We start from the raw sequence: 288,358 nt of genomic DNA, 5'->3' as shown, positions 1-288,358 counted from the left end.
AGTCTACAAGCAGGCCCCAAACTGCCCCCAGACGCAGGCCCCAACCACACCTGGATGCAGACCCCCAACTGTCCACAAGCAGCTCCCAACCCCGCCCCAAACTCAAGCCCTGAAACGCCCCCCTCCCCAGATGCAGACACCAAGCCCCCCCAGAGGCAGGCCCCAAGGGTGTGCAAGCAGCTCCCAACCCCCCCCCCCCCCAGAGGCAGGCCCCAAAGCCCCAGAGGGAAGCCCCTAGCATCTACAAGCAACTCACAACCCCCCCCCAGACGCAGGCCCCAAAAGTGTACAAGCAGCTCCCAACTCCCCCAACGTGGGCACCTACAGTAGACAAGCACCTCTCACCTCCCCCCAGCTGCAGACCCCAAAGGTGTACAAGCAGCTACAAACCTTGCCCAAGGCAGAACCCTACAGTGTACAAGCAGCCCCCAACCCCCTCCAGATGGAGATCCCTACATTGTACAAGCAGCTCCGAACCACCCCCCCAGATGCAAGCCCCAAAAGGTGTACAAGCAGCTCCCAACCCCCCCAGATGCAAGCCCCAAAGGTGTACAAGCAGCTCCACACCCCCCCCAGACACTGGCCCCAACCCTCCCCCCAAGACACAGGCCCCAGAAGCCTGCACGTATGCCAAGAAAGTATTAATGCAGGTGCCAAATGCTACAGACAGGCCCAAAAACACAGGCACAGTCCCCAGATGCTCGAGGCTGAGACGTAACTTGGCTGTCTGAATTACTGGAAAGCAGCTTTCATTCTTAGTGAGGTGTGCGCAGGCTAGACAGGATGGGGCTTCAGGCACCTCTTCACCTGTGGAAACACATTGCCATCAGGCACTGCCATGCCAGACAAGCTTTTCCTGTTAAAACACCCTTCTCAGATGCCCTGCGGCATTCACGTGACCTGCTTTGCTCCGATTCTAAAGACTAATGTCACAGCCCACCTTGCCTGTGGCACCTGATAAACAGAAGAGAAAGCGACCATACCGCTTGGAAGCCATCACTGCACGTGCCGCTCCTTGATGCTCTGTAACCTCTTCTCAAATCCTCAGCCACTTCTGTGGAAAGCCTGCCATTGCACCTGCAAAGCAAGATGGATACCCTTCGCAATCACCTTGCGCTACTTGGCCATCCTGCTCCAACCCCACTCACGACCAGCCTGCCCTTCTTGTGCTGCTCTTCAGGAGTGCAGCTTGGCCCCTCTGAGTCTGTGCAAGGCACCTGCGAAAGAAAAAGAAAAGCATAGGCCGCGGCAGCATCCAAAGCCGCAGCACAGCTAGGACAGGTACTCTCATCCGCTCCCCTACTCTGCCCCCTCACCTGCCCTCGAGGCAGATGCTTCCATCTGCTCTCTTAAGCCAGCTACAACACCTCTGGAATATAAACAGGACTTTAACTGTATTTTGTGTAGTTAAGAAAGTGCAGTGACAACAGCAACCCTAAAATAACTGCTACATCTGTTCATCGCTCACCTTGCCAAAAGCAGCTCCGGTCGTGAAGTCCCGTGTTGTACACTGTGTTTCAACTTTAACAAATGAAAACAGTCAGAAGATAATCATTCACATGCCAGCATTAACACCCATCCCTCAACAACACAAGGGACCCCATTTCTAATTTTATCATTTCAAAACAGCAGCCCCCTTGCCCCAGCATCTGGAAAGTAGATCAAGCCAGTCACCGGGTTGCCTACCAAGTGCTTGACAGTTCCAGAAGGAGCTCTTTCCTGTGACCGGTTCCTCCTAAGGTTTACCCTCTACTGGGGTGGGGAAAGAAAGAAAAAATTCAAAACCACATATCTGCGAGCTTTCAAGATTCAACAGACCTCCTCCAGCACACTGTTCAAGCACTATGCAAACAGCTGCTCGCAAGCAGCTCGGGTCTCCCCCTCCACATCTGCCAAACACCACTGAGATGACTCTGTGCCAGCTGCCCTTCAGTACGTGCCCAGAGGCAGACCGGATGTCTTTGCCAAAACAGTCCGGACAATGCATTAGTACACCGATGGACCGCCACGTTAGCTACCATCACTAACTGCCAGGCAGGACAGCTCCAGGCCAAACACACACACAGGCACGCTACAAACATTACGAACAAAACACAGAACACAAGGCGCAAAAACAAAAATGACTCCCAGAGGGAAGCCCTACAGCGACAGCAAGTCAGAACAGGTGCTCTGCAGCAAACCCAAGGAGAGACTCAAATGTCACAACATGCGACTGGAAGCAACTGCCAGAACTGGGATGATGGAGGCATAAAAAGCCTGCCTTTAAGACAAGAGACCAGAAGGATGGGGAGTGCAAACCCCATAAGAAAAATGCTTCGGAAATGAACTCCCAAGCAAGAGCTCCTGATGCGACCCAGATGACTTCTGCAAGAGTGAGGATGGAAACAGATGCGATCTGAAACTGAATATGATGCACAAGACCTGAAACAGATCTGCACTTTAGCCTGCAACTGCAAGACAAGAAGTGCTCGGATCAGACCCACGATGACAAAACAAGCGTTTAGGACCTTTGGCGCTGCTACCAAGTTGCCAGTCTAGTCAGTCCAGTGCAAGAAGCAAGGAGGATATCGAGACCCGAGGAGCGCATAACACAGAACACACGCTGCAGAAGCAGCACTACAAGACAGATGGGAACTGTCCTGCCTGGCGCATACACTCACACTACAAAATACCCCCTGCTCCTTCTATTAGCCTGGTGACCCAGCCTCAAGCAGCCTGAAGGTGACCCAGCCTGAACCACCCTCACAGTGGCACCAAGTATATTCAGCCAGCTGGCTCCATGCTGCTCTGGCTCCCAGCTCCCACCAGCCACTCCACACATGCAAATACCAGGTGCCCCTCAACTTAGCTCTCAGATTGCTGGATGGTAAATTCCCTCCACCTCAAGAAATGCACAGCCACTGAGAGACATCTTAGCCCATTGCCAGGCTTATCATCATCTGCAAAAACAGCGTACCAGCATTCACTAGCACACTGGCCCTGATGCCCACCTCCTCCGCAATGCTGACTATCACTGAAGCAACATATGGTTGTGCTCACCCATTCCTCTGAGTCCAAGCTCCAACAGTACAGCCAGTGTCACCTACACCACCTGGGAAAACAAAGGGATAAAATGATCGTTGTGTTCTCAAGTAATCACCCGCCACACTGCTCCTCTATCCCACCCAGCTTCACCTCAGACCCTCAGCAGATTCTGAGGAAGGCCTGCCACAGCACCTACTAAAACAGAGTGGAAACACTTCGAAGACTTGCCTTAGGGGTCATTGCTTAGGGACACTGACTGGGCTGACGACCCTCTTGCCTTTTCTCAGCACTCCACGATGTGGGGATTCACCTCTCCAAGACTGCAGGAAGCACCCACAAAAGAAAAAAAAAAAAAAGAAAAGGCAGATCCTCAGGCACCTCACAGGCACAGCCTACTTGCTGCAATACCTCTCTTTCACTAGCTCTTTTTCTTCAGCTGCTCACATGCTCCAACTCGGCCGGGGCGGTACCACGCGGCGCCGGGGCAGCACCACGCAGAGAGCCACCCACACCCGCCCCCCCAAACCAGAAACAGTAGTCCAAAACCACAGAACCGGGACCCCAAACCACATGGAGCCAGGCTCCCAAACCGTACATGAATATACACAAGCCCAAGACTGAGGGCCATGATGGCTGCCATCAAGAAATGTAGACTACATCAAGCTCTGGAGAGAGATCAGCCTTTTAAAGTCCCAATGAAAGACAAGAAACACTTCATTACTAGTCCCGTGCCAACCTGACAATACATTTAAGACCCATGATACGGTGCTCAGCAAGCACTGCAGAGGCCAAGAACTATGGGAACAAGACCTGATAAATGGATACTATAGTACACAGAAACAAACATACACCATAGAACACATGCTGGAACTGCCCTGCCTGGCACACACTAGGCTGAAAAGGATGAACCCAGGGCCTCTTCACCCAGTTGTTACTGGATTCTGTTCCTCTGCTGCACTGATTTAAAAGCCATCCCCATGCACATATCACACAGACACCAAGGTACAACCCCACCCAAGACACAGACAGGGCATTTCAGGCCAAACTTAGCTTTAGGGACTGCTGGAAAGCAGGCTTCATCCTCAAGGCACACGCAGGCTAGATGACATGGGGCTCCAGGCACCTCTTCACCTGCGGAAACACACTGCAATCAGACACCGCCACGCCAGACAAACTTTTCCTGTTAAAACACCCTTCTCAGATGCCCTGCGGCATGCAAGTGATCTCCTTTGCTCCAATTCTAAAGACTGATGTTATAAGCCCACCTTGCCTGTGGCACCTGATGAACAGAAGAGAAAACGACCGCAGCGCTTGGAAACCATCCCTGCACGTGCTGCTCCTTGTCACTCTCCGGTCTCATCTCAAGTCCTCAGCCACTTGTGTGGAAAGCCTGCCATGGCACCTGCAAAGCAAGACAGAAACCCTTCAGAGTCACCTCACGCTACTTGGCCATTCCGCTCCAACCCAGCTCATGATGAGCCACCCTACTTACGCAGCTCTTCAGAATGCAGTTTGCTCCTTTGAACCTCTGCGAGACACCTGTGAAAGAGGAAGAAAATCATAGGCCAAAGCAGCATCCAAAGCCACAGCATGGCTAGGACAGTTACTCTCATCTGCTGCCTTACCTCTACCCGCTTACCTACCCCGAGGCAGATGCTTCCATCTACCCTCTTAAGCCAGCTACAACACCTCTAAAAGAGAAAAGAGGGGACACTTAGAGTGACAGTGAGAACCACAACCCAACTATAACTGCTCCATCTGTTCATCGCTCACCTTGCCAGAGGCAGCTCTGGGTGTGACGTCCCAGGTTGTACACTGCGTTTAAGCTTTAACAAATGAAAACAGTCAGAAGATAATCATTCAGCTGTCAGCATTAGCACCCATCCCTCAACAACACAAGGGACCCCATTGCCAATGTTACCGTTTCAAAACAGCAGACAACTTGCCTCGGCACCTCAGAAGTAGACCAAGCCAGTCACCAAGCTGCCAAACAAGAGCTTGACAGCTCCAGAAGGAGCTCTTTCCTGTGACCGGTTCCTCCTACGGTTTACCCTCTACTGGGGTGGGGAAAGAAAGAAAAAAAACACTCCACATCTGCGAGCCTTCAAGATTCAACGACAGACCTCTCCTCTAGCACTATTCAAGCACTATGCAAACAGCTGCTTGCAAGCAGCTCAGGTCTCCCCCTCCACATCTGCCAAACACCACTGAGATGACTCTGTGCCAGCTGCCCTTCAGTACGTGCCCAGAGGCAGACCGGATGTCTTTGCCAAAACAGTCCGGACAATGCATTAGTACACCGATGGACCGCCACGTTAGCTACCATCACTAACTGCCAGGCAGGACAGCTCCAGGCCAAACACACACACAGGCACGCTACAAACATTACGAACAAAACACAGAACACAAGGCGCAAAAACAAAAATGACTCCCAGAGGGAAGCCCTACAGCGACAGCAAGTCAGAACAGGTGCTCTGCAGCAGACCCAAGGAGAGACTCAAACATCACAACATGCGACTGGAAGAAAATGCCAGAACTGGGATGATGGAGGCACAAGACCTGAAACAGATCTGCACTTTAGGCTGCGACTGCCAGTCAAGAAGTGCTCAGATCAGCCCTACGATGATGAAACAAACATTTAGGACCTTTGGTGTGGCTACCAAGTTGCCTATCTAATCTGTCCGGTGGAAGAAGGCAATGAGGATATCAAGACCTGAGGAGCGCGTAACATATCATGATCACATCAAGAAACATTTGATACAAAAAAAATTACATGCACAGAAGAAGTGATCTCTTTAGGCTCCCACTGCAAGACAAGAAATGCTCAGCTTCCAATTGAGCATCAACATTATTCCAGTGAGGTCAAGTGTTCAACACGCTCAGGATGGCTTCCCCAGGGCCTGCCAAGCACCAAGAGCAACAGCACAGCACAGACAACACAGAACACAGACACCAAGCTGGAACTGCCCTGCCTTGCACGTGCTCAAACTGTACCTGACAGAATCCCACCCCCCCACACACTCTGCCTGACCGTGATCAATCCTAAAAGGCCCCATCCACTGCAATGACTTGAAAGCACAGACCCTCGCCCTATGTGTGCATTCAAAACCCAAAAGCAAACATAGCACTTGCCCCCCAACTTAGCTTGCGAATGATGGGAGGCAGGTTCCATCCTCATCAAGAAACACAAAGGCTAGCCAGGACATTGCTTCCGGCATAAGGCTCCTCTTCACCTGCAGAAATGAAGTGCCATCAGGCACTGGCACACCAGCCAAACTTCTTCCAGTGAAACACCCACCTCAAAAACAAAACAGTAGTCCACTGACCTGCTCTGCTACTGAAGTCAGATAGACAGACTCTAGACAACTGCCCGCCTTGCCCTGCCAACCACCCCCAAACACACAGTATTTGCCCCTGGACTTAATTCTCAGGGGTCTGAATCCATCCTCATGGTGGACCACAGAGGCCAACTAGGATGTTCCCAGTATCTTCTTCGTCCCCGGAAAAGAGGACTCACCCAGAGGTGGGACCGATAGACTACCAAACCAAAACCAATGCCCTTTTTCCAACTTTTCTCCACTCACCTTCCTGATCCAGGCTTAGCGCTTCCATTTACTGTGCTGAGCCAAGGTCACGTAGCTTAGACCAAGGAGAAAGAACAAACAAATGTGACAATCCACAAAACAGTCTATACCCACTCCTCTTCTTTCCTCCCCTACCCCAACAGCCAAGGAGCCCCAGACCCACATTCCCCAACCCAGTACCACCGTTTCGCTCACCTAACATACCAAGGAGATGCATCACGCTCCCAGCTCCTCTTGCGCTCCGAGCATCTCCAGCATTTCAGGAACTGGAACCGCTGACGCCTGGCGCGCCACAGGAACGTGGCAGGAGATGTACTCTGCTGTCGCAAGGTGCTTCCAAAGCCTGCCCAACAGGCAAAGCAGACTAACACAATCCCTTGACCAACTCAGGGCCCACACTGCTGTCCACTCACCCTCGTGCCTCATTCAAGTGTCCGTGCCCATGCCCTGGGCTACAAGAAACAAAAAGAGAAGGTCATATCCGTGATGGACAAGCAAACAGTACAGCTCCTTGCAGAGGACTCAAACACAGAGACAAGAGCCAGAAAAAAAAAAAAAAAAAAACTCTCAGGTCAACAAATGCCAAAAGGCCATGAATGCACAGCAGCCCCAACAGGGGTAATCACACACTTATCCTTTACAGATGAAAAAGGTGACCCTGCTCAGTCTCTCCGTAATACTGCGCTTATGCAGTCAAGCCCCTTGCGATGCATACTGAAGCTCTTTGTGAAGCCTCTGGACAGTTATGCAAATGCCTTGATATATCTAGAGATTAAAAGATAACCCAAATAAAAAGGAAGCATACCCCACCATTTCCCAAAAACAAGTTAGCCGGCAACACCTCCTAAACATACCTCTATCGTATGAATTCCAAGCACTTAAAATCTAGAAGGCTGCAAGGTCTAAAGACTCTACAGCCAGCCAAACCGCAGGCAAAAGCTCCAAAAATAGAACAAACTGTCCCTAACCCTGAAAAAGACTACACCTTACACGCCTACTGCTGCTGTTTTCAGATACATGCTTATACAGGGAGCTTCGATGATACTTATCTCCTAAACCCTGCTCCATCACTTTGCCACCAACGTTATAACTTTGATAATATTTGCCTTAATTCTGCAAAAATCATAAGGGACCCAGAACCACAAAGCAAACACACAAAGTAACATTGCCATCCTATCCGTAAACATGCTGTAACAATTACTCACCTGAAGAAGAGCTGCATGCAATACAGGCACCTATTACTAGATTGGTTTACTCTAACAGATCCTATTAGTTGTTACCTCACAAAGATGGGCTCACCACTCTCTACTTGGAAACGCATCAGTCCATAGACTCTGACCCACCTAAAGACCCCTGCAACTGACTGAAGGAAAACCAAAGCACTTACCCCAAAGTGCAGCCCAGGCAGAATGAGCTCTCTGATGGGATGCCTGTGACTCAGTTACCACTAGGCCCTGCCTGGAACCCAAAGCCAATCACCTGAAAAAGGGGAGGGGCAAAGCACAAGAAAGTAGAAAGAGGAGAAGCAGAAGCTGTGGTTTATTTATTTTTGCTTCAGCTTTGAATATTGAAAGCTTTTCTCCGCTACAACACCTGTCTCAGGAACCAAACAGCATTTGAGTGACCTGCTTTGCTCCTATTCTAAACACTATCACAGCCCACCTTGCCTGTGGCACCTGATAAACAGAAGAGAAAGCAACCACTGCAGCAAAAACCACAGCACCCTTAGAGACAGTTACTCTCATCCGCTCCTTTACCTCAGCCACTTACCTACCCAACATGGCAGATGCTTCCACCCGTTCTCTGAAGCCACCTATAGCACCTCTAAAAGAGGAACTGGAATTTTACTCTATTTGATGTAGTAAAATAACTGCAGTCACAGCCACAGCCAAAAATAACAGCTACCTCTGTTCACTCACCAGAGTCACTCCAGAGATAGCTCGGGTCTTGACGTCCTGTACTGCACACTGTGTTTCAGCCTGAACAAAGGAAAACACAGTCAGAAGATAAACGTTCAGCTGCCAGCATTAGCACCCATCCCTCAACAACATAAGTGACCCCATATTTAATGTTATCGTTTCAAAACAGCAGTCCACTTGCCTCTGTACCTGGAAGTTAAATCCAAGCTCGAAAGGAACAGCCAGCATCACCCATGCCACCTGGGAATGCTAAAGGACAAAATGACCACTGTGCTTGCAAGCGACCACCTGCCACACTGCTCCTCTGTCCCAAACAGCCTCACCTCAGACCCTCAGAGGGAAACACCTGAATGTCTTCCCTTCGCTTCGGATAAGGGACGACTAGGCTGACAACACACTCACCTTCCCTCACTGCTCCGTGACATGGGGATTTCCCTGTCCAAGACTGCACGAAGCACCTTCAGAGACAAGAGAAAAAGCACACCCTGAGGCACCTCATAGGCACAGCGTACCTGCTGCAATACCTCCCTCTTCCCAGCTCCTTTACCTCAGCTGCTCGTTAGCTCGATCTGAGATAAAGCTGCCCGGGCGGCGCCGCGCCAAAAGCTGCCCGGGCGGCGCCGCGCCAAAAGCTGCCCGGGCGGCGCCGCGCCAAAAGCTGCCCGGGCGGCGCCGCGCCAAAAGCTGCCCGGGCGGCGCCGCGCCAAATCACAGACTTACTCTTTACAGATGAAAGAGGTGACTCTGATACGACCCTGCTCAGTCTCTTGGTAATACTGCGCCTATGTGGTCAAGCCTCTTGTAGCATGTAATCAAGCTCGTTTTAGTCCTCCGGAGAGTTACACAAGTGGCTTGATACATCTAGAGTTTCAAATATAACCCAAAAACACAAGTGTATCCCACCATCCCAAAAACAAAGTGAGCCAGCAACCTCTGCTAAATATCCCTCTAGTAAGTGATTTCCAAGCACTTAAAATCTAGAAATCCATAGACTCCAACCTGCCCGAAGAACCCTGCAACTGACTGAAGGAAAAACAAAGCACTTACCCCAAAGAGCAGCCCAGGCAGAATGAACTCTCTAATGCCATACCTGGGGCTCATATACCATTTGGCCCTGCCCAGCACCCAAACCCAATCACCTGGGAAAGGGGAGGGGCAAAGCACAAGAAAGTAGAAAGAGAGCAGGAGCAGCAGCAGCTGTGGTGGTTTGTATGTTGTTTTTGTTTACTTTTTTTTTTTTAAATCTGGTTTAGCTCAACAGCATGCAGACTGCAGACAAGAGAACTGGGGTGTTTCTAGAAGCAACAATCCCCATGCTTTTGCTGCAGCTTTGAATATTGAAAGGACAATATGACCAAGCAAGCAACTGAAATTTTTTCAGCTGGAATTAGCTCAAACCTTTCTTTACATAGAAAGAAAAATCTAGGAGCATAACAGATTACACGCCAAAAAAAAAAAAAAAAAAAAATCAATTCCATGTAATAACATCACTCACAGGAAAAATCACGTACTTGAGTAGGCTATCTGAAAACCAAAAGGCTACGCTGATGGGTCAAAACACACTACAGGACACTGGAGCCTGGCCCTCTGCTGCACTGACTTAAAACCCATCCCTACACTCACCAAGGTGCAACCCAAACACAGACACAGCATTTCAGCCTCAACACAGCTTTGGGAACTGCTGGAAAGCAGGCTTCATCCTCAGCGAGACGTACTCAGGCTACACGGGATGGGGCTTCAGGCACCTCTTCACCTACTGAAGAAGACCACCATCAGGAACTGCCACGCCAGACAACCTTTGTCCTCTACAACACCTGTCTCAGGAACCAAACAGCATTCAACTGACCTGCTTTGCTCCTATTCTAAACACTATCACAGCCCACCTTGCCTGTGGCACCTGATAAACAGAAGAGAAAGCAACCACTGCAGCAAAAGCCACAGCACCCTTAGGACAGTTACTTTCATCCGCTCCTTTACCTCAGCTGCTTACCTACCCCACATGGCAGATGCTTCCACCCGTTCTCTGAAGCTACCTATAGCACCTCTAAAAGAGAAACTGGAATTTTACTCTATTTGATGTAGTAAAATAACTGTAGTGATGGGCAGGAACATGTGCCTGGGCTGCAGCAATCACAGACTTACCCTTTACAGCTGAAAAAGGTGACCCTGCTCAGTCTCTCGGTAATACTACCGTACTTATGCGGTCGAGGAACCGTACCCCACCATTTCTTAAAAACAAGTTAGCCGGCAACACCTCCTAAACATACCTCTATCGTATGAATTCCAAGCACTTAAAATCTAGAAGGCTGCAAGGTCTAAAGACTCTACAGCCAGCCAAACCGCAGGCAAAAGCTCCAAAAATAGAACAAACTGTCCCTAACCCTGAAAAAGACTACACCTTACACGCCTACTGCTGCTGTTTTCAGATACATGCTTATACAGGGAGCTTCGATGATATTTATCTCCTAAACCCTGCTCCATCACTTTGCCACCAACGTTATAACTTTGATAATATTTGCCTTAGTTCTGCAAAAATCATAAGGGACCCAGAACCACAAAGCAAACACACAAAGTAACATTGCCATCCTATCCGTAAACATGCTGTAACAATTACTCACCTGAAGAAGAGCTGCATGCAATACAGGCACCTATTACTAGATTGGTTTACTCTAACAGATCCTATTAGTTGTTACCTCACAAAGATGGGCTCACCACTCTCTACTTGGAAACGCATCAGTCCATAGACTCTGACCCACCTAAAGACCCCTGCAACTGACTGAAGGAAAACCAAAGCACTTACCCCAAAGTGCAGCCCAGGCAGAATGAGCTCTCTGATGGGATGCCTGTGACTCAGTTACCACTAGGCCCTGCCTGGAACCCAAAGCCAATCACCTGAAAAAGGGGAGGGGCAAAGCACAAGAAAGTAGAAAGAGGAGAAGCAGAAGCTGTGGTTTATTTATTTTTGCTTCAGCTTTGAATATTGAAAGCTTTTCTCCGCTACAACACCTGTCTCAGGAACCAAACAGCATTTGAGTGACCTGCTTTGCTCCTATTCTAAACACTATCACAGCCCACCTTGCCTGTGGCACCTGATAAACAGAAGAGAAAGCAACCACTGCAGCAAAAACCACAGCACCCTTAGGACAGTTACTCTCATCCGCTCCTTTACCTCAGCCACTTACCTACCCCACATGGCAGATGCTTCCACCCGTTCTCTGAAGCCACCTATAGCACCTCTAAAACAGGAACTGGAATTTTACTCTATTTGATGTAGTAAAATAACTGCAGTCACAGCCACAGCCAAAAATAACAGCTACCTCTGTTCACTCACCAGAGTCACTCCAGAGATAGCTCGGGTCTTGACGTCCTGTACTGCACACTGTGTTTCAGCCTGAACAAAGGAAAACACAGTCAGAAGATAAACGTTCAGCTGCCAGCATTAGCACCCATCCCTCAACAACATAAGTGACCCCATATTTAATGTTATCGTTTCAAAACAGCAGTCCACTTGCCTCTGTACCTGGAAGTTAAATCCAAGCTCGAAAGGAACAGCCAGCATCACCCATGCCACCTGGGAATACTAAAGGACAAAATGACCACTGTGCTTGCAAGCGACCACCTGCCACGCTGCTCCTCTGTCCCAAACAGCCTCACCTCAGACCCTCTGAGGGAAACACCTGAATGTCTTCCCTTCGCTTCGGATAAGGGATGACCAGGCTGACAACACTCTCACCTTCCCTTACTGCTCCGTGACATGGGGATTTCCCTGTCCAAGACTGCACGAAGCACCTGCAGAGACAAGAATAAAGCACACCCTGAGGCACCTACCTCACAGCATACCTGCTGCAATACCTCCCTCTTCCCAGCTCCTTTACCTCAGCTGCTCGTTAGCTCGATCTGAGATAAAGCTGCCCGGGCGGCGCCGCGCCAAAAGCTGCCCGGGCGGCGCCGCGCCAAAAGCTGCCCGGGCGGCGCCGCGCCAAAAGCTGCCCGGGCGGCGCCGCGCCAAAAGCTGCCCGGGCGGCGCCGCGCCAAAAGCTGCCCGTGCGGCGCCGCGCCAAAAGCTGCCCGGGCGGCGCCGCGCCAAAAGCTGCCCGGGCGGCGCCGCGCAAAAAGCTGCCCGGGCGGCGCCGCGCCAAAAGCTGCCCGGGCGGCGCCGCGCCAAAAGCTGCCCGGGCGGCGCCGCGCCAAAAGCTGCCCGGGCGGCGCCGCGCCAAAAGCTGCCCGGGCGGCGCCGCGCCAAAAGCTGCGCGGGCGGCGCCGCGCCAAAAGCTGCCCGGGCGGCGCCGCGCCAAAAGCTGCCCGGGCGGCGCCGCGCCAAAAGCTGCCCGGGCGGCGCCGCGCCAAAAGCTGCCCGGGCGGCGCCGCGCCAAAAGCTGCCCGGGCGGCGCCGCGCCAAAAGCTGCCCGGGCGGCGCCGCGCCAAAAGCTGCCCGGGCGGCGCCGCGCCAAAAGCTGCCCGGGCGGCGCCGCGCCAAAAGCTGCCCGGGCGGCGCCGCGCCAAAAGCTGCCCGGGCGGCGCCGCGCCAAAAGCTGCCCGGGCGGCGCCGCGCCAAAAGCTGCCCGGGCGGCGCCGCGCCAAAAGCTGCCCGGGCGGCGCCGCGCCAAAAGCTGCCCGGGCGGCGCCGCGCCAAAAGCTGCCCGGGCGGCGCCGCGCAAAAAGCTGCCGGGGCGGCGCCGCGCCAAAAGCTGCCCGGGCGGCGCCGCGCCAAAAGCTGCCCGGGCGGCGCCGCGCCAAAAGCTGCCCGGGCGGCGCCGCGCCAAAAGCTGCCCGGGCGGCGCCGCGCCAAAAGCTGCCCGGGCGGCGCCGCGCCAAAAGCTGCCCGGGCGGCGCCGCGCCAAAAGCTGCCCGGGCGGCGCCGCGCCAAAAGCTGCCCGGGCGGCGCCGCGCCAAAAGCTGCCCGGGCGGCGCCGCGCCAAAAGCTGCCCGGGCGGCGCCGCGCCAAAAGCTGCCCGGGCGGCGCCGCGCCAAAAGCTGCCCGGGCGGCGCCGCGCCAAAAGCTGCCCGGGCGGCGCCGCGCCAAAAGCTGCCCGGGCGGCGCCGCGCCAAAAGCTGCCCGGGCGGCGCCGCGCCAAAAGCTGCCCGGGCGGCGCCGCGCCAAAAGCTGCCCGGGCGGCGCCGCGCCAAAAGCTGCCCGGGCGGCGCCGCGCCAAAAGCTGCCCGGGCGGCGCCGCGCCAAAAGCTGCCCGGGCGGCGCCGCGCCAAAAGCTGCCCGGGCGGCGCCGCGCCAAAAGCTGCCCGGGCGGCGCCGCGCCAAAAGCTGCCCGGGCGGCGCCGCGCCAAAAGCTGCCCGGGCGGCGCCGCGCCAAAAGCTGCCCGGGCGGCGCCGCGCCAAAAGCTGCCCGGGCGGCGCCGCGCCAAAAGCTGCCCGGGCGGCGCCGCGCCAAAAGCTGCCCGGGCGGCGCCGCGCCAAAAGCTGCCCGGGCGGCGCCGCGCCAAAAGCTGCCCGGGCGGCGCCGCGCCAAAAGCTGCCCGGGCGGCGCCGCGCCAAAAGCTGCCCGGGCGGCGCCGCGCCAAAAGCTGCCCGGGCGGCGCCGCGCCAAAAGCTGCCCGGGCGGCGCCGCGCCAAAAGCTGCCCGGGCGGCGCCGCGCCAAAAGCTGCCCGGGCGGCGCCGCGCCAAAAGCTGCCCGGGCGGCGCCGCGCCAAAAGCTGCCCGGGCGGCGCCGCGCCAAAAGCTGCCCGGGCGGCGCCGCGCCAAAAGCTGCCCGGGCGGCGCCGCGCCAAAAGCTGCCCGGGCGGCGCCGCGCCAAAAGCTGCCCGGGCGGCGCCGCGCCAAAAGCTGCCCGGGCGGCGCCGCGCCAAAAGCTGCCCGGGCGGCGCCGCGCCAAAAGCTGCCCGGGCGGCGCCGCGCCAAAAGCTGCCCGGGCGGCGCCGCGCCAAAAGCTGCCCGGGCGGCGCCGCGCCAAAAGCTGCCCGGGCGGCGCCGCGCCAAAAGCTGCCCGGGCGGCGCCGCGCCAAAAGCTGCCCGGGCGGCGCCGCGCCAAAAGCTGCCCGGGCGGCGCCGCGCCAAAAGCTGCCCGGGCGGCGCCGCGCCAAAAGCTGCCCGGGCGGCGCCGCGCCAAAAGCTGCCCGGGCGGCGCCGCGCCAAAAGCTGCCCGGGCGGCGCCGCGCCAAAAGCTGCCCGGGCGGCGCCGCGCCAAAAGCTGCCCGGGCGGCGCCGCGCCAAAAGCTGCCCGGGCGGCGCCGCGCCAAAAGCTGCCCGGGCGGCGCCGCGCCAAAAGCTGCCCGGGCGGCGCCGCGCCAAAAGCTGCCAGGGCGGCGCCGCGCCAAAAGCTGCCCGGGCGGCGCCGCGCCAAAAGCTGCCCGGGCGGCGCCGCGCCAAAAGCTGCCCGGGCGGCGCCGCGCCAAAAGCTGCCCGGGCGGCGCCGCGCCAAAAGCTGCCCGGGCGGCGCCGCCCCCGCGCCGCCACTCCGGCAGCAATCACAGACTTACCCTTTACAGATGAAAGCGGTAACTCTGACACGACCCTCCTCAGTCTCTTGGTAATACTGCGCCTATGTGGTCAAGCCTCTTGTAGCGTGTAATCAAGCTCTTTTTAGTCCTCTGGAGAGTTACACAAGTGGCTTGATACATCTAGAGTTTCAAATATAACTCAAAAACACAAGTGTATCCCACCATCCCAAAAACAAGTGAGCCAGCAACCTCTGCTAAATATCCCTCTAGTAAGTGATTTCCAAGCACTTAAAATCTAGAAATCCATAGACTCCAACCTGCCCAAAGAACCCTGCAACTGACTGAAGGAAAAACAAAGCACTTACCCCAAAGAGCAGCCCAGGCAGAATGAACTCTCTAACGGCATACCTGGGGCTCATATACCATTTGGCCCCGCCCAGCACCCAAACCCAATCACCTGGAAAAAGGGAGGGGCAAAGCACAAGAAAGTAGAAAGAGAGCAGGAGCAGCAGCAGCTGGTTTTTTTTGTTTGTTTGTTTTTTAAATCTGGTTTAGCTCAACAGCATGCAGACTGCAGACAAGAGAACTGGGGTGTTTCTAGAAGGAACAATCCCCATGCTTTTGCTGCAGCTTTGAATATTGAAAGGACAATATGACCAAGCTAGTAACTGAAATTTTTTCAGCTGGAATTAGCTCAAACCTTTCTTTACAAAGAAAGAAAAATCTAGGAGCATAACAGATTACACGCCAAAAAAAAAAAAAAAAATCAATTCCATGTAATAACATCACTCACAGGAAAAATCACATACTTGAGTAGGCTATCTGAAAACCAAAAGGCTATGCTGATGGGTCAAAACACATTATAGGACACTGGAGCCTGGCCCTCTGCAGCACTGACTTAAAACCCATCCCTACACTCACCAAGGTGCAACCCCAACCCAAACACAGACACAGCATTTCAGCCTCAACACAGCTTTGGGAACTGCTGGAAAGCAGGCTTCATCCTCAGCGAGGCGTACTCAGGCTACACGGGATGGGGCTTCAGGCACCTCTTCACCTACCAAAGACCACCACCATCAGGAACTGCCACGCCAGACAACCTTTGTCCTCTACAACACCTGTCTCAGGAACCACGCAGCATTCAAGTGACCTGCTTTGCTCCTATTCTAAACTCTATCACAGCCCACCTTGCCTGTGGCACCTGATAAACAGAAGAGAAAGCAACCACTGCAGCAAAAGCCACAGCACCCTTAGGACAGTTACTTTCATCCGCTCCTTTACCTCAGCCACTTACCTACCCCACATGGCAGATGCTTCCACCCGTTCTCTGAAGCCACCTATAGCACCTCTAAAAGAGAAACTGGAATTTTACTCTATTTGATGTAGTAAAATAACTGTAGTGATGGGCACGAAAATGTGCCCGGGCAGCAGCAATCACGGACTTACCCTTTACAGACGAAAAAGGTGACCCTGCTCAGTCTCTCCGTAATACTACCGTGCTTATGCGGTCGAGGAACCGTACCCCACCATTTCTTAAAAACAAGTTAGCCGGCAACACCTCCTAAACATACCTCTATTGTGTGAATTCCAAGCACTTAAAATCTAGAAGGCTGCAAGGTCTAAAGACTCTACAGCCAGCCAAACCGCAGGCAAAGGCTCCAAAAATAGAACAAACTGTCCCTAACCCTGAAAAAGACTACACCTTACACGCCTACTGCTGCTGTTTTCAGATACATGCTTACACAGGGAGCTTCGATGATACTTATCTCCTAAACCCTGCTCCATCACTTTGCCACCAACGTTATAACTTTGATAATATTTGCCTTAATTCTGCAAAAATCATAAGGGACCCAGAACCACAAAGCAAACACACAAAGTAACATTGCCATCCTATCCGTAAACATGCTGTAACAATTACTCACCTGAAGAAGAGCTGCATGCAATACAGGCACCTATTACTAGATTGGTTTACTCTAACAGATCCTACTAGTTGTTACCTCACAAAGATGTGTGTACTGGTCTCTACTTGGAAACCCATCAGTCCATAGACTCTGACCCACCTAAAGACCCCTACAACTGACTGAAGGAAAACCAAAGCACTTACCCCAAAGTGCAGCCCAGGCAGAATGAGCTCTCTGATGGGATGCCTCCAACTCATATACCATTGCACCCCACCCAGCACCCCACCCCAATCACACGGGAAATGGGAGGGGCCGTGCATGACAAGAGATAAAGAGAGCAGGAGGAACAGCAGCCCTGTTTTTGGTGTGGTTTAGATCAACGTGCAGAGTACAGCACAGGCAACCAGGCTGTTTCTCTTGAAAGACCTGCCTTAGCTTTGGTGAAGGAAACTGATCGGGCTGACAGCCCTCTCACCTTTTTGCACCACTCCACAACATGGGGAATTCACCTCTCCAAGGCTGCACTACGGAAGGGCAGAAACAAGACGAAAAGCACACCCTGAGGCACCTCATAACCACAGCCTACCTACTGCAATACCTATAGGTATAGGTATTCTTCCCAGCTGCTTTACCTCTGCTGCTCTCCATCTCCAAATCACATTCTTTTAACTGCCACACAGAGTGGCAGTCCTCCAGGTGCCACAGAGCAGCACCCTAATTTTTTAAAATTTTAAAAATTTTTTTTTCTTTTCTTATTTTCAAAACAGCAGTCCGCTTCCCTCTGATGATGGACAGTAGGTCAAGCCAGTCACCGAGTTGCCAACGCAGAGCTTCACAGTTCCAGAAGGCGCTCTTTCCTTTGACCGATTCCTTATAAGTGTTATCTACCACTGGCAAAAGCAACAGACTGCAAACAGGCACTGCCACATTTGACAAAATTCATGTTATTTATTTTATCATTTCAAAAGAGCAGTCCATTTGCCTCTACATCTGAGAAGTAGATCAAACCACTCACCGAGCTGCCGAACAAGAACTTGACAGTTTTTTGCGTTTGACCGATTCCTCCTAAGGTTTACCTACTGCTAGGAAAAAAAAGAAAAAAGACTCTGTGCCAGCTGCCCTCGAGTACTCGCCCAGAGCTTGAGTATTCGCCCAGAGACAGACCAGACGTCTTTCCCAAAAGAGTCAGGACAATGTATTATTGCACTGATGAACCCCCACGTTAGCTACCATCACTAATTGCCAGGCAGGACAGCTCCAGGCCAAACACACACATAAAAAGGCACGCTACAAACATCGTGACCAAAACATGGGAAAAGAATTACTTAGACTATAAGAATTACTTACCTGAAGAAGAGCTGCATGCAATAAAGGCATCTACTACTATATAGATTAGTTTACTTTAAATGATCCTACTAGATGTTACTTTAAATAGATGTACTTATCTCTTTCAACTTGGAAACGCATCAACCCCTAGACTCTGACCCACCAAAAAAAAAAAAAAAAAAAAAAAAAAAAAAATTCCTGCAACTGACTGAAGGAAAAACAAAGCACTTACCCCAAAAAGCAGCTCAGGCAGAATGAGCTCTCTGATAGGACACCTGCGGCTCATATACCATTAGGCCCCACCCGGCACCCTGCCCCAATCACCTGGGAAAGAGGAGGGGCAAAGCACAGGAAGGGATAAAGAGAGCAGCAGCTGCATTTTTTATTTGGCTTAGCTCAACAGTGTGTGGAGTGTTACTAGAGGCAACGATTCCTGTGCTTTTGCTTCAGTTCTGATTATTGAAACGACAATATGACCAAGTAGGTAACTAAAACTGTTTTTGACTGTAATTAGCTGAAACCTTTCTTTACATAGGTAGAAATAATCTAGGAGTGTAACAGATTACAAACCACAAAAATACAATTCAATGTAGTAAAATAACTCACCGGAGGAGTAACGTACCTTAGTAGACTATCTAAAAAACAAAAGGCTATGCAGATGGGTTCAAAAAAGCCAACCCAATCGAGATCTGAAAAGGGTACAGACATTCTCAAAAGGAGTAGGGAAAAAATAATGGCACAGAACAAGCCGGAAAGAACGCTGAGCAGATTTAAAAGATCTGTAAGACCTCAGGAGGGACCTGAGCAGAGCACGTAGGTCTTTGGAAAGTGGGGGGAGGGAGGACGGCTTAGGCAGGGACTAGGAATACTAAGTAGAGGAGAAAATGAGTGTTGTGAGCCTCAAGTGTGTACAAGCATCATAAAGAGGGCTCCTGAGAGGACGGGAAAACAAAGGGAAAGCTGCTTACCTCTGAGAAGTCCTCCTTGATCTTTGTGCCACGGACATTTGTCCTGCGTGCTCGGCTCACGAGTTTAGGGGTCCCCGTACGTTGAAGGCTTACCTCTGAGGAGTCCTACATGGCTCCACCTGCATTACTGATTTTTTTTTGCCAGCAGGTGGTGGCAGAAGATCCTGAGAAGTGGCAGACACAGCTTCCCAAACCGTTTTCTCAATAATGGAAGCAGTCCGAACCACATGGAAAACCACAAGTGAAAAACCACAGGTGGAAAGTCACAAGTGCAGCAGAAAAATGCACCCCACGTCGTCTAGGGGAGGAAATAACTGCCCTGAGCAACGTGCCCAAGGCCTTGGGGGGCGGGCAGAAAAGGAACCCGAGACTCTTAGTATGTCTCCTGAGAATCGCAGCTTACAGTTACTCCATGTCTTCTGGTCTTGCAGGATGAGGCAGAGGTCTAATTAATTCCTTCTCCATCTCTCTGGAAAGAGCTTTTCTCCTGTCTGTGACAAAGGAGAAAAATGTTATGATCGTGGGAGTCATAATACAAAGCCACACTGTGAATTCACTATTACAGTTAAGATCGTTTTTAATCAAAAACACCTCGGCCGCAAACTGCAAACTCGGCTACCACTGCAAACATAGCGCTGCACAAAAATTCAACTTAAGGTAGAGGAAAGGGCGAGCTAAAAGGACGAATGACGTGACCAAAGGCAACTGCAACAACCATCTGGTAGATGGTTGTCCACAGCCCTCGGATTTCATGGTCATCTTTCCTGAAGAATGAATCCTGGAAGAACAGAAAAGATACACAACGTGTCCACAACAACTTTTGAGGAGACTACTGAAAAGAAAAACAAAAAAAAATAGAAACAGCAAGCGGCTAGTCAGTTTTGTTAACAGAGTAACATTAACACACTAGAAATTTCCACGTTCTATGTAGCCCCAAGGTGGTGCTGGGTACATCCACTGATATTAATGGCGTGGCACAATGTAAGAGATAGTTAATAGACAAGGTACACCTGAGGTGCACAGATTGCATATTCCAGGTGACAAAAAAGGCACAGCTTGGCGCCCAGTTTGGATCAACTTGCGTATGAGTCTGCTGATACGTGAGTATATACTGCAAGCAGAAAAGTCTTTTACTCCACAGACTCAGTTTCATTTATGTATATACATACATATACATATGGGTATGTATCTCTCTCTCTCTCTCTCTCTCTCTCTCTCTATATATATAAACAAACAAACGTTGGGAACTTTATAACCACTTGAGTAACAATCATTAGCTATGCCTACGCTGAAAGCCAGGACTATGCCTAAATGATTAAGTAAACACGGAGCCTTATCTGTGAAATGCTGAAAATGCCCCATAACCACTGGGGGCCTTATGCACGGTGTACATAATTTTTGCGCAAACGTGCATCTTAATACACAAAGAGGAGGGGAGAGGTGGACAAAGGTTTTAGGGACGCGTCAAGACCAGAACAGCCACTGGGCAATCGCTCAGATGTGCAAAGCTCAGCTAAAACTCGCACAAATCCACCGAGGGAAGGAGGCTACCTACTTGGCTGCTTAAAATAACCTCTACAAAGAACGTATTACAAAATCAAAAACGAAACCATCATCCAGCAAAGCAAACGTCTGGAATACAAAGGGCTAAAACTGACAGCTGAGGTTTGATTGTTTAGCAATGTCAAAGGTCTTCAGATCCTACCTGACTTCTCGTGGATGGTGGCATTGCAGCACAGAAATGAGGGGAGCGGGAAGATCGCAACAGGCCAAACGCGGTGCTGGGCTCCTAAAGGAGCTGGTGGGGTAGCACTGATGAGAGTGAGACAGGCTGTCAGCCTTCTCCACGAGCTGAAGAAGAGGAGCGCAAGTGTCCGAAGAAGCTGTTTCTTCTCATACTTCATTTAATACACACCGTCTTTAAATCCAGGGCATCTTCTTAGGGAACAGATAAAGAGGTAGAGTTAGTGGCTCCAGGGATGCTTCAGGATCTTATTTCTTTCTATACTTAGCTGCTATCCATAAACCCGGACGAGTTAAAATACAGAGTTATATTAAAAATTCTGGATAATAACAAAAGTATGGGATTTAAAAAACAAAACAAAAACACGCTTGCACGGAAAAGAGATTAAATTATCTCATTCATTTCCCAATTCCCCTGCAGACTCTACGCTCGGCTCCTCTTAACTCACTTACCTATCCAAACGCAGGGCAGATGCATCAGTTCTCATCATTCTTGGTAAAAAGACGACATTTTCATGCTTGCTCTCAAATATCATCTCTTTCCAGCACACTTTCCTGCAAGCTATGCTAATTCCTCCAGGCTTTTTAATATATGCTAGAAACTTCACTGTTTTATCTTAATGACCATCTCGGTGGGAGTCACTGACCTGCTGTCTTTGATTCTGCTGTCTTCACAAATACAAATAAAACAGTACTTCAGTGACGCTCTGTGACAAACTAGGCGATGCGCATCGACCTCTTACATAAAGAAGGAAAGAATTTGTAGACAACATCCAGAATGTATTACTTTGTTAGATATCAGAGCGGTGGGGCAGAATGACAATGCTACACAAGACTGTGCCTTTGCTCCTGGGATCATACACAGTTTGCTGGAATACAACAAACAAAATAATAAAGTAAGGTCACTGTGTGGAACAAGTTCACTCACTCCATTATTATTGTGAATGACAAGAATATTTTAGTAAGCGTTCTTTTAAATCCGTAGAAAATTTTGGATTTATCTCAATTTGGCTTCATGAAAACTGAAACGTGCAGTGCAAAGATCATTTATAAAACCTTTAGCAGCTGAGCTTTTTAGGCACGGATTTGGTCACCTTCCTGGATAATATTCGGCTCTCTCCACCTTCCCCCAACAAGAAAAAAAGCTTAAAGACCACAAACTGGGACTTCTGGGAGGTGTGACTCCATTTGTCACCTTACCTAATACACACTGTTTCTTCGCTATGCTAAACTTTCACCATGACTGCATAATAGAGTCTCACTGCTATTGTTTCTGAGAGTTTGACAGACTTCCCCAAATTGGATTAAACGAGCATTTTCCGTTGTGACGGACATCAAGGCCAACGATGTCTCTTGTCGGCTGTGGAGTCCTGCTGGCATTATCACCAGCTCTCACACAACCCCATCTAGCTTTTGGGGTCCGCCCCATCTGTCCTCAGCGGTTGGAAGTTCTTCCAGAAGCAGACAGACCGTTATTTGTTCCTAGGTGGAGCTGAGGCTCTGTAAGGCTTTGCTTTTTTTCTTCCCTCACTCCCCCTTTATTTCCAAGCTTAAACTTGCATCCAGCGGCAACCTGCGCCTCCCGGTGCGCAAGGCCCGGCCCCGGCTCGGGGAAAGACCGGCCGCGCACCCCGGAGCCCATGTCGCCGCCCGGCTACACAGAACTACAGCTCCCAGCATGCCTCGGGACGGAGCAGTCCATCCAACCCAGAGGGGAGTCGGCCAAGCGCACACAACCGCCCCCCCCCGCCGCCCTCTCTGCGCCCGCCCCACCACCACGCGCCGCTTCCCGCCGCTCCGCCCCGCTCTCCCCCAGCCCCCCGAAGCCCCGCGCAGTGCAGACCCCGCCGCACGCCCGGTCCGGTCCGGCGCGGCACCGCCCCCGCCCCACACAAGGGCCGTTTCCGCAGAAGCCGCCGACCGCGTGGCGCCCCGACCGCCCGCCGCCTCGCCCCCTCCCGGCCCGGCCCGCCCCGGGGCGGCACCGACCACCAACCTCGTTGCGGCCCGAGCCGAGCCCGGCCCGGCAGCTTCCGCCCATAGTGCCGGTAAGCCCTGCATGGCACTTCCGCCCTGGGTTCCTCCGAGCCAACCACGGACTGTTTCCGCCCTCAGCGAAGGCATGTCCTGACGCCACTTCCGCCCTCAGGGTCCGGCCAATCACTGCGCCGCTTCCCTGTGGGACGGCGACCCTGAGGTTGCCCCTGCGTTGCCTTTTTTTTTTTTTTTTTTTAAAAAGAAGGCCCGGGTATTCTTGGTCCCCTCTCATCAGGTATATCTGCGAGAAACATCTCAAATAATTTTCTTCACACACGATCTTCTGTGAGGCTGTTTTATTCGCGGTTGCAGTGGCGGGCGTCCTGCCAATTAGGAGCGCGTTACAGTAAGCAAAGCATTGACTTTTATTCCTTATTCCCTGACACCTGATCACCTCCCCTGTTTCCTCATTGGCCAAGTACCACAGGTTCACAAGCTACTCGATGCTCCTCTACACCATATATGTACAATTTTACTTCTTTTTCAACCCTTTAATTTCTCCCGTCTTATTTTCTTTTTTTTCCCTTTCTTATGTTTCAAGAACCTGTGATCTTTGTTTTACTGTTCCCACACTGCTCAACCTGTTTTTCCTCAAGTTTCTGCCTTATTTTGGAACAGTGAGGCCTTCCACTGTCCACTTACCCACGTAGCATTTCTCCTTATTATGACTACACAACTACCTTGGAATACAGAAAATTAGTTCTCTACTGCAAAAACACAACTTAGTTTCTCACAATTCCCCCCTCTTCTTTCCTTACTCCTACAGTTGTTTTTGCACCTCTTCACATAGTGCACTCTTGAGTTTTTCCAACATTAAGGCGCAATAGTCTTCTTTGGATGTCACGGGGGGTGGTAGGTGTACAATGCCATTAGTTTTACAATACCAACAAATAGTTGTTTGTGCCAATTCTATTCAGGTAACCACGAAGTTAGTTTCTCCCAAATGTTTCTAAGTGCCCAGGAACTGTCATCTTGAGCTACTCTATGTAGGATCTTTCCCCCCCACGCCCCCCCAATATACTTTTTTTCCCCCCCCAAATATCAGTCAAATTCGTCCCATTTGATCTACGTACATACAGCAACAAGCATTAATTACAGTGCACGCTCCTCCTTACGAGGTTATTAATGAATCTAATACTATTCGATTCTACAGTACTATTTTTGCAAACTTAGCAAACTTATTTTCTAGTTCTTCAGTCATAGCAGAGATATTTACAATAGCTTTTTCTAATTCACCCACCCCTAACCAAGGTAAAAACCACCTTGCAAAGCTGTGAAATACTAGAGAATTTTACTAGAGAATTATCTGGAGTCCGCTTAATCCTGCGTGTGGTCTCAAGGGGGCTTTGGCTTTGTGGGTCTTCAATAATAGTTACATTTGGAATTATTGCCTCCAGGGTGCAAGCTCCCTTCCATCCCAGGGGCAACACCTTCCTGGCGTTATTGCCACGTAGCCAGTACCACCTCTTGCCATTTGGGACAGGCCATCCAGTTACAGGATTCTCATGTTGCATCTGGTGTGCGCTACGTATATTAGCATTCCTGTGGCTACCATATTTGGTACAGTATGGATTATTCCCTGTATGGATAGTTCCACACCCAGGGTCAGTACTATCGCCCCCGAGTTTCTATCAATGTTGTTTAAAAGGCACCTTCGATAACACGGTATATTGTAGCCAGGATTATGTGCAGGGAGTGTGAGAAACACTCCGTAGCCAGTACCTTAGGCTCAGGCGAGGATCTCAGTGAAGTAGTAATTTATTCACGATCGCAATGGCACGCGTCCCACAAGCAGGAGCGCACCTGCTAGTCACATAGTCACATGCCGTGATAGGCAAGCTGTATGGTTACCTATAGCTGTAGAGAATGCAGGGGAAACCCTGATACTGCTATCACGCAAGGAAGGGAACAGCAAAGAGAGAGACTTACAGGCCTCATTTCCCCAGGCAGCCTTTTCTTGGTACAATGCAATCATACATCGCATCCCCTGGGAATCCTTGGTCCACCCCAATGGGCAGGGCACTGTCTGGGCAGTCGGTCGTCCCGAGGCACAAGCATAGCAATTGCTATGGTTGAGACTCTGGACAGTATATTTGACCCATTCTATCCGGGCATTCACATCCCCATACCCTGTTTCAATCTCCAATGTTTGAACTGCCACATTTCAAAGAGGGACTCCTGTCTTCTCTCCTGTTTTCTCCTTGAGTTTCTCCCTTTCTCTGATGGCAATAGAGGATCGTTTCCATACAGCTGTTCTCAATCTGGCTGTTGGGTCTCTCCCAGTTATTTGTTCTCTCTGCTCAATTGTCATTGGGCATTTAAATCTCCACAAGCTAACACCTCACAAGCATCAAACATGACAGACTGTGGTACATAACCCTCTGTCACATTCACCCCCTATTCTGACGGGGTATCCCGTCTTACTATTATCTGGTCATGCCTTTTCCAAGTTGTCAATTGACCAAGGCCTTCTCTGAGGCCCACAATCACTAGAAACAAAATTAATAGTTGACTTTTCCCTGTCATTATTTTTAACCCTTAGGTTTCCAAATAATTACCAATACAAAGAGTAAGGTATATGTACACTACTACTAGAACAAAAACCCCTTGGGAGCACTTTGATTCGCCATAGGCCAGTCCTTTCTCTCAATCACGAGTCACACTCGTTAGTTACCTGTGAAAATAAAAGGTTAGTTTACAATTGTAAGCTTTTATCCTGCTCAGAGTCCGCTACGAGATTTTTCTCTTCGATTTCAACTTCCAACAAGTCTTCTGTAGGAACAGCTTCCCAGGTACTAGGGTTGACGGATGCCTTCACTCGAGTATGGTGAGTCCAGCCTTTTTCTGCAGTTCTTACGGCTGTTTCAGTGGTTAGTAGTACTTGGAATAGTCCTTCCCATTCAGGCCGGCGTTTTGATTCTTTCCAGGTCCGAATCAGGACCCAATTTCCTGGTTGATGGTGGAGATGGGGAATTCCAAAGGTGGGGTTTGAGCCAACAACCCACGGGTTCTGAGAGATGACAAAGAAGAGGACAACCCCAGAACACAGTTCTTAAGAAAACTCTCTCTTGTTTCGAATTGTGGTATCTCATCCCTTCTGCCCAGATAGGGGAATCCGAACAGCATCTCATGCGGTGAAATTCCTAGATCCTTTCTCGGTGCTGTTTGAACCTGGAGGAGTGCTGAAGGTAATCATTCTACCCAAGGAAGTTGGGTTTCTAACACTAATTTAGTTAATTGCTTCTTTAATGTCTGGTTCATTCGCTCTACCTTCCCAGAAGAGGAGGGGTGCCAGGGGGTGTGAAAATTCCGTTCAATCTCTAAGGCCTGCATTAACCCTTGCAGTACTTGTGAAGTGAAGTGACTTCCTTGATCTGAATCAATGTTTTCAACTATCCCACATCTAGGGACTATTTGCTCCGGTGATACCTTAGCCACCGTGTTCGCAGTGGCAGATACCGAGGGGAAAGCTTACACCCATCCAGTCACGTGGTCAATTAGGACAAACAAGTACTTAAGTCTCCCTGCTTCAGGTAATTCGGTGAAGTCTACCTGTATGCTTTGGAAAGGTCGAATCCCTGGCTCCCGTCCCCCTCTAGGTGGGTTACGGATGACCTTTTTATTTACCTTTTGACATATGGTACATCCTCTGCATGTTTGCTTCGCTAAAGTGTATATTCCTACACAGACATACTTTCTTAGCACAACCTCACACATTGCTTGCACCTGCCAATGACTCTCTTGATGTAAAACAGTTAATATTTGCCTCATTGGTGCTTTATTCAGCATTTCTCTCCCAGCAGGGAGCATCCATTTTCCCTCAGACTTCGTGGCTCCTGATTCCTTAAAAAAAAAAAAAAAAAATCTCTTAAAACTTTTAAATTCTGTCTTAGTTTTCAACAATTCCCTGAATCCTCTCTGGATTTATTCTTCGTTTTCCCTCAGACATTAGATGCCTTAAATACCTGACTTCTCCTTTTACATATTGTCATTTATTTTTCAATACTCCCAAGCCCTGCTTTCCCAGAAAGTCGAATAGCTTGTCAGTAGCTTCCTTCACAACTGTCTTCTCCTGTCCTGACAATAAAAGATCATCTGCATATTTGTAACAGTAATACCTCCTCGGGAGGTTGTAATCGCTCCAAAATCTGTTCTAGAACTTGCCCAAATAAATTGGTGGCCCTGTAAACCCCTGAGGTAAAACTGTCCGCCTGTATTGTTGCTTCCGCCCCCATTTCAGGGTCTTTCCAGTCAGAGGTGAATAGATCTTTGCTCTCAGGGCCTGAGAGCACTCCATTAATAACACTGTTATTCCAGTCTAACAATTTGCTATTTGAATGCCCAATGTCATCATCAAATCCCTTCCCAACAAGTTAGTCCCTGCCTTTGGTACATACAGTAATTGCCCAGTGATCATTTTATCCCCTACTCTCAGCCTGGTATCCCCCAAAAGTGGCACTATTATCCCAGCCCCTTCTACCCCCATCACTTTTAGGGTTTCATTAGTTAATTTAATCCCTGATACTTTACAAGCCAGTAATGATCTAGCTGCCCCAGTGTATTGGGTTCACATAGCAAGGTTTGGGGGGGGGAAGCAGGCTGCCCCCCCCCTCCCCCAGTACTTGGGAAACTGACCAAACACCACAGCAAATATACCAAAACTTCTAGACTGTTACTTAGATAATGCCTTCATCCTCTTTCCCTACTCATTCAACTTCAAACAGCTCTGTCAAACACTACATACCACACCTTTAACACCTTCACTAACCCTTTTTAATACTTCTATCTTTCTCCAGCCTGTACTTTCCCATTTTCCTTCTCTCCTCCTTCTTCCACTCCGGATATTCCTATTTGAAGTGGCCAGCCTGGCCACGCTTCAAAGCCTGTTCCTGAGCTTTCCTTGCCTGCCATTCCTTCATCTCCCTTCCTCTCCTTTCCATCCTGGCCCTGACTCCCCCTGAAGATTTTCTTCCTCTTTCTCCAACCCTCTGCCTCACTACCTGCTACACTGTCAATACCATTAGTTTCGCGCTCTGCTTTTCCTTCTCATCTCCCCTCCCGATATACACCTCCAGGGCCTCCCGCAGGAGGGCCCCTCACAGTGACTGTTCGCTACATCCCCCCACCTTCTGGAGCTCTTTCTGTGTATCTTGCCAGGCTTTAATCACAAAATGAACTTTCAAGAGCTCTTGGGATACCAGGTCCTTGGGATTCATCCACGAGTACTTTCTCATTCTGACCCCAAATCTCTCATATGATTTCTGTGTTGTGCATTATTATTACTCCAGCCAGGATCAGCAAGTGGGTATTTCTACCCTGCCGGTATTACCCCTGGTCCTGGAGGATGAGCTCTCTCCCATTTTTGTATAGCAGCTCTCCTCCCGATCATTCCCATTTCTTTCCCTGTAAACAACATACTTATAGACATAATTCCCCCTCAAGAGTGTAAGTTAGGTCCTAGGAACTGGTCTAAGAGTTCAGCTAGCCTGTTGGGGTCCTCAGCTAAGGACCTCGTCTCCTCCTTAAGACTCCTAACCTCTCTGCCGGTAAGGAGAGGGGGGAGTTCACCTAAGAGGATACACAGTTAGCGTTAGTACTGTTAGTATCAGGGAAGGCAAAATTCTCAGCATCTCTTCTACCTTGTTCTTGCCAGAGCCTAGAGTACGCTCCTTCTCTAGGGATAGTGTTAATTACAGTCCCTGTCTCCCTTCCTAGGGCAACTGCTGCTGCCACTGGTGCAATATTAGGATTATAGGGAGCGTAACTTGGCTCCTTCTCTGAAAAAGGAATCTTGTTGTTTACATATAAATTTAAAGCCTGAATTTTCATCAGACCCGTATTTTGGCCAAAATACTGCTGTTTCCTTAATTGGTTCTTTTGTCCTGACTGATACACAATATTTAACCTTTGTTTTTTCCCCTTTCTTTTATCATCTCCTCTGATTTTGATATTATTTTTCCAATTTCTTATCATTCTTCAGGAAGACCTGTCGGTAGGCACTCCCCCAGGGATATCTCCCTGTCCCCTGGAACTCATATTTCCCATTTTTCCTAGCCCTTGTCAGTGTGCTGCTACAGAAATTTCCCTCCTGCAGGGTACCACACACTAACGTTCCGATTCTGGAAAATGGGGGCGTACTGCCAAGCACTTTACCGTGCAAGGGCTACCGTACACCAAATTTCCCGAGACTCTTCCTTTCTCTCTCTTATCTCACGCTTCATCTGTCTCCAGCCACACCCCTCACAGAGCTACAGAACTGTGGATCAGGACTCTCCACACTCGCTTCGTACAAAAGTATGTCTCAATCACATATCACACAGAGCCTCACCCAACCACCAAGGCAATACTTAACATTTCTTACCTTGGTCTGTGCACAGAGTTACCGGATCAATTCTTAAACCCCATAGTGCCTACTTTCTTCCCTTCCCCACTACTTCATGGATCCTGCCTCTTTAATCAGTCTCAGGCCCCCTATCAGCTCTCTGCAGAACTGCCTCTAACCGATCCTACTAGTTGTTACCTCAAAAAGAAGGACATACCAATATCTACTTAGAAACGCATCAGTCCATAGACTCTGACCCACCTAAAGACCCCTGCAACTGACTGAAGGAAAACCAAAGCACTTACCCCAAAGTGCAGCCCAGGCAGAATGAACTCTCTGATGGCATGCCTGGGGCTCATATACCATTTGGCCCCACCCAGCACCCAAACCCAATCACCTGGGAAAGGTGAAAAAGAGGGGCAAAGCACAAGAAAGTAGAAAGAGAGCAGGAGGAGCAGCAGCTGTTTTTCTTTTCCTTTATTTTTTTCTAGCTTATCTGAACAGCATGCAGAGTGCAGACAGGAGAACTGGTGTCTCTCCAGTAGCAACAATACCAATGCTTTTGCTTCAGCTTTGAATATTGAAATGACAATATGAGAAAGCAAGTTACTGAAGCTAACTGGAATTAGCTCAACCTTTCTTCTACACAGGAAGAAAAATCTATCAGCATAACAGATTACACCCCAAAAACAAAATCAATGTAGTAACATCACTCGCAGGAAAAAAAACTGCGCATGCGCGGCCCCGCGCCGGCTGCAGTACCCGGTTTTCCCCGGCAGGGGGCGGCAGAGGGCTCTGGGGCGCCATCGCGCATGCGCGGCCCCAAGGCGCCTGCAGTACCAGGTTTTTCCCGGGAGGGGGCGGCAGAGGGCGCCCGGGTGCGCCACTGCGCATGCGCGGCCTCGCGCCGCCTGCAGTACCCAATTTTCCCCGGCATGGGGCGACAGAGGGCGCCGGGGGCTCTACCGCGCCTGCGCGGCCCCGAGGGGCGTGCAGTACCCGCCTTTCCCCGGCAGGTGGCGGCAGAGGGCGCCCGGGGGCGCCACCGCGCATGCGCGGAGCAGCGCCGCCTGCAGTACCCGATTTTCGCCGGCGGGGGGGGGGGGGGGGGGGGGCGCAGAGGGCGCGCGGGGGCGCCACCGCGCATGCACGGCCCCGCGCCGCCTGCAGTACCCAATTTTCGCCGGCGGGGGGGGGGGGCAGAGGGCGCCCGGGGGCGCCACCGCGCATGCGCGGCCCCGCGCCGCCTGTAGTACCCGGTTTTCCCCGGCAGGGGGCGGCAAAGGGCGCCCCGGGGCTCTACCGCGCATGCGCAGACCCGCGCCGCCTGCAGTACCCAATTTTCGCCGGCGGGGGGGGGGCGGCAGAGGGCGCCCGGGGGCACCATCGCGCATGCGCGGCCCCGAGGCACCTGCAGTACCCAGTTTTCCCCGGCAGGGGGCGGCAGAGGGCGCCGGGGGCCACCGCGCATGCGCGGCCCCGAGGCGCCTGCAGTACTCGCTTTTGCCCAGCAGGTGGCGGCAGAGGGCGCCCGGGGGCGCCACCGCGCATGCGCCGCACTTAGGCACCTGCAGCACTCAATTATCCCCAGCAGGAGGCGGCAGAGGGCGCCTGGGGGCTCTACCGCGCCTCCTGCAGTACCCAATTATCCCCAGCAGGCGGCGGCAGAGGGCGGCTGGGGGCGCCACCGCGCATGCGCGGACCAGCGCCGCCTGCAGTACCCGCTTTTCCCCGACAGGGGGCGTCCCGCGGTCAGCAGGGACAACTTCCAAGACTATTTTCCCAGAAGCAGCACAAACGAGAACAGCAGAAATTTGCACCCCACGCCGCCTCAGGGAGGAAGTATCTGCCTTGGGCAACGTGCCGCTCACGGCTGGGAAGCTGAGCGACGGCAAGCTGAAACAGTACATTTTTTACCAGGATAAAAAAGGCAGGGAGATAATAACAAACCCAACGTGGGCAACGGGAAGCTCAGAGCCCAATGGCCACAACTCCCAGCTTGCTGTGGGAGAAGGTGCTCCTGGCGTAGACACTGCGGACACCGCGGAGCCAGCCCTGGGCTTCCCGACCTGCAGCCCAGCACCAGCAGACCCGTGCCTGCCACCCTGTGCCATCCCTGCCCCGGCCACCAATCCCACGGGAGCCATGGGAGATTGGTGCCCCCGGCCAATCCCACCCCACCCCGCACCCACACACACACAGCAACAGCCACTTCCCGGGGCAGCAACCACCAAAGGGGGCACGGGCCGGAAAGCAAACTTTATTAAACTGCTGTGCAGGAATCCCGGGAGGGGAGCTGCGGTGGGGCTCCCTACCCGGTCGTTCTCCCCTTCCCCTGGCGGGCAAGGCATTGAGCGGCATCCGTCTGTCCATCCGTCCGTCCCTGCGTGGGGAGCAGATGCTGGAAGTGGGCTTCTCACTATCGCTGCTTTGGGCAGTTGCGGAGTAATTGCCTGAAGTAACTAGGCCAATTAAACTCATATTCACCTTTTAAAGAAAGCGTACAGCACTGAAGAAGCTTTCAGGGTGGACGGCAGCTGCGCTACCTAAGCATTCCCTAGGCCTCCAACTTTACATGCTATCGCACTAGGGGAACTCAGTGTGCTGACTCTAAGGAACGGGACGGAGTGTAGAGCAGAGTGGAGACATTGCAGTTAGGCTCTGCGACCAGATGGGGACCCGATACTCTTGTGCACACCGAGACCGATAAGCTGCACGTTTGCTACCCTGAGCCAATGACCTGTCTTTTTTTTTTTTTTTTTTAAACAAAACACTGTACTCTAGGGAACTTTTGCTCATTCTACCACCATCATAATAACAAAACACACCTCCATCCCAAAAGCTCCGTGCCTCCAAGGTGCAACCACCCCTCACTGAGCACATGCTCTGAATTTCTCAGACCCCTGTACCTTTAAACGAAACCAAGAAAACTTTTCACCAATCAAAACCAAGGTATGCCTGACTAGAGTCACTCAAGCCCCACCTAAAGGAGAGAAAATAATGTAAACTGTCGTAAGTGAAAGGGGATGTTAGGGAAGACACCATCACGAAGGATACCTTTCTGACTTCTGGGATCAGTCGATGGGCTGAGCCTCTCTTCCCCCCACACTGGGATGCTGTGGGGTAAAATTTGAACGCTTGGTTGTACCAGGTGTCTCCTTGGAAACTTAGAAATCTCTAGAGTCTTTGTGCCTTTTAATGCATTACCAGCCAGGACGAGTACCTGTGTATTTCATGCATGCTCACTTGCTTTCGCGGACAGTGAATTTATCGCCGGCGATCCAAAGAACCTTTGTCCTCATTGCTGTAATAAATTGCTGTTCATTGCATTTTTCCTAGCCGTGACAGTTCTCACTGAACGCAACTAGAGTGAGGGTGTGCTACGTTATTTAGGTGAATCCATGACCGTGACAGTTCAGTACCCTGAATCCAACCAGAACCGTAACAGTTAGTCAGCTATGCCCCTTAACGCGACAGTATTTCATAGGGAAAAACATTAAGCCTAAGATTTCCCATGCCTAAGGCCCTGGGGGGCAGGCAGAGAAGGAACCTGAGACTCTTAGTATGTCTCCTGAGAATCGCAGCTTACAGTTAGTCAGTCACTGTCTTCTGGTCTCACAGGATGAGGCAGAGGTCTAATTAATTCCTTCTCCATCTCTCTGGAAAGAGCTTTTCTCCTATCTGTGACAAAGGAAAAAAAAAGTTGTGATCATGGGAGTCATTACACAAAGCCACACTCTGTGAATTCACTACTACAGTTAAGATCATTTTTAGTCAAAAACACCTCGGCAGCAATGTTACCACTGCAAACATAGCGCTGCAAAAAAAATTCAACTCCAGATAAAGGAAAGGGCGAGCTAAAAGGACAAATAACATGACCAAAGGCGTCTGCAACAACCATCTGGTAGATGGTTGTCCACAGCCCTCGGATTGCACGGTCGTCTTTCCTGACAAATCAATCCTGGAATAACAGAAAAGATACACAATGTGTCCAGAAAAGCCTTTGGGGAGACTGCTGAAAGGAAAACCAAACCAAAAAACTAGGAACAGCAAGCGGCCTGTACGTCAGTTTTGTTAACAGAGTAACACTAACGTACTAGAAATTTCCACGTTCTTTGCCCTCTACCTTGAAAAAGTCACCCAATTCTGTCAGTGTTCACCGTCACTTTTTTTTTTTTTTTAATTTTCACGTGGACATCCGAGGAAAACATTTGAGTCCCTGTCATCAAGGGAGAAGAGGAGAGGAAAAAAAAAAAGAGAGGGATAAGGGGGGAAGAAGCGCAGCCATTCCTTTCCTCAATAATGCAAGCAAAAAGCTCAGGCGCTCGGCAACAACGTGCTTTGAAAGACAAAACACAGAAGAAACCGCACGTTATTTAATCTCAGCTATAGAGCCACGTGTATTTGTACCTGCTCATTTATTCATCTGCCAGTTTATTTTGCTACAGACGCTACAGAACGTAGAGACTGCAAGGTTACTACTACCTTTTGTAACTGATGCGATCTTCGGTAGGAACAGCTATCTAAAAGAGCCAACAAAATCCCCTTCGTCGACAGCCATCTGAACTTTTTATCATCTAACAACGGTCCTACAAACATCCCCCGGGATGCTCAACTTCAGAAACTTTCCGTTCCACTTGAGACAGAACAAGCCCTTACCCTGGACACCTTCACCTGGCTCTCCACTGCTAGCAGGGTAGCGCTCTGATACCGTCCAGTACGCGCTGCAGCCTACTCGCTTACGCGTATTTACTGCGGCCTGGTTTGATACGCTCACAGAGAGACCCATGAAAAATCAACCCTTTCTTTCAGAAAAAGAAATAAATACATACATACGACACGGTAAGGAAGAAAAGCTGAACACACGGGATGCGGTGCTTTACCGAGGGGCAGATCCAACATCAGCACAAGGAGCTTTGGGGCACGTGAATGATCATCTACACCAGCCATCGGGACAAGCCAAACACACACACACGAGCCTCGCTTTTAAGAAAAAAAAAAAACAAAACACGTTAAGTTCCTTTACAGCTTATGGAAGTAACAACCTGTAACTTAGTATGCAGTTGTAAAGTAACTTAGATGTAAGTAACTTAGATGCAGCTGGATTGCATCAGCTTAGGGACTGCCTCCTTCAAAATGCACAGGGGGGTGGGAAAACCAGTCTCGAAAACCTGTTGCCTAACAGGAGACTGTTGCCTGTTCCTCCATAGGTTACGTTCTTCCAAGCATCGTCCTGTTCCTGGATTTTACCAGCCACAACGCGATGGTCCCACCGGCATGAGTCGGGGACGCTTCGCACGGGGTTTATTCGACGCTGAAGTAAGTCTTCTGCGGGTATAAGTAACGCAGCACGAGATGGAAAGTAAGCTAAGGTACCATCTGCGGCACAACGCTTGTGCGATATTGGACCTGAGGGGACCAGTCAAAGCCTGCAATAATCACTGAACGGGTGGGTAAGCAGGGAGCCCTACGGGAAACAGAGCTCGTGTTCTGCGAAGCTCTTTTCCCGTCCAGAAGAGGACCTTTTCTATTCAGCGTCTTTACTGAACTTTAGGCTACTTCCTATTCGCTTTGGCAAATTAGCCTCTGTAGAAGCCAAGAGACTTTAAACTGCCAAGCACCATTTATAGTTCTTGTTCTCCGACGACAGGGAATTTCAATCGGGGCGCTAGTTAATAGGAAAGTCTGGCTCTGTTTCACGCAAATCAAGTACCTAAACCACAGACAGGAGTCTGCAGAAAGAATACTTTAAAAGGTGAATTTAAAGAGAGGGATAATACTCACTTTTCCAAAATTTCTGCAACGACTGTGGCAAAAAAGGCTGAACCAGGGACGTCTCTATCATCCCCTCTAGGATTTAGCAACTCCATATAGTTAGGGGTCAAATACCACAGCTTCAACGCAAGGCAGACAGGGACCTCGAAGGTCACGTTTCTGTCTGCGCACCGAGTTCTGCTGGAAAGACCCCCAGCCGCTCAATTCCCAAGCAACTTTGCCACGGCCAGCGCTTACCTGGAGTTTTGCTTTCTCTCGCTGCCCAGTACGAGCCCGAGGCCTCTTTTATTGCACACAGTTCAAGCAAAACTCTCGGGACATAACCAATGGACAGACAGACAGAAAGAAATTGCCTCTCACGTCCGTCTTGACCGACCACAACCAGCGTTCTGGAAAGCCCCGCAAGCCCCGGTTTATTTCTAGGACAACTCTGAAAGCTGAGGCGGGGCAAAGTTTAGCCTCTCGTACCACAGACTGAGCAACAAAGAGACAGAGCTCGACAGGCCAATTCATTCTAGGTCTAAGAAGCTCCTACAACTTGGCAGGCACTACGCGGCTTTCCTTTGCGCTTCCCCGCACCGAGCAGTTCGCACTTCAGCACATTCGATTAAGCCTTTGAGCCTGGGCTGCAGGAAGTTTACGAGCACGCCTCCGTTTCACCCGGAGTTCGCTGCGACTTACCTGCACAGCTGGGACAGTCGGGCTGCTCTTTCTCCTGGGAAACCCGCGGCTGCGTGTAGCCGGTGCGCCACCTTCGCTCGGCAACAAACCCCGCAGGGGTCCTAGCGGCGGGGAGCTGCTTCTGCCCTGGTGAGCCGCAGAAAAAGGAGAGAACCGGCTGTCAGCACGCGGGGAGAGGAAAACCTCCGAGGCGCAGCCCGACGATCAAGCGCAGCGAGGACCCGCGCCCGGCCGCCGCAGCCCCCACCCCTCCCGGCCCGACGCTCCGGGGAAGCGCCCCCGAAGGCTCTCGCTCGCCTCACCGCCGGCAACCGCGCTCGCAGCCAGCGGAAACCTGCGTCTCCCGGCGCGCACGGCCCGGCCCCGGCCCCGGCTCGGGGAAAGACCGGCCGCGCACCCCGGAACCCACGTGGCCGCCCGGCACCACAGAACTACAGCTCCCAGCATGCCCCGGGACGGAGCAGTCCATCCAACCCAGAGAGGACTCCGCCGCTCTTCCCCGCCCCGCCGCCACCTCCCGCCGCTCCGCCCCCCTCTCCCCCAGCCCCCGAAGCCCCGTGCAGTGTAGGCCTCGCCGTACGCCCGGTCCGGACCGCTCCGGCGCGGCGCCTCCTCTGCCCCGCACAAGGGCCGTTTCCACAGAAGCCGCGGACCGCGCTTCCCGTCCCGGCCCGACCCGAGCCCGGCCCGGCGCGGCTCCCGCTCCGGAGAATGCCGCCGCCATTCTGCCGCGGACAGGGGTCCTGCGGCGCCGCCCGGCTCCCCCTATTGAGGCGAGCCGGCCGGCTCCGTGCATGCGCAGAAGCAGAGCGACAGGCACGGCTTCCCTGAGCAGCGCTGATGTGCGAGCTAAGAAAAAAAAAAAAAAAAACAAAACAACAACAACAAAAAAAAACGACACTGACAGCTTTATGCGTTTACACCACTCACGGCAGAAGTTGCCTCTTTGTTGCCTTTTTTTTAAGTGGTGTTTTTTTTGTTTGTTTGTTTAAGAAGGTCCGGGTATGCTTGGTCCTCTTTTAACAAAGGTTGTAGCAGGTGGTATCTTCCTATGTTTTCTGGCCTAAGGGAAAATTAGCCCTACCCTGAAGGTAAAAGGACTTTCTCTTTACTTGTTTGGAAGCAACCTAAATACATTTTTAAGTGCTTTCTGCAAAATACAAACTAGCAGAAAACTTAACCACAAAACAAGAAATTTTGGCTGCAAAATAAAATTATGCAGTGCTGAGGCACACACCCATTCTTTAATCCCAGTCCTTTTGGGAATACCAAAACCCATTAGAGGCAAATTGATAAATTGATGCTAGACAGCACACAATAAAACACCCCTCAGAAAGGAGTACACACTTAGGAAACACCTTGCACTTTGCATCCAAGGTCCAAGCTGCCAGTGTGGTCTGTTTTGCCAGTGACTGCCACCTGAGCTGACTCTAGGAAAGTCATGGTCCTTTCTGAAGGTGTTTAAGAACTCGGTGCAACTTTCTTCCTCAAAGCACAAACATCTCTGAGACTTGAAAGCATACTCCTAAGCATGGTTTCATTAAAACATTTTCAAAATTACTAAGTAACAGAAAATATTTATCAAAAGGTTGTGGGTTAGCCCCCACAGATGGCCCTGAGCCCCAAGCAGACCCTTGCTCACTTCCCCTTCAAGAGCAGGGTGGGGGAAGAGAATCAGAAAGGCAGAAGCAAGAAAAGTCACGTGTTGAGATCAAGACAGCTTAAAAGGTACAGCAAAAGCAGCACGCGCAAGCAAAGTAAAAAAAGGAGTCCAGTCCCGCCTCTGCCCCATCTCTGTCTTTACCCCAGCATTTACTGCTGAGCACACCACACGCTGTGGTCAGCCGTCCCGGCTACATGCCCTCCCAGCTGCTCTTGATTAGTTGCTATAGCATGCTTAAATTGTAATCCATCGTGAGGATTTTCACTGCCATAGTATTGCCGTGTTTGTTTACTGTATCGTACTAAGCTCTATTTGCTGCTGTATGACTCCTTTTTACTACATCTAGTTGCCTTTTGATTACCTCTTATTGCTGCTATTAATTATGGTTATTCCCTCAGTATCTGCTACCTGCATTTATTTACTTTCTGGGAACACCCTGTTATCAATACTCACACGTACCTTTTCAATAATCACCGTATGTCTGCAAGTGGTGATTTGTGGTAAGCAGCAACAAACAGAAATTTGAGAAAATAAGGCCTCCGCGTCCATCTGTAGTGGGGAATCCTGCGAATCCTGATGACAAGTATCGCCCCCGACAGCCTGGAAGCCCCATGGGGTCGAGCTGGCCGCGCAGCCAGCCCGGCAGTGGCCTCGGACGCGGCTCAGCCGGCAGCGCAGCCGCTGCCGGACCCTCGCGCCGCCTGGCTTCAGCCCCGCCTGCGAGCATCCGCGGCGCTGGTGGCGCCAGGGGTGGCAGCGGTGGGGGCAAAGACGAGGGCCGCTCTGGCAAAGCCAGGGACATTGCTCCCCTCCGCTAAACCGCGCGAATCCCTACGGGCACGCGTCCGAGCCAGCCCGGGGAGTCCGCGGCGGGGTCGGCCCTCAGGGCTGCTGCCCGACAGGGACTGGGCTGAAGGGAGCTGAGGGGCGGGGGCGTGGGGCTGACGGCAGCAGCAATCGTGGAGAAACGCCCGAGGGGCCGTAAAGGACTACCCTGAGGGGGCGGCTGCCCCGTCTGCGAGGGAGGGCGGGGGGGGGCAGAGGCTGCCTCGCTCGCGCCGCGTCTCCTCCCGCCCGTAATCCGCAGCCGCGGCCAGGCGCGTGCTCGCCACTTCCCGCCGGGCGTTCGCGCAGCCTCCCTGCGGCGCGGGGTTGGCTCGCGCCGCTTCCCGCCCTTGCCTCGCGAGCCGTGGGAGGCGGTCGCTGCAGAGCTGCCGGCGAGCCAGAGGGAGGCGACGGGGCTGAGCCGAGCGACTGCCGGCAGGGTGCGCTCTGTGATAAGAAACCTCGGATAGACCTGGGGCAGAGGGAGGGTGTTACATAGGGCACAAATGAGTAGAGGGAAAATCTGTGGTAATATTAGAGGATATAAAATGACATTTTGGGGGGTAAAATTTGAGATACCTCGGAGGGGACAAATTGAGATTTTGTGAGGGAAAATCTGTGGTAACATTAGAGGATATAAAATGACATGGGGGATCAAATCTGAGGGATCAAAACTTCAGAGGGTGTATATGACATATTACATGACATATTACAGAGGAAATCTAAGGAAACCTGGAGGGAAAAATCACAATTTTGTGAGGGAAATTCTGTGGTAACATTAGAGGATATAAACCTACATTTAAGGGTTAAAATCTGAGGTACCTTGAAGGGGACAAAATGAGTATTTTGAGGGAAATTCTGTGGTAACATGAGGGGATATAAAACGACATTTATGGATTGAAATCTGAGGTAACTTGAAGGGGGCAAAATGACCATTTTGTGAGAGAAAGTCTGTGGTAGAATTAGAGGATATAAAATGACATTTATGGATTAAAATCTGAGGTAACTTGAAGGGGACAAAATGATCATATTGAGGGAAATCTGCAGTAATATAAGAGGATGTAAAATTACATTCATGGGTTAAAATCCGACGAACCTTGAAGGAGACAAATTAAGACTTTTTGAAGGGAAAATCTGTGGTAACAAGTGGTCGAAAGGACACAACTGTCATCCCCATATCCTTCGAATGCAGGAGCCAGCTCTTGTCATGTCTCACGGCTTCCTCCTTCCTTTTTGCAGCGTCCAATGGTGGAGGAGGAAGACAGAAGAGTCCCGGTGTGGAGCTGCGAGGCAAGAGTGAGGCAAGAGGAGCGGAGGTCTGACGAGGTGGCAAGAGAAAGGCAGCCAGGGCAAAGGGAACCCCCTGTCACGGGGGCTGTGGTCACGGGAGAGCGTGGCTGGTTTGCACTGGGCGCCCTCCCTGTAAGCAGGGCTGGGTCTTTGCGCTTTTTTTGGCCTTTTGGCCCGTTGCTCCTCTGACTGCCCGGAGAGCGCAGCCCCCCTGTAAGCAGGGCGAGAGGCAGCATCTCTGCACCCGAGGGGGGAGATGTAGCTCGCCAGACTCCGAGGCCCCCCTGTAAGCGGGGGCAGTCTGTTTCCCCGCTCCTGTGGCCCTGGTGGCTTTCTACCCGCCATCGGCCCAGCCAGCGTGACCCCCTGTCATCGGGGCGTGTCACGGCTCTTGGCCTTTGCCTCCCAGGAAGCGCCTGTTGTTATGTTGAGGCCTGTGGCCTCCATGCAGCCCCTCGGGACAGGCCTGAGGCTCTCCCATCCTGCTGGCGGGGAGGGAGGGGTTGCTCCCCAGGCGCTGGCTGCATGGAGCTCTCTTTCTCTTCTGGAACGCCAGCTTGACCCCTGCCCCTGCCTCTGCCCCTGCCCCTGCCCCTGCCCTGGCCCAAAGTGGCGTGAGTGAGCGAGTGAGTGTGCTTGTCCTTTAGGTCCCTGTTAGAAGTGCTGCAGCTTAGCTTGGCCTCCCCAGGAGAGAAAGGAGGGCTCTGGGCAGCCACGGGGGGATTCCCTCTCAGCCAGCGAATGGAGTGGAGGGAGAGTCTGGGCCTGTCCCTGCCTTTTTTTTTTTTTTTTTTTTCCTGGGAGGGAGGGAGGCCAGTTGGTAGTGGGGCAGGCAAGGCGACCAGCCTGTAGCCAGGGCATGGGTCCGTGCCCTTGCGGCCGCCCGTCCTGCTGGCGCCCTGCCAATGTGACAGCCCCGTCGTCGGGGTGCGTGTCACCAGCCATGGAGCCCCCTCTCCTTTCCCCTTGTCCCCCTGTCCCAAGAGCAGCCCGTCACCCCCCCTGTAAGCAGGGCTGGGGAAGCTGCAGCGCAGCAGCCTGCTGCTAGGCAGGCAGCAGGAACGAGCCCTCCCTTGCCCCGCAGAGGGAGGGTGCGGGTTCAGGAGGTGCTGGGCACAAGGCCTGCTTTTTGGGATGAGGTTGCTCCCGGGCGTATGGAAGAGGCAACGTTGTGGTGCAGCCAGGAGGGCCAGCCTGGAACTGGGGCACAGGCCAGAGCATTGTGCTCCGTGGGGCTTTTTGGGACTGGGCAGCGCTTGGGGAGCACCCTGTAGGCAGAGCTGTGCGCATCCCCTGGGCTGGGCGGGAGGACTTGTAGGGCCCCGTCCTGTAAGCATGGGCGGGTGTCTCTGGCCCCAGCCTTTCAGAGGCGTGGGGCTGAAATGCGTGGGGCCGGGTGTTGGCTCTCCCCGTACGTGGGGCTGGGGTCCCGGCCCACAGCCTTTGGCTGTGCCGCCCCACATCCTGGCTGCCTGGAGTCATTCCTGCTGCTGCGGGCGAAGGCCGAGCTCTGGGTCTCCCTGGGTGTCATCGTCCCGCCTGTAAGCAGGTCTGGGCATGGGAGCCTTTGTGCTCCGCCGGCAGCGTGTGCGGGGCGATAACCCTGCTAGCGGGGTTTGGGTGCCCCCGGATGGGAGAGAAGGAGCCTCCTGCGGGCCTTGGGACCAGGGCTGCCCTGTAAGTCAGGGCCTGGCAGTGCCCTGCTTTCCCGGGCACTTTGCACTCCAGGCAGCGGCTGGATCCCCCCGTAAGCAGGGGTGCGAGCTCTGTGGCCGCTGCCTTGCACGCCCAGCTTCATTTGCCCTGGCTGCCCGCCTCTGAGCCCAGCTCCAGTTCCGGCCCCGTCTGGAGCTCTGCTGCGCATCGCCTCGGTGAGAAAAGCTGATCCGCGGTGGTTTCTGGGGGGGTGTGGGGGGGTTCGGGGTAAGGGTAGGGGCTGGCCACTGGCCAGGTATTCCTGGTGGGACCTCCCTGCACGGCGGGTGTCCCCCTGTCCTTTGGGTGCAGGAGCTGGCTCTTGTCATGTCTCACGGCTTCCTCCTTCCTTTTTGCAGCATCCGATGGTGGAGGAGGAAGACAGAAGAGTCCCGGTGCGGAGCTGTGAGGCAAGAGTAAAGGAGCAACTTTTTTTTTGGTCATCCTTCCTGAATAAAGTGGTTTTTATTCTCTGTGGTAGTTGTTGAGCAACCATGAAGCCCAGCTGTGCTTTGGTCGTGCCACTACAATTCCCTATAGACTTCTTTTGAGTGATTTAAGAACACTTTTTATTTTTGCTTTCATGAGCTATGTTGTGGTGGTTTATTTTAGGCTATTCCCAGTGGAATTTCAGGAATTTCAAGGTGACTTCCAGATGAGAGTTTGCGACACTACAGGGGTGTAGAGGTAGATTTCTGGATGTATTTTGGTATTTGTATTGCTTTGGAAGTTTTACTCTAGTTGTGTGGTGGTACGGCAGTTTCACTCTGAAGTGTTTAAAGTCAGTTTTTATGGTATTGCAATGCATGTACGTTGTTTTTACAATTTCATTTGTGTTAGTGCATTGTCTGTGGCTGTTGTATATTTAGGTTGGTTGTTCCAGTGTCACTGGAGGGTTAACAGTCAAGAGTTTTCTGATGTTACCATGTCAGTGGAGTTTGTATGGTCGTAGTGGTCATGTGGTCATGTTGCAGTGCCAATGGCATTTTTAAGGTCAGGGTTTGGTGGTAGTAGAGTGGCATTGGTATGTGTGTATATATATATGTATACAGGAGGTTATATATATGTACTGGAGCTTTGTGGTAGGGCCATGCCTCTGGAGGTTTTACAGTCTGTTGATAGTAGTGCGGTGCCACTGGAGGTCAAACAGACAGTTTGGTGGTACTGCAGTGCCCCTGGAGGTTTTACGGTCAGGTTGCTGTTGCTGTAGTGCCACTGGTGGTTGTACGGTTAGGCTAGTAGTGTTCAGTGACACTGGAAGATGTATGATCACGTTGTTGGTGGTGCACTGCCATTGGAGGTTGCATAGCCAGGCCAGTGGTGGGGCAGTGCCACCCGAGGTTTTATGATCAAGTTGGTATTGGTGCTGTGCCACCAGAGGTTGTATGTCCAGAGTGGCGGTTGTGCAGTGCCGTTGGAGGATGTATGGTCAGGTTGGTGGTGGAGTGGTGGCACGGGAGGTTCTGCGGCCAGGCTGGTGCCACTGGAGGTTGCATGGTCAGGCCAGCGCTGGTGCTGTGCCACTGGAGGTTGTGTGGACAATTAGTTGGTTCTGCAGTGCCCCTGAAGGTTTTTATGGGCATGGTGGTTGTGCAGTGCCACTGGAGGTTGTAATTCCAGACTGGTGGCGGTGCAGTGGCACTGGAAGTTTTATGGTCAGTTTCATGGATGTGCCATGTGTTAAACACACACATGTTTATACATGTACATACATGACATAAAATGGAATGCTCAAATGTAAAAAAGGTATGTGAAGTTTGTTATTACCTGTAATGCGCATTTTATCAGGTACATCTCTCTTACCCCATGTAGATAAATTAATGGATTTTACTCTATTATTATATGTATTATTATCATATGTAGTATTTATTGTTAACTAGTCAAAGATGTGGGATATAAAAATGTTATTTTATACTGTAATTTGCAAGGTTAACTCCCTCAACGAAGTTTCAAAATACTAAGTCTATCCTTGCATAGCTGGAAGACTTTAAAAATGTGTACTTGATGTCTTTAAATATGGTTCTTATTTGCTTTTCTTGTGGCCAAATGTTGTGCTGCTGAGATTATTGGAAGTTCTGCCTCTGATGTCAATAGGAGCAGAATTGGTTTTTAGGAAGCTACTGCAAATTGAAAAAGAAACTATTTTTGCAAGTGTTAGGCACCAGTGATAGGACCCGTGAGAATGGTGTCAAGCTGAGGCAGGGCAGGTTTAGGCTACACATCAGGAAGAGGTTCTTCACTGAGAGTGTGGTCGCACACTGGAACAAGCTCCCCAGGGAAGTAGTCACTGCACCAAGCCTGTCGGAATTTAAAAAGCGTTTGGACTGTGCACTTAGTCACATGGTCTAAACTTTTGGGTAGACCTGTGCGGTGCCAGGAGTTGGACTCTATGATCCTTATGGGTCTCTTCCACCTCGGGATATTCCATGATTCTATGAAAAATGTTAATTGTGCTATTTATTTGTATGATATTGGGGTCTGAAGAGCTAAATGTCATTCATATTATATATTTATTTATAGTAATGTAAACTATGAAACATTTAGAAGGCTTTTCCGTGCTTCCTTGCAGCACATACCAGTGCACCTCAGGCAAGCTCAGAGAAGGACTAAAGTGTATCATAGAATGGCTCAGGTTGCAAGGGACCTTAAAGATGATCTAGTTCCAAGCCCCCTGCTGCAGGCAGGGACACCGCCCACTAGATCAGGTTGCCCAAAGCCCCATCCAGCCTGACCTCGAACACCTCCAGGGATAAGGTATCCACAGCTTTTCTGGGCAACCTGTGCCAGTGCCTTACTACCCTTACAGTGAAGAATTTCTTTCTAACATCTACATCTATCCTCTTTTAGTTTAAGACCATTTCCTCTTGATGGAGGCCGAGTCCTGTATTTCTGGGTTTCAAAAAACAAAGTACCCCATTTTTGGGATGCAGAAGCAGAGGCCACGTTGGCCCTTTCCAGCCCCCCAAACAGAGGCCCCAGGGCTCTCTGGGCGAGGGAGAGAGGGGGTGGGGTGTGCAGACTCTCACAGAAGTGGTGGTCTGATTGTTAGCATTCACGAAGACACATAATCCACAAAGTGATTATATGAAGGTGCTTTTGTTAGGCGCCGGAAGTTAGGGGCTTGCCTGCCCAAATCTAACTTTGTCTGATTTGTTCACTCACGTTCTCTTTTATCTCCTAACATATTACATATGCATTAAGTTTTACAACACATCTATGCATATTCATTTCCTAGCTCCGCCTAGTCCCGCTTCGTATGCTAATTATCTTATCAGTCCTTCTGCGCTTGCGTAGTACTCTCTGGTGGTCATCGGGATGAGGTAAGATGTCTTCATCAGAGTTGAACTTTTAACCTTTTCTTCTTGCGCATGCTCTATAAGCCCTTGGTCTCAGTCCAAACCGTAAGGTTGGTTTGACCTGGTTCCCGGGGTCCGAGGGGCCCCGTTATCTAGATGTCTTGCAAGTTTGGCATTCTTTTAATCCTCCTCCTTACTCCTCGTCATGAATCTGTGCATTCTCTCATGCTGTCTTTGCACATATATTTTGTATTTTCCAAGCGCAGCACACACACATCACAAATGTAACACATATGAAGCAATATTCATTGGATATATTTCATATATTGGTATATTTCATCTTCTGTTATTCATATATTGGTATATTTCATCTTCTGTTACCAACATGATCACATTGCTCCCCAAACCCAGGGTTGCTGGCAGGCACCAGGCTGAATTCAATGTCCGAGATCGTCTCTGTGCAAAATAGGGCTTTGGAGGCTCCACTCTTTACTCAATGTGTACACCTGGCCCAGAACAGCTACCAACTTAATTGTTCAGTATTTGTGCAACATTTGGACAACTGTGACAGTTGATATTAATATCCAAGTTACAACAGTGATTGATTTACAACCTTGCCAAAAGTCCAGACTGCTGCAATTAGCTGGAACTTTGATAAGCTTACAAGAAGAAAGAGCATTTATTAATCTCAAGTTTAAAATAGCTTATTGTTCCAGAACTGCTCAGGTTGCTTAGCAGATCCTTTTAAAAAAAAAATGGTTTTGTACGGCTGCTTTCAGGGGAGGAGTCTAAATTTCAGGTTTATGATGCTTGTTCAGCTCCAATGAAATAACTGTCACTACATGTGCCCTTTGGCAGTACAGATGTAATCTGAGGTGTTAAGGTGGGGTGTTCACACCAAACCTGTACTTCTGCTAAAGAATGTACAACAGATCTGAGATTTCAGCCTGAACTTTCATTGCCTGAGGTAAAAGGGCAAGCACAATGGAAAATGACAGAACACCACCAACAGGTATTGCAGGGAAAGATTTTCACGAAAGAAAAAATCTCCTCCACAGCACGGTTCCCTCTGCTTTCCCTTCCATGTTGCAGGTCAGGACAAAGGGAGAAGGAAAAAATAGGGATGGGCTGGAAGATCAAAACTGAGGAAGAAAAGCAAAAAAGAAATGGGGAGCAGCACAGCATAGAGAATACAAACAAGGGGACAACCAGCTTGATAGGGGGATAGAGAAACGATCAAACAGGCAGCTGGACAGAGAGATAGCTAGGGGAAGACACAGATGCAAAAGGATAGAGAAAAACAGTTGAGACACATGGAGACGCAAAACGTGATGGGAAGAAAAAGCAGAGTGGGACTGAGGAAGGCCGGGGAGGGATAAGGGGGGTGGAAAGAGAAGGGTGAGGACAAACTAAGAAGGTAGCAGAGGAATGGGGACCAGGACAGCATGCACAGAGAAAAGAGTGAGAAAGGTGAACTGTGATGCAGGACAGCAGGATATACATAGAAGTAATCATGGCAGCAAGCAGGGAAGAGTAGTGAAGGAAAAGAAGGGCAGGCAGATCAACAGAGGCAAAAACGACCAGGACAGAGTAGCAGAGAGAAAAGGCTGGAGAAGGGAAAAATGTGACTGGCTACAGGACAAAGATGGAAGAACTGAAATACAGGGAACAGGCCTCTGCCAGCCTCAGCCAGATGCAGTCAGCCGTGATGTCCACAGGGGGACAAAGGGACCACTTGGCCCTCAGCACCAGCCCTTAGAGAGGAATCCCTTCTGCTGCTTGCAGCAACACTTCATTCTGAAGCTTGCAAACAGCCTGGCAGCCCTCCTCCTGTGGAAGCTTCTGGAGGCACCCATCCTTCCCCAAACTGACTCTCCTGGGCATTGGGGCCTGCCTTCTTCTTGTTCTGCTCTCTACTACCACTCCGCTGGTTGCCTGGTGCGGCCCTGACTTTGGCTCACTGGAAACCTGTCTGAGCACTCACTTGGAAACTTTCCTAGGCAGGCAGACGTGGGTCCTGGACTCCTGCCAGTCCCTGCCCTCAGGGCACCTGGAGGGGGCACCCAGGGGAGAGGTCCCGCTCCCAGCAGAACATGTCCCATCCTTCCCCCCCCACACCCCCCCCGATACTCCTGGGAGGCACCACCAAAGGGTTTCACTCACCTCACTACTGGGAACGGTGCACGCAGCTGTCAGTATTTCGACATGAGCCAGCAGTGTGCACCTGCAGCCCAGAAAGCCAACTGTATCCTACGCTGAAGATGTGTGGCCAGCTGGTCAAAGGAGGTGGTTCTTCCCCTCTACTCTGCTCTTGAGACCCCACCTGGAGTACTGCATCCAGCTCTGAGGCCCCCAGCATGAGAGAGGCATAGGTCTATTGGAGTGAGTCCAGAGGAGGGCCACGAAGATGACAAGAGCATTGGAGCATCTCTCCTGTGAAGACAGGCAGAGGGAGCTGGAGTTGTTTAGCCCAGAGGAGAGGAGATGCCAGTGAGACTGTATTGCAGCCTTCCAATACTTAAAGGGGGGACTACAAGATGGGGAAAGACTCTTTACCAAGGTCTGTAGTGATTGGACAAGGGGTAATGGTTTTAAACTCAAAGAGGGTAGATTTAGATGTTAGGAAGAAATTCTTTACAATGAGGGGGTTGGAACTAAATGATCTTTAGAGGTCCCTTCCATCCCAAACCGTTCCGTAACTCTAAATGAGCATAAAAGTGTACTATCTTTTTGTGTTCTGGTCCTGTTTCTTGGTATCCAGACATCAGTAGGGGAAGAAAGGAAAAAGGGACTCATTTAAAATTTATTTTAAGAGAATGGCATAAGCAGTACATAAACAGTCCTCACAGACCAAATGGAAGCAACCCAATGGCTCTGAAATGACCAGCACAGAAGAGGGGAATAGTTCTGACATTATCAACCTACCCAAGGCAGCTGAGAAACAACCCCCAGGACTGTTCTTTCTGGTGATGTGGTGGCTTACGCAAATGGGAATGTACACCCTCTTCAGTCAGAGTCTGAAGCAAATAGCCCTTGTACTCTGGCTCCTTTTGTTAAAAGGAGTGAACACAAACTACTTACTTTTGTCAAGACTCTCACTGGAAGACAACAAATATGGTATTACTGATGGGTATAGGTGATAAAATCAGCAACACTTGAGGCATGAAGACAGTGGAACTGTGATTAATAAGTCAATAAAAACACTTTTTAAATAGGAAAAGAGTGCAACTAGTAGAAATGTAATTCTGCTTACATTGGTATGTTTACAAAGGAAATACATAACTATATATAAAAATGTATTTTTTTTGTTGTTATGAATCAGATTTTGCACTCCTGTGTACACATTAATGTATATATTACATATATACATTTATTACATATATACATTTTATGCATATATGTAAAATAAACTATATATGAAGGAAATATATATGAATTCCTGGCCAAAGTAGGTTGGAAGGCAGTGAGGAAAAGACAAATTCCTTCAAGCTGGGATACAAAGTTGCAATCATCTGATTAATTCTTATTAAAAAGAAGGAAAAAGAATAGCATTTTGTTAAAATTTATATCCTGTTATTTTCTACTCAAAACCCAATAAACAGTGTTAAAAAGTCCTCGGTGCCGAGTTCTGGAGAAGAAGCAGTACTGGACTGGTTACTTGATGTTGCATTAAACAATGATTTAGAGAGTTAGAACCCTCTATGAGCAGGGAGCAACAGGATTTGCACATGCACATCCAACAGCGCAAACAGAACTTGTCTGTGAAAGACAAGCGGACAGCCTGTTTCAAAGACTGCTTTTTGTTAGGTAAAATCTTTGGTATTGGATGTAAGAGCTGTAATACCACATATATAATGTGGAAATGGCTAATTATACAACTTTTTGTCTCTAAAATAATGAAAGGAATATAGTTATTATCAAAAAAGAACTGTTTCACATACAAAGTAAATGCTTTTATTTGTGACAAAAAAAACAAACGTGAAGAATATGGTCTTTGGTAGTGAGTATAATTTAGACTAAGAATTAAGACATTATAGACATACAAGAAGCTGTGTTTCTAATACTGTGGAAAAAATCAGAATCTTCTTGCAGTCAAAAATTATTAAAACAGCCTGCGTTATACATTACTGTTGTTCATCATTTTGTTCAGATGCAGGAAAACTGGCTTTATACTTTTTCTTCAAACCTTTCAAATATATTCGCAAACTGTCTGAATCTAATCGTGAATTTCTGGCAGTCTGAACCAATCTCATTGCTAAATGATATACAGCTCTGCGTTTCATCATCTCAGGAGTGCTTTTCTGCTGGTGCTGTTCTTAAAAACATATGCATGCATTAAAATAGGAAATTAATGATGTTCTGTCATTACAATACTAATAGTGTGTTTTCCAACCTATTTCTGATCAGGTGATTCTTGTTTTAAACTCCAACATTACATCTAATGCTCCTTTAACGCTAAGGAATTATTTGTGTTGTCACCTAACAGTGATCTCTTATAATTAACAATCTCTTATAATTAGTTTCAGAAATAAAAATTTTACTTTCTTGATGCCATCTATCATCATAAAACCTTATGTAGCATTTATTCTGTAGCCTTTTAGAAACAATGAAAATATACAGTTTTATAAAAACTATGAATTAAAGTATAACTACCCACTACGTACCAAAATTTGTTTTGCAATATGATTTGTGATTTCCTTTGCATCCAAAATTATGGATGGTGGTAGAGAGGAAACTTCTGCAGCTTTTAATCCTAAACATAGAAAATACAAATTAGGATTTTTGATAAATATCTTTTCCCACCCTTCACAGTATGTGTGCTAGAATCAGCTGAGCTCATTTTTAAAGGGTGAAATTTTCATTTAAAAAAAAATTATTATAAATTTTCTCTTTTGGTCTCTTTTTCAAAACAATACTGTTTTGAGAGGTGCTAAATAAAATGCCTACTTTGTTGTAATGGTGCCTCTAAAATACACTTTCACTTAAATTACTGCTGTCAGTAAGTGGGCAGGATTTGATACATTAGAGGCTAAAGGGAAAAAATGAGACAGTGGTGGTAATAGCTTTCTCTGTTTAGTTTTTCAGTTTGGCAGGCTGGCAAGATACTGAGATTGTGCTAAACATGCTCCCCACTGAATCTGGGCATCTAGTGGATATGGATGTCACATTCCAACTTCTACACTCTTGCCAGCAGTCAAGGTGTCAGATACTCAGGATAAGAAAAATATGTGGTATTTTCCGCCCTAATATGATTTTTTCACTTTTCGTTTTGCCTGTTGCCCTGGCTGTTGAGAGGAAATTCTGTGCTTCATCAGGTCTACACTAATCCTACATCTAATACTGTAGGGTTAAAAATTGAAAAGGGACAAGAATTGCCCTTGCACTTTTTTTTTTTAATGTAACTTTGCTCAAGTACGACAATAAAGCAACACTGAGTTACTAAAGGTCTCCTGTTCTCTAAGAACACTGTCTAAACATGTTTTTTTTCTGCGTTAGGACTGTAGCATACAAAACTGACCTTGTACTGACAAAGGCAAAGAAATTTACAACTGAAATTCTGATAAAGAAGCATTTTAAGTCTAGTTAATTCAAACCTGATTGGAATAATCTGGAGTCCTCAGACACCACTGGCTTGCAATAATTATGTTTAGCTAATTTCCTATTGATTAAATGTCACCTAAATCACAGATCCAACTATGGAATCTAGCATTTGGAAACGTATGGATTTCTGTAACTCTTTAAAACATAGTTATACCTTATTGTCACTCATTCATTTCTTTACTGACTCACAATCCTTCAATTTGTCCAGTCTTCTATTAAGAGTCATAGTGGAATCCATTACCATAGTTCTTTTCCTCTGTATATCCTTTAGAGAGCGTGTAAGTGTACGCGATTTTTTCCTTCTTTATAGCACTGCTTCTCACATGTTGCACTTCAAAATGGTAATTTTCCACATTGGGATATAAAGCATCTATATGACACAGTTCCAGGAAATGTGTAGCAAACAATGTAAATGCCTAAATAAGAAAAAAAGAAAATTTATTTTTGAAATGATCCTTTAATAAATAAACCCCACCTAGAGTACTGTGTTCAGCTCAGGGGACCCCAGCACAAGAGACATGGACCTGTTAGAGTGAGCCCAGAGGAGGGCCATGAAGATGATCAAGGGGCTGGAGCACCTATCCTACAAAGACAGGCTGAGGGAGTTGGGGCTGTTGAGACTGGAGAAGAGAAGGCTCCAGGGAGACCTTATAGCAGCCTTTCAGTACTTAAAGGGGCCTACAGGAAAGCAGGAGAGGGACTCTTTGTCAGGGAATGCAGTGATAGGACAAGGAGTAATGGCTTTAAACTAAAACACGGTAGATTAAATTAGATATTAGGAAGAAATTCGTCCCTTAGAGGGTGGTGAGGCACTGGAACAGGTCACCCAGAGAAACTGTGGACGCACCATTCCTGGAAGTGCTTAAGGCCAGGCTGGACAGGGCTTGGAGCAACCTGGTCTATTGGGAGGTGTCCCTGCCCACAGCAGGGAGGTTGGAACTAGATGATCTTTAAGCTCCCTTCCAATCCAAACCATTCTATGATTCTAAATTGCAAGGGATAAGAAAAATGATCTCTCAGAGGTCCATTTTTTCCTCCACAATTCTGAAAAGCCATCTTTAAATTACTAAAATAATTACTAAAACAAATGAAAAAAATTAAGCCATGAGTTCTATCATTGGCAAGGATATCTTATCCCATTCAGGATTCCCCCACTCCTTTCTCAATGGAAGGAAAAGAACATCAGAAGTAACACAAAATCCACGATGCTTTTAAAATCTGACTTGGGTTATTTTGAACAACTGTCAAATGGTTGCCTTAATATTTTCAGTGAATGCTTTTCCAGCAGTACAAGCTACAGAAAATGTGTGTGTTTTTAGACCAAACCACATAAGTACTCTGAATAAAACTCTGACAAGAAACTGAATCTATGCGTGTCAAAAAGCTGATAACAAACTGAGGTTGATTACAAAACTAGTAATAGAGGTTACTAGTAATAAAGAAACTTCCAACCCATCTAAAATCATCTTCCACTTTTCTAAGCAAACCTCTAACCTCTATAATCAATTCTTAAGTTGTATGGAAGAACCGTTGGTAAGATAACAGACACGTAAAGAGGTTCACCTTTAATGTTCAAGCATACAAAGTTGTACTAACTAAGCAAAACTAAACAGACTCGGTTAGCCTTTTTCTAGACAAGAAAGCAAGCTTCCAAGCAAGTTGTAAAGAGATGGAGACCAGTGAACAGAAGTGCAGATTACATCAGCATTTTTTGTCTATCACCATATCTTTGCATTCATCAGTTACAAAAAAATGTCAAATGTCTTATGTAGGCAAGAAATACCTAAAATAATTAAGTTCAGTTATGAGAAATTACTGTTTGCTTCCAGTATGATAAAATAATTACAAGGCTTAAAAATTTTTTTTTTTTTTTTTTTTTTTTTTTTTCAGAATTACCTTCAAATTCAACAGGTATTCACAGGCAGCATAACAAATGCCAATACCTTCTTCAGCACTGGTACCTCTGCCAAGTTCATCAATTATGATGAGTGATTTGTCATTAGCATTTTGTATGATGTATGTTATCTAGGAAAATATTAAATTTGTTATCATTCCTAGAAATGCATCTTTTTAAAAACTCTGCTACTAATAGGAATAGTTTGTATTATTCAGATAAAACTTAAATGTAAAAAAAAAACTCGTCAGATCCATATATTTTACTTTTTTCACAGCTTTCAAATAGCTGTCAATTCTAAACAAGCAAAGATTCGTCCTACAGCACTCTTTCTTTTTTCCATTGACCATATCAGTTTTCCTCAAAATCGTATCAGTTTAGGAGAGAAAGTGAGAAGGCTTAGGCTTAGAAAAATACTTCTGTAAGGCTCAAGAAATAACAAAAAACCTTTGGAACCACTGTCCAAACGAACACCAATTTGTACCCAAATTGGAGTATCTTTATTTAAGAAATGCATGTTTTCTGTAGTTTATCATTTAGGTAAGAGATTAAAGCTGAAATTTTGTACTGTTTCTAAAATACACTCTTTCAGTAGAAATATACTAGTACAATTTCAATCAGATTAACAGTAAAAATGGGCCCTGGCCCCTGGATTAGCTATGTTTAATACCTCTTTCATTTCCTTCATGAATGTTGAGGCATTTGTTTCTATATCATCATCCATACCTATTCTGGTAAAAATTTGCTCTGCGATTCGAAAAGAACAATACTCTGCTGGGACGTAAGAACCTGCAAAACAAGTAAGGTAAGAGTTTTCTCATATCAGTGTGACAAATGCCAGCTTGCCTGAATATGTCAGTGTTTTACATTTGGTCTTTATGCACTGTACAGAATGCACCTTGTTCTGCAAAGTTTTGTAGGATAATATTCTACCGCTACTTTATAAGAAAAAATATTACAGAGATACCGTAATTGAAGAATCTTATCAGCAAAACCTTAAGAAATCATACGCCTGAAGCTGTGTGTCAGTCTAAAGGGATGCAAAAGTGGGAATGAACTGTAGAATTAATTTACATTTCTGTAGACATTGTGATACTAACCCCAGGGAATCTTAGTTTCATAAACCAAGATTTATATTGCCTTACCAGACTTTGAGACTTACTAGTTTTATAGAATAGAAAAGAACACGAAGCTCGCCAGAAGACTTTGCAGACTTTATTCATATTAAACTCATGTTTCTGAGAGTAATTCCTGAAGAACATGCTGTTTGGGATTATACTTATAAACACACACTGAACAAATTTTATTCTCCACTGCTAAGTAAGTTCAAGATCATCTAGTTCCAACCCCCCTGCCATGGGCAAGGATGCCACCCACTAGATCAGTTTGCCCAGGGCCTCATTCAACCTGGTCTTTAACACCTCCAGGGATGGGGCATCCATAACCTCTCTGGGCAACCTGTTCCAGTGCCTCACCACCCTCTGAGGGAAGAATTTACTCTTAACCTCTAATCTAAATCTCCCTTCTTTTAGTTTAAAACCATTCCCCCTTGTCCTGTCATGTGACTGAGCAAAAAGTTGCTCTTTTGTTCAGAAGAGTCCAAAAAGTCCATCTTTTTTATAAGCCCCCTTTAAGTACTGAAAAGCTGCAATAAAGTCTACCTTAGAGCCTTCTCTTCTCTAGCCCCAGCTCTCAGCCTTTCTTCATAGGAGAGGGGCTCCAGCCCTCTGGATCAACTTCGTAGCCCTCCTCTGGACCCGTGCTAACAGATCAACATCCTTCTTGTGCTGGAGACCCCACACCTGGATGCAGTACTCCTGTTGGGTCCTCTCAAGGGCTGAGTAGATAGAGGGGGACAGTCCCCTCCCTCGACCTGCTGTCCACTCCTCTTTTGGTGCAGCCCGGAATGCACACTTGGCCTTCTGGGCTGCAAGCACACACTGCTGGCTCATGTCAAGCTTTTCATCCAACAGAACTTCCAAGTCTTTTCCTGAAGGGCTGCTCTCACTGAGTTCTCCTCCCAGTCTGTACTAATGTCTGAGATTGCTCTGACCCAGCTGCAGCACCTTTAACTCAGACTTGTTGAACCTCATTAGGTTCACGTGGGCACACCACGCTTTTGTCCAGGCCCCTTTGATGGCATCCCTTCCTTATGTTGTATTGACTGTACCACTCATCTTAGTGTCATCTGCAAACTTGCTGAGGGTGTGCTCCCATCGTCTGTGTCACTGATACAGATATTAAACTGTCGGTACCAGTCCAAGGATGGACCCCTGAGGTACACCACTCATCACTGGCCTCCACCTGGACAGACACAGAGCCACTGACCACCACTCTCTGGGTGCAACTTTCAAGCCAATTCCTTATCCCCTGAATGGTCCACCCATCAAAAGAACTAAACATTAGATTTTACTATTTAGATAGAATCTTATTCTTGAAACTGAAACATTAAGCTTCAACAATAATTCTATTTTTAACAAGAAACCAATAAAAGTGGTGCAAAAGATTACAAATGTGGTATAGTCTTACTCACCAATCTGGGCCATAATTTGACAGAGTGCAATCTGTTTTAGATATGTTGATTTTCCACTCATATTTGGTCCTGTAATAATGAGAAAGTTGCTACCCTCTGTCAGGTATGTGTTGTTAGATACAGGTTTCTCCATAGCTATCTTTTCAAGAATGGGATGCCATCCCTGCTTGATCGCTAAAGTATCTGTAAATTCTGGACGAACTAAAAGAGAAAAAGGATACAAAGCTTTGTAGAGTTATGGAAACCTTTAAGTTACTAAACTAGTGTGGTCTGAAATAAATCCATTCTTACAGAAGTCAGACTCTGTGGTCCCAGTTCCCTAATTTTTACTTTCCTGTAGTCAGCAAGACTAAGATAGAGCACTTGAAAGAATTACCGGCTATTTTCAGATATAGATTCTGATCATCTTTCAAGCCCTCAAGATTTATTACTACAAAAAGAATCCCATAACTAACACTATATTTCTAAATTAACATAGCGTTTGTGTTGCACGGTAAGTAGTACAGAACTCCAGTAATAAAGAAAAATACAAACAGTGAAACTTCAAAAGTAATTCAAATGGAGAATGTGGAACCCAGTTTCATCTTTATATCTACTATATAGCATTATAAAAATAAACTTACAAAATACAGGGAAGTCATGAACTCTACCTGTTACTAATACATATATATTATTAGATAAGCATAGGAAGCAAGGAAGTTGCCTTTAATTTTTGTTTTTATAGTATATTGATAATCCGTGTATGTACCATGCCTACGTAGATCCATTTGATACTGGGACTATCTGTATGTATTTCTGTCCAAACAGTTTTTTTCTCAACCTATTCCTTATGCCTCCTCTCTGTCTACTTCTATGGCAGTACTGCAGGCTAACAAGGAAGTATTGTTAAAATTGCTTATCTGTTTAAATGCAACAGCCTTCAAGAAAGAAATGCCAAAGCAGGTTTTCAAGTTTCAACATTGAGCAACTCTAACTACCATGTGTAGCTTTTAGCCATTTAATGGTTTAGGAGAGAGAGAGTCAAGTGGCACAGGAGACTGAAAGCTACAAATGACAGTCTGTTTCTTTGGGCAGATACACATTCAGGCCTGGCAGTGGAAACTGCAGATTTACAGGAGAAGCAAAGCAGCTTTAGACTCATTATTAACTGCTGAAGTACAGTTGTGCTCTGATTCATTTGGCGTGAAAAAGGTTGCAATGACTCAAGTGTACCAGTTACTGATGTGAATGGAATCATCTGCACATAAAGAATCACTGCGATACTGCAAAGTAAACAAACTCTACTCCTGTACAGGAAATTTCAGAGCAGCATCAGTAATGATGAGCTAATACACCTACTGAGATGGCTTTCCAGACCTAATGTGATTTAGCATCTACACAGCATTGTACTCAAGATAAGTACCTCAGGTTTGCATTGGTTGTACAGATAGGTATCTCAGGTCAGCACTAATTGAAGACCATGAGTTCATTTGTACATTGCAAAAATGGGCTAGGGAAGCAGAATGACCCAGTGATGCAATACAACCAAACTTCTGACCCAGGAGGTGAATAATATGCAAGTAAGCACATGATCTTGGATTCCTTAGAAGACTCTACTTCCCAAAAATATCTAAAAGTGTTACAAAAGTTGAAGCAAATAAAGAAGTTAGCCACTTATTTTGTCTTAAGGTATAAGAAGGCTGACCTCCTTATATAATCTTGTGGCCTTTTGGAACAGAAGGGTAAACTCAGCACGTTCACAGACGACATACTTTTGAAAAGAATACGCTTACACTGGCTAACTTGAAAAGACTGGCTATGAAGGCTTACAGCATCTAAATGGCAGAATGTATTTCCAGTGGATGGAAATAGGAAGAGTATCAGCACAAAACTGGCAAGGATAGACCAAGATACTTAGAGCCTACTGAGACCTAGAAAAATAAATGACATGGGCTTAGCAATTGGAGAACCAGACAAACAACTTGGATATCCTCCAGCAGGAGGGTCTTTAATTGGCCTATGACAGAATCAAACAAGAAACTTACCATAGTCGGAAACAGTGCAGACATGGGCGAATGAAAGCAGCATGTCCAGCATTGACACAGTATCAGACAGCTTGTATAGGCAATGAATATGTTCATAGATCTCGTTCAGTAGCTTACACACGATTCTAAAATAAGACACTGATTTAGCTGTTGTACAGTACCTAGTGTCACTTTACACACCTTATGGAAATAAAGCAACAGTTAATAATGTTCATACTCCATATGTTAGGATGTGAGGTTATCAAATGCAGGCAAATACGTTAATTTCTTTGAAGTATATTAAGATCTTATACAATAATCTCAGATTAATTACTGCTATCAGACACAAGACACATAGCTCAAATACCAACAGCTCGTAAGAAAGCTTCATAAAGAATTAACTACAAATATAGCTGTGGAGTCAAGTATGTTCTATTAACATCTCAAATATAACTCTAATTCCCTTATGCCTTCATGCAAACAAACATGGTTTCTAAAAATAATTTTCATAAAATTCACGTGAAATGTTACACCTAGTAAGTCTTCTGAAACAACAGAGCAACACAGGGTGCAGCAAGGACAAAAATACAGATATAGGTAATTCTACTGTAAATGCAAGAGTGACTAAAATTAATGATTCTCCATTAAAAAATTAATACATTTACTGTGCCATTTTATGGAGATAATTCATCCATAAAAATAATTACAAAGGCTACATTTCTAAATAAATGCCTATGTACTTGTAATCATCTTAATACAATAAACACCATGTTACTTCCTTTCTCTCAGGTACTATACTTGATCAGTGTCACTTTGGATTATTTCTGTAAGTAAACATAATTTAACAAAAAGGTAGCATTAAGAAAACATGTAATTAGCTGTTAATGGGATAAAATAAATGCTGTTAGCACAAACATTTAATAGTTTTAAGTGGTCTTACAAGTATGTCATGTGATATATTTCTCTCAGGGACTCCTGACATCTCTCATTCATTTTTATTAAGTCTGCTGAAGTGAAGCTATATGTGTTTTTCATTTTAGTGATCTATGGGGAATTCAAACCAACAGTAAGAACTTGTCACATAATCAGAAGCGAAAAACAGTTTCTAAAAGCAAACTGGGAAAAACATGGGAAAAAAAGGGGAAAAAATAATGCCTTGTTTCATTTCATAAAAGTCTATTTAGGAAAAAAATCCTCGCAAAAGAATGCAGTTATCGGCAAGATACACAACTTTATAATTGCAAACAACATAAATGCATGTAATTGCGTATTTCTTACTATATTAAGTATAGCTAGAAATAGTGTGGTTATAAAAAACATACCAATTACACCTTCATTTATTTCTAGGTATATTCACTGAAATTATTTTAATTATTTAAATTACCGTATGTGTTTTATTAGTGTATTATACATTTTATATAAGTTACTCATTCAAGAGTATTTTGAAGAAAACATCTCTAGTGCAGATACCTTTGTAAATTCTGAAGGAAGTTGGCCACTGGGCAGTGTTGAACAATCAGCATTCATCTGGATAAAAAATCCACGAGCAGAACTGAAACTTGTTTTCATTGGTAGGTTGTACTTTTCTGCAAGTTGTGTTATCATACCTACGTACCACAAATAAAGATTGGAACCAAATTACATACACACATGCATACATACTTATATGCACAAACTGCGGAAGTGATTTACATAGGTCGAACATGTCAGATAAGTAACATGACTAAAGGCCTTAAAAGTGGATCTACGGGATCTAATTAATGTATTAATGTAAAAAATTGGCTGCATAAAGGGATTGGAAAAAAAAAACATGGGGAATCAGATTTATTTGCGTGTTCTTTAAATGACTCTAAGCAGTCTTCCACCCCTCACTGAGGGTAATGCTTTACATTTGTAATCCCACCCTTAATCAGTCTTGTTTCTAGATGAGATGGGTGTACATAGAAAACTGTTACATGGTTGAAGAAGATGTATTACAAAGTTATGGGACTTCTGAACAATGCAAATAGTGGTATTCCTTTGAGAAGAAAGGCTGGATTTATTTAGTGGTGTTTCCTGATGCTTGCTGCTCTAAGCTTGTTCACTTTTGTGTTCCAAGCACCCATGATGTAGACCAACAAAGTTATAGGCCATTCTGGATATTTCAGTCTTGGAGTTGCTTAGAGTATAATGTGGTAAAGAACAAAAGAGAGAAAAACCCCTTCTCCAAGCACATCGGCTACAGTAAAAACAGGCAAGGGGAACACAGATGTCGACATACTCTTTAGTCCTCGCAGCTACCAAATTTTGGAAGGTTTAGGAAAGAAAAAGCAGTAACGTCTGTATTTTTCACCATGTATTATATAGACTATAAGCCTGGAAGGAAACAGGAGGTTCACAACACATTACAGATGCTAAAGTTTCTGATACTTTGTAATTTTTCTAATTATACAGAAAACTAAAAAGCTGGTCCTCTAGCTAGAAATCAAACTAAAACTTTTTTGACTAAAATTTAAAAACTAAAATTTTGAACTAAAGAAAAAAAAATCCATTCCTGAGGATATTTTTTCATCTATTTTAAATTAAGGATAAACACAAAGGTTAATAAAGCACAGTAATAAATAATATGCTAAAATTTCTTTAATTTGTACTTTCCAACTCCTAATAGCTTGGTTGAAAAACAGCCCACAGATAGGTCAAGGCTGGTCAAAATATAAAGAAGAAAGTACTGAGATATTTTAAGCTAATAAAAATAATTCATTTTTTTTATACAGAATTGTTTTAGTTGGAATAATTATTATGCTTTAACTTTTCTGTATTTTTAGAGGATAAGGAGCAGAGGAGTCAAATAAATGAGTCAGAATGTAATTGTTCATCCTCATTTAAATGAAACCGAGTTTTTACCTACAAACGGAGAATCTGAACGTATGTATCAAAAGTACTTTAGTTACTCATCAATGATGACCAGTTTATAACAATACTAAATACATTTTCTGTATAAGGTTATAAAACATGATTATGTGGCTTCTGTATGCCAGATACAACGTTTTTTGAACTGCAAGTAAATAAAAGTTTTGGTTTGGAGATACCTGCTATGTCATCAACAATTTCTGTGTATGTTCTACGAGCTATGTCAAGGAATTCATTGATGTTTGGCTTAACAGCATAGCATTTTTGTGTCCTCATACTCAGACATCCTTTTGTGTACCTTGTATCATCATTAATTACAGTTGTAATCTTCTCAAGTATAATTCCAAACCTGCAATATTAGTAGTGTTACTTATTAGCAATGTAATATTTTAGTTTTTATTTGCATTATCATTCTGAAATTACAAATAACCGAAGCAAATTTTCTACTGTTGAAAACAAACACTAAATTTCATGTGTATTTCCCACCTCAGAATGAAGTACAAATATACCTAAGCCTGATTGATAATATAATTCAAATCTTTCGGAGATATAAATTCTCAATTATATAAGCAACAGTTTATTTTTGTATTACTATAAGGACTGCAGGAAACTTTCGTCTTTTCTACTTTGTCTTTACTACTTTTGTATTTTCATAGTAATTTCTAATGGAGTATAGCTCATCAGCAATTACAGTATCGATGGTTAATTTTCCATTTTGCTGCTTTTTTTCCCCTGCATTTGTTTGTTGAAAATTTAATTATTTTTTTAAGTCAATGTCAGCTTTTAGTCAAAATAGAGCTATACCTGTAACTACAAATAAGCAAAGATAAAAAATTATCATCATAATACCTTCTATCTTCAAGAGAACTGTAATAGGCCTTTAGCAGTGGTGTGTTACAGCTTCTTAAAGCAGTCTGTACAATATGAACACAAACAGTTAATTCTTTTCATAGCACTTTTAAAGGGCTGACAGCTGTTGGATAAGCAGCTTACAGAACCTGAGCAGGTAAATGTATGTTATAAAATCATATTCAGGTAACAACAGGAATCTAGTTCTTAGGAGTACTGAGCTCAAGTACTTTCTTTCAATTGGCTTAAGAGTTAACGGACTACGTTGGCAGTACTGTGTTCTGCAAGATATAAAGTAAATCTAACCAGTGTAACATGTATAAAGAAGGGCAAACTGGTTTGTACATTACAAAGAAAAAAAAGACAGATACAGCTTACTTTTAGGGGCTCCACAAGTTCTAGAGTATGCTTCAGGTAAATTAAGTTAGTTATTTTTGATTCAGCAGTTTTAACCTGTTAAAAAATTTACAAATATTAGAGGTTTGTATGTCTGTTTAAAGAAAATACTTAAGATACAGTAAAATTCACATTGTTACTATTAATGAGTTTGTATTTTTAATCTCCAAGGAACATTGCTAAAATACTTTATAAGGTCATTTTGTCAGCTTGGTATATAACTGCATAAAAAACATCTACAGAATTTTTACATTGCCTGCTATTGTAAATTGCCCAGCAGTAACTGGTATTTTTCTTACATCTCCACTGATAATGATCAACTCTGAGAACACTTCACTAACCCAAGCTGCAAAGGCTTCTTTTAATCTTCTACATCAAAAGTACAGACTGTTTCAAAGCCACTACATGCATTATAATTAAGAAGCATGGTCCTTTTCATAAACGTTACAAACCACATAGCCCAATTTGCTTGACGTAGTTTTGGTTGACGTATTTCACAGAATCACAGAATTGTAGGGGTTGGAAGGGACCTCAAGAGATCCAACCCCCCTGCCAAAGCAGGTTCTCTAGAGCAGGTTGCCCAGGTAGGCGTCCAGACGGGCCTTGAATACCTCCAGAGAAGGAGACTCAACAACCTCCCTGGGCAGCCTGTTCCAGTGCTCTGTCACCCTCACCATGAAGTTCTTTTGCATGTTGGTGCAGAACTTCCTGTGCTCCATTTTTTGGCAATTGCCCCTTGTCCTATGCCCACAAACCACTGAAAAGAGGTTGGCCAAATCCCACTGTCTCCCATGCTTAAGATATTTCTAAACATTCATAAGATCCCCCCTCAGTCTTCTCAAGGCTGAACAGACCCAGGTCTCTCAGTCTTTCCTCATAGCAAAGATGCTTCAAGGCCCCGTATCATCTTTGTTGCCCTCTGCTGGACATTTAAATCCTTATTATAATTTAAAAAATAAATCAATGAATGTTAAGTATTTTTCCTTGCAGAAATTACTGCTCTTGAGACTTTTTTCCCCACATATATATTCTACCCTATTTTGTATGTTCTGTTAACACTTCTAGAAAAGAATTTTGCTGTTGTCATTATCACATAGCATATGTACTGCATTGTATGCTCTTGTACTTTCAGATAAGAGACTTAAAGGAAATTATAATCCTGCTATTTTATGAAAGGGAGTAAAAAAGTGTATACGCACACATATACATTGTGTATGTGTACTCTACATGTATGTTATATACACACATGCACGAAAAAAATCTTACACCCTTTTAGAAGCTAGCAGGGTAATGGAGGGAAGGGGGAAGGAATCTCATACACACACAATATAACTTGAATAACAACCTGAATAACAGCAGTTACCTTGACAATAACATTTTTTCTTCATCGGAATGCATACTTGCTTATTCCCCTATTGTTACTGTGAAACAGTATGTGAAACTCCATACAAAAGCTAAAGAGCCATGCATTTTTCTGTATTTCATCCTATCAATATGAGAAGATAGTGCTTTGAAAAGAGAAAAAAAATGCAAGCATCTCTTTGCCTGAGAGTAATTTTAGAAACTGATAAGCACGTTGTTTGGTTCCAAAGCAAATCCAGTGTCAGTTTTTAGCATGAACCTCTGAGTAAGGCTTTCATTAAAATTTTGTCACATCTGAGTATAATATAAACTTTACTCCTGTGGTAGGGAGCACCTCTTGCTTTGTCTTACCTTTTATATAAATTCGTTTTACATAGAAGATAAAGGAGGATTAAACAATGTTAATGTACTAAAAGAGGAATCATAATCCGCAAAAAGTATGGGGTCTAAGTCTCATGACAGAATTTGACATCAAAAGGAGATGGATAGTCATATGTGAGAAGCCGGTATATCAAAATGGAATGTATCTTTACCAAAACAGTTCTTACAGGAACTTTAATAGAACCAGCGTTAAAAGTGTAGCTTTATACATGGTACACTTCAGCATCAAAGACAGGAAATGAATACAATCATCATGACTGATTCTCCTATATAATATTCTTTATAATTCAATATTAATGACTGAAGTGCAAGCCTATCTTTCACGGTCTTACATTAATTTTTGAACATCATACTCTGGTAAGTAAAACACGAAGATTCAGAGAAGCAGTTGTCTTTTTTTTTTTTTTTTTCCCCCCACTAGGGATTTATGTCCTACCGATTTAAGTGCTATGGCAGTGTATCAGCCCTAGTTTAACTTTATTTCCTGGAAAATCACCCAAACCAAAAATACTGGTATCTTCACCCTGAGACAGAAGGAACTAATCTCTCATGGGCCTGGAACTTCAGCAGAAGTCTACTGAATTTGTTCTTCAGATGGGTGATCAGATCATCCAGAGCAGGCAGTCCTCACTTCTACCAGAAGCTGGATGTTGATCCAATTTCCATGGATCTGTGATTGAGACTAGAGGTTCTTTTAAGGAAATTTGCCTCCCCCACTTCAGGTAGCACATCTCAGCAAGACTGTCAGTGGATGGTCCTTCTTAGAGTGAGAGAATGCTCATGCTGAACATACTACTCACATTTCTAATGACTGAAACTGTAGGTTTCTCAGATAAGCACCTCATCTGTTGGCTGGTGGAGCATCTGTGATGAAACTTTTTATAGAGAGTGGGAGTGGAACATGCTGAATTGGTTAATTTACCACTTGATAAAAGCAACTAAGCTAGCTCTTGATTGAATGTATCTGCTGGATGAATAGTAAGCTCTGCTATACTGGAGCCAGTCAAGGTTGAAAACACCACGCTCAAAAGTTTGGTGTACATGGTCCTACATATACATAAATGCATTCAGTCTGACAGTTTTAGCCATATAGCTGATTCTGCATTCAAGTTACAGATTTCCACAAGGAAAGCTGTGAGCAATACATGTTCACCTTTTGGAATATGTCATTAAAAAGACTTACCTGCATTTATTACAGTCCTGCTGAAGTCTTTAACTGGCATTAGACAAGTTATTTATCTAAGTAGGTAAGTCAGTATGTGAGAAAAAACTGAGAGGTAAAAAACCCATAAGGCTCCATGATGCTTGCATACTGGTATAAACACAGGCAAGTATAAGCCTCAACAGCACTGGCAGAAATCTCCTACTTAAGTGCAACAGGCCAACATAACTTATAATGGTAGGATCACAATATGCTTAGCAGACAGAAGTGGAAATTCAGTTATCTCAAGCCCACTGTAGTTAACTGTTGTGTCTGGCCTTAACCAAGAGCTACACGTAAGCCATATGTATTTATCCTACTTCGATAATTCTACTGCATGTGGTAACATATGGATTGATAGAGGTAAAATCTGATGAAAAAAAATTGTACCTCACTGAAAAACGTCAATACTTGCTAGGAAAACACTTTTATAACCCTGCTTCAACAATTTTTGTTTATGAAGTAGTTAAGAACAGGAGCTGACCCCACCAGTCTGAAAAAGACACCCTGGCATACTGAAGGTAAAGAAACCTTACTGCAGTTAACCACAACTGTCTCCTAGTTAAAAACATTACAGCCTGACCTTCAAGGTGGAAGATTAAATCTGTCTCAAGCTCCTAAAAGACGTAAAAGGGGAACTCGAATCTGAAGGTATATTCATTAATTCTTCCAATGGTGATTTGTGATGGAAGCCTTCTGTTAGTTAAGTTCTTTAATGTACTCTAATGGATACAACATGCATAAGAAACTCACACAGACTGAAACCATGCCTACCACTGTCAAGTGGATAAGGGACAAGACACCTTCCCTCTGAAGTCTTAACATAATCAAAGCACTGCTCCTCTTTCAATTAAACACTGTTGGCTGTAAGCATTTATGGCTTTATTGCCTTGTTATGCTGTTATGAATAAATGCTTTTATCTGCATCTCATTTTAGTCTCCCTTGTGCAATGTGTGAACTATGGCAACACATAAGAGCAGAGTATTCCTTGAATCCATAAGCCAGGAAACTGAGAAAACTGCGTACTCAGTTCTCCAAAACACTTATTTTGCCTTGTTAACAGAAAAGCATGGGTCAAGCTGAGAACTGGAGGCGCAAAGGACTTCAAGACACTATTTGTAACCTAGGTATCTCTCTCTATGTCTGAGCTGTAAGGTTCTCTGCATATTAGAGAAGTCACTTCAAAGGAAACTTCTTTTTTGGTACTGCTGTACAACTGAACATACTACTTTCTATCAGGTGGTTGCTGTTCAAAGGAAAACACTTAACTCCCCAGTGAAAAAGCTGTGCTTAACTCATACAACGTCTGTATCTTGGAAACTAACAGGGTAAAGCATTTCTGGCTTTGTAGGTTTACACAATTCATTTATTAACTGAATGCAGATTTAAGTTTATCTGTATCTCTGTATTATAAACACAGTTGAGCAAAGTCAAAGTGCTTCTCAAGAATCTTTTTCAAGGTATTTTTTAGGTTATAAAGAGTAATTTCTATCGAGCTATATTACATGAAAACTCGGATTTTTTTTGAATTTCCTGTAGGAAAGATGCATTATTTTCTTTAGGCTATCAAAAACTGTATTAACCTCCAAAAATAAAAGACTGTATTTCCACTATACAGTTTTTTCTTTCATGCTGATGTGAAAATTCCTTTTTATCCTACCACTATTGAGTAGTATGTACATTTATGAAGAATAAATGTGGGGAGTGATGAATGATTGAACACTTTTGAAGTTCAATTTGCATGAATTAAGATGAAACATTGCAGCAAACCTGAATTTTCCTAACATTCTCCTTTGAGAACCTTCAACTGCTATAAAATAAGATACAAACTAAATCTACGATAACATTAGTCGATTTTTAAGGTGCAGCCTTTCTTCTTATCTATATATATATATATATCACATTTGTATATTGCATGTTATATCCAGGTAACTGATCATCTAACATTTATTTTGAAACATACTGTATCCTGCTTTGGAATTTGTACCAAAACTGAAAGCAGTTGTTCTGTATCCAGGAATTTTGAGATAACTGTAAAACAAAAGTAAACAGATCAGAAACTTAAATGACATTGTAATAAGATGATATTAAAAATCTATTTCTTTAAAAAATGCACACAATTGCCTAGTAATATTTATACTAATCTTTTCCTTTTGTCCTATTTCCATAAATTATTTACCAGAAAACAAAAAACATTAATATTAGCTATCTAAATTATTTTGTCGTAACTACACTTACCACACCTTACTGGCTTACTGACTTTTATGCACTTTATCAGATAAGTTCACATTTCTTAGAAAAATAGTCAAGAAAAATGTCAGTGTATTACAACAAAGATAACTTCAAAAAAAATGAATGTCCATTATAAAAATATTACCTCACAAACCATAATAATATACTTTTCAAACAGTAATAACAAAAAATATTTTAAAAGAAATATATTATTATGTATTAAAAAATAAACTACTACCTGCTTGAAGACCAAAAAACAGCTCCTCATCCTGGAGTAATTCCTGAACACAATCCAGTCTTGTGTTAATTGTTTCAGCATCAACTAGGGGCTCCAGGATATTGGATCTGAGTCTTCGACTTCCTCCTGGAGTTTTAGTATAATTTAGGACACCAAAAAGTGTGTGACCGTTCCTTTCAAAACAAAATACATGAGAATAATACACTCACAAAAATAAAGATGGTAAACATCAAATGACATTTCTAGTTAAAAGTATCCTACAAATTTGAGGCTTAGTTTTGGGGTGCCTAGCGCCTCCCTACTCACTATGTGTATTTTATGAACTACTGCAGATTAGGAATTTAGATGGAATATAATATAACATTAGCCATCATTATATCATTTTCCAAAGCACACAAATACATTTGTATTCAGTATTTCTTCATTTTTTGTAGTAGTATACCATTACTACTTCAGTTCACACTTTTCCTCTCAATGGAACTACTTGAATTTAAAACAAAACAAAACCTCCAAAAGGAGAATATTACCAGAGATCAGATGATTTTCATTAAAATACATTTATGAGAATTATTTAATATACTTAGACGTATAAGAATTAAATAAGCCATGATTTTGTTTTCTTTTAAAAGTAACTGACTTCCAGTCCACATAGGAGCCAAATAACATGCTTAAACTTTATAAAAATTATTTGCAGGTTTTTGACTTCCACATGCTACACATCCCAGGTTCTCTTATGAGCCCAAGTCATAAGGCTTGACTATATATGTTTAAAATAAATATTCCATAATACTTAAATCTAGTACATAGCTAAACGGTTTTAGAAACCTGAAACCTTAGATGCTATTGCTTGAAAGACCAATGAAAAGACTAGGGCCATGTAAACCCACTGACTGAAATCAGAACTTGAATAGGAAGGAAAGAATCTGATAGGGGTATACAAAATAAACAGCACAAAGATAATACAGGGAGCCCTGAATTACCATGGTATAAAAGAACAAAGCAGTATTCTAGAGAATTAAACGGGGAAATTCAAAACCAGTTTTAATTAAGGACTTATTTGTTAGAAGATGCAACTCATGACAAAACTTGAATGAATTCAAAGAGGAGCTCCACATTTGGGATACTATCAACATTACATACTTTTAAAAAACTATAATACTGAGGGCTCACTTCCCTATACAGTAAAAATAATGAGATAAGCTCCTACTGAATTAATATTGGCATAAGAACTTGATTTAGGTGTTTCCGGTGTGTGTCTTTACTAGTAACTTTTACCTGTTAATATCTGATACAATGATATCTAACTTCAGGCTTTAAAAGTAAGATCTGTGTAACGAAAATAGTTGTCCATGGCCCCATTCAAACTTGCCACTGGATCAGCAAAAATAGCTGCAAAAATACTGCTAAAGAAAGAGAGGCTGACAGCAGTTTACTGCTGCTCAGTTCCTCCTTGGGCTTCCTTTGTCTCAAAACCATCTGTGGACTTAGGAGCTGCTTTCAGAAAATACTGCTCTAAGGTACCGATCTCAGAGCAGCTGGCTCCTGCAATTACAAATGAAGTAACGGAGCAGAAAAAGAGGGGATGAGTGATGAAAAGAAAGAAACTTTTTACCTTCCACTTCCCCTCAAGAGTACAACTGTCAGTGTAATTCATGATCCCCACAAGAAGGGGAAAAAAAGAAAAAAAAGAGCAGCAGCAGTAGAGCAAGGACAACGTCTCTTCAAGTGGAAAGCTCTTATGAGTGACATCTGTACAGCGAGGAATCTCCACGCTCCCCTTTTTCTATCAGGGTGATAACTAAACAGAAGTGGATCCCTTGACAGTCTACAATGTGCAATTTGAGTTTTTCCTCTTTCTAACTAGAAGCGTAACAGTATGGAGAAGGGAAGCCTTGCAGCTTCTTCTGCCTAACACAAGTAACTGCCAGCAAAGAAAAGTGCTATGAACATGGTTCTCATTGTGGAGAACTACCACACAACCAAGTGCAACATTGCACATGACCATCATTACAGAAATTACTCTGTTTGCCTCTATTCCTTATAGCTAAAGGAAAACAAAGCAACCTTTCAAGCCTGGGTTATTTGCCTTGCGTAAAATGAGTAAAATCTAGACATTTTAATCCAACATATTCAACTTCTTGCAGAAATGATGTTTTTACGTTGCTACAATCTGTGATTTGCATAAATATCACTTATAATTCTGAATAAAATATAGACTTTGATGTAAGGATCTGATACAGAAAACACCTTCTCCTCCAATTCACTTGTAGAATTTTCTGTGCTGTATGTTTTACACTGAATTTTAACACATTTATCTGTCCAAAGTAGTTTCTTAAAAGCTCTGAATGGTATGTAAGTTCTGTCATAAAGAAATAAATGTAATGGATAGCTCTTTGACATACACGTCAAGGACATCTGGTGAAATACAACATCATAAAATTATAATTTGAAAACTTAAATATTCTTACCAAGAATCTCTGTTATTAGTTACTAGTTCAAGATTTTGAGCTGATGATGAATCTATCATAGCTGTTTTCTCACTCCCCTGGAAACGCACCTTGAGTGATTTAGGAGCATAAACAGAATTTTGAATAAACTCAACATATTTTAGCAAAGCTGCAGCAGCTGCAAGACAGTAGTACCTTGGAAAGAAATAATCTTTAATGAATTTTGAATAGTACTATTTAATTACCAAAAAAACCCAAACCAAAACAAAACAAGTTGTGCACTATAGAAATCACATTTACACCTCTGCTGTTTTACAACTACTGGCATTGAGAGCACTGAAAAAGCAATATATTTTAAGTACGTACTTATCCATATAAAGTGCACATACAAGCATGTAAATCAAGTATTCACGAATGTTTGAGTCACTGTACACTTAATAACCCAGATTATATAACTGGCATTGTGCACATACATAGTTTAGCGGTTACACATGACTTCAAATGAAGACTCAGCACTGAAAATATCATTACTGAAAATGGCTGCTGCAAGGAAAATACTTGCTGAGGTCAAAAAGAAATGCAATCATAGCTGTTAAGGTGTATCATTAAGGAGAGAATGAAAAGGGAAAAACAGAAGGTTGTGAAAGCTCAAAGGAGTCTTTTTATTTAAGTTTCTGGATACATCAGAAATATTGAAAGGTAAAATAAACAATTCTGTTAAGACCTTCTAACTTTCAAGAATGCAACAAGCTACAGATTTGTAAAAAGCTGTTAAAAACTCATCTGGACACAGTATGTTTTTTCCTTATTTATACATACTTTGACTGAACCTCCATGAAAATGGTGCTGAATTCAGATGCACACAATTGTTCTATATATTCCAATCCCTTTGTTTCATTGAAGTATTTTCTTTGGACAGTTGTGAAAGTCACATTCTGTAAAGATGGGGGGGGGGGAAAAGTTTGAAAAGCTAAAGTGAATTTTTCATCAGACAGACTTCTCTATTTTTCTAGGGGTATGTGTTTCCACGAAAATGTATCAACTGACTTCAGCAATCTGTCTTTACGTAAGTATTCAGTGTGGTTTATTAACAGAAGGCAAGTCACAAAAGTCTTGTCATGTTTGCTTACATATTCCCTATGCAAGTCACACTATTGTCACTCATCTATCTTTCTCTTTTATTTAGTACAGATAAAAGGGCTCATACTCCCAATTCTGAAAAAATTAACAGGGTTTTTCTTGGATACTACTTTTCCTCTCAAGAACTAGCTACTCAAACTTCTGAGTTTAACCCTGGATTGAATTAATGACTTCTAGGGATGAATTATTTTCATACTTGCATTGATGCTGACATTGAAATTGTAGTTTTCGCTTTCTAAGGTTTAAGCCCGAGGGATCGTTATCAAGCCTTCACTGGTTAACAGGAAATAAAGACATACAGGCTAATGTAACTGCATGCGTGTAACTTGTGAATGATTTACGCAAGAAAAAGACGAGGGAAGTCAGTAAGTAGGTCTTACGTGAGGAAGCCATCAACAGTGTAGACATGGAAGTAAGTCAAGTAGAAACACAATAAAGCTTTTAAAGTTCTGAGGTTTTAATACTCATAAAATACATATACTAATTCATCTCACCCTTTCTCACTCTGTGAGTACTCTCCTTCCTATTCAGTGATGTATTTGCCCATCTATTTATCAAGTAAAGAATAACAAAATAGGAGTAAAGGAAAATGCTTGATTTTTCATCTCTGAATCTTTCCTAGGTTTGGTATTGTTAAAATTACTTCAATGACGCAACTTCAAAATTTTCTGCTTTAATCAGTAATACATTTATCTCTGTAATTTTCAGGATTAGAACTAGCAGTGCTGGAGCTGCGTTTGGATAATTCTTTACCATGGAGGAAAAAAAAAAAAAAAAAACAACCCATGGTCAGAAATCATAGAAAACATGCAAAATCTGACTGCATTTAAGGCTTCAGAAGTTGTGGAAGACTGAACTCAACAATCATATAAAAGAGATTAACAAGAGCTCTAAAACATGGAATAAAATTTACCAGCTACCTTGAAATGTTCTGTTATCAGACCAAACAATTTTGTGTTCCCTGCATCACAAGCAGTGTTTGGCATTATTATTTCCAGTGGTGTTAAAATTTTGAGTTTAGTAATAACCTGAAAAAGAAAAAATCCAAATAATTCAATAAAAATCCATCTATAATCTGAAACAGTTCTACACTATAATGTATCAGCAATAAAGTATTATAGAATTGTTATACTTTAAAATCACAATTCTAGTCTTGTAATTACTGAACTTTCTACTAGCTTCTACATTAATAAGCTAAATGTATCTGTATTTATAGATATACAAAAATATACATAAAACTATATTTAAAAAAATTAGAGGTTCTCCCCTGTTATTTGAACACAAAAATATACTTGTGTTCAAAGCAAGAGATAAACATCCAAAACTCTATTCCATGGCTCTGATGGGAGAAGGACCTTATTTTCAACAGCTGATGGCTTTCTGCCTTTACAGATAAAAAGTTAATGGTGCTCTGGAAGTCAAAGAAATGCAATGGGTCTGAACATTAATCTTTTGATTACGACTTGTTTTCAGCTTTGTTCTAACCTCCTCATATACTTTCAGTCTCGCTTTTTTCTCTTTCAATATAGCTCAAAACGCCCGTATTTAAACAAACTTTCATTTTAATATGTGATACATACCTGCTGTAGGGATTTAAAGTATACTACATACTCTTCTATTTGTTAGTAAATAAATAAAGAAAAAACATCATTAAGCACGTCTGTCGGATTCATTTATATAATTATCCACAAACTCTCAAGGGAGAAACATGAAAAAAAAGCCTGTATTTTAAGTGCTTGGAAGTTAAGATGTGAAAGAGGGGACAGATAACAATGGAAAGGTGAACAAGCATAAAAATTACACAAAATAAATCAAAAGATATTGGGGGTAGAAGAGTGAGCTGTTACTGTCCATCCTTTTTGATGATCATCTGGATTTTTTTTTTTGAGAAACATCAAAGTTAAAGCAAACCTTGAGAGGCTTCAAGAATACCAGAGAAGTTTATTGAATTAATTTACAGAGCATTCAAAAACAGAAGGGTGCATGAAAAAGAAAATACAAAAAGCTTAAAATCAATCACTGGCAAAGCACAGATTGTAACACTGTAAGAAAACAACTGATCAGTAGATACTGGTTTTTAAAGGTCTCAGAGATTAAGATAATAAACCAGGCCACATATTACATTCTGGAGAAAGTAGCAGAACACTAGCAGCTCTCATATATGTTGGTCAGGACAGCCAATACAGTATCAGAGATGTCCAGAAAACGGAGAACTCCATAAACCAAATGGAAAACTAAGAAGATATGTGAAAAATAAAAATGGACTCTTATGGAATTGTAATTATATTTTATCACCAAATTCAAGACAAAACCAAAAGTAAACTTGGGCACAGAGAGAGAAACAGAGGGAGACTGTGTGTTTGTGCAGCTAAAATTCTGGACACTATACAGTTCTTAACCCTCATAGTGGAACAGGAGAGACTTCAATCTATAAACACAGCTACAGCTCACTACAAAGAAAGCCTTTTACTCTTAGAAGTAACTGTCATCTTTATGAAAATAACTTTTTAAAAGTAGTAAACAATTCCCATACAGATAATCTAGCTTCCTTATAGAACTGTAGTCTTTATCATTCTCTGGGGGATGAGAGGCTGGAGAGCAGCCCCATAAAAAGGGATCTGGGGGTTCTGGTTGATTGCCAGGTAAGTATGAGCCAACAGTATGCCATGGCAGCCAAAAGGACAAAGTATATCCTGGGCTGCCTCAAGCATGCATTGCTAGCTGGTCGAGGAGAGTTCTTGTCCTCTTCTACTCTGCGCTGGTGCGGCCTCACCTCAAGTACTGTGTGCAGTTTTGGGTTCCTCAAAACAAGGACATAAAACTATTAGAGAGTGGCCAAAGGAGGGCTATGAAGATGGTGAACGGTCTGGAGGGCAAGATGTATGAGTGGCTGAGGTACCTTGGTTTGTTCAGCCTGGAGAAGAAGAGACTGAGGGGAGGCCTCATGGCAGCCTACAGCTACCTCACAAGGGGAACAGAGGGGCACGAGATGATCTCTGTTCTCTGGGGACAGCGACAGGAGCCAAGGGAATGGCATGGAGATGTGACAGAGGATGTTCTGGATGGGTGTTGGGAAAATGTTCTTCACCGAGAGGGTGGCTGGGTGCTGGAACAGGCTCCCCAGGGAAACAGTCACAGCAATAAGCCTGCCAGAGTTCAAGTGTTTGGACAACACTCTCAGACACAAGGTCTGGTATTTGGGTGTTCCTGTATGGAGCCAGGATGATCTTTGTGGGTACCTTCCAACTCAGGAAGTTCTGTGATTCTATGATTATCACAATTACATGTGACTTCTTCTAGGTCCAAGCAAATAGGGCTTCAATTAGAGATTTTCAATTTCAAATTCTTAAGTGAATTGTTATTTAAGTTGCTGCATTATCATCTGAATATCTAAATCTTTCTCATGCACCTACATTTACAAACTGCATGTCACTTTGAATTTTAGTACCATGTATAATGGAAGTATTTACATAACTGCCAGATTCAGTACATGATTGTGTGTGTTAAGACCAGAATAACATTTAAAAGACTAATGGTCAAAAAGAGCCTGACTTGTTATAATACATTTTAGTAAATAGATTTCAGTTGTTTATATTCTGAGCCATACCTACTTATGCTACTAATATATTTTTTATTATTATTCTGAATTTTTTATTTTTATTAATTATAATATTATAATATATTTATATATTATTATAATATTTTTATTAATTATATTTTTATTTTTTATTAGTCTGAATATTATACACTACTAGCTACATTGTTTTCTAGCATGTAAAACTACAACAAAACTTTTAAGGAAGTGGTTTTATTAATACTGGTGTTGCATAAATCAGAAATCACTTTCTAAATTAATATAGAGTATGCAGTACTGGTAGACAGAACACTTGCCTATAAACTGAGCATATTTAATTTGGAACCAACTGAGAAGGAACATTCATGCAACCATACAAAGACAACCCTATGGTCAACCTAAAAATGCCTGTCACACTTGTGCAGTTCTGCTTTCAGAGATATTCTGCCTAATGAAAAATATACTTGCAAGTTCTATTACCATGAATTCCCCAATGCTCTTCAATACAAGGCAACTCACTCTCGCACAGTTTGAACACACTACTCTTTACGGAATTTTTTTACGGAACTTTTTACGGACTTTTTTTTCCTTTGGAAAATGTTCTCTCCTGTTTATCTAAAATCTGAGGCATATTAAAGAAAACAGTAGCCCTTGAGACATGTTAAATATTGCAAATTTTCTAAAACCTGTTACTTTTCCTTTTGAAAAATTTATTCAAAAAACTATATGTTTCATCTCTGATTGTTCATAAGCTTTTTTAAGCAAGTAATCCACAGTAGTCAGCTTGTAAGATATACAAAAATTAAGTATGCAACAATACCTTGGCATAAGTTGTATTGTCTGCAAATTGTGATAATATCACCTCAGGATTTTTTAAGTCAATACTGGCCATTCCTACTTCACCTCTGGCAAGGCCTCTTCCTTCTACAACAGCTACAATAACTGATGCAGCGGTATGAACAGAGACTGCAGATGAGGATGTAACTGTAAAACAGTTGCATATATTCAGTTATAACCCACTTCTTTATACTTATAGAATCATATTTCAACATTCCAAGCTTGAGCAAGCTGTGACTGAACTGGAACACTGAAACAAGGTTGTGAAGCTAATTTGTGAACAACTACGGTTTAATGAAGTATAGTTGACTGGAGCCGAACTTCATAGAATCATAGAATCATTTAGCTTGGAAAAGACCTCTAAGATCAAGTCCAACCATTAACCTAGCACTGTCAAGACTACCACTAAACCATGTTCCTAAGCACCACATAGAATCTACACATCTTTTGAACACCTCCAGGGATAGTGACAACTACTTCGCTGGGCAGTCTGCTACAATATCACACAACCCCTTCAGTGAAGAAAATTTTCCCAATATCCAACCTAAACCTCCCCTGGTGCAACTTGAGGCCATTTCCTCTTGTCCTGTTGCTAATTTCAACACATTCTTTCATCTCACTGCTCCCACAACTCCTCATACTGTACTGAACTTTAAATAGCACTGATTAAAAACACTAATGCAACTCTGTATCTTCTAGCACTAATATTTCTGTGCCCTTCTGTGCCTAAAGCCCAAGAAGTGAGGCAGTAAGTATAGTTTCAGAGATGAGGTGTTATCTGCAGTAAGGATTGGGAGGTAAGTAGTCAGACAAAATGAGCTGATGCTGCCACTTCTTCCCTGATTTCCTTTTGTGCAACAATATGTCTTAGCTGATAGTAAGAGAGTCTCCAAGTACCACATCAAGCTCCATTACTTGAGAAGCACTGCTGTTAAGTGCTAAGTTACAGCACTCCCTAAGTAAGAGATTTAACTAACAGGGGTTATGCCCTTTTCCTCTAGCATACTGCATTTCTTTTAATCTATGAAAGACCAAAAATACAAATACAGTGCTTCTCTTAGCATCTCCACTAATTTTGTTCCCCATTTGCAAAATGGTTTTACATTCTTCCAAATTTCACTGGAGAAGCTACTAACATTTTGTTACAGTATTTTCAACCACTGTGAAACTATGCTATTCATATGAGAAAATAGATGCTGTAGAAGTAAGGTAGCTATACCTTTTTTAATGTGAATTTAAGACCAAATGCAGAGAACAATAGTTCATTTCACCGAAGCAGTTAATAAGAAACTGAAACAAATTTTTAAATGCTAAAATGTAACTTGCTGATCAATACTGAAATAATTACCACTCCATAAAAAGCAGGTACTTCGTGATCTCAAGCTTCTTAACTTTCTGATAGATGACGAACCAAACCTTACCATAGCTGAGTTGAACAGACTATTTACATACTAATCCCTCATGGATTCATTTAAACGCTCAGAAGAGATGCAATTATTAAATAACCACTAAGTCTAACATACGCAAAATAAGAAAGATACTTGCATATACAAGGAATTATATAAAAACACCTAAACAGTATTGGATTTTGATACCATATACATATTGATTGATCTGAAACACTAATAATCTGTATCTGTTTCATGGTAATCATTTACATTCTTTTCCACCATTATCTTCCTCTGTTCTTCACAGATTTAACTCTCAAAAAACAACGGAATATAAGTATTCTCAGAACAGAATGGTCCTGCTGAGAAGGCATAATATACCAAACCTGCCATTTTCTTCTAGGTGTACTCAATTTGTACAACAACCAAAACTAATCCTACATGGAATCTCAAAAAGAAAGCAGAATCAGAGTTTATCTAGGAACTGACAATTAAAAGGCTGATCTGCAACTAGCTGCCACCTGAGCATTAGTAAGAAAATTAAAAATCTTTTATGCTGCACACAGCTGAGTCTTCATCCTTCATTTACTCTACCTATGTTCTGTAGACCACAAGATGTCAGCAACAGCATTCTTGCAAAGTTTCACCTGAGGCCTGCTGAAAACTAATTGTTATTCTGAATGTCCTACTCAGGACAATCCGTGACTTCCCCCATCACAGTTATTACTCTTCTTTTAATGGCAGCTAAAGGCGATGATGATGATAGTTTCTAAATTAAGTACAGTAGTTACAAAAATTTTATTTGGAAGATGGTTAGTTTGTGACACTTAAAAAAAAAATGCAATGACCAATGTTCTTTATAATGTGCTATTTTAGATCCACTTTCTCCAATACAGATTAACGAAAGATTGGCCAAGAGTTTCATATACAACACAGCAAATACAAACAATTGTATAGACACACACATGCAAACATATATGCACACACATTTGCACAATAAAAGGAGACTGAAGATACAGTTTTGTTTAATTGTTAAGCTGCATAAAGATAAAAGAGAAATCTGCTCTATGGGTTTCAAAGTCATAGTCAATCTGGTCTCCAATTCCTGGAGTAGTCACACAAAAAAAATGGATTCACAACAGCTGAAGGAAATGACAAACTTCATGTAACTTCAATTGCGCAATAAAGTAATTCAATTCAGTTGCGAGTGGAGACCCAATTTGTAGTCTTACCAGATGGATGTTTGAAAAATCAATCTTTAAGTAACTAGTTTACAGAGTTACCACTAAATAACCTTAAGATCATTAGTAATTGAACTGACAAAGCTTAGACCGAAAGGACTAACTTTGAATACCATTACTTCAGCACTACCAGATAAATACACCATGACACAAGGCACCATTACCCTGTAAGATGACAGTTCATAAGCACAGCAAAACATCCACCCAATGAGCTACTGTGAAAAGTGTTCTTTTAAAGATCTAATGTTCTATACTATTGGAGATGTCAACGTAAAATGCACAAAACTTGCATGAAGAAACTCAAGAATTACTTCACGGTATGCTGTACAATGCATTACAAGCCTAAAAAGAACCCCGGCAAAAAAAAAAAAAAAAAGTTTTGTTTTAAAAATCTTCACGTATCTCACCATAATCACATTAAAAAATAAAGTGTGTTTAATACAATGTTAAGAGATACATGTTGAACTACTTCTTTTAAGAACTGTCAGTTTTACCTGAATATCCCATATGAGGGGTACGGCTTCTGCAAATAGATCTACTAGTAGAAAGGGGTAATTTTCCTATACATGTGCTATTCAGGCCTTGCACAGAAGAACTTGTGAAATTCAACATGCTACCATTTTCTGCACAAGAACTTTTGTCACCAAGATAAGATTCTGAGGGGAAAGAAGAAAAAAAAAACTTTTGAGAGCAGACACATTACATTGCCTATCAGTTAACTTAAAAAAAGATTTGTGTCAGTTTTTATTCAGAATACATACATGCTTTAGAAAACTTCAATTTTCTTACTAGAAGATAACCAAATAATACACCTCAATATCTTTCTATAAAAGCTCTCTACAGTAGTAGAAGTATGCAATGAAATAAGAAGTAGTTTGTTTTGAAACCAGCCGGTATTGACACAATTATTTTCCACAATGACTTTACTTGCAGTAGCAACAAAAATCTTTGTTTACATTGCTGAACTGAAACTATATAATAGAAGTCATATTACAATGCATAATTTCAAATTCTGAGTTCTAGATTTATGAAAGAATGCTGTAATATTCAACACTATCTCACATTTGCCCATCAGTTTTAAAATCTGTATTTGAAACTACACAGTTGCGTTTATGAAAATTCCAATGTTCAAAAAGGTCATAATAAGATTATTTTTTTAAAAAAAGCTGAACATTCCTTTTAAGAGAGGACAATAAAAGAAAATAAATAACCATGCTCAAAATTTCCTCCATTTGAGAATGATCTCCCTTTGAATTTACGGAGATCAACCCTCAGAACTCATATGGTAACCTGAGTTATATTTGTTATCTGCAGTTTCTTCTACAGATGTATCTTAAGATTGACTTATATTTTTAAAATCCTACAATATATCTTTTTCCTGCAATATAACTTTTTTGCAAATCACTCTTTAATTTCAGTAAATTAGTAAAGGTATCCTACTTATCTCCAGTTCTCTTGAGATGAGTAAATACATTACATTGGTAATCTAACACACACAATTTCTATTTAAGATTAAATATATATATATTTATCTTTATATATATATATATATATATATATAAATATATATAAAGTAAGAGTTTTTCCATTTAAAAATTCCAGGTATTAAGAGGAATACAAACCCAAATGTTTCTGTTCTATTACATTAAAATTGATTTAAAAGACAAAATACTTACCAATTTTTGTTAAATGAACCATAAACTATGTGACATTTTATCATGATTGGTACAAAAATATTTACAGTACCATGTTTATTTGCAAGAAATCTTACAAAACTGTCAGTATGATACATCTGAAAACAAACAGTATTAAATCAGACTGTAATTTTATTTTTAAAAAGCAGACAAATCTGCATCACAATGCATACAGATGATTTTTAAAATTATCATACACTCAGACCTTGGCAGAAGTTCACTCAGACGGTCAGCAGAAGAACTATTCATTTTGAATATACTGAACCTGGCATAATATGGTGAAAAAGGTAATTCTAAAGACCAGAGGATCCAAACCACCCACAGATATTTTTAAAAAAATATTCAATAAATAAATAATGCTCTACTCAAATTAGCATTACAAGTTTTTTGTTGTTGTTTTTTTTTTTTTTTCATTTTGGATTCACCACCAATCACGTACTGATTACTAAAAACCCACGTGCTACCTTCATCCCAATTTACAGGTAACAGAGATATATGTACTTCAAAATGCATTTCAGTAAATGTCCCATTCTTTTTAAGTAGTTCTACGGAAGGAAAAAGACATTTTTTCTAGCCTGCCATGACAGAGACTCTGCTAGTAGGATCAAGTCTTATGAAATGTTTGATGCATACACATACAGTGTGCAGTAGCTGTTCAGGGGGGTTGTCCCCAGAGAGAGGGAGCAAAATGGTGTAAAAGCAGCTTTATCTAAAGGAAAACAAATGCCAGTGTAACGTTGTAGGACCACAACATTCTTAGAGCACGTGAAGGATAACAGCACTTCTACCAACTCCAAACGCTAGGCCAAAAAAAAAAAAAAAAAACCAAAACTGTAACCACCTGAACCTGGTTCAGGCAGGCCTCTAGTAAAAGCAACCACTGTGGTGACATTCAAACCACCTAAATTAGCCCAGGAGAGACCTCAGGAACTAATATCAAAAAAGTTAGGCAAAAAATAAAGTTTATTTAAAGAAGGGTGAGGAACACCTCTGTTCTTCTGACAGCTGAACAAAGAAGAGGTCAGCTATGATGAAGTGACAGCGCTGCACCTTCTTACCTACTGATCATACAGGGTCTTCTGAAGATCGACTCAAGAAGGCAAAAAAAAAAAGAAACAAAAGAAAACGGAATAGGGATAAAGACCCGGAGAGAGATAGTAACGCCGCGCCGCACCCCACCTCCTCTCCCGGGAACCGGCAGCTTCACCCTGCTACTACTGGCAGCAAGGCCCACCCCGCTGGAGCTACCCGGCCTCGCCCCGCCGCTGGACAAGTCGCCGGTGCTGTCCGCCGCACTGCGCGGCGTCTGCAGCAGGCCTAGGGTATAGCGGGGCAGCTCTTCCACTCGTCCACCCAGCCCTGACGTGGAAGAGCAGCGGTCCGTATAGGACCCTGAGGCGGCCGAGACGACGGGCCGCCCATACGTGTTCGTCTCACTGCCTCCTTTCGACATCGCCGCGTCGCCTGGATCAGGCACCGTGGGCGGAGGCTCCGTGACAAAGACCAAGCCACGACCACCACACTCTCCCAAAATGGCGTCAACGGCGGCCCACCTGCGCATGCGTACATCCCCCAACCCCCGAGGCCGCTCGCGCCAGGACGACGGCGGGGCGCGTACGGTCGCCCGTGCGTGCCAGAGGCGGGGCTCCTCCGTTCAAGGGAAATCTGGAGGGGCCGTTACTAGTAGAGCTGTAAGTTGCACAGTTTTAAGTCTGGTTGCTGGACATACAACAGCTTTCATTAAAAATACAAAAATACAGCTAATAAAAGGATAGAAGAGAAATGGGAGGGGGGGGGAAATGGAGGAAAGAAGTTAGTACACTTTTTACAACAGCACTAGAGCATTTAAGCATTGTTTCTCCCTCATTCTTTCTTCACCAGACTGGACATTTAGAGACCATTTTAGCAGGAATTTCAAAAATATCGCCCCTTCGGAGTTTAGATATCCAAAGATCCTAACTAAAAACAAAACAAAACAAAAAGTTGATTATTTCTACATATCCTACAGTGACTGCGAGCAGTGGCTGCTCCTCTGCTGACGCCTGAAAAGCACTGCCCCAGACAGGTGTGTGCTCTCAGCATCAGTAAGCCACAGCTTAAAAAATTCAAGCATCAGAAATTTAAGTTTCACTGCAAAGGATAGACAGCATAGTCCACAATTCCAGCTGCTGCCCATCTTAGGTCCTACACTGAACTTTCCACCCGCGTTCAGGCTCCAGAAGCAAGCATTACATAGACCATCTCCTCTCAGACAAGAATTCCAAGTGCATGGCAAGAAAAGCAGAAACACAAGCAATGTGCACATCCCCCCTCCTCCCACCTGGTCACAAATCAATGCTGACTTTGCCTAACCAAAAAGTGGCACCTTTAGAATAAAGCACCCGTCTCTGGACTTGACCGTGGCTGACTTTTATTCCCCAGATATTCTTTTAATAAACAGATCTAGGGACAATTTTTTTTGTAGCTAAGTTATTCACTATTCTTTTGGAAATTCTCATGCAGCATCTCCAAAAATAATTATTGCTAGGATTGGTAGCAATACCACAGTACTGAAGACTAAATATGAAGATATGTCAGGACCTTTCCACATGAAGAAATACACAGAAAAACTTCCACATTATGGAAGTACAAATTTCTGAAAGCCTTTAATAAAGGACCTGCAACTGAAGATTGAGAACAGCAAATTAATTATTGCAGTGTTTGCAAGTACATAAGCTCAGACAAGTCAAGAAATACATTTAACAAAACAGAGGTAGACTTGTAACAGTGTACTCTGTACCAAAATTACATATTTAAGTCTTTTTAACATTGCACACTGGGCAAGTTATTTTTTCCACAGCACATTTAGCAAAAAAGTGATTGTTTGCACAAAAAAGTGATGACTCTTTCCACATACTGAATATTTATAAAAAGAGGTAAAAATGGAAGAAAATTCTTAAGTTTTTAGTTTGTGTACATGCAATCTTCTTTAATCTGTAATCTGTGTACGGAGATCTTCAAGAATTACAGCTGATTTAACAAATGAAGTTGACCACATCTCCTTCAGATAAAAATTCCAACATTAATAGGGTTTTAACCTAGTGTTCTACATTGTCATGCAGTATCACCCACATACTAATTCCCAGGGTGTCTCAGTCTACACTAGACTAGAAATTCTGAAGATAATTCTACTATGTTTATACATAATGGGAGAAAAAAATAGCAAATTCCTATCTACTGAAGAGTGACCACTTTGATAAACAAGTGGCACTTGCAAAGGTAACCTGGAATGTGATTTTTTTAAGTTTCTATTTGACTTTACAAATAAAGATCAGTGCTCTTAGTCCCTTGCACTCAACAAAAAGCCTACCATGACTTTTTTCAAACCTTGAAATAAAAATTCCAGCCTTTGACCAAATAATTCATCAGGAAACTGGACAGCTAAAAGTGAAGTGCTTTTGTTTTTAAACCACATCTAAAAGATTTTGGAGAAAAAGGTTTAGAAAAAATCATATGTGAACATTTACACTCATTCTCTTTGATTTTCCATACAAGTAGAGGTCTACCAAAAAGTTATTGTCTATTTCTGTTCTGTCTTACTCTCTACTAACGTGAATAGGCTGGATAAAACTAAATCACTTGGTTTTAAAACTGTTGAACCAGCTTTAGACCTCCCTTAAGCACATAGACAGAGATTATCAAAGACTTCTCCTACACTACCTTTTACAGTGTACCAGAATACCATTCAGTCTCAGTCATGTGTGGTAGATGTAAAGTAACAGGTTTCTGCAAAGACAAAAAGGACTTCATCCTTCAGAGAAATATTTCCCATGGCTAATTTTATTCTCAATTACACCATAATAAAGTGTTGTTTCAAAATCTACAAAAGCAGAATTTTAATCCAACAGCAACAAATTTAGGAACAGCATTATATTCAGCTGCAAGTCACTGTCCTCTAAAGACTTTCCCTAGAATGATTAATGTTAGCAATTTTCAATATATGTACACTCAAGGTATCTTCCATTTCAACTATCGGTGAAATTTTGCCTAAAGGGACTTCATCTATCAATAACTGATAATGTTTTTATTTAATAGAACTTTTTTGTTGTTTTCAGTGGTATCAATTACTATCAGAAGTAAAAGCTTGCATCTCAGTATATAAAAGTAAAAGCAAACATTAACAGGCAGAATTAAATACACACGTGTGGCATTACGTACATGGCTTAAGAAGGGGTTTTCCCCATATTCATTTAAAGTGCTTTGTGTGATCCACCATCAAAATATGCTTACGTAAAAGACAGATACTACCATGGTTGATATTGCAGGAACAGAAGAAATTAAAACCAAACTATTGCTTTGACTTGATTATTCAAATAAAAACTCCCAAGGCCCATATATTTAAATAAAGATTAGAAAGGTTTCTACACCTTATATACAACCAAAGAACATGTTACACTCAGATTATTAGAACAAGCCTGTTCTGATACAGTTTACAAAGTGACAAAGCTCACAGTAAAGCTACTGCTTTACTATAGTAATGTAAACACATCTCAAAGAAGAATATGCTAACAAGCTTCAGAGATGACTTCCAATCAGTAAAACCAAAACAACAGGGCATCAACCTTCTGTCTCTGTAAGGCTTAGCTCACAAGCTCAGGCTGTACATTTATTCTTCGTAGGACATCTTCTGGCATACAGAAGACAGGATTGACAGCCTTAATTTGTTCTTCTCCTAGTAAGGATAGTCCAGCAATTCCAAATAAAGTATGAAATGGATCCACCTGGGAGAAGAAAGAAAGTTTGTGTCCATTTCCAAAAAAACTTTTTTTTCATTTGTATGGGATGAAGCTTCTGTTTGTTAGCAAGAGAACTGTAAGCCTGCATGGTGGAAGACAACACTACAGCTGCAAACTGTCACTTGTATTGCCCACCAACATACACCAGCAAAACTCCCACAGCATGCAGTTAAGATAGTATGATCTACCCAGAGAGGCAGATATGTCTCCATTAACAACAGGATAGCAGAAGCAAATACAAAAAAAATTTAATAGGCAAATACAGTCATCTACAAGTATCACTTCCATAAATTCCCCATTTGGTCTTCAGCAACAGTATAATGTTGTTTAATGATCTCTGAATAAAGAGCTGTGCTATAAAAATCTTGAGAGCAGCAACCTACTATGCTATAAAAGTGAAAAGAAAAAACACAAGGAAGGAAAAAAAAGAGTGCACCAGTTATTTGATATCAAAGTACTCCCTCACTGTATGAAGTTTCCCCAAAAGCATAAATCATCACATAACTGCAGCAGACTATTCAGTCTCATGGCATAAGCATCCTGCCAGTGGAGTTAATTGGCCATTCTATGAAATCAAATCCAAAATTACCTGTGATATATGGTGCACCATACATTCTGTTTGTATTAGTGGAACTTCTAGATCTTCTTGCAAAGGTTCTACGCTGCAGTAAACTGAGCAAGGTTATCATGTTACAGCCACATATGTGAGCCCCAACTGCATCACAGCCTAAAAGGTTGAAACTATACTAGCATAACAAGCCTTGTTCCTCAGTTGTTTTGCAACCACATTACAGGTATGGCCAAAGCACATAGACATATATGCTTATTTGTTTCTTCCCAAAATTATAGAAGGGCTAGGAAAAAAAAGTACATAAAATAATAATCAAGTACACTTGAGGACAGGTGAGAGACTTGCCTTGTACAGATGGGCAGGCCCAGAAGGGCCTGTATTTCCAACCGATAAGTTTGCAAATTAAATGACAAATTCAACCTATTTATGAACAGACTGTATTCTTAGGAAGTATAGCTACTGCTGTCATCCTCTGCTCCTTTCTGGATTTTTTAAAGCAAAATACAAACAGGATAACCTGCTGAATTATAATAAGAGCTAGTTAAGTACAACCACTAAATTAAGTTACCAAGAACTGGTTGCTTGGAACTTAAGATGACGAGTGGTTCAAAATCTGAAATACAATCATAATGTTAAACTACAAGGCTACGATCTAGAACTAATTTAAAAAAAAAAAAGGATCTGTCAGGAATTAATTCCTCCAGGGGCAATGCCAAAACCTGTACACATTGACATTTTTATGGAAGTGCCCGTATTTCAACGAGATATGGTAAAAAAAGACTGGTAAAAATAATAAAAAAGGCTGATAATATAACACCCAAAAAAAACCAAATGTGACAGCACTAGATACAGAAGAAAGGCTCTGCAAATTTGTTCTTTTAGCACATCAGAAATAAGTTTAATCTCAGTCACAAAAGCATTAAGACTAAGTACCAAGCTTTTCTTTGAGCATTCTGAAGAGTCTTTCTGCAAGTTCCTTATACATACAAAAACCTTTCGATGTTAACAATACCAAAACATTTTCCAAATGACACACCAGAGTTAAGAGATTTCTCTCTCCTCCAAGTGGGAAGGGTGTATCAGCTCACAAAGAAACAGAAAGCTACTCCAGTTCTTAGAGTCAGAATCATTTAGGTTGAAAAAGACCTCTAAGATCATCAAGTCCAACTGTTAACCATGTTAATGCATTTGTGGAGGAAAGACATTGACAGCTGTAATAAAAATAGCTAAGATTTCCCCCGACCTTTTACAAATAAGCAGCCAAGCGTTCTAGAGTAGTTGCACTACAATCTCATAATAAATTTTATTTGACCCTTTGAAGATATGGTCTCTATTTGCCATTTTACCTATACAATCACAATTACTTGAAACCATAGAAAACAGAATTGCTCTTTCAGGAGAGAGTACTGGGTCAGAGAAAAGGAAAAAATCCATACCAGCAGCCTCTTCGTAATGTTATCAAAGTTTCTTCCTCCCTCAGAGCAATGCCAGTGAGAAGATTTATTTGGTGGCATTTAGGGATTCTGAGCATTGACTTACATGGATCAGGCAAAAGCACCAAGAGATCTGAAGACTACTTAACTTGTGGTCTCTAGATGCTTGCAAATTGTTTAAAAAAAACAGAAGTCAGTATTTTTAGCAAGATCTTCTAAGTGGTTTTGTGAGACAGTGTGGTATATGCTATGGGAACAGCAGCTGACTTCAGCGAGCGATACTCCAGAGCAAGTGCAATATAAAAATATTATTATAAATAATAAATAAATATAGATACATAAATTAATATTAATGTTATTAATATTAATATTTATAAATAAATTAATTAATAATGTGAATTGAATATTATTATACAAATATATAAGCCTTCTAAAGCAACTCTACTTTATTCTTTCCCAACTGCAGCATTTGCTGCAGCTCTGCAAAATGCTCACATCTGGATCACAAGTTACATTCAAACATGAAACATAATTTTTAAGTTTAAAATTTCTATTAAGTAAACTTTATTTAATTGAGGATTATTTACCATATCTCCTGGTCTGTCAGCAAATCCTCCAGTCTCCTCATCCTGGCAAGCCAAAATAAAGCAGCGCAGTTTCTCTCTGTCAATCCAATGTAGCCTACCAATCATCTTCAGAGATGCTAGAACCCACCATGAATAGCATACATCAGGTAACTGACAAACAGAGAAAGAGTATTATTCAATTTTGTTTTAAACTTGATGTTGCCTTTTTTTTTGGGTGATTCTGCAAACTCCTAGCTGTGCTATCATAACCACATTGTATAGAAACAACACTTAAGAATTTCTTTGGGTGTATGAGAAGCAAGCTACTCAATGCAGTCTTTTTACATAACCTCTTTGCCTTTCCAAGAAAGCACAAGAATGTGATTGTGAAACAGTCTTCACCTTGTGTGGGAAAGGCTAAAAATCTACAGCATCTTTTTCATAAGTAAGAACAAGCTTCCTATCAACCTTTTTTTTTTTTTGGGGGGGTGGGGGTGTTATCTCTTTGCCAGTGGAGATTATTCGAGGTTACACCAATTTCTTACTGTGATAGGAAACAAATTATACCCAGGACTAACATCCAGTAAAGCACTGATTTTTGTACAAATCCTACAGAAGGGATCACTCCCAGGGTCATAAAATACCCAAACCCTGATTTAATAGGACACTGGTTGCAGTGGTCAGCAAGACATACTTTAGTGCATACTTTCCTAAACTGAGGCTCCTAAACTATAAATAACAAAGGAGCGCAAAAGTGCTACTGACAAAATGGAGAATCAAAATGAAGGATTGAATCCTTTGAGGAGTTTACAAAGCATTTCATAAAAAGTCATAACATTTCCCATAAAGCCATCAGCTTTAGAAAAATACTCTCAATTAAGCTTTGAACAAACAGAAGAAGCCACCTAATACCTTCTCTGGTCGTCCGTTGAGACCTCCAGAAGGTAACTGACGTTCACAAAGCCACCAACCCAACAAGTCAGCATTTATTTGATGCAACTGGTCCGTAATAGCCAAAAATCCTGTGCAACAATAGATCTAAAATTACAGACATAAGTGTTTTGTATATTTAAAAACTGAACACTTAAACAGACTAAATGCAGGAAGATCTCGAAGAATATAGTCCTGCAAATGTGATACAAACATGACATAAAATAAGCACATTTCACCTTTTAGAAAAGTTCTATTTTTCCATTAAAGAAAACCTAGCTTCTCATATCTACCTACCTATTTGTTCATTTAATTTAACTAAGGGATTAGAAATGGACATTTGGGAAACAAAGGTTCATCAGTGGGCATCAATAAAAAATGATAGATGTCAAAAAACAAACAGGTACTATGTGATGCTTACTAATTTAAAACACTTTCATGTAAAATAACTCACCTGTCCCGCATGTGACTCAGAACCCGGTCTACAGCCAAATCCTCCATCGAAGTTCATACAGGACAAAACAAATTCTACTGCTTTCCCCACGTCAATAGTATCCAGTTTTCCCTGCAAGTCACAAAGGCGACTAATACATTGTATGTTCAGCCAGACTGATCAACAGCAGAAGCTTCAGCTATACACCAATAATAAAACATTGTACTTGTTCATGTGACGATTTAGGACTTACCAGAAGTGCAAGAGTTGCTGCAGCACAGAAGGAGAACCTTGTATCTATTTCTCCTAAAATACAGAAGTTCAGAATGAGTTATTTTTATGACTAACAACAGTACTTTTAAAATCACCACTGAAAATATGGAACAAATGTGCAAACAGCAACACAGATCAACCAAAATGTCTCCATACTCCTTCCTTTTACAACCCATGATTATTTCCTCAATTTACAAAGTGCATATTACAAGTCAAATGATCTGTTTACTGCACTAACCGCAAACAAACTCTCTGCTGCCCTACTGGATAATGGCAGAGCAATGGATTCAAAAAAAAAAAACAAGAAAAAATAGGACAACTCTTGATCTGCCTTCAACATTTCATGCTCTCTGATCCTTATGCGTAAGTAGGCACTATTTTTGTTATTAGATCAAAAGTGACTAGAATATCAAGTTTTCTTTAACATACTTACACCTGGAAGTAAAACCAAAAAGACACACCTATTGCTGAGAAAGTCCGTAATAATATAACTCTCCTAAAACACACAGTGGAAAATTAGTATTTTAAGCTAATACTTAAAACGTAATCCAGGCACAAACATTTAACAAATGCTTTACAAACACTTTTTTTTTTTTGGTCAAACTGATACAGGAGTTTCCTCCTTAAGAAATCTACAAACTAATAAAATGAATCCACACTGTTCTGTACTACATCAGGTATCACACTTCTTCAATTGTAACTGCATTTTACGAACAAACCCACTGTGCATTCACCAAATTTGATTCAGTACTTTAACCAGAAGGAGGCAGCAAACTACAACTGGTTTTAACACAGAGCATAACAGCTAACTTTACAGTAGCACAGATATACTACTGTGATATTAACTGATGAATTTTACTAGAACAGTAACAAATGATAAGCAACCGACTATTACAACTTAAGCTTTCCATGGGGATAAGTATTTTTTAAAGTGACTAAATGATTATGCTACGGCTTAAAAGTTACCAGCTTTGTTCATAAGTAACTTATGTGCAGAAACAAGAATCACTATTAACAGAAGTTGATGAGAACAAAAGCAGGCTTTTTTCCTCATTCCCATGTAGTGAAAAATGTAGCCTGCACAGTTAAAGGTCATAACAGTGAGTTATGAAATAGCAAGCGTAAAATATTCCTTAGGGAACGGTGTATCTGATGTATGCAAGTACTGTCAGATAGAAGTGCCCAAAGGTTTTCTACTTTAACAGCTAGACAATTTATTTTTAAAAATAGTAATGAAACTCACGCGTAGAATCCTTCAGAAATGAGTAAAACAAGACTTCATTTTTCACAAAACCTCCTCTTTCATAACTCAGGAAGCAAGTGTTCAAGCAAAAACACCATCCAAGGACACTTAAGTTCATAGACTTACACATGTCAACCTAGTTGCTTAATTTTAAAGATCTAAAAATTACCCCATTTGTCTCCAGCAAATGATCCGTCTTCTTTTTGCAGGTTCTGTATATATTCAACAATTTTATTTACATCAACAACATGGAGACTATCATATAAGATAAGAATCTGGAAAGAAAGCCACAGTAAAAATCAAAGAGAAGCAAAGGTTTTTCAAACTCGTTTATAAAAAACAGTTTCTGGACTTGTAAGAGACTTTAACTGATTATGAATAGTATTTGCTAAGATTTATTAAAATTAGATTTGATTCTCTGCAGTTCATCTATCACTAGCGAAAAACTTCTGAAATGAAAATATAGACAATTCAAGCTGAACTCCAAGCTTTGTAACTTTCTAACTCCCAGCTCACCCTTTTAAAGCATAACCAGGTTTATTTATTTTTGTTAGCATTAAGTAAGACAGCAGATTTATTTGATTATAGGTGAAATCTGTGATGGGATAACACCCTAGACTTCTAAACATGCAGTTTGTGCAATGCTGCTATTTGTATACATGCAATTTAAACAGCCAGTAATATCACTTACAGCCAAAGCCTGCTAGCAGAGATTAGCTTCAAATAGTTAGCTTGGTTTTGTCGTCTTTTTTAAAAAAAGTCTTACATTCAAATCTTAAATATAATAGCAAATTGTAACAATTCAATAAAAAATATGAACAATATGAATAGACACAAACTGCACAATGAATATATTCTGAAGGAAAAATAAAGGTCATACTAGGGAATACAAAGATCTCTGAGCTAGCATTGATTTGAGCCAGTAGACCCCTATTACAGAATGTCATCTGGAAGCAACAATATTGCTTTTGAGCCCCAGATGGCTGCACGTTTTTACTCACAACTTGCATAATTTGTGAAGAGTAATTAAGAATTTATTATAAATAGCATAACAGAAAGAACAATTAGAAGTAGGAAGAACAATTGAAACTAACAAACACTATGTCAATCCCAAAAAATACCAACAACTATGAATACCTAGACTTAGCTGGAGTCTTCCAATTGCTAGCTACTATTTAATTTAAAAATAATTATGGAAATGCAGAAAAACACAAAACACCATGCAACTCCATCAGAAAAATCTAATACCCTAGCATGCTCCCTCAAAAGGAAATCTGAGCACATTACCATTAATTGTGATCAAAGGAAGACATGGTGTGACCCTTTAAACATTCTGGATGTGTACATGGCACTAAACAGTGTTTGTGAATTGAGAATACGCGTGCTCGTTGCGACACGCTGGTTATGTGTAAAAACTTTAAACCAGGCATTTGCAATTTTCAACTCTCCATGTCTAGAGGTACATTACTATCAAAATACCTCCTAGTAATATCAGGTATTAATCTAAGAACTATACTTCTCTAACACAAATGTAAGCAACCTCAAAATGTACCCCCTTCTCCATATATTTTCATAGAATCATAGAATATCCCAAGTTGGAAGGGACCCACAAGGATCATCGAGTCCAACTCCTGGCACCACACAGGTCTACATAAAAATTCAGACCACATGACTAAGAGCACAGTCCAAACGCTTCTTAAACTCCAACAGGCTTGGTGCCTTGACTACATCCCTGGGGAGGCCATTCCAGTGTGCGAAAACCTTCTCAGTGAAGAGCCTCTTCCTGATATCCAGCCTGAACCTCCCCTGCCTCAGCTTGACACCATTCCCTTGGGTCCTATCACTGGTGACTAAAGAGAATAGATCAGCACCTGTCCCTCTACTCCCCCTTGTGAGGAAGCTGTGGACCTTGATGAGGTCTCCCCTCAGCCTCCTCTTTTCCAGGCTGAACAGGCCAAGTGACCTCAGCCACTCCTCATACATCTTCCCCTCCAGGCCCTCCACCACGTTAGTAGCCCTATTAGCCCTATTTTATTAGGCTTTGTGAAAGGAATTTGATTGGAGAGTTTGGAAGAGCTCAAAGGCCGTAGCCTAAAGAAACTCTAGTTTCCTGGGTCTCAGAGTAATTCTAGAGCTGAAGTGGTGATGAACATCAACTTTATATCAGATAATACATGCCAACAATCATCACTGACCCAAGAACACATTTTTCTGTTCTACCTAGGGGTTTCAAATCAAACACCATAGAACCCAAAACATTTTCTTCTTAAAACAGGATGTTTTAATAATGTAAATCAGGAAAATAGTGTTAACTTATTTGTAACACTATATAAATATTTCTTCCCTGAGACTGGACTAGAGATATATTGCACAAGCAAACCAGCAATTATTTAAAAGCTTTTGAACCTCTACGTACTATTTTCCACCGCAGCTTGCATAAGAAGGAAAAAAGACTAGATGGTGAGAAATTAAGTCTACAATGGAGACTGCTATGGTGAAAAAAGATTGACAGTAATATTTTTTTCTTCCTCAGGGAAGGAGCATGCGTCAAACAAAATGTGTAGCAGACTGCTATGACTTTTTAGCTATACAGAAAAAAAGCAGATTTGAAGGAACACAGTGAGAACCGGCAACTATAACGTGTCATTTGCATAACACTAAAATGTAAACATGCTAGTTATACACCTTTATGTAAACCACATATTTGTGTAATATTACATAATTATGTTGTAACATGTAGCAACTGTACATAAGTATTATACATGTATATATATGTATACACACAAAAGTAAGAAACAAGCTTTTGTGCATGCATATATATATGTATAATTACTCCGGCCATACACATCTTTCACACCTCAATATACTCTAATAAGATCTTATAAATTCCAAAATTAATTATATACAGAATTTCAGCAAAACTTATAGCTAAGAAATATTTCAAGATGACTGTTACAAAATTTTTCAAGAACGCAAAGTCACCAGTAAATGAACATTACCATCACAACATCATCAAATCTGACAATTTTTTTATAGAAGTGACACAGCTAAATCCTAAAATTTTGTCCATTAGACTTTTTTTTTTTTTAAGTAAGGTACTGAAATAGTTTTTGCCATTAATATCCAATAGTACCTGGCTCCTAAATCCGCAATCATCAAAATCATTAATTACAAATGGTTGTTTGTACAGTTACCCTGTTACTTTTACCTGGACAGCACTCAGGGTATACAGAAGGTGAGGATCATGACCTATGCTGGCACTTATTCCACCACATTCATGTTGACAAGATTTGATGAAATGCAGAATTTCTTCTTTGTTCATTCGGTGCAGCTGTCCCATGAGATCCATGGCTGTCAGCCCCCAGTAAACACCACTCATCCTCAAATACTCCGACATACAGTACTCCTAAGAAGTGCTTTATTTTAGTTCTTCATCAGATAAGTACATCATCAAAATAGAGCAATGAAAATACATTTAACATTTACAGTTTATAATATGCCAAACATTTTCCATCCCATAAAAAACTTTGTATGTATTAAGCCCCCATACTCTGTATATTACGTACGTTTGTGCATATACTTCATTCTCCTCCTTCCCTGTATTTTCTAGTTTAGGGCCATCAAGCTAAATGCCAAGTTAAACACATGCAAGTAGTAAGCCACCAGTTCACTTCAGATCATCCGTTATTATCTTGGCATCCATGCTACCATTCAAGTCACCACCCAACAAGTCTCAAAAATAGTGATTCTATCATTTAATGAAACTCCCTGACAAGTGCCACAACCTGAAGTTTCACTAAAAACTGATTTTTTTTTACCTAAACATTGGTTATATCACCTATACTACCTGTAAGCATTATTTTTTTCGTGCAGTTCTTTTAGCTGGCGTGTTTAACTACAGGAACAACCATGTTCAGGTATTTTGTGGACAGTAAAGATAATTGTAATCTTTCTTCCTCCCAGACACATACAGTTATTGACATTTTTCACAAAATGGAATCCAACTGCTGCGGGTTGCATCCAATGACCTACACCTACAAAATTGATGCTAGTTGAAGTGTTTATCAAGCCCAGTAAGCACAAAGCTGTGCTGTGGTAAGACTCAGTACATTGTCCTATGAAGCAGACACATGTAGATATACATATACTCCTCATGCATTCTAATGGAAGAAGGAGCAACAAGTAGTACATTTCCAAGGTCTCAGAGTAATTCTAGAGCTAAATTGATAATCTTCAAATTTGTGCTCAGATAATACATGCCAAAACTCATCACAGACCTAGGAAAATTAATAAAATGTTTTTCCCTTTATACTTTGGATTGCAGGACAATAAACAATTAGCACATCAATGCACATTTAATCCATACTCAAAACAAGTAAATAAAGCTGATTACTACTGTTAATAAAACCACAACCGTGCTAAAACAAATTGGTACCTACATAATCATCTTTCTTTGTCCCATACGAAGCTATGTAGTCTGCATGTTTCTCCCAAAGTAACGTGCTCGGGGCATCAGGTTTTATTACAACATCCTTCTGCGGTGTCCCCTTTAGAAAGTACCAACAAAACGTCAGATGTATTGTCAGTTCAAGAACTTATAGCATCTCTTGACGTTTAGGTATAGCTTAGTCAACTGGTAGCAGAAATAAATATTTCTTTGTGTACTCTAAACATGGGGTTGATTCCATCTCACTTCTGTCACTTTTCCGTCTGGCTAATTCCTTCCCAGAAGAAGGGAGCTAACAGACTTTTTTCAATAACGCTAAGAAAAGCAGGCAGTTTACCAGTGATAAATTCAACGAGCAAAACGAGCCCTTCACCACGCGCCGGAAGGGCGCCGCGGCCCGAACGCAATTCTCAGGCCCGACGCAGACCCCGAGACCCCTCAGCGCCGGGCCGCCGCCCAGGGCAGCCCTGCCGCGCTCGGCGTCCGGTCATCGCCGGGCCCGCCTCGGGCAGGCGCCAGGCGCGCTCGCCGGCCCGCAACGCCCCCGGACTCGGAGCGGCGAGTGCCAACAGCGCTGGCCCCGAGGCCCGCAAGGCCACTCGGCCGCGCCGGCCCCGCGGCCCGCCGAGCGGAGGCCCCGCCAGAAACCCGCGCGCGCCACCCCAAGGGCACCGCCACCCTCGACCCGGGCCCGCTCGCCGCCGCGCCGAGCCCTACACCCACCATGCTCGCCGCCCGCACCGGAAAGGGCGCTGTGCCGCGGGGAGGGGCATCAAATAGGGCCCGGCAAGGCCCCGCTGTAGCTGCCCTCGCGCTGCCGGCCGGGCCGTGCGCCAGCGGCCCCGCTCGCCCGGGCCGAGGCCGCGCCAGGGGTACGGCAGGGCGCCGCCGCCTGTGGGGCCGGAGGCACGGCGACCCTCAGCTGCCCTAGCCTAGCGCGGCCGCTCCCGGCGGCCGGCGGCCGTTCCCGTCCCTGTGGCGGGCAGGAGGGCTGCGGCGAGGACCCGCGTCCGGCCGGCGGGCGGGGCGGGGTGGGGCGGGGCTGTCGCTTGGTGCTGAGGCCGAGGCCGGCTCTCGCTGAGATCGGCTGAGGCAGCTAGCTTTGGCATCTAGGCGGTGGCGTTCGGGCTCGCCGCAAACAAAGATTATCTTAAAGCAACGCTGGGCGTAAATCTACGGCGTGGTAATTCCAATCGTGCACTTTCTTTCGTCGAGGTAAACACAGCAAGTATTTAGAAATAACTTCGGTTTCCATCTGGTACCTCGGTTCTACGGAAAAGCAAATGCGACAATTGGATTATCACGGGACAGGTATAGAAAACGTTCATTCATTCAAAAAACAAACAAACAAAAAACCCTTTGCTTCCTAATTAAAACCGGTATGACCATGCTGTTAATTAAAACTGCACCAAAAGAGGAGTGGACAGCAGGTCGAGGGAGGTGATTGTCCCCCTCTACTCTTATGTTGTGAGGCCTCACTTGGAGTGCTGCATCCAGGTCTGGGGCCCCCAGCACAAGAAAGATGCGGAGCTGTTAGAATGGGGCCAGAGGAGGGCCACAAAGATGATCAGAGGGCTGGAGCCCTCTTCTATGAAGAAGGGCTGAGAGAGCTGGGGCTGTTCTGCCTGAAGAAGAGAGGGCTCCGGGGTGACCTTATTGCAGCTTTTCAGTCCTTGAAGGAGTCTTATAAAAAAGATGGACAGCAACTTTTTACTCAATCAGATAATGACAAGACAAGGGGGAATGGTTTTAAACTAAAAGACGGGAGATTTAGATTAGAGGTTAAGAGAAAATTTTTCCCTCAGAGAGTGGTGAGGCACTGGCACAGGTTGCCCAAATAGGTTGTGGATACCCCATCCCTGGAGGTGTTCAAGACCAAATTGGATGAGCAGCCTGAGCAACCTGATCTAGTAGGTTGCATCCCTGCCTATGGCAGGGGGGTTGGAATTAGATGTTCTTTAGGGTTCCTTCCAACCTGAGCCATTCTATGATTGATTTGACTCAGGCACACGTGAGAGACAGAACCATATCGGGCTGGAACACCATTTTGAGACCATCCAAGAAAAATTATGTATAACGCTGACATGCATAGAACAGTCAAAAATAAAGTATTTTTCAAAGTGTGGCAAATACTTAACCAGGATGCTACATTGTTAATCTTCCTGTGGTAAATAAGATGCTGAGTTATAATGCTTAAAAATTATTTAAAGAACTAATTTCCCAGGAAACCTACCTGAGAAATAAGCAATGCAAAACTCATACCTGTGGACAGCAATTGTATCATGCAGCACTAAATTCAGGTAATGGATGAAAGACCACACTGAAGCAAGAACATTTTGGTAAGAAATTGTAAATGAATTGACAGAACTATTGGGGTCTGAAGGCACTTCTGGAGATCATCTATTGCAGCCCTCCTGCTTGCTTAAGCAGGGTCACCTAGAGCAGGACCACGTCTAGTTGAGTTTTGAGTATTTCCACAGGTGGAGATTCCACAACCCTTCCGGGCAACTTCTGCCAGTGTTTAACCACCCTCACTGTTAAAGAATGTTTTCTTCTGTAACATTTACAAATACGGTTTAATTCTCATCTGAGTTGAAGTTCTGCTTATACAAACCTTGTATTTCTCTTAAACTCCTACACCTCCGCTTGAAAGGGAAATAAAAAGTATTAATTTTTGGTGAGTGAATTAGGATGGTTTTCCAGGTACTATTTACTATTTGCTTACTGAATGTATCTGATTAAATATTCCTTGATTTTCTACAAATGTTACTGTTTATTTACAAACCGAAATGGGCTAAGCTGTGAGTAGATATCAGTGTTTAAAAAAAAAAAAAAGGTTAGTTTAGGAACATTCTACAACGTAGCAGTTATACTTGCACACATTATTGGTTCCTCTGTCATTCTTCGTAAGTTCTTTCTGCTGCTGCTCATTTCCTGCAATGATTACTTGTATTTGGTGAAATAAAATATTTAGACCATTAATTCATCTTTTTTAAGTGCACAGACTCTAGCTTAAAGGAGGTAAGAAGAAGTTGAACTTTCTCCTAGGGAATTTGCTTCAATGGCAGTTTGAACCCTTGTACATCCATAAGCTAACTCTTCCCATAATAAGGCACACTTCAAATCTGCTACAGCCAAGACCACCTACAGTGGGAATATTTCATTTACTAAAATGGGTTTAAAGTAAAACATATTAGTGATTTACACAGAATAATTATGAAAAACACATTCCCCCATAACCTTTTGATTGTGCATTTTGTTTAATAAGACATTCCCATGCAAACTTTTTAAATAAAGTTTTCTGACAATAGTAACAGATAATTTCAAAATTTCACAGTTCCATGGCTAATGTGAGATTAATATGGGACAAGTTGCACAAAATGGTAAAAATGTACCACTTGAATTTTTTTGACTACTTGTAAGAATTTCCTTTGGAAGCAGAGAAATAGTTACAAAGGCTCCTGAGCTACCACAGCACAAAATCACAGAATGCTTTGGGTTGGAAGGGACCTTAAAGATTATTTTGGGGGTTCTTTCCCTTCTAACGTGCATCACTTTTCTCATTTCAAATTTCATTTGCCATTTTAATAGTCACTCAGTCTCACAACCTTCTCCTGCAGTTCTTTGCACCAGCCTCATCTTTCCTACACTGAATAACTTAGTATTATCAGTAAACTCTATCACTTCACTGTTGACCTCCTTTTCCAGATTATTTGTAGATATTCCAAATAGCAAAGACAGAGCAAAGCCATGCTGCTTACTTTTCCCTACAAAACCTGATGATTTTTCAAATTCACTTTGGAAGTTCAAGCATTCTCTATCAAGCATTCTCTATCAACCAAGCATCCCTTGTTCACACATCTATTAGCTGCCTCAGCAAACTCCAATTATTTTATGAGGTATGACTTCCTTTGACAGAAACCCTTCTCTAGCACATCGCATTTATCTGTGTCCACTATTTCTGTACTTCTTACTTGCACTTAATTTACATGGTTTATCAGGCTTACTAGTACATATTTTTTCCAGATCTCTCTTGGAGACCTTTTAAAGAAATGGCATCCAACTTGCCTCTTGTAAGTTTTCATTTAATAACCGAATGATTCTGCACTGCAGTAGTCCAGCTATTTCACCCTTATGTTTCCCTAGAATTTGTGGCTGAATAAATGTGATCTTCACAATTGCTCCTTTTGTCTCTTTGCTCCTTAACCTTGTTAATTTAATTTTTGATAGAAGATATACCCTCTGATGAGTCTTGAAAAAAAAATGGTCTCCTACAGACAGTTCCCCAACTTCTTTTTCAGATAATATAAATGCAAAATAGAGAATCATTTAACATTTTTCCATGGTTACTCATATATTTAAGCAGTGCCAAAGTACTGCTGTACTGTGCCTAATCTAAATAGGAAAACTGTCCTTCTTGAATAAACTCTTAAATTGCTCCAGTCTGTGTCAGAGACTAGATCAAAATATGACCTGCAATTTCTCTGCCTAATCAGTTGACGCAGCACACGAGGGGAACATTAGGCAGTTGTAATCATGGTAGAAAATCTGGTCATAAATTGGTAAATCATGATGATTTAGCAATCATCCTGATTACATCCACACCTACTAACACTTGTATGTGTTAACTTTCCTAATTATTAAATTTGGATTATTAGTATGCAACTATTTTATGTAGAATCCGTAATTACCCATGTAAATCTTATCTAATGCATTTTCTTTGTTTTATTTTACAGATTAAAAAGAATGTTTACTTACCACAGATTTCTGGTGTGTGTGAATTCATAAGACCAAGTTCCCAAGCCCATTTTATGAGTGAGAGGGGATACTGAAGTAGGAAAAATTACCTTCCAGTTCAGCACAGTTAACATTTTAAATTTTATTCTGATTAAGATAAAAATCTATTTTCCCTGTACTGTATGATAGATTCATCTCTCCAGTTTTGTCACATTGTGCAGCAACAGGAATAATGTCCTCCACAACAATTTTATGAGCAGCAGCTTGAAACTCTTTCTGCTCGTAAGTTCTATTAAAAAAAAAAAGTCAAAAGTTCCATATTATCTTTAATTTTGCCAGTTCTCAAATGATGAGAAAAGAGAAAAGCCTCAGTTCCTTCCAGGGCAATCCAAACCACCACTTCCGGGACCTCTCCGGGAACAAAAAAAAAAAAAAAAAAAAGTTGGTTAGTTGGTTACAAAGTCAAGAAGAACACAGCCTATAATGCGTCTCAACATAGTGAAAAAGTATTTTCAGAAAATACTGAAAACATCTGTAAAGTTAAAAGAAGAAATGCAGGAAGACCACTGCTAGGCATAGAAGAAGGAGAAACTATGACATAACTGAACACCGATCTGCTAAGTGAGTTTATTAATAGTTCAGGACTGTATTTTCCAGTAGGCAACACATTATTCAACCACAGCCATTGAAAAATGGTATCTTGCTTTCTTACTCAAGTTGTGTCACTACTATCACTGTTACACTGAAGAAAACAAAACAAAACAACAGCAACAAAAAAGCATCTAGAAAGACCTTGTTGCTTCAGAATTTTATACCTTATTTTATCTAGAAAAAGACAAGATGATGTTGAAAAAAATAGACAGATAATTGTATTCACTTCTTTTTTTTTTAAGGAGCAGCCCTTGATACAGTCAAACATAGCTTTGCCAACGGATTTTTGTCTAAACTAGAAAAAGTACTGATTTCAAAATAATGCTAAAGGTGATACGTCTATGTGAAAGAAGCTGTCAACTTTACAATAGAGAACATACATCTGTTGTTTTTTCCTGCCAGAGTGGTATGCAAGGTTAACACTGAAAGTTACTCTGAAAAAAATCATAACTCCCCCCACAAATAGAAATATGAATTGGACAGGTGGGATTCATACTTGGAGTGGCACAAGTGATCAAGTGACAAAGGATCAGTTTTTAACATGTAAGATTTGGGTGACGATCTATTATTCAGTCAACTTTCCCATTGTTTGACTCAGTGGGACATTTAGATTCAATGACAAGATTACTAGTGACACTCAAATGCAACTACCACAGCATTTCCTTGGTTTAGTATATAAGGCATTTCCTTGGTTTAGTATATAAGCTTTGTCACAATCAGAAATGTGACCATTACAGTGACAAGATCACCACTGGAATAATCTCCTGACAGGAAAAAGGGTATGACAAGAATACACATGCAAGTGAAGCAATCTTTATTACTTTAATGTCAAAAGAACTACACAACTTGTTCACGAAGCTGTACATCACAGAAGAAGATAAGACAACAATAAACTAAGGTCACTAACCTCACTTCTGCATCACGTAACTCAGGACAAAAAATGAGGAGTTGTCAAAAACAGTTTGTTGCTGGGGTAGTATGTCAGGAAGCTGGACTTGAAATACCAATCTCCTATGGTACGCATTAACTGTCGGCTTCCCCTTCCTAAAGCATTTTCTGTAAAACACCCAACTGGCTTGAGATGGAGCCTTATTCCATAAATGACACTGTCATGGAAACACTTTGGACACTTAGGCTGTGTCACTCTGGGGCTAGACCACACTTGTTGACAGTGAGCTCTGACTGAGGACCCTTCAACTTTTACGTAATTAACAAATGACTCTGGAAATGAGGAAACCAGAAAAAAGGCCAGCGCAAAAGCTAAACAAGGTACTACCTGAGTTTTGAATCATTTTTACTTTCTAGTTTGAAGCTAGGAGGTTACTGGTGGTTCAGTAACTTCACTGTATAAGCAATATTTTTACTCTATAGGGGAATGTCAGTACTTCAGAAAAGCAACTTTTATATACCGCACATATAAAAGAATAGCATAGGTAGTACAGCTAAGCATGTTTAAAGAAATGCATTGTATAAAATGCTCTGACCTGTAAACCCTGACAATTTGAAGCTGTCTCCACCATGTAAGTGGGAAGCAGAGCATACCAGACCTACACATCTTTTTCTAAACACTTCACAGCATGCCTTTTGGTGCATGGAGAGTCCCAAGGCTGTGCAACAACTCAGCTAAAGAATAAAACATGGGAGCACCTATCCAGACCATGAAGGCTATAAACGGATCAAAATGCAGAGGCAGGAAAAACAGAACTGAGCGCGGATTTCCCCACGGCCAGGAGCGGGCAGTGATGGCCGGCAGCGAGCCGGTCGAGGAGGGAGCGTGGCGCGGCCCGAGGCCCCGCCAAAGGCGCTCCTGTCCCGCGGCCCCTCGCCCTCCAGCGCTGCCGCGGCGTGCGGCCCTTCCCCGCCAGCAGCGCCCAGTCCCGTCCCGTCCTCCCTGGGACCCGCATCCCGTGGCCACCCGGCCGGCACGACCCGACCGCTTTCCCGAGCGACTCTCAATGCCGGCATCCCAGAGAGAGTGGCCGAGAGGTCGGGGAGGCTCCCGGCGATGCCTGGCGAGGCGGGACTCTCGGACAGCGGGTGCCAGCGCCGCGCCGGCCGCGCCCCGGCCGCGGCAGGGCAGGGGGCTCGGGGCCGGGGCCGGGGTCGCCCCGCCGCGGTGCTCCCCTCGCCAAGGCCGCAGTGCCCCCGCGTGGAGCGTCGGGTGTGGGCTTGCAGGCTGTTGGCGGTCCGGGCCGCGGCGGAGGTCAGCGGGGAGAGGGAGGCGGGGCGAGCGCCCGGCCGGCGCTCGAGCTGCGAGGGCACAGCGGCTTGTCCGCGACCGGCAGTGGTTGTCGAGGCCCTCCTTCCAGCTGTAGAGTTTACCTATTGCAGGTATGGCTTGTTCCACAAAGCCTGGGAAGTGCGGCGGCCTGATGGCGAGAGAGAGCCCATTTGCTCTCTGTATACCGAGTCTCCTGGGCTGTTTCCAACCACCTGCATCTTAGCCCTGTTACCAGAAAAGTCCTTGTGGCTGATTTATAGTATTTCTGCCCATCAGGGAACCGTAACTTCATATTTTAGAAATGTGCCAGGCACTTGGGCTTGACTGGGACTGGGGCATGGGTTTTGCTCAGCCTCAGCTCCAGTCTGGTTTTGTCTGTCACAATTTTCCATTCTGTGCACAAAACACAGCATGTACCTGGGACTGGTCTCATTCCAATAACTTACTAACTCCTTACTAAAGAAGAACAAAGTCTACTGGCTTAGCTAGGCTTTTAAAATTTGATTTTAGTACAAACATGAACTTTAACACATTTGAGATGTCATAGTGATGTGTATATCATGTTGATAGCCATGTAAAATGTGTTTATGAATGCTGTCAATTCTGGCTGTATGTTGAAACAAAAGCACTGATTTTGTAAATTAACTGCAATGTATAAAGTACAGTCTTTTGAACATTATTGATTCACTACAGTAAAGCAATGTTACCTAGGGTTTTATTAAAATAATGCTTTCAAGAGAAATAGCTTCTTTGATGTCTCTGTGAATGACCTTGTTTGGAATATATATATATTTCTAATTACTCTAATATAAGACACTTCTCTGAGAGCTGGATTTTGGATAATGCTTTATTTTGCATAACAGCTCAAAGTAAGGTGTCCCAAATATTTTTAGCACTGTTATTGTCTTGGTATGTTTGATTCTTGATGGCTTGTGTTGTTACTGACAGTTATGACTCTTGAATTTGTACTTATTACAGCAAAATCACTTCAGTAGGAAGCAAGCCGCGTAAGAGTGGTTTTTTGTTTGTTTGTTTTCATATATCAACTAATTAAAAAGGGGATGGTTGCAATGTTGCATAGCATTTATCCTGGCACAATTCCAGGCCTTTACTGAATGGAGTCATGTAAGTAGTGTCAACTTAGTGCACAGACTACTGATTTTTCATTCCAATATCAGTGGATTTTTTTCCCTGTACTTTAAGGGTAATTGAGGAAAAGTCATAGGCATAATTTGTAACTTTGTGTTACCTAGGTGCTTCATAAATATTTTTTATGTACTTCCTGTTTTAAATCTAGTTTAAAGTACACTGTACCATTGGATTGTGTGGCTATGGGGCTTTTAAATACCAACACTCAAGCCTGTGTTCTGTGCTCCTTTTTATATATAGGGTTCTGTTCCATACGTCATGTTTCTGACTGTGGTGTGGAGAGTTAAATAACGAACAATACACTTTCTATTCATATATTTCATATCTGTTATTTATATGGTTTCTGTATTCCATTAACTCGGTATGCCTTAGATGATTTATCATTATAACAGCCCTGTGATACAAGGAAATATATTCAACCTATTTAAAAATATGATTTTGGTAAGCAGCATGTCTTTTACTATGAGTATTCTAAATAAAATTACACACAAAATAAAATTCTAAAGGTGGGTAGATGGACTCAGAGTCTATATTAAAAACTAATGTCATAGGAAATATGTACTGTCATAGGTATTAAGCAACTCCATCTGCCTGAGTCAGGTACCTGAACACCTGTAAGGATGTTACACACTAAATGTATTTACTAGCTGTAGGACGGTATGTAAATTCTATAGTGCTCAGAATTGAGACATTATTTCTAGGTGCCTTCTAGATTAGGATCCACAACCCTTCATAAAGTAAATAATGTTATCTGCACTGAGGTTAAAAGACAGCTTGGAATGGGGTTGAAGACATCCCTAAGTCTGAGAGACTGAATAAATCAGTATGCTGAAGGAATGTTTACATTAGGATCATAGAATCGCAGACTGGTTTGTGTTGGAAGGGACCTTAAAGACCATCTGGTTCCAACCCCCCTGCCATGGAACCTCCCACTAGATCATGTTGGATGGGGTTTTTGCACAGCCTGGCCTTGAATACTTCTAGGGATGGGGCATCCACAGCTTCTCTGGGTGACCTCTTCCAGTGCCTCACCACCTTCATGGTGAGGAATTTCTTCTTATATTTAACTAAACCTACTTTTTTTTTTTTTTTTTTTTTTTAAGTTTAAAACCATTACCCCTTGTCCTGTCACTACAATCCCTGACAAAGAGTCTTTCCTCATCATTTCTGTAGGCCCCCTTTAAATACTGAAAGGCTGCTATAAGGTCTACTTGGAGCTTTCTCTTCTTTAGGCTAAATAACCCCAACATTCTCAGCCTTTCCTCACAAGGATTCATTCTGCATTAGGAGTCTTCTTTGTTAGGAAATAATGCAGACTAATACTTTTGGATTTATAGGGTAAAATCATAGAATCATAGAATCATAGAATATCCTGAGTTGGAAGGGACCCATAAGGATCATAGAGTCCAACTCCTGGCACCGCACAGGTCTACCCAAAAGTTTAGACCATGTGACTAAGTGCACAGTCCAAATGCTTTTTAAACTCCGACAGGCTTGGTGCAGTGACTACTTCACTGGGGAGCCTGTTTCAGTGTGCAACCACCCTCTCGGTGAAGAACCTCTTCCTGATGTCCGGCCTAAACTTCCCCTGCCTGAGCTTAACACCGTTCCTGCGGGTCCTATCACTGGTGTTTACGGAGAATAGGTCCCCTGCCCCTCCACTCCCCCTCGCGAGGAAGTTGTAGACTGTGATGAGGTCTCCCCTCAGCCTCCTCTTCTCCAGGCTGAACAGGCCCAGTGACCTCAGCCACTCCTCGTATGTCTTCCCCTCTAGGCCCTTCACCATCTTCGTCGCCCTCCTCTGGACACTCTCCAACAGTTTAACGTCCTTTTTGTACTGTGGTGCCCGGAACTGCACACAGTACTCGAGGTGAGGCCACACCAGCGCAGAGTACAGCGGGACAATCACTTCCCTCGACCAACTAGCGATGCCGTGCTTGATGCACCCCAGGATACGGTTGGCCCTCCTGGCTGCCAGGGCACACTGCTGGCTCATATTCAACTTGCTGTCAACCACAACCTCCAGATCCCCCTCTGCGGGGCTGCTCTTCAGCATCTCGTCGCTCAGTCCGTCCGTATAGCCAGAGCTGCCCTGATTAGATGGTTAGATTCAAGTCCTACTAAGCATTTGGGAGGGTTTTTGCTTTGGGCTGCACTGAATACCCCCTAGGGAGGGCCTGGAGCTCATCAGATGCACTCCTAGAGCATGTCCAGCTAGTTTAATCCAAAGTTCAGTTAATGTGCTTTGAAATATCTTTGTGAACCGCGGGCTAGGGGAGCTCGCCCGGCCCCTCAGCACGGGCCGCCCGGACAGCTCCGCCGGGGGCCGCGGGCGGGAGGCGCTTCCCGCGGCCGCTCTCGGGCCGGCGGGGCCAAGGCCGAAGCAGGAGCGGCTTCAGGACGGCCCAGTTCCTACCAGCGGCAAAATCTCTAGGCTACGGGCATCGGCCAGGGAAGGGAGAGCCTTCTCCACCTTGACTGCGGCACCGGCGCCTGCTGCGCCCGCCGAAACCGAGCGGAGCCGATACTGCTGCTGCTGCCCGTCACGTTCCGCGGGGCAGAGCGCTCCTCCCGGCAGCGCCAGGCGGCGGGGGAGAGCTCGCGGACCTCCCTGCCTCGGGCCCCGGCAGGGACAGCGCCCGCTCTCACCGGCTGCCCAAGTTGCCGCCGGGGCCGGGCGCAGGCGGGGCTGGCGAGGGGCAGCGGGCAGGCCGCCGGCGGCAGGTCGTCCTGCGGCCCCCACGCCTGCCCTCGGCGCCCCCCCTCCGCCCGCCGCCCCCACCACGGCTCGGGCACCGCCCCCGCGGGCTCGGCGCAGGCGTCGCCCGTGGAGCCGGCGGGACGGGTGGGCCGGCGCGGGGCGCGGGCGGAGCGGGAGGCTGCCCGGCCGCTGCCTCCTCTCATGCCTTCACGGCAACAAAGGGCGCGCTGAGCGGCGGACGCAGGCGCCGGGCTGCCGGTTGCGCTGCCAGCGCGGTGGGCGCCGGGAGACGATGGCGAGGAAGGGGGAAGCCTCCGCGCCTCCCTACGGTAAGCGCCCGGGCACGGGGGAGAGACGGAGCGGGCGCTCGTGCGAAGAGAGCCGGATCCCGTGCCACCCTCCGGCCTATTTACGGTGCGGATCCATCGTGCAGCCAGCGGCGAGAGTTGGTTTCCCTGGGCAGATGCTGGGGATGTGTGTGGGGGTCATACGGGCCCCGGGCAGCCGGAACCCCTGAAGGCGCTGCGGCTCGCCCGGCTGGAAGAAGGCGGGACGGCTGGGCTCGGGGAGGGGAGCCGGTGGGCGCAGAGATGGGGGCGGGCAGGGCGAGAACCTCCTCCTCCCCTTCCTGCAGCAGGTGCTTTGCGGCCGCTTTGTCCGCGCCCGCCGGAGAAGGCCGTCCTGGGAAGGAGGAGGCTGCAGCTCACGCCCTGCCGAGGGCCCGCGGGCCGGCCGGCGGGCAGGCCGGCGGGCGGCAGGTGCGCGGCTCTCGGAAGGGCCGGCCGGTGGGCGCGCGGCGCCCGGCTCGTGGGAGCGGGGGCCGCGGGCCCTGGTGGGCCGTGGTACCGGGACCTGGCGGCGGGAGCCCGTTGCACTGGTGGCCCTGGTAGGGAGGGTTCTGGCGTTTTGGGCTGGGGACTGGGAGCTCTGCAGCCGTAGCAGAGGTACCCGGACTAAGCAAGCTCCGTGCCCTCAGTGGATCCTGCCAGCCCGCGCATAGGAGAAGGTCACCGGGGGCAAAACTTCATCACAGTGCTTGAGCCGTGCTCTAATTGCTCTTTGGAAGCTAATACGTTTGCCACAGAGGAGGCTGGTTTTGCAGAGCTTCTTAGCCTGTTTGAAAGTGTTGCTACAAAACCGATTTCCTTTTCCAAATATACATGAGATTTCCATAGCCAAAAAAAAAATAAGAATCTACAGAATGTGCAAACCCCCTTAGAAACAAGGCTTGTTTTCTGTGAGTCCCAAAGGCTGACTGTAATTGCCTGCGGTATAAAAGTGGGCAACAATGGCTTGATAAAACAGTCTTTGCCTTGATATCACAGGCGTGTTGTGTGGCATGTGTACAACTTGGAAAACTCAATTTTATAGTTCATCTCTATGGTCTGAACTGCGATCTGGCTAAAAAGGAATATTCATAGTTTGGCTTCCTTACACTTTGGACCTGATGGACAAAGCTGGTTAGTTTTCGTTTGTACAAATATGGTGTATGCAGAATAAAAATCTCGATCCCTCTCAATAGTAGACTCTACTATAATAATGGTGGTGTTTTTGTTTTGATTAATCAAACTGTCCAAAATAGGGAGCTTGCAAAAAAAAGAAAAAAAAGGTGGAGGCTGGTGACGAGTGGTGTCCCTCAGGGGTCCATCCCGGGACCAGTACTGGCTAATATCCTTACCAACAACATAGGCAATGGGATTGAGTGCACCCTCAGCAAGTTTGCAGATGACACTAAGCTAAGTGGTACAGTCAATGTAACAGAAGGAAGGGAAGCCATCCAAAGGAACCTGGACGAGCTTGGGAAGTGGGCCTATGTGAGCCTACTGAGGTTCAACTAAGTGCAGGGTGCTGCACCTGGGTCAGGGCAGTGCCAGACATGAGTACAGACTGGGAGAAGAACTCATTGAGAGCAGCCCTGAAGAGAAAGACTTGGTGGTTCTGGTGGACAATAAGCTTGACATGAGCCAGCAGTGCGCGCTTGCAGCCCAGAAGGCCAACTGCATCCTGGTCTTCAGCATCAGAGGAGTGGGCAGCAGGCTGAGGGAGGTGATTGTCCCCCTCTGCTCTGCCCTTGTGTGGCCCCCACCAGGAGTACGGCATCCAGGTCTGGGGCCCCCAACACAAGCAGAACGTGGAGCTGTTAGAATCATCTAGTTCCAACCCCCCTGCCATGGGCAGGGACACCTCCCACTAGACCAGGATGCTCAAAGCCCCATCCAACCTGGCCTTGAGCACTTCCAGTGATAGGGCATCCACAGCTTCTCTGTTCCAGTGCCTCCCGACCCCCATAGGAAATAATGTCTTCCTTATATCTAATCTAAATCTACCCTGTTTTAGTTTAAAACCATTACTTCTTGTCCTATCAATATACTCCCTGATAAAAGAGTCCCTCTCCAGCTATGACAGTTTTTTACATGCTGGTACTTCTTAGGAACAGTTAGAAGGAAAGACCCTTTTCATGTCTGCTTATCTACATAACTTAGTCCAGGAAAAGAATGATAGCTGCAACAAGTTTATTTTCAGATATGAATCTGAATTGGTACAAATTTAACGTGTATAATCTTTTGAAGTTCTTCTTTACTAGTCCACTTCTCAGGGTTTTCCTATTATTTCCAATTTCCATTAGTTAATTGGTCTGATTTCGTTCATGTCAGACAACTGGATATGTTCTGTGTTGCTCGAAGACATACGTGGTGGTAAGCACTGGACTTTTGCAGCTGAATGTCACCGGTTTTTCTGTAGACCCTGCAGTGAATCCTTACTCGGTAATTGATTATTACTTGGATGTGAAAATGCTTTTTTTACTGTGTATTTGCTCCTGAAGTGCAAAAGTACATAACATTCATGGTTGCTTAACTGTATTTACTATTGTTTTTCCTGTTGCTCAAGTGCCTGGCTCAGAGGCAGTCAGATTTACAAAATCTGCCTGTGTGAGTATCTAAAGACGTTTTTCCATAGCATCTGGATGTTGTGACAAGGATAGACTATGTTTGTATCAGCTTAATGCAATAATACAGAGCCATCTAGCAGGATAACATAAATTGGCTTAGAACTATTAAAGCACTTAAACATAAGATCCTGTGTATGACATTAGGAACGAGGTGTATGATGACATACAACTCTGCTTTGTTTAATACAATGAAGATAAACACATGCCCAAATTTGTTAACTGTTTCTTTTACAGTGAAAGCTAAGCAAGACAAAATAGCTGTGCATTGTACAAGTACATTGTACTTAAGCTTGGACATCAAGGTTTTTGCATTTACTCTTTTCCTGCTGAACTTATACTGGTTCATTAGGGACTTCAAAGATGTTTCAGTCACAGGTAGAAGAAACAGATGATGATTAGAATAGCCCTTCAAAGTTCCTTACAACTTTATTTTCTCTGATCACTTACTTGGGAGGTGGTCCAGTCTCAGCAAATTTGAGAGCCAGAACCTCTGATGAAAGACAGCGTTTGTGTGGGATGCTTCTATCCATGCTACCTTTTTCAGTGTCTGTAGAAGCTCCTGGTCAGGACACAGAAGACTGCAGTTAGCACTGCTGCAATATTCATTGCTTAAAAATTCATTCCTTATTACCTCTTGGATGGAGAAAATTAGTAGGCGAGACAGGAGATCTAGTCCACAGTACTAGATGGACTATGCTGACGTTAATGAACAAATGGGATTTCATTCAGGGTGGTATCATACAGACTACATAAACTCCATGAGGATAGTGGGAAAGCAGTGACAAGCGTAATAAATAATTACTGGGAAAAAATAGGTTTATTATAAACCAATGATTTACTTTTGTTAGGATGATAGGAAATAAATGCCTGGCAGCCATTAGAGTTACATGCATGTCTTAGATATTTAAGTCATCTTAGGCAACAAATCCTCAAATAAACTGAGTGTAATTTCAAACCAAAGACCTCTGCAACCTAAACTTTTTTAATGTTTTTGCTTTATTTTTTTTCCATGTGGTTCAGTCTGAGTTTGTTGGTACCAAGCTTTTATGATCTTGGAATTTCATAAAGGTACAAATACAGATATAAATAAATAAGATATAAATATAGAAGTATAGTTATAAACATATGTCTTTATGCCTGAATAATAGAATACTGAATAATAGAATTCTGAATAATAGAACTGCAATCCTTATGAAACATCAGATATGTTTTTTTCATACCACATTAAGCTGCTATGGCACTGTACAGCAGCTGGACTGCTACAAGCATCCACAAATAAAGGCAGCCAGGAGAAAATCTCTCTGGATACTCCAATAGAGCCTACTGCTGATGTAGAAATTCACTTCTGTTCCCATACAAATTCTAAGGAGTTCTTGTGGGCAAGGATAGGATGCTACTGACTGTTATTAGCAACTCAGGGAAGGCCACACTGCAATATTTGGTCATCTCCAACCTTGATCCACATAAGTGAAGTCATCCTTTCTGTCCTAGATTGTGCCAAAGAAAGCTGCAACAAGTAACCGCACTCTTTGAGTATACTCTGAGCAGTTACTGTAAAGTCAGAGCTCTTTTAATGTACTAAAACTTGAAACCGTGCCTTTGAAAACCTCAGGCAGTTGCCAAGACATGGAAATTTGGCCTGAAGAAGTCATCTCCCTGAAAACGACCGATGACTAAAGCTCTCAAAAGATGTTCAGTGGGTTACTTCTCTAGCAGGAGGTACCATGCTTGTACCTATTTCTTAAACCAGGAGCTAGATAATAGTGTTAAAGTATATCGTTTGGTATGTGGCTCTGACATAGTAAAGGTGGAAATGTGTTTATGCCTTAGGAGCATGTGTCTCCAGAAACAGGAGCTCTAACAGATGAGCTGGCCAAAATTCTCCTTGTCTCTTCTGCATAGCATGTAATATATAGAAGAAAGCAAGTATCTTTTTCAGGTTAACAGCTTCCTTCTGGGCCAATTGCACACAGTGCATTTAGACTTGTACAAGCTGATGTGCCATGAAATCTGGTAGCTGAATTAGTGTTCTTCATAATCATTATACTTTGACATAAGTGAATATGCTAAATAATAGCTCTGGTACTTATTATTTAATATTATTTGTACTGGGTGTTACAGTAAAATTATTATTTTTTTTTATCACTTGTATTTTTCTATGAGAGAATTTCTTGGATGTGATCTGAATGTTAAAAAGCAGCTGACTAACAGTGTAGAAAAATACACTGTTTATTTTTAGACTTTTTTCCCCAGCAGAATGATAAATAGCTTCATTGCCATTGCTTTGCTGTAGCATACAAAAGGCAATGAGCTGTGTCTGTGAATACCCCTCTTTGTTGGTTTCAGTACAATGCAATATCTGTGCTAGCATCTAGACAACTGCTATAAACAGTAAAATGATAAAAGTGCTATCTCCCTGTGACCAATACTCTTGAACTGTAGTAATATTTATCCCCATTAGCAATTTGAAGGGTTGGTGGGAATTTGTGAGTTAATAAAATGTTTAGACATATACATTTATATATATGTATTCAGGAAAATATGTAGGTAATATATACATATGTATATTTCCTTGCTAACATTTTTCTGGCATCTATCCAGGTTCATGGGAATTGAGAACTAAACTGAGACAAAACATCGATACAGAATTAATAAAGCCACAAATACAGTTTGATTCAGAAAACAAGTAACGTAATATGCGCATACATTGCATTTCTGTTTATGTAGTTCATGCCAAGTAGACACTTGCTAATTTATTCTGATAGGCTCTTCACAAATGACAACAGGAATGTAAGACTAGTCTAACATCTTGCCACAAGCTTGAGGCTAGCCACCGTATTAGAACGCCAAACTGAGGGAGAACGTCCATCTCAGCCGCTGTTCTGAAGCTTATTTTGTAGAGAAAAAAAAAAAAAAGCTACTGAAAACTGTTGGCTTTTTCTTCTTATCCCCTTGCAATGAAAGGTTTCCTTTTCAACAAACGGAATCAAAAAATATGTAGGTAGTGAAGTGGTGCTTTGGGATACTGAAAAACAAAACAGAAAGATAAATCAATGAAAGTTACTTAAGAACAAACAGAATTCTGCAACGAGTGAATCTCTAACTGGGGATAGCAAACAAACAACTAAAACCTGTAGAATTCTGGGCCAGGAGTTATCACTGAAGCTGTGTAGTATACCTGGAAACGTGGCTTTGGAAGTGGAAGGAAATAAACCATGCAGCTGCCAAGAGGCCCAAGCTTCCAATTCACTACAGCTTTTAGGGCTTTAGGGCTCAACACAGATTTTCCAACACTGTAAAAACTCTGTTCCCATATAGATTGAAAAAGAGAAATGGTTTAGAAAATAGATGCTTCATCTTATGATTCTGATTCTGATAAAGAGACTAGGAAAATGTAAGCTAATGCTTACTTTATTCTCATAGCTATTTTTGTCTCCAAAAACAATTGTCAAGCTTTTTCTAATCTGTACATTACCTTCTTGACTTTGGCTATTTTCCTGTGGTTTAGGAAAATAATAATATATATTGATTCTAATAAATATTAATAATTTAATACTATTTAATAATAGATTATTTGATTACTAATGATTAATACTTGATAATAAACAACTCATTGATAATAAATATTAATACATAAATGCTGATAAATATTAACAATAAATAATATTAAGATGATAGTATATATTTATTTAACAATCAGATTATCTTTCCCAACTAGATATGTTACACTTTCAGATACTTCTCACATGTTTTAGAAAAAACAGAACTTAAAACTGAATCAACCGGTTGTTGCTAGCTTCTAGGAAACTGAGAAATTGAAAAGAGAAGAATTTGAGTTGAAGATAATAGTAAAACAAAAAAGTAAAGATCATACAGTAACTCAATAATACAATATTGTTGTAAAAAGGAGAGGGTACCCTTCTGTTCCTGAAAATGAAGAACTCGGGAAGGTTACTCCACAAAGGTTACTCCACAAAGGTTACTCCACAAAGCCTCGTATTATGAATTGTGAAAACAGTGTATTCTTCCAAAAAATAAGAATATTTTCCCACAAAAAAAATCCTATTTCTTCAACAGAAACTTTTATTTTTCTTTAAAAAGATTTAAAATCTGATAAAATAAGATATTTTAATAAAATAAGATATAATAATAAAATCTGATAAAATAAGATTCTGCTGCAGAATTAGAGATAGCAACACATATATATGTCAGTGCATCAAATGTTTCTTCTATAGGTGACGCATCTGTGAAGAAAGAGTTTGACTAAAGACAAATATTTTTTTTTACCTATTTATGAGTGAGCTGTTAGTAATGATCTATAACCTGATCATAATTGTGCTTTGTTTATATGAGATGCTATCTCTTTAAATATTGTATACTCATTATACAACTGTGTTGCAAATAGGAATGAAATTAAAGCTGTAGACCCAAACCATCAAAACGTTTTCATGTGTGAATATAGTGGTTTATATATGTTTGTGTGGCAGAACTGAGACCATTGCTGTTACTGTACTAATATTATGCATATTATAATGTTAGGTTATTGTAATAACATCTAGCACTAAATAAGATTTTCTTTACACTAGAACAGGATTCCAGTGAATTTAGATTTGTCTTTGGTCAATGCTTCAAACTGTATGCGCTGCTTAAAAGTTTGCACAATTAAAAGTAGCACTTTTAAAATTTGGCACTTATGAAAAGAATATTATTTCAGGCAAAATTAAGAATGCAGACTTGCGTTAATGTACAACATGCTGTAGATAAATTACTTCTCTGTGCTTCTCATTATAGGTTTAACAAATAGAGCTCATGGTATTGTTGTTTTGCACTACACAGTAATATGACATTTTCTTTTGCAAATAATGATTAATAAGGATTAAATATATTTTATCACAGATAATAATTAAATACCACCAAATTATCATTACTTTGCATAACTTCTTTCAGAGAAGGAACTGTTTCTTGGTTTTGTTGTTGCCGCTTCCCAGGTGCAGGACCCAGCACTTGCTCTTGCTAAACTTCATGAGGTTGGTGATTGCCCAGCTCTCCAATCTGTCCAGATCTCTCTGCAATGCCTTTCCACCCTCAATGGAGTCAACAGCTCCTCCCAGTTTAGTATCATCAGCAAATTTGCTCAAAACACCTTCTAGTCCTACATCCAAATCATTTATAAAAACAACAGTACAGTGCAGTTTCAACAGTACACATCTGACCTAGAGCAAAATAAACATGAGTGAAAGACTAGGAATTTGACGTTTCCTTTTGTGTTACATTTGCATTGTATATCACCATCAGAACTCTAATTTTTTAAAAGGTAACTGTTGGTGACCTCACTATAATCATATTTAGAATACAAGATTTCTACCAGTATGAATTTGTACTTGACATCCAGCTGTGAATTCTCTGTAATGTACAAATCTTCCCTGCAGGGAAAACTGCCATTTACTTTTGGCAGAACTTCGCTAGTGATAAACATCATCAGCAAGTTGTTGGAGGTGATGTTATTCATTTGTAGGTAGAAAGCACATTACAGCAGATTTTCTGTAGAGCTGAAAGTTATTTGCACATCTTTTCCAAATCTTCTGTTGAATTCTAGATCTATAAGCACTTTGGCTGGGAGAAAATCTTCCTGTAAAAGCACTGAGTATGACTAATGTTGCCATGGACTATCACATTGGTTAGCGTGTTAGGTTGACCTTGGCTAGCCATCAGGTGCCCACCACACAGATCTCTCACTCCCCCTCATCCACAGGATGGGGAGAAGATACCATTAAACATCTTGTGGGTTGAGATAAGGACAGGGAGATCACTCACCAAATACCAACACAGACAAAACAGACTCAGCGTGGAAAAGATTAGTTTATTGACAATAAATAACAGTTAAGCAGTGAGAACTGAAAGCAAACTAAAACCTCCTTTCCCTTTATCCTCCTCCTCCTGTTTCCTCTCCCTGAGCTGTGCAGGGGAATGGGAGCTGCAGTCAGCTCATAACACTTTGTCATCTGCTGCACCTTCACGGTCATTCTCTGCCCCTGCTTCACATGGGGTCCCTCCCATGAGATGCCATCCTCCACAAACTGATCTTGCGCAGGCTTCCAACGGACGGCAATTCTTCAAGAATTGCTCCAATATGGATATGTACCATGGGGTCCATTCATCAGGAGCAAACTGCTCCAACACAGGTCCCCCATGGGTGGCAGCTCCCCCCAAATTCCTTGCTTCTGTGTGGGTTCCTCTCTGTGGGCTGCCGCGTGGAGATCTGCTCCACTGTGCTACGCATGGGCTGCAGGGGGACAGCCTGCTTCACCATGGGCCTCTCCATAGGCTGCAGGGAAACTTCAGCTTGGGCACCTGGAGCACCTCCTGCCCTCCTTCTGCAGTGACCTTGGTGTCACTGATCCTGCAGACACAAGGCTGTTTCTCAGTCCTCTCTCCCAGCTCCTGTTATGCAGCAGTTTTTCCCCATTCTTAAATCTTCTGTCCCAGAAGCACAACCAGCATCGCTCATTTGCTTGGCTTTGGTCAGCAGTGGGTCCCTCTGGGACTTCTCTAACATGGGGCAACTTCTGGACTTCTCACAGAGGCCACCCCTGCATCCCCTCCTTGCTACCAAAACTTTGCCACATAAACCCAATACAGTTATAGAAAACATCAGGAACCATTTAATAGATAAGGGAAGCCTCTTGTTTTCATTCAGTTTGCTTTTAATAAGTTGTATGTTGCTCAAGACATAAAACTTGTAGACTGTATAAGGAGAAGCTCATACTTCAGGAAATATAATGACCATTTTTCCATTCACTTTCTTAATCAACTAATGCACTCATAATAATTGTAAATGCAACTGTATGGATACAGCCAGTATCTACTGACAAAGTATCAGAGGTATCCCAAAATATCTCAATACCTAACGTTCAGAACTGTTTTTGGTTCAATGTGTTTATTTCTGATGCTGAACTGTGAAAAACAATTGCACTAGTTCAAACACTGGAAATATGAGTAGGGTGGAATGTGAGCTATGGGTTTTGCTTGAATTCTGTAGCAAGTAGGAAGTTTTCAAAGGGAAAAAAAATCCAGACAAAGAGGTGAAGAAAGTGTCTTTTTTTTTCTCCCTCTTGAATCTGAATACTGGCTTTTATTCTTAATGTGAAAACACAGAATTGTTTTGCTGTTCCAACAGAAACTGGATAATGACTAAAGTAGGGCTTAGCAGGGTAGTGAACAAAATCATAGTGAGAGAGACAGAGACTATCTCTTGATGTAAAATAATTGACAAACAGGACTGATAAATATTGACTTCCATACTTGATAACCATTGTTATCAAACAATATCAGACAATTCATTTTGTCTGTTAGTAATAAGAAATTATTGTGGTTTAGGTAACATATTTTTTTTTCTCCATACGAGTTCATTATTGCATTTCTTAAAGCATTCATGGTATATGTATTATCATCTTAAACTTCATTTTGCTGATACATGCTCATTATCTACATGGTTCTGTCTAGAAATCAAGTGGGGCTTATTCTGTTTCTTTGTAGGCATTCAGGAATTATTTAGTGTTTTCTCTGAAAATCAAAGCCAAGTAATAATGCATTATAACTACCAAGTGCTCATCTGTACTATTTTCTAGGGTTATAGTTTTATCCATTTGGGTTCAGTTGATGGGAATGTACGCTTCAGTTAGAGAATACTTGAGTGCGTCTATTTTCTTTAGCAGGAATTAATGGTTAAGATCAAGTCATGTTATAGCTTGTCAAGAATTTACAGAATTGCTATGCTTTAGATTCAGTATTTTAATCCATAGATGGATTTTGGAATAGCTTGTTCCTTTTCTCAGCTGTCAAAATGAAGACAGTCCAATTTCAACTTAATGCCCTTCAGTTGCCTACTGAGTATAATTTGTGACAGAGTTTTCTTTAGTGGAGAACACATGGATAGCTCTGCTGCCATTCTTGAACACCTGATTGGTATTGTAAACCTTCATACACTTACGTTAAAGTTTGTCCTTCCATGTGTCCTACTGCATCATCTCATTCCCATCTCCCTTGTCAACCTGATTAAGGCATTTCCATTCCCACTTGCTTTGAAGTTCACCCATCTTTTTGTTTTTTTTTTTTTCTTTCTACAGAATCACTTTTGTTCCAATTAATCAAGCTGCATTAATTGTGATTTAGATGGAGATCTAGCATTGTATCTTTTAAGCTAGAGTGCAAATAATACTGTTGCTGTGTTGGCAGAGGAGAAAGTCTAGAAGGCTGTGCTGGAACACTACACTGTAAGACAAGATACAGGCTGTCAGGAAATAACTAAAGCATAGAAAATATGCATTAAAATAGTACCGATAGAATCCTAAGTGCATTAAGCCCTGCCATCCTTGCAATAGTGATTTTTGGGTAGACCTGTGTGGTGCCAGGAGTTGGACTCAATGATCCTTATGGGTCCCTTCCAACTCGGGATACTCTATGATTCTATGATTCACAAAAAAAGTAGCATTGCTAGTGCACAGATCAAACATTTTTAGCAATAGCATTAAGCTTGTTTAGAGGAACCTAAATGGATGAACACTTGCAATTGTTTTACAACCAGTAGTATGAACCGTACCTTTCCTGAAAACTGCTGCAGATCTAGTTTTCTCAAGTGTTGTGACCTAAAACTGGACTTTTCTTAACCTCTTTTTGCTATTAGAAGTTCTGTTCAGGTAGATTTTGAAGGCTACAGGTATTGTCCAGAATTCCTGGATCCCTTTATTGTTCCAGCAAGTTGGGTGCTTTTATCCTTTCTGGTCCTCTTCAGAAATAGTGAACATAAGCCCTGCATTGGCAGCTGTTAGAACCATCGCATATGTGCTATGCTGTGTATATGCAGGTCTAAGAGGGCTGATGCTCTTGGAGGTACAGGCTTACTCTGCACGTTCTATGCATCCTCTTTGGTGTGGGTGTCATAAATCTGTGTTTCCAGGAAAAGTCAGATCTACTGTTTATTAACTTAGCTGTTGTTACAGAACCTGGAGGATTTACTTCTTGTAGTACAGGATATCATATCTACATTCCTTCAGTTCCCCAGATACCATGGAAAAGCCTGTTTGTCTAACTTGGAAAGGAGTTGTGGTGGGTTTGAGTCAAATGACCCAGCATATGTGATCCAGGGATTGGTTCCCAGGAAGCAGGGTGGGAGTGTTATGTTCTCAGTATTAAGATACAGATTATATAGCAACTGATTATTGAGTCTGGTCATCTGTAAATGGGTCCTGAAATGTTCATTGTTGAAGAGAAACACATTTACACAAAAACTGAAGTGAAAGACTACCACATTACTACTACATTAACACCAGTGAAATCAAATATTCAAAAAATAGAAAGTACCAGAGTTAAGGTATTCCAAAAGTAGCACCCTAATGCATATGCACAGTTATATAGTCTTTCATTACATGATGGCATGCTGTCTGTTGAACATGTGAAATACAGTATTTTCCTTCTAAAGGCTTGGGGATGTTCCGGGATACAAACAGATGTATTCTTGACATAATACATATTTCCTGGAAATTTTAAACTTCAGTGATGATGAGTGCTACAGATTTACAAAGAAAATACATTTCAATGTGATTAAAATGATATTTTTTTTTCGTATCTTTCTTGGAAATATTTGGATAGTTTAGCTAGAGATTTTCCTGAAAGTCTTGGTGGGAGGAACCAAACTGGCATACCAAATTCTAACTGGTCAAGCTGAAAATGTTTAAAATGGTAACTAACTGGAAGCCAGAGCCTATAGCGAGAACTATATTAACCATATTTTTGTCTTTTGGCAATGTATCATGGCACATAAATGACCTCTAAGTTGTCAAACACAGTGGTTTGAAATTAGGGAATTTATAATGGTGATAGTGTTCTGATGCTAATTAGCTATAGTGTGAACACTTACACTGGAGGTCAGAGATTGTGAGTTTTGTCATATGTTAATGGAAAACACTACAGATCGTGAAGTGGCTGATGAATCTACCAACTTTCCATTGTCTCACAACAGATGAATGTTTATTACTCGAGTAATCTTCTGTGTGGATAATGCTCTTCTGATTCAGACTTGTAGAGTCCCATGTGACCAATCAACAGACCCCAACAGTGGAAGACATTTCAGAGAAGATGGGCAAGAGTGAGCTCAGGGAAGAACAAAAAGAATGAGCATAAGTTGTCATTAGAAAAGCTGATCTTGCCTCAACAAAGGGGACTCTAGGGTAACCTTTTGTTTTTGATATACAGTGGGTCACAGAGTTGTTTAAGTGGCCTTTTCTGAGTTGTTTAAGTGGCATTTTCAGTAATATCTTTCTGAGCTAGCCAGACCAGGATGCAAGGTGGGAAAATGTATATGTGGCTCAGCCCATTATCAAGTATAAAAACTGACCACCCAACAAAAAGAGCTTTGAAGAAACCAACAGGCTTGAGCTGGCTTTGACCCACGTATTCTTTCCTGGTGACTGTGGATGCTTGGCATCCTGTTGGTGGAATGTATGGACGCTGGTAATAGGAATCATGTTTGTATCATGATCCCAACTGTATGTTGAAATATACAATAAATATATGAAATTCTACCCTTCTTTAAAAAGGGTGGAAAGGAGGACCCAGGGAACTACAGACCAGTGAGCCTTACCTCTGTACCTGGCAAGATTATGGAAAAGATCCTCCTGGAAGCAATGTTGAGGCACATTCAAGACAAAGAGGTGATCCTTAAGTCCTACTACTGGGGAATATCTAGAATATTTTGATCAGAGAGTATTAAACTCTGACACTAATGGACTCTGACACCCTGTGCTGGGTCTGTCTGGGATGGAGTTAACTTTCCCTGCAGCAGCCCTTACAGTGCTGTGGTCTGCACTTGTAGCTAGAACAGCACTGGTATCACACCAGTGTTGTGTCTATTGCTGCATAGTACTGGCACTGCATCAGGACTCCCTCCAAGCCCCCAAGAGCCAGCAGGCTCGGGGTGGGCAAGTGATGGGGAGGAGACATCACCAGGGCAGCTGACCTAAACTGACCAAAGGGATATTCCATGCCATATGATGTCACATTCAGCAATAAATGGTGGGAAAGGGGGGCGGCTCTTGGTGTGGAAGCGTCTGTCCTCCTGAACAACCACTACAAGTATTGAGGCCCTGCTTCCCAGGATGTGGCCTAACATTGCTCATTGATGGGAAGTAGAGAGCAACGGCTTTTGTCTCTCTGTGCTTCCACCCGGCCTTTGCTTTTTTTTCCTTTCCTTTCTTTTTTCCCTCTCCTTTTTCCCTTTAATTAAATTATCCTTATCTCAAACCTTGAGCTCTTTGTGTCGTATTTTCTCCCCCTTCCTCTTTGAGGAAGGGGAGTGAGAGAGTGGCCATGGTGGAACTCAGTTGCCCACCTGAGTAAAACCACCACACACCCCACAAGGGGAAAAAATCCCATTTTCCATGGCTGAATTTAAGCCATGCTTATTTGCTGTGAGTTGAATATGTTTGTTCAATTTTGTGCTCTTGCCTAGATATCAGGTTTTCTAGCTAGTCAATTCCAAATTCACGTTTTTAAAGGCTACCACTATCATGAAGTAAGTCTATGGTGACTGTAAATGATAAGCATCTTCCCCAGTTTGACTGCTATTAAAAAAAATAAAATCCCAAAGCTTTAAAACCTAGTTAACCTTCACAGCCTTATTCAAAAATAACAATAATTTTCTTGCATCTGTAATTTTATGGCTTTTTAAAGTTGCTTTTCAGTTTTGTTTTCTAATTTGGCAAAGCAGTGTATATACTACTCAGCATATCCCTGAGCTAGATATTAAAACAATCATCTTTTCTCTGAAATAGTTGTGATATGATATAAAATAAATCCACTTATAGATCCAGATGTACTGTTTGTTTATGTAGCATAACTTTCTTTTGAAACAGCAGTGGGGAGTTGTGTTTTTCTTGATTATACCGTCACCCAATGATTTGGCGGTAAGTCTGATGAAGCAACTAGTACGCTGAAAAATGTCTGATAGAGTAGCCCTCGCCTTTGGATGTAGTATTACGGTATCCTAAGACAAAGCCATGCCTTCTGCAGTCCCATTCAGACCCATTGTGTGTACTCCTTTCCTCCCTTTTCTATGGAAACTTGTGCTTAGAATGCTGAAAACTAACTCTTACAAAAAAAAAAATAGTTTCTGACAGTTTTCTTCCTTGGTCTGGCTTGCTGTCTAGCACATGAGAAAAATCACATAGCTACAAGTATGGAAGAACTCTGGAAACCCTGGCATCAGTTACATTGGACTGCTGTAGAACTAGTTTCATATTTCTTCTTTACAAGTGTTTACAACAGTATATATATATATATATTTATTTATTTTTAATGAAAAGCTGTAGATCTTGTCTCTACTATGAAAGTTTGAGAGCATTTGAATGGTGGAAGTTGCTGTGTAGACATAAATACATCTGTGCTAGCACACGGCATAGAAGAAAAGATGTATATTTGACCCCATGTTGCAGACTGTCAGGCCTGTTAAACTTGTGTCGGCTGCTAGTAGGCTTAATTTAATTTTCTAAACGACAATGTGCAAACGAGGAAATATTGGAATACTGGTGGACTTATCTCAACAACTGTCTCATTACCTAATGAACTATCATGTGTTTCATGTGACATTTAGTCATTTTCTAGTAATGACTGTGTAACAGCCTTGTGACAACTTCAGTCATCATGTACAAGGTAAAGTAATATTGCGAAGTAACGTATATTGAACCAGTCTGGACACACTCTTGTTTCTCCTCAGCTATGTATCCTGATACAGAGCTTGACTGTCACTTGAGGAATCCTTATTCTAATCTTGCTGTTGCCAGTGGTTTTCTGGGTGATCCTGGGCAAGGTACTCTGTCTTTCAGTCAATCAGTTTCACAAATTAAAGCACAGAAAAATGGCAACATTTTGTAGATGAAAGCAGTCTATGTGAGCTAGGTATTAATCTTCTGCTTCTTTTTTCATTAGAGTTCTTGTTCGCATTAGACTAGCAGCAGGTAACACAGTGTCTTTGAAGTACGATGTTATTATCTTTTAAAGTGTTGTGTTTTTTTTTTTAATGTCCTTGTATGCCTTAGCCAGTATGTAGAAATTTTACTTCATTGAGTACTTTAGGACTGATGACTGAAGAATTTTTTTGTTTCTTAAATCGTTTTTTTTTTAATATGACACTAAGACATCAAGCATTCTTTAATTTTTCTTTCCTAACCAGTTAATGCATAAGTTACTCAGAAAAAGTTCCCTTAGTTAATTCTCAAAATATTGAGAGCTATATATTCAGTTAATTGCTTCTTTTAGCTCTTCACTTGATTAAGAAAGCATTTGTTAGTGTGAGAGATCCAGTTTTAATGGCATCACTGTCTTTTTGGTTTAACTTAGTATTTCAGTGAAAACAATTCTGTTGAAGTAAATCTTAAGTAAATCTAGGAATTATTAGATAATTTTATCTAAAGATGTTATCAGGCCTAATTCATTTTCAAAAGAGTACTTAACTGTCTCTGAGGCTATACAAGAAATCATTGTTTTAAACCTTTCTAATTTCTCTACCTCATCTCCCTGTGGTCCATGCTCACCAAATTTCTTCAAAATAAATTATCTTTGTACTCAACATTGTGACTTAATTCTTAAATGATAAAGACACCTTTATTGCAGTAGCTGGTAATGTACTGTATATATTACTAGTTGTCCTGCAAAGTCAAAAAAGATAAATGTTGATTTTCAGAGGAAAAAAAGGAAGTTGCAGATAGGAAGTATGATGATGCAATCCATTAATACCCTGATAACTTCCTTCTCTGAGGTAGTTTTCTTCTACATCATAATGACTTTGCAAGAATTTTGCTCAAGTACTGTCACCTTTCTGCAATTAAAATGCTTGTATTTTTACCTGATTAAATTGCATCCTATTGTCAGTAGCTTTACCTGCTCTATGGCACTATACTGTGCCTTTCTGTGTTAGACTTATTTTGGCTTTGATGTTAATTCAGCAGAATTTTATTAGCTTTTTGATAATAGCTGCAATTTAATATTCATTTAAGAAGTAAGAGTAATCATTGTATGAGATTAAAAATAGAAGTCTGAGATTTGTATAAACTTTCTTCCTTCCTCAAAATGATTCAGGCAGGTTCCATTTCTAGACAGACACTGCAAATTGCTTATACATCAAAGTTTTCCCTTTTGCTATGAATAAAAGGTCAGAGTGATATGTAAATCATAGAACCATAGAAGGGCTTGAGTTGGAATGGACCTTAACAGTCACCTGGTTCCGACACCCTGCCATGGGCAGGGATGCTACCCACTAGATCAGGCTGCCCATGGCCTCATCCAACGTGATCTTGGACACCTCCAGGGATGGGGCATCCATAACCTCTCTGGGCTACCAGTTCCAGTGCCTCACCGCCTTCTGAGTAAATCTTAGAGGTCAGACAGAAAAATATACTGTTGGCTGGAGGTTCAAAGGAATTGGTTAATACCCAATTTCCTGTGTCTTCAGGACTACTTCCAAAAGGTGTGTGAGTATGTCATCCTCTTTCTTAGAAAGAGGAGAAGTCCTCTGGACAAGCTGTTTTTATCCCATTCTTTGCATTTTTTTCTAAATTGTGCCTCAGCAACAGGATATTTCTGAGAAGCTTTGCTACCTCTGAAGAAATGCCCAACTCATCTGGTCCCTAGAGGTGTGGGGAAGAGGTGTCTAACAAAATATTTAGGGTTTATGACTTAGTAAGCCAAGTGCTTTATTAAGGTGCTGTAATGTGAAAAGGGAGATGAAAGAAAGGAAGTATTTAAAAACAAACAACTTTTACATTAATCAGCAAATTTATCCTCAAAAATTGGTAACACAGAGAAGGATTAAGCTTAAGTAAGCAAAACCTGTCTTGCTCCTCACCCTCCTTTGGGACTGTCTGTCCTATTTATGTGAATGAAGTGACCAACCTTAGTAACAGGGACATTTTTACCAGCAATCTTCAACTCAAAATATTGTGAACAGATAAGGACTGTGTGGAAAGGAAAAAGCAATTTCACATGAGATTGAACAAAGAGCATTAAAAGGCAAGAGGTAATTGTTCAAAGATAATGTATTATTGCCAAAGACAATGGCAGTAGTCATGATATTAAAGGTACAATGATGAACCAAACAATGAAAATAAAGTAATAATACAGTGTAAGAAATAACCAAATGTATGGAAGAGCTTAAGGGTCTTCAGGTAAGGAGGAAAAAAAGGAAGAGGAAGCACGAAAAACTGAGGGAAAGAGCAAAGGGAAGGAAATGCAGAAAAGATCAGTTAAAAAGTCACAGAATCCCAGACTGGTTGATGTTAGCAGGGACCTCTGAGGATCATCTGGTCTGATCCCCCTGCTCAGGCAGGGCCACCCAGACAGAGCAGGCTGCCCTGGACAAGATGGCTTTTGGTTATTTCCAAGGCCTGGCTGTTCAGCCTGTTTTCAGTCCACCTCACTGTCTGCTTATCCATCCCATACTTAACAGTTTGTCTATGAGGATCTTATGGGAGACAGTGCTCTCCCCTCATCTATCAGGCCAGTCATTTAATCATAAAAGGTTAGGAAACTGGTTGAGCATGACTTTCCCTTGGTGAATCCATGCTGACTGCTCCCTGGTGATTTTCTTGTTCTTCATGTGTCTGGAAAAATTTTCCAAGATTAGCTACTCCAGCCACATTTTTTTTTTATACATGAACTATCAGTTTCATCCTTAGTTTTCTTCCTAAATTTGACACGTGCATTCTCACACAGTTCTTACTGAATTCAATATGATACAAGGTTAGAATTGTCCCTTTTAATATTATGGTACCTCATCTGTAGTACATTCTTTACTTTTTCATAACACTTTTAAAAAAGTCTGTATTATTGTATTTTTCTTATCAGTTTATTAGATTACAGAGAATATTATAAATAATTTTGCTGAGTTTCTGTTCTACCATGGTTATGGTTCTTAACACAGCTTCATGGAGGAACAAAATGATGGCATGTAGAATCATTTTTTCTTTTAAGCTCTTCAGGGCATGGATTCTGCTCGCAAAAATCTATTTTTGCAATCATAGAATGGTTTGGGTTGGAAGGGACCTAAAAGATCATCTAGTTGCAACTCACCTGTCATGGGCAGGGACACTTTCCACTAGACCAGATTGCTCAAAGCCCCATCCAACCTGGCCTTGAACACTTCCAGGGATGGGGCATCCACAGCTTTTCTGGGCAACCTGTCCCAGTGCCTCAGGCACCTCCAGTGTGATCTCTATCAAATGTCGAATACTGCTTTTGAAATGATCTTTTTAGCTATTAAAAATCTTTATTAGTTTTCACATGTTGAAATATGCATAGATATATGAATAACCATCATTTAGTTTATTCTAACTTGTGTTCCCATGAAGGCTTTTCTTGGTTCTAAATCTGTCTTTCTGACTGCATCAGTTGATGCTCAGTGGTGGGTTCTCCAAACTAGTTTTTAGGCCACTGTTTTTCTCCTTGAAGTCTTTTTCCCCAAGATCGGTGACATCATGAACCATTTTTACTCAGTGGACTCTAAAATATGGAACACAACTGTTTAGACCCAGATTAACTTTTGAGTAGAGTTTCACTTATGCTAAGAAAAAAGCTATCATTTATATCAGTAAACTTCAGCCTTCTTTTCTTCGCATTTTCTCCTCTGTAATGCAAATTAAAATTGGAGCAATAAATAAATAATAAATACCTGAATATCTCAAGTAGGCCAGTTTGCCACTATGATGTTCAAAAAAAGGTAGATCAACCAGAAATCTGTAAGTATCTGCTTCTTATCAGTAAAATAGTGACAGGACCACTGTACTGTTGTAGGTAGTTGATAAATTCAGAATCATTTGTCAAGCACTCAAAGAGTCAAATGAAAGTTATAGAAATTTCATATGAAAATTAGAAAGTCGGTGTGGGTTTAAGATATCGTGGTAAATCAGGTTTGAGACTCTGACAAAAGCCCTGAATTTGGAATAACAGATAATTGTATGCTAAAAGGAAAGTGTATACGTAAAATTAAACCCATTCCTAAATGCTTTTCTGAGTTGGGCTATAATTAAAAGGATAGAAGAAATATTTCCTCAGATGGAATATGAATATCATGGTATAACTATTATGAGATGCACTTTCATTTACACAGAGAGGCCTGATCAAGTTTGAGTAGGTAACATTAATTCTAACACTTATTAACCGTTTAGATCTTGTCTTTTAGCATTAACTGTGTATATTTTCAGGGGCTGCTGTAGCCTTTAGCTTACATGGTTTGTGCTATTGATGCATGTCTACCCATGTAATGTATAAATATTAACCAAAAAAAAAGATTATTTTTTTTGTTAGTAGTAATTCTTATTTTATCTGTCACTCCAGATACAACCAGATGGACATATTGGAGTCAGTCATTTCTTAGAACCTGAGGCATCTCACTGAGGCAACAAGTGACAAGTGAAGTGACTATTATTTAACATGTCTTTTACTTTGATAAATGACTGACCTTCTTAAAGGAGAGTTGTGTTTTACAATAAAGTTTCTATCAGGAATGTGCCCAGGGACTTCAGATCTAGACTAGAGATCACTGACATTTTAAGTTCACATACAGGGGATTTGCTAAAGTCTAAGTTTAATACCTGTAAGAAAAAACTAAGCTATATTACAACAAATATACAATCTCAGCATTATTTTATGTGTCTTTATTAGTTGGATGTGAATGAACATAAATGATAGAGAGAAAAAAAAAGAGAAAAAGAAATTAGGTACAAATACAATAGCAATGGATTATAGTTGCCATAGAATATGTTCTATCTTGAGCTACTTTACAATATTACAACAGATTTTTTATTTGTTTCTCTTTATTTGTTGTAGTTCTAACTGAAATAGTGTTCGACTACATGTGGGTTTTGGAAATAGAAATCAAATTCTGGAATATCATAGTCCCAGTGGGAAAAAAAAAAAAAAAAAAGAGAATTTTGGGGAGTATGTATTCATTTTCTTTAAAAACAAGCCAAACCCGTAGAATATATTTTGGGGGCCGTAATTTACCTGGGAACTGGATAGAAGTATGAACTTCTTCCAGTTATCTTCAGAGTTACTTTCCTGATCAAATGGTTCCAGAATCAGGCCCCAGATACTATATGTATATTTCCCTTAACACAATGGCAATGAGAAGTTTGCATCATAATGATTTCTGAAGCAAATCTGTTCAGTGAAACACAAAGGATGTAGGAGTGTGTCTCTGTATTTCTGTCATCATCAGCCTATAAAATTTATCCATTAATCTCCAGACTTGCTTACATGGCTGCCATACATCACCTGAGGTGCTATTATTCATGCTTGCATGCACCTGTTTCCTCATGTCCTGGCACAGCTCTGTGAGGCCTTGCAGTGAAAGTTGAGCCAGCTGCTAACCAAACATGTTTGTTTTGAGGTACTTCTCACTCTGATCAAACCTGGCTGTTACTTCCCATGGACCTGCAAGAACACTACCTTTAGCTCAAGGGAAGAGAGCTGGAGTGGGTGGCTAGGGTGCAAGACCAACCTCTTGAGTCCTGCTTCTTAAGTCAATTATCTCTCAACTTGTTCTTAAGTCAATTATCTCTCAGATCAGAAACTGAGCCTCTCCCAGCAAACATATGTATATGATTGCTGTCTTAACAGAACAGTCCTTTCTGGTGATATAGAAAGGAAGTGTTTTGTCTGCTAGCTAAGTGTAGGTGATGCAAGTGTTACCATGCAATGATACATGGATACATGTCTCCGTGGAGTGTTAAAAGCTTGCATATCAGAATCACAGTGAAGAAAATCTCTCCAATTACATTATTTAATTTTTAATAATTAACAAAAATTACTTAACTATACATATGTGTATGCACACAGACACATGGAAACAAATTAAATAGGTAAAATACAATCATTGTAAAATTGCTAGTAGTAGTTTTTGTTGTTTTTGTTTGTTTTTATTTGCAGATTTGGAATATTTAGTGAGAGCTAAGAATAAATTTTAAATCATGTATTTCACATATATAGTATAGATATAGTAGTATCCTTCTCTTTGATTACCTTTTTTAAAGAGATTAGTGGATAAATAGAATGCTAATGAAAAAAGTTTGCTATAATTACATACTGTGAAATCTTCCCTTCACACACTGACAGTTTAGTGTTGCAATACCTTTTGTTACTCTCAACCAGAGGATTATCAAAATTAATACTACAGTGTGGTGGTCAGCATAGAAGGCAAATTCAGATTGCAGGCTATGAAATTTATGTTGGTGTGCAGTTCCCTCAAGATCTCAAGAGGTTAGGTTCATGTACAAAGCTATTCTGTAAGCTCAATTCTAATTTAAGCATGGTACTTAGAGGCCATGGAAAGAGTGCTAGGACCTGCCCTTTCTGCAAGTAAATATGTCCTCACAGCACTTTGTAAGTGTACCAGTGGGAAAGACAAAGTATAATTCTTCATTGCACCAGTAATAGTTACTGGCCACAGAAGCCTGCCTTACTTCTATAAACTTTAGTGTAGCAAAGCGTGTTAGAAGCATATTCACTGCTGAATATTAGCTGTGTGATGATCTGAACCAGCATTTATATTTGACATACTGACCGGCTTCTGGATCCTTCTCTTCTTAAGATGTTACTAAAGCCCTTGCTACCATTCCTGTAACAGAAACAGACCTTGGGCTGGGTTAGCATTGAGGAACCTTTCTTTTGAACAGCACGTTGTTTAGATGGTACAAAGTATTGTAGAAATGGTACTACATGATTTATCTTGTCTAATCACATTTTCACTAATTCTACATACCTTATGGCTGATCCACATGTAATAAATAATTCTTAATAGTGGGTTTTACTTCTATAATCATTCCAGTCTAGACTGAGCATTCAGGACTGATTTATTTATGCCACTGTGTCCATGAATTTACATTCAGATGTTTTGATTCTAAACTGGTATGCCAATAGTAGCAGAAAACAGAATCATAGAATCATTTAGGCTGGAAAAGACCCATAAAATCATAAAGTCCAGACATCACCTATCATTACCAAATCCGCCACTAAACTCTATCCCTAAGTGCTACATCCACATGTCTTTTAAATACCTCTAGGGATGGCAACTCCACCACTGCCCTGGGCGGCCCATTCCAATGCCCAACCACCCTTTCTGTGAAGAAATTCTTCCTGACATCCAATCTAAACCTCCCCTGGGGCAAGTTGAGGCCATTTTCTCGTGTCCTATCCTTTGTCACCTGAGAAAAGACTCTGACACCCACCTCACTACAACCTCCTTCCAGGTAGTTGTAGACAGCGATGCGGTCCCCCCTCAGCCTCCTTTTCTCAAGACTAAACAACCCTAGTTGCCTCAGCTGATCCTCATATGTCTTGTTTTCTAGTCCATTCATTAGCTTCATTGCACCTAATATACCTAATACCTACATGTACTTAATTGCCTGATTAAATCTGCAAACCAGTTATAATAAATTGAGTTTTGTATATTTTGCTGTTGAAACTGAAGGTGGAATGGGAGCCAGCTCTAGGTGCTTTATAAAGTAACTTGACACCCGCATCTGGAGAGGGAGATTATTTGTAGAAGGACTTCTATCAAAATGCACAGCACTCTGTGTAGAGGGTTGGGGGTACATCTCTGCAGCATGTGATTACAAGTCAGCCTATGTACAGGTTAAAGACTCACCACAAATTGGTACTTCAGTAGACTAGCTAACATGCAGTTTTTCCGACTTTATCCTCTTACATTCAAAATCATTCAAATACTTTTCCGCTCATTGTTCAAATCATAATTATTATTTATTGTAGCACCTAATAATTAGCTGTACGGAGACATTATTTTCTGCATCATTGTAACTATCTCATTAATTGTGTATGTTGGAAATACTGAGAAATTACGTTTAGGAAAGAAAACCTTTAACTAATGTTGTTTTACTTTAATAATTTTTAGTCTTATTACCTAGGAATAGAACCTGGCTCAATGGATGCAGACCAGCTTGGTATAACTCATGCATTTAGGGGTCTACAGGGACAGAAAAATCAGTAGTTACAATTGCTGCCTTTTGTCTAAGAACACATTTGGCTTTGTTTAAACAAAAGCTTTTGATTCGAGGGGAATTTTTATAAAGACAAAATAGAGAAAATAGTGGAAGTCTGTTCTTTATTAATAAGCAGAAAAAACTTGGAACAAAGGGTCACTTCTGACCATTTCTGAGCAACTGCAAGTGATTATTTGCTCAAATAAATTCTTAAATTGAATCTGCATGTGTTATCATTTTGTGAATGCCTTCACTGTTCCAGATACATAGAGCCATTGTTAGCACTGTTAAGACTGCAGAACACATCCTACAGTAAATGGCAGCAGTGTCAGAGATGAAGGCAAAAACAATGAAAATGTGGCTGTCCATTAAAATACTGGATCTAATTAACATAATCTTACAAACTCCACTTGTAACTACATATCTAATGGTTTAAAAACAACTATGGAGAGCTGGTGTTCTGTTCATTATGCCAGACATTGTGCTGTCTGTAGATTATGTTCAGAAAGGCAGACATTCACGATCATCTTATGTACAGTGTTATATAGACAAATTTCAACCTCTATAAAAGCAACAATAGCCACGAGACACCAAATCTCTATTTGAATATTTTTCTTTATATAATTATTTATTATTTTTTTTAGAAAAGAGTACTGCTACAAGTTGTGTATATCTGTATAGAGAACAGCAAGGGAATTAGCACATGTCTAATGATAAGACTTTTTAATCTTATCAGCGAGTCATTCATTTTCTGGACAAATCTATTTTTGCCTAACATGGTAATTGGTCTAAAGCATAACCAGTTATTTTTGTGAACAGGAAATTATAGTCATTATCAAAGGTCGAAATGCACTAAAGTGCTAATTATTAAGTGGATTAGATTTTGTTAGTCCTAAAAGTGTATTGTGGAGGAGTATTACAAGTCTAATCTCCCCTTAGCAATAAATTACAACTTGCTCTAGAGCTGAAGGTTGTTTTGGGGTCCTGGTTGTAATTGTGAACTCACCAGTAACTAAACATGCTCAACAGACACATTCCCGGAGGACTGCTGAAATGAAAGAGCAGTACACATGTTTGTGTAAGGCCAGGAACAGAGGCACAAAGACATAAGGAGCAAGAAAAGGGGAAACAAAAAAAAAAGAGAGGTTAGCTGGCTTGAAAATTGGGACTTCTGAAAACTTTCTTTCAAGACACTTAAAATTTAAAAGGTTAGAACCTTGTCTTACTGCTTTTGTCTTCTGAGAGCTGGATACATAATTATGACTGAAAAATCAAACAGTAGTTACATTTCTGAATTATGGAACAAAATGAGACGAATGATTTTTTTTTTAATGTTGTGTTGGGCATTTTAACAACATTCATGATGTCTAATTTTCACAAAATGTTAGTTCACTGGACAAATACAGCTAGCCAAAAACAGGCAAGTGTTGGCTATTAGTTTATATCACTACTATTAGAAATGGCTGGTTATACAGAGGAGGACAGATCTTCAAAACTATGCATTGCTGTTTAGGCTCTGATTAGTGCAATTTCAAAATGGCTCTTGTGAATTAGACACTGGTTTATTCAGAAGGTTGTAGGTCTGACTGTGCTCTTGCAAATTTAGTGAATGTATTTTATACAAATGAAATAGTGGCAGATAGATGATGTACACAAGGTCCAGAATAATCTAGCTTTTGTTTCCTTCGTCTGACATTTTTCTATCAGAAAAATGTGTATAATTATATTTCCTTTCCCAGTAGAAACAGTACAGTGGTGTAATTATTAATGTAAGATATATAATGTAGATATTAATGTAATGTAATTATTATTAAGTAAAGTCTGTTGTAATATCCTCCTTCTGAGGTAATGAAAGCTATTTTCGTGTAATTAAAGTGTTATTTTAAAGATGAATAGAAAAAGCCTCAGCTGGTATAGCATTTTACATCATAAGGTAAACTAGAAAGGTTTTAATGATATGTAATGGTATAGTGCATTTAGGGCTAGAGAATCAGCTATGAGAAAAAATCAGTCTAGTGTCTGTCCACCCAGATCAAGTGGAATGAAGTAGCCTGGAAGCTGAAACCTCTGGTGTTTTCTGATCCTTCGTAGAAAGCATTTGATTCTTATTGCTAAACATATTTTTTTCCAGTTAAAGCATCATCAAAGGTTTTATGTTTTAGATGCAGTTTTACTAAAGCATGAGAGAGCGTTTCAAGACCAAATACCCTTCCTAGCTTGCTTAATAAATAAACATGTTGGTAAAAGGAGATATTTACCAAAACAGTAACATAAAACATAATGGTATGATACCAGCTTGCATTTTTCTACAGTCAAACCAGTCTTCTGTGCCCAATCTCACTTGGACAAAATGTCTTATAGAGTTGCAGAATAGTTGAGGTTGGAAGGGACCTCTGGAGATTGTCTAGCTCAACTCTGCTGCTTAAAGCAGTGTCAACTTGAACAGGTTACTCAGGGCTGTCCACAGTCAGCTTTTGAGCATCCACAAACTTAACTTCTCTGAGCAACCTGTTCCAGTGTTCAGTCACTGTAACAATAGAAAGGTTTTTCTTATGTATCTTGTGTCTATGTTTGTGTTCATTGTCTCTTGTCCTTTTACTGGAACCACTGAGAAGAGTTTGTTTTCTTTACTCCTTCCCATCAAGCGATAAGATACCCTCTGAGCCTTTCCTTTTCGAGGCTAAACAGTATGAGTTCTCTCAGCCCTTGCAACTGCTCTATCCTGTTTTGTGATGTAGTTAAATTTTGACTTCAGTGAGAACTTTGTTCAAGTACAGATTGTGAAGTTAGGTCTGAGGTGAGCATGGAATGTGCTGAAGTACTCTTCACACACACCTGACTCCATTTTGGGAACATAATGATAGCTGTGTCTTTGCTTTTAAATTCCACGGAACTTGTAGCTGCAATAGTTTCAGGGCAAGAATGAAGAATGGAAGTTAGGAGGCAAAAGAACAAAGTTTCATCTCTACAGAAGAATTTGGGGGAACAGCTAAAAAGCACATTGAAATACAAGTGTTAATTAAGTCCTGGAGGTGATCCAAACTGCCTGCAAACACTTCTTATGTTTAGAGATATATTGTAAACCCCCCACCAGCTATCACTGTTCTCGATGGCTTGGCAGTATTGCAGTTGAGTGATCGATTAAGTTATAGTATATTAAATGCCTAAATTTTCAAGCCTACTTTCTGTGGGTAGTAACATGACAACTGGCACATTTCAAAACCTGCCCAGTATCCCATGGTGTCATTTATATCAGAAGAGTGTGAGATATGGACCTTTGAAATGTGATCACATCAGGATAGTCAAATGGGCAACATGTTAATTGTACAAGTGCTACCTCAGGGAAAATGTTGCCATATTCTTGGATGAACTGATGTGCTAGGTATATGATGTGTTGTCATTCAGTGTTTCTTGTGGCTATGACCTGGAGAACATCATACTTCTTTAGATATTTGACTAATTAGGACAATGCTGTAACATTGTTTGAAGTTTTGGATTTTTAATGCCTAACATATTTCTTGATTTTGTTACTACACTGGAAAAGGTGTCTGCATTCCCCATTGGGCTGTCACTGACCTCAGGAGTCCCAGGTGATTTTGTCCATGATATGTATGCATATAGTGCTTAGGGCCTGGACTGCTTGGGAAGCAAAGGAGACTGTATGATGGGTAAAACTGGCACAGTAGTTTGGCCCTTAAACAATTGTCTTTCATTCCCTCACCTCCCCTCCAACTTCCCTCTTTTCTTCTCTTTTATCATGGCCTTCAGTAGGTGATACTTGTTTTGAGAGCGGTGCTGAATGCCCTCAGCTCCACTGTAGTCAGTGGCAGTCACTTTTGAAACTTAGACTGAATCTGGATGGAGAACTGTGACTTCTGGTGTTTGCATGTGAAGACTTGCATCCTTGCAACTGTATAAAGAAAAGGACACTTAGGTGATGAGGTGGCCTGTTTGTCTCCCCATCTGCCACCTCCTCTTCCCTCTGCACCCCTCAATTTTTCATAAGTCATGAACCAGTATCTGCAAGATCTTACAAAGCAGTACTGGATTCAAGTATCATTTGGCTTTCAACACTGCCTAGTTAATGAATACACCCTGCATGACTCTTGCCTCCCTAAGCAGTCCCTAAAACACTGAGTGGTGGCTGTCCATGGACAAATAGCTGGGGTGTAGTGGTCAGGCAGTGATAAAAACGAAATTCCAAAATTCAAAATTAAAAAAAAAAAAAGAAAAAAAAAAGGATATAGTGGAAAGCTGATGGACAGCTATAGGAGGAAAGGAGCATGGGAATATGGAAATGAAGTGTAAGAACTGTGTGGGAGTGGTTAGAAAATGTAGGAGACAACATTTCAACTAATGTCATTTGTTCTGCTGTTGAACCACAACTTTTTTTTTTTCCTTATGTGTTAATCTTTCTGAAAATTCCAGAGAGGGAATGAATTTATGCTAGTCTAATGCAATAGCAAATATATAGCACAGTGAAGAGTCATTCCCTTGGCTGTACATTAATAAAAATTTGCCTGTTCTGGCTGTTATTGCTCATTTCTGCAGTTCCGATTTTTTAAGTTGAAAAAAAAATGTTAAAAATATTTTGCTTAGAAATCTGGATGGGTTACTGTTGTCCTATGATAGAGGAAATGTTTTTTCATTACTGTTAATGGTTTTCCCCTTACATTATTACTACCAGTGCAAGCCAAGCCACCAGTTAGATCTTTTTGAAGCATTGTATTTTGAGAATTTGTAGTAAGAAGAATGATGAGTACTTTTGGCATCTACCAGAAAAACTTTACTGCTGTGTAATGGCTTAATAAGATTTTTTGTTGTTGTTGCTAAAACATTAAAAGGAAAGGAAAATATTTTTTTCTCTTTGAAAGAGATAACTTACTGTTTTGACTGTGTGTTAGGTATCAGGTATTGGAGTAGGGGAAGGATTCTTGGGTTCTCCTAGCACTGTGAGCTACCTGAATGTATACATAATTGCATTTTCTGACACAGTAACTCTTGCAGCTGTGTAGAGTGCTTTTCCCACTTAAGGGAATGTCTTCCATCCCACTGTTCTGCAGTGTGGGTCTCGAGTTAGAACTCTTGCATTCTGACTGGGAGGAGTGCGTTTGTACAGTAGGAGACAGACACCATCATCTCTTTTGGCATCTGCGTACTTAGGGAAAGAATGCCGTGTTTGTCTATGATAGAAACTCCAGCAAAAGAGTCGCTGTGGATTTTGCTCAGAATTGGGTACCCAATACCTCTATGGAGGATTGAGCTGAAAATGTGCTTATTTATTCAGTGTTTTCTGTTAGCTAGTTAGTCATTGCCTGCTTCAGTATGCTGGATACCGCTGCCTTGTTTTCAGACCTCTGTTTCCCAATTAGATGGCCTAAGTGACACAGAGCTGTGGATTCCACTGCTAAAGCCCAGAGTCCCTTTTTAGCCCTGAATTTAATGACCTAATATTGGCATTTCTTATTATTTTACACCCTCCCCCACCCCCTCAGCTTCTCCTTATACTATTTTGTTCAACCTAAATAAATGTTTCATATGTGAAGGCAATTTTTTTACTTATTTTCAGATTCCTACTACATTAATTTATAATACACAAGCTACTAGCGTTCATATGTATCCGTGGCTATGTGAAGAAACAAGCAAGGGGGTCTCTACTGCTGTTCAGGGTCTCCAACAAACAAGACAGATGCATAATCTACCGTACCATTTAAGATAGGATCAAGACATTAAAACTCTAGTACAATTATTTGATGCAGTGATATTGCTAACTCATTTCATTGTGTGGCATCCTTTCACCAAGACTTTTACGCGATTTTTAATTACTTGAACATATCTATTTACTCCACTAGGGGGAAGCAGCACACACATGTAGAGCCCAACAGCTTTCTAAAAAAATATTCTCTTAAAAAGCCATGCTTATTCTAGCCACATGCACATGTAGTTGTTGACCAACGCCAAGGAAGAAACCCGAAGATACTAATAGTTATTTAAACAGAAGTAGCATTTTATCAGAGTTGAGTAATGTATTACTGGCAAACTGACGTTAGTATTTAGCAGTGTCTGTTGTCTGTTCAGGGCCTTTTGTTACTGTATTATAATGAGATTAACTGAAGTAGCCTTTGACAGAGGTGCAAATGAGTAGGAGAATAGTAGAACCACAGAGCTGTAGTCATTTGCTTTTTTTTGCTTCCCCCCCCCCCATTTTTCTTTCTTTTTTTTTTTTTTTTTTTGGATTTCCCTAACAGCAAAGTAGCAGGAAGTCTAGCCTTGGGAGGTAGTTCAGTGTGAGAATACAATCAATGGTTAATATTTTAGAAAAGATCAATTACATCCTTACCATACTCTATTACTGATACTGGTTATGCTACATATCTCATTCAGTAAACATTAGAACATTGCTGTGATGTTTTATAATAGCAAAATTGGCTGTCTGCATATCACATGCATAATTTGTGAACTATAATGTAAGATCATTACATTTTGTCACTGTGTAGTATATGGTTGACTGAAAAACTTTGTTTGCTATTTCAGCATGTAGTCCATTCCTGATTTGTAAAATTAATATAGGAATGAGTATATAAGAGTACACATTTCACTTTATAGAATTTACAATTGGTGTTTTAATCATATTCCACAGAAAGTGGAAATTTCACACTGGTCAGGATCACCACATAGGGATTCTGCTTGCTTGTAGCTAAAAGAAGAGGTGGCTAGCTCATTAAGAAAAAATGTTTTGGTTTTACATAGTGAATACAATGCCTTGTATTTCATTTTAGTACATAGGCATTACAGTATCTAAAACAACAATGCTAAGACTTTCTAGCTCTAACTCATCTGTTCTACACTCCTGTGCTATGCAGAAATATGAAATGTATATTCCATTAAGAAAATAATTCAGTGAATGATGACACCTTCTACAGATATGGTTGACAAGAATGAATATGCAACAAACAGTTTATATTTTAGGCTAAGATGTGGCAGAGTAAATATTTTTTTTTTAATTTTTTTTTTTTAACTTGTACTTTGGGGGAGCTAGTCACATGTATAGAGGAGGAAAGATTGGGTCAGCTGTGAAATGTAAAGACTGTTTTCTGTTACAACAGCACAGGCTACAAGAGCACAATAATTGATGACAGTGTGATACCTTATCCTCAGTTAGCAAATCATCAGCATATTGCACAGAAAGCTGAATATGGTGCTTGCAAAAGTAACATTCAGACATTTTATTCCATGCCAAGTTTCAATTCTCTCTGAGATCTACCAATGTAACAGTTTGAAAACACTGAATTAAAACATGCAGTGTAATTATAGCTGTGTAGCCAAAAGTTAAAGTGTACTGTTAAGAGCATTATCCAAATGCCTCTTGAACACTGATAGGCATGGAATATCAACCACATCTCTAGGAAGCCTGTTCCGGTGTCTGACCACCCTCACAGTAAAGAAATTTTCCTAATGCCCAGTCTGAACCTCCCCGTTGCAGTTTGTGCTGTTCCTATGCATCCTGCCATCAGTTTCCAGGGAGCAGAGTTCAGCACCTTCCTCTCCACTCCCCTCCTCAGGGAGTTGCAGAGAGCAATGAGGCCGCCTCTTGGCCTTCTTTTCTCCAGACTAGACAAGGCAAGTGTCCTCAAGGCAAGTCTGTCATCATAGGACATGCTTTTCTGCCCTGTGACCAGCTCTGTTGCCCTCCACTGGATGCTTTCAAGGACCTCGGCATCCTTTTTATGGTGCTGAGCCCAGAACTGCACGCAGTATTCAAGGTGAGGCCACACCAATGCTAAATGTAGCAGGAGAATCACTTCTTGACCATCTGGCAATGCTGTGTTTAATGCACCACAAAATGCAGTTTGCACTCCTGGCTGCCAGTGCACACTGCTGGCTCATGTTGTTGAGCCAGTATTGGTTCACAACCAAAATGTTGGTAGAAGAGGTAGCTGCAAAATGCCCTAATGCTAATAGATGTAGACTAAGGTAGAATTAGTTTCTGTGAACTTTCTGAATTTTCATAGTGAAAAAGAAATGTATTAATATGAATTATCTTTGTTATGAGATGCATAGGGCTGCAATCTATACACAAATGCCTAATGTCTACCCACAAAGGCAAAAATACAGCAGAGACACCTAATCACTCTCTCTGTTTCTCATTTGCACTTGCTGTGGTATTAATTACCATAGCTAGTATACTTCTCAAACTGATAGAAATAGAAACCTTGTGCATTGACAGCTGAAATTGGCATTCACTCTAGAAATGCGTGCAGTCAAATAACGGGCTATGATTATCTGACAGACAAAAAATGTTCTAGCAGCAAAAAAAAAATGAAATAAATCATGAGATTTTAGCTGTTACAAAAAGTCAAAATCTGAAAATTTATTTATGTGACATTTTATAAATGGTGTTCAAGTGCAGACACTTCCCTTTCTATGTACGTAGTGTAGGTTAATAAAAGCTGGTAAGAGTCATTCCTCTTTAATCACACTATCAGACTGGCTTAAAGTAGGTGGGCAAGGCACTGAGTCATATCTTTCTACTAAAGGAAAGGCCTGCCTCCTTTGTGAATTTCCATTGTGATCAGAGAACTCTGTGACGCTCAGCTTTACTTTAAATTGTATTTAAATAGTATTTTTGTGTATTTGTGCTTGCTGGGGAGAACGTGCCACCAACACAGGAGAACACAGTTAATATCTCACGCAGACAACCTGCTGAAGTGATCATGAATGGGGATGAAGAAAACTACTATGGAAAACATGGTAATTTACCTGCTTTCTTAAAAAACAGTTCATAAGGGCCTGATCTAAATCTCATTTAATTCAACTGGGTTATTTCTATAAACTTTAATAGACTGCGATACAGCCCCAAATGTTTGTTTTTATAACTTCCTCAATTATTAGCAATATCCTTATTTTTTCCAGCATAACATTTGAAAGTTTATTTAAATTGCAGATCAAAGGTAGACAGAATGTATTTGCCAATTTTTATTTTAGACAGGTAATTATTATTTTTTTTAATTATTAAATTAATGCAGTGATAAAGTGCAATGTTTAATTTGCTGTTTGGAGTCAGAATTGGTAGATCAAATATCCTGTGAAATATTTATTTTAATGGCATTATAATTCAAAATACAAAAGTATCCTATTAAACAGCCTGTGAAATAGATCTGCCTCGTCTGCAAAGACTATCATCTCAGTCTTTAATACTAGCAAAAAAATTACAGTAGCTATGCCACATCACTGCTTTCTTTCCTTTCACCTTCCAAACTCCTGAAGCTTGGAATTTGCTTTCTAGATGTGATCTTTGGGCTTTTATAGTTAAGGAAGTGATTTACTTTTACCAGGAGATACCTAACTATTAATAACATAAAATAATTTATCCCACCCCCTGAAGAATCTTCTCCATTTTTAAAAGAACAATAGTAATTTAAAAAAAGTAAGGGATTTGATACCTAATTTGGAAAAAATGAGAATGAAGCAAACAGCATATTTATTTATTTATTATTATTATTTTGCATGAAAGTGTATTCCCAGTTTCTGCATTTAAATCCCAGATTTAAAGTTTCTGCGTTTAAATCCCAGTTGCTGCACCTGGGGCACAACAACCCCAAGCAGTGCTACAGGATGGGAGATGAGTGGTTAGAAAGCTGCCTGGCAGAGAAGGACCTGGGAGTATTGGTTGATAGTCGGCTGAGTATGAGCCAGCAATGTGCTCAGGTGGCCAAGAAGGCCAACAGCATCCTGGCTTGTATAAGAAACAGTGTGGCCAGCAGGTCGAGGGAAGTGGTTGTCCCCCTTTACTCGGCTCTGGTGAGGCCGCACCTCGAGTACTGTGTTCAGTTTTGGGCCCCTCGCTACAAGAAGGACATGGAGGTGCTCGAGCGAGTCCAGAGAAGGGCAACGAAGCTGGTGAGGGGTCTGGAGAACAAGTCTTACGAGGAGTGGCTGAGGGAGCTGGGGTTGTTCAGCCTGGAGAAGAGGAGGCTCAGGGGCAACCTTATTGCACTCTACAGGTACCTTAAAGGAGGCTGTAGTGAGGTGGGGTTGGTCTATTCTCCCACGTGCCTGGTGACAGGACAAGGGGGAATGGGCTAAAGTTGTGCCAGGGGAGGTTTAGGTTGGATATTAGGAAGAACTTCTTTACTGAAAGGGTTGTTAGGCATTGGAATGGGCTGCCCAGGGAAGTGATTGAGCCACCATCCCTGGAGGTCTTTAAAAGATGTTTAGATGTAGAGCTTAGTAGTATGGTTTAGTGGAGGACTTGTTAGTGTTAGGTCAGAGGTTGGACTAGGTGATCTTGGAGGTCTCTTCCAACCTAGATGATTCTGTGATTCTGTGGTTCTGCGATTCTGCTTATGTTTTGGTAAGGAATATTCCAGTGATGTTACAGACTATTTTTGTCAGTGAATTTTAGTGTACTTTAGAATTTGCGTATAGTTACTCTTTCCTGTGTAAACTGCCACATTCTGTAATGGATTTATATCAAGAGTTGTGTTACAGAGGGGCACAGTTTAAGTATCATTGCACGGCAATGTGCCATGATAAACATACTGACTTCTGACAATGAGGAACAGTTCTTGGAAGAAGTTTGCCATGCTGCAATAATTATACTGCTGTTAGTGAATAATACTATGTTACAGCATCCCTCTGCTTTCTTGATGGACAAGAAAGTTTCCATTTGAATCACAGCTCGTTATCAGGAATGCTTTGTCTGTTTTTATTTTCTTGCCTATGAATTAGAGATACTAGTTTTTATTGTAGCAGTATTATGAAGTTCACCTACACTTGAATATGTTCCACAAACATATACATCTTTTGACACGGATTTTCTTGTTTCCATTTCAGAATCAGGTATGATATAAATAACAAAGCTTGAACTAGTTACAATGTTAGACACTCTGTTAGTAATGATTTTATTACAGTGAGAAGGACACTGCAATGAACATGTATCTTGCCCAACTTGTTATGTTATAAAACCATTCTGTTTAATGGAGACATTCTGGAAGCTCAGGAGATTGATTTGTCGACAGGCTTTCAACAACACCAACTGACTGGAGAAACACCTATAAGCAAAATAAAAGTATGGGTTTCCCTGCTGAAAGCCTATCATATTTTTAAAAATCTAGCTTGTTCCAATGCCAAGAGGATCAGGTATCTATCTGAAAGGTAAATAATATGTAACACGTGAGAAAAGATAAAGATGAAAAAGTACGTTAAAATAGATTTGGGATGTGCTAGGTCTTGGCTGGCTGTAATCATAATTACAGCAATGTGGGGCTGGATGGATCTCAAGAGATCCATTTGGCCATCTCCGTGCTGACACATGGTACATTTTCCTATTCTGTTCCCAATGGGTGTTTGTCTAATCTATTCTTAAAGCTTATGGTGAGGAAAAATCAGAAGTATGCTTGAAAACCTATTCCAGTGTTTAACTGCCTGTGTGCTCTGAAAGGTTTCTTAATGCCTAATCTAAACCATCTTTGCTATAAATGAAGTTGTTGACTCCTCTCTCTCTGACAGAGGAAGCTGAAAACAATTGATCACTGTAATTTTTATACAGTATTTGAGGACTGTTGTTTTGTCCTCCCTCCCTTAATCACAGTCATTGAAGTTTACATTCATTTACTTCTTTTTGTAAACTTCTTAGTATCTTGCTTTTCAATCAGTCCTTCTACTCTCTCCAGTTTGTCCGTATCTTCTGAAATTCTAGTGCTGTGTTCTAGAAACAGGTTTTCAGCTGAGGTCTTATATGTCCCAAGCAGAAGGAACAATGACTTCACCAGTCATGCTCACCCTTCTTGAATCAGTTGTGCGTTTTTTTTACAAAGGCATTGCTTTACTGACTCATTCTCTCCTTGTAGTCTGCCATAATTGTTTAGGGTTGTTCTTATTGGTGTTGTTAAAGGCAATTATTCTATATGGATTTGTAACATGAGTTTGTCTTTATAACTTCCTTCAGTTTATGAAAATCACACTGAATTGTTAAAATGTTTATCAAAATAATTTTGATTCTGTCTCCAGAAGCATTTTAACACTTGTCATCTGCACGATTTCTAAGTGTTCATTCTTTTTTGTTGTTGTTGTTGTTCAAATTGTTAAGGAAAATATAATAGCCCTGGAAAACAGGTTGCTCCAGTAGTGAGATTGTGCTAGCTACTGACACTCAAGAGTGAGATTTTGGGGTCTTAATGGATGGTTTGGTAAGTGTTTGCCCTCAAAAGCAAACAGATTGTAAGAAAGAATTATTGGGAATGAACTGAGATCAAATGGGAAAAGTAATTATATATTTTATAAATAACAGCCAATATGTACTGTGAATATCCTGTGCAGTTCTGGTCCTTCCTTTTCCAGGGATATATAGTAGCACTGAAAAAGGTCCAGAAAAGGAATATCAGCATAACCAAAGGTGTGGAACAACTTATGTATGAGAAACAACTAAACAGACTAGGACTCTTGACTCTGGAGGACTGATTAATAAAGTGGAATATAGTAAGAACCTGTAAAATTATCAGTAGCATACTATGCTACAGGTATGAGCTGACTGATGGCAAGCTTGAAACAAACAAAAGGAGATAGTACTTCAATGTTTCATTAATCTGTAGTAGGGCATTGCAGATTCTGAAAGTGTGTGTGAGTTAAACAGATTTCTGAGATAAATTAGAAAGAAATTCACCAACAACTACTAAATACAAAGTCTATTCTGAGTCTTTGGTTCAGAAAAGTGCTGAGTTGCAAATCTCTATAATCTTAGAGAGAATTTTAGGGAAATACCATTGTTTGTATTGGTTTTGCATTTCTCCTCAGGTGTGCACTACGGACCCTTGTTAGATACAGGGCATAGGTTCAATGGATCTTGTGATCTGGTGTTGGTGTTCTTACATGTTAAACTTGGGTCCTATATGAGCTATGAACAAAGGCTCACTTCAATATGCCCTGTGGCTAGAATTTGTCAGTAGGAGGTATTATAACAGATTCTGAATTGTTCTGTAGAGAAGTTATTTTTTACATGCTTAATTTGTAGAAATTGGTCTATGAATAGATTCTTGAAAATACAGGCTTTGGCCCAGCATAAGCTATTGTGTGGAACATTTGCTTTCTGGATCGTGGTGGATTTCCATTGTCCCTGAGTAACAGAATAACTTAAATCATCCACTCTCCAGCATTTCTGTCATACTTGGCTCCTCCAAAGTTTTAGCTTTCCCAATCTCTTTGTTAAAATGTATTTGTTTTAGAAGCTTAGTAAGGTGGAGCTGAACAGCTCAGATAAAGAGCAAATAGAATTGAAGGATCTGCTGTGTTTATTGTGCTGGTCTGCCAGTATTTTGATAAGGTTTTCTGATATAAACCAAGAACAAAGTCTAGAGTTAGTAAGTAAATTTTGCTTTTAAGAAGTTTCTGAATTCTTCTCTAATTGAATAAAACCAGGTGTTTTGTTGGTGGACTAAGAAAAGCTTAGGCTGGTAACAACACCCTTTAACACTAATTGTATTCTGAAGAAGAGATCCTTAAGTAGGCAGCGAGACAGGACTCAGCCATCTGTATTGTAGCAATGACATTCTAATGAAGAAGTAATTTTTCACTGCACAGAATTTGGTTTGGTAAATCCCTATAATTATTAAACTTCAAAATACCCTGAAAGTCTGAATAGCTTTGAAATCATGGTCTGTTAAATGAAGTAGAATCATAGAATCATTAAGGTTGGAAAAGACGTCAAAGGTTATCTAGTCCAGCTGTCCCCCTACCACCAATATTACTCACTAAACCATGTCCCTAAGCACCACATCCAACCTTTCCTTGAACACCCCCAGGGACGGCAACTCCACCACCTCCCTGGGCAACCTGTTCCAATGCCTAACTACTCTTTCTGAGAAGAAATTTCTCTTAATTTCCAACCTGAACCTCCCCTGGAGTAACTTGAGGCCATTCCCTCTTATCTTATCGCTAGTTATCTGCGAGAAGAGGCCGACCCCCAGGTCCCCACAACTTCCTTTCAGTAGCCAATGTACAGCAAATATTTTTGAAACTAGAACTTTGCTAGTAATTAAAAACTAAAACAGCAGATGGTGTTACTCCATGCAGGGCAATTTTTTCATCTCTCAGGGTCTGTGAGTAAAGGCAACCAAGTAATCTGCTTAAACTCCAACCCACAACAAAAGAAGGAACTTGAAAAGGAAAACTTAAACTCTGCCATAAATTTTTGTTACTATTTCCAAAGTGAAATCACACTGTAAGCCTTTGTATTCAAGTCCGCATTTGAAACACAGATTGGAGTTAGTATTTGGTAGTTTCTTAGTATAGTTTGCTTATTTGTAGAGAAGATCAATTGGAACTATGCTAACCGGGATAGCCATCCATACAAATTTATCACAGTTGATTCCTTTTGTCTGTAAACTCAGGCTAGATGTTACCACCTGTTTCTAGGAAGGTCCTGACTTGACCTTCTTGTCAAATATGACCTTCTGAGATTCATACAAAGCAACAACCATATTCAGGAATGTATGCATTTCTTCCCCACGATGTTCAAAACCAAGAGCTTGTAGCAAACAAATTTTATTTGTTGAAGCTACTGAATGTAATGTTTCATGATCAAAATAGCAGTAGAGAATACAATACGTTATAGTAATGTTGGCAAGTGTCCTGGTTTCAGCTAGGATAGAGCTAATTTTCCTCCTAGTAGCTGGTAGGGTGCTATGTTTTGGATTAGGATGAGAAGAGTGTTGATAACACGCTGATGTTTTAATTGTTGCAGAGCAGTGCTTACACTAAGCCAAGGACTTTTCAGCTTCTCACTCTGTCCTGCCAGCGGGCAGCCTAGGGGTGCAGCAGGAGCTGGGAGGGGACAGACCCAGGACAGCTGACCCAAACTGGCCAAAGGGGTATTCCATACCATCTGACATCATGCTAAACAATATATAGGGGTGGCTAGCCAGGGTGGGGGGGCTGGCTGCTCGGGAATAGGCTGGGCATCGGTCAGGGGGTGGTGAGCAATTACATTGTGCATCACTTGTTTCGTACACATTATTAGTAGTAGCACTATTATCATCATTATTATTATTTTTATTATTTTTCTGTCTTAATAAACTGTCCCTATCTCAACCCACAGGCTTCATTTTCCTGTTTCTCTCCCCTGTCCCAGAGAGGGAGGAGGGAGGGTGAGCAAACGGCTGTGTAGTGCTTAGTTGCCGGCCGGGTTAAACCACAACAGCAAGATGCTGGACAACAAAAAATCTGATTCATCTTCCTGTATTACTTATAACCACAGAATCATTGAGGTGATTGGGAGGTCCCTAGTCTGACATCCTGCTCGGAGCAGAGTCAGCACTGAATTTCTGCAATCTCCAGCCTGATTCTTGTCATCTGGTAAGCCCAATGCAACAAGGGCAAACCTGCGATGCTGGTGTCTAAAATAAGGTCCTGTAACCAAAGAAGTAGGAAGTAAGAATAACTCTGCAAAAGTGGAAATATAACGCAGAATCATAGAAGGGACATTTAAGATCATCTAGTTCTTAAATACAGAAGTGACTCCAGACTGTCATTAGATTTTTAGAGAAAAATCAGAAGGGCTTAGCCTGCAGCTCCAGAGAGGTAGATTCACTTACGTGCTGCCAAACACACTTTGTGTGCAGCTGTGAGATACAACTGTTGTCTCTCAAATATCAGCAACTTTATATTGTGAACTCTATGCATAGGTGTAGTGATAGGATGTACATTGAAAATAATTTATCATATGGTAAATGAGAGGCCCTCAATTTTTTTATGCTAGAAGAAAATAAGCTTTGATCTTGTCTACCAAAATTAGGTAATTGTACTGGTGAATTACTGATAATGCTGACATGAAATTATTTTAACAGAATTGAGTAAATAGGAATATATAGAAGATGTTCTTCAAAGACTGCTATTAACACCCCACTCTATGTAAGTTTTATTTTTAATAAGGACATGCTTTTGTGTTGTTTTATTTTAAATGCAGGTGAACCAAGGAAATTTGACCCAAAGTTCAGAGGACCTATTCATAACAGGTAAATATCTGAAGTCATTCTTTTTTCATTCAGTTGGGTTTGCGGTGAACAAAGAGTAAACATTTAATTGACAAAACTTGTGAATTTGATTCTGCAGTTCTTTTTAATCCAGAAGACTATCCTTACCATGCTTAAGGAATATTATGTGTGTGCTTTAGTTCTTTCAACCTAAATGCCAATTCTGTATGCTTTGTTTTGTCTAGTACCTGCTGTCTTAATTTGAGCTGATGTAAGCAGAACTGTTAGTTATCAAATACTACTAAGCCTGCAGGAACTGGTTGCACGAGCTGTATCTGTGCAGTTTGCAGTGTTGTTATATTCTGCGGTCCGTTGGCTGGATAATTCAGTCTGTCTTGTTTCCATATAGTATGAGACTGGAACCCAGACATACTCTATTCTTCAGTTTGCAGATGGTTTTCCTGCACAGAGGGATGAAACTCTGTGATCATATGCCAGGACAGCTTAACATATTTTTACTGTTATTGTATCCTGATCTAGTGAAAGGTGTCCCTGCCAATGTTGCAGGGGTTGGAACTAGATGATTTTTAGAGGTCCCAAACCATTCAACGTTTCTCTATAGCATGATACAGCTAGTAAAAATTATTTTTACTTTTTTTTTCTTGCTATTATGAATGTGCAGTTGCCGTGACATTTTCTGCAATTTCAGAGAATATATATGTGCTATTCTAATTTCACTTTCTACCATTCCAAAGCAGCTTTTTAAAAACAAAACCACATAAAACCATCCCATAACTAATATGCCACATATGTTCAGTGCCTTTCATAATTCCCTGGTGAGATGATATTACTGGAAACAATACAAAATAGGTCAGTTCCCTATACAGTGAGGGTATGACCTCATTGTACAGTAGACCATAAGGCAGTGATTCCTAAATTGGTACATACTGAGCTTACTTTGCAATGAGGTGCATCTGGGTTTAGATTCAACATATTGTTTTTTTCAAGACACCCAGATGACTTGCCTGACTGTGTAGGGTCATCAGTGCAAAACTGTGCAGTAGACATGTAGCATTGTAGACATACCCTTAAAGTAGTTTGTCTTTTTAAGACAATGAATGTGTTTTTTTAAAATATTTTTTTCCAGTTACTGAGATGAAGTGATTAACAAATGACAATCTTTTGAGCAAATAAGGATTAGCTAATTCCTGTGAACAAATGCCTTCTCAGAATATATTTGTAAGAGTTCAGCAGGAGGAAAGTGGGATTTTGCCCTGAATTTGCTCCTGACTTTGGGACTTCCCACTTTTCTGTAGGAGGAGAGAAACTAATGTCATTTAACCCTGGCAGGCAGACAAACACCACACTCACTCACACACCTGCTCACTCACTCCTCCAGTGGAATGGGGGAGAGCAGTGGAAAGGTATGAGTGCAAGAACTCATAGTTTGAGATAAAGACAGTTTACTAAGTAATGCAAAAGCAGTGCACACAAGCAAAGCAAAACAAGGAATTCAATCACTACTTCTCATCAGCAGACAAGTGTTCAGCCAGTTCCAGGAAAGCAGGGCTCATCGTCTGTAGCGGTTTCTTGGAAAGACAAATGCCACCACTATGAACGTCCCCTCCTTCTCTTTCTTCCCCCCCCAGCTTCTATTGCTGAGCACAACGTCATATAGTATGGGATATCCCTCTGGTCACTTGGGATTGCCAATCACAGAATCATAGAATCATTAAGGTTGGAAAAGACCTTCAAGATCATCTGGTTCAACCATGACCTTACTACCAATGTCACCCACTAAACCATGTCCCAAAGCGCCATGTCCAACCTTTCCTTGAACACCTCCAGGGATCGTTATGCCACCACTTCCCTGGGCAACCCGTTCCAATGCCTGACTACTCTTTCTGAGAAGAAATGTCTCCTATTTTCTAACCTAAACCTTCCCTGGCACAACTTGAGGCCATTCCTTCTAGTCTTATCACGAGTTACTTGTGAGAAGAGGCTGACCCCCATATGGAGATGTATTCCTTCCTCACACCAGATCTATGATCAGTTTAACTGAAATCATATGAGACAGAAAAGATTTGTGAAAGCAACAGCTGGCACCACAAAAATATCTAGCACAACGTGTTTGAAGTCTAACCTGTCTTTAATTCCTCAAAGGCAGAAATTTACTCCAAACCAACTTGCCCTGCCCCCAGAGGTTCGCTGGTAGGAACTGAGTGTGTTTGGCACCTCTCAGTTTCTGAATGTATGAATACTTGCCTCATTTCACAGGCCTAAAACAGTCTCTCTCTCTCCCCTTCCCTTCCATCCCACCATTTCACTCACTGAAAGTGAGCTGCTTGAGTGAACAATGATGTTAAAAGGGACTAAAGATTTACATATCGTATCTAGTAAAATTAGTTATTTTTTATGAGCAACAATTAGGCTGTATGAATTGTTTCAAAATTCTCTGAAGCTACCCAATAAAGTATTTATTTAGTTTTTATATATTTTTTTTCAGTATTTATTTAACAGCGATACTTGGCCACAGGGAGTTTTACTAGGACCTATACAGGAGTTTGTGTCCTACAAAGAACAGAAAATCCTGCCTTTTGGTAAAGTGTTTATGGGTACTTGCTCATTGTGGGGTCTACAAAACTTTAAAGTAAGATTAGCACAAGTAGATGTAATCTTTAATTGTATTTAGTTATCATAAAATGAGACCTGTGAGAATTACACTATAAGAGGTTTCTGTGACTACAGGAGTTGTAATTAAAGTATTTATGGTGGCATATTTCTCCTTAGACATCTTTTATTAAATCTTGTATCTCTTATAAACTGCTCCGATGCCAAGCTTCAACACAGAGTGTCTGAACAGACTTGGAGAATGAACACCATTTCCGTCTTTAAGCAATTGTCCTTCATTAGATTACTGTCATACTGACCTTGAATCTGTACCAGCTTTGCCTCACTACAAATTTATTTCAGTGATCTGTTAAAACTGTATCTCTCTAAAGAAACGAACAGGATTTTTCATTCCTTTTCCACACCTGAAAACACTTTTAAAGATCTCCAGTTGTTTAAAAGTTCATCTTCTTTATGCTAAAGAATAACGGTTGTTCATAAGAGGAAACACAGACTGGAAAACGGAAAGAACCATAGACACTAAAAATTACTGTTTGTCATTGGAGTGTGCATTCTGAGATTTCTTATACTTGCAGGCTTCAGCTCTCATCCACTTGGCTCCTTACGTAGACTCTCAAGCAGAGCTGAATATCACTTAGTTTATGAAGACAGTCTTCCACTTTAACATGAAGAAAGCTTTAGACTTCCTGGAGTGATTATTGCTCAGTCTTATGTCAAGAAAAAAACAGGATACAGCTTTGATCAGGTTAGAACAGAAGCAGCTTATTGCTACAGCTGTAGGAGAGAGTAGAGAGCAGCACTGAGGTCTTCTGCCTATGCGAACTCTGACTAGGTGAGGCAGCTACAGAGTTTACGTACCTTTAGGTTATACAACCTGCTCTTGACCAAAACTGTGTCAGATAAGCAGAATATTGTAAGTAACAGTGATTGAAATACTTCGGATGAGGAAGTTCAGGACAGTACCTCCTTCTACAAATAATTTACTCCTTTGTTAATGAAATTGTGCTGACTGGTGAGACCATTAGTTGCAAATATTTCTTAGCTAGTGAGGCCTGCAAAGACCTATGAAGCATGTGCTGCCACACATCTTTAGAAGCAAATACTTGTGAAGTTAGCTTGTGAAGGAGAAAATTGCTCATCATAACTGGAGACCTCAGAATTTGTTGTCTCTGTAAATGCATACTTGCCCTTCTCCTACCTGCTTAGGCGTTCATATTTCATATAAATTACATCTCTAGAATGACTCTGATCAGGGTCAGATGCTGGAAAAAATGATTGTAGTGATCCACATCTCCACTCCTCTGCCTGAATGAGCTTGATATGTAGACCAAAAAATTAAAAACAGCAATTGAATTGAATACTGACTTCTCAGTTTTCAGACTGGAGAATGTGTTTTTTTGCTTGTCTGTAAATAGAGGTATGGCTCTCCACAAGATGTTTTTTTTTTTTTTTTCCCTCTATGTAGAGTATGTTTTGGTTGCACTAAATGAGGTCAAACAACCAAGTCAGAAAAGTCAGAACTTTGTGCAGAGATCAGAGTAGTTAGATAACGGCTTTTTTTTTTTTCCATGTTGTTTTCCCAGTCATAACCTATTTATAATACAGGTAAGCTGTGCTGGATCATCATCTCAACATATTGTTTATAATACCTGATATCAGAAGTGATCTCATGTTTTCAGTGTTTTAACATATTATTTGTTTTAAGAATGTTTAAGCCTGTTCTTCCATATGTTTTTATTTCTGTCTACAATTCAAAAGGCATATACATTTATTTGGTGGTCTTGCAGTGAAAGCAGGACCTTACACCTCACATGTGATTTTGTGAGTAAGACTTCAGGAAATAGTAAGTGCAGATGCAAACATGCTTATGTAGTATATTCAGAAGTGAGAATACCCTATGGCACTCATTGTTTTCAAAGGGTCATATTAGACACCTTATTTTTAAAAAGTGTTCCTTTCTGTCCCTAGGCATTGTACAGACATTATTTGCTGTGTAATCTTCATAGTCGTCATTCTGGGTTACATTGCATTAGGAATTGTGGGTAAGTAAACACAGGTATAGTATGTAGTAGTGCTTTCTCATACCCAGGAGAAGCAGCTTTGTGAACATCAGTACTTTTAACTGACATGTCCCTTTTGCTTATGTCTACATAAAGCATTCAGGTCTATAAGCAATACCTTGCTTAGAAGCAAATCATGAATTAACATTCAGTGTCTGTTGTAATTAGGGAGACACTCAAATCCACGTATTTATGATAAAAAATTCAAAATGAAGTATACTTAAGAAAAATGACATTGTTTGATAATTTTGGTAACATGAAGTTAACTGTGGTGGAAAAAGCCTTTCATTTGTCATTAAGCTGAAAGCAAAAGATAGAGATAAACACTTTAGTTTTCAGAGGCTTTTTGTTCTGTAGATTACCAAAAGAACCTATATGAGCAGTGAATGGGGAAGTAAAAGGGGTAACTTCATTTATTGTGAGATCCAGAGTTGTTTGTATATTAGGATATTCATTAGTAATACCCATTTTATTTTGTGTGAGAGAATTGTATAAATGCCTGTATGTGAAAGCACAAACAATATTGTGAAAGTGTACTTGCTGTGTATCTGCATGTTTCGCTGAACTCTAATTTATTTCAGAATGAGAGGTCATCTTCAGTACATCTCATTAGTCATGAATTGTGCCTTATGTCTTATTTTAGAAACAATAAAAAGTACATTTCTGTATTTTCTTGTGTGAATACCCTTCTGGATCCCTGTTAAATTTACCTTGAGGACTAAGCAATAAATGTAGCTTTATCACACAGCTGCTGTGACTGAAAATCTGAGTCAAATTTTGCTCTCAACATTGTATGTATAGATCACATAGGTTTTAGCTGTATGCACATCTGTGTAACAATGGAGTAGAATTTGGTTAGGTATATGTTTCAAGAAGAGTGAAATGTAGTCTAAGTAAAAGGTAGTTAAATCTCCTTGAAAGATGAAACATGATAATTGTTGATACTGGGCTTTCTTGGTCCTGCTTCAGTGATGGCTGCTGTTGAATGACTTTACTGAATAGAAATATTTATTCCATGATTTACTCTTTGTATCATTCTGTTAACTTCACAGATGAACTAATAGTGCCAATTTAACAATGTAATTTTATTTCCTATGGAACTGGCTTAACACTTCATATATATTTCTGAGACCTTGGGCTTATCTGGGTGATATTTTACAGAAGTTAGCCTCTTAATTGATGATGATTTTAATTCAGAAAAATACACATAAAAGGCAGCAAATAAGTTCTCTTGAAAACGAGCCTCATGTTCCAAAGGACAGATTAGTATTGCTCAAAAGGATGTTTATACAACTTTGGTGTCATCAGCATGGATTTACAAATTCTGCATCATGTGTGCCATTACCTGCTTCAAAGCATTATTAAATTGCTTGTATTAAAAATCCGTAAGAACAATTTCTCAGTTTTCAGGTTAGGTTCTGCACACGTTAAAACATTAAAAAATACATTTAAGGGAAGCAAATTAACAATGTGAAAGACTGCCCTTTTGAAGGTACATAGTAGAGGGAATGAGGCAGATAGTATAAACAGATTTGCGGTTATTTTTTAAGTATCAAAAGATGCCACTGTTCTAATCCCATTTTTTCCTTGACAGGGAGCTTTCCATCCTTTACAACCAACAACATAGCCCTAGAGCACAGAAAAAGAGGAGTATACCTGATAGACATTCAGATTGACAGGCAATAGGTATTTTTGATACTGTCCATGTGTGTTGGCTCCACATCAGTAAACGGGCTGACATAACTGCAGGCCTCCTGACAATGAAATGGTGCTGTCACAGGATGTCACATTGCTGCTCTGAGGGTTGGCTCAACTGTATAATATGGTTCAGCTGTTCTTTAATTTTCTTTTTTCATCTTATTTTTGTTTGTGCCAGCACTCAGACCACAGCCTTATGATTATCAGAATGTGCTCAGAAAAAAATCTAAATGACTGGATTCTGTTTCATGTAGTGCTTGATAGTGGGTCACCAATAGTACAGCAAAACACACAAAACATGCTGCTCTGTCAAACTCATTCTTATAATAGCCTTCTTCCCTCAGTCAGAACTGTTGAATTAGATACTTATTCTGCACTGCATAGGCCAGAAGAAAAAAGGGTGTATTTATGACATGGATTCTTTCACTGTCGTTGTTCTCAGTTTGCAAAAGAAGTGACAGAGAAATAAGTTTATTAATCTTGATGTTTAAGGCCTGGCACAGCCAGTGAAAGAAGCACATATTTTCTCTTCTGCTCATTTCCCTTCTCCTTCTGCTGCTGAGTTAATCAAATGCTAAATGTTTATGTTGTAAAGCAGACTAATTCTTTTTTGTTTCACTTTGGAATTTAGCTGAAAGGCGTCTTCCTCTGTTGACCCAGCAGCTGATTCCAGTGGTGGAATTTCACAAAGAAAAGTGCGCTAAATCTATTTTTAAAATCAAATTTTTTTAGATATTGTTTTATTAAAAACATGACTGAATCCTCAGGCATGCAGGACAGCTACTGCCAAGCAAGAGAAGTTTTAGAAAATTTGGTAATGGCAAAGCAGGAGCAGTCTGTACAGAAATTCTGTTGAGAAGTGAGTAGAATGCTCCATCATTTATATTCTATTTTCTATTAGTAATCGAGAAATACACGGAAAAAGATGAGTGATGAAACCTGAGACCAAGGATTGACACAAACTCTGTGAAAGAGAGACTTTTGAAAGATTTCAGCAGAGCTTCTGTTACAACTGAAGAGTGTGGGGATGATACACTGCTCTGCTAATTTAATGAGCAGAGTTTTATTCCTGATGGCTATATTAGTCCATTGAAACAGACTGAAGGAAGTAAGCCTGCATCACATTGACCCTTCTAATGGAAAGATCCTTAAGAAAAGATTGCTGTATACATAAGCAATAGACTGAGACAGCAAACAATTATTTTGCAGTGCTTATCTCCTTTTTTCCAAGTTTGTCTGAGGAATGAAAAATAATTCCAGGTTTAATATGCTACCTTGGTAAGGGGTATTATTGGCTGTAGCAGCTACTTCCAAATTATATGTACAAAGGATCTTTAAGTCTTGCTACTAAATTCTCGTCAGTACTTTGGAACTGGCATGGTGGGGTTTATCTCCACTGGTTCCTGTTTCATAAAGTGCCAAATAAAATAATAATTTAAAACACTAATTTTTAGCCTAGGAAAACACTGATGTAGAAGAGTCATTTAACATCATACAAATAAGGCCTGAAAGGCTTTTCAGATCAGTATAGGAGCTTGATTCATTTGGGCCCAGACTTTTAAGTTTATGAAAAGTAAGGTCTTATTAAAGTATAAGGAAAAACTACTTGTTGTCTGAGTCACAATGGAAAAAAGTATACATGGCATAACCAACAGACTCAGTGCAATCACCAGAGAGCTGTGTGATGTCATGCATACATATGTGTAATTGAATTTTCAGTTGCCTACAGGAGTTCATAAGAGAGTTGATAGTTGATGTCGCCTAAATGTTCCCATTAGCTAGTGTTAATGAAATAAGTAAGTGGGGCTTAACAAAGGAAAAAATAAATGGGGTTTAACACCAGTGAAGCACTTCAGCTTTCTGTGAGCATCAGAATACCACAGTTAATCTGAAATGCAATCAGTCTGGAAGTTCAGAAGTTGGTTGATACTAGGCAGCAAGTTTACAAACTCCAAAACACAAGCAAAATGAGATATGTTAAAATAAACTAGGGGATTTATTTTGGTGACTTAAAACCATTCAAGATGAAAAGTAGCATTACAGATTCTCTTTTGGTGGACGTTATTATAACTATTTGCAAAAGTCAACAAAAGTATGTTGCATATCTGTCCCAAACATTCCATTAGATTTGTAATTTGGTGCTCTGAGATCTTGTATAGGTTCTGTCTCTACTGCACATATAATAATTGTTATCATAAGCACTATTATTCTCACCAAAGTGACCTTGAGGAAAATGACAGTTTCACAGTTGGCTAAATTTAATGCCACAAAGTGGAGAGAAAATGGTTTAATTACGGAGAAGCAAATTCAAGGTAGTATGCATAGGTCAAAACCTAAAGTTTGGCTTCTGGCATTCAGTAGTGTATTGCACAAGAAAGGGAAGGCTGGGACTGAAAACTTCGTAACACCTGCAATCTTTTACACATAGTACAGATACAAGGAAATGGTTGTTAGAGGATTTTTTTAGTGTTCTCTAGCAACCTGATTTTAGTGTGTTAGCTCAGGGTACTGATAAGGAATTATATTCTGGAACTATAGTTTACTTTAAAATGATGCTTTAGAAAAATGAAATTTCTATGACTTAAAGGCAGATCAGCAATTGGTAGTCAGTAGTTCAAAGACTAGTCATGGGCTAGTCATGAAGGAAGCTTTTTTTGTTCTGTTCTGTTTTTATTTTAGTTTTTCGCTAGGAAATCTACAAATCAATACTCTTCAGAGGCAATCAACAAAAATTAAAATGATACATGAGAGGTGACACATTTTCATGCTAGTAAATTTCAACTACTATCAAGTTATTGCTGTACACTTGACTGTAATGTTAAAAGATATATGTGTATTTGCAGCTTGGGTGCACGGGGATCCTAGGAAAGTGATTTATCCAACTGACAGCTATGGGCAGTTCTGTGGTCAGAAAGACACCTTCAATGAGTGAGTACTAAATCCAAACACCTATCTTTATGACTTATGCACTACGAACAAAAAGTGAGGTTTCAAATCCTCTCTATGCAAGTGGTTCTTGTGCAAAGCTGAAGAGACAGCAACACTTGATTTCCTCTTATTGTATTTATTCCAAATAAAGTTCATAAATAGATTAATCGCTCAGTGCAAATCTAGACACAAATTATTACTGCAGTGCAGTTGTTCTCATTCAAAGAATATTTTTGGTAAAGTATAAATATAGCTGATTGCATCACTAATAGCATTGAAAGTGACTAGCTGGCTCAGCTTCTGGCTGCAAAGTTTAGGATATTTAATAACCATTTGAGAAATTCTTCTGTCCACCTTGGCATAAGAGTAGTCCTTAAAGCATTGTAGCCAGGTTCTCAGTTTCTCTCAATAAGCTCCAAATACCATAAAAGAGCATATGGTAAAGGTCTTGTTTTCTGCTACTGCTTATCTGGGGATAGTGGAGAGCAGAATGTATGGTCAGGCAGCTGTAGCCATACCTTTCTTGGAGATACCAGCCAAACAGCTCTGTTTAATTGTCTCAATTTCCTAATCTCTTAGATTTGAATTTACAAGAATTAAATTTATTAGTTAATATCAACAGAGTCTTTCTGCATGAAAATAGTTGCTCAGGAGAGAAAGATGTCACATTATTATTTTCTCTGAAAATCTAAAACTTTTTTATGAAACAAAATTTAAGAGTTTTTTTTTTTTTTTTAAGAGGCTGATGAAGGTACTGGCCAAAGGCAAATTCAAAAGGAGGGGAGCGGTAGAGAGGAAGTGGAAGCAGGAGAGAGAGGAAGAGCTAATACTTTGTATCCTCTCAAGCTCTTTTTACAGAGGAAACAGAAATGCTAGGGACTGTAAGAGGACAAGACCTGTTACACTCTCTGACTAAGATTCTTCCTAACAGTTGTTGGCGAGTGGCCAGAAGAGTCCTCTTCCTCTATGAAGAGAAAGAACTAGGAGCAAAAGTGTTCTGCTTCCTCTGCTCTTTGCTCTGTCTTTGCCCCCTCTCTGGTCCATGGGAAGCAGCAGCCAAATAGGTTTGGTGGTCTGGGGCATACAGCATCCATGCACCAAGTGTGTGGCATGTAGCCAGATTTAATTCTGATTACCCATTCTCATTGCCTCTTTCTCTTTGTTACTCAAGTCTTCAATTATTTCTTACACCATGATTTCCAGTCCGTACTTTATTTGCCACATGGGGGAGTTCTTTATAAAAAAAATTAAGCCAAAAGATACACAATATAATTTACTAGAAAAGGAGGAGTGTTATGACAATATTAGCATTCGGGCCTGCCAGGAGGCTCCTCTGAACAAGTCCCTCTGGTTCCCAAAAGTGGAGGTGTGGGATGTGCTTGTCAGTCCTTTATGGATACCATAAGAAAGGCTAACCTATAACTATGGTTTTCCAAAGTCCTTGAAGGCTTAATATGAGACCTCTGAATTGGCAAGTGATGACAGTCTCAGTGATTTGAATCTTTTGCTTGGAACAAGCATCCCCAGCAATCTCACTGAGGAGTAGAAAAGAGGAGCTGGTAAGCCAACATTCACAGTTTGTGAAAAAAAAAAAAAAAAGAAAAAAGAAAGAGTTGAACTCTAATGAATTCTGTGCATTCAAATTAATTCTACTTTGTGTAGAATCTTTGTGTGGAACTTTATCATGAGAGTATCTTTTAGGCCTCTTCATACTCCACTGTAAACCATCCATTAATCTTCATGTAATCTGTAAGCTTGTTTTGCCTTCTACAGAGCACAGTGTAATCATGGAATACAATAGTATTTCACTGTAGTGGACACAGACCTAGTTTTCAGTGGCTGTTTCCTTATGTTACCTATATGCTTAATCTTTCTTTTCTGCTGGTAATATCAGCAAGTGGGCTAACACATCTGAAAAAAAAAGGTTTCATTAATGGCTTAGAGAAGCTTACAGACTGTAAATACTCACAAGAAACTATTGGAGAAAGATGACGTTTCAGTCCAAAATTTTATTCTTTTGATTTGAAGAAATAACAACTAGTGAATTGTATTTGCTAATATGCGTGTTTTGTTAAACAGCACATAATAGAATATACTGCACTGAAAACAAATTAAGCATCTAAAATGTCAGGCAGTTGAGCTAATCCCAGTTTTAAAAGGAGCTTGAATGTATGATTGCTATATATACAAGGGAGCTTGCTATATAATAGCTTTGTAGACATAACCATATTCAGCAGTTCACTGTATATGTCCTAGAATGGGGGTCACCCCAAAAGCACTTCATTATTAATATATCCATCCTGTTCCCAAGGCAGAGCTCCTTCTGTGTTGCATTGCCTCGGTTGGCATCAGTGGTGGCTCAGACAACGTTGTATTGTGTTTTCTTGCACATCACAGGCTACAGGGGGATATATGCATTACTAGCCAGACCACTTATCCTCAGGGTACTCATCCTCCTGAGCTGGAAGTCTGGGAGCATAAGAAGCAGAAGAAGCCACCTGCACAGTTCAGGTGGAAACAGAGACCTGGACTGTCACAAGTCCATGGGGCCAGATGGGATCCATCCAAGGGTGCTGAGGGAGTTGGTGGATGTGATTGCAGGGCTGCTTTACATCATCTATCAGTGATTTTGGTCATCTGGAGAGGTCACAGATGACTGGAGACTTGCTAATGTGACGCCCATCTATAAGAAGGGTCGTAAGGAGGACCCAGGGAACTACAGGCCTGTCAGCCTGACCTCGGAGCTGGAAAAGGTGACAGAACAGGTCATCTTGAATGCAATCATGCAATGTATGTGGGAACACCAGGGGATCAGGCCCAGTCAGCAAGGGTTCGTGAAAGGCAAGTCCTTTGAGTACTGTGTTCAGTTTTGTGCCTCTCACTACAAGAAAGACATCGAGGCCCTGGAGTCATCAGTTTTCAATAAATCCAAACTGAGGTGACAGCTACCTCAAGGTCCCAATTTCCAGAAATTGTCAAGTGTGGGGATTGTGGGGTGCAAAACCCTCAGGCTGTCCTTTATTTATATCAAATAAGGTTTATGAGCATTGTTTTGAGATTCTACAATCATTCCGTTTCCTGGCTAGCTGCTTTCAGTATCCAACCATAAAAGCTTTTGATTGATTTTGGTGCCACCTTCTGCTCAGTGAAGTAATCAACTTTCACGATGTAATATTTTTAATATGCAGTGTCATTGGTTTTGGTGCCACCTTCTGCTCAGCAATATAATCAGCTTTTACAATGTAACATTTCTTATACCCAGTACATACACAATATATTCAGCACAAGCAAAGGAACCACAGAGTTTTGCAGAGGTATTTTACCAGTTTTTCACTTTTTAGAGGAAGAACTGCAGACACCTTCTAATTCTTATAGTACCTAGGGTTGTTTCAGCTTAAACTCCTGCTGTGGAAAAACCGTTCAAAATTAATGTTCTTTAGAAAAAAAAAGATTCTGGTTTAAAAGATGTCATGGTATAGAACATTCAGTATCTGTTTGGGATTTGTTTTTTGTCTTGTGTTTGCAATATGTCCATTCCGAATAAAGGAATTAAAACACCAATTTATGCTATAAATTTTGGTGTGGTAGGATGTGTAAGCACCCATATTTATAAAATTAATTATCTTATATCCTCTTCCATAGGAACAAGACCATTCTGTTTTACTTTAACATTCTGAAATGTGCCAGCCCAGTAGTGTTAATAAACCTACAGTGCCCTACAACACAGGTGAGTGAAATACAGAGCTAAGATATTTTCCCTGCCTCTTAGTCATGGTGCTTAGGAACTAGACATACATTTGTATGGATTTTAAAATTGCTCTTCATGTCCTGTGAAACATTATATGATTGTTTTATAGATGACATGTATAGCATACAGTATCTGTCACCTGTGATGGTCAGAAGAAAATAAATAGGAATGTACAAGATAGTCTATTTTGGATCAGGATTGAATGAAAGTCTGTCTAGCTGGATAAAGTAATTTGTTTTTCATGAATTTATTACAGGTAGCTGTCCAGTAGTAGTAAATGTATGCAAAAAATAATTTTGGTTAACATCGAGGATTTTCCAAACTGGATGTGTACAAGAAAATGTACATATCCCCAGTGAGAGCAGTTTCTGGGTATAGTTAGATCTTATGGTGCTTTCAAAATTGAAAAAAGATTGTTTTTGGCTAATGCCACAGTTTGTACTCCCTTAACTGTGCTGCAACTTACTGTGAAGCTATGAAATAATCCCTGTCACTGAACTCATGTGGGTTAAAATTGTCCTTCCGATCTTTTTAAAATTAGACCACTTTATTGACCTGTTTTGCTGAGCAATTGAAGGGTCCGGAGGGCAAGATGTATGAGGAGCAGCGGAAATCACTTGGATTGTTCAGCCTGGAGAAGAAAAGACTTAGGGGAGACCTCATCATGGTCTACAGCTCCCTCACGAGGCGAGCAGAGGGATGGGCATTGATCTCTGCGATAGGACCCGAGGGGACGGCATGGAGCTGGGACATGGGAGAGTCAGGCCAGGTGTTAGGAAAAGGTTCTTCACTGAGAGGGTGGTCAGGTACTGGAACAGGCTTGCCGGGGAAGTGGTCATGGCATTGAGCCTGCCAGAGTTCAAGAAGCGTTTGGTCAGTGCTCTCAGAAACATGCTCTGTTTTTTTGGGTGGTGCTTTGGGGACTCAGGAGTTGGCCTGGGTGATCCTTGTGGGTGTCTGCCAACTTGGGATATTCTGTGATTCTAAGTTTCAATAATTCAATTGTACAAACAGTTACATTGGTTCATTTTGGAAAGCAACAAATTATGTCATGGGATTAAGTTGGGAGTTAGGAGCAGGACTGCTCTGATCCACCCTTGCTGCCAAAGTAATTGTAGTGTGTAAATGAACTAGGTGATAGAATTTGGTCTCAGTCAGCTTGACAACATTCAGTGAAATCCAGTGCTACTTTGGATGAGGGCTGTTAGATAGTAACCAGTTTACATATGTTAATTATCTTTTTATTTCACTGTCATTTTGAAGTGGTTACATTCCAGCTTGTCCTTACTCCTGATTCTAGTACTTGCTAGATCTTTCTGGCCCATCAGTTAGTGTGACTGCATGGACTATTTGATACAGCTGAAGAGATGGATATCTCCAGGAAGGAAGTGCAAGAACCCTCTTAACACTAATCAGGTGCTGACAGAATGGAAATTTTATCATCATCAGATTTGTTTCAGGATTCCCCACCTACCCACAATCAGACACCAGCACTATTACCCTGCAGCCTTTGGACTCTTCTATTACTGGAACAATTCAGCCTGTCCAGAAATACTGAGTCATTGTGTGGGAATTGGCTAGTACTGTGGTCAAGTTGGCGGTGGTTGTGAGTCAAGAAAGGTGGAATACTTCTTGAAACAGAGTTTGGGGGAGGGAGGGTAGTTACTTTGTTTATTTTCAGACATACATCTCCAAAGCTGAGAATGTTCTTGAATGCTGTTTGGTGCTGCAGAGGTTTAATACCCTGGTCTTTTGTGAAAATGCTGAAGAAACTTTTCTTTGATAATACCTCTTTTGAACTGCAGAGAAGATCTTTCATTCCTGTCCCTTTCACATCAGATAGTTCAGGAGAAAAACAAACAAACAAACAAAAACAAAGAAACAAACAAACAAAACAAGCAAGAACTAGCATGGGAAGAGCTTCAGTTCTAGAGTAAGACTGGATTTACAAACTGTTATTACAGTTCACTGGACCCACAGACAACACATTTCATTGCCTGTTTCGTGGCAAACTGAGGTGGGAAACTGAGGTTATGGTAAAGTGTATACTCATAGTCGCCTGTTGGCCCAACAAGGAAAAAGCTCTTCTTTCTTCATTCCTTGCCTTCTGGGTAGTCCACAGGACCATAGTACTCATCAAGAAAGATCCTCTTACATCATCTAACCTCTAGCCTGTTCCAGGATTAGCCTGTTAATCTAAGGATTAACCCAAGATCTTTTCCCAAAATTCATTTAGATGAACTGTATGTGGCAGAATGCCCTTGAGGTGAAATATAACTGCACATGGCATCTCTCTGGTACTTGGGTAGCAGAGCTTTTCAAAGGGTGTTTGGATAGCACAGCTTTGGAAACAGAGAACAGCCTTCTGGAAAAGGCTGAAATTTCCTAAGAAGATGGACGTCAAACTGGCTCACAGCAATTAGTGACACTGAAGAGGTCAGCATAGCTGTACACTTGCATGATTTTAGTGACCAGGAAAGCCTTTAGAGCCTGTGTTCTAGGGCAGCTGCTTCTCCATTACCTAATCAGAACCTCTTGAATGGATACATTCATCAAACCCCAGCCTTCCTTAAGTTTCTCATATAAATCCCATTTATACTGGCTGCACCTGCTGCAGTGTGAATTTCATTCCTGGAATGTTAACCTCACTTGCTTTGTAATTGGAGGAGATTTGTCATTAGTCAGTCATAAAATGTTACCTTTATTTGAGTGATACACACCTAACTTGAATGTTATCTGTGGAGATGTATTAGACTGAAGAAATTGTGTAGAAGGGTAGTTTAGTTTCAGCTGCATGAGACTTTTTTTTTTTTTTTAAGTGAAGTTCTCCTTATAAATGTAATGGAAAGAAATGCCATATATCCTGTGAAAATAGCTACTGCACCACCTGTCTCACATAACTAATTATTAGAGAAGGTCCAAAAAAAAGGTTATGAAGATGGTGAGGGGCCTAGAGAACAAGACATATGAGGAGCAGCTGTGGTCCCTTGGTTGGTTCAGCCTAGAGAGGAGGAGGCTGAGGGGAGGCCTCATGCAGAGGGGCAGTGGAGGGGCAGGCACTGATCTCTGTTCTCTGGTGACAGTGACAGGAGCCAAGGGAACAGCATGGAACTGTGACAGGGGAGGGTCAGGCTAGGTGTTAGGAAAAGGTTCTTTACCGAGGAGGTGATTGGGTGCTGGAACAGGCTCCCCAGGGCAGTGGTCACAACACTGAGCCTGGTGAAGTTCAAGAAGCATTTGGACAATGCTCTCAGACACAGGGTCTGATTTTGGGGTGTTCCTGTATGGAGCCAGGAGTTGGACTCAATGATCCTTGTGGGTCCCTTCCAACTCAGAATATTCTATGATTCTATGATTCTATATACGCTACTGCTGATGGCAGCAGAGGAAGGCCCCCAGTTTTTTCCTGGTGCTCAAAAAGAAATTTTGTTTTGATTAGACTTAAAGCTCTGCATATGTACCAGAATGTGTAGAACCTAAGAAGATATGGAGAGTGGCTTGATATGCCAGATATGAGGAGAGACTTTGAAATGTATTCTATCAAACAGTTTTAGAATTATTCATCTGGGGATTCAAAAGCAAAACTTGTGTCCCTTCCTATATACTACAGTATTGCTGCAGACAGTTGCATAGAACTGTGCACTTTTATAGGTGGCCTTTTTCTTTCTTTTTAATTACATTGACTTTTATTACCTTTCTCTGCTCCCAGTGCATCTTTACTCTTTCTTTTTTTTCTTTTCTTGCAGCTTTGTGTCTCAAAGTGCCCAGACAGGTTTGCAACCTATATTGATGTTCAGGCTTCCTACAGATATAAACCAGATCAGTGGAATTACTTCAAGCAGTTCTGCAAGCCTGGTTTTAACAATCCTCGCAAGGTGTGTATGTATAAAAAGGTGATGGAATACATTTTTTTCTTCAAGCAATATGTAATATGCATGATTTTACTGGGCTACATCAGAGCTTTGAATTATTCCTGTTTCACAATATAAGGAATTGTCCTGTATATATGGTTTGATACTGATTTAATCAAGGCTTAGGTCTTGTATGCATACCAAATTCCCCACTCTTTTAGTGGATACAGTTTGCTTGCAAGAATATTTGCAGCTACCCATGTAGGTGCAGTACTGTGTCAAGGAAGTCTCCAGTAGTTAGGTACTCCACAGCAGTAGAGAATATGTCTCAACCAAGTTCTTAAGGCTGCTGCATCATCTACAGCTGCATAGTCAATATTTTTTAGCTAGGAAAATTTAATCTATCCTTGATATAACTGATTTTGCACTGAAGCGTACTGCAATATTTCTCCCATCTTTAAAAAATGTTGTGAATCAACTAAATTGTGTTAAATTTTTACTCTTCTTTAAGAGAAAAAGTGAAGAGGAGACAAGGAACAACTGCCCAGTCACCTCGGACCTAGATAAAGATACAAAATGAGCAGGTCTTTTCTTTTTTTTGTCACCAAAAAAGGCAAGGAAAATAGTCTTTTCCCAAATCACACTGACAGTTTAGATTCGCATGTCATGAATGTATATTGCAGCTCCACCAGTCAAGTTCGGGGAGGAGGCTACAAAGCCCAGTTTGGGACATTTTCTCAGACTGGGTGAGAAATGAAAAGCATGTAGTTATTCTGCTATGTATTCAGCATTCCTATTTTTCCCCTTTTAGTCTGTTGCTCAAGTTCTACGGGATGAAGATTGTCCTTCGATGATCATTCCAAGCAGGCCTTGTGAGTGGTTGTACTTCTTACACACATCTTAGCAGATTATTAGCGTTCACATTGAAGCACAACTCTGATCTGAAAAGTAGTTTGTGGCAAGCTCCCTAAGAGCTGTCTGTTATCTGATAGTGACTATTATTCAATTTGAAACAGTTTGAAAGTGTAAAGATTTTTATTTTTTTTCTAACTGCTGTCTGTGAACATTCAGCATGTGATCAGGTCAAGATGAGCTCTTTTTTGTTCATGAATCGTCACTAATAGAAAAAGATCTCAGTTCAAATTGTGTCTTTTAAAATACATGAGCAAGCAACCCCACTGGCATCAAGAAAATACCATGAATGTAAGAAGGATCATAAGGCCAGCTGTTAAAGTTCAAATGATACTTGAACCCAATTGCAATGCAGCTCATTTTAGTTATGATGCTGGCTCTGCATGGCATACAGATCAGTAATGGAGGAGCCAAAAGATGTTTTTGTCACTCTGGTCAGCAGGTATTTCTGAGTAGATAACCACAGATCTCAGAGTTGATCTCAGCTACAGAAGTGTAACATCAAGAGTATCTGCCACTGACCCAGAAACTCATGCAAATAAGAAATTGCTGTTTATTTTTCTATGCTTTAAAGTAGGCGTCATGTAAATCGGGGGCAGGTTATCAAAAAGAGAAAATATGGATTCTCTTTAATAAAGAAAAGAATTTTTATTAAAAGTGATGTGCTCACCCAAAAGGCAGAAAATTAATTTGCAAAGCTATTATCTTCTTTTAGATGACAATAGGGGGCAAAGATTACAGGAGGAAGAGAGACGTTACTTAATTATATCCTCACAATAATTGGTAGAATAGATAGTCTAGACTGAATATTGAACTCTGGCATCAGTATATATTAGAACTAAATAAAGAAAGCACAGAATTCTTATATAAAGTTCAAGTTCAGCTGTGTAGGAGGAGTGACCCGCTCTTCCTTTCAAAATGAAAACCAGGACTTTTTGCAGCAAAGACCAAGGCAAGATAAAAAAGTATGTAACCGTCTCTCCTTTTCTTTTACAATCACCACCTAGTTTGTCTTCCATTTTCTCCTCTCCAAGGATATCTAGTGATAATATTTGGTACTGCAGGTCATCTGGCATATGAGGCACTGACGCTTGCTGCTATGTCTTGGTTTGGGTGCTAGTACCATTTGTGACTAGTCATGCTGAGTCTGTCCCCAGGGGCTGGTTTGATTATTGCTGTGTAAATGACATATTTGAGAAGCAGCAGTATTTGTAAGCTGCCTAGATACTGGCAGAGAGTTAAGTTCTGTATTTATTACAAATTCTTAAACTGCTACAGATACTGTTACTGTTATTTAGTAGCACCTAGAACGTCCAGTTGAAAGCTATGCTCCCATCATGCCTGAACTTACACAAACATAGGACAAAAAGCCCCAGAGCATAAAAACGTTATCTTGAATATAATGTTTCTTCCAATATTTGTCAAATGCAATGTATCAATAGATCATCAAGTGTAAAACAATTGACTATGAATCTGAAATGATTTAAATATGTTAGAATTTGTTGCAAAAAACAGGTGATGAAAGTGGAGCTCATCATGAAATGTAATGTGCATCCTTTGCTTTGATATTTTGAATAGTTCTTAAGAGATGCTTCCCAGACTTCTCAACAAAGAATGGTGTGCTAACTGTGGCAAATCAGACTACGTTCAGAGATGGAAGAGGGAAAACAAGAAATGTAACTGATCTCAGGGAAGCTGCAAAGTAGGTTTTACTGTTCTTTACCTCTCATTTGCTGCATTATAAAATTGTAAAATAATTTAGGAATTGGAAATAATAAATAATTGGAATCTGTTGTAGCAAATGGCTGAAGGTAACCAGGCAAGATTTACTAGTAAATGGTCTCTATGCCTGGGCACCTGCATAGTTCTAGTAAGGGAAACCATCATTGTGTTATAAAAAAATAAGCAAGGAGCTAAAAGTTTTAGTTTGATTGTCTCAAAGTGATTGGTTTTCAGTTTTTAAATCATTCTTCTTGTTTTTCCTAGCAAAAATCAGTATTAAAGAAAGCTAAAGAAGGCGTAAAATTAAACCCTCTTGGTCTTGGCTATTCCTTCCAATGATGGTCTTTACTATGGGCATTTCACCTCTTAAGGGTGCTCCTGTTTTTAAGAATATGTCTAATGGTCAAAAAGTGTTGTACTGGGCTCTGATGCATGAGAACGCCTCCCTTGCAGATGGAAGGCTAGCACCTCCAGTCCTTGGTATTAACCAGGATGAGAAGAAAATACTGAATAGCTGAACTTTTCCAGCTTCTGTCAGTCCTCATCCTGTCTGAAGAACAGGGGTACCTCTTCATGCCTCTCAATCCAAAACTGCCACACTCTAGCACCTTACCAACCCTGATAACACCCACACCTGTAAAGTTCCCTTCTTCTGGCTTGTACAACCACATTGTCTAGTCTTACCAAATCTTTAATTTCCTTTTAGGAAAACATGAATGTGGCTAAGCACTTTGTGAGATAGGAAAAAATTCCATAAATTCAACCTTTATCTTCACTGTACTCTTTTCTGCTTCTGTACTATTAGCAGTCCTGGAGTCACAACTGTGTGGCTTTTAGTACACCGCAGATCTTAATAATACATGATTTTCTTGTGACATAATAAGCAATTGTGGTGATAAAGCTGGTGATAATCAGCACTCATAGAGCTTTTCTAGTAAAGCTCTATCAGGAACAGTATAGACTTTTTAATGCAGGTTTTTGGTTTTTTTTTGAGGATTCTTAACTTCAGAAGAATTTTCTTTGGCATGATTTCGATTGATGTTGGTGTAGTTAGAGAAATGAAGCAGGAGAATAGTAATATGATCTTCTTACTATCAATGATATTTCAAATTCTTTCACTGGGCCTATTTGTTGTTTAAATAAATTCTGCTTTTTTACCCAAAGCAATCTTTTCTTTGGTTTGTCTTTCCTCAGCGGCATCAATAATGTCTTGGATGCACGATCAGTTGGAATGAAAATTTTTGAAGACTATGCCATTTCTTGGTATTGGATACTAATGTAAGTTTTTAATGGGAATTTGTAATTCTTCCAAACACCCTTTGGAGTGTACAGGAAATGAAAAAATATGGATCATGTATGTGTTTGTTACCAATCCTACTTTTAAACTCAAGGAGCGACTGTAACTTCCTGTCATCACATGATGATAATGTTGTTATGATTTCATACATGAGGTAAGGATAGCACAGCATATATACATAGAATGTCAATTGATGTGGAGTAGGTTTTAATATCCTATGAGGAAAAATAGGAGGTGATATCTTCTGTTGCAGGACCCATCTGTGTGGTAACTCCAAAACTGAAACTCTTACAGACTTTCAAACCAATTTGAAGTGTCAAGTGTCATTGGTATTTATATAAAACACAATTTCTAAATTCATACTGCCAATTCAATGTATAGCTAAATCTATTATAAATCTGCTAGTGCCGATTAAGTGGGCAAAGCAATGTCAAGAACAAAAAGCATGGAATAACATTAACTTTGTCTTGCAATTAATATTCACTGATCACCAATCAGTAAAAATGCAGCACTGAAACAGAAGTAGTGGTGAGCTACTTCTACTTCTACTTCAAGCTTCAGTTTAAGGCAAACTGTCTGTCGAGGACAGTTGTTACCATGCTCTCAGTTTTGGTGTTACTAGGACTCATGTATATCTAAAGAGATTTAATCAGGCTACTGTCTATACTTGCACAGGTAGCCTACTGCTTTCAAGAACAGAACCATAAGCTCCGAAACTACAACTTGTTGTGAGGAACATGCTCTGAGTTTCAAACAAGCCATTCAGAAAGTGAAAATATTTCACTCTAGGAAGACTTTAGGGGCAAGGATGTAAGACTAGCTTACAAAGACTTAAAATATAAGGTGATTTCTTGTCCCTCTGCCCATCTGGCTTAGTTGGCCCAAAACATCTCAGCGTTTTTGACTCTTTATGATCAGGCTGTCCCACGTCCTGTCTTTGGTAACTGGCTAATAATACTGGGAACATTCAGAAGAGAAGTTATCACACACAGGCAAGATGTTTTAAATTTTTATGAGTATGTACTCAATACAAAATTCTGATATAACACCTACAAAAATTCTGAGAAATTAATGTTCTCTAAATCATCTAAGCTGGATTTTTGTTGAAGGGGAATTATTATTCACATTGCTTTAGAATGCCTCACCTAAAAGTAAAAAGGCTTTTTGCAGTTGTTTTTTCCTTTCTGACTTGCCTTCTGGGAGTGTAATGAGAATAAATATTTCCCTGCTGCAGACCTGAGAAAAAGAAAATAGTGTGTAGATATGTTTCATAGGGGTTCCATTGATGGGTCATTAGAAGTCAGCTCTTACAAGTTTCTTTTTATGCATCACAATATCCTGATCATTCCCTGTTCTGACGGGTAAATAGTCACTGTTTTTCTTCCTAAACTTATTTATCTTCGTTTAGAAAAGCTCCTAGAATGTCACTTTATTAAAAGTGTTCCTTTCCAAGTAGGGATCTTTAATGGAAGACATAAATAAGCAACCTCCTCCTACACAGGTAGTCTTCTACTTCAACTTTCTATACTGTAGACTACACCATGTCCTGAAAAAGGCAGTGAGTTGTTCAGCTGGTGTAAATGACTAAAAAGTCATTTTTGGTGCTAGTCCCATTCAGCTGAGCTGAGAACCTAGTGGATACAAACATTTCTGGCTGTGCCCTGTGAGATCATCATATCTAAGCTACTGGTTTCTAATAGCAGATGATATCCAAGAGGATGTATTTCATAACGAAGATTTTGAAATACAGTTTTAAAAATCATTCTCATATGACACAAAGTGACCTCCACTTGGAGTAACAGTCATGCAACAAAGGGAAGATTCTCACACTTTTCCCCCCCCATGTTTCTGTCTCTTATCTCTCCAGTGGGTTGTTCATTGCAATGATTGTGAGTCTGCTCTTCCTTGTGCTGTTGAGGTTCACAGCTGGGGTTCTCTTCTGGATTTTCATCTTTGGCGTGATTGGAATTATAGGTTATGGTAGGTGTAATCTTCTAGCTTCTGAGGCTATTTTTTCTTATTGCTTAAATCTGAGCAAGGAAAATCAGTAATTATATCAATTAAATGGTACAACTGGGATAAGTAATGCTCAGTTTTGGACACAGTTTAGTGACAAATGCTTAAATGACAGTGAAACTTAGTAAGAATTCAGCTGTGCTGACACAGCACCAGATATAGTAACCTGAATTATTTACCTATGGTATGCTTAATGTATATTCATTTGCACTGATATTTCTTTATGTATATGTGATTTTATAATTCACTAATTTCTCGGTAATGCATTTTTTATTTTTGTTTACTGACATGTTGAGGACATAGCACTTGGCTTGTAAAAATTATTTTTAAAATTAATTTTAAATATTAAATATATATATATTTTTAAAAACTTGTCTTTGCACTCTTCAGAAACACACTTTTTATACTAATTGCTTCTTAAAAGGCATCTGGCATTGTTACTGGGAGTATGATCATCTCAAAGGCATACCTGGATCTGACCTCACTGTTTATGATATCGGATTCCAGACAGACTTCAGAGTGTACCTACAATTGAGGCAAACATGGCTAGCATTTAGTAAGTGCCCTTTAAAACCTGTATCAATTAATGGATATTCAGGAGAATCAATCACTGTCTTTTTGCAGCGTTTGCCTTGTTAAAACTCCTTCAAACATGTCATTCAGACAGGTAAGAATTCTTTTTCTTTGTATTGTGCAAAATCTCTGGTTTTAGAAAGGATAGTAGTGTATTTGGAAAAGGAAATAACGCAATCACTCTGTTGATGGCAGTGAATAATGATTCTGGGAGAGACACAGAAATTAGATTAATAACTATGCACATCTTTGTGGAACTCCTTATGATCAGATCACTGCTTTTTTTTTGGAGGCTGCACTAAGACTGTGGAACGACCCTTCACAAATTTCATCATCTTTATTTTCAAGAGTGCTTCATTGCCTTCTCTTACAGGGTCATGTGCATCTGATTTTAAAATAAAATTCTACTGGAAGAAGAAAACATGCACATTCCTCCTCAGGAAAGGAGGGGCAGAAGAGAGAACAAATATGTGGCAAATATTAATTGCATTGCAGTTACTACTCTATTAGAAGGCACATGGACACTGTAACTGGGATGGTGAATGGGACATAGCCTAGATAAAAACTGTTAGCTGAATTAATAGAACAGTATATTGCTTAAATCTGCTTTCTTTGCTTTGTGTTTTCGTTGGATCATTGAGCTTGTGAGGCATCTTCCTATGTACTGTTGAGGCAAATCTTTTTAGTATTCTATCTCTAGAGAGCCTTTTGACTGTATTATGTTTTTCCTTGTAACTCTCCAGTCCCTTCTGCTGCCTGATTCTTAGCAGCCAATGTGTAGTTTATCTAGAGGTCAGTGTCACTTTCAGACAAGTAAACTAAGGTACTCAGGAACTGTCCAAATGATTTGTCCAAAATCACCCAGCAAACCAGTTAAATATCCTTGATGAAAATATAAGTCCTCTCAGTCCTAGTCTAGAACTCATCATGTACTAACAATGCTTTCATTTTTTCACAAGGGGAAAAGTCACACTAACTTAACTGAACTGAAATGAGACCAACTTTAAATAAAACTGATTATGTTTTCCTTCATGAGGAACTCCATCAAAATAGGTGCTAAAGTGCATGTAACAAAAACTTTATTCAGAACAAAATCTGTGGCTCTGAGCATCACAGTGGTTACTTGCCACCTGCAGTTATGATGGCCAGGGGTGCTGATAATATTTGTAATCATGTTTTAAGAGTATCTGTGTATATCTCTGTCTGGATTCTGAGTCTATGTCTTAGCTGTAACAGCTAAAGCCAATCTCCATATCCTTTTGCAAACTTCCAGGCAAGCCAAGTCCTAGGAATAGTTATCCCTTCTGTTTTCCTCTCCCTCTACAGAAATTCCTGGTTTCATCTGAAGGAGTCAAGTCCCACTGTGTGCAACCATCCACAACTGCTGGACAGGTTTATCATAGGATCATAGAATATCCGAGTTGGAAGGGACCCACAAGGATCATCGAGTCCAACTTCTGGGCTCATTTAGATGTTGTCTAACTATCTGAAGCACCTAGAGTTAATGGATATGTCTCAGAGTTTGAAGAGATGTGCTTCAGGACCCTGTCTTATCCAGATGAAGCGCAGAGATTATTTATTTATTTATTTATTTATTTTACTTTCTAGTGCAGAAGTAGGTTTTGAACTGACACAAATAGAAATCAGACTGATCAGACTCTTTGAACCAAATCTGGGTTATGATTCAAACACGGCTAAGAAATGTTGTGTGGTATACCACTCTCAGCTCTCTGACCTCAGAAGTTTGATTCCAGCAGCACAACAGGAAGGTGCAAATAATTTGTCCAGAACTGTCCTATCCTTCTCCTTCTCCTTCCTTCTTTTTTCCATGTGAAGTGAAATGAGCTCATGCCAGGTTAATACTCAGACAAAACTATTGATTTAAGTACATTTAAATGTTAGAACAATATGCATGAGAGAAACACACTCTTCATGAAAGAGTTAACTCATTGTCTCCTTTTTATTTTATTTACTGTATTTAGATACTACAAATTAGCAGCAGTTAAGTATTAACATGGAAAATGCTTGTTTGTGAAAAATATGGTTTGTTATGGGTAAACTGTATTTAAGGGCAAATGGTACGGTCATATTTTAGTGGACGATTATCTTTGCCTGAGAATGCTATCTTCCATTTTTCATCTAAAATTACAAATGCTGATGTCAGGGTCTCATACATTCTAATTCCCTGCGTGTAGAATTGTCCTACACTGGCACTTACAGAACTGTGAAATAGAATTGAAGATTTGCAGCTGCAGTGAATGAAAGGGAGAAGTGCTCTAGCAGAGCATCTAGTGGAGTTCATGAGCAATAGTGTAAAATGCAAGGCAGGAAAAAAAGCAATTTACAGGGGCAGTGTATTGGTTTGATTCTTGATAAATTATTTTTTTTTTTTTATTTACAGTGATAATACTTTGTGTTGTTGAGGTCATAATAATACTGATGCTGATCTTCCTAAGGAATAGGATTCGGATTGCTATTGCACTGTTGAAGGAAGGTAGTAGGTATGTTTGTCTGATCTTAAAATACTTTTAACTTTATTAATGATCTCTAGGGTATATTCTTCTTGAGTTTCATCTTGCAGTACAAAGAGCAGAAAGTTGAGAGTAAAAGCACAACACTGGGTATGTTGAGAACATTAGGTAGTATATGGAATGCTGGTTCTCTCTTAAAGAGGTTGTGCTTATAAGAGCTTTCTGTTTTGCAATAAGACATTTCTTAGCTCTCAGTTTCCTGCCTTAAAAGTACATATACAGCTAGTGGTTCCATGTATCCTGAGTGCAAACAGGTATATCAGCTGAAATGTTAAATGCAGTCCATTATAATAGGAGGAGCCTGGGGACCTATTGCTGCGAACTTTGCTCTGTAACTGGACTGTCTCCAAAATGACATATAGGTGGTGGAGTTTTGGTGTGGTTTTTTTTTTTTTTTTTACAGTGACTTTTATTTAGAAAAGACTGCCTTCTTCTGTCTCCAATTCACAGAACCATAGAACCACAGAACCACAGAATATCCTGAGTTAGAAGGGACCCACAAGGATCATTGAGTCCAACTCCTGGCTTCACAGTGTGGACATGCATAAATCTGCAGAGAGAAAAGGAGACTTCCATTACCAGACATTGCAAAATGGCTCAGTCCAAGATACTTCTTTTCAGCTCTGAGCAAATAGGAAATCAGAGCATGTATTTTTTATCTGAAGGCCTAGGAGACCTCTTCATTTTGTTTTTCCTGAAATCTGTATAGACTTTGCAGTAGTTCCTATGTTTTACAGTGCCAATCATAGAATTGAGTTGGGAGGGACCCTCAAGGATCATCAAGTCCAACTCCTGGGTCCCCAAAGGACCTCCCTAAATAAATAAATAAATACATACATAAATAAATAAATCAGATCAGATCAGATCATGTGTCTGAGAGCATTGTCCAAACTCTTCTTGAACTCCATCAGGCTTGGCACCGTGACCACTTCCCTGGGGATATGCTTAGTTATTTTTAAAACTGGGTTTGTAACAAAGGGAAAAAGGACTTGAAAGATCAGGCCCTTGGATTTCATTTCAAATAGGCAAAGGTCTGATTGGCAACTACTGAAAGCATCTTCCTTGGCAGTAGAGCTCTGTCGTTAGAGCACATTGACTTAACTCTGAGTTTATCTGTGTGCACTTGCTTACAGTTTTCTGCCATCTCCATTGGCACTGTGGTCTTCAGGAATCAGGATCTGAGATTTTTGTGACAGGATTAACAAATACTGAATTTCTGTATGCAGTCAGATATCGATTTCTTATGCTACTATGCAATTAGGGCATAGCAGTTAAACTGGACAGTATTAGACTATATACTTTAATTCCTGTTCATTAAAACCAGGGAACACTTTCAATACCCTGTAACATTTTTTGTTTGTAGTCTTGACAGATAGGAGGATTTCAGAAATTTTATAAACTTCCTGCTGAGAAGTAGTAACATTCTATAGTTTTTCAGCAGCATGGAGAGGTCACTTGAAGGTGATATTTTTATACTCATGAATACAGATGAGGTGAAACAGGCCTTACAGAGAGATCTTGACTAATTAGAGGGCTGGACAATCACCATCAGTACGAAGTTTAGCAAGAGCAAGTGCTGGATTCTGCACCTGAGATGGGGCAACCCTGGCTGTGTGTACAGACTGGAGGACAAGAGGTTGGATAACAGCCCCATGGAAAGGGATGTGGGGGTTCTGGTTGATGTCAAGTTGAATATGAGTCAGCAGTGCACACTGGCAGCCAAAAGAGTCAAGTGTATCCTGGGCTGCATTATGCACAGTCGAGCTAGCTGGTTAAGGGGAGTGCTTGTCCTGCTCTACTCAGCAGTGGTGCAGCCCTCACCTTGAATACTGTGTATAGTTTTGTGCACCACAATTTAAGAAGGACATAAGACATTATGAGAGAACATCCAAAGGAGGGCTACAACGATGGTGAAAGGTCTAGAGGGCAAGATGTGAGGAGCAGCTGAGGCCCCTGGTTTGTTCAGCCCAGAGCAGAGCAGGCTGAGGGGAGGCCTCATGGCGGCCTGCAGCTCCCTCACGAGGGGAGCGGAGGGGCAGGCGCTGGGCTCTGCTCTCTGGGGACAGCAACAGGACCCGAGGGGTCGGCATGGAGCTGGGACAGGGGAGGATCAGGCTAGGTGTTAGGAAAAGGTTCTTCACTGAGAGGGCGGTTGGGCACTGGAACAGGCTCCCCAGGGGCCCCTTGGTCATGGCACCGAGCCTGGTGGAGTTCAAGAAGTGTTTGGACACTGCTCTCAGACACAGGGTCTGATTTTTGGGTGTTCCTGTATGGAGCCAGGAGTTGGACTCAGTGATACTTGTGGGTCCCTTCAACTCAGGATATTCTGTGATTCTAAGAAACACTATTTAATTACTGTAAGCCTAAGAGACCATGCTCTGTATTCAGGAAGATGAAAAATAAGTTGCTAATGACTGGAAATCAAATTATGTTTCTCAATACCCTTTAACTATTCTTTTAAAAATATTGCAATTATAATACAAAAATCCAAAGTTAGAGACAATTAACAGTCAGTTTGCTGGAGTAACAGTCTGTGGTTTTAGTAGTAACAAATAGGCCTATTAAATGCTGAACACTGCTAATATGTTGTGATTATTTCTCAGAAAGCATAAAAGCTATGACCTCCTTTGTGACTCTTAATGTACTTTTACATCCATAGACTAGGATGGAATTTGACATGTTCAGGATCTTAACATCTTGATTGCATGTGACAGTTCCCTTGTATTCCCCACACTGACTCACCCCCTGCATTTACTTACTAGTTTAGCAGCAGAAGCTGAATAAGTTTGTCTCCTTTTGTATTTTGGAAACTGCCTCTTATAATGGCATCAAAATGTACCACAAGTTATAAGAGAAAAACCGTGAGCAATAGTAAGAGATGAAAAAGCTTCTGATAAGCTTATGGTGTCACTGGAAAGAAAACTTAGACAAGTGGGAAGAGGTACATGAGTGTAAAGGGAACCAACCTGTAAGCTTCAGTGAACAAAAAACATGCTCTCCACCATCACATCCAGTGAGATACCAAGCTAAAGGTATTAGCCTGTGAGACACCATGCTACCAAGAGGAACAGTCCCTGGTGGAGTAACAATTAGTATGCTTAAATTCCTGCTCACTAGTTACATTCTAGCCACAAAAAGTACTAGTAGACTGCTGCCCTCTAAAACATCAGACTTGATGTACAAAGGGGTTCTCTAAGCTGTCAACAGTGCAAGGCTTATTATTCTTTCTGCTTTCCAACAGCCAAACACCAGCACCACTCGTTTATGGCACATACAAGAATGGTGTTTTTACCCTGCTGAGCAACTGAACTCCACCACATCCACTTCCTCACTCCCCCTCCTCAAAGAAAAAAGGGGAGAAAATGTGAAGGGAGGGGCTCAAGGGTTGAGATAAGGACAGGGAGATCACTCACCAGTTATTGTCACAGGAAAAACAGACTCAGCATAGGGAGATTAATATAATTTTTTGCCTATCACTACTGGACTAGAACAGTAAGAAACTAAAAGCAAACTAAAAATACCTTCCTCTCCATCCACCCTCTTCTACTTCTTCCCCCTGAGCAACACAGGGGGACAGGGGCTGCAGTCAATCCCTAACGCTTCATCTCTGCCGCTCCTTCACAGTTAATCTCTGCCCCAGTTCCAGCGTAGGGTCCCTCCCATGGGATGCCATCCTTCCCAAACTGATCCTGCATGGGCTTTTCACAGACAGCAGCTCTTCAAGAACTGCTCCAATATGGGTCTGTACCACAGGGTTCATCCATCAGGACCAAACTGTTTCAACATGGGTGGCAGCTCCTGCCAGATCATGGGCTCATGCGTGGGCTTCTCTGCACAGGCTGCAGCTCTAGACCAGAGCCTGCTCCTGCAGGGGCTCTCCATGGGCCGCAGCCTTCCTGAAGCCACATCCACCTGCTCCACCATGGGGTCCTCCACGGACTGCTGCGTGGAGATCTGCTCCACCATGGGACCCATGGGTTGCAGGGGGACAGTCTGCTCCACCAAGGGCCTCTCCACAGGCCACAGGGGAACTTCTGCTCAGGTGCCTGGAGTACTTCCTTCCTCTCCTTCTTCACTGACCTTGGTGTCTGCAGGGCTGTTGCTCACTCCTTGCTTTCCCAGCTGCTGTTGCTCAGCAGTTTTTTTTTTTTTTCCTTTCTTAAATATGCTCTCACAGAGGTGCAATCAACATTACTTATTGGCTCAACTCTGGCCAGCAGCAGGTCCCTTTTGGAGCATGACACGGGGCAGCTTCTGGACTCTTCTCACAGAGGCCATGCCTGCAGCCCTCCTGCTACCAAGCCCTTACCACGTAAACTCAGTATGAGGAAAGTCACAGTCATGGGAAGGTGTCGGAATGTCCTGGAATTCTGAAGAGAAGTGCAGTGCCTCTACCCAAACTAGCTAGTACTTAAGACAGGAAAGGAACAATGGGAACGATGTCCCAAAATACAAAGCAGTAAGGGATAATTTCAGGCTATGTAGGGGCTGAAGGGAGAGCATAGAATCTGATCAGAGTAGGACATGGAAATAAAGGATAATGTCTGCAGCAGTCAGCAAGGAGATATGATTGAAATGGGTTTATGACCTGGAAAGAGCAGGATCTGTGAAGCAGTAGTGGAGGAGGAGAAAGTAGAAGACAGGCTCGAACATGGCAAATTAGTGAAGTCATCTGTACTGCTGCCAATAGAGTGGTAGAAATATTGAAGTGAAGATATATGAAGGCAGTACCTGCAGTGTTTTGAGATCCCAGCACTAGATTATGCTACCATTATCAACAAATAGCTCAAAGTAAAAAAGATGATGTTAGAAGTTGATAAAAAGCTTTTTTTTTCTTATCTTGTTATAGCTTACGTGACATGTTTTCTTTCTTTCGTAGGGCTATTGGCTATATAATGTCTACATTGTTCTACCCAATTGTCACCTTCATACTCATTGCAATTTGCATTTCCTACTGGGCTGTGACAGCTGTGTATCCTTCTGTCTGTGTACATCTCTGGAGAACAGTCTTCTGCTCTGCAAGAAAAAATCATGCTCTGTGATATCACCTTAACCAAACCCATGTCAATAGGGCTATTTGGTCACTTAGCACTTGCTCCACTGATGCAGGATTGTTCCTCACTGCACAGTTGGGATTGATGTACAAATCAGACAGTAGACTTAATTTCATTAAAAAGAACTGGACTAAAATTCTTGCCAAGGCATAGAGGATCATGCAAGGCCTTAGTATACTACATAAGGTGGACTTTAACAGGTGAAAAAAAGCCCTCAGCAAAGAGGGAATATGGCCATTAATGTGCTGCGTGCTCTATAGGCCCAATGTTAATGGTCTCTTAGCTGGGGAGGCTGCTGGTGTTTTTTGTTCAGAAAAGTATAGGAAAGGAATGAGAATATATCGTGCACTTAGTCCTCTCTAAACTGCAGAACAGAAATAACTGTTTGTTCCTGGAACAGCAAGGGTTCGGCAAGATATTAGAGAGGGGAAAAATTGTTTTTTTAAAACATTTTTTTCTACTTTCACGTGCTAAGAATGCCAGATTTTGCTGTTCAGGACAATGTTAATTTATTCTTTTGCTCTGTGTCTACTTCCACCAAAGTATGAACCATCAAAGAACCACTGCATAATCTGCCGTACCATAAGTAGGTGTGCAAGAGAGACTGACACAACCTTCAAGGTTATTCCCCTTGCCCATTCTGGTCAGGAATTATCATAGTTCAGGGATGGAGTTTGCCTTAGTTCTCTGAGTAATGAGAATATTACATCATATCTGTCAGCCCTTCATGTACATATCTGCATAGCAAAAGCAATTTTTCTGTTATCTGCACATATTCTTTAGAGCTAGTGGTTCCCCACTTCAGAGTCTTAAGTTGCTCAAAGCCTACAGTTGTGTGATTCCTCCTTAAAACATTTAATTAAGTTTTTTAGCTACATCAGGAGAACCTGTGTATAAAGTAATGGCTAATCAAACACTGTGCAAGTATGCAAACCTGACTTGTGACCCAGAGGTAAGTGTAACTAATATTTACTTTTATTTATTCATTTATTTATTATTTATTTATTTGTTTATTTATTTATAATAAATGTTGTACTAATTGCATTTCTTAATTGCTATTAGATGCAATGCTAGTAGAAAACATTCTTATTTTAAATAATGTTTCCTCATGTTAAATCTGCAAATAGTTCTTCAGGTAACACTTCTTTGTTCAAAGCAATTTACAGATATAAACTATTTTTTCTTCTAAACTTTCCTGTGAGACGGGTAGGTATTAACAGTTTACAGGGTGAGGGAGGGAGACACAGAAATACAGATTTTTTTTTTTATAGGTGTTCTCAAATTTGCGAGGCTTCTATTTCATTGTCCTTGGTTCATTTTAATTCAAATGTGGTAACTTACTAAGATGCAGATTTGGCCTCTAGTTTTCAAATGAATAGTATATATATATTTTTTTAAGCTGAGCAGGTTTTCCTTAATGAAACTGAAGCATATTAGGACCACAAAGATGATCAGAGGGCTGGAGCACCTCTCCTATGTAGAAAGACTGAGAGAGCTGGGTATGTTCAGCATGGAGAAGTGAAGGGTCCAGGTACACCTCATTGTGACCTTTCAGTACTTAAAGGGGTCTTATGAAGAGGGTGGAGAAGGACTCTTTACTTGGGTAGATAATGATAGGACAAGGGGGAATGGTCTTAAACTAAAAGAGGATAGATATAGATTAGACATTTGGAGGAAATTCTTCACTGTAAGGGTAGTGAGGCACTGGCACAGGTTGCCAAGAGAAGTTGTGGATGCCCCATCCTTGGAGGTGTTCAAGGCCAGGTTGGATGAGGCCTCGGCCAACCTGATCTAGTGGGTGGCATCCCTGCCTGTGGCAGGGGAGGTTGGAGTTAGATGATCTTTAAGATCCTTTCCAAGCCAAGCCATTCTATGATTCTATGCTGCTATAATTCTATGATTCTATATTTGTCTTAAAAGTAGATTTCTGAAATTCGTATTCCATTTTTGTTGGTTTCAGATGTGTGGTGAACAGGTCTGTTTGCTAACTCCGTAGTTTAAAGTTAAGCACCTGAATAAGACATTAATATAACCCCCTAAATATGTAAACAGGTTGCATACTGTTGGAGTGCAGTGTTGAATAAGCTAATGAAACATCAAACAGAATTGTGTGATTTTTATTAAGTCACTTCCAGAGACTTTCTACATGGAATTCATTGCTTATCATTCTGGTTTTTATTTTTCTTTCCATACAGACTTTTAACACAACCAATGTTACCAAATTATGTCCAGGTGCTCAGTGTACTTTTGCATTTTATGGAGGAGAAAGTCTGTACCATAAGTACATCTTCATCTTTCAGTTAGCCAATGCCTTTGTTTTTCTCTGGCTGGTAAACTTTGCAATTGCACTGGGTCAGTGTACCCTTGCTGGTGCCTTTGCCTCTTATTACTGGGCCTCTCGAAAACCAGCTGATATTCCACTGTGGCCACTCTTCTCTTCCTTTGGACGGGCAATACGGTAAGACCGTGAAGCTGGATGTAATCCCTGTTATGTGTTCAACAAGTGCTGTTTTTACAATTTGGGAAGCCAAATGGAGAATATCAAATGAAAGTGCTTAGTCAGGAAAATGTAGTTTTTAGGGGAATGCCAAATCCAGTAGCCCAGTAGAGGCAAGGCAGCTGCAGCTTGATGTCCCCCAGTTCAACCAGTTACAAGGCAGAGCAGTTATTCCCAGTAGGTGCACACACCCAAATACATGTATACAACAAATATATACACAGCTGACCATGCAGATCAACAGACACACACACAGAGCACTTGCACAAACAGCACTAGCCCCAGTAGCTTCATCCTGTTCCCTTCTGGTCAGGACTCCTGACTGTTGAGGATGATGGTCTGTTAGTGTATGTAATTCCCACTAATGGACTTTCATCCAATTGTATATATATAATATAAGGTACATATACCACCAGTAGCCTGGCTCAGACACTTGATCTATCCAGTAGCTGGCCCCTCGATCTCCGAATTCCCCAGTTGCTGGCAGCTGGATCTATGTGACCCTGAGGCCCACAGCCCCACTCCAGTTGCTGTTACAGACTCCATCCCTCACAGACAGACACACAGATACACAGACACAGACACACACACACCCCTCTCAATAACCCCCAGACATTATGGTCTCTCTGGAAGTTGTCTGGGACTCCTGGTTCCTCCTGTAGTTAGCCTCTCCAGGTGACTTTCTCTTAGAGACAGACACACAAACAGGTCTCAGTTAACATGCAGACCCGATGGTCTCTCCAGCAGTTGACCAGGACCCTCAGGTACCTCTGGCAGCCAACTCTTCTTGTCGTCTCACCTTCAGAGAGACATAAACATACTTGGCTCCCAAGCTACTTAAGCTACTCACTAGCTAATCAACCTTAACATCCACTAGCAATCACACTCACATACTATTAGTTGCTTCAGTTGCTGGCATCACAGCTCCACTGGCCCTCTGATGTGTGGTCTGTGTCAAGCTGCTTGCACTTAAAAATCCATCCCCACACATATCTACACAGAAAAGAGTTCCTCACCCAGGAAAACAGAAATGCAATTTAATAAGGTAGGTCAGACTGTGCAGATCAGGTGCAGTGCATGGCCACAGAAGGTGTACTAACGTGTAGCTGTTTACATGCAACTTTTTATCCCCTTATTCCTCAATTTTTCCTGCATTTATTCCTCCCTAAACTACATTGATTCCCCTCTTAACTTGCCTTTGATTCCTCCTCCCCTAAATATCCCATAGTAAGTCTTGTGCTATCCCAAAATGCTCTCTCTTCCCCTGTATCCCCTAATGTGTCCAATACCCCTAGTCATTAACACTGCCCAGTCCGAAAAGTGCTCAAGGAATTCAATTCTATTGATTCATCTTGATGGGTTTCACACCTGGGCCATGAGGCCGATGGCTCTTCTGGGACAGGCGTCCTTTCCTCTGAGTGCACTGTTTGGGTTCCCCCACCTGACATTGTGCCCCTGTGCTTGTGGAGATGAGCCTTTCATGGGACAGTCCATCTCCTGTGATGGGCATGGGAGGAGCAAGGAGCAAGGAGCAAGGCAGTGCATTATTCAGGATGCACACTCCACCATTTTTGCTGTGCTCCCCCCTCTCCATGCCCTAACCTATTGGTCATTAGAGGACAGCAGGACCAGGGAGGATCATCCCCCTGTACTCTGCTCTGGTGAGGCAGCATCTGAAGTACTGTGTTCAGTTTTGGGCCCCTCACTACAAGAAGGACATTGAGGCCCTGGAATGTGTCCAGAGAAGGGCTATGAAGCTGGTAAAGGGCCTGGGACACAAGTCCTGTGAGGAGTGGCTGAGGGAACCGGAGTTGTTTAGTTTGAAGAGGAGGCTCAGGGGTGACATTATTGCTCTCTACAATTCCCTGAAAAGAAGTTGTGGGGAGCTGGGGATCAGCCTCTTCTCGCAGGTAACTAGTGATAGGACTAGATGGAATGGCCTCAAGTTGTGCCAGGGGAGGTTTAGGTTGGAAATTAGGAGACATTTCTTCTCAGAAAGATCAGTCAAGCAAGAGTAGTTGGAACGTGTTGCCCAGGGAGGTGGTGGAGTCACCGTTCCTTGGGGGGGGTGTTCAAGGAAAGGTTGGACGTGGTGCTTAGGGACATGGTTTAGTGGGTGACATTGGTAGTAGGGTGATGGTTGGACCAGATGATCTTGAAGGTCTTTTTCAACCTTAATGATTCTATGATTCTATGATTATTAAAATTTTGGTGCTTCCTGTCAACTTAAAGAAGGATGCCCTGATTCATGAAGTGCCTAGTTTACTAATAGCAATTAAGGAATAAACACTTTTAAAACATAGGTATAAGATTGACGTAGTCATAATAATCTTTTGATACATAAAGCCTCTCTTGACTTTATGAGACAATTGATTCACAATCTACCTTATAATTAGGCTCCTATAGCTATCTCCCATGGACACTCTGTCCAGATTAGGATTGACTTTATTCTAGAATAATTTATTTTCCAAAACTGCTCAAAGGGATTCAGTAAAAGTGAATGAATTGTAGTGATCTAAGTTGTGCCACATGCTCTAAGCAACCTGAGGTAAGAGAGTCATTACTACTTTGGCAGGGGGGTTGGACGCGATGATCTCTGGAGGTCCCTTCCAACCCCTACAATTCTGTGATTCTGTGATTACAGCTTGGCACAGGCTTTGTACTTATCTTTTTAGCTGATAGCTTGTGCTGGTAGGGAATGTTTAGCTATGCCATTGTGATTAAGACATAAAGTATAATTAGAGCCAACTGCTGTGAATACAAGCCATTAAATAGCATTTAATTTCTTTCAGGTACCATACAGGTTCACTGGCATTTGGAGCTTTAATTCTTGCAATTGTCCAGCTTATTAGAGTAATACTGGAATACTTGGATCACAAACTGAAAGGTGAGATTTATGAATCTGCTCTAGCTTATTAAGAACTCCTTTTGTAAATGATTTCCTGACTTTCCCAAGATGTTTTTTGAGCAATTAAAAGAGGTGAATTCCACATTAGCACTAGCCATTTTAGTTCAATTCAAAATCAATGAATTTGTGCTAATTTACTCAAATTGAGTAAATTGGGAGTTTAATGCAGAATTCATTCAGGACATGAATATGATCTAACTTAAAGCTAGTGAGCTAAATTTGGTTAGGAAAGAGAGTTCGTACATAGAAGAAAAGAAATATTTCTGGTTTTGCCACAATGTAAGAATTTATTCTGAATAGATTTCTTTGTTCTGAAGACTGTTCATGAATGCTATGATGTACTCTCTCCTTTTTTCAGGTACACAGAACTCCTTCACTAGATTTCTACTCTGCTGCCTCAAATGCTGTTTCTGGTGTTTGGAAAAATTCTTAAAATTTATAAACAGAAATGCCTACATCATGGTATGTGTTGTCTTTGCATGTGGTCTCCCCTGTCTGGGATGGTAAAATAACCTAGCTACTTCTAGTTGGTCAACAGCCAGCAGTACTAGAATATGCTGAATAAATAATGGCATTTATAGGAGTTTTCAGGAAATGCATGTGGTACTACCATGAAAAAGTAAGATTTTTTTTTCCTTCTTCTAAGCTCAGTCTTTTCTTGACTGTCTTTTTCTGTACTCCATACCCCACAAAGTAAGTGGAAAAGGATGGCATAACTGGTTAACTTCCTCTCTGAATCAGTGGCTGAAATCCTGATTTCAACAGGAATGTTATCTTGTTTTGTATTGCATGTTGGACACTTCTTTGTGGTGGCAGGATTTGAATAAGGAAGTCAGAAGGCATGTGGTGTCTGTATTTGATCCTGGAAGTCAAAAGCACAAATTCTACTAGCAGCAGCAGTGATGTTACTCTGAAATAACCCTTATTTTAGCTTCCTGAAGAGAAATTCCAGATTTTCACCTAAATAGACATACACAGATTTCACCCTAGGATGTTCTGACTTGAAACAATTTCAGTGATTGAAAATGACAGTCACAGATGTTATCTCAAAGGAGGTGGCTGTAATGAATCTATTATAACCCACTGTTCTAACAAAAGATATTTCAAATTAATGCTGTCTTGAAGAAGAAGTATTCTTTTTGAATATCTTTTTTACAGTTGGCAAACTGACTGTACTAGAACCAGAAGAGGTTTTCTAGAATATCTTACCCTTGTGGACACTATTCCAGAAAGAAAAATGTTTTTGTTCCTGTATGGCTTTAGCTGCCATGCTTTATGCTGATGTAAATCTACTGACTTTGATACTGGTGTTGCTGATTTATTCTCAAGAACAGAGTCAGGTTTAAGTCAATATCTAAATGGGTCGACTCACTTTTGCTCTACAAGCACCTGTTCCTTTCCGCTGGCTATAAATCTTACATGGGTAACTAGCTAAGTAAGAAGAATCCCTCAGCAAGTAGCATTTTTGCTGTGCTTGGAAAACTAAGTACTGAATCTGCTGCCTGCAAGATCACAAGGGGTAGCACACTCACAAACAGGTGATTTGGAGGGGAAAGATGGATGATATTCTGTTGCAGCTCGATGGGAAGCATCGATAGATAACAGGTGATTGGGGGATTGTTCCTTTATGTTCATCTGAGTGTTCCATGGCCACAGATTAAAAAGAACTATGCATTACATGTAGTATGATTCTTAAATACAAAGAGGTATTCTGATTATTTAAAACACTTAACAACTACTATTGTTTTGCAGATTGCTATATATGGTAAAAACTTCTGCACCTCAGCAAAGGAGGCATTCTTTCTGCTCATGCGAAATGTGGTGAGGTAAGGGGCCATCTGCCAGTCCTTGGAAATGTCAGGTTTCCCTGCTATTGCGTGCTGAAGACACACTTCCTTCCTCTCCTACCTCTACTCCAACTATTAATGTAAGCTGGTTCTGTCCCATGACATGACCATCACTTCTAAAAGCCAGTGTGTAAGAGCAAGCTCTCTGGCACAGTAACCTGTGCAAAGTTGATCTAATATAGCAGTTTTGTTTTGATTGCTTGTTTAAAATCCTAAGCACCCAATAGATTATAATAGTGCCTCCAAGGAACTAATGGAGTCACTGAGAGGAGATCTATGGGTATACAGCAATGCAATACTCATAATCTATTGTTTGTGTGTTTCTTGAGCGTTTGTCCACTTGCTTTCTCTCAAAAAGGAAAACTGAAAAACCTAAGTCTATAGATTGCTCCAGAAAGCCTATGGGGTGTTGAAATGTGGCAAGAAAGAAGAGGGAGTACTCTCAAAAACAGTGTGTTTAACATAACCAGATCTTCCCTGGTGCTGGGAACTCCCCAGGTCTGTTTCCCCACTACCAAGACTGCTGCCAAACTCCCTGTTCTCACCAGTACTTCATTGTTCTTGGCTGTTCCTGTAATACTGTGGGATCAAAAAAGAATGGGAGAAGAATGTGGGGGCAGGCCATGTTGATGCCATAGCAGACAATCTAAGCAAGAGGCACAGTAAAACTGGTTAGGTAGTTTATTTAGTGAAGAACTGGGAGCAGGAGGGTAATGGAAGGGGATGCTGAAAGGCAGCAAAATGGAAACAATGCTTAAGAAAGAGGAGGAAAGGATTGGAGACGGGAAAATTGAGTACATATCAGAACAGTGGTGTCCACATTGTGTAGTGCTTGTGCAATAGGAAAGAGAAGCTGCATTTGTTTCCTCTCAGAACCACTGCTTCACCGTCCTTTGTGCTTCTGCTCTAATCAGTAAAAGCAACAACTAAAATATAGGTATATAATTTTATGGTTTTGAACAGAAATTTTTTTATCTTGTGTATTTTGCTTCTATTGCTGAACTCTGACAGGCTAATTATGATTTGTTCTTTTTAATAGTTATAATGTTTATTTTTCATGGTAGTCAGTACTGTATACTGCAATCTGCATAGCATTCAGTGTTGTCATGAGACTGAATATGCAAAGCTCATTTTCCATGCCATTATTTACCTGAAGTTTCTGGTAAGACAGGCGGGCAGGCTTTCAAGCAGAAACTCCCTGCTGTTGCTTTCAGTGAAGGCTGCAGATTTACTGTCAATTTTTTTGTCTACCTCCATTCATTCATCTGTGACTGTCCCTCTGCTTTGCAGCCTCCTACCTTCAGTGTTGTACCATGATATCTTAAGATAGTTCTGTAGATTTGGCATGATCTGGAGTGATGAAATGTGGCCAGATGGGACCAAGTGAAAGGAGGACATACCAGCAATCTACACAAACATTGCTTTTTGTTATGGTGTGTACTTTGCCTCTTCTGGGCTGGTTTGTCTGTGACCCAAAAGAAAGATTGAAATAAAGATACATTTTTATTTTTATTTTTTTATCATCAAGAGCAATGAACAGTTTCCAAGTGCTGCAGCAGTGTTGCTGCATTAAGGCCTAATTCAACAAAAGGCTCAGTGCTTTTTTTTGCCTCACAGGATTAGGTTATAACAAAGTCCATCTCAGTGTTGCTTTTCTGCATTGTTATACTGTCAGTCTGTGAAACCAGCAGTAAACAGCTTCTTGGCCACATTTTGTCAATTACCCATAGATGTAAGGAAAAAGAATACAAATGTCTGGTTTGTGATAGTTATATATCATTTGTCTTTTGCTGAACAGAGTCGCAGTTCTGGACAAAGTTACAGACTTTCTTTTATTCCTGGGGAAAATTCTCGTTGCTGGTGGTGTAGGTAAGCTAATCGATTTTTTTCCAAATTGTATGTTCTTATTTTCTGATACCTACAAGTATGCTTCCCATATTCATATATGCTTGGTTAACAGTTGGAGGTTCTCCTTGTTCTGACTATTTGGAAAGCTGTTCCCATATCCAAAGATTTGCAAGATTGAACCGAAACAAATATATATTTTTCCCATTTTTTTTCTTTGTATGGTCATAATAATATCACTTAGATGCAGAGGGTAGGATTAGATTAGGTATAAGGAGGAAATTCTTTACTATGAGGGTGGTGAGGCACTGGAACAGGTAGCCCAGAGAAGTTGTGGATGCCCCATCCCTGGAAGTGTTCAAGGCCAGGTTGGATGGGGCTTTGAGCAATCTAGTTTAGTGGGAGGTGTCCCTGCCCATGGCAGGGAGGTTGGAACTAGACGATCTTTAAGGTCCCTTCCAACCCAAACCATTCTATGATTCTGTGATTTCTGTAATTGCTTTTACTGTGTTTGCATGTGTTACTAGCACAAGGGCTTCTGCAGACAAAGCATCATAGCTGGATCAAATCAAATTCACAACCAATAAGTCAGTCATAATCTGTTCTCCCTCCATGAGAACTGAGCAAACTTGCACATGACATTCAGCTGGTAGCAGACAGCACACATACAAGAGGAGATGGTACAGATCTGCAGGAGATGGTCCTGAAGCTCTGCTGTATTAAAGCCCATTCAAAAGAATTTCCAAGCTATAGGAACAAAATAGAATATTTCTAACATCTTCATAGAGTTTTCTTTGTTACCACAAAATATCAAAAATCATTTTTTGAAAATTCATATAATTCATGGTTTGCTATGATAAAAAATAGATTTTTTAAAATTTAAGCACTTTCAGAAATTCAAGTTGGCAGTATTTCATTACAGCTTTTCTAAATTGTGACAGCAGTTTCAAAATATTGCTATACTAATATACATATTTTGTATTCTGTATACTTTAAAAGATTACTAATGAATGATATTTTTACTAGAAACGGAAAATTAATGCCAGGACCACATCTATTTTTTTTTGGTCATTACTGTGGTGTGACTTTCAAGATGGGGCAGCAAATTTGATTCGAAACACATTTTCTGAAATGCTAGCCATGAAATACTGAAATTCATTCATGTCTTCTTTCTCTTTAAGAATAAATCTTTTTGTCTGTTTCTGTTTTAAATGCATTGTTCTGTTCTAAATTTATTATTCTGTTTATCACTAGCACTGTCATTTCTCTTTTTAATCTGAAATAGTTAAGTATTTCTTCAAGCAATAAAATCTAAAGCAGCAGGATTTTGCTCACTTTCTTCCTTATTTTAGAAAAATCCACCTGGTGGTCTTAGTTATTATTCCATTCTATTGTCTTTTTCATCATTATTTATTAAGTCCAGTAGAACGATGAAATAAACCAATTGATTAAAGTCATTTTGGGCCCATGGATATCTTTACAGTAATTGATTCATTTACATCTCTCTCCTGTTCAGAATACAGATCCAGGAAATAATTTGTATGGAGGAATTAATTGTTTACAAGCTCTTGTAAAAACCAGCCTTGGATCTACTGTCTGTTGGTTTTGTCTCATCCATTCTTTAGCTGTTAGAAGATCAGAGTAGCCCTAGGAATCACTAACCTTTTGTGCTTCTTGCAGGTGTTCTTGCGTTCTTTTTCTTCACACAGAGAATACCAATCTTTGCACAGGAAGCACCAGCATTAAATTACTACTGGGTACCATTGTTGGTAAGGCAACTGTCTAATCCTCTGAACACTGCAGGCAACTTGAGGTGTTCAGACGAGACAGGGCATGTTATGGTAACAGCTCCTGTCACGCTCTCAGTGACATACTACCCACTGAAGTGAGGAGTGAACTGCTATACTCTACTCCTCCGGGTCCTTCAGGCAGAAGTGTCACTGCAATGACTCTGCACCTTCAGAGAAATTAGTTTTCACATCTGCTTTGCTCAGACTTTCCAGATAGCAAAGGCTGGTGGTGAGGCACCAATGACAGTGGGGATTATAATGAAAAAGGTCTGTGATGCATCTCTTTCTCCTTGTAGCCCTCATAGACTCTGGAACAGCTCCAGGATGAGTCATTCTTTAGAATAATATCTTGAAGGAGTTCAGAATGTTCTTGGCATATAATCTCTGTGGGGGTTGAAATGGCTCCAATTTGGCAGCTGAAAAACGGGTGGCTACTGCATGTTAGGATACAGCGTCTTGAACCTGTAATACCTTTTCACATCAGTAGTGACATCTGATAGAATTATGGAGCTGCAATTAATTCTACCAAAATTTGCTTAGCAGACTAGGCCTCTTATTTGTGTTAATACTGCCATATTGATGACAAACTAACATTTGGGGTTTTATTGTGCTTTGGTTTTTTTTTGTAGACTGTCATTATTGGCTCCTACCTAGTTGCACATGGGTTCTTCAGCGTCTATGCAATGTGTGTCGATACACTTTTCCTCTGCTTTTGTAAGTACTGAGTTTTGTTTCACTAATATCTGAAAGCATTCTGTGGCACTCTCAAAGGGACTACTGTTCAATTTTTCCAGCCAGAGAATACTAAAATCATAGAATCACAGAATCATCTTAAAAGAAATCAGTTGATCTCAAATTAGGACATAATTATAAGAAGAGAATGTACTTCTTACAGAACACATTCCCTTTTCTAGACTTAGAGGGTTAAAGAAATAAACATACTAATTTCTATGATGAAAGTCATTCTGGTAGGTCCAAGTGAAAGTTATGTGATAGTGATTGTTCTCACAACTGACAAATTATTACATACTAAGGGAATACTGGAATAGTAACAGTCTTGATCTATCATATCCACAGCGATCACTGAGGTAAGATAAACATGATAGTACTGATTCTACTCTTACAGTAGCATAAATGCTTTGCTTCCTCTGAATCATAACCATATTTAAACACTCACCTTCCTAACTCTGCTTCTCTAGGAACTGAAGTTAGGATCAATTCTGGAGATACTGGGATGTCAAACAATCACAGGAACAAAATCGGTCAGAAACATTTTTTGGCATCCTCATATGCAGCTTTACTGCTATAAGTAAAAAGAATAGCCTTCTGTAGAGTAGCTGTATTTCACTTCTTACCTCTGTGAAAGTTTAGAAGTGTTACCACCAAAGAAAGCAAGGAATCATGATGATTTTTTCTAGTCAATGAGGTGGTTATATCAATTGCAAGGCAAGTGAGAAATCTGGACACGTGTGTTCATGTATTGCCATCTGTGCAGGATATTGATAATTATACTTGGATGTTAAGAATGAAGATACAAATGATTATGTTTGGGTGCTACAATGACACCTGACTCTCAGTCTTACTTGACTTCTGTAGAGTTGTAGTAATGGCTGCATTTTCTGAAGGAATCAGACCCAAATAATTCAGTCACGTTGTTGATTTCACATCAGTAGGTAACTAAGCACTACCATGCAGCTCTCTGTCCTCCAATGGAGGACAGAGACAGGGGTTGAAAATATGATGAAAAAGTACGATGAAAAGAGACTAATAAAATATGATGAAAAAAGCTAATGGGTTGAGATAAGGACAGGGAGATCACTCACCAAGTACCATCACAGGCAAAAACAGACTTGACTTGTGAAAGATTGAGTATATCATCACTTAATAACAGAGTAGAGCAGTAAGAACTAAAAGTGAAATAAAAGCACCTTCCTCCACCCCTCTCCTTCTTCCCTGGCTCAACTTCACTATTCGTTCTTCTACCTCTTCCTCCCAGGTGGTGCAGGAGAATGGGGAATGGGGATTGTAGTCAGGCTGAAAGAATACTTTGTCAGATGCTGAACCGTCAAGGTGCCTCTCTTCCCAGGCTCCAATGTGGGGTCCCTCCCATGGGATGCCATCCTTCCCAAACTGATCCTGCATGGGCTTCCCACAGACAGCAGCTCTTCAAGAACTGCTCCAATATGGATCCATACTACAGGGTCCATCATTCAGGAGCAAACTGCTCCAACACAGGTCCCCCACAGGTGGCAGCTCCCATGAGATCACCTGCTCCTATGTTGGCTCTCACTGGGCCACAGCCTCCTTCAGACCAGATCCATCTGCTCCACCGTGAGTTCCTTCATGAGCTGCAGTATGGAGATCTGCTCTGCCACGCACTGAAACAGGTTGCCCACAGAAGCCGTGGATGCCTAGCCCCTGAAGTTGTTCAAGGTCAGGTTGAATGGGTCTCTGGGCAGCCTGATCCAGTGGGTGGCATCCCTGCCCATGGCAGGGAGGGGTTGAAACTAGATGATCTTTAAGGTCCTTTAAAAAAGAAAAAGGTCCCTTAAAAAATAAAGTTATGTGCCCATCTCATTATTTTAAATTGATATTCTGTTTTACTTCCCATGCTTCCATTTTGTACTGGACAGTAGGAAATCCTATATGATATTGTGCACTCACAGCATCAGGTTTTCAAAAGAATTTCATCTTAACGAAGAAGGGTCCAATTTTAAAAAGTGCTTAAATCCAAGTCTCCCTTTAGGACAAAATGTCAGGCTGCTTTAGGAAAACTGGCCACCAGTGTGTAAACATGAGTGTTCCTGAAAATTTCCATTTATAATGCCAAAACAAAAAAATGGAGAATAAAAAGGATATATTGCCGTCATTTTAAAATGGTTAGATGTGCGTGTCTTTGCTTTGTGTAAAATAAATTCTGACTTGAGAAAACAGAATTTTTTGGTGTCCTTCAGCAATTTAACAATACAACTAAATTGCCTTGAGATTTTTTTAAAACGTTGGTTCTTTTGCTGTCTCCCTTCAACTCTCTCTCTCTCTTGTTTGTGTGTTTGTATTTGGTTGCACTGCTGTTTGCTGCTTTGGCTGCTTTTGCTGTGTAAATTCAGGTGAAGACCTGGAGAGAAATGATGGATCTACAGCAAAACCCTACTTCATGTCAGCTAGCCTTCACCGAATTCTAGGGAAGAAGGAACTGAGCCCTAAGAAGGCAGTAGGATAACATACAGTAAACCTCAACATCAAAACAGTATCAATTTTAATCAAAATGTGTATAAAAGGCACAAGTAAAAACAGTACATGATGCTTCTGGTTAATGGGTGATTCTTTTTTCCTTTTGCTTACATCTAAAAAAAATCAGCAACATTGGTAATGTTTAACTAATTTAAACACTTAAGCTTGTGAAACAAGGCCACGTTTTAGTTTATAGAGTGCCTATGAAAAGGAAAATGTAAATTTGAAGCTTTTCTAAGTCTATAATAATGTTTTAATAACTTTTGTAACACAAGTTGCTGCCTTAGATGACAGCAGTTTTGATAAGATTTCTTTTTATAAGTGTATATTTGTAAAAGATATTCAGGCAATTTTTTGAAAGCACTACAATGTAACCTAATTAGCCATAAAGAGATAGTTTGAGATTCTCTGGTTAACCAGGAGATGCTACTAAATTTGTAAATATGGTGCTATGATTGTATTTTTTTTGTACATGCTGGTTTTCAGCTATTTAAACTGTGATTATACATGCATTAATGATTCCCTACACTGAAATATGTAGTAATATTTTAATCATATCCACGACTATTTTAAGAAATGATAGTATTATGTAGTCCCACAGAAGGAAATTGGAGAAGACTACAGTTGGTACTGGTTTAAGTGAAGTTTTCTATGAGTAGTGCTTAAAAGATGATCTAATTGAGAAATGGTCCTTTAGCGCTTAAAAAAAAGTGAATTGTGGTTCACAGAAAAGGGGTTTCATCTGGTCCCAGATGCTGAATGTATCATTTCTAGCTAACGTGTAAGAGGGAGGTGCTTGTACTATCCCCTATCTTTAATCAAACTCTGATTATGTTCTACATTATGTAGACACTGAGCTGCACTGAAAGGAAAACCAAATTCAGACTTTTTTTTTCCTTGAAGGAAAGTCTTAGCTCTATATGTACACAAGGAACTTCATTGCGTTTGCCTAGCTGGCAAAGGCTTCTTAGCAGACATTGCAATGACCATGTGGATTCTAAGAGGCAAGTGTGCTCTTTCTGCACACTTTTCTCTAAGCTTTCGGTGGCTCACTTGGTAAGATGTGAAGATAAGACATTGAACTTGAGTCTTACATGATTCAGGATTAATTAGCTACCAAAAGATGCTCCAAAAGATTAAGTGCTCCAAAAGATTATTGGTTATTAGAACAAAATCTTTTCAAAAAAATCACATTAACATTCTATTCAGGTCTATGAACCTCCCTTTAGTAGAACTATCAGAGGTTAGTAACATCTTTGTTCATAGAAAAAGTCTTACACTCTCTCAGAGTACTTTTCAACTTTGTTACTGCCGTGAGCTGAGCTGGAAATGTTTTAACTTAATCTCGTAACTACCCAAGGAAACAACTATATTCAGGTGTGCTCCTAGTTTTCATGGATTCCCCAGTACTGAATAAGGTATTCCATAACAATCCACTTTCCAGGACTGTCATGTGGCATACTTCTCCTAAATTTATGACAGGAATTCAGCTGCTGGAAATAGTTTTCTAGCCCAAGGAGTCCTTTGGTGTCATAAAGAGAAAGGCAAATTCTTTTCCAGATGATTTGAATTCAAATTTCTGGGGAAATTTATCAACAATACACATTCCAAAATGATTTTGCTCCCTGACTTACGGCTCCGACTGTCCTTCATGCAACAGATTTGGGGTTAAATTAATGCACAAATGATTACCACCCATCTTCTTGAAGTCATGGGCATGATAGGATCTTGAAATCCTGTGAATGGAGGCAAAAGTGACAGGATGCTTTTATGCATTCCCTTATCCAGCTGCCACTGTAGCGCTTTCCCCTGAAGCAGAAATGAGTGTTTCATTTTTGGACTTAAATAATGTAAACTAAAGACTTACAGTTTCAAACATAGCTAATGACTGTGGGAACCTTCAGTTTTTGAGAACCCCACTTGAGATACCATAAACTTACAGAAAGGGCTGAGAAACATAGCTTCTGAAAATTGACTGGTGGTTTTCACTGACATTATCGTTCCTTTCTCATCACATGTGTGGCAATGAATATACAACCCCCCATCGTTCTAATCTTGTCTGAGAATTAAGTCAATAACTTTATGAGGCATGTGTCACCAGTCCATGATTAGATAACCTGCTGGTCTGTGATTATGGTCCATGCACTAACTATTATCATTTTTGAACTACCATGTAATTAGTTTGCAGCTGAAGCAGCTGCATTAAGTAATCTATATTTCTCTACTGGACTCCAATGTCTTACTGGGATCTCAGCTGAAAAAGTGTATTTCTGAATGCAGTATGCTTTTTTTATCATATGAATGTAACCATAGAGTTTATTAGGAATAAACCATAACAGAAATAGTGTACAGTTATTTAATTAGAAGACTTTTGTAACAAACCTATGCATTTACTAAAGGAATTTCTAAAAGTGAAAGTTTTAAATTGCATTATTATTTATATACAGTAAATATATGTGTGTGTATAAACTGCTCCACTCACTATTTTGTGAAAATTAATTATTTAGAATGTAAATGATCATCATTTATGAGAAGAAAATTTAAAAGCCATTTTCTTAATGATATAGTTAAGAGAACTGTGAAAATACAAAGCAATACCATGGAAATTTTGTAATCAATAAACTGAGTAAATAAATCATAATGATTCAATAGTAAAATTGGCTTTTTAAAATAAAATGCTATTAATGAATTAAGTAGAAAATAATGCAAGTATTTACTTGGAAAAAAAAAAGTTTTAAGATTAGGTTGTAATAATGGTTCCTAACGAATCCTGTGGGACAGTGTCTGAAGACTTCCACCATGGGTACTAGTAGACTAGTAGCCATGTTTTTGGATTTGGACATTTACCTTTTTAGTATAAAATTTAGAATTCCATTCTTCACTTTAAAGTGGAACATGTGGCTACATACAACACAGTAAAGTATGTTATATATTCTTTGATCCTCGGCCCATGGAAGTCAGTGATAAAATTTCTACAAGGCACGGGCCAGCCCTTTATAGTGAGGCTGGTTATTATTCTGTGTGTACAGTCCAGTAAGTGGCAAAATTTAAGGAACTGATAGCCTGGATCTCATGGTCCTGTGGTTTGCAAGGGCCTCAGCAGGTGGTGGTGGGGCTTCTAAGGTCCTGCCCAGCTACTGACTGGGTGATTCTCCTCCTAGGGAAAGAGTTACAAAGACAGGATGGCTCTGCAGAAAGACCATTTTACATGAATAAAACTTTTTTGAGGGTCTTGAACAAGCAGAATGTAGAAACCAAGAGACAGGAGAAAATACCCACTGTCATATCCATGCAATCATGTTTGCTTTAGTTATGGTTTGATTCACTGTGTCTCCTTGTGACACATTAAAGGATGGCTTTTATTTGCATGTATTATACCAAAGTTTTAATGTCAAGCCTTCAAATTTTGTAAAAAACAAAAACAAAAATGAAACAAAAAAAAAAAGCAAAGAAAAAAATAAAATGGAATTATTTTTCATACTGAGGTTTTTTTCCAAGTATTATTCAGCAGTTGATTATTGTGAATTGGGTGTTATAAGGATGCTGCACACTCTTTCAAACATTACTATTTAAAAGTATGAACTATTTTGTTATTGCGTGTTCTGTAGTAGAGCAGTAAACTGATTTGGCAGACACAATATCAAACTTATTTTGGGACAGTCAATAAGTAGTCTAAAGATCAGTTATCACAGAAGTGACTACAAGGAACAGACTGTCTTCTGTAATGTAGAATGTCTCCCTTTGACCAATTGCAGGTCTCTCAGCCTGGACAACTGTGTCCTCTTTGACAAAGTGCCTTAACTGGCTATTATTTTACCTGGCATATATTTTTAAGTCTATTCACATCACATAAACTACACAACAGAAAAGGCTAGCTGGAAAACATGATGCTCTCTTTATTTGAATTTAACTGATAAAAAATTTAATTGCAGAAAAAAAATGTGAGGCATATTTAACCTGCATAATGCAGCATACACAATTTTCCTGTTGTTGTCATCAGATCATGGAAGTATACTGTGTGGTCCAGGAGAAAGCATATGACAGTTGTGGTGTTGCAGATAATTAAATAGAAACAATATAAGACTGTTCCAGTTTTAGTAGTAGATTTTTTATACCTTTAATTTATGGTACAATGAACTTCTGGGTATGGCCTATTCTGCTTTCAGTTACAATGATCTTACTCATTGTACTTGTGTAACTGTGGGGAGAACTGGGCTATTGCTACTTAGAAGAATAAAAAAAGCTAGCAAATACTAGCCTACTGTAATACTATTTGTGTGTTCCCAAGCATAAAATTCATTCTCCATTTTAAGAATGATAATTTGTTGTTCTGGAAATGTTTTATAAATTATTCTAATTTTTTTTAACTTTTTATACAGGCAATTTTTGAGGTAATAAGTAATTTGTACTGCGGTGTAATCAAATAAGAAATATAAATGTTTCTTCATGTGTATGATTACTACTACTACTACTATTAAAATTGTTTGTTACAGAAAGTCCACAAACATTTGTCCCACATAAGGAGTTGTAAAAAATCACAAAAAGTCTAAGGTTTAAGAAATGGAAGGGAGGTTACTGTCTGTTTCACTAATTAATGTGATTGTTAAGGTTATATTATTATCTTGCCAAAACCAAATTAACATGAGCACATGACAGTTTGAGCTCTAAAACCTATTTGCTTCTGCTATGCAGAAATAGGAACGTATTGTTTAAATACCTTTGGTAACTAAAGCGTTTAATATTTAATTTTGTTGTTACTCACTGTTTTACAGCTCTTGGGGATTGTTCTAATAAAGATTTAGATACAAAGCAGAGTACGCCTGTTTTATGAGAAGCGCTGTGCAAGGCAGGGCACTGGTCCCGCTTCAGCCGCCAGCAGGGTATCGCCAGCCCGCGGAGCAGCGGCGGGAGAGCCCGGCCCGGCCCGGCCCGGCCCGGAGCGGAGGGGACGCCCCGGGCTGCGCTGCGAGCGCGCCGCGTGCAGCCGGCGGGGGGCGGCCACAAGCGACCGCCGAAGTGGAGGCACCGCGGGGAGCGGCCTCGGGGCGCTGGGCAGGCTCGGCGCTGCGGTGACTGCCGCTGAGAGTGGGAGTCGCGTCCTGGGACGTGGGGAGGCCACACTCCGCCGCGCCTTGACGCGCGGAAATTCTTAATGCTGTTTGTAAAGGCTTGGGGATCGTTTGTTCTGTTTATGATTTACATTTTTTTGAACCGCAGAAGAATAATACATGACTTTTTAGCTGTACTTGTTTTGAAATCTTGTTTTACCAGACAAGACATAGTTTAAATCAGCCAAATTCATACCTTGTAATTTGATAGAACTCTTTTTGGGGAGGGTTTAGCAGACTCACCAAAAGCCATGTTTTTCTTCTGTCCTTGTGTGAAGTCCACAAAACTTTTATCATGTGCAGCAGATTGACTGAGCCCCTTAGCTTTCACAGGAAATACTGCCATAGGTGTTGAAATCACAGCTGTAACTGTAGCAAGCCAGAAGTGCTAGTCTCACCAGTGGCCTGGTGCCACAAATAGGCGAAAAGGGGCAGTGTCTCTGCCTGCAGTACATTTTTCTGTCTGACGGGGAAAAAATGAAATAAATGAAATGAAATGAAATGAAAATTAAATTAAATTAAAAAATTAAAATTAAAAATAAAATAAAATAAAATAAAAAAAATAAAATGTAATAGCATTTCAGAGATGAGGATGGATTTCAGCAGAGGCAGCACAGCAGCACTGGAGCAGTTATTTGGAGCTAGGATGAAAGCAGAACTTGAGCTCAAGGTTAATAATTAAGGTATGGATGGTAAGTCATTCCATATGTGTGGAGTCTTTTCTGAGGACACTTCTGGCCTTGAGCTATCAGTGCAATGAAATTGCAAGATAAAGTTTTTGAATTAGCACAAAAAAAGATACGATGCTTACAGTTACGGACAACTGGGCATGGCTGTCATCTCATGCAGAGTGGCAACTGCTGTGGTAGGAGACAGCTAGAGATGCCTCAGTGGAGAAAGCATGGCTATCTGTTTGGGATTCAGTGACTGAATGGCAAATAGATATGTTCAGCAGACTCATGGGGTACACAAGAAGCTTTTATTTCAGAGTTGCAGCATGTCATTTAAGGCTAAATGATCAATGTATTAGGCTCACACCAGAGGATACTACTGCTTAGAGAAAGTCAAACACTGTCACTTTTGCTGGGGAAGTTGGTGGGTTTGTGTTGTGCAGTCAGCAATCTCGCTGGTCAATGGCCACAGCAGGAGACCAGTGCTTCTTGTACAGTACAGCTTGCAGCAGCACTGCAATGCTTTGCTGTGCAGGAGTCTCAAGTTTTCTGTGCCTCAGGAAGTGGATGTCTACCAGTGACAGCTGCTGGAAAAGTAAAATTTAAGTGGTGACAAGGCAAAAAGCATACAGAGAGGCAAATGGCTCAGCCCTGCAGGTTTGGATGTGGTCAAGTTCAGTCCCAACTAGGGACTGAAAGGGTGGAAAGGCCTTGCAGAGAGATCTGGACAGATTGGGGAACTGGGCGATCACTAATCGCATGAAGTTTAACAAGAGAAGTGCCAGGACCTGCTCCTGGGAAGGGGCAACCCTGACTATACATACAGACTGGGTGACAAGATGCTGGAGAGCAGCTCCACAGAGAGCGATCTGGGGGTTTTGGTTGACAGCAAGTTGAATATGCGCCAGCAGTGTGCCCTGGCAGCCAGGAGGGCCAACTGTATCCTGGGGTGCATCAAGCATGGCATTGCTAGTCAGTCAAGGGAAGTGATTGTCCCACTCTGCTCTGTGCTGGTGTGGCCTCACCTCAAGTACTGTGTGCAGTTCTGGGCACCACAGTACAAAAAGGACGTGAAACTGTTGAAGAATGTCCAGAGAAGGGCAACAAAGATGGTGAAGGGCCTGGAGGGGAAGATGTACGAGGAGTGGCTGAGGTCACTTGGCCTGTTCAGCCTGGAGAAGAGGCTACTGAGGGGAGACCTCATCAAGGTCTACAGCTTCCTCACAAGGGGGAGTGGAGGGACAGGTGCTGATCTATTCTCTTCAGTCACCAGTGATAGGACCCAAGGGAATGGTGTCAAGCTGAGGCAGGGGAGGTTCAGGCTGGAAATCAGGAAGAGGCTCTTCACTGAGAAGGTTTTCGCACACTGGAACGGCCTCCCCAGGGATGTAGTCAAGGCACCAAGCCTGTTGGAGTTTAAGAAGCGTTTGGACTGTGCTCTTAGTCATATGGTCTGAATTTTTATGTAGACCTGTGTGGTGCCAGGAATTGGACTCGATGATCCTTGTGGGTCCCTTCCAATTTGGGATATTCTATGATTCTATATATATACATAATAGAACTGTAAAAACCATCTTCAAAAGGATACTAGTGTTTCCTGAACATGATTCAGCAACTGGGCTGACAAAGGCCACGTAATAACGAAGGAGGAGCAAGCCCTGCAGAGAAGAGTGACCTCCCCATTGCTTGGAAGAGCTAAAAGACACTTTTGCTTTACAGTAAATCTTCATGAAAGCATGCTTATTATTTTTTTATTAACATTTTGATCAGATGCAAATATAGCAAATATATATATATATATATATATATATATATATTCCATGCTTTTTGTACTGTAAAGCTTCAAGCTCACTTCTGACCATAGTGATAAATAACAACAACATCAATAATAGTAAAGCACTGTATATGCTCAAGTACAACATCATCTTTTGGGTTCAGGTAATCATGTATAGTCATGCAGAATCTATCATAGTGAACTTGCTGAAAGATACGTTTGTAATATAAATGATATTGTAAGGGGATTTTGGAGAATAGAGGACCTTTACTATGTGTCTCATATGTACGTAGCTATTTTAATTAAATCTGGATTTTTTGTGTTTTTTTTTTTTTAAACTACCTCAATATCTCCTTTTAACACACATGGTCTGTTGGAACTGACTATATATATGTTGTCCTTCAGAAAATGTCAGGCTTACTAACAAAATTGCCTTCTTGCCTCCCTTAAAATGTGTTTTCAGATTGATGTGTTTTATATCTCACATGATTTTCTTACCATCCATATCACATTTAAATCTACCACTGGCTGCAGGCCATAGAAACTTTAGGCCACATCCAGATGAATTCAAAACGTAGCCTTATTTTCTCTATTGGAACCAGAATTCTGATTGCAACTCTTTCCCAGGGATCCTACATCTCTTTCAAGGTTTGTTCTTTCTAGTTTCTGTTACCGGAGGGGAGACTCATACCATGCAAGCCTCCCTTGCAGGCATGGGGTGCAGTCTGATAACCCATGCTGCCACTTGATGGGATGCAGCATGGCTGCTTGGTTTTGGTTGATATGTCTGCCCTCACCCCTGGCAGGAGGGAGAAGGGAGGAGACTTGTCACTGCCCTCTCTGGCACTATGCATCCTAATTGTGCTGCAGTTACACTGGACAGAGTAGTGGTGCTGACTGACTGAAATTTCTGCTGAAGGAAGTTACACCATAACTGATCTGTTATAGTGAAACAGACCCTAGTCATAAATATAGGATCAAAATGTTTCTGCTTTTGACTTGGCCAGTGTGTGATGTGTACCACCTGTGATGTCTTTGCAGTTTGACTTTGCAGATGAACATTACTGTTAGTGCGTTTTTATTCTAAGACCTGGCATGTTGCTCTGCAAATCCACACAGCTGCAGATGGCTTGGAGAGAGAAAGGAAGGGGCTGTTTTATACAGTGCTTCATAATGCAGTTTCTGGTTGCCATCATTTTCAACACATCTGACCAACTCAATTTCCTGTCTTGAATAAACTTTCATTTCATTACGTCCCAAGTTCTTATTTCTCTTGGTTTGGCTATGCTCTGCGGGTGATCTATTTTAATTTTGCAGTCTGAAAGAGCCCAAGTTTGCTATTTGGAAAAGAATCTAAGTAGTCTCAGAAGAAGGTTGTGCATTTAATTTGCTTCAAATGATAATTTTAAAAGATATTTTTGTTTGTTTTTATTTCACTTCTTCCTTTTAAATTTCATGCAGTATCATTTTCTTACAGAAATACTAAGTACTTGAATAGTACATACTGGTATGATTAAGCTCATGAGTGTTATGTTTTGTGAGAATATTAACAATGATCCAAAACAGTTTAATTTTATAATATAATCCTCAACTGTAGTGATTCTGGAGCTTTAAAAAAAAAAGGTGTTACCTTTGTGAGTTTTATATTACTGGTTCTTTTTGTCCAGAGGTGGCAATTCTTTCTGAACTGAAGTAATGACAAGAAACTGGTAACTGCATGTTTGCAGCCATTGTACGGAGTAGGTCTTAGCATTTTAGTCCACTACAAAGAAGCCTGTGCAGATTCCTGCAGACACACTGAAGATAAAAATGAATATTGAAAGGTAAGGTTTCTACAGATTTGACTATGTGTAACATACAGCCAAAATTATTATTTTTTATTTAAGATGGTATTTTGGGAGAGTGGAATGAACTTTCCAGTAAAATATAAATAAGAGGAATTAGCCCCGTGAAATAAGTAAATTCCTGTTGGAAACCTCACTGAGTATGTTGTCCAATGGAAACAAAGTCAGTAAGTGGAGAGTAGTGTTGTGCTAGAACTGTGCATATTCATGACATGCAAAAAAGCTAGATTGGCTCCTCATGACTCTATTTAAAAGTGCCTCCGTTTTCACATTGCACTACTCAGCTTTCACAGACCTTTCTCCCATGGAAGTGAACTGTGGGGTGGAATCTGTCTCTGACTCCCTTAGCTTACCTTTGTAGAACCTACTCTGCAAGTAGCTCTGTTACAAGATGATGTAATTTAATCTTAGTTTTAAGATGGAACATCTGCTTTTGTCTTACCCTGAATTTTTATAGGTACTGTCTATGCTGTGGTTTCAGTGTGTGTGTTCCTTCCTCAGTGTGCATTCTGCATGAGAGAGGCTGCAAACGCTTCTCAATATAGTTTTGAGAACTGTTAATGGAATGATTGCAATAACAAATTGTTAGTGGTCAATGGTAAATTAAAGTTCGGTGGCTGAGTTACTGTAAAGAGGATGAATCTTCAGTCATTGCAGTGGCTGCAGTGCTAAAGCTAGGACTGGGGAGACTCACCAACAAGAGTAGAGAGAGAAAAAAAAAAAAAAAACTGTCAGGAAAGGGATACCTTGCAGCTTCTTGGTCTTCTGTTTTTGGAATCACTCAGCTCTCACATACCATTTAACATGTGAGTTCAAAATCTGTGTGGTCCACTAACTATGAACGCTCACATCTTGGCTGGTTCTGCTTAGCATCACATAACATGTATTTCCAATCAGAGTTTATTTAAATAAAATGTTATTTTTGTTTATTATCACATGAAATTAGGGCTAATTTAATGTCACCCATAAGAAGTTCTTACTCAAAAACTTAAAAAAAAAAATGGAAAAGCATGTGGCTGACAAAGTACTATTTATTTGCTTATAACTGCTTATTGTATTACATTTTAAGTGTCTGTGTACGTAATATAGGAATGCTAGCATTTCTGCTTACTATTTCTGAAATTATTAAAAAAGGTGGCTGTTAGTTTTTCCTACATTCAACAAATTGCAGTTTACATCCTATTTAAATAATATTTTTATGTTTAGTTTTCTTGGATAACTTGCTGACTGACAGTCAAAAAATAAAATCACACATTTCCTTGTGTGACTTTTTAATGAAGTAGCTGTCTATCAAATGCAATGGCTTAATTTTCAAATTTAAAAATGTGACTTTTTTATACTCTGGCGTACTCTTACTTGTTCTAGGTTTATCATATTTTGTTTATAGGAGGTTTGGAGCAAAAGACAGATTTTTTCCCATGAGATCAACGTGGTAGAAAATATTGGTGCATTGTGTGATGTCAGCTGTTATAAGATACCATTCTTGGGGGTAGAAGGGATTGTTCCCATTGAGATGTGGGAGAGCTTTTTTTTTAAAAAAAAACAACAACAACAACAACAACAAACACACAAGCAAGACAGCACTGTCCAAAACAGATCTGATACATAGTAATGTACACACCCAACAGGGAAATGCTCCTTATGAGATGTGTGGGGAAGAAACCCAGGGAGAGTTGCGTAGAGAGGAATGTGTTGTTTGCAGGCAGGAAAAGAAGTTGTGAGATCTTGAGGTCTTTTCCCAGGACTACTGTTGCATTGCTGTATGTTTACTTGTGTAGATGAAAAATAAACAAACAAAAATTAGGGGTTGTAGAAGGGAAAAGATGAGCTCTAGAAGTGAGAAAACTAACCAAAAGAAAGGCTGAGAGAGCTGGGGCTGTTCAGCCTGGAGAAGGCTCCATGGTGACCTCTTTGTAACTTTTTATAAGACCCCTTCAAGTACCAAAAAAGACAGAGAACAACGTTTTATTCAATCAGATGATGACAGGACAAGGGGGAATGGGTTTAAATTAAAAGAGGGGAGATTTAGATTAGATGTTAGGAGGAAATTCTCCCTTAAAAGGTGGTGAGGCACTGGCACAGGTTGCCCAGAGAAGCTGTGGATGCCTCATCCCTGGAGGTGTTCAAGACCAAGCTGGATGAGGCCCTGATCAACCTGATCTAGTGGGTGGCATCCCTGCCCTTGGCAGGGGGATTGAAACTGGGTGATCTTTAAGTCCCTTCTGACCCAAACCACTCTATGATTTTTTCCCCCTGTCCTGCTGAGGAGGGGGAGTGAGAGAGTTGCGTGGTGGGTACCTGATGATCAGCCAAGCTTAGCCCACCACAAACCCTTGTGTGTGGTTAACACCACACTCCATACTCCCTGGAATTTATATGGCTGAGCTAGACTCCCAGATAGCTGAATGCATACATGATCTCCTTTATGCAGCGATGGGGAAAAGTGTGTTATATTTCTGGATGTTGTGCTTACACATAGAGACATATCTGAAAGAGGCTATAAATTATATTGACAGTATTGCAGCAGCTTATAAACAATTGAACTTCTAAGTCTGAGCTCAGAAAAAAGAGTTACTTCCTTTGTTATGAATACACTGTCAGGTACCTTGGACATTTATTTTCTGCAACAAATCTCTTAAGCAGCATGAGAGAACTAAGTAATGTTAGGCAGTATAGCAGTATATTCAATGCTTTAGTCAAATAGAAAAGATGTCACGTATCTTATAAATTTCCTTGCTGAACTGGCCAAATACATACTTAGAAAAAAAAAAGTCCAAATTAAGAGAAAAGATGTCTGCACAGGTCTAAGAAACAACAAAATAATGTGAAACCAACTGAATGTTAGTGGTACCTATCAACACAAATTTTTAAAGTATATTTCAATATATAAATATTAATATATTTATTATAAAAATAATATATTATTTATTATTGTTGCTATATATTATTATATATTATAAAATATAAATATTATAAATAAAATATTACATAAAATATATTAAGTGTATTTTAATAAAGTATAAGGCTTTTTTTGCCTTGTACTTAATTGTGCCTGTGTACTTCTGGCAGAAGAGGGATAAATTATTTCCTCTTAGATATACTAAGGCATTGGCTATGGAACAAAACCACTAAATAACACCTTCATCCAGGAAAGCTTGCATTTTTAGCTCTTAAAAAGCTGGGATTTGTATATGCTATAAATACCTTATATTCTAGGTAATAACTCTGCTCCACTATAAGGACTGGATGCTGTGGCACAGCAATGCAACACAAAATTAGCTGCCTTTCAGCTTTTCTATTACTTAGGAAACTCTAACATCTATCCACGTTTTATCCAAGATGATCTGTTCTATAGTAGTAGAGTGATAAGTCTCTCATAGCTGCTGGATGATGGCAGGACGGCTCAGTGAGCACCAGTTCTTGGGAAGTCTTCCATGTGACTGCAACCTCAATGTTTCAGCTTACTTCATGAAAGCAAATTAATGGCATTCCAGGAACAAGTTATTCAGGATATGTTTGTCATAATCATTGAATATAGTGAAAACATGAGTGAGCTAAAGTTATTGGAAAAAGCCAAATCAACTACTGAAAAATCTTTTTGCAAGAGAGCAGTCTGGAGGCTACAGATAAAGAATATCATTCTGCATTATTGCTGGGTCTGATCCATGTCAAGAGAAGAGTCACTGGTACTAGACTAGTGGTTACAATGCAGCCCAGTCTGGTTGCACCAAGATTCCCGCATCTAAAAATATCAAAACACATTGTATATTCTTGGTCAAAGCAGTCTCCTCTGTTGCTAGTTGTTCAGAAGACATAGGGAGAAACGATTAGAATTGCTTTGCTTGCCTTACAAGGTGGTGGGTTTTTTTTTGTTTGTTTGTTTTTCTAATTGAAGTGCAGAGCTTGAAACTAATTGAAAATAGAAATTGAAAATAAATGTTTGGGTGATAACACTCTTCCAGAAACTGAGAGCACCATACCACTTTCTACACCTACAAATAAGCAGGGATTTAATTCTGCTAGTCTTGTATCTGAAAACATAAGTCAAACCAAACACACATTAGCAAGATGATGTGATCTGTAACTGTAGGTAGATAAAGTAAAGCTTTCTAAAACCATAGGATACAATACATAGCACGTCTCTTTTATTGATGCTGTATTTGGATTACTTGGAAAATAAATCTTGCACTATTATGACTGTTGAATGCAGCTTATAAAAGCAACATTAGTGGATAGACAAACCTACTAACCTACTAGCATTGTGCAAATGCAAATGCTGGACTGGTGCAGAGTTTATTTTGTCACGTGACACATGAAATATTCAGTTCTTAGCTTAACCTGTATTCTATGCAAGGTTTCACATACTGTAGCCAATACTATTTCAAACAGAAGATGGATAGCTTTCAGACAAACAAAACAGAAAAATCACAACTCGTACTTCAATGTTTTAAATACCTTTTCATATGCCTAGTGATTTTCAGTTATGTCTCTTTATTGTTGATCCAACTTTGTGAGATGCAAATCTCTTGGAGAGTCTGTCAAATGTAAGTAATGCAGAAGTTTCTGCACTCAGAATGAGAAAAGTAGAAAAGGCAGGGGTTAGGAGGGGAAGGTAATCTCCATTCAAAGCAAACTAAGCATGCAAGGCTTATAGAACATTGCTACTATGATCAACCACATTATAGTTTGTCAATAGAAACTTTGGCTGAAACCGTGTATGGTCAGGGATGAGGAAATACAATCATTTCAGCAACTTCTTTGGGAATACTTACTTTCTTCCTCTTAAAGTTTTGCTGGAAAAGGATCCACTTGTAACAGGTAAGTTTGGTGTAACCCCTGAAGGTTTTACACATTGAAAAATCTCCTCTACTGACAGATTTGCCCCCCCCCCCCCCCCGCCTTTTCCCTGGAATTGCTTTCATAAAAGATCACATTTAAAGCCATTTGATTCTGTGTGTTTAAGATTGTCTAAATCAGGACCAAGCGTGGAATACAAAAATCACCATTCCTAAGTAGAGTTGGAAAGATTAAGTGTTGATGATGAGCCAGCTGGGGATAACATTGGACAGCAGGATAGAGAGTGAATGCATATGAAAATTAAGAACTATTTTTCTCTTGGAGAATATTTGTGATGTGCAATTTATTTAAAATAGAGGGAAGGAAACATTTTATAGGGGTCATTTTAGCATATGTGGAAGAACTAAGAATGACTCATTAAGTCTTTAACTTAAGCTTATACAGCATATCAGCCTATAATAATGCTTTTCCCCACAAGAGTAAAAGCAGCTATCATACATTTGTATTGCAGTTATTACTACCAGACTTGTTGAAAAAAAATCTGTAAACGATTTTAAAGTAACAGGTGGTCTTATAACAAACGTACACCTCCAGAGTTTGAGATTATGCTGTTCTAAGTGACATAATCCTAAACATACCTGCTTTTTCAAATGTAAAGGGCTGAAGAAAGCACAATCTAACTACCTACAGTATTCCTGTTTCTTTTAGCCTCCAGAAATGGAGAGCATGTTCTGGGCTCGGTATTTCCTAATTGGGAGAGCATTAGTTACAACCTAAGTTGTAACTGAGAAAGCGTCCTCTTATAACTTAAAGGAAGAACTATTCTGCTTGAAGCAAGAATAGCTACATAAGGCAACAGAAGATTGTAACCAGCCTGATGGATCTTGGGGGGAGCAGTGGATATCGTCTTCCTAGACTTTGGTAAGGCTTTTGACACTATCCACAAGATTTCTGTAGAGAAGCTGTTGAAGTATGGCCTGGATGAGCTGACAGCGAGGTGGATCAAAAACTCAAAAACTGGCTGAATGACTAAACTGTGAAGGTAGTGGTCAGTGGTGCAAAATCCAGTTGGAGGCCAGTAACAAGTCAAGTACCCCTGGTGTCAATACTAGGTCAGTCCTGTTTAACATATTAGTGATCTGGATGATGGGGTAGTGCGCACCATCAGTAAGTTTGCAGAAAACATGAAACTAGGGGAAATGGCTGACTCACCAGAGGGTTGTGCTGCCATCCATAGATACCTTGACATGCTGGAGAGGTGGGCTGACAAGAATCTCATGAAATTCTACAAGAAGTGAAAAGTTCTGCATCTGTGGAGGAACAACCCCAGCACCAGGACATGCTGGTAGCACCCAGCTGGAAAGCAGTTTGGCAGAAATGAACCTGGGAGGCCTGGTGGACACCAAGTTGAACATGAGCCAATTGCATGCCCTTACTGTTAAGAAGGCTAACAGTGTTCTCGGTTGCATTAGACAAAGTATTGCCAGCAGGTCAAGAGAGATGATCCTGCCACTCTTTTGGCATTGGTGAACCCATACCTGGAGTACTGTGTCCAGTTCTGGGTTCCCCAGAGTTTCCTCCTCGGCTCCTTGGAAATCTTCAAAAGCTAGCTGGAAGAGGTATGGGCAGCTTGCTGAGGATCTTTGCTTAAACAAGGAGGTTGAAACAGATGGACCCAGAGGTGCCTCCAACCTCAGCTGTTCTGTGATTCTGATTCCATGAAGGTCACGCTTTAAAACTGATGTTAGAATTGCATTCTATTACCATGTACTGAAGCCAGTTAAAAGCACACTATTGCAATGGATACCCCAAACAGTACCTTGCTCTTTGATGTTCAACTTGAGAACATGTGAAAGACAGTTAAAAAACCTGATCATTATGTTTTGACTAACTATTCACTGATTTTTTTTTTTTTTTAAAGGAAACAGGAGAGTTAAAAAAAATGTATAGCCATATATTTCAGTGTATATCAAGAAATTGAAAGCAGTTGAGTGTTTCCGGTTTTAATGTTGTACTTTGTCTGTCCATAGATGTCACTATTCTGGAGAATCATCCAGACAGCTATGGATTTTAGAAACCAACCAAACCAGTGTTTTTTCTCCTCTGTTGAAATTAATGATAAATTATTTTAATTTTCCTAATAAGCAAAGATTAAGGTGCTGCTAGTTCTCAAGTCTTTGTATGACAAATCCAGTTGCTTTTTTGTTTTCTTAAATTCTAGAATGAACTGGGGTTAAAAGGTAACTAGCAACAACAACAATACGCAGAATTAAATTCTCATGTTAAATTTTTGAACTTGTAAGATATTTCTGGTGCAGGTGCACAGATTATTCCCAAGTAGTTGTCCAGGAAGTTCATATGAAGCAGCTGGATATTTAGAGTTTAAGTGTACACTACTGTAATAAGAGCTGTGGTTGAAAATCAGCAGTGTGGAATAACACAACCCCTTGTGCTAAGGCAGCAGGCCACATGCTTGCTCTGCACCAGCCTACAGTGCAACTAGAAGCATTTCTAGGTTGTTACTCAGCACCACTACTGTAGCAAAGAATGGAAAAGATCACCTCAACTGTTACAGCAGGTTACATATGCGCTTATATAAAAGACAGAATGAACAGCTTTCATTTGAATTAAGGACAGAATCAAGTTTATCTGTCAGACTGTTCTGATGTTTGAGTCAGTAGTAAGACTAAATATGACGCAAGTTAAAAAAAACAGACAAGGAAAAGGGAGACAAAAGTACAGATGCCTACAAAGTATTTCTGGAAAACACAACAATGTTATCCTTCAAACATCCATTTGACTATCCACACTTATAAAATCACTGTGTGTCCCCTAAGAAGCAATGGATTGCAAGATAAAAAACACAAGGGGTCAAAAAGGCATACCACAAATCCAGAATTGAACCGTGAAATGTCATAGACAGTGGAGAACATACAGGAGTCATCAGTAACTTCAGAAAGGACAATTATTGATAAGTGACAACTATTCATAAGTTACCCAAACATACAGAAAATGAATAAATAAAGGTAGAAGTGTAAGAAGATCAATTTGCCTAGACTTTAAGCAACTCTTCAACATAGAAAGAATACAGAAAAATAGGTGATGGTTACGATAATGCAAATACATAGAACATACATATGGGAGAAAAAAAGCACTAGCAAATGTCATCAAGGGTAAAGAAAACAGTATTGTGTACTTTTATTAATAAAGCAAGAGTAAAGCCGATGCTGACTGGTTGCTCTGAGTTAAAACTCTTGTCAGTGAATACTGGAAGGCCATGCTAGACCTTCTGCTGCATCAGCTTTGACCAAAAAAAGATAGTCCATGAACAAGTTAGGGCCAATGCCAACAAAAACAAGCTCTCTTGAAGTTTCACTCTAAATGTTTTTGGGTAGACTGGACCTGCTGCACTTTGTCCTGTGACTGTAGAGCTAGACAGAAACCTTTACAAATTACTAGCTCATTGTTAAGAGACACTCAGTGCTTAGATCTTAGGAAATAGGCAGAAGAAAGCCAGGGAATTCAACAACGCAGTTTAATTTCAATCTAATTATTTTATTTGAGAATTTTAAAATCTTAACCAGACTGACAGAAACAAGAATACAAACAGCAAGACTATCAAGTTGGCCCAGAGTCCTTTTGACAAGGGTAACAGCTGTGTGGGTGGTCAAGATGCTGTACATGTCATATTCTGACATAAGCAAGATATGGAAATAACCTAGGATAGAAAAGTTTGAAAGTAAGTAGCTGCAAGCGACTCAGATGATACATTCTCCTATTTAAAAAATGGAATTACAGAAGAATCAGGCTCTAGTCAGTATTTTAGTTAACTACACAGATGACAGTGTAAAGAGATTCTTAGTGAATTTTCTGACAACACAAGACAAGCAATACAGGGGAATGCAGAACCATGATTCAGAATGATTGACAATTTGGAGAAATAGTAAGAAAGAAGTGGGGTGAAATTCAGTACAGCAAAATATAAGCTGCTTACCTAGGCTGCAATAATCTATGGAGAATTGTAAACAGGAGACAAAATAACAGCTGGTCACAAATAGAATGTGGTGCTATTAGAAGAAAAGCAGTCATCATCCTGGAACACATAGCAATGAGCAACCTACATGCCCTAATCTTCCTGCTGAGCATCATTAAGGACTTTGCTAAAACTGAGTTGCGCTTCAAGAAGATGGACAAAAACAGCACAGAAACAATTAGACAACTCACAAATAAAACTTAGTGCAAAAAACTCAATGAATCAGACTTGTTTGGTAGAGAAAAAGTATTATTTTTATTTATTTTAAGTGCCAGATTTCCTGAGGGTTCTGTAAAAATTTCTACCACTGGAGACATTTAAGAACAGTTTAGACAAACATCTCTATTAGCAGTATCTAGGAGGAATTTGCTCATTGGAGTGAAAAGTAGACTAGAAAATACCCAAAAACTTCTCAGATTTGTTTGCATTATAAACACAAACCCATACTTCCACTGAGTAGATGGAGTTTCAAAGGATTTATATCCCAGTATTTAATTTAAATACTAAGTTTGAAATATCTCTGAAGGATCTTGGAGATTCTAGAGCAATAGATACTTCTGTACCTTGCAAACTGAACTACTACTAGATTCTAATAGCAGACATCCTTTACAGATTTTCTGAAACTTGTACTGCAAAGATTTTTTCATCTATATTTTCCCCTCTTCCTACAACAGGCTGAATAGAATGAATTTTAAGCTGTATTTTGCAGAGCAGTTACAGTTACTTGTCCTGACACACAGTAATACACAAGCCATCCCCAACAACGTATTAGTTATACAGGTCAGGGAAGGAAGGGAAAGAGGGCTGGGAGTTGATAGCCAGTCTTCTCAGTACTTTCAAGACAGAGCTTTAATTTTGTTAGTGATATTTCTTCCTTTGAGAACCTCTGGGTGCAAAATATATTTTACATCATTAGTTCCATTTTGGATTTCTTTGCTAAGTTTCAGTGTAGTTTGTATGAAGTGCTATCCTACCTTGTAGGCTAAACAGTTTAGAATCAGAGGGATGAATGAGTTTTTCTGCAAAGTAACCCAAGAAGTAGAGCACTAAGCACAGCTCTACCTTTTTTTCTGTTCAAGATACATCACTTCTAAGTCACATGTTAAAACCAATTTATTTTGTGAATTAGTTTATTTCATACAACATTGCTTTTCAATTTTAAGTCAAATATATTGAGCCTAAAAGGCACTAAACATACTACTTTATGCTCCTGCTGTAGCAATAGCCACATTCTCTTCCTGTAAATGCATCCCACAAATTTTCTCAGCACAGCAGTGTGTTACTCTTTTAAAACAGCAGGAAGCAGTAAAAACAGCTCCAGTGTCAGAGGAGTTCAGCAGCACATGCTGTCAAAAATGCAAGTGAGCACACAACCAGCAGAAAAAAGAAAAACCATTCAAACTTGCAAGTCATGGTACAGCAACAGCTTCAGCCGAGAGCACCAGACTAAGACTCCTGGTTTTCCATACACCTTGTCTACTCCATGCAGCCTAGCAACTGCAGCCAATTCAAGGCAGGCCAGTAGCACAGGTCTTATGTTCTCAAAGGCAACGCTCAAAGTCCAGATCCTCTCCTGGAACTTCCTATTTTCAACTCCACATTTCCCCAGCCTCACTTTATAAATAGCTGCTCATCCATTCACAATAGCCAAAGATGATATCTCCTGCTTCCTATTTTCACTGGGAAGTGGGAAAATTGCTCACTGTTTACTTTAATCCTACTCCAACTGTGGAACTGGACAGAATGGGATATTTCATAAATAGGTCTGGCCTTACTTTGTCTTAAGCAACCTGAAGCTGCTTAAGTCCTTCAAATTAGAGTGAATAATTACTTTTCTTTAAAGAGATTATGTATAAGTCAAGATGCATTTTAAAAACATGACAACTTAGTATTTTACATTACCAATTTATGTTGAGAACTAAATTAGCATCAGTTAACGTTTAACTGAAAGCTTCAGCAGTAAGGTTGTCCTGCTTACATATCAGACAACAAAACAAGAACTCATCTGTCTACTGCTATGCATACAATTTTGTATCATGCAGATATATGGGGCTATCTTAGCTACTGAAAGTGATGCATTCAGTTCAATGTTCCACCCAGAGAATTTCAATGATACATGTTGGAAGAAAATGTAAAGTCAGTCAAGTTCTACAACACCCTGTGTCTTAAGCATTATTTGAGAGATGTTGTGGCAGGGTATACTAGCCTAGACAAAGCACTGTGCCAGTGCAAAGAGATTACTTTTGCTACTCAGATTAGCTTGAGCATCTGTGAGTTGCACTGCAAATAGCACTGACATTTAATTTATGGAACATGAATAATTCAAAGCTTGGCATTGAAACTATGCTCTTAAAAGCCATCAACTTTCTGTGGTGGGAGAATTCTACCTTTATTAACACATTGAAATGGTTTGACCAGAACAGTTATGAAATTTGACACATTAGAGAGACTAACTCAGTTGGAGAGGAAAAAAGGACACACACACACCTTCAAAAGTACGATTTCCTTCTGATGCAAGTAAGGTTTAAGTGTGCAGATGGGATCTACCCGTCTTAAATCCTTGAAGGAAACTAGTCTGTGAAGACAAAAGTCAGTTCAGTTCATGGTATACGCTAGCCTTTATCCATCAAATCAGCGTGTCAAGACATACTTTTCAATTAAGGCTTAGCACAACAACTGTTAAACACGGCATACTTTTCAGCATTTGACTGAATTCCTATTTCTATTAAGGTGCAGTTTGATACAGGTCAGTCAAAATACTGAACTAGATGTTACTTTAAAAATGCAGACTATTTAAGTATTACATATTAGTCATCCTCCTGCTTAACAAAATCGGAAGGCAAAAATCCTGAAAAAAAATCAGAAGCTGAACTAGTACAAATGCAAAGTACTAAAGTGGATTTAAATTTAGGTCCTCCACTCACTAACTTCAGTCACAGTTAAAATCTGCCCTGTATATCCACAATTTCCCTCACATTGCAGGTATGCACCCTCACCCTCAGGAGAAGCACTGCTGTGTATACTTACATTAAAGGAGTACTTATTTGAGGCATTTCAAGACAAATCTAAACTCATTCGAAGTATTTTTAAAATCAGTTAGGACAGATGAACACACCTGAAAGAGTCTGGTGCAGCCTAAGTATACCAGCATCCTTTTCTTAAAATATGAAGATTTAAGCTAAACACTTCACAAATGATCACAGTGCAACCATAAACACAGCAACATTTTTGCTTAGCATGCTACAGCAGAAACTTTATTTAGTTCATGTTGAAAATATTTGCAACCAAAATTTTTGTAAACTCACAGAAATAAGCTTTAACATATAGGCTGTATACAACTCAAATACAGGTAATACTTTTAGCAATAACTTACAGATACAAACTAATGATAAACTACGATTTCACAAAGAATTGTAAACATTTTGCACAATTGTCAGTCCTTTCTTTTAGGCAAAGTGCTCTTTTGATGACAAATAAATTAACAAATACATAACTAGAGTGGACTACTTCCAGACAATACAAAAAGGTGTTTAATAAGGCTTGTAAACAATGTAATATTTATTTATGCGGAATCCATAAAAGTGTCTTGCAGGCTAAATACATACTTACATACCTGGGCAGCAAAAGTGGTCTTGAAAATGCTTTAGATGTTAAATAAAAAGTTAACATTAATATCTTTCCAATGATATTTTCATACACAATAAATGACTTAAGATTACATCCTTACTAGCTTATATCCCTGACAGAAAGGAATTAGGTATGACTTATTGGCAGTTGTGTCATTGAATGGGGTAGCAAAGGCTGGAGTCCAAGAGCTGTAGGTGAATGAGCTACAAAGACAGAAAGATTTACTGGTCAACTTCATTGGAGGTAGAAAAAGATTATTAGCTAGTAAAAACCCACTGGGTAAATAATGGTTCACTAGTCCCCAACCACCTAAGCAAGCTTTGTTTTTCTAGCCAAGTCTGACACCAGGAGGTACCAGCTGGCATCACAGACACTTCCACCAACCCCGCACTTTGGGCTCAGTGTCCACACGCCTTCATCCACAGTCCACTTTACACCACTGTTTTTGAGAAGAATGAACTCAGGCCACACATGCAGCTCAGAGTCCAGTGCTTCCAAATCCTTCAGTCTCTCCTAATCATAAGTAGGAGACAAAGTTGACTTGCCAGGTCAAACAACACAATGACAAAAGTTTTTGAAAACCAGGTTCCTCCCCTTCCCAGCCTCCCCACCCACTGTGCATTACTGTGAAGGAAGATGAAGTTTTTCAGTGCAGTTGCTGGATTTAGTACACATACAATCCATGGGGTAAGAGTTGGGGGCTGGATAGTGAACAGTTTTCACTTAAATTAGATATAGGGGAAAATACACCACAAATATTTTAAAGTGTTTGAATTCTTATTACTAATGTTCATAGTTTGGAGGAAGTACAAGAGGTGGTCTTCACACCCAGATCTTCAGCTACACTATTACAGTGAAGGGCTATTGCTAGAAGTGGCACACTTCTTAATGAGGCACAGACAGCAAATACAGTATTAAGATATTCTATAAAGAATACTGGAAATGAGAAATCCGGTAAGCTTCTTTAACTGATGCTTGGTAAACTGTTCTTGCTACAGTCAAAAACGATTTTACTTGGATATGGAAAGTTGTTGTACCTACCATCCATATAACTATGTAGAGCAGTTAACATAGTCCCATCTTGGGGTACATATGCTGAGTATGCCATTTCTTCTAACATGGGTGGAGACAGCCTGGAGGGCTGAACTGCTGTGACAGGAGCAGTAGATGAATGATTAGGACTAACATGTTTCTTATGGCGTGCTCTACAATTTTGAAACCACACCTGAAAAGGGGGAAAAATTTACATCATGTTGATCGATTGCATTCTGCTTTGACATGAACTTGATAAAAAACCTCAGATCAGTTAGTTAATTTGGCCTTCAACATAACACTGACGGTCCAAAAGAAGAAATATCAAGACTGCATGGTTTAAGATTGCCTTAAGCACATGCAGAAAAGTCAGGAAGGCTTCTGTAGCAACCAGTAGCCCACAGAGGACAGGCACTGGGAGGGGCTGCATGGTTCCTGAGGCAAGTGCCTGGCTGGGCTGAGGAGCAGCACCCACAACAGCCCAGCAGCACAGTTTAGACTGCTGCCCCCAGACACACAACTGGTCAGAGCCATCTGTGCCTGAACACTGCTGGCAGCAGGACAGATTTTCACAGGATACCAGTTTTCCTTTTTCATGCTGAGAAGCAAGCAAGCTTCAATTTTTTTAAAAGCTTAATCACAGCTACCAGATACCTCGCTTCCACAGAAGCATTGTCAGTCTTCTGAGCTAGGATGAGACAAGGGAACTGCAAGTTTCTTTTTATTTACAATAAAATTTATAAGTTATATCATATGTAAAAATATGTATATGTAAAAAGAGGATGAATATAACGATTGCTGAGAGGCATCTTCAAGCAAAGTAAGAATCTAAGTTTGTATTTCTCGGTTTTGAATGGGTTAGGCATTTATTTCAACTCTGCTCTCTAAACCACTATATACTTAAATCACTAGATACTTAATCCTCATGTCTGTGTTACATATCACAAGCCATTTTCAAAAAGTGCAGCTCTTAAGAACAGGCTACTGAAATCACAAATTTATATTTAGAAAAAGCTTAGTGCCAATTTATATACTATTTAGGCTAAGAAGTTTCTTCCTGGAAGATTATTAATCCTCCACACAAAGCACAAGAGGACTACAGCAAATCATCCAAATCAGCACTTTGGTTCTAGACCTACTCCTGACTAAAGATGTTGTTCAAAGTTGTGTTAAAACCACCAGATTAGATTTTTTTAAATCTCACAGTAACTACATTGCTATTGTTGATTTGTCATCAAGCATTTCCAATGGATGAGTACCAGATTGCTAGTCAAGTAACTTAGCAGTGTCACCTGTATAACACGCCTGCTCAGGCCTGTTCTTTCTGCCAGTTTCTGAAGTGTTTGTGCATCTGGATTGTTGTCCTGAGCAAACTGTGCTTGCATAACCTGAAAAGGAAAGATAAGAGATTGCAAGTTATTTTTGTGCAGTCTTTAGAGTGGCATTATAGACTCTTCTCAGACTATTACCCTTCTCCTTCAATGCTTTCAGGAAACTGCTTTAACCACTAGTCTCCAAACAGCCCCCAGTACATTAGGGAAACAAAAAAAAAAATCTGCAAAAATCAAATCCAAAATACAAGCCCCTTTTTCTGTTTATCTGAATCAAGACATTTTTGAGAAATGAAAGAAATGAATTCTGCTTGGAAATAGTCAAACATGGACAAAGCATTCTGTTATGATTGCACTAAAAGGATTGCAGGAGAAAATCCACTGCAAAGTGATTCAAACATGCTTGATAAAGAAAACGTCTTAAGCATCAGACCACAGAGCACAGCATAAGGAAGGAATGAGTTTTGACTGGCCTTTCTGAACTTGTCAATCACTATTGGCATCTTGTATTATATGGAGCAACTCAATCCTCTTTTCAGCTACTTGGAGGATGCAGGCAACTTGGAAGCTCTTTGTACCTCATTTACTTTTCACTGATAAGAGACACACAGGCTCCACCCTGACTGACCTGCGCTACGCAACTCTTTGGTTTGATTCTTCTTTTTAATGAAGACTGAAGTGAACACTTGTCATTGTGATATCAGCTACGATTTTTGAGGAAGCAGAGATGTCAACCTGGCCTGCATCCTGAACAACTCTGAAGCCTGTAAGAGTTTACCTTATTTAAGGAAGTAAGACTTGGATTTCTGTGAGATTTCTTCAGCAACTTAGTAAACTAGTTTCTCATTTCTGGATTTTGTCCCTTGATGCTCCGCACATTTTGCCTATTTGAAGGATTCAGACTACTACTCCTCACATTCGGAAGTGTTGGAACTATTTATTTTCCAACTGAACTCCATACAAAAACAAAGAGGACAGATATCCTTCTGAACAAGAAGTACTTCATGAAGCATACTATTATACACTGCCACTCTGACAGTGGCTCTTTCCTCTGATGCTTCTCTTACTGGAAATCAAGTCTTATATCAAGGACAGGTACAGAGACTGAGGCACTGAACAGACAGCAAGTGTCTTAAAACAAGAAGCCTTAAGAGATCACGTATCTGCTGAAGTAGGTTACAATCTATTTAAAACAGGAAAAGAGAACATGAAAGTTTCATTGATGTCAAACCAGAAGGAGCCCCGAATACAGTTCCTGCTCTGATAGTTGGGCCTATCTCCCATTCAGTTGGTGTTGGAAAAGAAAGACCCCCTTCTGCGGAAGTTCAAGCTTAACATCCTTGCCTTATGCTCTTTTCAGTTTATTGCTGGTACCCTTGCTCCGGACTAATAACACCTTGTCTCCAGTAATGGATGAAATAGCAAACTAAGCTTTGAACAGCCACATGTCATGTTATACAGTGCTGCTTAAACGATGCACATGTTATTATATCTCTGCTTAGTTTCCCTCAACTGCTTTTACCATGGACAAGAGGAGGACAGGATGAAAAGACAGAACTTCGACTGAGACACCAAAAAAAAAACAACAGTGGTGTAGTGGCAGTGTGCATCCAAAAACTCGCTGAAGATATGTTATAAACTGAATGTGGGGAGATGTAGCTAAAATTAGGGAGAATGCTGTAGCTTCCTTCCCACTACAGGTTGAAGCCTCTAAGTCTGGTCTCGCTACTACCCCTTTCATGGGGAGCTGGCCCCGATCATGGTGTTTTTCTAATTTAGTGAACTGGTGATCCAGAGGGAGAAATTACTCATATTTCAGGCAGTCCAGAGCTAACTCTTGCCAAGATAGCAACAATAAAAGAAGCCTTGAAAGCAGAGCAGATGGAGGCAGTCCCTATCCCTCCCCCTTCAGGGCAGGCTTGACCATACAAAGATTTTTTATTTGATACTTTCAGACTTCCTAGGTTCCCACTTCCCTTTCGTCCTGACAATGGAAAGGAATATAACTAGTGGTTGAGCTAGCATAATGGGATATTGAAAAAATGTGTTTCAATAATGCACGATCAAGAAAAAATTAGACAGTAAGAGAACTGCTGCCAAGAACTTCAAATGCACTTTTCCTGTATTTTACTCCACCCAGCTCTGTGAAAAAGTCCCCTGTTCCCCCCAGTCCCTCCCCCCCAAAAAAACATGCAACATTAAATACCAATGCTAGGCTCTTGAAACATGATACCAAGACTACAGAGCTTAGTATGTTTTAACAGGCAGCAGCAAAGCTCAAAGATACTTCGAGAATTAGTATGCCTGTGAAGCATTTTGTAAAGGCTGAGAGAAGGGAAGAGAAGGAAGGAAAGCAAGGATGAGTCCCTATTGATAGTCTATCTTCCTAGCGCACGTAAATATAGCCAAGACTGTAATGTGATCTAAAAAGCAAGTATTGACATGAATTAGATGCTGAATTGACGTGCTTTAGATGAACCAATGGTGATAAGAAATGACAACTACTGCTCATCCTCCTCATAAATCAAAGAGAAACAAGAAAATTTAATTGACAAGAGTTGAGATGTGTTCACGTGAATATAAACAGGAACCCACAATACTTACCCAGTTTGAGAACACAAACTTTTACAGTCTTTATTGTACACAACAAAATCCAGGCTTCCTGCCTCTTAATGTCTTTAAGTCATATACAGTACCCATCTCTAGCAACTCATAATACTACGTAATTCTAAAAATATTCTCTATTATGCGTAGTGATGTAAATGTCTGATCAAATAGATGTCATCAAGCAATCGAATAGATCAACCTTTTTGTTTCCACTCTGCAGGATTACCAGCTGCCCTCAGGGAAAAAAAAAAAAAGCTTGAAGGGTAACTATTTCATATGAAACCATTGAAACAGACAAACTATTCCAGAAACATGCTCTGTCTTGATAGTTTATGAAATAGTTTAAAGCATACAAACCTCCCTCCATCTCCCCCGCCCCCACCCCCCGCATCTGTCTTCCTATCAGTTCAGAAGTTATGTCCTGCATAAATCTGAAATACTCAAGTTCTTAGCACTGCATTTACCTGGAGTTGATCTGCTGTGAAGCTGGTCCGAGCTCTTTTTGCTGGCTTTGGATGATTAACATCTTGTTCTGTTAGCAATGCTCCTTCCACATTAATCCCATTACCTGAAGCATTAAAAAGAAAACAATGCTGTATCCTAAGCATTCAAAATTATGTTATTCATAAATCAGGCTGTCCTCCAACAGTAACTAGCAGTAGCTCACCAGCTGAATTTCATCTTGAGAAAAATTATGTTTTGCTCAAAGTTAAATTGATCTGGCACCATCACCCAAAACACCCCAATTGACTCCCTTGGAAAAAATGGAAGGGATAGAACCCACATGACATTTTATCAATGAGATACGCTTTACTTTCTCTTCCTTAGGATAGGAAACAAGTTACACAAACGCAAAATAAAAAAAAACTTTCATACATCAAATAATTTGCACATTATTTTAATTCAAGAACCTGTGCTTCCAGACTTTGCAAAGCTAGATAATTACCTATTTTAATAAGGAAGATGAAGTAAAACCCAACAATTTAATTAAAAATAAACCACAAACAGTTCTTAAAAGCTGGATGTTACCATTTTCAACTTCTCTTTTCAGATTGTCCAACATGCAGTCATAATGTACTCTACATAGGACTTTCTCTTCGACCAAAGCAAATTCCTCTCCAGTAGAAAGTTGTCTTTTGCAGGAGAAGCAGGCAAAACACGCCAAGTGATATACATTTCCTTTAGCCCTCCGGACCCAGTCAGTAGAATGAATGTGCCTCCCACAGCGGGAACAGCGGGTGCCATACCGCCTGCAAATAACAAAGGCCAACAGAAGGCTAAAATCTCAGACACTAACCATCTTGGGCAGTCACTCCAGGAGTGTCAGTGTCTATGTGATGTGGAAGCTCAGCTGAGATCCACACCAAGTTGACCACACAGAACTAAAGGACTACATAATTGCATGTTAACTGCAACAAAATCAGCAAGTCTGTATGTGCTAACTTAAGGCAAGACTACTACTGAACTACAGAAGTTAATGATTTCCTTAAGGCAAAGGGCAAAAATCAAAACATCTAACCTATAAAACGAATTCAAAATTCATCTTTCCTTTTACAAAAGCAATCTCTTTCAAAAGCTGTCAGTGGGAGATAAAAACAGCAGACCTCACGTTCAAAATTCTCCCAGTTATTCAAATAAATTTCACATTACTGTAGTGGTAGTCCATATAATTTAGCTACATTATCCTTCACTAATCATTTTGACCCTTTTAGCAGAAGGGGGAAAACCTATATCTCCAGAGCAATTTCCTTAATTACCATAATGTTTATGATTTTTCATCTTTAAAAGAAATTCAAATACAGACAAATATTTACATCGCTACTGTAGAATTTTGCTCTTTCAAGAGGAAACTAGCAACCAGGATATGTTGAATTATGTATAAACATTCTGAAAAATCTTTGCAGACTTGAGGTTTTTTTTTTTTTTTTTTTTTTTTTAAGTCCCATAAAATTAATTTTGTTCTTCCAAATGTCTTCAGTATTCAGCCTGCTCCCTCCCTCCATGTCAAAAATGACTAGCTGACCATAATCCATTCACTACACAGATAGGAATCCCATAAATATCTTGGTCTGGGGAAGTACTAGTAGTCACACCAAAATTAACAACAACTTTTTTTCCTGCTTACTGAACTGACTATTTGATATCTTAAGTACTGGGGCCAGAAAGTCTTTTAATGCTAGCCAGAATTAATAATATTCTTCCTTACACGATTATATATTAATCTTGAAGAGCATTTCACATTTAAATCAAATTGATCATAGAAAGGTATAACTGCTGCAAGCTTCTTTTAAAGATTAAGAGATTTATTTCGGGTTGTTTTAGTATTTCCTTGGAATATCCTATGTCTCATACCAGTGAGAGTGACAGTCCAAACAAAAAATCATCTCAACTCTACCTTGTATTCTCAATCACCCTTAGATAATGCTGATTCATTGCACATGATAGATTTACAACTTGATTTTGATAGGGATTTTGACTAACATTTCCACCCTCCGTGCGTACAGAGGTAAATTATTCTATGAATGCAGTAGCTAGGCATAACTTAAAGAAAAAAAGACTTGGTATGTAGGTACATTAGGCAGACTGGGGGTTTCCCAAATCCCTCTACAAAAAAAAAATCTCAATAGTTCAATTACTTAAAAAACTGGCAACAAAAAAGAAAGCAGATAATCTAAACACACATTTTAGTTACAGACAAAGCAAAACCTGACAAGAAAGTGTGATATTTTATTTAAGAAAATTATATTGCTACATGATATACCTGAAATAATCAAGTTTGCAGAAGATATCTTTATCTTTGATGTAACAGCTGGTATGCCTTCCTAGAGACGTTCTGCAAACACTGCATGAGAGACAGCGCACATGCCAGCAGAGGTCGTTTACCTGCAAGAACACCAAAAGAAAGATACCCTTCAGTTTGTAAATATAAAATACTAATATTAGTGGAAGAAGACCTTTTTTTCTTTTTTCATACAAACAGAAAAGACCATAAACAACCCATATTGCGATTCACAAAAAATTTATCTTCAAGGCAAAACTGCCTATAGAACTGCATACATATTAGGGGTTAATGAATTTGATGGAGGTCTTCAGGATATGCTTTCGTGGCTTTGTAATTAAAAGCACAGGAAGAGGAAGCAAGAGATTCAAGTTCTACACAGATATTTTGTGACCAGTTCTGTTCTCACAGTATTACAGTAACAGAGCAAGTTTTGGCCTCACATGACCTTACTGCTAACTTACATGCTCCTGTTTCCCAGTCAGCAGAAACTCCTGCTTAACAAAGAACAAACTTTGCAAAGTGATTTGAAATTTTAAAATGAAAGTACCGAAGCAAAACCAAAACATGGCCTGTCAAGTAGAAACACACCATATCATCAATTGCCAGATTTCTGATAAAGCAAAGTTAGGGAATGGATTGAGAACTTCAACACATCAGCAGTGTTTTTTATAGCAAACTCAACGATCGTTTAAGATGTAATGTCCACAATTAGTTATAGTCATGGAAAGCAGTAGCAAATCAGGAGTTTTGAAAAGCCGTGTATAAGTTTTGGGCAAATAAGTTATGTGGAATTTTCATTTCTTCATTCTTATAAAGAAAATTCTTTGTCACGAACATGTTGTGCATTACACACCAGCTAAATAACTTGATTTGAAAACCTAAGACTCCCACTGACCACAAAAGTAATAGCTGTTTAGATAATTCTAGATTTTATAGGAGAAATTACATAAAGCAAACAACCAGCAAGTTTAGATATATGGATTTTTATTTTTAAGCGTCCTGTGTCCATTTCTCATCCTATAGCAAACACTAAGATCTTCAGCCCATATACTGTGAATGGCAAAACGGCAGATTTGAGATAATCCAGGATGTTCCTTTCATAAAAATGCTGCCAGACAAGCCAGAGAAAGAGAAAGTAAGGTATCAAATCTTACAGATCGAGCTGGAAAAGCCCATTTCAGTCATTCTTCAGGTTTTAATATTACATCTTGCAGCTGCCCAATGCTCCCTCAAGATTTATTCTTGTTGGCAGCCATATTTTCATAGTCTGACAAACTTACACCACAGTATAATGTAAAACCGTTGATAACAGCTGTCGCCAAATTGAGTCTCACAACTATTTTTTAAAATGGATGCACTGCAGACAGATACAGGACAGCAGCTTTTGGGCCAGACCAAGCCCACACAATGCTTCTGCACACAAAGGCTTGCCAGGCGACGCCCACAACAGCCCATACCAGGACCCCTAGAGCAGGCAAGGGGATCCCATGCACAGCCAGGCTGCTGGCACACAGCTCCGCGCAGCATCAGTGGTGCAAGGCACGAGCTGACATCCCACAACACAAAGCTCGTTGCACTGACTGCTCTTGAGAGGCTAATGCTCTTCCATAGAAGAAATCAGTAGCTTTGTTACATGCCCAGGTTGATGTCATCCATCTACCTTCTTATTTGTTAATTTACAGGGCTGAAATTAGAATATACGCTGCTGATGATCAGCAAGATTACCAGGCACCCACCACAGATTTCTTTCACCACCTATATAGAAGGGAATAATGTTTGAAGTCTAAATAATCATTTAGAAGTCTCTCTCTCCAAGCCACACTATCCCAGTTTTTCAGACAGAAGACAGTGATGTAAACAGTGATGTAAATGACCTACCCAAATATCACTGGAGTTAATGCGACCAGAACCAATTTCTGTCGGCTCTGCTCCCAGTTCCACAGCACGCTTCGTGTGCAAAACCAGCCTATTACAATGGTGGCTGGGGTTTACTGGCACAAATGATATACAGCTTCCCTGAACTGCAACAGCCTTGTTTTAAACAAATGCCAACCTGACATACACATTCCTTTGACCTCCTCATCACCACTGAGATCTAAAACAAATGATCTAAATAGATTATTTAGATGCTTTCAGTGGTGCTATCAACATACTCTTTGCAGAATATACGACTTTATTTAAAAGCTGCACCTATTGCAATCAAGTGACCGAAAGAAGGATTTTCTAATCTCACTTTTGAAAGTGGAGAGGCAAGACTCTGATCCAGGAAAACTAATGGCTGTAATCCTAGAGGGAAATAGCCACCTCCCAACTGCCTTAAATTTTATACTTAGAGACCACCAGGTTTTCGATTTTAAGTAATCTTGCTCAGTCCTGAATGCTAAGACTAGCAAAACTGCTCTGCAATCACACGTTTTTCCTTCTTTTACAGACATTAGTAGAACACCTTTTAGAGGAGTAACTCGCTTCCATGCTTCTGAATAGGCACTTTTTGCCTTTAAATTCATGGCATCACACTAAAAAAAAATTATAAAATAGCTAAAAAAAATGGGTCGTGCTACCACTGCTTAATCAGGAGCGTAAAGCACAACCAGGAACTTATCCATGTACTGAACATTGTTCTTTCACGCTCCTCACAGAGAATGTAAGAAAAAGCAGCCCCAAAACAGAAAACTCTTATCAAAACATAAATACCACTTCAGCTTTCCTGCAAGGCCCAAACCTCACAGAGGTGTGCAGTTAGCTTCATAGCTTTAAGTGCCGTTTCTGCAGTAGTTCTACTCACGTCTGCAAGCCGAAGGACATGCCGTCTCGGCTGCAGCGAAAATAACGTGCTAAAATCGTTACGGATGCTAACTGCTCAAGTAACAGCGAAGGGAAGCGGTTCAGAGACGAGCGAGAAAAGGGTGGCAAGTTTCCTTAGAGCTCGTTTATCCGCTCGCAGCGCTGTCGCATTTTCTCGTTGAGCTCGGTTCCCGATGATCTTCAGGTGCGCCAGGAGGCCAGCACGGCTTCAAGGCGCCGGACGCCGCTGCCGCGGCAGGCTCCGCCGTCCCGAGCGCCGCCCGCCGCGGCCCGGCCGAGCTTCTTCCCGCACCGCCCGGGGGCGGACTCCGTGCTCCCCCCGGCTGAGGGCGGCCGGGCACGGGGCTTCGCCCGGCCCCCGCGGGCTCGGCCTCCGCGGCCACGGCCCCGCGCCGACGCCTGTGCCGCGGAGTTGGAGGGGCGGCGCGGGTCGCGGCATAGACGCCGCAGTCTCAGGTCAGGCTGGGACCCCCGCCCGAGGGGCAGGGGCCGGCGGACGCTCTTACCTTCAGCAGATACTTGTCCACGATCTCCAGGCCGCAGCTGCTGCACACGCACTTGCTGGGGGCGCAGCCGGAGCCCGAGGCCATGGACCGCGGTGAGGAGGAGGGCGACAGCGCGGCGGAGGAAGAGCAGGAGTCCTCGTCGGCCGCCGCGGGGCTCGCCTGCGGGGGAGCGCACGGGAGACCGCTGTCAGCCCTGGCTGCAGCCAGTCTCGCCCAGCAGAGGCGGGGAGCTCCGGCCGTCCCGGCCCGCTCGTCTGCGAGCACCTGCAGGGCCCGACCGGAGCCTCCCGCTGATGGTCGCGGCAGGAGCCGGCGCTTCTCCGCCAAGCAGGCACGGCCGGCGGTCCCAGGGCCCCCAGACTGGAGCGGGGAGAGACGGAACCCGCCAGCCGGCACGGGGCTCCTGCCCGGGACCCGCCCCGCACCGGGCACCGGCGCCGCGCTCGCTTCCGTGCAGCCCCTGCCGGGTGACCGCCGCGCGCTCCCACTGCGCTGCCGCCCCGCTCACCTTCTCCGAGGGGCCGCCGAGCGCAGGAAGATCCTTGTCATCCAGCCTGCACACGAACATCGGGTCGCTCTTCCAATACATGGCACTACCCTACCGCATACCAGCTCCGCGGCGGGGGCGCGATGAGACTGCTCCGGGGACCCTGCTCCGGGTCTCTGCTCTCAGTGCCTGCAGGAAAAAAAGTTTTGTTTTCAAGGGGGTGGACCCTGCCGCGCGGGGACCTGCCTTCCGCGGGCTCGCTGGCCTCACCTCCTGCGCAAAACCCGCCTTCCGAACAGAGCGAGATCGTTATCTGCGCCAGCGAGCCCGCACCAGGTTTTGTTCAGCCAGCCAAAAAAAAAAAAAAAAAAAAAAACAGAGGACACCCCCACCCCTCCCGTTTCTCTTCATCGTTTGCTACGGCTTCTATCCCCCTCCAGTCTAAACAAAGATTCGAATTACACCTCTCTCCGTATTAGCAAAGAAAAACGCGACAGAAAGGCTACGTGTGAACGGGAAAGGTTTTTCCATCCTGCTGAAACCTAAAGCCCGATCGCATTCCTATAGCTTAGAGAGACTCACAACTCCTAAATCTGTTTTGCTGTTTCTACGCTTCTCTGCACTTCCAAGATCCCATTACAAAACCTTTCTCATTAAGCTAAAGAGAGAACATCTGAGCTGGCCAAAGGCTGTAGCATTACTCCAGTTCTGAAATTAAGCCTCAAAGATCACGGATGTTGCTAATTAACATCCGTGTCTTTGTTCACGCTGTGGACAGAGGCTGCTAGGAGCCGGCTGTTCACATCTCTCCGGAAAACTAGAATATTTCTCTTAGCGGAGGGGGTCTGTGGGTTACTTGTACACTTTTTCCACGTTTACAAACATTCCCCACAGAGTCGTCGTCCCCCCCCCCCATCCAAATACTGCTAGTGTGATCGGGACGTTTCAGGGGAATAAAGCAACAGCTTGTCCATCGCAGGTGAGGTAAATAATCGGGGTATCTGCTTCTCTGCACGTACTTAACTAGACAGGTGTTTTTAATTAAACTTGTCGTTATGTTTCCACCCTTTTCTCCCTCTCTTTTTGTTTTTGCTCTGACGATAGATGTGAGACATTTTGTGGCGTTTCCGTAAATCAAGCTGAGAAAATTGCCCGGACGGTTGGAAATACCGAGTTTGATAAAATAGAGTTCTGCTTTTGAAACGTTGTAGGAAAGGACTAACCCCGTAATACTTGCTCTTCTCCCCGCCCCCCCGAAATTTTTGTTTCAAATTCTAGGCCCCGAATCTGTACGACTGTAGTTGAGTGCGTGACGGCGCCGAGCCTTAGTGAATCCGGTATATACCCAGTAAGTCTCTCGTTTGCCCAAAGCTAAAACTGATCTAACCCTAGACAGAGTCTCGCTTAAGTTTAGTCTTAGGATCCCTAACAGCTGCTGCCGCCACAAAGTCTTTCAGACAGACAGGCAAGTAGCACTCTTTTCTGACTGCGACGAGGTTTAGAATGGCGCGACGGAAGCCAGCCCAGCCGCAGGGGCGGCGGAGCCGGTTGTCCCGGCCGGGGCTGGGCGCGGGCGCGCAGCCTCCGCTACGCCGGGAGCGGGGCGCCGCGGGCCGGCCGCAGGCGCGCTCCGTTCTCGCTCCCCGCCCCGGGCACGCCGAGCGGGAGGGTCCGACGCGCCCGTCGGGTCCCCGAGTGTCCTCGCTGGCGGACGCGGTACCCTGTCAGTCCCGGGACGCCCCGGCCCGGCCCTCCTCGCTCGTCTGGAAACGGCTTACGGGCATCTCCCCGTGGGGCTCGGGCTGCTGCCCATGCCGCCCCCGGCCGGGGCCGCCGTGCGCCCGTCGCGCCGACCGGATGGTGGGGTGTGGGGATCTCGAGGGCCCGCGCCGCCGCGATGTGACCGACACAGCCCCGCAGGGCGATGTCCGGGGACCCCGGCTGCCGGAAAATTCTCCTCTTCCCCGGGAATCGCCGCTGCGAATCAGAATCGGGGCGCGCAGCGGGACCGTCCGGTCCCAGCCCGGGAGCCGCGCACAGTGGTTTCCCCTCGGGACTCCCGCAAGGCCCCCTCTGCTCCCCGTCCGTGGCGGGACGACCTGGGCTGCCGCTGGCCGAGTGCTGGGGAGGAGAGCGCCCCGCGGGCTCCGGCCGGGAGAAGCGCTCGCCCGCGTCCCGCGTCGGGCTTGGCCCGCAGCCGCAGTCAGGACGGAGCCCGCCGGCACCCACTCTCCGCGGCTCTCTCCGTCCGTGACCGTCAGAGGTACAGCATTAGAGCTATCGTCAGTTCTAGACGGCGCGACAGAAAACGAGCGTCTGGTCTGGAGGCCTCCAAAGAAATATGCCGTGGAGGAAATGGGATAGAGAGCCCTGGGTAGGGCCGGCGTGCAACGAGACCTGCCCCGCTGCAGGGCCGGAGCAGCACCGTTTGTTGCGCGTCGGTCCTTTCCCCGCGCTATTTCAGAGTGTTTGTGCGCGTTTTGCGGACGGCTGCATACTAGATTTCGATAAAATAACACCTTTTCTGTATGCGTACACCTTTTCTCCAAGACAAACATAGCAGTCGGAGCCAACAAAATCAATACGGGCGTTGTTCCCACTGGGAATAGCAAACGTGCAGCAGTAATTCATAAATCGTGTGTCTGGAGGAAAAATTGAGTGTACGGGAGATTTCTCAGTGTTTCTTGTTTTCGGTGCCTGGCTCCGCCAGGCGACGAGCGGGCGGTGCGGAAAGCCGCGGATGCACTGGCGGCCCCCCCGCCCAGCTCCCTGCGGCAGCCCCCCCGCCCCCATCCTCGGTCCCTGCCGCTGCCGCGGACCCGCCGCTCCCGCGCTGGGGTGGGGGGCTCGCCCAGGGCCGCCCCGAGGGCTGCGCGGAGCCGCGGGCCGAGTCCTCCGTCCCGAGGCCGGCTGGGTCGGCGGCCCCGGCGGCGCAGGAGCCACGGAGGAACAGGAGGATAACGCGCCTTGCGGAGACAGGTAGCGGAGCTTGGGTATTGCTATGGCCGGGGGCTCTTCGCAAGAAGGGAGTGTGTTTGCCGAGCTTGTTGGAGAGAAGAGTTCTTTCCGAGAAGAGGTCAGAAATGAGAGAGTGTGTACGTGGGGATGGACGCGGATAGCTCACGGGCTTGGCTATCCGGACTCCACCCGTGCTTCGCCTGTACGCTTTTGTCCCCTACCTTTCCAAAGTCCAGTCTAAACTTCATCATTTCACAGTTACGCGCCCTCGCTATTTTAGTGAGTATTCCTAGCACAGCATCGTTTCTGAGAAGACGAAAGCACGTAGACACAGAGTTTAGTGAATCGCCAGCTTCTGCGCGCCCTCGTCTCCCTGGTGCTCCATGCACATCGGAGGGATGCACGGCTCGGATAGTGCTTTAATCGCGCCGCTCAACGCCCCGCGGGCTCCATGCTTGGGGACCTGCGGAAGCACCGCGGGGGCGGCAGGTTCGTCGATGGGTTGTCAGCAGGGAGAGACGGGACAGGAGGGAAACCTGCCGGGGGAAGGCAGTCCGTCGCGGTTGGGCCGGGCCAGGCGGCCCCGGCCTTGTCCTGTCGAGGCTGCGAGCGGAGCCGAGCGCTGGAGAGCGCCGGGAGGGAGCGCGGGCTTCCGTGCGCGGAGCGAGGAGGAGCGGAGGACTCCCGCGGGACTCTCCGACGGGAGGACTGCGCCTGTTTCTGATTCCTCTCTCTCACAAGTAATGCGAGGATGTGTGTGTGGGAGAGTGCTAATCAGTTACACGCAGGAGAGATCTCTTAAATATCTGACAGCAAGGCGCAGCACGAAGAAAATGCTGAACGCGGAGAATAAGAGTGGTTTTAACGAGAGGGTATTGGCGCATGGGCTTCTTAATCTCAGACTGCACCGTAGCGCAAATGCGTGCGGCTGGGTGTTTCTCTCTGAAGGGCGCTCTAGCGAAACTTGCTCTCCCGCGAAAAAGTCGGGCTGCTGAGAAATTAAAAATGTCATCGTGGTCAGTTTACGAAAAGCGGGCGCTGAAACTAAGCTGCGGTAAAGCTGGGCCACCCACCCCCGCTAGACCCGTCGTGCACGGCCCGTGCTCGCCGCCGCGGCGATACCTCCCTGCGGCTGCCTCGGCGCCGTCCCCTGCCCCGGGGGTCCCCGAAAACGACGGCGGGCGGCGAACCCGCACTGCTCCAACTACGCCTCTGCTAAAGACGTGCTGGAGGAGGTGCCGGCCGGGGGCACGGAGGCTCGAGAGACACGGCGGGACAAGCGTTCCGCTCGCGGCGTTTCGCACCGCTTGCGAGGGAGCGACTGTGCCCCGGTAGCGCAGCTGCGGCCGCGCCGCCCTCCCCGTGACCCGCCTCTGCCCAGCCCGACGGCGGCACCGCTCCGCGCTGCTTCGCCGCCCCCAGCGGGCCGGGCGCTGTCCCGGCGGGACTCCACCGGCCGCGGCCTCCCCGCCACCTGCCCCGAGCCTGTCCTGCGCCGGCAGGGCCCCGCTGGAGCGGCAATGAGCTTCCGCAGCCCGCCCGGCGGCTGTGTGCCCTCATCTCGCAGTCTCACCTCCCCGTTCGTTTATGGACCTCCAGGTCTTTCCGTGCTCCCGAAGGGAGGCTCGGGCGAGGCAAGGAGGAGGGACCGCGCGCCGGCTGCTCTGGCTCTGTGCGGTTTGCTCCTTGTGCAACCGCGGGGCCATGTGGTCACTTCCTTCACCAGCAGCTGTCTGGCAGGAGAGACAGATCGGAGAGGAGAGACTGACAGCTATGCGGGACAAAGTTTGCTTCCATGCACGCTCCCCTCTCCTGTCTCAGCCATCCTCTTACTCATACTTTGATACTTGCACACCTGCCAGTATCCAGAGGTTTTCCATCTGTAGACCACAGCCCCCTGGGTTGCAGGGGCCTCTGAGGGCTGCAGCAGACAGGCAGTGGAATAAAGCCAGCATGCTCAGGCTTGCTCTTTGTGAGCTTGCATACCCACTGGCTCCAGCCACTGGTGAAAGCTGCAGGGTTTGGACTAGTCCTGAATTCCTGCTTCTGGGGCTGGTTTACTGAGGGGTAAACCAGCCCAGTCTCTTAACAATAACTTGTTTTCCAAATCTAAATCTGTGTAATGCACTTTTCTTGGGCCAGGCTCTCTGTCTTCAGTTTGTGGGTCCAGTATCTCCTGAAGCTGTACACATGTATGTGGCTTTTGCTCATGACTGTTCCAGTGTGGAGCTCTGTGTTGCTTAGTTGGGAATGACCAGGTCAGTCAGAGGGAAATGTCTCTGTGTCCTAATCGGATGTGTGAGCTGGTGGTTCTTGTGCCAATGTCCAGAACTTGATGCAAAGCTTTTTCTTCCTCACTTCCCCCCTTTCTTCCCTTTCTTCCATTTTCTTTCTTTTCTTTCCCCTGTAGAAACATGGAGGCAGGAGAGGCAAAGAGCAAGAAGGGAGGTAGTGGGATGCAGCCCTGCATCGTTTTAGAGAAGTGGCCCTTGCAATGCAGAAGTGTAGGGAGTCGTTCTAGCACACCAGAGTGTAACTGCAATAATTTTGCCTCATTTACTCAGGTCTCACTATTGTGCATTTGGTTCCCGCACCATGAACAGACTACCTGGATGAAACCTATGCGTGTTCAAATTAGGTGTTGCACCTATGCGTTCTTGAAATTGCAGTGAAAACCTTTATCTATAAGCTGACCTTTTAAGCATCTGTGCTAATTTTGTCATGCTGTCATTCATTTAGGGAAAGTGCTAGGGACAGAGGAAATTGTAACAGCGATCAAATTATGTAAAAGAGCTGTTTGCCCTTAGCATGCTGTAGGGCAGAACCGAAATGGAAACCATCGTTCGCTGTTTATGAATACACAGCTACAAAACTTACTGCCTGTTTTCGGTTGTAAGGATGTCCTGTTTTCTATGAGCATGGAAAATCTATGCTGAAGAGCCTGAAAGGTACCCCTGAGCTATCATATCTACCCGCTTAATTCCTTTCACTTCTGTTTATGTAATGAATAAACACTGCTCTCTGGCAGGAGACATGGGCCGTCAAATGGAAACGCGTGTGCTGAGGGGCGGAGGGGGCCCGCTGGAGCTTCTCGGCTACCTCGGTCGCCGCTGGTGAGGACAGAGCCCCTTTCTTCCCCCTCACCCCTCTGCGAGGGAGCGGCCGCGCTGCAGCTACCCCTGCTCCGGGCTTCTGCGAAACGTCCGAGGGGCAACGGCAGCAGGAGGGCTGCGGCCAGGGGTCACCCCGACGCCGCCCGTCGCCTCGGCTCTCCGCTACCGTGGCCACCGAGGGACGGCCGGGGCCGGGCGCCCCGGCGGGTCCCGCAGCGAAGCCCAGGAGGGCGGTCTGCGCCTGGGCCCTGGCTTTGGGGGGCGCCAAGGCCCCAGGTGGGTGCTGTGGGAACAGCGAACCCTCCGGCTGGCTCCGAGCCGGCTTGCGCTCCACGCTTCGCGAAGGGCCGCAGCTCCGCCCCGGCGGGAGCGCGGCAGCGTGTGCGCGGGGCTGCACGCATCCTGCCCTGCACCCCCCGGCCCCGCACGGCTCCGGTCCCTCCGCGGAGCCCCCGCCGCCGCTTTCCGTGATGAGGGTCGGTGCCCGCCCGGGGCGCGAGCGTGGGGCTGGGCGGTCGCGCTCCGCCAGGCACGGTCGCGCTGCCGCTGCCCTCGGCTTCCGTCGGGATGAGGTGCGTGTTCCCCGGGCCGGGTGCCCGCCGTGCTTTCGCGTGAATTGACAGCAGCTGCCTAGAGTGCCGGCTGGAGGGAAACAGCGGAGGTGGCAAATAAAAACATTTGGAGATGAGGCTACTGAAGGGAACCTTTCTACTCACTCCGAGGTGGAGCAATCGGACGTGGGGTACGGGGCGGTGCGGGACTTCCCTGGGGCTCCGCCGGGCTCAGGGCCGGGCCTCCGGGTGCACCGCGGCTCCGGGAGCGGCTCGGCGGGCGGCTGGCCCCACCTGGGCTACGGCCGATTTCGACCCGGGACGGCCGGCAGGGTCCGGCGCACACCTTTCCTCCGTTTGCCTCGCTGGTAATGGCTTCCTGAGAGAAGGGGGATTTAGCGTTGGCACAGTATCTGCGGGCAAATACAAATTACAGAAAGCAAATAGGGTCAGCACCAAATGCCAGCGGATCTCCTTGCATGAACTGACTTGTAGAGTAGGCAGCTGCCTTTGTCTTTCACAGGACCCTCTCCTTCATTTTGAGTCATGTCTATGAATGCCAAGCGCAACTCAGCCTGGGGCAGGCAAAGGAAGTTACCTGTTTTAACGAACGAAAACTTTCCTCCCCCACACGAGAGCAAATGCTTTTCAGAGAAGAATCGTATTTGCTATCTTGGGATCAAATCCCACCTCTTTCCAATGTCCAAGGTCACAGTCCAAGTTAAGCAGGGTGCATGGTGTGATCCTCAGTCCCATCTTCTCATCCATGTATCATGCACTGAGCCAAAACAGAACCTTCAAAATGTACTTGCTTTTGTTTGAAATTTATTCAGAGATTTCTAAGTGGCTAATTATTCACAGATTTCGTTTTTTTTTTTTTTTTTTCAGAGCTCAGCTGCAGGCATTCATGGGACTTTGCCTCAAGTAGTACTCAGCTTGGTGAAAATCAGGATTCAAAGAGGAGTAGTACCTCTGACACTAATACTTAAGTCTCTCAAACTAGTCATGGATAGACATTTTGGCTGCTATATAGAACTTTGAATGACTTTGGCTGCTGCAGGATTAAGGTAGTGACACAGAGAATATTACAGTGAGTGTCTCGTTGCACACTCTGGTGGGACTTTCTTTCAGCCTGTCAGTACAAAGGACTGTTCTTTGTGATGTGAATTAAAGGACAGATTCACTCTATTTCAAGATACATCTTTCAAAGCCTTCCCCAGCTAATTTATGACTTTGCACATTGATACAATGTTCAACATATGTGTATTAAAATGAAAACGTCTGTTAAAAACAGCACATTTGGGACTCCCTATCCAGAGACATTTTGTTTACTAAGTAGACCAGTTGGGAAGGAAGCTCATGAAAAAAGGTGATTCATTCGTACCAGATCTGAAAACCACAGAACCTCCAGAAAAAAGATCTCAGTTTGCTACCCGCAGGTTACAATTGCCAAAATGTTTGCAAGTATCTGCAAGTAGAAAAATCAAGATTTATACAAGATTAATAATTTTGTGACTGGTATGTACAAAGTGGTACTGTAATTCTCTGAAATAAAATACATTTCTTTTGAAAGTGCAGAGACAGTACAGGTGTTCAGCTTAGTGGTTTAAGTAGCAATAAGGGATCTTATTCTTCATTATGTTTATCATTTTTACACTGATGTAGCTTCATTAACTCTTGACTGGCAATCATATAACTAAATGGGGAAATTTTACTTGTTGCCAGAGTGGTGTTGCTGTAGAGGAGAATGAAATACCTAGACAGAGTGACAGAGTGTATTTCTGCCCAGACATCTACTTTTATTAAACGTTGTGCTTGGAAAAAAAAAAAAAGGAAAAAAAAAAGGTACTTCTAGACAGGGGACAAGGTATGGATAATGACATATAAGTTTAACATAACTCCTTTCGGCCACCTGTTTGTTCCTAGAAGTTTTCTGATGCTAACTAATCTGTTCATGCATTAAAGCACACTGGTCAGGATTAAAATGCATCTTTGATCTGTGAGCACATTGCAGGTCTAGGAAAAAGGATTGTTCTATGGTACCTTTGCTACAACTGTTGGGAATCTGTATCCAGTCCTATTCCTGTTGTGGCCAGCAGGACCACAGCTATTCTGCTTTTGAAGAGCAGAAAGGAAGTGTTTCACTGAGCATAAGTAAAACTAACTAACCAACAAAAAACTCTGAAAAATAACAGAAGCGATCAACAACATAAAGAGCACATTTTACCTTTCATGCATGTAACTTAAATTTACTGTTTGCACATACAGGAGTTGTCCTCACTGCTTTATGCAAAACTGCTTGTCTGTTTTGCAGGGCATAAGAGCCATTGTACTCTCTCTATGATACTCTTAGTATCTCTTGTACCCCACAATAAAAGTTGGACAGAAGATGACGTTTTACGGATGATCTAATGATAACCTTCTTTTCATTGCTTCAATTTGGGATTACAAGGAGAAGAAAGTGACAGAGGGATTCACAGGAGATTTTAAAGGCAACTGTTTTAATATCTGCAAATAAACATTCAAAAATGAGTCAGCTCTGGCTGGCTACATGGAAAAAGCTGTACATAAAGCAGCACTTCACTGTCTTATGTTTTGCTGTTCCTTAATACCATCTGAATGTTGATGCTTGAGAAGGAGAAAAATTATTTATCTAACTTTCATGAAGAGAGGGACTAATAGGATGAAAAAAAAACCCTAAGAATTGAATGGAGTACTGACTTGCAGTTAGGGTTATAAGACCATAATATTGCTGCTCTTCTTCTGCTGTCTTATACATATCCAAATATTTAGATTGTCAGCAAGTGGCCCCTGATGACATTGAGAAGCAGGCTTACAAAATGGCGAATGTAATGGACCTGTGCTCATCACACTGTACCAGAGAACCACAGAACTGTGGACTTTGTATTGTACTGCTCCTAACCACTGAAAGGCTCCCAGTATATGGAGCAGACTCAGGGCTGAAATTAAGTATTTTTATTAAGTGGAAAAATGACTCCCTGAAAGTCTACCTGTCTTGTGCCTGTCACAACAGCTCTGCTGTTGTCACGGTCTGTTCACTTTTGCCTCCCACATGGATGTGAGCAGAGTGGGGAGACATAGCCCCTTTCTGTCTTATTTTACTGTTTATGCTCTGCAGTGACTTTTGCTATGTTTCCGTCTCTACTTTTCATTGTTATTTTGGGAGTCTGGGCATCCTGATAAGACAAAATAATAGTTCAGAAATGGAAATTACATTTATCCTGTCTTTGCTGCATCCCATCTGGTGTATATGCAGTTCATGCCAGGGTTCACGGGGAATTTTCATAAAGACAACTGATCATGCCCTGAGTCCTTATGTAGGAACAGATCAGGGCATATGATACTGCTTTATGTCTCAGTGTTGGTGTTAAATGGGATGTGCAAGATCCCACAGCAAGCATCTCAGACAGCTAAATCTCTGCTGAGGCACAAAAGGGGAGCACATGGATTCTATTCTGAGCTAGAAACTATAAAAGTACTTTTCAACTGTGATATGCATGACTAGATATTACAAGAAGAATGGCATCTGTCCAGACACGTCTTGCATCCAGAGACCAAAAAGGTGTCACTATAATGAAGGACTTCTTCCTATAATGAACAAATAAGGAAAGTAGGTTTAGAACGACTGCTGCAGCAGATACATGAAATAATGAAATGTGCAGCGCCTGTCTAACCACAAATATATCCTCTGGAACAGGCAGAGGCACTAGTTACAACTCATTCCTCCAGCAAGATGGTGACTGGTCTGGTCCATGATAGCACTTCTTGAGCAGACACTGAGCTATCATTGGCTGTCTGAAGACTTTGAGGTTAACTTTGGCTGCATTCCAGCATTGCAACCTTTGCTCTCTGGTGCTCAGGTATCTAGGTATCTGACCATCTGAAGATCAGTGGCTATGTGGCAGATCACCTCTCTTGGATTTCCTTCCTCTCGTGTGCACTGCATGCAGCTGCAGGCTCCAGCTCTTGTCAGGCTCAAGGAGTGCAGCCCTGCTGTGTGGGCTCATGTGCGCTTGCTTAGGGTGAAAGGCTTCTCCTTGCAGGGGAAGACATCTGGGTATCACTCAGGGAAAAGTGAGATGAGAGGAGAGATCCATGAACCACATCTAGTGGTGGGAGAACTGCTGGATCATCCAACAAATACTCTAGTTGCTACATTTCTTTTCTGCTTTGTGGCAGGGTCATGACTTCTAGGCCAGGAATCACCTGTGACTGGCAAAAGGTATATGGAGTTGTGTAGATCAGCAGGTACATATTTACAGGGTACTGTGTATGTGTGCAGAGTGGGGCTAATTTGGCAGGCATAACAAGGGCTAATAACACTCCAACCTTTACTTGTGGTGTACATGTAATATGATGTGTGATGGCAGAGACCATGCCAGGGCTCAGCTGTCCTAGACTGTCACATCACTTACAGCTCAGGCATGACTGACACAGCAGGGATGCATGTACCTCTCCTGCATGGCTGCTCGCACTGCCATCCTGCCCTTCTCGCACAGCTGGAGTGCCCTGCTGTATGCTGGTGAGCTCCAGATCTTCAGCAATAGACGCCCCTTGCTGCAGTGCTGCACTTATTATCAGAAGGGCTGAAATCAAGCCCTGTCCTGCCACACTGCTACTGGTCTGCACACAGCAGTACTCATGTTTGCCCCTTGTGAGTGTCTCATGAGTGAGAGTTTTGAGATCCTCTTCAAACGGGGTCTTTGGGCCAAGAATCTAATCATTATCCGGACTTGTGCAATGCCTTAGCTAGAGAAGTCAGTTTGGTTTCTGTGCAGGTAGATGCTTGAAAATGAACAAAGCAAGCTGCCTTGGAGTGTGAGGGCTGATTGACCCAGTGTGCCCTGCAGAAGTGTCACTACCAACTAAGAGGGAGCTGTCAGCACAGGTAAACAAAGCATTTCCATCTTTCTTTCTGTTTGAGCAACTGTCAGACCTTTCTTATCCTTAGGCTAGTGTTTTTCTATATACCATGCATCGTAGTTAGTTTCCTTGCACTAATTATTCCTAATAATAGATCCCGTGTAGTCATTCATGCACAGTCCCAATATCACTGAGCAAATTTCTAACCAGAAATCCTAACAGGCAGTGAAGGTATTTACCTCCACTGGAGTTTGTGGGGACTCTGCTCTGTACATCTTCCTGTTTACACCAAAGAAAAAGCTTTGTTCTGTTTAGATTTTACCTAGATGCAGCAATTCATGATTAGGATTTGAAGAGAGGACTTAAAATGACTCAGTTGTGTTTTATGTACTTCTTATTTAACACCATCAGCAAAATAAATCAGAATGGGATTCAGCAACCTTGATTTGTTGTTGTCACTAATAATATGGTTAAGACCTCAAATACAAGAACATTTTTGTTTGAGTACAAAAATGTATTTAGAAATAGGCATGTAAAAGAAACAAAATTTATTCTCCTTCTTAAGAAATAACATTATGCATATTCCTGGATCCTGCTTTTTGTGCAGATCAAATCACTAAAGAAGTTCTGCACAGTGGAACAGGAGCATTCCTTCTTTCTAATTCTTCTGTCTTTCAGGGTTTGTAGAGATTCTACAGTTATTATGCTATTTTTACTAGAAATGACAATTAGAATAAAGAAAGTATGTTTTCATTGGTCTGACTTGGCAAATGGACTTGTTTTTATCCATTGTGTGTAAACGCCGGTTGTATAGATAAGAATAATATACTGCATAATAAGAATAGTTAATCAGCGTAGAGCAGCCTGCTCTGCAAGTATATCTTCATGGTTTCACTGAGCACAGCATCTCCCACTTTTTTACAGGAGATGTGGTAGGTAATTCCTTCTGTCTCACTTTCAGGTAACCACTATACACTGGCAACAGAAAATTAATAATTTTGGAGATAAGCTGAGATCAGATGCTCACACAAAGTGTATTAGGGTTTGTGGTAGTCCTTAGCAAGGTACATACAAGGATGCAAGGAGACTCCATTCATCTTGGTCCAGTGGCAAGCTCTCATCTTTTCTGGGATCATCTGAAGCATAGTCCTCTTCCACTGAGAGTCGGTAGGCCATGCTGGTGCAGGATTTGTCTGTTCATGACCCTGTTTCCATTGTTTTAGAAGAGTGACAACACACAGGTGAAAGCAGAAGCTAATGGATCTGATGCAAAGTACTTTAAAGACCATGATCAAGAAGGAAGAAGGAAGCAGAATTAGACCAGCTCAATGAACAGAAATGATATTTTAAATATGTGCTGGCCTACATACATATGCTTCCTTCCATTTAAATTCCCAAATCAAAACAGTTATTTTAGGGAAGCATGGGGAGAGTAATGGATCCAGTTAAGGGGTGTAATATCTTCCTCTGCAAATAGGATACTGGATGAAGAGGTTATTTTAAGGTTATATACTTACAGTTCACAATACTAATAAACAATTCTGGGGATAGATTACGTAAACACACATGCATTTAAAAGTAGGCTTCATGTCAGTTTTTGACTGTATATTCAGCTCTCTGCTCTGCAATCTGAAACCGTGGATTCCAGCAGCAATGTCTCTGCTCCTCACGTAGGAGTTTAACAATCTGCAATGTGCATCTGAAAGATGTAATTTAGACCCAGGCTGGCCTCACATGAGGCTTACCCTGCTCAGGGTTAAGACAATGAATCTATTGACTTCAACAGGGACAGGCCTGGGCCCACTGCCATCGGCACAGGACATTATCTAAACTAACAGGTCCCTGAGTAAATAGCTTGCAGTACCTCCAATGGTTGTTTCTGCTGTTTCAGTCACTTGCCTCATATGTGGGTATTTGGTGATGGGAGGTTTAGCACAATATCCAGTTCCAGGTTTTGAATGGAAAATGTGCTCTAACACCCAAAGCACGCTGCAGACGGATTTCCAGGAGCTCCACGCTGTCCTGCCCACAGGCCGGTGAGCCCAGCACCTCTACTCACAGCGAGCCCCGGCCTCCCAGGAGCGACTGCTCCTCTGGCCCCTCCACTGGCTAGGCTCTGTGGGGTGACAGCACTGGGCCCCCGGGGGCCAGCGGGGTACCGCATGGCCTGTGCTTGTGCGTGGGTCCTGCCCAGTCTCCCTGCCTGTGCCAGAGCAGCGACCCAGAGGCAGCAGTGAGCCAGAGCACAACCCAGAGCTGGCTCCTACCACAAAGAGACGTGGGGTGCATAATGCTACAGTACACATCTGTATATGTGCTGTTTTTACAATGTGTGTAAAACCTGTTCTGCAGATAAATCGTGCCTGTTTTACTTGGCTAGACAGCGTTTAGCCTCTAGGACATTTTGAGGCTTTTTTACTTATTCTGTACAGAACAGACCAGTTTTGAGTTCAACTGCAACTCCTGGATCGGAGTCACAGAGATTCAATTGACTGATTTTTCAGACTGTTTATATTCCTCTTAATATCAAATCTTTCATTTCTAAGAAAGGCCACCTTAGACAAATGGTTTAGTTCATATAATGTGTTATTTACATTTTTGGATGCAAAAACTACTTGTGTATTTAGTGATGACAAGCATAGACATTCAGAGTTTAAAAAATGAAATTGTAGCGCTGTTTGTGTAACAAATCCTGTGTTCCATACTCTGTCAAAGTGCCTGCTGCCTTTAGTCTGAATAATGACTGCAAGATTTGGTCTTCTCTCCGTGGATTTTAAATTTCTCATGGAAATATGCTTATACACAGATGAAATACATATGTTTGTCTGAAAACGAATGGTTACACGGATATTTTAAACATGTTGAGAGAAACAGTATAATCCATAAATATGGTTTTAAAGTGCACATAAATAAAGTGCAGCAGTGCAGGTATAGGACTTTTAACTTTGTTGTGAAGTTTATGGTTTCAGCCTTTCATTCTGGAAAAGATTTTTTTTCTTCAACATTTTCTGTGATCTCAAATTAAAAAAAAATCAAACAGTCTTATTAACAAAATCAAAATTCTGTATTGAAATGTTGATATTTTATTTTACAGTTTATTGGACAATATTAGTTTCAAAAAGTGAAAAAAAAGTAGTTCAAAAGAGAAATAGAATGTTTTGTTTTACTGGAAATGCTTTCTCTTCATCTTTATTTTAAAACTGACATTCCTCAAAAGTGACATTGTTCTCCAAGATGTTTTGCTTTTGACAGGCTGGTATGTTATGAGGTGAATGTGTCCATTGGAAAATTTCTGACCGATGTTGGTATAGAGTCTTTTTTTGTTTGTTTATTTGTTTCAAGATAAGGCCCAATTTCTTTAATCAGCTAGTTGAGTTTTGCCTGCGTCAATTCCCATGCACAAGTCTCTCCCTAAACATGGGTGGGATCCAGCTATGTTGTGGAGGATGGGGTGGGATGGCTTTGCTAATGCAGGAGAGGAGTTGTGGCCAAGATGCCGTCCCCAGCAAATCACCACCTCAGCAGGAGGCCAGGTCAGAGCTGTGGGCCAGTTCCATCTGCACTGTCAAAGTGAAGACATACACTTATAAAATTGTATCTTATATTTTCAAGTTAACCTCTTCTGAAAGGATTAGCAGATTAAATGCCAGTCATCCTAGCTTTATCTTTATTTTAGCCGTTGCACTGTTGGAATAAAATATCAGGAATCAGACTGCACTGCTTCTGAAATCAAGGGCCTTCTTCTATCGAGTGGGCTAAGCTCTGCTGCTGTGCTATGGACTAAGAAAAGGAGAAGCTTGCACGTTTTCTCCAAATCTGTTACCAATGTGCAGAAAAGCAACTGCAGCAACCTAAAGGTCAGAGAATACATGTGGGACAAACTGATGAACATTGTGGACAGTTTATCAGTGTTGATGCAAGTGGTGGTCACAGGGCTGACAGGGCTGGCAATGCCACTAGTGGCTGGGGGAACAGACTGCTCTTCTAAGAGGCAGCCCCATGCCACGGTGCCACCTCCTGCCCATTCCACGAGGGGCATACGGCAGACCTGCAGGTACATGAAGGATGGGAGGGATGGGTGCTAAATCTCTGCACACCTCAGGTGTCCTGCATGAATAACAATGCTTATTTTTGGCAAATGATGCACCCTTTGGTGAAGGCCTGTTGAAGACTATGCCACCACTGCCCACAGAGTACTTGCAAAGCCTCATATTCAAGGTGTTATTGGTCTCGATGGAAAGCCAATGGAAATAGCCACATTATATTTACTGGCCTCTAGAATGATCACTTTTGGAAATGTAATGTCTTACTTAGTGACCTGCTTGATACAACTGCAACAACAAATAAAAGTTGTTAAAATACCTCCAAATTACTGGCTCTTAAAAACGTATACGTGCCAACTTTTTTTTTCTTCTTTTTGGAAGGACAGATAAGTTTCAATTGGAAAGTGAGAAGTTCGGCTTTAAGAACTAAAATATATCAAAAAGGGAACCACTGAGAGCCTTCAGTCTGTGTAGCACAGATGCTCCCCCACTCAGACAACTCAGGCTATGGTCCTCCTTTCTGCAGAAAGAAAGCCCCTCATGATGTTCCCCTCAGACCTTAATGAGTTTAGTCTGCAGGATTTCCTCTTCTGGTGACATTATCAGAAGAAATTAGTGTGTACCATTACCTGTGGCCAATGAAGGTTGACAGGCCTCCCTTCTCTCTCCTCTACCAAACTGCATGTGATTCCCTGTGACAGGAAAGTGTTGCCTAGACTTGACCCTTTCAAGTTTCCCACACCTCCACCTACAAGATTGCTGCAATTTCAGTGCTGTGTTCCCCTGTCCCATGCATTTGGAGAGTGTGGATGCTGCTGTGGTTGTTACAGCTGGGTGCCATGGGTGCCTGCGGGGGGCCCACCCCGTGGAAGCCTGGGATGGAGGATCTCCCATGGGATCACCCCTCCTGCCCTGTCCTGGGTGGCTGGGTTGGCCTCTGGCTCCACTGAGGAGGCATGTGGGTCTGCAAGCTGAGAAGACTGAAGGGATGCAGTGCAATTATTTTTCAGGCAATGCTTAACTTCAAAGCTGTTTAAAGAAAGAAAAGCATGTCCAAAAATAGTGGCTATTCCAGTGGTAATAAATAACATCCTACCAAAGTGACAGATTTAGGGTCTCATGATTACTTCCGCTGACTTCTTGCTCACCAGCTAGCACCCAAACCTGGCTGAGGGGACTTGGTGTTTGCCTTGGTGCTTGTCCTGTTGCCAGCCCCACCACCAGACTCCCTGTGATGGCCCCGGCCTGGACCCTGGGATCTGGGCAGAGCAGGGAACAGGGGGGTGCAGGGCATCTTGGTCTCCCTCTTAGCCTTGTGTGGCACACGACGCACAGTGTCAGCATGGTAGGACATTTGGCTGAGTGCTGCTGCTGTGCGGCATGGCTAGGTTTGGGGCTGGGACTGGGTCTCTGGTGCCTGCCCTGTGTCTTTGTGGTTTGTGGAGATCCAGTCACGTGTGGCCTCTGAATGTCCTCATTACAAATATTCTGTCTGATGGAGATGCACTGCCCCATGACAGGCTTGTGAAGATGAACCTGGGCTTTTGAGCTTTTTGAAAGAAAAACGGTATATGGGATTGTTCATGAAACACTCAAATCTAACTCTTCTTGGAATGACTGCATGAGATCTCATTCACGTATTTTTTACAGCAGGCGGAGCAGTGCTTTCTGGCTGTACAGCACTCCAGGCTCCACTGCGCTGGGGCGTGCAGCATGATGCTGATCCTCCTGATCCCCAGCGGCATGCTCCAGCAGCATGAGTGGTGGGGAGAAGTGGGAATTTGCTGCCCACAGGGTGGTTTGTGTGCAGCCTGGATAACCTCAGTGTTGCTCACTCTCAGAGTACCTCAGGGACAAGCATGCCTAAATGTGTACTAGCTTGTTTGGGTGCAACAAATTTTCGTAACCGTACCCCGTGAGCAGTGAATTAAGTCCTTGGTGAATGAGGGCAGGATTTGGAAACAGTTAAGTAAGCCTGATATGTGCTGTGTATTCTGTGTTTGTATACATAACTGTTCAATATCTTATGAACTTTCTCACAAAGTCAAACAACATCCCTCTTAAGGGAGTGGTTTTCCAGTTCTTATGAAAAACAAGTTGTGTGGCATCTGGAATATACAGAACTATAGCCAAACAAACTTTGCTATTGAGTCTTTTCCTTTCCCTCTGATTTTAGTTTTAAACATTCATTGCAAGGCTGTACCATTTGTCTTGAAAACTTCTGAAGGCTATACCTTGGGAGTCTTTTCTCTCTTTAGGACTCTGCTGGCCTGACTTTATGTCTTTTGGCTGTGTCCACAGCCAAGCATTGTTTAGCCTGTGTTATGTGACTCAGAATGGTTTCAGTTTACATCCACTTTATCATTGTGTCTTCTATAAAATTACTTTACACAGATATTTAGACCTCTCTACAATTAGATAAAGTGCTAAAACTCTATGCATGAGCTCCAAGGGCACTGCAAATGCCACAGCCTCGATTCAAAATGTCTATCTAGGAAAAAATGGGGAAGCCTTTTCGCAAAATGGAGTATCTCAAATCTTGTCTGATAACTTTGAGTAACAAAAGAACTGTCCTGTGGAATCAATCCTGTGAGGGTGAAACAAGGTTCAGGAAAACATTCTCATTTAAGAGCCTTCCAGCTTTAGTGCTTGGCTTCACAGAAGAGGACCCCAAGCAAATGGCAACCTACTTGGTGGGCACTCAAAAGAGGCATATTTTGCCTTGACTGTAACTTCATCCCTCTTTTCTTTCACCCTATAGAGGGGATGCACACTGTAGAGAAGGATCTACTATGGTTGTTAGCAGCAGTAAGTTCTAATATTGCTTTCTTCCCTGGCCCAAAATGCTGGATTGATGGAAAATTTTCTGTGACTGTGTTTGAAGAGCACCACCCACTCCAAGTCCCATCCACAGGGAGGTAACTTGGCACAGCTGCCGCGGTCTAGCGTGGATAAGAGAGGATACAGCAGGGATTACTGCTTCTTGTGGAGCATTTCTGTCTGTGGCTGCTGTCTCCCCAGGAGAACAACGGACTTTTCCTGCTCCCAAGTACGCCAGCAAGTATTAGATGATGACTGGGAGCATTGCTATGGATTTGCATTTCTATCTACTGCTTCTGAATCAAATAGCATAGTTTTCTGTAACTGTGAGGACTTCATGTAAAGCTTGATATTGGTGTCAGTCACTTTAGTGATTTTATTGGGCCTCAAAGTTTTCTGTGGCTGGAGGAAATGCGCTATGTAAAACTCATAGCTTCATCTGGTAGTGATTTGTCATTTACCATGATTTGGGCTTGCTGCCAGGTCATCTGTTGCCAAATGAAAGGAAGACCAGGGAATAAAACGATTATCAGGAAAAAAACTTAGATACGTTGCAAATGAAATAAATGAAGAATAGCTTAAAACTAAGATGAGGATATGTATAATCAATCACAGAAATCATAGGGGCAGGCAGTGAGGGAGCTCAAGTATCCCTTAGACTAGAGTCCTTTTCACACTCAGGGCACTTCATTGTTATCTTTCAAACATATGTGATTGAGCGGACCACCAACAAAAAAATTCTTGTGAACCTGCAAAACTGTATTCACCTCTATTTTATGTATCTTTAAGTGGGGCATCTATTATTAGTGGTTACAATGTCTGTTATGACTGCACGTTTGTTCAGAGGTGGGAGCTAAAGTCCATGGAAGCAGGCAAAGAGAGAAAAAAGGGCAGCCTCTGACCCAAGGCAGCAACTGCCATAGCACCACACTGTCTGGAGGGAAACACAGCCTCTGGAAGGTCTCACAGGCCTCCAGCACTGCAACAGACCTCCTGGTAACTTTTGGCAGGTTTCCCTTCACAGCCCAGCCACCTGGAGATGCGCTGCTCCCAGGACGTGGATGCTAGCCGCAGAGCACTGGGCTCATGGTGCTGGGGCTGCCCCAGGGTGCGCGTTAAGTGGGGAAGATGGTGGCATAGAGCAGGACTTGGCTGGTGTCCCTCAGCTGCAGAGAGGAGTATCTCGAGTCTCTGCCTGCACCTATAAGCACTTTGAGAAAGAGTCCTGAGTGTAAGTTAATGGGAGTTTTCTCTTGAAGGAGTGAGTGAGCACCACAGAAGAAAAATTTGTATTTCGTACATCAACTTTCAGTGATCATACTTGGTTTATGTAAGGGGTTGTTTCATTACATTTTTCACTACTGGGTTTTGGTCTAATACACACATTTAGACAGAGATTGTGAGTTGGTGTTGTGTAAAACTAAGAGGTCAAAAGATATGGATGATTCAACAGATATTTTATGCAACCATGAGCCATTCCTAGGGCCTGTAAATTGTTTTGGAGACAGTTCTGCAGCTCTGTCAGCAGCAGACTGTGAAGGGAACTTCCCACAACTTTTTATATGCTCCCAATTTAATAATTTTTCTTCTCAGCTATGTGAGGTAAGTCAGTAAAATTTAAAAGCTACAGAAACAGAGGCAGAGGAAAATAAATGACCTGATGAAGGTCACACTGGATTGGTTGTGCTGCTGTGGTGTTCTGCCAGCAGCATGGCCTGCTGCAAGGGCACAGGCGGCAAGGTAGACCATGCTGCTCATCAGCTTGGAACCCCACGCTGAGCTCCCGCCAGGAGGCAAAGGGGTGGCACTGTGTGGATGAGCTGTGTCAAGCATTCAGTCAGGATGGCAGAGAGGACGGCCAGGCAGACATCCTTTCAGTTGCTCAGCTGGGTTGAGCTGGGAGCAAAGGTGTGCTGGTGCAGAAGCAGCTCCACTTATTCACTCTGATGCAGTGGGCAGAGATGAGGGATGAAGTCTGGGCCCACAGCAAGAGCAGCAGCACTGTAATTCTACTGCATGGTACCTGACATCAAGCTGTGGGCTTCTCACAGGCTTGTTACTTTTCAGCTGAAATAAGTTATACAAAGCAGCAGTAATTCCAGTAAAGCTGTATTTCTCCAGGCTCCAACTCTGCTTTACAATGTCCCAGATTTCCCAGACCAGACTTGCTGTCCAATTAATGTATAGTATCACTGCTCTGGAAGAGAGGCTCCTGGAGACTCCTGGAGTTCTCTCAATGTTGCTCTTGTCTTTGAAAATGCAAGTAGGGAAAATTAATTTTGCCTTCTTCCAGCCCCACAGAAGCTGACTGGAGAAGACAATTGTTTGTATGATTGGTATCCTGGGGTAAGGAGCTAATCTAGAATTGGTATCCTGGGGTAAGGAGATAATCCAGGACTGGCATCCTGGGGTAAGGAGGTAATCTAGGGAGGTAAGGAGGAAAGGCTGAAAGAACTTTTCAGCTACTTTTGTTTAATCTCTCTGTTAACGGAGCTGCTCAAGGATATCTGGACACTGCTGGGACTGCAGTTCCTGCAGCCCTGTCCCCACTAGCAGTAAACAGCTAGCCTGAGTATCTGTTGAACACAACCAGAAAGGAATGGTGCTTGAGGCAGGCTGCATTTCATCCCTTTTGGAAGTCAATACCATGCATGATGCTCTGTGCAGCCAGGGCTAGCCCTCTGCAACAGCCTCGGCTGGCTAGTGGGGTCCAGCTGGGGCTCCTCCATACTGCCACAGCCCCTACAGAGCTAGATGGCCTCAGCTCCAAGCTGAGGAAGGACAGACTGAAATGTTGTAGGGTCTGTTAAGAGAGTGGGGTCCTGACCCATACTTAGTGGGAAGAATAGCAAGATTCTCTTACTTGCGCTAACTGTTGAAAAACCATCTGTCAGTGTACGGAGACAAGCTGGCTTTCCCTTGCCACTCAGTTTATGTTCTTCATCTAATCATGTCCTTAGCTCTTCTGTTAAGGTGCTTTTTCTCCCTTTTTTTTTTTTTTTTTTTTTTTTTTTTTTTTTTAACTCAAACCCATTTGCTCTTCTGTATCCACCGTCTTTATTGTAGTTGTCCTTCCTCTGGTTACTACTGCTACTTTCCTCCCTTACATTGCCTTCCAAACCCACTCTTCCTCTTTCTGCCTTTAATTTTTCTACTGCTTTGAGATGCATATTGCCTTAGCTACTTTTCCCCTGCTGTGCTAAATTGGTCCTTGAGGAAGGCAGTCCCTTCCCTCATCATATATCATTGCTGATTTTCCCTTGCAGAAAGGAGTGTCTGCTGTCAAAGGGGTAGTGGTCTTGATGATAGGTGGCTAGATATCTGTTATGGTTGTAGTCTTCAAATACATGAGCAAGAGAAATTTTCTTTTCTTGTGTTCTTTTTTTTTTTTTTTTTTTTTTACAAAGGTGCACTGGTACACAGAGAATAAGGAGCTTAAATTGAGCTGGCAGTGGTTTCTTTGTGATATCAGCACACTGGAATACCATTCTGTCTTATTCAGGAGGGCAGAATACTGCTGCTGCTGATGTGAGATGCACCCCTATCCTACCAGCTGTTCTCTCCACCCAACAACTTAACTCATGCTGAATATTTATATGCTTTTAATGGTAGTGAACAAATGATTCTGTATCTTTTTGATATAGCTAGAAACGCTATTAAATAGTGAGCCAAATGGAGGACTAAGATCAAGAAAATTTTAAATTTTATTCCGGGCTTTCTTAGTAGTACTGTATATAGTGTTATGTACAAACCTAACTTAGAAAATACTAATTTGAATTGAAACTTGTATGTACAACATGCACTAGAAGAAATATAAGTTTATTGTGCTTGAACTTTCAGTTGGTGAAAGGCAGGATCCATTTAGAAATGGAAAGAAAGACTGCTGAGATAATTTAGAAATAGAAATAAAGACTACTAAGAAAGACTGCGATAACCGTTTAGAAATGGATTTATATTCCACATCTGTAGAGCAATGACATATATACATTTTCATATCTGGGAAACGTGGATCTCTTTTCCACATTGTGCTTTAACAAAAGTGATGATCAAGCTTTCCTAACCATTAAAACATATATGGCCACCATACTGCAAACTCTTCTTTTTAAAACTTTGTTCACCTATTATCCTATTTTTGAACATTTGAGGTCACTTGCTCTGCGTGAAGTCTTGAAATGAGGCAAACTTACGGCAGCTGTTGGAATACTTTGGCAGACCTGTGGAGTTCATCCTTTGAAATGTATTTTAGTATGTCTGGGTGCATTATTTGAGACTATAATACTATGTAAAAAGTAAATAAATTAGTATGGTTCAGCACAGTCTGTTCCACACTGGTGTGTGTCATGATGCATCAAAGGTAAAAAGAGGAGTTAATGGGAAGTCAAGATACCAGAAAAAAAAAAAAAAGTGATCTGATACAAAACTACCCATTTTATACAGCTCCTTGCTGAGAGATTAAAATATTATTGGATTCATACCCGCTGATTCCCTCAAATCGGGTCTGGTTGGTTAGCAGCTAATACACAGTTGCTAATGGGAATGTGCATTTACCTCTGTTGTTGATGTTGTTACTGCCATTCTGCATAAACATAGACTGCAGGGGTTCAGATACTAGCTTTGTTGGAAAGACTAAGAAGCATAGGTAAATGATGTGGGGGGTTGGCTTGCCTTCATCTGCCGCCATCCTTGGAGACACTGAAACCTGATCTACTCTCAAAGTTTCCCTGCTTTGAGTAAGGGTTGCCGGAGTGCCTTCTAAGGTTTCTTCCAACCAAAATTATTTTACAATTCATAAGAGGATTTTAGAAAAAACTTTGGTATTCATTTGTCTTCTCTTACTGCTGCATTTCTGTGAAAATACCCCTGTTTTGAGTAACTGTCTAGAAAGATTTCTGATTTTTTAATGACATGTTTATGACTAATTCACACTCCCTCTGGATGAGTGATAAAACAGTCAAAATCCAGGCTACCAGGCTATGAATTATGCAGCAAATTAAAAAAAAAAAAAAAGTATATATATATATGTTTATTTTCTTAATCTGAACTGCAGGGTTAATCTAATATTTTTGTCTTCTCAAAACCAATGAGAATACCATTTCTAACCCTCCCTTAGTAGAATAATAATAATGTGCTTTGGAAACAGGAAAAAAGAGAACAAAAATATTTACATTTCTAAACAAAATATCTATCCAAGCAGGTAATTGTTCTAAGAAAGACAGAGGGGATGTCCTGAGGCTAACATTGGTCCATGTAGTTTTACATAAGCAGTAAGAATGGGAGGGAAGGGTAAGAACTGTCACTTTGTCTCTAAACTGAAAGAATTTAGTGTAGCATTTTTCACCCCACTGTAAATAGTTATTAGAATAAGTGCAAATTAAATAGGCTTCCAGGAAGACCTTCTAGGCACTTCACAGTATTTTTTGAGCCAACAATCTTACTACGATTTTCACAGAATCATAGAATCACTGAATACCTACAGTTCACTGGGACCTCTGGAGATTATTCAGTACCACCCTGCTGCTCAAGCAGGCTCATGCCCAGGACCATATGCAGTGCAGTTCTGAGTATCTGCACAGATGGAGATTCCACAACCTCTCTGGGCAATCTCTGCCAGTATTTGACCACCTTCACAGTGGAAAAGTGTTTCCTTATACCCAGATGGAGCCTCCCATATTTCTGTTTGTGCCCATTGCCACTTGTTCTGTCACTAGGCACCTTTGAGAAGGGTCAGGCTCCCTCTTTGTCATTCACTCCCACAGGTATTTATATACATGGTAAGACCGTCCTGAGCCCTCTCTCCTCCAGACTGAAAAGTCCCATGTCTCTCTAACTCTGCTTATTGTATGGCCTAGGAAAGCAGCTCTGCAATGCACAAGGTGCAACAAGGTTGTTCCTCTAAGATGGTTTCCATCTCTCATCTCAGATTTGCCACGTTATTGAAACTCAGTTTGTAAAACACCAAGGAGTTTCTTGGAGGGCTCAGTGTGCCTGCAGCCACGCTTGCTGCCTGCAGCCTTCTTGTGCACTGTCCTTGGGGCTGCAGGGGCAGGGGCTGGGGACTCTGGGCACAGCCCCGGTACAAGCGATCAGCTTGGCCGGTCTCCGCTGGGAGGATGTTTCTGGACATTGCTTCCCTCTGTGCTCCTGCCTGGACCACCTTATCCGCTGCTGCCAGCCAGAAGCTCAGCTCAACCTTGTTCAGCTTCTTGGACATATTCAGGACATATGAGGTCAGATTCTTACCTCGTGTTTCTATGTTTCACCTGAAAGTTTGATAGTCATGGGTAAACTGTTCCAGACTGAAATCAAGAGCATGCTCTAACCAGCTTTCCAGTGTAGTGGGCTGGGAGGGGAGAGGGGTGAGATCAATCAGGACATGGAGTGTCTGTGGGCATATGGACAGTCTCTGTATGTATAAAAAAAGTTACAAATTAAAACTGATTAGAAAAAAAGAAGAGCCACAAAAATGAGATTCTTTTTGATGACAAGATCAACTTCTACTAAACTATCCACAGTTTAGAGTTTGCTGCCTTAAGAGGCAAAAGACAATCTTGATTTAAAACAAACAAATAAATCTCCCTTTTTCCTGTTTGCTTATGCCACTATTCCCACTATGTAATCTGAGCATAAAGGAAAGCATGCTGCTAAACTTTCTGAAGCCTTCATTTAGCATCTGTATGAAGAACTTTAAAAGAAATAATACAAACAAGTTGAATGTATATAAGGCGTCTTGGAAGATTATATCACAGATAAGGAAAATGCTTAGGATTTTCTTTTTGTATGTGTAATGCCTTTGCAACCTACTCGCAACATTATTCCCTGCATGAGGGCCCCCTAATTATTTCATCATGCAGCAGGAAATTCTGGTAGGTCATATATAAACAGCCTGAGGCAGAGACCTCTTCATCAGATAGAGCGTGACATCTGACATCTGTGCAGCTTGCCATTCGCATGCCACAATTAGCCAGGCAGCCCAAACACTAACTAATGCAGGAGCAACTGGGAGCATGGGGCTAACTGGTGGTGGCAAAGGTCTCCCTTAATCCAAAATTAAAACTTCTGCAGCCCACCTCTTCCCAATGGCCACGAATCCCACCTTGCCTGGCTAAGCCCATGCCAGGCAATGTGCGGTCCTGACCCTACTCTGCAGCAGGCTCTCCCCACAGATGGGGCGATGAGCCAGGCAGACCCGGCCACCCATAGCAGCTGTGCCATGGCCAGGCTGGTGCGCTGAGCCCAGCAGAGGAATAGTGCAGTCACTAATCCAGCCAGTCTTTGTCCAGCTCCATGCTCAGAGCACCTCCTGGCACTGGAGCACTGTCAAGGACAGCACTGGCTCCTGGTGCCACCAGCCAAGAGCCAGAGATGTCGTGGCGAGGAACAGCTGGAAGTAGGAGATGGCTAAAAAAATCAGGTGACTGAGACAGATTAGGGCTCTGTGTCAGACATGATCCATGGCTGCTTATTTTTTCTTTTAATTGTACTTATTTTTATAGTTCCTCTGTAAAAAGGCAGATTATTTTTCCTAAAATGAGTAATGGTCAGTGGTATTTCCTTGGCACAGAAAATGGCTTCTTAGGGAAATTGTTGCAAGTAGCATTCCAGAGAGGACTTTGAAGTAAATGGAAATGTGTAGGAAAAGCACGTGCCAACAGTCACCACTCTGCCCTCCAGTATTTCTTACCTGAAATTCCATTCCTCTTCACCTCTGCCTTCTTGTGCGGGCTGGCCCAGGCCATGCTGTGTATCCAGGAGTGCTACAACAGCACTGCTACCTCTGGCACTTGGTTAGTTCATCTGTCTTTCTTGGATGAAAGTAAAAGACTGCATGAAAAACAAAGGAAAGTTCTCAGCTTGAAGGAATGTCTTAGGGAAAGAGCAGTGCAACATTTATTTTTCCCTCCAGTGTATATTTCCACTATCTTCAAATATACAACTCTATTTCATCATTATTATTATTCAGACTATTGCATTATATTTTCATACATCTTGGCTGTTTTGAATCAAATCAGATTTTTTTTTTTCATATTTTTTAACTTCTAGTTTAACCTTAAGCCCAGTCCTAGTAAAATCTATGTTTAGCAGTTTTCTGCAGTCTGTCGAAATCTACTTACACAAGAAAATGTTCTTTCCACTACTGCATTTAAGAAAATAATAAATTCCACAAGTTTTAAGAAATTTAGGAGTAACAGTATTTGAAGACAGACTCTTAGGCTTAATATAAGACTACTCAGGCATGGGCTGTGCTGAATCTCTCACTAAAAAATCTCCAGACAAATGATTCATAATCAGTTACTTGTCAAGTTTCAGTCATTCAGTAATTCTTAGGATTCCCTGAAAAGTCAACATTTCTTTTCCCTAGGGAAAGTGACTGAAACAGGTTAAGTTCGTTTGATGAAATCTGCTACTTTAAAATCAAAGTATATCACTAGCTGAAATATCTATTTTTTTTTACCGTTCTCCAATGTACTTTTTACATTAGCTATATTTATAACCAGACAATTCCTCATTAAACTTTCTACCCTACCATTTTCTTATTGCATCCTGATAGACTTGACTATTCATACATTCACTTTTAATTTGAAGATCGTAACATAGAACATTTTTTCTGCGTTTTGTGGAAGTTTAAACTTTAATCTCTGAAATGTACTTTCTATAACCTCCATTTACAGCTTTAATCCTTGGATAATCCTGACCTTGTATACATAGCTGTATTCCTGACTTAGAGTATATTCCTCAACATCCCTTTTTTTTGCAGGGTTAGTAAAATGAAATGTTCAACTCTAAAGGTTTCAGTTTTTCTTGCTAATGAAAAAATTAAGACCTCTTTTATATGACTTCCAAGGTGAAATTCTCATCTATTTATAGCTTTCTCTGCTGTATTTTGCAGCCTGGGACCTAGGCATTTAGCTGGAAGCAAAACCACTTTCATTTTTTATTAATCCATAAACAAGAGCAGTATTCCATGAAGTTAAGGCTAATATTACCAATGGCAAATGATGGTGCATTGCCAAAGTTCAAAGCATTCAGTTTGTTGTCATCTTGAAAATTACTGAATACATAATAGATCATTTCCCCCTTCAATAATTGCTGAAGCATCAGTGGTCATATGGGGGGGGGGAGGGGGAACCTCTCAATTTTTTAATCACTTTCCAATGCGAAAAGGAGCTAGTGTGCTGTTCACAATACACAAAACTGATTTTCCCACCAAGATTCATCTATTGGAAAATAATACTATTAATTTGCTGTAATCTACACTAGCAAATACAGAACACTTCTGTTGCTTCAACAGTGACCTTGTCATTTTGAGTGTTTTTAAAACATTCACAAACATTATTGTGAGTTTTATATCTAGAAGCTGCACTAGAGTTATTTTTATGATTCCTTCTGTTTTACACTGTCATACATCTGACAGTTCATGATAGGCAATTGGGGAGTTTCTATATAAACTCCACTAAGCCTTGTAGCAATTACTGTTGATCCTTGTAAAATGACTCCTCCACTCTTAACAGGAAGGACAAAATGGCTTCTTTACAGGAAGTGGATCTTGATTTGTGGGTGCAATGTTACCCACACAGCACCTTTCAGGATCATGATCCACTTAGGGATGTAATTTGAAATCTGTCTAAATAAGGCTGAAGTAAGTACATTTACCACATAAGTAAGAACTACAGCATAGGTTCTGAACACTGCTTCTGTTCATTCTTCTTTGTACTGATCGATATATCCTAGATATGGTGCACCATAAAATATTATCACATGATACATACATAGTAAAACTTGCATCTTCTCAGAGCAATCTCATCTGCAGTGTTTTTAAGAAAATTAGTTATTCTGTCAATACTTCTCAACTAGTTTCTCTCTAATTTTCAGCAGTTTTCATAGTCAATTTCCTTCTGTTGCTGGTTACACTCTGGGAGTATGAAGCCTCCTGCTGAAGTCTCTGAGGCTCAGGACATAGACTTTCCCCCAAGGAACTCGAGTTGTCCTCACATTATTGCCTACTTGTATGGTGAGCACTTTCAGAAAGCTCTCCTAGGCCTCCTCCAACAAGCCTTAGTCTTGCTAGAAGTGGCTGATCTGTTACCCTAGTTCCAAGCCCCAACTCCCCAAAACTCTGTCTTGTAACATTTTGATGCCTGCCTCTGCACACAGTATGCTAGCCATGAGCCTTTTGGGAAGTTTCCTTCATTGCTGGCCGTGGTCTTTGGTTGCAAGTGCAAAAACAGAAGTAATGTTTGAGATCTAGCCTGCTAAAACACAAAACCTCATACATTGTTTTTATTTGAGGCATGCAAATTAAAACCTTGGGACAGGGTTAGGGCTTTGGGGTTAATTTCTATTTAAAGAGCTGGTTTCTTCCTCAGGCTTAATTTCTGAAAACAAGATTTATCTGCCCCATTAGGGGTGGGTTAGAAAGATACAATCCTAGCTCTGTAGACTGGGGTGGCAGCATAGCTAGATGCTGCTGCTCAGACACCCTCCTAGGTTACTGGGTGTCCCCATGTGGTTGGGCAGAAGCAGCTTTTGGTAGTGTAGAGAACTGTGTGCAGCAGTCAGGTAGGAAACAAAGGGAAGCAGCATTACCCCCAGCACAGGACAGAGGCCAACATCAGGGCCCCCCTGAATGCTAAAAGGCCTGATGGCTCTGACCAGCCTCACCTGGGCCTCCCAGCCAACTGTCTGCCCATGGCTCCAGGAGCCACACTTAAACTCAGGCCCTGTCCTTCTGTCCTTGCCTGAGTGATGTTACAGGGGTGCCTCTGTTAGATAGACCTTGGAGCTATGCTGTAGGTAGCTTGTTTCCTGGATGGACCTCAGATGTAAGTGGTAGTTTATCTCCAGTTCTGTCTTTTGCCCTGTCTCCTGAATGGGCTTGAAACCACATGGTAGTCTTGTTTCCAGTCCTGTCTCTGGGCCCATCTTCTTTTGATCCCGACTGCATTCCCTGGATGGACCCTGGACTTGGTTCACCTCCTTGCCTTATCTAGGACTATCAACAAATGCAATTACCAGCACCCAGCTCTGCCTGCTCTGTTCAGGTGCTGTGGGATTGCACCAATCAGCAAGGGCACTCCTCACACGAGGGTCACCCTCAGCTCATCACTGGTATGTGTGTGCTGCTCCTGGCAGCTCTGCCCTGGCACAGGTTTTCTGGGTGCAAAGGTAGTGAAGGCTGCTGTGGCCAAATCTGGGGACACGATCCAGAGATGACAAATAACTGTGGGAGAGCTGGGCTTGGCTTCAACAAGCATTTGACAAGCCAGTGAGGCTGGGTAGGGTGAGCTGTGTACTCTGTCTGAGGATGTAGTGAGAAGAGGCTGAGCAATGTGGAGCTCCAAGCTTCTGTCTCAGGAGACAGTGCCAACAATGATGCACTCTGTGGAAATAACACAGCCCAAGGCAATGTCTGTCATCTGGAAATGGCTACAAGTTACGTTTGGACAGGACTGTGTAGGTGCTGGGGAGAGAAAATGGCACAATGAAGGAGATGAGAGGAGCAGCGTATAAGAAGAGGGGCGAACTGGAGGCTGGTGGGAGTTGGTAGTGAGCTGTAGGCAGCTGTAGGCCATGGTGTGTTTCCAACTGCAGTAGCAAGAGACAATTCCAGCAGCAGAGAGCAGGTGCAGCTTGGTGCTCACAGGGCTAGTATCTCCTGTTCTGGGTTACACGAAAACAAAGTTTGTAATAGATACCTCTGCTGATTAGGTCCTTAGTCCTATGCATTAGATATATCCAGTGAAAAGGCAGCAGTTTCAGGACATACTTTTTTTTTTTTTTTCAAGGAACAGGACTCCTAAATTATACTCTTAAAAGCTGCCTCACCCATAGGCAGAGTCCACATGTGAAGGTACTTTGCCTGATTGGCTGGAGGTAAGGTGGTGAGTAGAAGAGGTACAGGTGACTTTTTCCCCACCATGGGGAAAGTCACCACATTTTCCAAAAATTCTCATTTTCAATCTGTTTGTAATACATGATTGATCAGATTTTTAATGTAACTCCTGCAGTTACAGCACGAACTTAACACTTAATAGATCTAAGAGACTCTCCACATGAGAGAAAATTTCCCTGAAATTGGTCCTCTCCTGTGCCTCAGCTAGGTACAGATTTTCAACCGTGCCTCCACAAGCTCTTCCTCGTGTGAACCCTCAAATACTGCAGGTAGGCTTTTGTTGTACTTTTTTTCTTTAATCAGTAAGAATATTTTTAATATCTCTCTGCTATTTGATCAGCTGTTTTCATTAAGAGTTTGGGAGATGGCTTTCTATTCCTGTGCCAGAGCTAGCTGAAATTGGTGAGGGGTTACAAGCTGGTTAAGTGTGGACTGTCTGAGAGACTCTGCAGGTATGACTGTACATAGCTGTACTTTGTAAGTTAGCCATATTTTTTAGGAAACAACTAAATGCTTGTTTCATTTTTTTCCTGTGTAACTTTGCAGAGGAAATGCTTTCCATTTCCTGCAGTGGGAAACATTTGATAGAGATGGTCAATGTTAAAACATATTTTTCTCTACCTGGTGTTTCAGGTTCAGCTGCTGTTAGAAAAACAGGTCATGCATTTGTGCCTGCTCAGTGTTTCCTCTGGGAGGTGGCTTCTGTATACAGCCACTTGTACTTGGTACCTGAGATATTTTTCCCATGAAATAGAACAGTCTTTTGATGGTGTTGAGGAAGAGCCGCAGCTCTGGCTAAAGCTGAGCAAATAACATGCAGTTTTATCTAAGTGAGATAGTAGATCTGGGATAGCAGTGAATACAGCAGACTCTGAAAGGGTGAGACTTGTTGATATATGTTATCAATGAAGGAGATACCAAGATACATAATGAAGACTACAGGAAAATGGGTGTCTTTGATCTGGCTGCTGTGAGAACTACTGTGTGAAGCTGTCCTTGTTCAATGAAGTGTTTGAGAAACTAGTGGAGTGCATCACTGTGTCTGAATTACCTGTAGTCTCACTGTTAAATGAAGTTCCCAGAAGAGTGTTGACATAGCCAGAATAAATGTGTTTGGCTGTTGCTTGACAGCAATGAAAAGCATGCCCACGCAACAGTGTAAGGTATCCTCAGAGGCGTTTTTAACTCTTTTCTTAGTTTTAATTTGCAGGTAGATTGTAGATTATATGTTCTTGAAATTCTGTCGTGATGTTTAATTGTTTTTATTCCTGATCTTGCTGGGAAATGCTGGTATGGGAAACCAGTACAAGGTAACATGCTTGTTGCTTATGGTAGGCTCTCTAAACCTCTTAGAACTGAAACATAGCGTGTAAGAGGCCTTTGGCGTACAAGGTGACTGCTTTAGCAATTCCATTAGACCCATCAGTTTGTACAGATGGCTACACAGGCAGCTTTGGGGATAAGCCAGGCTGTTTAGTGCAGATGAATAGGCAGATGCGTCTATGGATGGTGATGGAGAAGAGTACGTTACTGGAAAACCTGACTCTGAGTTCTGAAGCTCTGGTTATTCCCATGCCACCCAGTACACAATAGTGGTGTTGTCCCACCTAGCGAGGCAGAAGGACCTTGCACTTCTCACTCTGGGAAGGGATTTCTCAGGCATGGAAAGATGTCCATGAACTGTCTAGGAGATCAGAATTCATGTTGTGTGGGACAGATTCTGTGGGTTGCTGGGAGGTAGAAAACATAGGAAGAACTATAGTAAATTCAATACCTTACCAGTTTTTGAGCCTGAGTTGTACTTTTTTTTATTCTTAACCTGTACATGCAGTGCTTTTGTACTTTCTTCTGTCCTTATCTGAGAGCACTAAAGTATCCTTTAGTATGTTGGGCTTAACTAAAGTGACTGATTTTCCTGTTACAAAAACTCATTTGGCTGTATTTGGTGCATGTGTCCTTTTTAACCTTGTGCCAAGTAGGTACTGGTGCACAAGAAGCCCTTTAACAGTTTTCCAGCTAGTTTGCTATTTCATTCTGTACAACTGCGCTGCTCAGTGTCTGAGGTCCAGCCCTGCAGGCATGCGTTGCTGATGAGTAATGGGTCAGGCTGTGAACTCCCTGAATTCCAGGGGGGAATGCCTGGATCCGGGGCCACGTGAGTAATGGGCTTGTAAGAGGGCTGGTACCACTGCAACTCTAAGAGCTGTTGGTTTGTCTGTTTGTCTGGTTCACCAATTTGGCTTACATCGACAATAGTAGCTGAGTTCTGGGATAATTATTTTTCTGAGTGTGTGTATCTATGAGAGTTACCAAACATCTTATTCCAGATAAGCTGAACAAACAGGTTGTAACTGATTCCTATCTTCATTGCTCTTTTGCTCCCATAGTTCACCTGACTGCGCTTAATGTGTCACACTGTATAGTGGGAACAGCGCATGCTGTGTTTGGTGTTACGCTATCTCACAGCTCCTTTCTAGGAAACAGGATGGTGAAATTCTGATAAAACTAAGACAGGTTTGTCTGAGTTGATGAACGCTGCACTTTCTGATTCCAGTTTAGAAAACCTCTCAGGAAAGGTTCTTGCATGCGTGCTTCAGAAACATTGAAACCCCTGAGATTCAAGTACCCGTTATGTCCTGGCTTGATTAATACTTGAGCACAGCACATGCTTGGGATATTTTAGAGCTTTTATTTATTTATTTATTTATTCTGGGGCCATGTGTTTGACATGTAGTTATTTATCAAGAAAGCCAAACATTCTGCTTTAGGGCTTCTGCCTATTATATTCTAGGTTCATGGAGACTTAAAAATTTAATGGGGGGCGGGGGGAGAGGAACTATTAAATCTCACTGGTTCTTTAAAGCATAGGTAATTAGCTGTGTCTGAAACAAAATTCTCAGTAAGCGGTGCTGGGCTTCTGGGGAAAACAAGGATATTCCCCTCAGATGTTTGACCGGCAGGTTTTGCCACAGACTCATCATCCCAGTAATCAGCAGAAACATGGTGTCTCTCAAAGCAGAACCTGCAGTTCTGCAGGTAGGCTTCTGAAATCAGCTGTGTGAGTCTCTTAGACTGATTTCCTATGTGTGTAGAAGTGCCAAGTGGAGGCAGCACAATCTCCTTGGTTCTCTGTTAACAGCAGGTGTTTGGTTGTAAATCTGAAACATTTACCTCAAATCAAGTCTTTGTTCATGTTATAGCACATGGATGGTATCTCTTCAGGCAGTGATATGACCGTAAAAAAAAAATAAAAAAAATTGTCTCTCTGTATCTATGAACCTATTAAATCTAGCCTCTTCTGAAATCAATGACCCCTGTAAGGAGGGGGGTCATTGATTCTAGTCTTCAGCAGTGTAAATGGGAACAGGGTCTTGTCCAGTGTTTCTGTGAAAACTAGTGGAAATGCAGAAAGCAACCTGTTGAATGGGTGGAAGTAAAATTTGGTGTCGGGTTGTCAGGGTGACCCCACTGAAGAGATCGGTCTGGGCTTGACTCTACTTACCTGTGCCTTTAAAAATCCTTCACTAATAAAAGTTGAAATATAATCATTAGTAATTATGTCATCAGCACCATCTGTTGGAAATAGTTGAGACTCAAGATGCTGAAGCTTTTTGAGTAATTTTGCCCTTCTGCACCAGAAAGCGTATGCAATGAATACCCCCTGCAGTTGTCTTATTGAGAGAAGGTAAAGGTCTGTGTTTCTTCTCTCTCAGCACCAAAATCCTATAATTATTGCTGAAGGGGACTGAGAAATATCTTTATTAGGGATTATATCAATTTATGCATACTGTGAATTGTTATTGGAGATAGTACAGGAGGAAAACTGTTCCTGTTTAAAAGATATATATGCTGAAGGCAAAAGCTTCTAAAATAATAATAAAAAAAAACTTCAAAAATAAAACTTGTTATGGATGGGAATTTCATGAATGACTTTCTCTTCCTTTTCTCCTCGTATTTAATGAAGAACACAGGTAAAATTGCAGATTCAAACACTTTTGAGCACTGGGGCAGGCAGGGGGTTGATTAGAGTTCTCTAATTATAACTAATGACAGAAATAACATAGGCTCCTGTTTTGCTTAGATAATACATGAATTGACCCACCTCACATAAATACAGTATGTATCCCCTTATTTTTCTATGGCAAATTATTACAAAACCAACTTAGTAAGCCATGCTGCTGTTTCAGATTTTTAAGAACTGGGCAACTCAGTCTGTCTTGACACCCGCAACCGTTTGCTGGGCTCTCAGTGATGAGAAATCATATCCTACAGTGGTGTAACAGCAGGTATTTGAGATTAAAGCTGTTCTCAGTGTGCTTGCTCTCATTTCAGTTGCAGCCTGATATAGGACAGACTGATGTCTTGCTTAGGGCTCTGTGTGACTCCAGTCACTCTGACTTGGGTGTTTTGGCACTTCCATGTGTTGTATTGTGTGGGCAGTTATCTAGAAATTTCCTCTGACTGGAAATGGGGATGCTGCTTCTGTGGTGCTATTCTGAAACTCCTTGTGTACATTTTAACGTTTACTCAAATCTCAGTCTGTGTGGAACCCCCTAGGCAGCATAGGTCAGGAAAAAAACTGCTTTTTGTTTAGACGTATTTGTAAATATCTTATTCTGACTACATTTATTACTTTGCACGTACCGTGATAAACACTGTCTTTGAGCTTTAGTCAATAAGCAGAGTGGTCAGGTCTTCCTATACAGATGGCAGTGATGCCAGGGAGCAGGGATTTAGGGGGTCCGTGGGCAGGTGTCTTATTCTGCTCAGTGACTCCTTGCACATGGATATCAGCATGATGTGGGGGGCTGTTTTTTAATAAGGGTTTGCATCACCAATCCTGTTTGAAAGTAATCTTCTAATCCTGTTTTTCTGCTAATGAATATATTCACTGAAGCAAGCACCTTATGTTGTGTAAAGTCCTAGTGCTAATCAAAAAAAAAAAATTTAAATATGTATCATTCTGTCAATACTTATATAACTGAACTACCCAGGTAGCTGTGGGAGAAATTACAGTGGCAAGAAGGAATTCTTCTATACCTGTCTCCAAAGGAAAAAGCTAGCATGCACTTGTAGCAAAGGAAAGAGCTTGGTGAAATGGAGAGCAGTAAAATGCAAGGTATTTCACAGGTGAGTGGAGCATGGTTGGCTCTTTGTCTCTCTGCTCCTGGACAGACTGCAGCATGGTTATCAAAACCCTTCCTATTGTGGAGGGGCTGCCTGAGCACACAACATGCTTTCGCCTGGGGTCTCTACCTGTCCTTTCCATGGCTTGTGGCTGTGGGGACCACACACAGGGCTGCCGGGGTGCACGGTGCCTGCTGTGGCTGGCCCTGCTGTGGAGCTGTTGGCAGTGAGGCTGGCTTGCTCGGCAGTGGTGGAAGGCAGGACTGCAATGCTTGCTCCACTGCTATGCCGTAGGTTTTTCTGTGGGGCATGACTGCTCCTGCTTGAGCAGATGCTGGCATTTCTCCTGAGTTACCATTGTGGCTGCTACCTTGGAGGGTTTCATTAAGATTAGCTGGAGCCACAGTGCTGCAAATGCATCTCCTGCAGCTCCCTGCATGTTTATCTCAATAAACATTGTGAGAACGGTGAGATGGAGTAACAGTGCAAAAGCAAACCAACAATCTAGCACACAGACTGCAACTAAAAATCTTTTTTCATTTTTAATTTCCCCAAGGATTCACATGTTTATTAAAATGTTAAAATCTATTGTCTCACACTTTTCTTGGGTTAATCCCAAAATTTGCTAGAAAAATCCCTTCTTATAGAGAACGCATTGTAAACCTTGACTTGTTTTAACAGGGTTCATAGTAGAACTTGATGAAATTAATCACTTAAATTTTGCATTTAAAGGTCTGTCTGAATAGTGTGGCTTTGCTCAAAGTGAGAGTATCCATGCACAAGTGCCGCATAGTTCTTTAAACCTCAGGAGAAAATGAATACGTGCAATACATGTGGTGAAGTGTAACTGTGGAAATAGCCAAAAGAACTGTTTTTCCTGAAACCTGAATTTTTCTTTGTTTCTGTTTCTTTGCATTTTGGAGTAAATCTGTTTCCACTTGATGTTGCTTGCAGAATGGGAATAACTTCAGGATATTGCACAAGAACAATAAAAAATTTTCACAAGAGTTAAATATGTGCCATGTAAGTGCTCTTCATGGTTTAGTTGGCTAAATTTTACCACCAGCCTGACCCTCCTTGTCGCTGGGGCCCTGGGCTCCTCAGTGTGGGTGCTGGAGCACCAGTGGGGCCCCAGCAGTGGTGCTTCCCAGGTCTCTCAGCCTCTGGGGTCAGAGCACAGGCAGCTCTTGGGCCATGATCCCATCATCACAGTAGGGACCCTGCCACCTGTGGGATCAGGGCTTTGACTTTTTTGAAAGCAGTGTGTGGAAAAAAGAAGGAAAATGAGTGGTGGGAAATCATGAAAATATGATCTTTTGGAAGTTAATCATCTTGTTTCCTTACTTTCTTGTTGCTGTTCGTAGACTGAGTTAGAGCTGGTTATTGAATTGCATTCTCTAGTCTTTTTCAGACTAATATGGTATATAACCTGGAGCCCACTTATTATAGTTAAAGCATTTTAGCTACATATTTTTTCTTGGTTATGTCCTGAGCAAAGTCCATATCATTTTGACTTAGTAAGGGGTGTGAAATTACACTTGTAGTCAGTGAAATAGCTCTCTTCATATATATTTTAAAGGGGAGGCCTTCTGGTTAGGGTCTCAAGATGGGATAGATTGCGTTTCTGTTTCAGTGGTTAGAGGAACTTCAGAGAGATGTACCGTGATGAAAATGACAAACTTAATAAATACATCAAATAGACATTACTGTTGTGCCTTTGGGTCTCATTGTAATGGGGGATTGTTAATGATTATGCTGGAACTCCTGTGTTCTCTCTAAGGAATTCTGTGTCTGTTTAGCTGTTGATAAAATGCCACTGAAGGTTAAAAGACTAAATTTGAGCAGCATGTGTTGTAGGTGCTTTCAGTCACAACAAGTGAACATTTACAGAAGGCTGTAAGTAACCTACTGCCCTGAACGACTCTTTAATAGTCTTCAAGAATTTGTTAACAAATTTACAGAAATGTTTTTTGTTCGCCATCTTTTACGAACGACTCATAAATAGAACTTCCATATAAAGTCTGATTTGTAATTTCCTGGTAGGGACTTAAATCCCACGTTCAGTGGGAACTGATACTGTACAGAAGAAATCACAAGACAATGAAAATAACAGCAATGTAAACTAAAAGCATAAAACACTGGAATCAAGTGATTGTCAGGGAAATATATAGCTAGAGTAAAGTGTTAGGATTTGACAGGAAAAGTTTCACTTTTTGGTCTTCTATGTGCTGTAAGGTGTGTCATAATGTATAATCACAGAATGGTTGAGATTGTAAGGGTCTTCCAGAGATCATCTAGTCCAACCCCACTGCTCAAGCAGGGTCACCTAGAGCATGTTACACAGGATCGCATCCAGGCGGGTTTTGAATATCTCTAAAGAAGGAGACTGTTCTAGTGCTCTGTCACTTGAACTGTAAAGAAGTTCTTCCTCATATGGCGATGAAACCTCCTGTGGTTCAATTTATACCTGTTAACACTTGTCCTATCACTGGCCACCACCGAGCAGAGTTTGGCTCCATCCACTTTACGTTGTCCCCTCAGGTATTTATAGAGGTTGATAAGATCCCCTCTCAATCTCCTCTTCTCTAAGCTAAACAGGCCCAGCTCACTTAGTCTTACCTTATAGGACAGATGCTCCAATCTCTTAATCATCTCTATGGATGATTAAGGGATTAAAGTGGCATATTAAAATTGAGATCATAAAATCAGAATGGATTGGGTTGGAAGGGACCTTAAAGATCATCTAATTCCAACCCCCCTGCCATAGGCAGGGATGCCACCCAGTAGATCAAGTTGCTCAGGGCCTCATCCAGCTTGGTTTTGTACACCTCCAGGGATGGGGCATCCACAACCTCTCTGGGCAACCTGTGCTAGTGCCTCACCACCCTCTGAGTGAAGACTTTCCTCCTAACCTCTTATCTAAGTCTCTCCTCTTTTAGTTTAAAACCATTCCGCCTTGTCCTGTCATTATCTGATTGAGCCAAAAAGTTGCTCTCCATCTTTTTTATAAGACCCCTTTAAGTATTGAAAAGTTGCAATGAGGTCAGCCTGGAGCCTTCTCTTCTCCAGACTGAACAGCCCCAGCACTCTCAGCCTTTCTTCATAGGAGAGGGGCTCCAGCCCTCTGATCTTCGTGGCCCTCCTGTGGACCCATTCTAACAGCTCCACGTTCTTCTTGTGCTGGGGGCCCCAGACCTGGATGCTGTACTCCTGGTGGGGGCTGCACAAGGGCAGAGCAGAGGGGGACAATCACCTCCCTCAGCCTGCTGCCCACTCCTCTGATGCTGAAGCCCAGGATGCAGTTGGCCTTCTGGGCTGCAAGCACACACTGCTGGCTCATGTCAAGCTTATTGTCCACCAGAACCGCCAAGTCTTTCTCTTCAGGGCTGCTCTCAATGAGTTCTTCTCCCAGTCTGTACTCATGTCTGGGATTGCCCTGACCCGGGTGCAGCACCCTGCACTTAGGCTTGTTGAACCTCATTAGGTTCCCTCGGGCCCACTCTCAAGCTCGTCCAGGTCCCTTTGGATGGCTTCCCTTCCTTCTGTTGTATTGACTGTACCACTTAGCTTAGTGTCATCTGCAAACTTGCTGAGGGTGCACTCAATCCCATTCTCTGTGTTGTTGATAAGGACATTAAACAGTACTGGTCCCAGGATGGACCCCTGAGGGACACCACTTGTTACCAGCCTCCACCTGGCCATAGCACCATTTACTGCCACTTTCTCTGGGTTTGACCTTCAAGCCAATTCCTTATACGCTGAATGGTACACCCATCAAATACATCTCTCTCCAATTTGGAGATCAGGATGTCATGTGGGACTTATGTGTCAAAGGCCTTACAGAAGTCCAGGTAGATGACGTTGGTCAGTCATCCCTTGTCAATTGATGCAGCTTAACTAAATCTATACTCTCTACTGTAAAAAGTCCTTTTGAATGTTTAAGCTACCAGTCATAACAGACAATCCATTTTGTGTTTGTTTCTGCTTTGGGCGTTATCCTTCTGGGAGGAGTAACTCAATACTTCCTGAAACTTTTATGTTTGCTGTTAGTCCTCTCAACTGATGACCAGTGAATTCAAGTTGTGTGTAATATTTATACTTGTTTAAAGTCAGTTGAAAATAATTAAGAATTCTGCTAACTGGAACAACTTGCTTGTTTAAAGCTGCTCATTGTAAGACCTAGCTGTCTTTCTTGCTGCCAGGTAAATCTAATGGACTGATTTTTGGCTGTATCACTTTTGAAGTTTAATGGATTAGTTTTGTTGACCTATGAGGCTGTCCCCTCTTGTTCCCTTTTTCTTCTGCCTGGAGAACTCCCTTGATGATGTGCATGCACATGAAATGTTTGTGCTGTGCTGTTCTGCTGTGGAGCTCTGGAGAATGCAGCCTAGACTTCCTGCAGCAACAGGAAATCCACAGCTTTCTGCTAAGGAGCTAGAGACCAAGACAACACCAGTACATTCATTTTCCACACAATTCAGCAATGCAAGGGAATTCTAGACTGTCAGGACAGAATTATTCCTGTTTGCAGTTTTGCTGTAGCAGGTTCTTCTGACTTTGTAACACAGTTCTTATACTCACTTAACCATGTGATCATTTTTGATATATACAGTTGGTATCATTTTAAAATTCAAGTAAGGCCTAGAGCTTATTACACTATGCACTTGAATGTATATAAGATTTCCTTGTTCCAAAAGTCTTACTGTGCATAACAAGGGAGACTGCAGGGATTTCTTGATATCATCATCTCCTCTTTTTCCAAAATGTGCTCCCTCTTCCATTTATGACCTTCCTTTTGGCTTTAAGATGCAGTGCCCTACAAATGCCGTCTGCACTTGTTAGTATTTTATGTTACTTGTAGGGCTGAGGAGTGATATTGAGTTGCTAATAATGAACTGAATGTCAGTTGCCAATACAACATGTCATTACTTCAGGATATCTTTGGCTTCCCTTTGCCTTGTCTTGGAAGTGAGCTTTATTCCTATCTGCTGTGGTTGCTGGAGGCTTTGGCAAGGTTTTCTGGGATGACTCACCAGAGGAGCAGCAGAAACAGAGAGAAAGCAGATGAGAGATAACTTTTTTTTTTTTAATTTAGATATGAGTTCAGATGAGAAATGACTCTCTTCTGGGGCTGGGAGGGAAAGCAATGATTACATTTGTGTCCTATGGCTGACATCAGTGCCTGCCCTTAGGCTAGTTATAAGGGAGGGGATTTGGTTTGAGGCTTCCCATCCAGCTGAACTCTGTTATCCTCAGTAAGTACCAGGTGTGTGAGGTTTTTACTGGGGAGAGCTCTTCATAGCCCTCTGCACAAAGGGGGGCACATCATACCTCTGGAATTCAAAGAAGGCATAGAGCTCTATTTTATAAAATTCTCTAATTCTGTGTGGCTGTGAAGGTTCAAGTCCTTTTTCTTTAAACAAAGGAGATACTGGGAAAAAAAGACCTGTCTTCAATACCACTGAAGGCCTTCAGTATCTGTGAAGACCTGTCTGCAATGTATCCTTGAGTAGGCAATATATTGAAAGATAACATCCTTGTCATCCAGGACCACATGCTTAGCTGTAAAGGGCAATGTTCTGGTTGTGGTCTCCAGCAGGCAGCTTCCTGGGTGATTAGTCCTGTTTTTTGCTTTTCCCTAGGTGCTTTCACTGTCCATATTTTCTTCCACTTCCATATTATGATTCTTTCATGACTAATGTCTGTACACGTCAAAACCCAATAAAATCTTTCTTCAGTAGGAGAACTTTGTAAATAGAAATAGCCCAGTAAGGAAGCAGCTTCTGAACATTGCAGAGATCTAAGTTCTGCTCACATGTCACATAAATAGGGTGTTGAGTTTTAAACATAGTAATGATATTGTCCAAAGTGATGTTGCAGCGCCAGTTGGTGGTACCAACTGGACCAGTGAGATGCCTCTCATCCTTCCACTTGGCTACATTCTCTCCTAGAAATTGGTTTTGAAATCAGTGGTTTTCTGTGATCAAGAGAGATGTCAAATGCAAAGCAGAAGTCCAGGAGCCACAAACAGGAGCAGTTGGCTTGGGATGGATGTGGTAGCAAGTTCTTATCCCTTGGGGAGTCAGTGTGCATGTATTTATCTGGAATAGCATTCTGCACTAATGACCTGGTGACTGTAAAGAACAAAGATGATCTAATATGTATAGAAAGCGGAATCTGTCTGAGATGAAATTGCATAGGGAAAGGATGATGGGAGAAGCTTTAGTGGGGCAGTGACGGGTGTCTGCTGTAGGCCCTCAGGGTTGCATCTGGAAACAGAGAGAGATCTCTGCAATGTCATTAGAGAGATAAGTAGTACCAGTAATTGGATCATTACGGGAGACTCTAACTTTCCAAATACAGATTGGAGAACAAATGCTACTAACAATAACAAGGTCCAGATATTTCTACTTGTGTTGATCTCCAGATTTCTTTGGATGTAGAAGAAATTTGGAATTTCTTTAAACCAAAGTGTAAAAACTATTTGGAATCTTTACAGCAGACAGAAATAGATGTGGAGAACAATTCCAGGCTGAACTGGATAAATGCCTCAAAAGGACATTATGAGTGAGTATAGAGCATGCAATGAAAATAAAATAAAATTAAAAAATGAGCCTTAAAGAGGAAAAAGTGCAAGATAAAGTGAAGATTATCAAAGGCTATGTGAACTATATTTTCATGAGGAAATTTCAAAGATCTAAGTATGCATGGAGGCTGGAAAAAAGTAAAAGGAATTTTAAAATATAACATATCCTAATAATAAGCTAATTCTTTGTCCAAGCTTCCCATAAATGTTATTTTAGCATCATGAGCTGGATGGCTAACGAATCAAAAGAATAGGGAAGAAGACCTGAATTAGAAACAGTCTGTGTTGGATTAACCCTAGCCAACAGTTAGACACTGACCAGTCTCTTGCTCGCTCCTCCTCACCTGCAGTGGGGTGAAGGAGAGGATGAGAAGGGCAAAAGTGAGAAGAATCAGTCAGAAGAGATAGTTTAATAAATGATGAGATTTAAAAAAAAAGTGATGCAAAGGCAATCACTTACCACCTCCCACCAGTAGATCTGTGTCCGATCAGTCTCTGAGCAGTGGCCACCTTGGAATGACTGTTCCCTGGTATTATTGTGTGATGCCAAATGGTGTGGAGTATCCCTTTTACCAGGTTGGGTCAGCTGCCCTGGCTGTGACCCCTTGTAGCCTACTCCCTAGGAGGAGAGAGTGAGAAGCAGAGAAGGCCTTGACACAACAAGCACTGTTCAGCAGTAGCTGAAGCACTGGTGTGTTCACAGTGCTGGTTTGATCACAAGTCTGAAATGCAGCATCATGGGGGGCTGTATGGTGCATATGGGCTGCTGTGAAGAATATTAATTCCATCCCAGCCAGACCCAGAACAGTCTCAAGGATCTTGGTGGAGCTGAACAGATTATGTTATCTTCACCTCTGGAAGAACTTGTATGTGAAACTGCAGTGAGTTTTAGTGAAACTGGTTGAGGTGGTAATGTGTGATTAGAGACCAGTGGAAATGTAACCTCTGGGCTGACAGGTACTGGCTCATCAACCAGGCCAAGAGAGCAGAAATAGCTTTACTTAGGAAAGGATGATGAAAGGTGTGGAGGTAAATGAAAAATGGGTTAAAATACAACATGAATTTAGCAAAGACAGGTCATCCCAGACTCTAACATGGTATCTTTTGCTTTAAAACAAACAAACTATTCCTAGAAAAATGAAATGCAATGAACCTGTTTATCACGAGGCATTTTTTTACAGTGCCATGTGAAAATTTACTGGTTAAACCAGTATTAGTTTCACTTTAAAGTATGATTTTACTTGATGATGGTTCTGCATTTATCTTCTCTACTATGTCTAACTTAGTGAGTGAGGGACTGTTGTGATAGATAAGAGGTAGAGGAAAAATTATTGAATTGCAGGGAGGATAAAGATAGATTTCTCAAAACCTCATTTATGGGGCCAGTCACATCTAATATTTGTATTGCTGTTGCTGGAAAAAAGCACCAAAAAGTGTGGTAGAAAATCTGGAGACAGTACTAGAACAGAGAAGGACAACAACATAACGCAGGAAAAAATAGTGATCTTCGGGACTGGAACAATGTGAATTCTTGTAACTTTGCAGTCCAATGTAGTAGTTGTTCTTGTATTTCAGGATGAATAATTAGTTGTTCTGCAGCAAGCAAGAAGTTCAGTAAATGGAAAAGTGAAAATGATGAAAAATTTGGCTGAATGTGAGCCACCATAGTGAGAAAGGCAAATGTGTTGAGTGAGGTTGTTTCTGGGACAGGAGATGTTAACACCATTGTCAGTAGTGCTGATCTGCTTAAGCAGTGACCAGCTGAGCTTGAGCCAAGCAACCAGCGTAAGTAGAGTAACAGGGAGGCTAAAACAGACCAATGTGTTCAGCTTGACAACCAGGAAAGTGTTGTGAGAATTGCAGGCTTATCATGCTCTGTAAGTGCCAGTGGAGAAAGAATTGTTCAGGCTGTAGAAAAATACAATCACAAGAACAGGTATAGCGTGGTGAGAAACAGTAGAAAGTCCAAGAAAAAAGTAGGTCCTAGAGCTGTCTCCCTGCAAGGAGACCTTGAGAAGGAATATGCCCAGGGTAAGGAAGTGAGAGGGTTGCTAGGCTGGATGTACTGTGGCCTCTTCTGCAGGCTGTTTTATCATCTAGGAGATCTCCCAGAGGGACTGGTTGCCCCAGGAAATGCAGGGCTGTAATGGTGCTGCATAACCAGAAAGGTGAAAAAAGCAAACTGCAGACTGTATCTGGGGTTATTGCCTACACCAGTGATTTCTCAGAAGGACGTGAGGGGGTAATACCTTAGTTTAGGCAAGTGCTTGTTATCTTAGAGGCTTTTTGGGTGATTCAGCTGATAGCTCTGGAGCATCCGTGTGAACTCCAGGCCTGCTGCATCAGTTCATCCTGGCTGTGCTTTTAGTGTGTGGCATGCATGGCCCTTCCAGCCCAGGTGCCAAGAGGTGCTGGGAAAGGTTGAGTTCATATCACAAGTGTGTATCTGACCGCTTTTATGAAAGTGGAACAATAAATTATCTGAAACTCTTCAAAGTGATTTGTTCAAGATCACTTTTTTTTTTGGTGGGCTGGTGGTGTATCTTTGATTTATTTATTTTTTCATCTGCTAAAGCAGAATTTTGCACAGGAATAATCACAGATAAGTTCTAGGGGTAATGTTACCACTGAGTGGAAAATGATTTCTGAAATGACTGAAGGATGGAATGTCTTTTCTTTGGGTATTTCAAAGTAAACTCCAAAACTGAGGAAAACTGTTGAAGGAAAATGAAAGCTTTGTTACTTGTCCATGCTTTTTCCAGGAGCTGAAAACAGTCCTTAGCCAGCCATAGGTTGTTGCCTGCTCTGGCACAGCACTGCCACACTCTTCCCAGAAGCACAGCCTTGAGCAGTGATGATTACAAGAATGTCCAAACGGAGATGGTGGCATCGAAGCCTTAATGACTCACAAATGAAATGCTTTAGTCTTACCGCTCCCTTCTCAATATTGTGAGAAGACTAAACCAGCACACTGAGAAACAGTTTTGCATGACTCTTTCTTTTTTTGGAAATTTGCTGCTAGAACAATTCTCCCTTCAGTAATTCCAGTGTTTTAAAAAATTAAGGATCGTACTCATTGAGGGCCATAAGCATTTTGCAGCCAAGCTTCTGATCAGATTGAGAAGCACTGGATGGCTCAGTAAATGACAACATGACAAGGTCCGTCCTCTCTGGGATGATTACAACTGGTTCAGATTCAGACCAGACTGATAATGACTAGCTGCTCTCTCTGGGGGAACACGGTGTAGCTACCCAACTTGCTGTTGGAGAATGTGATCCTCCTATCTATGACCTCCACAGCTACTAAACTAATCTTCAGTCTCAAGGACAAGGCCGTGGGCTGAGAGAATAATGGGAGTATTAGGAAAGTGTCAGAGTAGAGGTGGAAAGCTCTTCTTGCTGGTATCACACTTTAATGTTTCTATTGTAGATGCTTTGGTTAGCATCAGCCTCTCACTGAGAGGTTGCTGTACAAATTTTCATCACAGGAAGGGAGAGAAACAGAGAAACTTGTTTTCATCCCTTTTTACAGTATCACCCTGAAATAACTCCAGTGAGTTTCCTGGAGTTACTCTGGTTTAAAAATTGGAGAAAATAGGATAGTCTCTGCATAATGCAGTTCTTCAAGAAAAACATTTCTTGGGACTTGTGGCACCTTACAGTGCCCCAGGAATCAATGCATATTGTCGTAATGATTGGAAATGTTTCTAACTCTGTAATGTTAAAGTCAAAATGAAGTGGAAAAGAACATTAATGGCTGAGCGTTCTGCTGGTTCCAGGAAGGAATATAAAAACACACCACTAGTGCTGAAACAAACATTGGCCTGAAATGTCTTGGCAAGGAGTCATCCTTCCATCCAAAGAGCCAGGGCTCGTGGTGGGGGGTCAGGTCTCTGCTATTCTTGATGCCCCTCATGCCTTTCTGTAATGCAATGCTGCATTTCCCTTGTGGAGGGGGAGAATGACATTACATCTGGTAATGATGTTATTCTTATTGCATTCGTGTGTTGCACTGCTGTACAGACCTTGAAAATATACATTCAGCCATTTGATACAGCTTTTATTTCACTACACACATTCTCTCAATCTTCAGCTCTGAGGCATATTGACTTAATTCCCTCTTTTCTAATGCTGTGTGTGGTTTAATCACATCCCCAGGAAAAGGTGTAATTATTAAACCACAGGAAAGTTAATGACTGGTATTTGCTCTTCAGCATAACCCATTTTGGTGTCCAGGGTTTGGCATGTCATCCAATGGGAAAACCAGCTTAGAGACAAAATGCTCAAACCACATATGATTTTCCAATGATTTATACAACTTCCCCCCCTCCCCCCATATGAGTTAGAACAATAGTTTTGCTCCTTGTTTTAGAAATGTGTTTTTTGATCAAGCTGTATGGTACTTACCGTGTGGAAGAACATAATACCTGCTGAAAATTCTTCCATGGAATTATCCTGTCTCTTACATGGGGGATGGGCGTTTCACCATATGCAAACTAGGTTCTACATAAAATTTGCATACTTGTGTAAATGTTGCCTGCAGTACTTGTCATTACACAAATGCTTAATTCAGGGTTTTTTGTTAAATCAAGAGCTCCTAATGTACTTTGCTTATTATGTGTAAAATCCCTAGGAAATTTGCTAACAATTGCTCAACATTTTCTTTACTGAAGGGATTTCGTGGCAGTCTTGCAATAGCAGTTGCTCTTTAGTAGCTCACTGTATGTCTTATGAACTCTATTTAACTAAAAATCCACTAAACCATATCAATTCTTATATTGGTCAAAAAGAAAGGAATACAATTCATTAAAATGCAACCTTTCTGCATTTAGTTGGCATTTTATTTAGCAAATGATGTTCTGGAGTCAGCTCTCTGCTTATTGCCCATGAGATTCTTTAATAGTAATAGAAGCTTAGAAACAGGCCCAGTCTAATCAGTGGTTTGTAAAACCAAACAAGAAGTATCTGAGATGTGATAACCTGAAATGCTACTGCATTGATCCTGTAGCTGCTTGCACACATCTGAGTCTGTCCCTGTCTTTGCTCCATTACCCATTCAAATCAGTAGATCAGACACTGGAGAGAGACTTTATGTATGGAGGATTAGTGAACAGTCAAGAGTTTTGCTTTTTGGGTGGAGGAGATTTGTGCAGTGGCTGTGCTTTATTATATATGAAGCCCTAAGGTGAAGACAGAAGGCATACCAGTAACAGATGGATAGTTTGTTCAGGAATTGTGTGAGATAAGGGAAAACATCCATGGAATAAGGTGCTATTCTGTATGAGTAAAGGTATCAGAACTGCAATGAATACATTTGAAACAGCACCATTGCTTTAAATAAAGTGGATAATTGTTCTGAAAATGGAGGTTTAACAATATTTTTAGAGTGAAATGGTCATGGTTTACTTTCTGTTTCACTGAACTGAATAAGCTAAAATCAAATTGTAAAGTTGCTCAGTTGCATGCTGATCTGCTTCTTGAGCATTTGTGATGCTTCTACTATTATAGAGTGTAGAACTCACTTCCCCCTTAATAGAGCTTTTAGTCTGAGCTCTGTGAGGGATGGGACTGCTATTCCAAATTATAAAGACACTAATGAGCTGGTTCTGGGTTCATGCACAAACTTTACACCAGTGGTGTTCTGCTGCATTCACTTTAAAGACTGTTTCTGAGTTCATGTTTCAGTTCAAGAACGTCAGGTTTCCTAATTTAAACTGGCCTTCAGGTCAGAAACAGGCTTTAAACTTTTTTTTAGGAATTTATGTTCCTTTGTGCCACAGAAGGGACATAAAGCCCTTCCACAACAGGATGGCAGACTTTATGCAGGTGTGAAGATTGCACCTGATCTGGGCACTGGTGAAACAGGCTTTGGGACAGAAATTCATCCTCCTTCAGCCTGAACACCTCATCCATCTCCTCATTCTGGCAGCTTAGTGAGGACAGTCAGTGTCCTCAACACTAACAAAATTTCCACACCCTTTACATGTAGATGAGTTACATCAGTGAAGGTGATTCTTGGAGGAGATATGATTTCCACATCCCACTTGGACATTGATGGGGGCCAAGAGGACTGATATACTGGGAAACTGTCTGCCTGCTGTCAGAGGTACATGACTATATCAAAATCTTAACTCAAGTAAATTGGATGATTTCTCAATGAAAACGTGCATGGCATGGGAACTGTTTCAATGTTTTAGGTAAGATGAAATCTAGGAATGTGCTTTTGTTTTTTTTATACATTTGGGGCTTAAAATAAAAGAATGTCAATTGGGGAGTAGGGAAACAGTTGTTCAGTTGGAAAGTTTGAAAGTTGTTTTTGAAGCAAGAGAGATTTTTTTTCCCTCTCCTCCCCACTCTATAAATAACTCTTGGCAGGCAGAAACAACCTTGATTGCATGAGATGAAGTAGAGCAACCAGCAGGCTCTACAGCAGAATAAATGGCACTGTGCCAAGAGCTTCATCAAATGAATAATAGCTTCCACTTGACAATCAGTAAAGTGCCTCTTCTCCTGTGGATTTAGTTTTTAATGATGATTAGAGAGGATGGGCCCCTAAAATTTCTCTGGTAGAAATGACCTCCTATTAATTTCTGTTACTTGAAATGCTGAATTTCAAAGCTATTTTACAGCTGCAAAACCAAAGGCATTGACATAAAGGAACTATTATCTTTGTAATTGTAGCAACAAGTACTAAATTTGTCATTGATTAACAGAGACTTTTTAACTTTATGATCCTTCTACTGGCTATGTCCCTTATATAATGTTCTGAGCTTTCTAGATTGCTGTGCTTTGAAAGTGAAATGTTTGCTAGAGTGTGAAAGAATATCTTGTGGACTAGAAACTCTTTCTGCATTTCTGCCTCTTTCTAATTTAATTCTTTCACATATTTTGTTCTAACATTTAGTATTGATCATTGTGGATAGCTAAGTGTGTGTTTCAGTATGTGTGGTATAGGAGAGTACTTCCCAGGTGCATGTATGCAGGGTAGGTAGGTGTGCTTTGTCAGTGGGATGCCTCACAGACAGTGAAAACAAATACCTAAATCCTAGATGTCATTTTTCTCATGAACAATGGGATCTTTCTCAGCTCAGCTGAGTAAAGAAACCTGTGGATTTTAATGCAGAAGGATTTTAATTGCCTTGATATCCTGGACCTGCAAACACACCCTGTGCCTCTTTTTTTTTTAATTAAGAATAGTAGAAAGAAACTTTGGAGAACGCTCCTGGAGCCTCCGTGATGCTGTTTTAGAGGGTAGTTATAAGGCTGATTAGGTCTTGCTTTGTTATTAAAATTAGAAGAAAAAAATAGAAGCAAATTACACTGTAGGCTTCTGTCCTTGGGCTGCTACTGCTGTTGGATTGGGATAACACATGCTGCACAGTGTTTAATAACACAGCATAGTTTTACAAAGCTATAAAACACTTTGTACAATCACCCCAGTGCTTCAAATGCCCTGAAGGTACCCGTTTCACTGCTAGCAAGGAGCCAAAAAGTGCTGCAGTACCTTGCAAGTGTCTGCCCTGATGGAGCGCTGCCTTGCACCACCATTCCTGGCCCCTGGCAGGCAAGCAGAGCAGAGGAGCTGAGCCTCTCCTGTGGCCGATGGGGCCCGGAGCCTCGCAGGGCTGGCTGACCACACCTCACTGGTGGGGAGGAGGTGATGGGACTCCCCGCTGGAGTCTCAGTTGTGCTCACAGGAAGTGTTGACAGCTATTGATGGTGCTTAGAAGAGTGGTGAAGGGAAAAAATGATGAGAAAAAATGATGAGTAGGAAAGTCTCTGAATGTATGGTTAGGACTTGAGGAACTGACTTCTGCAAGTACTTTATCGCTCATGAAGCTCTCGCTTTTTGAGATACGGTTTAATAGCTTAGTGGGTAGTATTGGTGATAGGAGGGTGGTTGGACTAGATGATCTTGTAGGTCCTTTCCAACCTAGTGTTTCTATGATTCTGTGATTCATGGGTGGCACTTTGGTATAGTAGAATCATTCCAGAATTCCTGGTAAAAAAAAAAAAAAAAAAAAATTCCCTCAGACTGTTTCCAGGTGTCCAGAAAGCAGCACAAGATAGAGCTATGAACTCTCAGTTACATATTTTTGTCTTGAAATGTCATCATTAGTTACTTTCCTAAAAGACACTTTTAGGAAATCCGTTTCCTACCTCACGCATTGCAAGGTATCTTGTTCCGTGTTCGTTTTCTGTGGTGGACCTGCCTGGTCTGATTTTCTGCCCAAGGTACAATGGCCTTGGTTGGCAGATGAATAAGCCTATGTGTTTATGCCTGGGCAGTTTGACAGGCTGTCTGCCCTCCTTTCCCAGCTTGAATCCTCTGTAAATGGCTGTACTTGGGGTAACATAGCTGGATCCTGCGAGAGCTTTCTGAGCCTTTGGTCTGCTAATGCTTTCTCATGGTCCTTGGAACTTCCTTCCTGCCTTCTCCTACAGGTGTTTGGATGTGCAATATTAAAAAAACAACAACAACAACAAACACTTATTTTGAACCAAAAATTGGAACTTTTCATTTAGGATATTGAAACTGTATGGTCTGGCAATTTGTCATAACTGATGTTTTCCCCCACGTGAAAAATCAGTGTTGATGAATCAGCATATTCATTAAATAAACATTTCTCTTAAAAAGTTTTGGCAAACAATGTAAGTAAACAGAGTAGGCAAACAGATAATCATTTATTACTGGAACTGTTCTATATGCATATGGTAAGAGTTGGGATTTTCTTCAATTTGTAATGATTGAAAATTGTTTTGCAAATCTCTTCTGTAGATACTTGTTTTGGCTGCCTTTGTGTGTTGCATACTATTGTGTTTTTTGCCAAGTCAACAAAATAACTAACATTTTGGATTAAGAGCTTTGCATTTGCAAGTTCAAGTTGTAGGTGAACCTTGCCTAATGCTTGCATAAAAGCTGCTGTGTCTCTGATTCCTGCTGTTGTGAAATTACATAGCATTTGTGTAGCAAGCATGCTGCAGAGGCACAGCATGAGAAAGGGTGAGGTGCTGTTTTCCTCATGAGACACGAGCAACTGCGAGGGGTTCTGCCTCTCTCTGGGGGCTGCGGGACCCCTGTAAGCCTGGTGGAAAAGGGCTGAACTCCATCGCTGGTGCTGGCATGCAGAGCTGCGGGACCATGGGATGGGGCAGCGGGGCAATGTGGGGCTTGTGCAGAGCAGGGGTGAGGGCTCAATGCATGTTTTTATGAGGATGCTGTAGTCCTTCTAGCTGTTAATAACTGGCCTCAGCTTTTGGATGCCTGTCCCAGACACTTCTGCATGCAGGTTTCCAGCCGTTGCTGTCTGCGGTACCCAGGTATAACATGGAGATGCTCAGAGTATTGTTGGCTGTGATGAGTTTGCAATGATGGAACACGATCTTGGGTGGATGGTATGCCATTCTAGCAGCCACTCTGCTCACTGGTCTGCAGAATATGCCTCCACCATGTCTTTGCAATAAGATCAGTCTTTTTTCTTCTTCCGCTACTGGGACCTGTACTATGCATACACAATCATGTTTTGATGATTATTGGCATAAGTTTGTGTTCATTTAGCATGTGGTGCCCTATCACTTAATCTAGAGTCCTCTCACAGGTGATGTGTTACCAGCTAACAGTGTATAAATTACATTTCTATTCCTTCAGATGTGTACTCCAGGAAATTTTCATTGAAGCTCTTGGAACTCTTATCAAGGTTTGGAGAATACAATGCAGTATCCAGTGCTGGCAACTTGATTTTGTTGAGATATCACAACATCTCAAAAATGATTTCCTGCTTTAAATTTGTGGGACTATGACACTGTCTTGGACATGGCTGTATGGTAACTGTTAAGAAGTGCTTCTTTTACTAGTGATGTGTGTGAATGAGGCAACACCAGGCAGTGCCGAGGTAGTCATGTAACCTCTGTTTGCTGTTGAGGGGCTAAGAAGCAGAGCAGAGGCAAGGAAGTGCTGAGAATATCATGTTACACTAGTGGGAAGGACTTGTTTCTTTTCTCAACAGGCAGAGGCCCTATAGCATACATTGTAGATCTGCAAAATTCATACTTAGATGAGATAATAGAAAGAAGCATGCTTTTACATAGTCCCTCCTACTGATGAATGTCCTTTGCATACTACTGCATCTTCAAGAAAATCCATCATTTTACTTATAAATTCATGACTTATTTGTCCTTTCTTTTTGCACCTTCCTTCATGATAGAAGAACTTCCCATCGTTTCAGTTGGGACTTCAGTGTAAGTGCTGACACTGTCAGGACATGCTTGATAAGGTTGTGGCAGCCTAGTGCTTGTGCTTTCATATACAATTAAATATGTCTGGGCTATTACAAAGACACTAGCATTCAAGAAGCTTCAAGTCACTGTACATCTGTGAAAGCCAAATGAGGCTGTAGATAGTACCTTCCCAGTGATGTTGCCAGTGCTCTGTGTCAAATTCAAACCAAATACATTGAAGTTTGAGTTTGTTTCAATGTCTTGAGTTAAATTCAAACTTATAAACAAGATAAGAGCTGAAACCAGACTATGTGGCTTTAAACTACACAAGACTTTCCATTGTGATTTTTTTTTTCTGTTTAAGTTTAATTGAATAAAGTAATCAAAACACTCTGTAGGAATAATAAGTTTTAAAGCATCTTATCCCAGCAGTGTGGTTGGGATAATTCGTGGTAACCTGGAACTCAGAAAGTTGTCAAAATAATTTATTGTAAGTACTAGGAATCAAAATTAGCTTTAGAAACCAACCCTTCAGATATTCTTGTGACTTCAGCTTGCAGAAACTGATCAGACTCATTTGAAAAGCTTTGTGACAAACGTACATGCATTCTGTAGTTGCTCAAGTTTTAAAAATGATTCATATTTTTCACAAGAAGCCTACTGCTTCTCTATGTCTCCATACTTTTTATAATCATTAAGAACAGGAATTATTTCTCAAAGATCCTTCTCTCTTCCAATGTCCATTCTCTGGTTACCTTAAACAAAAAGAAGCAGTTATTTATTTCAACAAATGGTAAAGTTATGAAATCCTCTGAAATCTAAATATTCAAAAAGGAACCAAGGATCTAGCTTCCCACAACAATCCCATAATAATTTCTTCAAGCTGGAGACATAAGCTCAGAAGTTTTGTACTGCTGCGAGTTGTGAGCTGCTACACATGTTGCAAAATAGAATTCTTGTCTTGAGGTTCATTCTTTTCTGAACTGCAGCTAATTTTCATGTTATGGGGCAGATTCTTCTCAAACAGATGGTTATAGTCCTATCTTATCGGCTGGAGATCAGGCCATGGAAATTTTGGAAAATCTATGCAACTGGAATTGAATCTACTGCTTTATTATTTTGGATTTATGATAATTTCTGCAGGTTTTATAGGTCTGATCTACATTTAGGCAGCAAAGTGAGAGACTTCCTTCTCAGGGAATAAGATATGTCTTAATGTATTACAATAAATTGTTCCAGTGGAGCCTCCACAAGATGTCTGAAGTGAATAGACATTCAACCAAGTAAAACTAAAGGCAGAAATGAAGAATTGAGGGACTTCAGGTGCTATTAATTAGCTTATTTCATTGACTTTGCAGCTTTTGAGCTGAGGGAGGTAGACTCTAGTATACCTATAACTCATAGTGCCTACATCTGCCAGTGAATTAGCTAGCATTTTCTTAACTGAAATGAAAGCCAAATTATTTATGCTTTTCCTTTGACATAACATCTTCACATCACTGTTCCAGAAACATTTCGGATGTGAACCATAACTCTGGAGAACTGTCTTTATCTGAGGTAGATGTGCCATAAATTAGCAGTGTCTGCTTCCTCTGCATGGCTAAAGGTGAACCCATCCTGCTTTGCTGCTGAAGAGGTGGAAAAGCTTTGGGTCTATTGAATAAATGTTAGAAGAGTCTGGCTAAAATAACCTAACAGTTTCTTGATCTCAGTATGAATTTGTCTTGAACTGGTGAACTGCAAAGCTGTAATATCTAACAAGTAGGATGGAACAATATTTATTCCAATATTCCCAAGGAGCCCTGAGTAACAAATGAACATGTTAAGGACTCTGCCTTGTTAATATGGGAGTAATAACAAACATTTGCTGCAAAATTTAAGAACAGAATTTGCATCCCTTGCTCTCATTGTGGTAATTAAGATGACTGTATTTCTCTGCTATCGTCGTACTGATCTTCCAAAAATGTGAAAGCTGTGCATGATGCAGCCCAGTGACTCACCCAAAAGAAAACAATGCTTAATTATCTTTAATAAAAGCTGCATTTTTCAGGAAATGTAAGCCTCAGAACAGCCATGTTGTGGCAATCTGGTATTTATCAGTGAACAAGGCCCCTTGTGGGGCATGTAAGTGTTTGCCACAATGTATGGGGAAGCACTGATGGATCCCTGACCATCGGTGTCAGGGGTGGGTCCCTGGAGGGTGCTCAGCCCTGGCCCACCCCTGGTGCTACTCAGTCCCTGAATTATTCCTTGTCTTTGCCCATGGCTTTACTATGCATTTCAGTGAGAGCACAAACAGAACTGTTAGAAAACCCTACTCACTACAGAAAGTTGTCAGCACTTGAAAACCTGCCAAAATTTAGGCTAATTATTTGCTAATTAATTAGATGGTAGAGGCGCATTTGAGGAAAGAATGAATATCCAGGACCCCCACTGATACCAGGGCTGCAATAAGCTAAATTGTGCTTGTTTTGTGATGAGCTAGCACCTCTGTGAAAGGTTACTGCAGGACTTACCTGTCACTGTAGCCTTATTCGAAGGCTGCCCAGATGTCTAAGGAGTCCTCTGCCCTTTGCTCAGTCACACATACAAATTTGGTAGCAGCAACAGTTTACTTCTGTTTGCTACAGATGAAGCTGATGCCAAGCTCACCGAACTCAGCTGTTTTCTCTTGCTCCTGGTGCTTTCCTTTGCCTGTCCCTGTGTGGTATCATTCTCTCCTCTCACTAAGCAAGTTTCTCATTCAATGAAAAATATATATAAAAAAAAGCATGTTTTTTCTGATTAACACAGGAGCTCTGATGGTTCTGGTGCGTTATGCTCACTGGAAATAATACATCCTCAGTGTTCAACTGGTGTGTAGTCCTTGTCCTGGAGTATTTCTGAACTCTCCTCAAAGCTGCCTGGGACATTGCAATCTGTGTTAAAAGCGCAACAAAAGTATTAGGCACTGAAGTTACACCCACAATGCCTCTCACAAAAGACTATGCAGTGTGTTTTAGCCACCTCTCTGCCTTGGTGATGGTGCTTGGCTATGCTGGCCCAGCAGGGTGGTCAGGTGGTTACTGCTGGAGCTCCTAAGATGACAGTGGAGAGCTTGCAACATGCACCCTTCCCTGCCATGGAGTCAGCCAGTGCTTATGTCTATGCAAAAACACAAAGGTGTTTCCCAGACCACTCCAATCAGTCTCCTTGTTTTGGCAGTGACTCTTAAGCCAGGTCACATGCTTTCCTCTTGCTTCAGTGGGACTTAAGCATGTGCTTAAGGTTAAGCATGTGCCTATGTTCTTTCCTGGATGAGAAGCCATTAAGAACAGATAAAATGTCTTGTCTAAGGGTAAGCAAACCAAAAGGATGATTGGTATGACAACAGCCGAACAATTCTCCCAGCACAAAAGCTGGAGTGCTAGAAGGAGCAGAATGCTTCTTCCCAACTGGCTTGTCTAGCTGATAGCTTCAGGTATTCTCCGACAGCCTCTTGATCCTCCAATACCACTTAAATGCGGTCAGCTCTCTCATCTTGCTCAATGCTAGCTGAATGTTTATTTAGTTCCACAAGTAAGTACATCAAAGTATCTCTCTTCTATAATTTTTGATCATCACAATATTTATGTAATTTCCAAGTGGACAGAGCTTAGCTTTCACTTGTGATTTTTTTTTTTGTGGAATTGCTCCTGTATATGAAGCTAATTCTGTGTGTTTGATCACAGCTTTGTCTCTAGGCAGAGAAATATCCCATACAGCTCCAAGAGGTTCTCAAGATCAATGTATGTCCTCCTAAACTGAAAAGTTTGCATTTTTTTAAGTTATCATGGGTGGTTTTAACAACTTGTATTACTTAATGTGTTGATTTTGATGGAAGATTATAATCCAAAAAATGACTTCAGTAAGACATTATCCAAGCACAGCTTTATGTAAGTCTTAAGAATGAGAGTTAGATCAAGAAACCTCTTTAATATGCTTTATATGTAGAAAAAGAATCATTTATCATTTCACTTACAGAGAACTTTTAAAGATAGTGAATGAGGAGCCAAGTTTTCTTTAAATACTGAGCCTCTGAGATAGCGTTATTGACCTGGCTGTGTTCCTCTCCTGGCAATATGACACAGTCTCCAGATAGTCTTAGAAAAGAAATCACCCTTCTGTGAGTCAGTGAGTCTGAAGAGAGCCAAGAAAAGGAGAAAATTCACATGAAGATACTGTTACTCATGCTTATGGGTACCTTGCTTTTTCAAGAGCACAGACAAAGGAACTGTGTGCATCTGTGTTTAAATTAGTGGAATTCTTCTTGTATAGGCTGAACTGTCATCTTTGAAGTAGCACTTGCCAGTTCTTCAGGATCACTGCTCTCAAACAGGGAAGGTTGAAGAGATGTGCTGAGTCCTGTAACTTATCTTTTCAGGGCTCAGGTGTGAATAGCAACTTTTTAAGATGGATTTTGTAATGTTGCATACATTCTACTGCGGGTAACCACAGGAAGTTATTTTCTTTTTTTACTGTTAATTCCATTGCTCTTTGTAGTGTCCTTTAGCAAAGCTATAATGCTTTTATGTTTGCATTGAAAAACCAACACAGGTCAAGTTTGTTAGTTACAGCCTTAGTAGTAACTAACAAAACTAATACATTTTAATGTTGTAAGTAGCACGTATGCAATGTTCTGTGTTGGTATGCAGGGGACTACTCAATAGAGAGGGTTGCAGCACTCAGGAGTGTATACCCAATTCCTGGGTTTTAGAACCAACAGAAATGATTTATGGTAACTGAGGATGACTTGTTTTGTTTGGCTGTTAATTTTAACTTTTAACACTGAGAGTTGAATAGGGACCTGGCAGCTGGAAGTGTTGCATAAATCGAATTTTACAGAGGATGCCATGACTATCGTGACCTTCCTGTTTATTAGGATGGCTTTGCAATAGTACAGTGTTTTGAAAAAAAAAAATCATTTCCATATGAGCATTGGTGTGAGATTTTACTTTCTGAATATATCTTCCTCAGTTTGTCATAGTTTTTGCTGCCATGGAGCTATGAGGAGGAACCTGTTTTCAATTGGTTGCCAGAATACTCACATACTTAGACAGTGCAGTTCAGAATTGATTTATTTTGTGGATATAAAGTTGCAGTTATAACATTTTATTGAACAGTCATCATTGGTAAAGAAAAAGCTGAGGCACACTGCAAAGAGATTAAATACCTCTGAACCCACGGGTTTTGGACTGAGTGATGAAATAGAGAGCTGTCTTTCCTTATCTGGTGGAAAAGGGCCTGGGACACTCCATTGTCAGCCTGCTAGGAGATCTTGGTTTCATACTGAGTGTTGTGCTGTGAGTGATAATGGATCTTTGATGGACTATTCTGAATATGGGCAAAATTCGCCTTTGCTTTTCTTGCTGTAGTCCTTCTTTAGAAGCATTTTTTTGTTGTTTGTTTTTAAGCTAGGATACATCCAGGCTGTATGTCAGAGTAATCTGAACTGGATCACTGATTGTTACAGCTAGAGGGTAGCTTTAAACATCTTTGTGCCTCTGCTTTCTGCTCTTTCTTGCTGGACCGCACATGCCTTTGAGCACAGATTAGGTGTGGAGAATGGTCTTGTGTTTGGAGAAGGAGCCAAAGACTTGGACATTAACGTTCAATTTCCTGCTGTGTCCCCTGTGGCTTCCTGTGTCCCCTCAGGCAAATTGTCCAGTCACTCACTGTGCCTCAGTTCACCGTTCTGCGAAGTGGTGCACATTATTACCTCTTAGGGGTTTTATAAGGAAAAATATACCAAGTGTGGTGAGTTGTACAGCTTCTATGGCAATGCAAAGTGCTGCCCAAGTCTTGGGATCATGATCAGAACTCCACTGGGTCGGCTGAGTGTTTTGCTTTGGCTGATTGTAGCAGGAATTCACAGTCATGGAGTGCAGAGGAAAGGTTCAAATTAACATCTGGGTATTTATTATGCTCACATTCATCTGTCATCTTTGCTCAGTCTCCTACTCTGATTAAGCCATCCAGGAATGGCTGGAAAGGGATGGTTTTGTAATTAAGAAGGGAACGCGTGGCTGAGTTCCCTTTTACCTGTTGCAGAACATGGAGCACCAGGCATGAGAGACATGAACTGGATGTAAACTTCCAAGAGGAACTGAGTAATCATCTTAGTGATATTGCCTGCAGCTTGTCTGCTTTTTATGCAGCTATAAGATTGCTGGAGGATTGTTCACATCACTGTGACTGCTGGGATTCTGGGATCTTGATGACAGTTCCTTTCACTCTGTTTATTTCTCTTCTATTCATTTGCAAGACTGCATATTTTTTAGTTTGTTTAAAGGAGTCCTGGTCATGTTTTTCCCTCTGATTATCTCTCAAAGAAGCAAACCTGAAAAGAACAGAGTCTTGACAGTATTTTGGCTCCAATCTTTGGCAGATATTGAGTAAAAATGTGGCATGAAAGGTGTAAGCTTACACTATTTACATCTACATTGAATAGCTGGTAATAATGGATTTGCAGTGTTAGGTTTGTTACCTTTGAATATCAGTCACTGTTTGCAGCTCAAAAATACCATTTGCAAGTGTCTGACTGCTAGATCTTTCCAGGCTAGGTTTTGTCTGTGAAAGCACAGATAGCTATCCACTAAGATTTCCATAAATGTCTCTAACTCCAGCTGGAATTTTCCTGGAGAGGTTGCAGAAACCTCAGACCATTCCCTATTTAATACCTGTGTCCACATGTGCTCAGTGCTGTTGGTGCAAAGGCATTGCCATGTGTTGCACCAGTGTTGAGTACCTGTAAGAGGACAAAGCCACCTTGTCTCCTCTTGGGTGGCCGTGAGCTTTCCCAGCTGGGAAACCTCTATGAGGAGACAAGCAGGTTGTCTCCTCTCCCCTGTGCTCCCTGAGGCTGAGTGAGGGCAGTGCTCCCCATCTGTTCTTCTGAGGGACAGCCTCTCACCAGGGTCCCCCACAGACACCTGGCTCTCCAGAGCAGGACTATGACAATATTCGCTGTTGTCCGTGCGTCTGCTTGTGTCTTCCCTTGAATGAGTCTGTGCACCAGAGTTTGTTTTTATTAATTGACCTGTCAAATCTTCAGATTGGTCTTGAATCACAACACTGAAAGTGGTTCTGTTCATTATTGAGATACATAAACACCCTTCCCAAGACTGTGGATGCAAATAAAAACTTACAAGTCCTCAGGTAACACTGTGATTTGGATATGCTTTGTTAAGGGCTCAGCCTACCTCAGAGGTGCCATTGAGAAGTTTTTATACCTGATGTTTGCAATGCAGCTAATCAAACTCTGTTCTGAAATCATCTTCACAGAGCACTGTGCTGGTGCAAGAGAACTAGATGAGATAGGGTGTCTGGTACTGCAGTTTTTATTAGGACTTGTTTTACCTGCTGCTTTGTGTGTATTCCAGTCACCCTTTGAGATTAAAGCTCATTTTACAATGGACAACTGTAGTTTGCTGTGTCGAAAGATGGGAAAAGCACAGCACAAAAAATGGGTTATATAATTAAGGTCACATGGATTCTACAGGAGAGCTACTGAAGATAGATGTCAAATTTCCCAAGAACTGGGCCTCAGCTATAATCATAAATCTGTTTTACTCTCATTTACTTGTATTGTCATCAGGAGATGATTTATTAAAATCCCCAAAGGTCACAGTGCTGCCTATAGTAAGAATGAGACAATACAGCAAACTATTGTCTGCTATACTTGCCATAATCTGATATAATTGTTTGTGTTAGCATTCATGTCTATTCATATATCTAGGAAACTCTTTTTACAGTTTACTCTTGCTTGCTCCAGTTGTCCATTCTCAGTCAAATAATTAAACCTTGATATCCCACTGGAAACCACCATCTATCCTCAGTTTACTCAAACAATGCCCTAAGCAGGGGAAGTGTTTTGGTATAAACTCCAGGCTCTGTCTCTGTGGAAGCATACTTCGCTCAGACTCCACCACACTGCAGGTTCATGAAACTGATTGTGAAATGTTCTGCTCTTGGTTTTGCCTTTAGTCCATCTTCTGGTTATGAAGGATTTTTTTTCCCTTCAGAAAAATTCTGTGCTGAGGTGATGGAGAATCTTGGACTGAGAGTTTTCTCTCAAGTTTGACAGCTTGTGATGTATTCTTCTTGTACATAAGCACATACGTGCTTTTTGAACCTAAGTGAAGGTATTGGTCATCCAGAGCCCCAGCAGCTCTAAGTTCCTCAGCAGAAGTGGATGTTGTGTGAAAAATGTCTGTTTTTTTGGGGGGGGATTGTCACCTGGAAACTTCATCTAACCCTGCCTTTTTGCTGGTTAAAGGAGGCACCAAGGTACCTGGCTTCTTTCTGCACGCTCTGCGTTTCACGCTTGCCAGCATGCTGACGCTTGATGGGGCTTTGGACGCTGCTCTACTTCATAGTATTTTTCTGCTTAATAACTGCTTAAGAGGTAACCTGTTTCCTCTTCAGCATTTTGTGAATTTGGAGAAGAAGAAACTGGAGGAGTTGACAGGGCCCCTGCCAAGTCAGACTGCCAAAGAGTTTTAGACCAGTCATTGTTTCAGGCTCTGAAGCACAAATGAGTCAGAAAATATTATGTTGCTTGCCATTTTTTTACTTTCTTCAGCCAGAGTTTTTCATTTATAACAGTGGATGACCTGTATTTGAATGTAGGGGAAAATAAGCCTCTTTAATTTTGGGGAAAATACTAGAGCTGTTCTTTCACCTGATCAGGAAGGAAGAGGAAAGGTTGCCAGAAACAGCACAGAAATTAATGAGAATGTGAGACAGTGAAGATGTGAGGAATTGGCTTTTATGCCTCCTTGGATAGCAAAAGTATCTTTAAAAGTAGCTTACAGGGAACAGTCTACTTGTTACACAGAAAAGATTTTGGAACTGACAATGAGGAACATTTCTTTTGCACAACTGGTGTTTCTGAAGGACAGGAGGACAAGCCACATACCCTCTACACCTGGTGAAAAGTCTGTGTAAGCCAGGGTAGTGTAGAGCTGGAAGCTTGTCCCTGAGTGTTTCTATACTGAAACTTTTCTTCGGCAATTTAAATTCCACCTCAGTCATAGCTAGTCATAGAGATACAAGATGTTTTTCAGGAACATACCGGGCCTTTGCTGGAGGCTTATTATTTCCATCTCAACTGAGATTGATGCCTGGAGAGCAAGAAGAGGACAGAAGAGCTTGTGCTATGCAAAATCAATGTGACTCAGCAAAGGGGTACCTAATCTGGCTGAAGTGTGGCCTTTGCAGTGGTGGGTGGGACTGGAAGGAGCCCAGCTTCCATGGGCATATGTGCCCCACAGTGCCCACAGTGCTTCTGCTAGCACGTGTCTCTATGCAGACTGCATTTATCTGATGTGGACTCTTATTTTGTGAGTGGGAGTACTGCGTGGGAACTCTTAGCTGTTTTTCTTGCTCTCCCAGGCTGGCTGTTTATGAGGTGTGACATGGGCCACAGAGGAAGGATGAAACTGGAAGGAAATGAGCTTGGATGCTCTGTGGGACGCGTGTCCCAGGACTGGGGTCTGTCCCTGGCAGAGAAGCGTTTCTGTGGATGGGCTCTGTGCCTGTGGGGGTTCCTGGCTGCTGTGCTGGGGTGCACTCACCGCTGCCTTCAACCGCAGGGCCCCCATGAAAGTGCAAACATCTTGTGTTGCACTGCAGTGGGGTTGCAGTTGCTGATGGCTGTGTGGGAGCGGGCCACCTGCCATGAGCCCTGCACCAGTGAGCAGGGGGCCTGGGCAGGGGCCTCTCCCTAGGGTCTCGCAGCTCCTCATCCCGCACTGGCCTGGGGAGCCCCACGAGTGCCTAGGGGGCTGCCTGGTAGCAGCAGCGTGGCTTCAGGGCCCTCCTGCCTGCATTGGACCCACTGCAGGGAAGGAAGCCATGATGTGAGATGTTGGCAAACAAGTTATCCAAAAAGAAACATTTGTCAGTTTGAGTCAGAGCCCTGTTTGCTTCAGTGTCAAACCAGAAAATAACTGGAATCAGGTTGAGATTTTGTTTTGTTATTGAAATAAAAAGCTGGAGAAAAAGAAAAGAAAAAAACAATTTTTAGTGTGGGATTTTTTATGCTTTTGCTAAACTATAATGGAATTTATGAACACCAACCTGAAATTATTTGACTGAGCGTTTTTCACCCAGCTCTAACTATAATATTTTAAACTTGTTTTAAAAAGGAAACTGCTGAGTAAACGTTTTTGAAGTGCCACATTCCTAGCTGTGAAGATCAACATCGTTTCCAGAGAGGTAGTATTTCTTGTACCTGTCATCTCTGATTTGACTTCTGATCTCTTCAATGCATTTTTTTCATTTAATTTGTGTGCTAGTTTAATCTCCTTACATTCACAACAGTAATAACAATTCCAAATAATTACTATAATAGTAAGAACCACCAATGGTTGCAGTCAATTGTAGGAAGAATGAGGCGTATCTGATATGCAGCTCCATAGTAATCACACATCACTAAAAATATATCTCTATAACGAACAAATAAAGAAGTTGGTTTTGCATTCAGCTATTGGAGTAGGAACCGATTCTCAATTTCTTGTAGTTCTTAATTGTTGTACACAATATCTTACTGAACGTGTGATTCTATTTTTTTCATTCTACTTCATTTTTACTAAATTCTGAGAGACTGGCTTTTCATTTATGTATAGTTGTGTTTTCTTCTAGACTCTGGCAGCACTGTTGGTGGTGGGGAGGGTCTGAGGAGGAGACATGAGTCTGCTGGGGGACTGGTGATTTGCTATTTGTAATTCACTCCGAGCTCCAGTAACTGTTTGTGTTTTTGTATTTTTGTTGTTATTTTTTCTACCCCACAGGGCAGAGTAACAGCTCATTTCAGTAGTTTTCCTGCTGCTCCCTGTGTCTCATGCTGCTGTTTTGAGCACAGTGTGAGCTGTGTGGGTTTGGGAGCAGAGCTGCCAGCTGTGCGAGCATTTCGGCTTGGTTGGGGCACTTGGTGTGGTGTCTGTCCAAGAGGGAGCATAGCTCTGCTGGTTCCCACCACAGCTACTGTCTGGAAGCTGCCTCTGCTGCTGGCTGTGGTGGCCGGACTCGTGCTGGCTCTTCACTGTGTGCTGAAGAGCCAGCCACAGCCAGTGATAGTCTGTCCTTGTGCACCAGCACTGAGCTGATTTCTCAGGAGCTCTTCTCCTGGCAGCCTCAATGAGGTCTTCTTCAGGGAGAACATAATGAGGATTTCATTGTAAGTTAGCTCTAAATGCATCTGGATCCTGGAGCTATTTTTGGTTCAGGCTTGGTGGAGCCTGAGCGAGTGCTGCTGTGTGAGCATGCAGGAGTCACTGCCTAGGAACTGGACTGACAGCTGTGCCATGGCTGCGCCAGCCCTATGGGTCCTGCACAGTAGCTGGAAGTGTCACTGGCCCTGGCATTGCTTCTGCTCCTGCTACAAGGCCTCATGGGTTGCAAAGCAGTTTGTTACTTTCTCTGTTGGTGCTTTTTCTCTGTCCTGTACTCATTTTGTTGTCCTTCCTGTTCATTGCTCACCTGCTGATGCTAAGCCATTCGTGGCACTGCCACACCACCAAGAGCTCCTGGTCTTGTGGGATCTTAATGCTAATGAGCAGTATTAGCCACAACCCCCATTCAAAAGGGCAAATGTGCTCCTTTGTCTTTGAACTTTTTAAAGGGTCTCATGGCTCTGCAGATGCTGCCACGTCCCAGCCCTGTGATCATAACTATCCTGGATTCAGTCCTGTGTTGTAACTGTGTTGTTGAAGACGGGGGTGCAGTCCTTACTTCTCTATGGTGGTTGCCGAAAAGGCTCCTGCACGGACCTTGTCAGCATGTGATTTGACTGCTCCTCTTTTCCTTTTTTCAGACTGAGAGCCTAAAAGCCCACATGCTGCCTTTTGGTATGGGGGTCAGACAGTCCCAAGTCTCAGAGAAATCAGTTGTGATCTCTTAAGCCCACCAAAAATTTGTATGCACTTAAATCCCCAGGTGCAGAGGTGATGCTAGTGATGCCTCTTGAGAGGTGAAGGGGCTCTGGATGGGTAGAGAAACAAAACCTGGCTCAGGTGAAACAGGCTCCTGCCCTACACCTGGGGGGAGAGAGAGGAGTCCTAGTGCTCCCAGGTGAGGCAGGGCAGGGTGCTTGCTTGCTGTTCCGTGCCTTTTTCTTTCATGTTTTTGAGATTGTTCACCAGTATGAGCAAACAAATGCACCAAACTGGGACATCTGACTCTGGCCTTTCCCGGACAATAACGTGTACAGTGCTGGCAGCTGTGCATAGGTGAGCCCTTCTCTGAAACAAGCTTTGCGGTCCTGGGACTTGGCATTCTCATCCCCCACTGTGAGCAGTTTGTGCAGGTAAGTTGCACAGAGCGGGCTCTGTTAGCGCTTGTCTGCTCAGGGGATGCCCGTGCCTTTTGCTATGGTGCTGTTTTTCAGCAAGGGTGATTTTCACTGTCCATTTTAGATGTCATTTTTGTGTGATGCTTTCAGCTCTGAGTCTTGGGATATCCTGCCTCTTTCAAGAAATTACAAGGGCCCAGTATCTATGACTTAGGGCCACGAAGATGATCAAGGGGCTGGATCACCTCTCCTACAAAGACAGGCTGGGAGACTTGGTGTTGTTCAGCCTGGACAAGGCTCTGGGGAGACCATATAACTACGTTCCAATACATAAGGGGAGCCTAAAGGAAAGCTGGAGAGGGACTTTTTTTTTTATCAGGGAGCGTAGTGATAGGTCAAGGGGTAATGGCTTTAAACTAACAGAGGGTAGATTTAGATTAGATATAAGGAAGAAATTCCTTACTCAGAGGGTGGTGAGAAAAGAAGTTGTGGATGCCCCCCAACCCTGTAAGCATTCAAGGCCAGGTTGGATGTTGCTTTGAGCAACCTGGTCTTAGTGGGAGGTGTCTCTGCCCATGGCCGGGGGGTTGGAATTAGATGATCTTTAAGGTCCTTTCTAATCCGAACCATTCTGTGTTTCTATGATTTTGTGACTTGATTATACCTTTCCTGGGTGAGCTCTGCTTCATTGACCTGTTAACGACATTGTTGCAACTTACTGTGTGCAAACTTCTTTAAATGATGACTTTTGTTGGTAAATAAAATAACCTTCCCAAGTCATACAAGCCAGAGAAGTCCCACTGGAAGCTATTGTGGTTGAGGGCAATAAATTAGCCACTGACACAAATATGTGAGGGCCAATGGAGGGAAAACATG

General features: G+C 41.9%; 5 protein-coding genes, 3 long non-coding RNA genes and 2 other non-coding genes across 63 annotated transcripts; 4 read left to right on the top strand and 6 right to left on the bottom strand.

Annotated features, from left to right (window-relative positions):
• Positions 1–224: 224 nt before the first annotated feature.
• LOC121073683 lies at positions 225–580 on the top strand. Its single transcript, XR_005821897.1, has 2 exons — positions 225–413; positions 505–580. It is a non-coding gene; the product is annotated as an uncharacterized LOC121073683 (long non-coding RNA).
• A 16-nt stretch (positions 581–596) lies between these two features.
• Positions 597–22,053, bottom strand: LOC121073682. Of its 34 annotated transcripts, XM_040564853.1 has the most exons (16): positions 21,647–22,053; positions 20,822–21,054; positions 19,520–19,607; positions 18,771–18,837; positions 14,961–15,101; positions 12,182–12,316; positions 12,048–12,098; positions 11,845–11,918; positions 11,710–11,763; positions 8,858–8,985; positions 8,717–8,766; positions 8,528–8,587; positions 8,383–8,432; positions 7,022–7,060; positions 6,804–6,951; positions 6,572–6,663 (listed from the first exon to the last, which is right to left on the bottom strand). In XM_040564853.1, exons 7-15 carry the CDS (start codon positions 12,084–12,086, stop codon positions 6,825–6,827), a joined length of 621 nt encoding a protein of 206 aa, XP_040420787.1. In that variant the 5' UTR covers positions 12,087–12,098; positions 12,182–12,316; positions 14,961–15,101; positions 18,771–18,837; positions 19,520–19,607; positions 20,822–21,054; positions 21,647–22,053; the 3' UTR covers positions 6,572–6,663; positions 6,804–6,824. The 34 variants fall into 34 exon arrangements, 1 of the variants encoding a protein (XP_040420787.1); XR_005821896.1 differs by lacking the exons at positions 6,572–6,663; positions 6,804–6,951; positions 7,022–7,060; ... (11 more) ...; positions 20,822–21,054; positions 21,647–22,053 and adding exons at positions 597–807; positions 984–1,077; positions 1,149–1,369; ... (7 more) ...; positions 4,668–4,715; positions 4,798–5,522; XR_005821868.1 differs by lacking the exons at positions 8,383–8,432; positions 8,528–8,587; positions 8,717–8,766; ... (4 more) ...; positions 12,182–12,316; positions 18,771–18,837 and adding exons at positions 597–807; positions 984–1,521; positions 1,687–2,421; positions 5,584–6,257 and having other exon boundaries at positions 6,609–6,663; positions 6,804–7,060; positions 20,822–21,051; positions 21,647–22,044.
• Positions 22,054–46,883: 24,830 nt separating this feature from the next.
• Positions 46,884–80,677, bottom strand: MSH4 (mutS homolog 4). Of its 17 annotated transcripts, none has more exons than XR_005821845.1 (20): positions 79,524–80,676; positions 77,145–77,306; positions 74,005–74,168; positions 70,531–70,638; positions 69,290–69,405; positions 68,492–68,665; positions 66,024–66,196; positions 65,517–65,584; positions 60,591–60,665; positions 60,213–60,277; positions 59,543–59,712; positions 57,945–58,081; positions 57,415–57,518; positions 56,496–56,620; positions 54,472–54,672; positions 52,609–52,727; positions 51,941–52,069; positions 50,199–50,460; positions 49,108–49,196; positions 46,884–47,541 (listed from the first exon to the last, which is right to left on the bottom strand). XR_005821845.1 is itself a non-coding variant. In XM_040564710.1 (20 exons), the coding sequence occupies exons 1-20, from the start codon at positions 79,903–79,905 to the stop codon at positions 47,539–47,541; spliced, it is 2,739 nt and encodes a 912-aa protein (XP_040420644.1). In that variant the 5' UTR covers positions 79,906–80,677; the 3' UTR covers positions 46,884–47,538. The 17 variants fall into 17 exon arrangements, 9 of the variants coding, with proteins under 9 accessions (XP_040420644.1, XP_040420641.1, XP_040420639.1 ...); XR_005821849.1 differs by having other exon boundaries at positions 50,234–50,460; XM_040564710.1 differs by having other exon boundaries at positions 50,286–50,460; positions 79,524–80,677.
• Positions 80,678–82,145: 1,468 nt separating this feature from the next.
• RABGGTB (Rab geranylgeranyltransferase subunit beta) lies at positions 82,146–93,869 on the bottom strand. Of its 3 annotated transcripts, none has more exons than XM_040564717.1 (9): positions 93,739–93,869; positions 93,008–93,115; positions 91,777–91,974; positions 88,738–88,843; positions 87,306–87,358; positions 87,074–87,184; positions 86,602–86,727; positions 85,711–85,860; positions 82,146–83,104 (listed from the first exon to the last, which is right to left on the bottom strand). In XM_040564717.1, exons 1-9 carry the CDS (start codon positions 93,739–93,741, stop codon positions 82,964–82,966), a joined length of 996 nt encoding a protein of 331 aa, XP_040420651.1. In that variant the 5' UTR covers positions 93,742–93,869; the 3' UTR covers positions 82,146–82,963. The 3 variants fall into 3 exon arrangements, with proteins under 3 accessions (XP_040420651.1, XP_040420653.1, XP_040420652.1); XM_040564719.1 differs by having other exon boundaries at positions 91,777–91,997; positions 93,739–93,756; XM_040564718.1 differs by lacking the exon at positions 93,739–93,869 and adding an exon at positions 93,353–93,488.
• Positions 90,680–90,764, bottom strand: LOC121074421. Its single transcript, XR_005822322.1, has one exon. It is a non-coding gene; the product is annotated as a small nucleolar RNA SNORD45 (small nucleolar RNA).
• On the bottom strand, positions 92,764–92,846 carry LOC121074422. Its single transcript, XR_005822323.1, has one exon. It is a non-coding gene; the product is annotated as a small nucleolar RNA SNORD45 (small nucleolar RNA).
• A 134-nt stretch (positions 93,870–94,003) lies between the features above and the next one.
• On the top strand, positions 94,004–98,043 carry LOC121073636. Its single transcript, XR_005821853.1, has 2 exons — positions 94,004–97,088; positions 97,752–98,043. It is a non-coding gene; the product is annotated as an uncharacterized LOC121073636 (long non-coding RNA).
• A 6,571-nt stretch (positions 98,044–104,614) lies between these two features.
• On the top strand, positions 104,615–193,038 carry SLC44A5 (solute carrier family 44 member 5). Its single transcript, XM_040565638.1, has 22 exons — positions 104,615–104,803; positions 144,430–144,478; positions 149,036–149,109; positions 153,669–153,753; positions 157,396–157,480; positions 161,248–161,376; positions 162,164–162,224; positions 163,843–163,966; positions 165,181–165,264; positions 167,151–167,263; positions 167,724–167,855; positions 170,274–170,373; positions 175,283–175,375; positions 176,322–176,409; positions 177,653–177,915; positions 180,747–180,841; positions 181,221–181,324; positions 182,615–182,688; positions 184,508–184,578; positions 186,235–186,323; positions 186,974–187,058; positions 189,452–193,038. The coding sequence occupies exons 1-22, from the start codon at positions 104,767–104,769 to the stop codon at positions 189,562–189,564; spliced, it is 2,148 nt and encodes a 715-aa protein (XP_040421572.1). The 5' UTR covers positions 104,615–104,766; the 3' UTR covers positions 189,565–193,038.
• A 16,761-nt stretch (positions 193,039–209,799) lies between these two features.
• LHX8 (LIM homeobox 8) lies at positions 209,800–223,706 on the bottom strand. 3 transcript variants are annotated; one of them, XM_040565766.1, is made up of 9 exons: positions 223,250–223,325; positions 223,001–223,168; positions 222,493–222,651; positions 219,161–219,282; positions 217,429–217,649; positions 216,864–216,967; positions 213,754–213,849; positions 212,471–212,654; positions 209,800–210,377 (listed from the first exon to the last, which is right to left on the bottom strand). In XM_040565766.1, the coding sequence occupies exons 2-9, from the start codon at positions 223,079–223,081 to the stop codon at positions 210,373–210,375; spliced, it is 972 nt and encodes a 323-aa protein (XP_040421700.1). In that variant the 5' UTR covers positions 223,082–223,168; positions 223,250–223,325; the 3' UTR covers positions 209,800–210,372. The 3 variants fall into 3 exon arrangements, with proteins under 3 accessions (XP_040421700.1, XP_040421699.1, XP_040421698.1); XM_040565765.1 differs by lacking the exons at positions 209,800–210,377; positions 223,250–223,325 and adding exons at positions 211,035–211,632; positions 223,562–223,706; XM_040565764.1 differs by lacking the exon at positions 209,800–210,377 and adding an exon at positions 211,035–211,632.
• A 29,598-nt stretch (positions 223,707–253,304) lies between these two features.
• Positions 253,305–285,011, top strand: LOC121074083. The gene is made up of 3 exons (XR_005822106.1): positions 253,305–253,507; positions 270,941–271,057; positions 284,584–285,011. It is a non-coding gene; the product is annotated as an uncharacterized LOC121074083 (long non-coding RNA).
• Positions 285,012–288,358: the final 3,347 nt, after the last annotated feature.

This window comes from Cygnus olor, chromosome 8 (genome assembly GCF_009769625.2).
Source record: "Cygnus olor isolate bCygOlo1 chromosome 8, bCygOlo1.pri.v2, whole genome shotgun sequence".
Classification (NCBI taxonomy): Eukaryota; Metazoa; Chordata; class Aves; order Anseriformes; family Anatidae; genus Cygnus; species Cygnus olor.
The sequence above is the reverse complement of the archived record's forward strand: the minus strand, read 5'-3'. Positions and strand labels throughout refer to the sequence as shown.

Coding starts and splice junctions, on each gene's coding strand:
- LOC121073682 (XM_040564853.1), bottom strand. CDS start 12,086: ATGCTGGCTGTTCCTTTCGAGCTTGGATTTAACTTCCAG. Junction 8,588..8,716: donor AGCTTGGATTTAACTTCCAG/GTACAGAGGCAA, acceptor TCCTTTGTTCAG/GCTGAAACACAGTGTGCAGT. Junction 7,061..8,382: donor GGAAGCATCTGCCATGTTGG/GTAGGTAAGTGG, acceptor TGTTTCTTGTAG/CCCAGGGCATGGGCACGGAC.
- RABGGTB (XM_040564717.1), bottom strand. Junction 91,975..93,007: donor GGACAAAGAAAGATGATTAT/GTAGGTACCAAT, acceptor AGCACTTCTTAG/GAGTACTGTATGTCGGAGTA. Junction 83,105..85,710: donor CTGACAGACCAGGAGATATG/GTAAATAATCCT, acceptor TTCTTCTCCCAG/GTGGATCCATTTCATACTTT.
- MSH4 (XM_040564705.1), bottom strand. CDS start 79,905: ATGCGCAGGTGGGCCGCCGTTGACGCCATTTTGGGAGAGTGTGGTGGT. Junction 68,666..69,289: donor TTCATGGAGGTTCAGTCAAA/GTATGTATAAAT, acceptor TTTCTTTCCAAG/GTACTACTGTCTTGCAGCTG. Junction 66,197..68,491: donor ACTAATAACAGAGATTCTTG/GTAAGAATATTT, acceptor TTGTTTTGAAAG/GAACGGTCACACACTTTTTG.
- SLC44A5 (XM_040565638.1), top strand. CDS start 104,767: ATGGCGAGGAAGGGGGAAGCCTCCGCGCCTCCCTACG. Junction 157,481..161,247: donor TACAGTGCCCTACAACACAG/GTGAGTGAAATA, acceptor CTTTTCTTGCAG/CTTTGTGTCTCAAAGTGCCC. Junction 182,689..184,507: donor CTCATGCGAAATGTGGTGAG/GTAAGGGGCCAT, acceptor TTTGCTGAACAG/AGTCGCAGTTCTGGACAAAG.
- LHX8 (XM_040565765.1), bottom strand. CDS start 223,081: ATGTATTGGAAGAGCGACCCGATGTTCGTGTGCAGGCTGGATGACAAG. Junction 213,850..216,863: donor TCACAGCAGATCAACTCCAG/GTAAATGCAGTG, acceptor TTTCCTTTTCAG/GTTATGCAAGCACAGTTTGC. Junction 211,633..212,470: donor TCTACATAGTTATATGGATG/GTAGGTACAACA, acceptor CTGTCTTTGTAG/CTCATTCACCTACAGCTCTT.